General features: G+C 42.5%; 7 protein-coding genes and 1 pseudogene across 8 annotated transcripts; 6 read left to right on the top strand and 2 right to left on the bottom strand.

Annotated features, from left to right (window-relative positions):
* Positions 1 to 56,760: 56,760 nt before the first annotated feature.
* GCFC2 (GC-rich sequence DNA-binding factor 2) lies at positions 56,761 to 69,141 on the bottom strand. Its single transcript, XM_089491858.1, has 17 exons — positions 68,805 to 69,141; positions 67,866 to 67,973; positions 66,415 to 66,624; positions 65,475 to 65,575; positions 64,952 to 65,070; positions 64,326 to 64,509; positions 63,457 to 63,580; positions 62,996 to 63,056; positions 61,834 to 61,970; positions 61,172 to 61,347; positions 59,803 to 59,953; positions 59,036 to 59,142; positions 58,854 to 58,930; positions 58,166 to 58,232; positions 57,935 to 58,081; positions 57,407 to 57,531; positions 56,761 to 56,854 (listed from the first exon to the last, which is right to left on the bottom strand). The coding sequence occupies exons 1-17, from the start codon at positions 69,139 to 69,141 to the stop codon at positions 56,761 to 56,763; spliced, it is 2,325 nt and encodes a 774-aa protein (XP_089347984.1).
* A 17,333-nt stretch (positions 69,142 to 86,474) lies between these two features.
* On the top strand, positions 86,475 to 136,392 carry LOC149288306 (intersectin-2-like). The gene is made up of 39 exons (XM_089491859.1): positions 86,475 to 86,517; positions 88,595 to 88,687; positions 92,083 to 92,146; positions 93,321 to 93,484; positions 94,233 to 94,448; positions 95,033 to 95,132; positions 95,552 to 95,694; positions 96,113 to 96,176; positions 97,190 to 97,327; positions 97,817 to 97,899; positions 98,116 to 98,378; positions 98,931 to 99,080; positions 99,373 to 99,513; positions 99,994 to 100,081; positions 101,840 to 101,988; positions 105,002 to 105,138; positions 106,031 to 106,503; positions 107,033 to 107,145; positions 107,957 to 108,132; positions 109,876 to 110,026; positions 110,332 to 110,537; positions 110,675 to 110,739; positions 111,090 to 111,263; positions 111,564 to 111,567; positions 111,690 to 111,724; positions 113,888 to 114,009; positions 114,429 to 114,525; positions 114,734 to 114,925; positions 129,451 to 129,572; positions 130,371 to 130,477; positions 130,881 to 131,064; positions 131,352 to 131,450; positions 132,154 to 132,321; positions 133,592 to 133,804; positions 134,001 to 134,122; positions 134,427 to 134,509; positions 134,874 to 134,957; positions 135,474 to 135,647; positions 136,253 to 136,392. The coding sequence occupies exons 1-39, from the start codon at positions 86,475 to 86,477 to the stop codon at positions 136,390 to 136,392; spliced, it is 5,340 nt and encodes a 1,779-aa protein (XP_089347985.1).
* An 885-nt stretch (positions 136,393 to 137,277) lies between these two features.
* Positions 137,278 to 147,943, bottom strand: LOC149288307 (protein FAM228B-like). The gene is made up of 8 exons (XM_089491861.1): positions 147,845 to 147,943; positions 147,198 to 147,275; positions 142,829 to 143,026; positions 142,186 to 142,263; positions 141,785 to 141,872; positions 141,306 to 141,441; positions 138,263 to 138,272; positions 137,278 to 137,427 (listed from the first exon to the last, which is right to left on the bottom strand). The coding sequence occupies exons 1-8, from the start codon at positions 147,941 to 147,943 to the stop codon at positions 137,278 to 137,280; spliced, it is 837 nt and encodes a 278-aa protein (XP_089347987.1).
* Positions 147,944 to 151,099: 3,156 nt separating this feature from the next.
* LOC149288308 (profilin-4-like) lies at positions 151,100 to 153,201 on the top strand. The gene is made up of 4 exons (XM_089491862.1): positions 151,100 to 151,216; positions 152,012 to 152,146; positions 152,774 to 152,879; positions 153,173 to 153,201. The coding sequence occupies exons 1-4, from the start codon at positions 151,100 to 151,102 to the stop codon at positions 153,199 to 153,201; spliced, it is 387 nt and encodes a 128-aa protein (XP_089347988.1).
* A 17,689-nt stretch (positions 153,202 to 170,890) lies between these two features.
* TP53I3 (tumor protein p53 inducible protein 3) lies at positions 170,891 to 174,538 on the top strand. Its single transcript, XM_089491827.1, has 5 exons — positions 170,891 to 171,028; positions 171,242 to 171,509; positions 172,280 to 172,492; positions 173,806 to 174,002; positions 174,356 to 174,538. The coding sequence occupies exons 1-5, from the start codon at positions 170,891 to 170,893 to the stop codon at positions 174,536 to 174,538; spliced, it is 999 nt and encodes a 332-aa protein (XP_089347953.1).
* A 6,371-nt stretch (positions 174,539 to 180,909) lies between these two features.
* LOC149288310 (splicing factor 3B subunit 6-like) lies at positions 180,910 to 185,862 on the top strand. Its single transcript, XM_089491921.1, has 4 exons — positions 180,910 to 180,939; positions 183,690 to 183,808; positions 185,196 to 185,334; positions 185,773 to 185,862. The coding sequence occupies exons 1-4, from the start codon at positions 180,910 to 180,912 to the stop codon at positions 185,860 to 185,862; spliced, it is 378 nt and encodes a 125-aa protein (XP_089348047.1).
* A 7,777-nt stretch (positions 185,863 to 193,639) lies between these two features.
* Positions 193,640 to 210,762, top strand: LOC149288311 (peptidyl-prolyl cis-trans isomerase FKBP1B-like). Of its 2 annotated transcripts, none has more exons than XM_089491899.1 (4): positions 193,640 to 193,676; positions 197,906 to 197,965; positions 207,585 to 207,721; positions 210,634 to 210,762. In XM_089491899.1, the coding sequence occupies exons 3-4, from the start codon at positions 207,611 to 207,613 to the stop codon at positions 210,760 to 210,762; spliced, it is 240 nt and encodes a 79-aa protein (XP_089348025.1). In that variant the 5' UTR covers positions 193,640 to 193,676; positions 197,906 to 197,965; positions 207,585 to 207,610. The 2 variants fall into 2 exon arrangements, with proteins under 2 accessions (XP_089348025.1, XP_089348026.1); XM_089491900.1 differs by having other exon boundaries at positions 197,906 to 197,953; positions 207,609 to 207,721.
* An 11,705-nt stretch (positions 210,763 to 222,467) lies between these two features.
* Positions 222,468 to 243,555, top strand: LOC149288312 (WD repeat and coiled-coil-containing protein pseudogene; annotated as a pseudogene).
* Positions 243,556 to 243,793: the final 238 nt, after the last annotated feature.

Below are 243,793 nucleotides of genomic sequence, written 5' to 3' on the forward strand. Positions count from 1 at the left end.
CTAAAGCTGGTTCTACAAGCTATTGAATCATAAGGTGTACTTAGTTTTACACACAAGGCTTCTCCATTTTGGCTTTTTTTGTTGAATAAATCATGATACAATATCATATGTCATGTGTAGATTAATCTTTCTCTGTCACTATTCCTCATCTGCTGCTCCACTATGCCATTCACTTCACTGGCTCCCCATACCCTTCTTCCTATCCAAATACACCCCTAACCACCCTCTTCCTTCCTCTAATGACGAGCAGCTCTCTTCTACTGTTATTTAAAAGTTGAATTAGTGTAGTGTGACTGCATTTTGCAATATGCATGTGTATAGGGTAGTACTATTGTGTATGTTACTATGCATATGGGGTCACCTTGTATTAGTTAGTATTCTAATGTATAGCGTAGTGTATGGTATAGTAACCATGTGTATACGCTGCAAAAAACGACCATTGAAAAATAACACATGTTTTGGGTATAAATTTACTTGAAATAAGTGAAAAAAATCTGCAGTGGAAAAAGACAAATTTAAAAAAACAAGAATCTTATTTTAGAAATGAGATTTATCATACCAGGACCTGCTACACATCAGCGGTGTCTATGGTGTTGGAGGTCATCACTATCAACATAAACGAATCCCTAGCCACAAATGTGTTTGTTTGTTTTTAATAAATACTTTCATATTTTTATGAACTGCACTATTAAAAAAATAAAGCTGGATCCATCTGTGATATTTATTAATCTTATAACGTCTTGAATATTACAGGCCACAAGACATGGCTACACATCATGAGAATAAATTACACATACATGGGTTGAGTTATGAATGGCATATGGAAAATTTCTCATGAAACATAGGGCATGGGGGGGGAGTTTATGGAATGTTTCAATGCCTTCATCTGAACAAAAAAAAGCATGTGTTTTTGTGTTGGTCGGAAGTCAAAAGTTCAATTTTCTCAACATGGAACGTTATATGTGTCTGCGCATGAACAATGCCCTGGACACCCAGCCCAAATATGCCACTGAGAAGACCAGTGGTAGTTGGCTATAAGGAGAGATAATGTAGCCACCTGCCAATGTGCCATGTATTTTTGTGAATACTTTTTCTTTGGAGTTTACATGTTAAGTTCACCATTTGGTGTATCTGTTCCACCCGTTCTACAGTTGGTGGTGAGAATGTCTTCCATGATGAAGGAATTATGGCCCTATGCAAGTGTCCAATAGAAATAATAATAATAATAATAACAGTTAAGTTAATTTACATGCTGGGAACTTGCCACCATTGCGGGAAAAATCATCGGTTAAGTCAAGATTCCTTTAACATCACAAATAGGAGAATAATGCGCTGATGGAACACAACTCTTGTGAAGCTCATTGAAGATGGTGATGACGGTCTAGCCCAAAACACCTAATGCACCAAGGATACCCAAACATGTCATATTTTTTAAAGCCCCCCGCATGAAAAAAAACAGCCTGCCTGGCAATGAGGTTGCATTATTTCTCGTTTATATTTCCTGGTCAAGTATCATTATTGAATGGAAGTTGTCTCCTTGTTGGCCAAGAAACCATTCAGAGTTAAGAATATCAGTGTATCTGTTTTACTGTTTTTCTTCTGTTTCTGTACCACTCTCATCACCTGCTTTTACTAAAATTCCAGGAATATTGTGTCCAAAAAAGGTAAAAAAATAAGTAAATTATTTTTTAATTTTCTATTTCTTTGTTAACCAATAGTGTAACTCGAAATTCCAGAGCCTTCTACAAGCTGTGTTCCTGGATCCCTCACTCCTGTATTGAATCTAAATTGATCTAAATCACAGGGGCTGCAGTCCTACCCCTTGATTTTTATATCCCACTGTACAGCGCTACAGAATATGATGGATGCAAAAATTCTAAGCATTTCAAAGAAATTGCTTTTAGTTTCAAAATTTTATTTTACATTTATTGAAAACAATTATTTTCCATAAAAATGTTAATTTTTTTTTAAAATGTAAATGTTCATCTATTTAATTAACCTTACCAAAATTTGTAATTTGAGGTAGATTTATTTTTTCCTCCAACCTCTATTTTTTTTACACATGTGGGTGGGGCTTTCTCAGGGCTGCCTGTTGATTGGTTGTCACTCTCATCATGAGGTCTATATATATATATATATATAGATGTCTGCCCTGGTACATTATCTTTGTCAGGAGCTTTTTTCATCTATCAATGGAGCTGACCATTGTACTGCTTACTGTGGAGTGGAGCATTTCCCTGGCTTTTCCTTTAGGGGTAAGTGAATAGCTTCAAGAAGCTGTGATTCTGCATTATTTTCACTGTTCTAATTAATCTTGTTTGTCCATTTAATGTTTTTCTTGTTGGAGTAGATATGTCTGCATGTTAATTTACTCTAATCCCACTGTATCTGCTTTCATCTTCACAGGACGGTCACAATACATGGAGTGGTAAGTATTGGATCCGTAACTAGACCTATCCCTGATCACTGCCTTCCCAATCTCCATACATCTCCTGATGCTCTTGGACTTCTTATAAATAAATTAACCCATGGCTAAACTTGAAGTTTCTAGCGTCTTAACCATGTCCTCCATGGCCGCTCTCCTGCAAGCGCCTGACTTACTATCATTATTTAGATCCACCACTTTACTCTGAAAATATTGTCTCATTTTGTGATTCTGTATGATAAAATTATCCCTGTTCATTCACAGAAACCAATGGTGAGCCCACTAATGAGGATGATGACCATAAGACTATATTTGAGCAAATTGAAGACAGGAACAAAGGTGAGATTTGCATAAATACTAAGATTGATCATTACTTTTATTATAGAAACTTAAAATCCGACAGATGATAAGAACCATTTGATGCATCTACTCAACTTTAAACTTTATTTGTTCATTGGTCTTGTTTAAGGTTCAGAAGTCATATACTGTACCTATCCCATCTCTTACTGTATTAAATTCTACCAAGCCTGCTAGTAGGCTATTCAATGTATCTATCACCCTCTAAGTAAAGTCAAACTTCCTTATGTTTCATCTCACCTGTGAACTCATCGTTTAATGACTAAAAACTCTATATTTTATATTCACTCATTTTTTTAAAATAAAAATATTAATCTGACCCTTTTCTTTGCAGGTATCCCAAAACCTCTAATTGGAGGGGACATTGCTTATCAAGTTTCCCGCGGGGCAATAAACTGTGATTATTGTTTGTGGACAATATCCCAAGATGGGACAGTTTACATCCCTTATGTCATTTCCTCTAAATACAGTAAGTAGCCTCATAAATTAAGTTTAAACAGAGACATATAATGTTTCTTCCAGCCACTCATGTGTTCTTTCTGTCCTCAGGTAATTCAGAGACATCGTTGATTATGTCTGCTTTGGAGGAGTTAGAAGTCATGAGCTGCATTAAGTTTGTGAGCAGGAATTCAGAAAGTGACTATTTAAGCATAGAACCAGGATCAGGGTAAGTCTCAGCTTAACCTATGGGGGCAAAATGCAGTGTTGATAACCTAACTAGACCTTCTAACAGTCGTCTGTATCTTTTTCCAGGCAGGTGCAGACTAAAACTTTAAAGACGTCAAGTCAAGATTAATAGGGATTTGCATCCCGCCTTTCATCAGTATATACAGACTCATTACTTGTTGTTTCTCAGGCTCACTTTGTTCCTCATTCAAAACAATTTCTTTCTTAGGTGTTGGTCCTCCATTGGAAGAACTGGTGGCAAACAGATAGTGAGCCTGGACAAAGTTGGTTGTGTCCGCTATGGAACAGCCCAGCATGAAATAATGCACTCGCTTGGTTTTTACCACGAACATACCAGGAGCGACAGGGATAAATATATCGATGTCATATGGGAGAACATCATAAAAGGTGAGCAACGCGGACACAAATATACAAATCTTACACTTAGCCGTTATTAGAGTTTTACTATACAAATTAGACAGGGCAAGAAAGAGTTTGTGGTTTTGCCTGCACCATCTGAGAACAGACTAAATAGGGTAATTAGGCATATCTGGAGTAGTTCTGGGGTTTCATGGCTTTGAAAATACGTCCATGGAATGAAAACCATAATGGGTATCATTATATTGTGTCTATGTATTTAGGTGCTGAAGAAAACTTTTGGAAGGAGGACACCAATAACCTGAATCTCCCATATGACTACAACTCTGTGATGCATTACCACAGGTAGGTAGACAATTGGATTATGCAATTTATGTCTGCAACCAGGACTGGACTGGCAAAACCAGATAAATGCCTGGTGGGATGCTGGCTGGCATAACCCCATACTCATTTAGGGGCTAATTGTGAATTGCAATGTGCAGCCACCCTCGGAGAATGCCTGGCCACATGCTACCTGGGCATACAAATGTAACATGCAGCTTCTTACAACCAACTGTTGGCTGTACTTATCATTTGGCGGCCTTAAATTGCCACCTGGTCTTCCCTAGTCTTGCCTCGTCTGCAACATAAGGGCTTTCTCTAATTCCTCCAAGATTTTTTTTTTAAATCCATTGTGTCCATTTTTACAGCTCTGCCTTTAGCAGTCCACATGGCAGAAAAACCTTAATCCCAAAACCTGACCCCAACGTTCCTCTTGGACAGAGGGTAGGAATGAGCAGTCTGGATGTCATGAAGCTGAACACCCTCTACAACTGCAGTAAGTGATTGTCCACTGATTTAGCGCTTGTCACTTAAAATCCTCTACCTTGAGTAATCTATTTTTACGATGAGCGTAGGAAAATATGCAATGCTTTAATGTAACAGTTTGAGAATGATGTTCTCGTGGACGGGTCCTAACATCGGAGACTATCTAGCAGCTTCTGTTACCATGATAGGGAGGCGACAATACATAAAATCCACGTAAAACCGGCTCACAGCACAAGACCAGTCAGACAGAATTTATGAAAGAAAGAAATCCTAGTGATGTATGATTCATTATACAAGTATTATAAATGTATTTGAGAGAAACACATTTTCTATTTTCTTCAGATCTCTGTCGTTCAAAGTTTACGAGTCCTTCAGGATCCTTCAGAGCTGACAGCAGCTCCTTCAAACAACTCAATGACAGCTGTCTGTGGCTGATCCAAATCCCAAAAAACAAGGTGAATGTTTTCTCGTTATAATGCTCATTTAATCTCACCAATAATATTGCTTTTTATTCCAAATAATTTATAAATATTATTAGTTAATCCATTTTCTTTGTTTTAGATGGATGGATATGTTTCTATGTTTAATTCACTTTCCATTCCCCAAATGGTCTTTTTTCTTTCCCAGGTCTACCTGCAGCTCCGTGACATCAACATTCCTCAATCCACTGGATGTGATGGCAGCTACATCAAAATCTACGATGGAGCTAGCAAAAAAGCCCAAGTTCTTCTGCACAAGACCTGCGGAGATGTGGTAATTCCACCTATAATTTCTTCAGGAACAAAGATGTTGGTGGAATTTGTGAGAAAAAACAGAGTTGTTTCAAAGGGATTTATTGCTGACTATAAAACTGGTAAATCCCCCCTCCCCAAACTGCTGGTGGAATTCAGCTAATCTATTGATAAATCAAAGGCATCGCTATCATCATTATGAGAATAAAAGCATTTAAATGAACTGTAATTTTGAGACATGAACCTTTCGGGACAATTTTGGTAGAGTTGGGGGGCTCTTTAATAGTCACTTAAGAAAGTAATGGCCTTTTGATTAAATGAGTTGTTATTAAGAGCAGACGTTTTAGTAGAAAGATACCATTGATACCATTGATAATGGTGGTTCAGTTAGTAACTATTTTTATTCTACAGTTGATTACGGCGGAACGTTTGTCACAGATCAGAGCTGCTGTCTCCAAATTACCCTAACAATTATCCCAACAATGTAGACGCTCTGTGGACCATCATAGCACCAGCAGGATCTAAGGTAAGTTTTCCCCCAATGTAGAATCTGCGCTTACAAAAAAAGCAGGGATTCTAAACATAATCTAAAGATTCTAATGGAACTTTGGTAGGAAATATTTTATTATTATTATTATTATTATTATTATTATTACATTTTATTTATAGAGCACCAGCAGATTTGCTACCTAATTATAGTTGTAAATGGAGGTTCCTTATCAATGAAAGTCAATAATCTAGAAAAAAATGTGATTTATTCTAATTTAACCTGTTAAACCACCCTTGAAGGGGAATGACCATCAATTCTAGTTAATTCTACAAATGTGTTATCTTTACCTGGAATATGTCTTCTCTTTGTAGGTGTCCCTGATTTTTTCTGCTTTTAAATTACAACCTTCTGAAAGGTGTTCCAATGACTACTTGAAAGTAATTAATGGGGCAACCTTAACTGCCCCAGTCGTGGGGACATTTTGTGGTAATAATGTACCCCCTGCACTGATATCTTCCGGAAATGTGATGATGGTACAATTTCAAAGTGATTCTGGTTCCAACAATTCTGGGTTTAACGCATCCTATCGTTTTGGTAAGTGGCAAAAGCGACATTATAATCCTTTACTATTTCATCCAGAAACTCCATATGAGGTGCTTCTCATGTAGAACATCATCCAGGCCTTCCAAACAATGACTAAATATCCGTGATAATATTCATATATGATTAGTGATGATATATATGTTAGACGCCTCCTTACATTATTGAGGGATCCTGGCCCGCTGTAAATATGTTTTCTGGAGTCTGTTTTAATACTTAGATATCTTAAGATATAATATATGGTGGTAAAGCAATCATTTTATGTCGAGCCAGACATAGTGTGCGATCAGTGCTTCAAGCAGCCAAAAGAGTATTTTGCACGTGTGCAGGCCCCATGCACACTGCTCACCAAGAAATGTATATGACAGCCATGGAGATATGTTCGACTGAGTACATCTCCTGCACGGGGGGGGGGGGGCGTGTAAGGGGTAAATGCAATTGGGGGCTATAAATGAATTTAAAATTTAAAGGAACCGCTCAGCTATCGTATGCATTAAAGTGCGTATGATGCCGGGGATGTCTATTTTATTACAAAAGGTGCTATTTAGAAAGGACTTTGTAAAAGGTCACGTTCTGCCCAGGCTGTGGAGCTGCATATCTGTCTTGTTTCAGTTTCCCTGTTTTGCTTTGATCCATTCCTGGATTTCCTTTTGCTCTGTTCTGATCTTCCATTCCTTGCTTCTGCTTCAGCTCTTTGCTTCAGCTCTGTTTCCTTTATAAGGTGAGCCCCACCCGTGTGTTCTGTTTGTCTCAGTCTGCAGTCTAAAGGTATGTCTCAGTGCTATGTGTTTGGTTTACATGTTTGGTTTACATGTTTGGTTTGTTTCGTACCATTGTCAGCAGGGATTAGCGTTAGGACCCATCGTCATTGGAGTACTTTGGCGTAGTGGTGGGCTAAGCATACTATGGCCATATGATGTGACGAAATCTCCAATTGTTATCAAACAGTCTTAGGCTAGTTTCTGTATTCATGTTTGTTTGTCTCTTATGTACCTTTGCCCTTCTTCCTTGTATCATCTGAGGATTCTGGTTCCTCTCTCCTCTCCCTTTGTCCTAGTTAATATGGCCTATCCTTGCTTATAGGAGAAGCGTTCGAGATTTCCGGCTCCTCACTCCTTCCCCCGTGTTCCTTGCCTTGTTCTCTGTCCTTTGTTGTGCCCTGTATCATGTATATCTTGTCTAGTAATGTTTATTCCTTGTCTGGTTCACTGTAGTGCCCTGTAACATGTATGTCTTGTCTGGTTATGTTTTGTGCCTGGTCTCCCTCTCTTTTGCTTGTTATGTTTCTGCTATACCCTTTGCTTAGCTTCCATACTCCCAGCCTGCAGCATCCTGCACGTGATTCTAGTGATATGCTTCATGCCTGCTCCAGGGTGCCTGCAGGATATCACTTCACTTCCTTCTGGACTTCATCCGCTGCCATATCAGGGTGCTGGTGTTTGGCTGCACAACCCTAGGTGCTCAACACCTGGGTGAGTGTGGTCGCCCTGCAACCAGGCCCTGTCCATCTCCACTACTGCACTGTGACTCCTGCATACAATCTTCGGGCGCGCTGGGTCCTTTCAGTCATCTGTTTGGACCCAGTCCGTGACAGTCACTTTATACAATAATAACACTGGTTTCTTTCTCTGTCTTGCAGTGACTCCTAAATTATAAGAAGCACAAGAATGAAAGTGTTCCATGAAACCAACATGAAGATGCTCAATGTCAATATGTATAGATATGTTCTGTACATAACTTTAATTGTCCTTTGTGTAAAACTAGGTCCATAAACCTTCCATAATTTGCGTATGTTTCCAGACATTAGAAATTAAGATTTTGTACTGCTTGGTGATGTGCACGGCGGATCCTACAAACAGTTCACATCTCTAGCCACGATGGACTTACCTTCAAAACCCCCGCTCTCAATTACGCTGCTAGCTGTACATGTTAATGGTGGCTTCTGTATAGGAATTGTATACAGGAATTTAGTAATTAAATAAATCCTTTTTTTTAGGTATTAACCAAAATTCTGAATCTTGTCAATACAACGTGCTGGATAGGGGAAAAACGTCTCTTGATTTTTCACTCAAATTAATACTGCAGACCCTTCCATATAATAATTCTTATGAATGTATAATACACAAGACTAATTTAGATCCCATGTATAGGTCAATAGAAGCATTCTCATCAGAGCTAGCTCAATTTGCACCCGAGGCAAGAATGGAAAATTGTGCCACCCAGCTTTTTTTTATTTTATTTACACTGTCCTTACACACACCTGTCCATAAACACACATTTACACATACACACTGACTTTACACGCATATACTGCCCTTATACACGACTGCCCATAAACACACATACACATACACTGCCCTTATACACATCTGCCCATTAACACGCATATACACATACACTGCCCTTACACAACCCTGCCTTTACACACACCAGCTTACAAACATACATACACTGCTCTTACACAAGCCTGTCCGTACACACATGCATACACATACGCCGCCCTCACACTCCCCTGCCCATACACACACACTAGCTGACAAACACTGCCCATACAGATGCACTGCCCATACACACACACCAGGGTGATCACATTTTATTTCTGCAATTGAGGGAAGTGCATGAAATTACACACACACACGGGTATATATATATATATATATATATATATATATATATATATATACGTTAGACATGCATTTGTAACTACATAATATATACTTAACTCTTTGAAGTAAAGACTGTGATTGAACAGCTGAACTGGCAAGTAGTTTTCATTATTTAATATTAGATCCTGCTGCCGATGTATATTAATATTAGTCCCTCCTGACAATATATACTATTAGCCCCTGCTTTCAATTTTATATTGAAATAATTAGACCCTATGCAAGCATTTCTTTGAACCGCACTCCCTAGCATGCAATAATTCCCTCCACTACCACACCATAAAAATATTTGCCACGCTCAGTGCAGATTAGGGGAAGACTGTGAGAGTCAGTGTAGTCTTCCCTCCTTCTGACCCTCCCGTAACATTGAGAGGTCCTCTCCCCCTAAGCCATACCTCTCTTTTACTTAATCCCTGTAGTTCAGGTATAGATCAAATACACATGAAACACTTGCATGTATAGATCAATTGAATAAGACATACAAACCCTATAATTGCAGGCAAATGTATGGAAACAAAGCTGGTACAGATCAATACATGAAAACACAAACCCAGCGTTGCATGTATAGATCAACTGAAATTCTCATGTGAACTCGGCAATTAAGATATAGATCAAATAAACAGAATCAGACATACAAATCCTGTATTTGCAGGTATACAATAATAATGCATGGAAACCTAGCATTGCAAGTATTGATCAATAGAACACACAAACCCAGCATTGCAGGTATAGATCAACTGGAAATCACATGTAAACTAAGCATTGCGGGTATAGATCGAATAAAATACACGGAAACAGCTTTGCAGGTATTGATCAACCGAATAAGACATACAAACCCTGTATTTGCAGGTATACAAAAATAATGTATGGAAACATAGCATAGCAGATATGGATCAACAGAAAAACACACAAACCCAGCTTTGCAGGTGTAGATCAATTGGAATTGACATAAAAAAACTAGCATTAAGGGTATAGATAAACGCCCTAAATTACAGGTATACCTCACCCCAAAGCCAGCCCTGGCATCCACGCTGCCCACATAGAACCTGACCAGTACCCAGATTACATAGGATTTGCCATCGTTGTCCCCAAACATCCCATCATGAGTTAACTTTGTCCCCAAACAGCCGGCCCTGTGCAATCTTGGTTCCCAAGATATATATATATATATATACACACATTTTATAAGGACATTCATATATATATATATATATATTTCTGTCTTTTTTATTGGTTCATATTTTATCTAGATATGTTTTTTTCTGGATTTTTTATTTTTGTATTTTTTGTATGTACAATAAAAATAATATATTACATTTTTTTTTAGAAACAAATGAGGCTATTACCATATATAGATATATATACACATTATACTGATTTTACATATTTAAGATATAATAAATTATATTTTTTATCATCTTTTTTAAAAATAAAATTTTATCTTATATATATATATATATACATTTTTCTTTCTTCTTTTTTACATATACATATTTATTTATTTATTCATATAAATTCTCTATCTTTTTATGTAAATATATATATATTGTAACAAGGTGTGGGGTGTTGTTGTGGAAGGGGTATACATTCCCCCTCGATTTTGCAGGGTTTTTTTATGACATATAGGGCAGGCTGGTGCTCCACCCCGCAGTTTACATGCACCTGGACTGACACAGGATCCCGGCCTGGAGTTTAAGCTGACTCCAATGCACTGGTCAGCTGCAGGTAATTCGCTGCACTGACAGACAAGCCCTGGATAATAAGAGAAAGGGCTGCATGACTGGGCCTATATTAACAGTAAGCTGCTGTCAGGATGTAGATGGGGGTCATCTGTAGGACATCCTATAGGGTTCCTTGTCCTGCTTGGGTGGGGTTTCTGGCTGTCTATTTATGGGACCCCCTTTTCCCGCCTTTGGTCAGATAATATTTGCCACCTTATTAAGCAGAGAATCCGTTAAAGCAGTGAATCCCTGCCCTCCCTCCCCAATTTTTTCACTTTTATTTATCTTAACGGAGTCTATGGCTGAATTCTGAGCGTTAAGGTGATATGTTTACAATTGGCTGTTATGCCGACGTGTATGTTTCATGTTAATTTCTCCACGGGTTCAGTCCCTGGGGGAACTTTGGAAGGGTAGGGTGTTCCGACCCAACGGTTCCCGTATGGTATTTGGCGGGACATCCCTACAAATGTTATTTAACAATGTTTATGTTTTACTAATTTTCTACATTTTTTGTCACAGTAATAAAGCGCTGTGGCCTTACACTTTCCAACGACCTCATGTCTCTTGTGTTTTTATTTATGTGTTTCAACTGTATGTTAATATATAGTGCCCGAGTCATGCAATAAAGCTTGACATGTTGGGCAGAAGAAGAGAAGAGAGAGTTTGTTTGGAAGCAGCACTTGTTTGGCTATGCACTAAAGAGACCATCAAAAAGGTTGGTGGGATTACGGTTTGTTTAGTTTAGACCCTGAGTAGTGAGGGAGTTATATGTTAGTAAGCGCTCAGACGAGCTAGGCTTTTGTTTGTAGGGAATTTGTGTACTATGTAATTCTGTAAATATCTGCACACGTGGACTACAAATAAATTGTGGTTGATTACCTGAGATGTGGCGTTAATACCCTAGAGGACAGTGCTGTTTGGTACCCTGTGTGGGTGCAGGATCAGAATATATATATATTTTCTATATATTATGGTTAATAGCCCCATCTATGATAGGTTAAAAGAGCTTCATCCATTGTTGGTATGTATAGTATATTATATATACAAGAAAGGTTTAGTATAATTTACATATCCAACTGAACATGTGATGTATATAAGGGAAGTACCATCCTCTATGAAAAGATGCACCTGAAGAAGCCGTTTTACAAGGCGAAACGAGTAGTGCTACTGCTTTTCGACCTTCCGGAGATCCTGTATATGTGAGACGTCACACACATGAGAACCCGGAAGTAACCAGCGCGCCATAGAAGATAGACGCCGGCGGACTGTTTTTCTACCTTCCGTCTGGGACTTTTAATCATATTTATTATGTAACTTTATGCCGGAATTAAATCTATGTATGGATATCTGTTCTGCAGTACTTTGACTGACCTTATCTACCACTCGTGATCTATGCATATAGCACTTTATTAGTGCTGTATAAAAGTGTGAATTTTGATACTGCATCATCTATCGATCTTACAATCTCTGTATTTAGAGGCTGCGCTATGTATCATTTGTTTTTTGTGTTTCATGTTATGAGTTTTAAATATTTGCAAAGAAGATCCTCCTACATTCTAAGTATATGTACTTTTTTCTTTCCTTTTTTTCATCTTTTTGGTATCACAGGGTGTGTATAACATGATATATATATATATATATATATATATATATATATATATATATATATATATATATATATATATATATTGATTAATTGATTTATTATTTACAGCTCACCTACTCTAAGCTCTATTTGTCACTTTTTTTGTTTTTGGGTGTGTTTAAGGGAGACCACCTTGAGTGTTCGGTTTGGAGCTTTTTTGTTGTTGTTAGTTTACTGCTAGCACTGTATTTCACCATTTGTTAGTTTTCAACCATCTGCTTCTCCCTTAGTTAACATGGGGGTCCAGCAGACACCCATTTATTTCTTCTTCTTACATTTAAAGTCTTGTTTTGTGAGTGTTAGTGTGAGGGTATGTAAGTGAAGCTGATCAGTCAATTTATTTCCCCCCCACAATTTATTTTGTTGTTAAACCATGATTCTTATCCAGACATCCATTCCTGGTCTTAATGTGTTCATCCATCCTCTGGCAGTCACTAATGTCCGCCATATCTCCTTCACTTACAGGTATGAATATCCCATATTTCATTTGGACCCCTCGTCTCCTACTGTTACTCCTGTTTTCCACCTGGTATGTCTGTATCCTCTCTGTCTCCATACCTTGCTGCTATCAAAGAGTTAAATTTGGTGCCCTCTAGTTTATCTTAATTGCATTGGTCAGCCAAGGTGTGAAACATCTGCCTCCTGTACTCTATCACCTTATGTGACCTAGGCCTCACTTGGAAACAAGCTTGCTTGGAAATGTAGCTGCTGTGGCCTCCTTATAAGTGGCTATGTAAGGGTTACACTGGAGGGAAACGACATACCAGGTACCACTGCAGAAAGCGACTACATCACCATCGGAACCAGATCAACACAACCCCATCCAAGCAGTCCTCTCCTATTGTCTCACTTCCCTCTCAACCACCGCAAGAGCAGGGCCCTCTTCTCCTTTTGTACCAGTTTGTTATTGTGTGTGTTTTTGTATGTGAAATTGTTCTGCAGACTGTAACAGCGCTGCGGAATCTGCTGGCGCTTTATAAATAAATGTAATGTAATGTCTCATTCTGGAGATGCTCAAAACATGATGATTGCGCCAGAGCACAATCACTTGTGAGTTTTTTTTCACTAGTGTGAGTAGGAGAATTGGCCTTTAGTGTAGCAAAAGCTAAGCTCGAGGTTCAACAAGTAAGCTGTTTTGAAGAAAGCACTTTACCTTCACCTTATTATATCACTTATATTTTTTACCAGTATCCCGAGGGACATAAAGCATCATCAGACGAGATATCTGGGGAGGTTTTTAGCAGCACATTCAGGTCTTCAGTCTCCGTATCTTCCCACCCAATGACCCAACAACAATAATGACAACAATAATTGTTTTTAAGTCATTCATATGGAAATTGACCTTGATACCGAAACAATACTAATACAAGGAAATCCCTGCATTATCTTAGTGTCTCCAAAATAAAATAGATGAATAGATGAAAAGTTGGCCATGTGAACAATATCTATATATATATATATATATATATATATATATATATATATATATATATATATATATATATATATATATATATAATATAAATGATGCTATAGTACCCATCATAGACAAAAGCTTACCATGCATTCATGAGGGATTCTCTAAAAAATGTTGAAGATGTGGGAACAGGGAAAAATTAGCAAATTGTAGAAATGATCACGCCAACCAAGTCAATCTGTAAATTAAATCTTGCACACAAACCATAAATATTTATTGGGTTTTTGGAGATTTTGCACCTGAAACATCTATCTATATATTTATTGATTCAAAGGAGGAAAATGTTAAATCAAGAAGTCATAATCTAAAAGGATCAGATGCTCAGATCTAATGTAAAGAAGTTTTGCTTTAACAAGAGGGTGGTAGATGAATGGAACAGCCTCCGAGAAGAGGTGGTAAATGCGAATAGAATGCAAGAATTTAAACATGCATGAGATATGCATAAAAGAGAGACCAGACACTGATTATGGTCTTTGTCTCCACATGGGGGGAAATGGGTAGACTAGGTGGGCCGAATAGTTCTTATCTTATCCTTTGATAAGGGATAGGCAAGAGATAGGGGTATTTGCTCCCTTGGCTGCTCTTATTTAAAGATCTTGGGCCACTGCCACCAGCATGTGTGTGTCTAGGGTGTCTAGAGTTAACTTACCTTGTCTGTTAAGAGGAAAAACAATTGCAAGCTTATAGGTAAAGAGTAGTACTGATGTGCATAGGGCAGGGTCACTGTGTATTGTTTAATATGTATTTGAACAAGATAGTGTAGCTTTGTATAGAATTTATATGTATAGCATTGTGCGACTTTGTATTATGTAGCATGTGGAGTGTCATTGTAAATTGTTTGAGATGCATGTTGATAGGGTAGGGTGATTGTGTATTGCTTTACATATTGGGACACAATAACAATCATCTGTTGCTTAGTAGGTTCAAAAAAAAAAAAATTAGGTAAATACAATCTCAGATGAACAAGACATGACATATTACACCGTGTCATGATTTATTCAACAAAAATAAGGCCAAAATGGAGAAACCATGTGTGAAAAACTAAATACACCATTACAGTGGGCCCCGGATACACAAACATCAAAGAAGGGGCCGCATGATCAGGCCTGGATCATGCTAGGGGGGCATGATCACCTCATGGCTAGGTTGCCATAGGTCAAGAGTTTATGGTGGGGTGGGGTTAAGGGTCTTTAAATGTGGCTGCTTTTCTCTGACCCTCTACCATTTTTTCTTTAAACAGGAAGGAGAGGCAGTGAGAAGCGTTTCCCTCCCACCCTCCCTTGTGTTTTTTCTGATGGTTTTTTGGTGTGGCGGGGAACTGAGGTTCCCGTCAGGTTTTATGGTTGGTTTATTCATGGTACGGGGTGAAATTGTCGCGGTTTTCATCCGAGGTATGGAATCTGTGGTTATTGTGAGTTATGGTGGGCCTTTTTTCCACGGGCAGGGTCCCATGGGAAAGGGAGGGCCTTCGTTTACACCACGAGCTAGTGCAGCTTTACGGCTTGTGGTTGGTGTACGCGGCAACATGTTGGTGTGAGTTACCTGTGTTGAGGTATCGATGTTAAGTCACTTAGTTGTCGCACGGTCGGTGGTTGTAACCTCCTTGATTCTAAAGGGTTAAGTCTGGCGGTTCGTACACTAAGGTTGGAGGTTACACAAGTTTAAGGAAATGTATGTTTTAAAGTTTGAATAAAGTTTTTTACGTGTCACAGTACTTTCATAAATAAAACTGTGGTCTTTCAAAATCCAATTTGGTGTCTGTCGTTATTTATTGAACATACACTCTCAACATGACCCACAAATGTATCTAGTGCCTTGATCATGCTTCCATAGGAACTAAGATGCTAACTTAGTGCTGCAAACTCCAATGTCTTTAATTCATTGATCATCAGTAAGTGTGGCCATCTCTATAATAGCCAACATTTTAGTAGTTTGCTGATCTGGAGCAGTCAGGGTCTGTTAACACAATGCCAAGGAGGAAAGACATCAGCAGTGATCTTAGAGAAGCAGTCAAAGCTGCCCATCATTCAGAGAAGGGTTATAAGGTCATTGCCAAACAATGTAAAGCCCATCATTTTACAATGAAAATGATTATTCAAAAGTGGAAAACAAAGACAGTTGCCAATGTTCCTGGGAGTGGATGTCGATGTGAGGGACTGATAAAGTCATACAGATAATGATTGCTTCAAGTTATTGCTGCTAAAGTTGCTTGTTGTTAGGGATATTAATGAGACAAAATAGGCAAAAGCCAATATTTTATCACATACGCAAAATAACGACGCTATCAAATATTGTAGTACCACATCCACAATATGAATTTAAGGAGATACCCTATATTTTATCTCCGATCCTAAATTCTTTCAGATCGCCGAAAATTATAATGATTGCTTCAAGTTATTGCTGCTAAAGTTGCTTGTGCACCAAAATCTTTTTTAAGACAAAAAACCCTCCATCTTTCTTCTGAAGGCAAGGAAGTTACATTTTTTTATTTCTTCATCTTGTATTTTTACTCTTATGTATACTTCCATTATTTTACCAGTATAGAAAAACAGGTGTGGCAATGGGACAGAGGCCCAAATCTTATGTTATGTCTTTGGGGAATTCCTCAGACAATTTCTGAAAATCAGAGGACATTCGGATGGACAATCAAGGATCACGGAGACATTAAACTGTGAACAATGAGTGGAACTAAATGAAGACATTAATATGGAAATACAACCAGTTCAACCAATCTGCAAATGCATCCGTTCTAAATTGAATTACCTCCAGGGAGTCTGCATAGAATTGGAAACAGAGGTTTTTTGTTTTTTTTTAAATCAACAGGAATCTTACTTTTATATTTTTATGAACTGCACTATTAAAAAAATAAGCTAGATCCATCTGTGATATTTATTAATCGTATAACGTCTTGAATATTACAGGCCACGAGACATGGCTACACATCATGAGAATAAATGATACATACATGGGTTGAGTTATGAATGGCATATGGAAAATTTCTCATGAAACATAGGGCATGGGGGGGGGAGTATATGGAATGTTTCAATGCCTCCATCTGAACAAAAAAAATCATGTGTTTTTGTGTTGTTCGGAAGATCAATTTTCTCAACATGGAACGTTATATGTGTCTGCGCATGAACAATGCCCTGGACAGCCAGCACAAATATGCCACTGAGAAGACCAGTGGTAGTTGCCAATGTGCCATGTATTTTTGTGAATACTTTTTCTTTGGAGTTGACATGTTAAGTTCACTATTTGGTGTATCTGTTCCACCCGTTCCACAGTTGGTGGTGAGAATGTCTTCCATGGTGAAGGAATTATGGCCCTATGCAAGTGTCCAATAGTAATAATAATAATAATAACAGTTAAGTTAATTCACATGCTGGGAACTTGCCACCTTTGCAGGAAAAATCATCGGTTAAGTCAAGATTCCTTTAACATCACAAATAGGAGAATAATGCGCTGGTGGAACACAACTCTTGTGAAGCTCATTGAAGATGGTGATGACGTGGTGACGGTCTAGCCCAAAACTCCTAATGCACCAGGGATACCCAAGCGTGTCATATTTTTGAAAGTCCTCTAGCATGCAGAAACAAGCCTGCCTGGCAATGAGGTTGCATTATTTCTCGTTTATATTTCCTGGTCAAGTATCATTATTGAATAAAAGTTGTCTCCTTGTTGGCCAAGAAACCATTCAGAGTTAAGAATATCAGTGTATCTGTTTTACTGTTTTTCTTCTGTGTTTCTGTACCACTCTCATCACCTGCTTTTACTAAAATTCCAGGAATATTGTGTCCAAAAAATGTAAAAAAAAAAAGTACATTATTTTTTTTATTTTCTATTTCTATTTTAACCAGGAGTGTAACTCAAAATGCCAGAGCCATCTACAAGCTGTGTTCCTGGGTCCCTCACTCCTGTATTGAATCTAAATTGATCTAAATCCCTAAATCACAGGGGCTGCAGTCTTACCCCTTGCTTTTTATATCCCACTGTACAGCGCTACAGAATATGATGGCGCTATATAAAACAATAAATAATAATGATCATAATAATAATATGAAATCGATGTATACCATGAAGGAATTGTAATTGAACAGCTTTCTTTTTCTTAGTTTTACGGTACATGCAAAAATTAAAAGCATTTCAAAGAAATTGCTTTTAGTTTCTAAATTTTATTTTAAATGTATTGGAAAAAAAAATATATTTTCCATAAAAATATTCATTTATTTTAACTTTTAAATCTAAATCTTCATTGATTTAATTAACCTTACCAAAATTTGTAATTCGAGGTAGATTTATCTTTTCCTCCCACTTTTTTTTTCTGCACATGTGGGCGGGCCTTTCTCAGGACTGTCGGTTGATTGGTTGTCACTCTCATCATTAGGTCTATATATATATATATAGATGTCTGCCCCGGTACATTGTCTCTGTCAGGGACTTTTCTTCATCTAACAATGGTGCTGACCAAGTTCCTTGTACTGCTTACTGTGGGGTGGAGCATTTCCCTGGCTTTTCCTTTAGGGGTAAGTGAATAGCTTCAAGAAGCTGTGATTCTGCATTATTTTCACTGTTCTAATTAATCTTGTTTGTCCATTTAATGTTTTTCTTGTTGGAGTAGATATGTCTGCATGTTAATTTACTCTAATCCCACTGTATCTGCTTTCATCTTCACAGGACGGTCACGATACATGGAGTGGTAAGTATTGGATCCGTAACTAGACCTATCCCTTACTGATCACTGCCTTCCCAATCTCCATACATCTCCTGATGCTCTTGGACTTCTTATAAATAAATTAACCCATGGCTAAATGTGGAGTTTCTAGCGTCTTAACCATGTCCTCCATGACCGCTCTCCTGCAAGCGCCTGACTTATTAACATTATCTAGATCCGCCAGTTTACTCTGAAAATATTGTCTTGTTTTGCACTTCCGTATGAGAAAATTATCCCTGTTCCTTCACAGAAACCAATCATGGTCTTCCTAGTAAGGATGATGGCCATAAGACTATATTTGAGCAAATTGAAGACCGGAACAAAGGTGAGATTTGTATCAATACTAAGACCAATCATTGTTTTTATTATAACTTAATATCCAACATGTTATAGGAACTATTTGATGCATCTACTCAACTTTAAACTTTGTTCATTGGTCTTGTTTAAGGTTCAGAAGTCATATACTGTACCTATACCATGCATGTTTAATTGTATTAAACTCTACCAATCCTGCTAGTAGGCTATTCAGTGTATCTATCTCCCTTCCTTTTGTTTCATCTCACCTGTGAACTAAAAACTCTATATTTTATATTCACTCATTTTTTTAAAATAAAAATATTAATCTGACCCTTTTCTTTGCAGATATCCCCAAACCTCTAATTGGAGGGGACATTGCTTATCAAGTTTCCCGCGGGGCAATAAACTGTGATTATTGTTTGTGGACAATATCCCGAGATGGGACAGTTTATATCCCTTATGTCATTTCCTCTAAATACAGTAAGTAGCCTCAGAAATTAACTTTAAACAGAGACATGTAATGTTGATTCCAGCCGCTCGTGTTCCTTTTGTCCTCAGGTAATTCAGAGACATTGTTGATTATGTCTGCTTTGGAGGAGTTAGAAGTCATGAGCTGCATTAAGTTTGTGAGCAGGAATTCAGAAAGTGACTATTTAAGCATAGAACCAGCATCAGGGTAAGTCTCAGCTTAACCTATGGGGGCAAAATGCAGTGTTGATAGCCTAACTAGACCTTCTAACAGTCGTCACTATCTTTTTCCAGGCAAGTGTAGTCTAAAACTTTGCATTCTGCCTTTCATCAGTATATACAGACTCATTACTTGCTGTTTCTCAGGTTCACTTTGTTCCTCATTCAATAACATTTTCTTTCCTAGATGTTGGTCTTACATTGGAAGAACTGGTGGCAAACAGATAGTGAGCCTGGACAAAGTTGGTTGTGTCCGCTATGGAACAGCCCAGCATGAAATAATGCACTCGCTTGGCTTTTACCACGAACATACCAGGAGCGACAGGGATGACTATATCGATGTCATATGGGAGAACATCATAAAAGGTGCGCAACTCAGACACAAATATACAAATCTTACACTTAGCCGTTATTAGAGTTAGACTATACAAATTAGACAGGACAAGAAAGATTTGGTGGTTTTACCTGCACCATCTGAGAACAGACTAAAGAGGGGACTTATGCATATCTGGAGTAGTTCTGGGGTTTCATGGCTTTCAAAGTACATCAGTGGAATGAAAACCATAATGGGTATCATTATATTGTGTCTGTGTCATATTTTAGGTGCTGAAGAAAACTTTTGGAAGGAGGACACCAATAACCTGAATCTTCCATATGACTACAACTCTGTGATGCATTACCACAGGTAGGTAGACAATTGGATTATGCAATTTATGTCTGCAACCAGGACTGGACTGGCAAAACCAGATAAATGCCTGGTGGGATTCTGGGTGGCATAACCCCATACTCATTTAGGGGCTAATTTTGTATTGCAATGTGTAGCCACCCTCTGAAAATGCCTAGCCACATGCTACCTGGGCTTACAAATGTATGCGGCTTCTTAGAACCAACTCTTGGCCATACTTAGCATTTGGCGGCCTTAAATTCCCACCTGGTCATCCCTAGTCTTTTCCTGTCTGCAACATCAGGGCTTTTTCTAATTCATCCAAGATGTTCTTTTTATAATCCATTGTGTCCATTTTTACAGCTCTGCCTTTAGCAGTCCACGCGGCAGAAAAACCTTAATCCCAAAACCTGACCCCAACGTTCCTCTTGGACAGAGGGTAGGAATGAGCAGTCTGGATGTCATGAAGCTGAACACCCTCTACAACTGCAGTAAGTGATTGTCCACTGATTTAGCGCTTGTCACTTAAAATCCTCTACCTTGAGTAATCTATTTTTACGATGAGCGTAGGAAAATATGCAATGCTTTAATGTAACAGTTTGAATATGTTCTAGTGGACGGGTCCTAACATATTTTCTATTTTCTTTAGATCTCTGTCGTTCAAAGTTTACGAGTCCTTCAGGATCCTTCAGAGCTGACAGCAGCTCCCTCAAGCAACTCGATGACGGCTGTCTGTGGCTGATCCAAATCCCAAAAAACAAGGTGAATGTTTTCTCATTATAATGCCCCTTTAATCTCACCAATAATATTGCTTTTTATTCCACATTTTTGATAAATATTATTAGTTAATCCATTTCCCTTATTTTAGATAGATAGATAGATAGATAGAATCCTGATATTTAATTAGGACAGGCTAAAGTACTGATTAAACGTCTTCTATCGGGAAATATGGGCAGACTAGATAGGTTGAATGGCTCTTATCTATGTTTCTATGTTTAGTTCACTTGCAATACTCCAAATGGTCTTTTTTCTTTCCCAGGTTTATCTGCAGCTCCGTGACATCAACATTCCTCAATCCACTGGATGTGGTGACAGTTACATCAAAATCTACGATGGAGCTAGTAAATCAGCCCAAGTTCTTCTGGACAAGACCTGCGGAGATGTGGTAATTCCACCTATAATTTCTTCAGGAACAAATATGTTGGTGGAATTTGTTGTTTCAAATGGATTTGCTGCGAACTATCATACTGGTAAGATCCTCCAACCTGCTGGTGGAATTCACTATCATCATTATGAGAATAAAAGCATTTAAATGAGCTGTAATTTTGGGACATGAACCTCTCAGGACACTTTTGGTAGAGTTGGTGGGCTCTTTAATAGTCCATCAAGAAAGTAATGGTCTTTTGATTAAATTAAGAGCAGACGTTTTAGTAGAAAGATACCATTGATAATGGTGGTTCAGATAGAAAATATTATTTTTATTCTACAGTTGATTACGGCGGAACGTTTGTCACAGATCATGGGGAGCTGCTGTCTCCAAATTACCCTAACAATTATCCCAACAATGTAGATGCTCTGTGGACCATCATAGCACCAGTAGGCTCTAAGGTAAGTTTCCCCCAATATAGAATCTGCACTTACAGAAAAGCAGGGATTCTAAACATAATCTAAAGATTCTAATGGAACTTTTGGTAGGAAATATTTTATTATTATTATTATTACATTCTATTTATAGAGCACCAGCAGATTTGCTAACTAATTATAGTTGTAAATGGAGCTTCCTTATCTATGAAAGTCAATAATCTAGAAAAAAATGTGATTTATTCTAATTTGACCTGTTAAACCACCCTTGAGGGGGAATGACCATCAATTTTTTGCAGTTAATTCTACAAGTGTCTTATCCTTATCTGGAATTTGTCTTCTCTTTGTAGGTTTCCCTGATTTTTTCTGCTTTTAAATTACAACCTTCTGAAAGGTGTTCCAATGACTACTTGAAAGTAATTAATGGGGCAACCTTAACTGCCCCAGTCGTGGGGACATTTTGTGGTAATAATGTACCCCCTGCACTGATATCTTCCGGAAATGTGATGATGGTACAATTTCAAAGTGATTCTGGTTCCAAAAATTCTGGGTTTAAAGCATCCTATCGTTTTGGTAAGTGGCAAAAAGGACATTATAATCCTTAACTATTCATCCAGAAAAGGAGGTGCTTCTCATGTAGAACATCATCCAGGCCTTCCAAACAATGACAAAATATCTGTGACAATAATATTCATAGTTGATTAGTGATGATAAATGTTACAGAAGCTTCCTTACATTATTGATAGATCTTGGCCGTACTGTAAATATGTTTGCTGGAGTCCGTTTTAATACCTAAAACCGTAAAAAAGAAAAAACAGAAGGAAAAACTGTTACTAATATATTTGCGAAAAAACACAATACTGACACTAGCCACGATCCTCCTCGGTCAGAAGATTTTTGCCACCGATTGGCCACACTTTATACAATAATAACACTGGTTTCTTTCTCTCTCTTGCAGTGACTCCTAAATTATGAGAAGCACAAGAATGAAAGTGTTCCATGAAACCAACATGAAGATGCTCAATGTCAATATGTATAGATATGTTCTGTACATAACTGTAATTGTCCTTTGTGTCAGACCAGGTCCATAATTTGCGTATGTTTCCAGACATTAGAAATTAAGATTTTGTATTGCTTGGTGATGTGAAATGCGGATCCTACAAACAGTTCACATCTCTAGCCATAATGGACTTACCTTCAAAACCCCCGCTCTCAATTACGCTGCTAGCTGTACATGTTACTGGTGGCTTCTGAATTGTATACAGGAATTTTGTAATGAAATAAATCCTTTTTTTTAGGTATTAACCAAAATTCTGAATCTTGTCAATACAACGTGCTGGATAGGGGAAAAACGTCTCTTGATTTTTCACTCAAATTCATACTGCAGACCCTTCCATATAATAATTCTTATGAATGTATAATACACAAGACTAATTTAGATCCCATGTATAGGTCAATGGAAGCCTTCTCATACATCATACATTCAGACTCTAGGGACGGCCAGCAGGTCATCTCAGTGTATTTACTAAACCAGAGTTTAATATTTAATCCCACCGATTTTCACCCCAATTATCATTTCTCGGCTCTGGTTCCCTCCTCTGGAGTGCACCAACAACTCCTTATATCACCAACATGCATGTTGTAATCCCTGCGTGTGCTAGTGAAAGCCTCAGGAAAGCTCATTTTTTATTCTTTCATAAATATTTTTCGTTCTTTGTCCTTTCCTAAATTCCACGCCCAAACACCCTCAAATATAATATAATCTTTTTCTACCGAGGCCACTATTGCCTTCCACCATCTTATGTTTTCTCCATGTTAACATGAGTTTCTTTTCTCAGGCCTGATCCAATTAAAATGCATTTATTGTAGCTACAAGTTAGTGTATAGTTTGTATTATTTCTAGTTCCATGGGTATGTAATGGATGAGTATGTGACTGAAGGAAAGTGGGGTCCAAATATGCTCCTGAAAAAAAATGGCAACCCCTGGCAGCCTTCTAAAGGTTATTTGAGAATGTGTGCACACTGACACGCCATTTACTTCAGAATAAGCAATGGCAAAGGAAATCTCAAGTATTCTTCTCCACAACTGGATCAGCGTCTTCTTGACCTTACAAGATACTAGCAGGTGACAATAAATGCAACGTCTGAAAGAACAATAGAGTGTGATAAAGCTCTGTTGATGCCTCACTCCATGAAGTCAATGTCCATGAATGGGTTATTGTATGTTTAATGTCTGGAATAGATTATATATTCGTCTCTAGTGATCTAATTCCCAAAGTATTGCATACACAAATGAAAACATCCTAATATCTGATCACACCCCCTGTACAGTTATGATTTACATCTCCCCGACATGGGGTTTTTCCTAGGTATTTGGCCAGCAGGAAAGACTTTCGTTGGTAATTGATAATGGTTTTTGCGCGGCCTCTAAAGTGGTCTTAAGAGCCCAAATTATGCCAAGCATGGTCAGACAATAGCAGGACTGGTGGACCAAATTTTGGGAACTCTAGCTCTTGAAGCTGCCTTTTGTGACTTTATTATTGCTTACATCGCACAATTCATTGATTTTGGAGGGCCCGATTCAACACAGAGATAGATGCAATGTATCTTCAGGTTTAGAGGACAATTCATCCTGGAGGCTGATATCCTGACCAGTCAGGAAACCTCCAACCTCATAAGGTCAATTCCATCCCATAAGGTCTGTCAATATAGAAGACCAAATAGTATTATAATTTGCCAGGCTCACCTGGCCAGGGTCTTTGAGTTTTAGGTCTCAATAAGTGAGGTTGTCATGGCACCACTCTCTACTATCAATGGGAAGGGCTTATTTCTTATTCCTGTTGTTTTTTAGTACCAGGCCTTACTATAATCCTCTATCGCTTTGTGGAGAGCTGAGATAGAGTTTCGGAGATTGCAATTAAAATATCATCCGCAAACAGAGCCAGTATAATGTTTTGCTGCCCCTGAACGCCTCACGTGCCCTGGTGGTCTCTAATTCTTCTGGCTAGTGACAAAGATTAGTTGCGACAGGGGCAACCCTGCCTCCTGCCATTCGTTCCAGGCATGGGACTAGAAGTGAATACAACATAATAGCCGCTTTTAGGAATCGGTCTAGAAAATTGTAACGGGACATAACTTGTGACCCCAATGGATTCTGTCGAATGCCTTTTGTGGATTAAATGTGGAAGTAGCCTAAGTAACCATGAGATTTGTTTTTTTTTTCCATCTGAATTAAAATCTGTAACAAAATAACAATTAAAGTTTTTAATCTTCGCTTGGTCAGCTTTATTTTTATGTAATAAAAGTGTGGCACATAAAGTTTTCTCTGATACAGAAGTCCCCCACATATGATCAAAAGGCCCTGCCGAATTGCCTGCAATTTCTCAAAGCTTTTCCTTAGGAAGGTAAGTTGGCTACAGTCAGTATAGACACCATTGAATTATAGCACCATTGAAGCTTAGCACACATGATCAATACTTCTAGGATTGTATGTTATGTATATATATATATATATATATATATATCAAGAAACGTAACTCATGAGATATATCAGATATACCCGGTATTAAAAGCTAAGCTGTTCGTTACAAAATACCCTCAATTCCAAAAAACAAAATCACCCAAAAATTGCTCCATAGCCATGAAGAATTAGATAGGATTCGCCAAACTTGGGGTACTTTGGCACAGTGGCGGGTAAAGTGATATATGGTCATATAGCATGACGGAATCCCCAATATTTATGCCTTAGGTAGGGGTTTTTGGAGTGGTATTTGCTGGGTATTCGCTCTTATGTTTGTTTTGTGTACTTCTAGTAATAAACTTTCGGTAATTGCCAAAGCTTGCACAAAAAAAACAATGCATGCACACAATGTAATCAAGTTCTACAGTCTACGTAAATAAAAGTCTCATCTAACGCATTCAGATATACATTAGGAACAAAAAGAACTGGAGGGATTAACAGCGACATCAAGCAAGACTTCAGAGATCTTAAGTAAAGTGTAAAACAATAAAAGTGCAGACGGTCCTATATAACTGTAGCAAATGTATGTAAGGTCACCTAATGTCAAGGAGCTCCGCAGCCTCTTTTGGCTAAATACTTCATCTTCTCTTGGGCTAATACTATTATTTTCCTTATTATTTTATTTTTCCTTTATTTTCCTTATTAAAGTAAGAAACAAATATATATATATATATATATATATATATATATATATATATAATAAATAACCCTCATTAAATACAAATTATTGGAATTGTAAAAGTGATCCATAAATTTTACCACTCATTAGAACTCTTAGAAAATGTGTTAATTTCCTGATTTACCAGTGTTTGAAATTAAAGAAAACAATAGATAATGAGAAAAAAAGAATATAGTATTAGAATAATCTAAAATCACTAATTTTATTAACACTATATTCCTTCCGGCATGGGAGGCCATTGTCTCAATTCTTACAACTTCAAAATAAAGATTTTCTCATGTTGTAAAACTACAAGAAAGTAAAAAAAAAATAAGATCCAAAACTTTTCTTTATACACTTTTGTTTTTAGTAACAAAGTAATCCATTTAGTTACAAAAAGGAGTGTCAGTGTAAAAAAAAGTCATTGTTAAATCTGCACATTTTTATTACTATCAGTTTTATTATTATTTATATTTATTTTTATTATTATTATTATTATTATTAGGATTTTAACGTAATTTTAAATCATGTTTTCAAGTTAAACATACTTGAAAAATTGTCGCATGGGACGACATCAAATGCAAAGAGAACATGATTGGCCCCTTAAATAATAACACATGACCGTCATATTCTGGCCTAGGCTTCCATTGCATAACAAGGGCTAATTGGAGGGTCAGAGGCTTAGATGGAATGTAAAGAAGGTTTACTTAGAGGATGGTAGATAAGTGGAACAGCCTCCCAGCAGACATGGTAGAGGCTAATACATGCATGGGATAGGCATATGGCTCCTGAAAAGGAGGCAAAGGACCGATTAAGGTCTGAGTCTTATTGGGCAGACTAGGTGGGCCAAGTGGTTCTTATCTCTCATCAAATTCTATGCTTCTATCAATGTTTTATCTCACTTGACCATGATTATGCCCCTCTTGCTACCGCCATGATCTAACACTAGATTATTATGACCTTCTGTTCCCTTAAGTTGATTACCTCTTTCTTTGTTGTTACGTTATCAGTGTCTTCTGTATCTCACCAAACAATAAAATGCTATCACAGCTTTATTTGTGGAGCCGTGGCTTAAAAAAGTCACCAAAGCTTACATTTACTATTAAATTAACTATTAGCCAGTTATTTTATATAATGATTACAAAAGTCTTCCCAACTCTTCTACTCTTCTATTTATTTATTTATGTAGAACTGTTATTATAGGAAACAGTTACAATATTTAACAAAGACAATTTAAAATTGACAACAACATAAACACATGTTAAGACATATTGGTACAGAGGAGGGCTCAGTTAATGCATGATATCTATCTATCTAATTATTTATCTATCTATCTATCATCATTTTAGATTATCATCTAAAATGTCCGCATACATTTAAATAAGCATATTTCCATAAGTTTGTATTTTAACAAAATCTAAAAAATTTACAATGTATAATTATTAGATTCAAATAAATGACAGGTGACTCTTGTTGGAAAAAAAGCCATTGTCAATAGGGATGACCTCTCCGTTCTATGTTATTTCTAGAGAAAAACAAATTAAATGTTGTTACTTTTGTAAATCCAAGCCAAAGTAACATTTTCATCTAGGTGCACATAATATATATATATTCCATTTACACCTCATGTGCCCGTAAAGAATATGCATTGGGATCATTTGAGTAATAATAGAATATACATTATCTCGATTCTTCCCTTTGTGGGTGTTGAGGGTGTGAAGGTGGGCTGTGAAGTCTCACTCTTGGGATGTATATATATATATATATATATGTGGCTGCACCACCTCCCTGGCTTTACCTATACTAGTAAGTTTCTAATTACCAAATTATTCTTGTTATCACTATTCATTTATTAATGTCCTACTTGCACTACGTCTCCACATTAATTTGTCTTTTTAATTTTTCAGCAGGAAAGTCAGTTGACTACACAAAGTAAGTATAATGCACAATTGTCATTCTGTTTCCTATAAATCTATATTTTCTATAGTTTTCTAATTCCTGCACCATATCAGCCTCTACCATCTCTGATGGGAGGCTGTTCCATTTATCTACCACCCTCTCAAGCCATTTAAACCTCTGACCCTCTTGTTGCTAATTTCTCCTCCTTGAAATAAACTTTCTTCCTGTACTTTGTTAAATCACTTTAAGCATTTAAATGTTTCAATCACATCTCCTCTCTCTTCTTTCCCCCAAGCTGTGCTTGCTGAGATCCCTTAGTATTTCCCAGGAAAAAAATAGTTCATGTACAGTTTACAGAGAGGCGCTGGGGCAAAAGTAAGACTAAGAGGACTTTGCCTCTATAATCCATGGTACAGCCCTGCGATCCTATAAAATAAACATTATTATTAATAATAATAATAATAATAATAAAGAAATAGAACAATTATTTATAAATTAGTCGCTACATATAACTGATGATGTTGGTATTATAGAAGATTTTTTTCTGTCTTCGTATCTTTGGTTTATAGTATACTATCTGGAAACATGGCGTCTTGTGTCTCTGGATTTTATTGCGTTCTTCAAGCTCCCAAGTAACATTCTTCCTCTTTTACACTAGAAACCAGAGGGATGTTTGACAGTGGAAAGTTTCGAAATTATAGAATCTTCTAACAAAGGTGAGAAATGTTTCTGAACAACATATGTATCTGTATATGAGCGATGTGGTGTATAAACGTGATTGAGAATGATTCAATGACAATGCTTACAATAAACAATCACGTGTAAAAAGTCTCTCCGTCCTGCTGTTTTTATCCCCGGTTGTTTTCAGGATATTTTATTAACAATTGGTCACCATCAGTGTTTGTAACGTGTTACGTGAGAAAGAGAACCTAGGTTTTTGGAGGGTTTTTTTATTATTTATTTAATTTTATTCAAAAGTAGTTAGATGAAGTTAGTTTTGTGTCAATTTGTTCCCCCCCCCCCACTGAATTGTCATTGAATTCAGTATGTGGAACATCCATAGTTACAGAGTACTTAAGGTTGAAAAAGACCTAAGTTCAACCCTTCTACCTAACCTTCCTACTCTTGATCCAAAAGGGAAAAAAAACAACAAATTCTTCGAATTCTGCCAACAGGGGAAACAATTCCTTCTTGACTCCAAAAGGCAATCAGATTTCTCCTTGGATCAAGAATCTCTAAAATATTGATTCTATAGCCCTGTATGTCATGCCTTTCTAAAAAAAAAAAAAATATCCAGACCCCTTTTGAAGGAATCCCTAGGCAGTGAATTCCATACCGTTATTGTTTCTCTTGCACAACAGGTTAAGATGGCCCAGCGCTATGCAATACGAACTATCTTGATCAAACAGTTAAAAGTGTCCTGCACTATGCAGTAGAGGACTGCATTGGGAGGGACCCGCGGGACCCGCCCAAAAACTTGCGGGCGTGGGCGGTCTTTCTGGGGCTGCGGGCGGGAGTGGGCGGTCAGGCACTGTACCTGCGGGTCCCGGTAATCCCGCGCAGTCCCGCAAGGATGCCTTCTCGCTGCTCCATTACAGTGTCTCCTATCTTGCTCCGCCCATGAAGAAGGCGGAGTCACATGATGTGACGTCACTTCCTGTGACTCCGCCTTGTTCCTGGGCGGAGCAAGAGAAGAGACGCTGTGAGGGAACAACTCGAGGGTAGCCTTGCGGGACTGCGCGGGAAATCAGGTAAGGAGGTGGGCGTGATTGGCCACAAATGTGGCGGGAGCGGGCGGGAGCGGAACACCCACATTGCGGGAGCGGGATTCAAAACAGCGGGAGCGGGCGGGAGCGGGATTCAAAAAGCAGTCCCGCGCAGGGCTCTACTATGCAGTATGTACTGGGATCCTGGGATTAGCCAGTGCTTTTTTGCAACAAAATCTCAGTGGAGCTGGCTCCTCATCACACAGAGTTTTCAGATTGTTAGAGTGGCTGTGACTGTATGTAAGTGTGTGGTTTTAGATTGTGAGTGCATGTATGTTTAAGTGCATGGTATTAAAGGGTATGTGTATATCTATTAGGGCTGCAACTAACGATTATTTTCATAATCGATTAGTTGGCCGATTATTTTTTCGATTAATCGATTAATCGGGTAAAAAAAAATGCAAATTTTTCGTTTATTTTAAATAAAAACGTATAATTTACAATGGCATTTCACGATTCACTTCTTATTTTACTGACATAATAATTAAAGCTATATTTTAACAAGAACTCAAAAAATACCAAAAAAAGCTTTACTAGTAAATATTCATGTAAACTATTTTTGCCCAGTTATGCACATCTCACCCCCAGCTTGCCTCTCTGTCCCAGAAATGCATATCAGGAGGGGTATAAGGCATATCAGGGGACAGAGTGGCATATAGGAGGTATAAGGGGATACCTCCTAAATGCCACTCTGTCCCCTGATATGCATTATACCCCTCCTGATATGCCTTATAGACCCCTATATGCCACTGATATGCCACTTTGTCCCCTAATATGCCACTGTGCCCCCTGATATGCCTTATAGCCCCCTATATGCCACTGATATGCCACTTTGTCCCCTGATATGCCACTGTGCCCCCTGATATGCCTTATAGCCCCATATATGCCACAGTGCCCTGATATGCCACTGTGCCCTCCTGATATGCCTTATAGCCCCCTATATACCTTTACCCTTGATATGCCACCATGCCCCGATATGCCTTTTACCCCTATATGCCACTGAGATGCCACTGTGCCCCCTGATATGCCTTATAGTGCCTTCATGCCACTGTCCCCCCTGATACACCTTATAGCGCCTTCATGCCACTGTCCCCCCTGATACACCTTATAGCGCCTTCATGCCACTGTCCCCCCTGATACACCTTATAGCGCCTTCATGCCACTGTCCCCCCTGATACACCTTATAGCCCCTTTATGCCACTGTCCCCCCTGATATGCCTTATAGCCCCTTTATGCCACTGTCCCCCCTGATATGCCTTATAGCCCCTTTATGCCACTGTCCCCCCTGATACACCTTATAGCGCCTTCATGCCACTGTCCCCCCTGATACACCTTATAGCCCCTTTATGCCACTGTCCCCCCTGATATGCCTTATAGCCCCTTTATGCCACTGTGCCCCCTGATATGTCTTATGCCCCCCCCGATATAAGAAAAACTGACATCACTAAAATTGTTTTTTATATTTATATTTATTAAATATAGACAAAAAAAATACACAATACAATATAAATATATAAATATATGGACAATAAATCAAATATTATAGACATAAAAAAAACCCACAAATGCACATAATTAATAGATCCCGCAAAAATTCTACCTGCCCCACCAGGGGTTAATATATCAACAGAAGAAACACAGGGCAAATGAGCATAAAAATAAAGATAATACTTACCCAGTGCTGCTTACTTGTCCTGTTTTTCTTCTGTTGATATATTAACCCCTGGTGGGGCAGGTGGAAGTGGCAGCGAGATGAAGTACCGGAGGTTGCGCACATCGCCCACTTACATCCAAATCCCCTGCAGGCGCTGCAGCGGGACCTGGATCCTCTCCGGCAGCCGGTAGGGGTCTGTGTGATGCGCGCAGACAGCCGCTTCTCCCCTCCGCTTCCGTTGGGGCTTCCATGATGGAAGCCGCACCGGAAGGTCACGTGACGCCGGGTTCAGTAATAGAAGCCCAGGCGGAAGTGGAGGGGAGAAGCGGAGGATGTCTGTGTGTTTTGCACAGACCCTCACCGGGTGGCAGAGAGGATCCAGGTCTCCTGCAGCTTTGCGGGGGGTCTGGATTCTACAGTTATAATCCGATCTCTGTTTGAGATCGGATTATAGAAGGACGGGAGTTTTTCAGAGCGTTTGCTCTGAAAAACATAATTTTATAAATCGATAAAAATCGATTCAACTAATCGATTATGAAAAACGTTGACAACGATTTTCATAATCGATTATTATCGATTTTATCGATTCGTTGTTGCAGCCCTAATATCTATATATGTATATATGCAACTGACCATCAACAGCCCCCAAACTGTTGTTAGTGCCACCTTTTCCCCCAAACAGCTTGTCTGTGTCATTCTTGCCCCCAAACAATTTGTCTGTGCCATCTTTGTCCCCAAATATCTTGTCAATGCCCCAGAATGCCTGTGTCATCTTTGCCACCAAACAGCCTACCTGCTCCATCTTTGGCTAATAGCTTGTCACCCGCAGGTTTCTCTCTATTCGCCCCTTTAAAGATGCTCTCCCTGCAGGCCAAGAGCAGGCCCTTTACATCTCTGAGGCTTGCACACTGTACGAACAGCCTCGCTTTCACCACGTAATGTGACCCCCGCAGTGTTTGTAACTAGATTGTTTTCTCTTTTTAAGGTGTCCATAGGGTCCTGCTGGAAGGAGACATTGTCTCCAAAACATTTCGCAGTGTCACAAAATGCACAAACTGTTTGTGGGATATATCTGCGAGTGGGATGGTGAATGTCCCCTACGTTGTCTCCTCTACATAGTGTAAGTTCTTTGGGTCATTGGCAATTCATTTCCTAAAGTTCTCCAACTTCGGCTGATCCTTCAAAGGAACTATCTGGAAACTTTACAATAAGGGAGTCATAACGTAATGGGAGGAATAATCATGACCACTCCAATGGTATACAGATAAGATGGGCTCCTAATAGATGGGTACGGCTGATATAAATCTGTAAATGCTATTACATGGGCTTGGTTGGTGTACAAAGCTAAGAAATGTAGGATTTAAGAAAAAGTTTTGGATGTGTTATAATGTTACTGGGAGCAGCTCCCCTTTACTTTTGTTCTTAGCCGATACGGAGAAATGGCTGATCGACGACGTCTTGCAAGAATTTGAAACGATGACCTGTATGAAGTTTGTCAACAGAAGCACGGAAGCCGACTACCTTTATCTAGACTCTCTACAAGGGTGAGTCTCAGTGGAGAACACCATCCATTGTATGACATTTTGTTTATAGAGCACCAGCAGGTTCCGTAGGGCAGGAGAGGGTGAAAACCGACAATAACATTAAAATTAGCTAAATACAAAATATGCAATTATTTTAATACATGTTAAGACATGCTGTTATCAAAGGAGAAGAAGGCTTTTGGGAGCTCACAATCTGTTAGGAGGTAGGAATGAGAGAGAAGGTGAAGGACTCCTAGAGCGAAAGTCATCTAGAGAAACCAGTGGCATGGAGACCTCAAAGGTGTGGAAAACATATGGTCTCTTTTTAGGATTCTTGGGTGGGTTTTTGGTGAGAGAATTAGTCCAAGAATAACTAAAGAAGAGTCTGACAGAACATAATAAGTAATGCCGGAGAACTGGCATAGCACTGAGAAGAAGTGATAATGGTTGAGGGGGTGCAGTGTTTTTAAGGGCTCTGTAGGTAAGGTTGGTAGGTACAATAATCCAGACAAAGTATCATAATTAACAATGTATTCTGGAGCATGTGAATACATACGGGGAAAAGTGTAAGGGTTGGGGAACAAATTTAAAGAGAATTGTAGGAAAATATCAAAACTGAGGCCAAATTCTCAAAAATCTCCAATTCAGCTGTTTTTCCAAATCTGCTATTTTATCCTCAATTTTGCGAAAAATGTAATTATAAAATATATTTTTTTGATATATATATATATATTTTTATTATTTGTTTTAGCTCATATAATTCTGTTTATTGGGAAAGAAACATTTTGGGGGGAGTATACAAACTATCTTGCCCCAGGGCCCTTAGTTCTGCCACTGATCCCAACTCTCTGTAGTGAGGATGGTGGCGGTGGAAGGTCTAGGGCAACGCCAGAGATAAATGTCTCCGATCACAATGCCCTGATGGCTAAATAAAAGAAGAGTTCCACCTGTAAAACCCTAAAAATATTTATAGTACGTTTTCTCATCTTTATTGATGTTTTCAATGCATTTTTTTTCCATAGATGTTATTCATATATTGCAAGGGTTGGTGGAAAACAGATTGTCAGCCTGGACAAGGCTGGCTGCATGACCACTGGGATAATTCAGCATGAAATCTTGCACGCACTTGGCTTCTACCACGAGCACACCCGGAGTGATCGAGACAATTACGTGAATATCACAGAGGAGAACATCCTTCCAGGTATGAAAAACAATCGCAAAACACACTGGCAGTCAATCAGGTTTATTGATAATAACTGCTAGCTAAGCAGAAGCTCCCGTATGCATTTGCCCCTTCTCTGCCCCCCAGATATTGCCCTTGCAAGAGATGTGTTCAGACCCCCATGTGCATGCGCGGAAAGCGCTCCCATTGATTTTAATGGGGGCACTTTCCTGCCACTGATTGACTTCCAGCTTCCATCTTGAAGACCTTCCAGAAACTAGTCTGAAATATAGTGGAAGTAACTCGGTGGGTCATATCTGGAGCAAGATGGTATGGAATTTGTGAAACGTAATCCGATAGTATTCCAGTAACTGGTAAAATTACATTGTACTTATGTTTTTTTCCCTTCCAGGTCACTTAAACAACTTCATCAAGCAAGATACCAACAATCTGGACCTTGCTTATGATTATAACTCTATCATGCATTACCATAAGTAAGTGGGTGTTTTTTTTACTGTACTCATAATGTGGTAGATGAGTGGATCAGCCTCCCAGATGTGGTAGAGACAGGCTAATGGGCCAAATGGTTCTTATATACCGTCAAATTGTGTGTTTGTATGGATGAGAGGTTTGTTGGCAGCAATGTCGTTGTTTCTGACTCGCTAATATTTTGTCTTCTCCACACATAGCACTGCCTTTTCCATCTCGTCTACAAAACCAACGATAGTCCCTAAGCCAGATCCCACAGCGCCTATAGGAAAAGCTTCAGAAATTAGCCATCGGGATTTAAAGAAACTCAACAAACTCTATAACTGTAGTATGTATATTCCCTATGCTACATACACTTCTTTACTAATATATATATATATATATATATATATATATATATAACATATGTGATTCTTAATGCTCTCATTCTCTTAATATCCAGATCTCTGTCGGACAAAACTAACAGATCCTTCTGGGTCTTTCTCCAGTGATGGCAATTCTTTTGGTCCAAATGGTGACACTTGTCTCTGGTTAATTCAAACCACAAGTTCAAAAAAGGTTATTATAAAGCTATATATATAAATATGTATATCATAAAATGCAAAGCAGAAGCAACATGCATCATCAGTTCAATCATAAAGTCCTCCTACTCTAGACTGTCCATAAGAGAGTAGTCCCTCAGCAAGCCGTGGATAAGTCTGCGGCACATGGACTTCTCCCTCCTCAACACCAGCATATTAGACGCCAAGCACCATCAATGGTGCCTTCCGAGTGAGTTCTTGGAAAAAAGTCCATAAAGCAGTGGGATGGATGCTTTCTCTCGATATAGTCTTTAGGTTCCAACTCCAGGGCTCTGAACAAAGCCTGTGTAAATAGGCAATGCCAGAACAAGTGAGGGGCAGTTTCGTCCTCCACAATGCACTATGGGCAGATCTTCTATCTGCACGGCCCTCTGGCATGTATCAATGTCCTTAGGGGGTACCCTCGCTGAATGGCCATCCACGCAATGTCCTTATGTCTGCTGGTCAGCCTGCTTGATGCCACAGAATACGTTGCTAATCCACCAACCACAATGGTCATGGTTACCTTACATATAGTACTTGAGCACCAGCAGATTCCGTAGGTCGATTACAGTATGGGGGCAATCAATAATAATGTAAAAATTGACAATACGCAAAGTTGACAATAACATTAACACCTTAAGATTTATTGGTTCAGGAGAAGAGGGTCCTGCTCCTGCGAGCAAAAAGGTTCAATGTCTGCTGACATTAAATTTGTAGATCCATGTGCTTTCCTTACATTCTGCTCTCCTGTACACAGGTTTACCTGCAACTCAGCGACGTTAATATCGCTCAATCCACCGGGTGCACAAATAGCAACATTAAAATCTATAACGGGCGTGATAAAACGGCACAAGTCCTCCTGGACAAAACCTGCGGTGTTGTGATGTTCCCACCTTTAATTTCTTCTTCTAACTATATGTTGGTGGAATTTGCAAGCAACGAGCAGCCAGTTGTGAGCAGATTCAACGCCACCTATAAATTCGGCAAGTCCTTTTTATTTTAGAAAACAGCTAATTCTTGTCTCGGCAGATGTTTTGGCAACCGTCTATCTATAGTGTTTAATGTAACCATTTTAGTATTATGTACACTTATTTATCTAGTGGCAACAATTTATGCAGAACCTGATACAGCGTTAAGTATTCTATCTGCGTTACATGACATAAAGCCCCTTGCCCATAGCTATATTTTGAGGGAATGAGCCCTAGCCGTATATACATGAGGTCCACAGGAGTAGATATGTCAGGTGTACGCTGATGAACATTAGATCCATATGGCTATTAAAGCAGAACATGCAGGGACTACTGACTTGACTAGTTGACCGCCTTGTGCATTGTGTCTGTTAATATTTTTTTAGGGTAGGACTATATGGATTTCAAAGTGTGCAACCCGTATAGTCTTTATTTCTGATATCTTATCATTTTCTATTTCTATATATATTTTATTACACCATACAGTTCCCGAAGGAGGATCATTCACTATGGATAATGGTGAAGTGACTTCTCCAAGATTCCCTATAATCTATCCCAACAACGCAGATATTTTATGGTCTAACATGGCACCACCAGGATATGTGGTAAGTTACAAAAAATGTCCAAATTTAAAACAGTATGCCTGTTCTCATCAAAGCCTAACCTGTGCACCAAGTAGTGTGGTTGCTGGTTATTGAAAAAATGGCAGCATGTTTCATGGCTACTTCAGCTTGTAAACTGGCAAGAGCTGAGGTCCATTCAAAACCCTCGTGCCTCAGTAGTACTATAGACATGTTTTCTCCTAACCTAGTACTTGTCATCCATTTCTAGGTGTCTCTGGACTTCATTTACTTTAGACTACAATGGTCTTCAACCTGCTCCTTGGACTATCTGAGTATTATCGATGGAATGTCCACAGCTTCTCCAGTTTTGGCAACGTTTTGTGGTCCCCAATTACCCTCTCCTGTGGTCTCTACGGGGAATGTCATGATGCTATACATGCACACTAATAATGAAACGAGCTACTATGGATTCATGGCGTCTTATCGTTTTGGTAAGGGGCAGCCCTAAAGGATGATGTGAATAAGATTATGATTTTCCTCACCATGGGAATTATTACTTTATACAGCACTCATCCAAAATGTGATACAAGGTAGTATATCTCTGCGTACAGGCTTTACGCTGTATATTCTTATACGGTCATGACATAGAACCCATTTTTTTTTAAGCTAAATGGGCGGAAAAACTATTTTCTAGGTTGCACCAGAAATTAATTTACAATTACATTTTAAGTGTACAAAAACTGCAATATGCTAATATCCCTGCCCCCTAACTGTAATTTAATTTTAAATAATTTTGCTCTTGATGTTGGTCGTGCTGGATTAGAAATTCAAGGCCTCATTCAGTAGTCCTTTTCCTTGTTCCTAAATACAATCTCAATCCATACCCCATGGGCTAGCAAAGTGGAGGTTCAACCTGGGCCCCCTTCCCCATGGCTACCCTATTTTTAGGCAGCCTGAAGTATGCCCCCCTAGGTGACCAGTAATGGCGGGCTCCAGAAATAATTTGTGTTACTTTGCTAAAAGGTACAAGGCAGGATCTGAAGTTATTGACCTTGACCCTGTTTTTGGTTTTTTTCAGTGGTTCCAGCATGATATGGGCGATAAAAGGAGAAGATTTCAGCTGAAATGTTTAATGCAAAATATACATTTTTGTACGACAAACTGTTTTTTTTTGTTCCTGTTTGTATTATTTCTTAACATGATTTTCATGAACGGTGACAGATATTTAAGCTACTTGGCAAGAAAAGCATGGTATATGGTCAATGGTAAATAAAACACTTTTTTTGGATACAGTTCGGTTCAGTTTTTACTTATCTGCGCTTTCCCAGGTTCTAATTGCAAATTCTATATCCTTACCATACTGAGATTCCTGCTAACATCGCCACAGATTTAGAATTTTTAGGACCTTTTTTTATGGGGTCCAGTTTTCAGTCACAAGTTGCCAAGTTTAGGCCATGACACCATGTAATCCAGGGAGCCCTCTGGGCCTGACCTGGAGCCCCTGGGTGTTCTTTTACTTTCCTGGGTCAGTTTATTCTTGCTTCAGTCAATGGAGTTCCTTCTACAGCCTGCCCACCTTTCATACTTCCATGCCCAGTTTCTTCCCTCTAAAGGCTCTCTGGGGCCAGCCCCACCTGTACGAATGGCTAGCCTCACCTCCTCCCCAAAGACACTCACCCAAAAGAGGGACACTTCCAGGTAGCTTACCCTGGGAAGTTCCCCGTGAAGACCTCGAAAACTGTTCTTCCTTCTCTGGTTCTCCACTCCTGTTATGTGAGGCTAGTGATGCCTCACATTGTGTTCCTATTTTGACATTAAATGTTGCTTACATGCTGCGCTTTCCTTTGTATGGGGCTAAATTGGGTGTAGCTCAGGAGGAGCCCATGCTTAGGGAGGGCCTGAGCTTCCACCATTCCTGATCCCAGGTGACTCAGTAGCCAGGATCCCAATGAGGTCACATAACACACATTATGTGGGCCCAGAGTAAACGCTCACATCTTACAAAGAGATACGGAGTGCTGGTCAGGGCCTGAGCAAGTGACCATGAGCTTAATGAGATATTATGGACAATGCCCTTACGAAAAAATTACTACAGTTTTTCTGAAGTAATACTGCAGTTTTTTTGACATGTATTACTGCACATTTACTGCAGTTTTACTGCATTTGTACTTCACTCTACTGCAGTTTTACTGCAGTTATTTTTGTAAGGAAGTACAAATGCAATAAAGCTGCAGTACATTGAAGTACAACTGTAGGTTTGCAATATAAAAAAAAAGTGCAGTAAATGTGCAGTAAAACTGCAGTACAGCGAAGTACAAAAGTAATACTGCAGTAAAAGTGCAGTATTGCAGTTTTTTCATGTCCAAAAAACTGCAGTATTACTTCAGAAAAACTGCAGTAATTTTTTGTAAGGGTGGGACCGAAAAGTGGCCTTTGGCACGTTAGTGGCTGTGGACTATAATCCCTCATCAGTATAGAGTCAGCCAGACATAGATATAATACAGTGCGGCTCACATTGAGCCTGACATTCTGTATGTTATACAGCATAACTCCCATTACTATATATTATAATAATCGCTTTCTCACTCATGCTTGCTCATTCTCTCATACTGTCACTCACTCTTATTCACAAGTGCTTTTACTCTCAATAACTATCACTGACTCTCTCACTCAGTAGCTCAGTAAGATGACACAAAGGGGAGTGGCTCTGACAAGGGATGGGGCTATCCAGGCATACGGGGGGGGGGGGGCTAGCATTACATAAAACCTATACTGTTAAAAAAAAAAAAGCAAAAGGGCACAATGTTTGAATTGTGATCCTAATAATAAACAATTGTGGGGGCTTCCCTTTAAATAGTACTCACTTACTAAAAGAAAGGCACCGGCGCAGATAATTGTGATTGGTGCATTACTCCCCCCTTTTCAAAATACAACGTGAAAGGCCATAGCTACCAAGTGTCCCCATTTAGAAACAGCAGTCTCTTTCTGGCCCTCATTTTCTAGAATCTCAGAATGAAGGTCTTTACAGCAGAAAAAAGGCAAGCAAACTAGACGATCTAAAACTAGAAGATGAGACTTCTGAGGTCTGGAAAGCTGTAATATTTGTACTCTTTTTTGCTATGTTGGGTCAATAAAAATGATAAACTTCCACATAATCCACGTAAAGATTCCATATCTAGAAATCCTTTATTAACTAATGGAAGGTATTGGGATCTATTGGATTATTTGTCCTTACAGCAGCTGTGAAGACTCATTTCTGATTCCTAATTGAACAGCCCTTGCCTCCTGTGATCATATATTTACCCCAACCTGCTGGGGCTGCACAGCTAGTAGGTTGAAGTTGTAAGAATGATGAAGGGCTATTTGGGGCTGTTGGTGGTAGTGGCTTTCTGGACCACAGGCTTTGCAGTTCCCATAAAGGTGAGTCATTTGAGAAGACATCAAGGTCCTATGTTTGGTTACCATCATGTACATAATGTATCTGAAGCCTGTGCTTAGATCTATCGCTGCGTTTTAAGAAGGTCATAATCTGAAACTGTAGGATCAGAGGCTTAGATGTGATGTAAGGAACTTCTCAGTTTACACTGAGAGGGTGGCAGATAAATGGGACAGCCTCCCAGCAGAAGAAGGTGAAGCTAATACAATGAGGGAATCTAAATAGTAATGGGCTAGATGAATGATTAAATCGAACCTAAGTAGGGACCAAGGGCTGATTAAGGTTTGAGTTTAGGTTAGGCTTATGGTTGTTGTTGACAATTGAGGTGTGTGTTTTTTTGTTTTTTTGTTTTGTTTTTTTTTAATACAAAAAAATGCAGCGCACCAAGTAGACTGGGCCAACTCAGGGAGAATGATCTTCCGAAAGCTTCCCTTTCATTTTTGGATGCCAGGGAAGCTTTCGGAAGATCATTCCCTCCATCTAGTAACCGCTGTGCGCTTTAGAAGCCCTAAATAGGTTTGTGTGGTTAAATAGGATTACGTGACATTACCTGAAAAATAGCTCTGCCCTAAACCTCTTTTTCTTTAGCACCATAGCCTGTTTAATCAACATATCGGCAATGGTAAGTAAACGAACTGGTTGCGTATAACCGATATCTGTAGGGAAATTGCGTGCTGGTGTTCAGGGTGGACTAGTATGGCCATAGGGGTATTAAGCATAGCTGGGAATTTGTGGGCTCACAACACAATCCAACCAGGTGCGCTCGTGTTAACCGATAAAATAGAATAATATAAAGAAAAAAATAATAGTGTAGACGTATAGTCAATCAATTAAACGGATAAGTATGCTATATGCACTCACAAGTATACGTGATGCTTCAAAGTGAAAGAAAAGTCCTCTATAGGCCCGTCTGTCCGCTTGCATATGTGGACAAGAAACACAAAAACCAAACAAACATGGGATAATATCTTTCAGGGAGGGAGTACCATAAGGTGGTGGATGCACTTACTCTTATGTAGAGAGTATTCAGCGTTGGATTCCCCAGAGGGTGGCTCCTGATAGATTTCTCCTTTACGTTTGTCTGCAGTCTCGTGTTGGTCTTTAGTAGATCTTCCCAAAAAATGTAGTATCGAAATTGGAAGCTACCATAAGTTAGTAGCCAACAAAGTAGTTAATCAAAAAAGAATTTATTTGAGGGCAAAGCCCTATACAAAAAAGTACCTAATGGACTACAAGTACATGATTTTAAAATAAATAAATAAATATCGCCACAATAAATAGATAAATATTTAAAAATCAGTCCGTTATGTCCAAAGATAAAAATAAATGAATGTATTAAAAACCAGTAATCAGAAAAGATAAAAGTACTGGAATAAAAAAGTCCTCTCTCAACGCGTTTCGCCAAGTGAGTGGCTTCATCAGGAGTGATTTCTGTAATGGTGTATGGTTCTTTTAAATCGTTCCAGGCGCCGTCTTGTTTCTCCGGCGTCTGACGTCGATGCGTATGTCGTCGTCATTACGTTCGTCTCGTGGGAACTCGGAGGTGAGTAAACAGAGTTTTGATTAGTTTTGATATGTTGTATTTTATATGCATCCACTAATTTTAGATATCGCGGCAACAATAGGTGCCGATCGATGATGTTAGGTATGTATATATTTATAGGAGGGGATATTTATATATAACAGCAACTGAGAAAAAGTGCCGATCGATAGTAAAGTGTTCGTATGGGGCAGTTATAGGGGCTGGTCACAGTGACGTGCAGGACGGGACGGATTATGGGGGTGTTCATATATGTATTTCGCCTGTGTCGTGTAGTATTCTAAGGAAGGTGGTGGGAAATAACGTTCATTGAACAATATGTAAAAACTAACACCATACCTAGAGGTTTAAGAATCCAAAAAACCCCAGCCTTTGGTTCAGATGATCAAACGTTTATGCAAAAATGGAATGACACTTTAGATGAATGTTCTTATAAACTTATGGGACTCATAATAACACAACAAAAAGATCAACTAAAAAAGATAGAGAGAGATATACATAATATAGAGGAAGAAATAAAGATTCAATCAGATACTCAAACTATTTTGGCCCAAAAATCTAGTTTGGAGAGGAAAATCAACAAAATTGAAGGGGAGTTAATCACCAATAAAAAGAGAAAGTTTTTTAGGGATAAGGAGGAAATGCAGAGGGGAATACATAAACCGAGGTCGGTTCCAGGGCAATTTAAACATGACTACAGAAACAATGGCGGGAGATCCAATTATGACTACAGACCCCCTATCCCTCGATACTCAAGGAACACATATAAGGAGAATCGAGAACGTAGTTCCATACACACTAGGAACATGTACCGGGGAGATAGAGAGTCCATTCCTACACACACTATGAACATGTACCGGGAGGATAGAGAGTCTATCCCTTTACACAAACCTTACCCTAGATTAGGGAGCCAGGGGGACAGAGCCACGGAACAGAACAGAACAACGGAACCAGAACAGGAAGTTTTTTTAGACGGGGCTATCCCGAAAAGGAGGAACGAAAAGAAAAGAAACCCCTCCACGGAGAGAAGCAATGGAGTTAAGAACACGGTCCATTCTATTGGATCAAAGCCCATGGAAGAAAAGAAAATTCCAAAGAGAACTAGAGGCCAGAGAGGGGGAGGAACGATGGCAAAACAAATAGAAACATTGGAACCAGAGGATGAGGGAATTATCAATATATCGGGGAATACGTTACAACAAGACGAAATCAAACTCCTTAAAAAGGGACTTAAATTCGCCCCAGCAACAGGACCCAACCAGTTTGAATTATTCATGGACACACAAAAATATTTAAGAAAATTAACTGTAAAAAGATTCTTTTGCAAAAAAGACACCAATAACCCAAAAGAAGACCCACCTGAAGTGCGTTATATACATACGAACCTTAGACCCAAATCAAAATTCTATCCACACCATGAAAAAAGTGAACACCTGGAGGTATTTACAGATCTGGTACTTAGAGACATGGAAAAACTAGAAACAAAACGTAAATCATTTAATCTCAGTAAGGAAGAACAACAGGCGTTACACAAGCTAAAAGAAAAGCACAATTTAGTTGTCAAACAGGCAGATAAGGGGGGGGGGCCACAGTTATTATGGATCGTACATATTATGTCCAAGAGGCCAATAGGATATTAGGGGATACCGACACGTATAAAAAATTAGGAAAAGACCCCACGAAGGATTTTAGTATTACACTAAATGACATCCTAAAGAAAGGATTAGAAGAGGGAATCCTAACCACTAAAGAACATAATTACTTAAAAAAAGAACACCCTAAAATTCCTATCTTCTATTTCCTCCCTAAGATCCACAAAAATCTCAAAACTCCCCCTGGCAGACCCATTATTAGTGGCATAGATTCCCTGACGTGTAATACGTCAGAATATGTTGACCATTTACTACAAGACTACGTTTTAAAAATTCCAGCATACCTAAAAGATACTAACCACCTACTTAACATCTTGAAGGATATTCAGTGGACCCAGGGATGGCTTTGGGCAACAATGGATGTGGCTTCTCTGTACACAGTCATTAACCACACACAAGGAATAAAGGCCGTAGATAAGACACTCACCAGAGACACCAACATGGATCAAATACAAAAAATATTCATTTTAAATTGCATAGAATTCATCCTGAAACATAACTATTTCTGGTTCGAGAAGGAATTCTATCTCCAACTATGCGGCACAGCAATGGGCACCAGGTTTGCACCCAGCTATGCAAATCTTTTCGTAGCTGAATGGGAGAGAGAATATATTTGGAGCAACAATCCCTATGGTGCAAACCTGGTGCTGTGGAAAAGATACATTGACGACGTTCTCATCATATGGAAAGGGACACGAGAAGAACTACTCACCTTCATACAATATACCAATAATAATCCATACAATTTGGAATTTACCTCTAACATTCAAGAAAATAGTATAGAATTCCTAGACGTAGAACTATTTTTTGAAAATGATAAGATTTGTTCCAGAAATTACACGAAACCTACTGATAGGAATAGTTACATAGAATACACAAGTTGCCACCATCCCCTTTGGTTAGACAACATCCCCAAAGGACAATTCATGAGGGTAAGGAGAAACTGCTCAAAGAATGAGGATTCTGGAATAAAAGCCACAGAAATCAGGGATAAATTCCTAAAAAAGAACTATCCTATCGAGAGGTTACAAAGCAGCCTTCGACAGGTTGAGGGAACCAATAGGGAACTTTTGTTAACGAACAAAAAAAGAGAGACAAAAGGACAGGGGGAAAAAGATTTCAGTTTCTCCTTTTTTACAAAATACAACACACAAGCTCATAATATTAAACACATCTTAGAGAAACACTGGCACATTCTGAAAAATGATGATATCTTAGGCACTATACTCCCCGGTAACCCCCAGATCATTTTTAAGAAGGCCAGATCATTAAAACAAATTCTTGCACCCAGTGTATTACCAATAAGAGAGCCCACACAACCCATACAACAATTTCTTGGTAATAAACCAGCCGGTTTCTTTACATGTGGACGGTGCAAAATGTGCACCCATCTCCCTAAGAAAACGGATCAATTTATAGGTACAAAAACAGGTCACACATATAAGATTAGGCATTTTATCAATTGCACATCAAAAAATGTGGTGTATTTATTGGAATGTGGGTGCGGCATACAATACATAGGAAGGACCATCAGGCCTATGAAAGAAAGAATATTAGAGCACATAGGAAATATAAGAAATAAAAACATGAAACATAGCGTCCCCAGACACTGCAACACTTGCTCCCAGTTCAAATTTGACACTCTTAAAATACTGGGTATAGATTGGGTCCCTCCGAATTGGAGAGGAGGAAATTCCATTGAAAATCTTTCCAAACGCGAGACGGAATGGATATTCAAATTAAAAACTTTCAAAAAAGGCGGTTTGAATATGGAACTCGATATATTGGCATTCGTATAACATGTATATTCATAGAGATAAAAACAATAATAATACAGATTCGATACAACTTACTGCCATACCATATCATCCAACCATATCCTCATACGCATCCATACCACCATAAGATAATTACATTCTGATACATTCTATACATCTACTACAGTCTGAGACTGTACTCTACACTCAACATGACACAATCATGACACACTGGAAAAAAATCCTTTTTAAAAATAGGTCCACAACTCTTCAGAGGGACAACACTTTTGTAGTATATTGACATAAGAGACATAACATATAGGGATACAACAATAGACGATAATATCCCTATGCATCACCACAAATAATAAACCACAAAAAGATTTTTTTTTTTTATATTTTACTATAAATTCATTTAATATCCACTTCCATTGACACATCATTTTTACATTGATTCAAATACTAAAATGGCATCAATTCAGTCCAATTATTAAATATACATAACAATTCACACATTGTAGAATATACATAATAATACACCTGGCAGATGCCAGCCCCCTTGTGGAAAATATCCAAAATAACATCTTCGATTATGATCCGGTCTTAACCTAGGAATAAAACATAAATATTTTAGTTATAACACACACTATATAACTATACAATATATATAACTATATTCACTGTGATCATGCGAACTACACCACACATGATACAAATATCTACCGAGATCTCGTCATAATATTGACAAAACTCAGTTCACTCTCAATTTCTATTTAAACTTTTTTTTTTTTTACCTAACAGTATTGTTTAAACTTAGCTTCGCGGGGAAACATACCTTTTTCCCTCCAGCACTTACGCACGGCACTTTTGGGCTACGCCTCTCTTCCTTAGAATACTACACGACACAGGCGAAATACATATATGAACACCCCCATAATCCGTCCCGTCCTGCACGTCACTGTGACCAGCCCCTATAACTGCCCCATACGAACACTTTACTATCGATCGGCACTTTTTCTCAGTTGCTGTTATATATAAATATCCCCTCCTATAAATATATACATACCTAACATCATCGATCGGCACCTATTGTTGCCGCGATATCTAAAATTAGTGGATGCATATAAAATACAACATATCAAAACTAATCAAAACTCTGTTTACTCACCTCCGAGTTCCCACGAGACGAACGTAATGACGACGACATACGCATCGACGTCAGACGCCGGAGAAACAAGACGGCGCCTGGAACGATTTAAAAGAACCATACACCATTACAGAAATCACTCCTGATGAAGCCACTCACTTGGCGAAACGCGTTGAGAGAGGACTTTTTTATTCCAGTACTTTTATCTTTTCTGATTACTGGTTTTTAATACATTCATTTATTTTTATCTTTGGACATAACGGACTGATTTTTAAATATTTATCTATTTATTGTGGCGATATTTATTTATTTATTTTAAAATCATGTACTTGTAGTCCATTAGGTACTTTTTTGTATAGGGCTTTGCCCTCAAATAAATTCTTTTTTGATTAACTACTTTGTTGGCTACTAACTTATGGTAGCTTCCAATTTCGATACTACATTTTTTGGGAAGATCTACTAAAGACCAACACGAGACTGCAGACAAACGTAAAGGAGAAATCTATCAGGAGCCACCCTCTGGGGAATCCAACGCTGAATACTCTCTACATAAGAGTAAGTGCATCCACCACCTTATGGTACTCCCTCCCTGAAAGATATTATCCCATGTTTGTTTGGTTTTTGTGTTTCTTGTCCACATATGCAAGCGGACAGACGGGTCTATAGAGGACTTTTCTTTCACTTTGAAGCATCACGTATACTTGTGAGTGCATATAGCATACTTATCCGTTTAATTGATTGACTATACGTCTACACTATTATTTTTTTCTTTATATTATTCTATTTTATCGGTTAACACGAGCGCACCTGGTTGGATTGTGTTGTGAATTTTCTGCACCTGGAGAGTGTGTTACAAGGTCGCAGCTGTGTAATCGGTCCAGAAACTAAGGGTAGTATCCCCCTCGATTTATTTATTTATTTATTTTTACACACTTAATATACGGTCTGAGACTGGTTTTTCATAACTTTTCACTTCTTTACACGAATTTGTGGGCTCAGGCAGGACATGGCCAGGACTGCCAATACACCCACTTTAAAGGGGTATGTGAGGACCCCACTCCTGTGATCCAGAGGATTTGGAGATTTCTTTGTATTACTTTGGAACCATTTATCAGACCTAACCTCTGGCCTAACTTGAGCTGCCACAGCCATTGTATGCACTTTGATTTAGATTGCTGAGTGATCACTTTAAACTGTTCTAGCACTGAATGCAGATGCCCGATCCAGGGCTGCCATTAGAAATGTCCGTGCCCCTTACAGAACAAATGATCTGGGGCCTCCCCTCACCAGGAACTTCTCCGACTTTTTGGTGGCAAAGATTGTGCCCAAATGGCTTGTCTGCACCAACATCGGTGAGGGTTAGGGTGACCGTATTTCTGCCATTCAGGGACACAGTCTGGATACATTGTATTGTAAGCATTATTAGGAAGCCTTGTGGCTGTAAACAATGTTGATTTCATATGAGATATTTATATTAATTGTCATCCCTAGACATAACGGTCTCAGACAATGGCGGCCCTGACCCAATCATGGAACATGGAGAGTTTAATCAACTGGGTTGCATCATATCGCAATAGGTTGTAGAATAGCCCCCCCCAATCTATCTTTCTCCTTAAGCAACAGGTTTTCCTCCTCCAGAAACACGGAGTCCATGTTCACCTTGCTTCAAAAGGAAAACAAAGGTAAGATTGCCCCAAAACAAATCTTCTCGCAAACATCAATTTACAGATTTGCCTCTAACAGTCTGTGGGGAGTGTAATTTTTTTCCTCCCCCCTCCCTAGGTGTGCTACAGCTCCTAACTGAAGTGGACATCGCTGTTCGTGGCTTTCGTAGTATCATGAAATGTGACAGGTGTCTATGGGGGAAAAGCACAGGATGGACTGGTTTATGTGCCATATGCAATCTCCTCCTTATACTGTAAGCTGGTATATAAGATCGAGTTCGATGAGATCGATTATATCAATGTTCTATTAGAGAGACGTTAAGATGCTTTCTGTCCCCAGCCGATTTAGAGAAATCCCTTTTTGCTTTTGCCATCGAAGAGTTTGCGATCATGACATGTGTGAGGTTCATCAACCGAATTACAGAGACCGATTACCTTAGTATAGAATCTCTCTCTGGGTAAGTTGCAGAACACAAGCTGATGGTTGAATATGTAACATAGTCTTAGTATGGCTCTACGAAAGCTGGGCCAGTCCCGTTGTGGAGGGTCGAATGGCTTGGTATCTAAAAAAACGGTGCAATAAGTGTTGCTTTGGGTTGTGATAACTGCAGTGCTGTTTAGGTGCTGGACGTTTATTGCAAAAAGTGGTGGCAAACAGACCGTGAGCTTGGCCAAGCAAGGCTGTCTGTCCAACGGAATTGTCCAACACGAAATGATGCATGCATTGGGTTTCTACCATGAACACGCTCGGAGCGACCGAGAGGATTATATTGATATCATGTGGCAGTACATTGATAAAGGTAAGGGTAGGGTGCTTGGTGACTGTACCTTTTAAACCAGATTGGCAAAATCCTATAACTTTCAACATAGTAATTCTTAATAGATCTAGCTAATGTCGGGAACATTCAAATTGTATGATGTATACACACGGCTACTGCTCAAAAGTTTGGGCTCGCTTAGAAATGTATTTTTTGAAAGACATGAAATGTATCAAATACAGTGCAGACTCGATGTTTTAGCCGGACACATTGGGGGAGATATCCTATATCTTCATGGGAGTGCTGAATGGCCCCTATACAGTGTGTAATAGTCTGTTACATGTACATTGTAATGGGGGGGGGTTATTTATGTGAAGATTCCTTTCAGGATCTGCAGGATTATCCCCCCCCCCCCCATCTAAAGTTGCTCTCGGGCAAAGATTGGTACGAAGAAGGGAAATTAAATTGATAGGCTAATGCCATCAGCAGCACCTTCAACATATCTAACTATTCCTATTGTAGCCAAATGGCATGTTGTTATGTCTGTACCACAACATGACCAGGGGGTGATCTTCAAAGCAAAAGAATGTAGAAGGTCTCTCATACACACTGAGGAATTTCAACTCTTGCCATGTTGACGATGGAATCTGGCATTTAAGATATATACACACATTTTAGAATTAAACTTGGCACTGAACACTCCGGTATGTCTCTTGACAGAGAATCAGCCCAACTTTGCTGTTAATCGTGGGAACAATTTGGACCTTCCTTATAACTATGGCTCAGTTATGCATTATGATAAGTAAGTACTTATTGATAATGTTTGAACAACCCTGTTAACAATAAATGTGCATGTTCTTTAAATGTAGCCTATGCCACAGGTATACATTCACAAACACACCAGGAAAAGCTACGATCATCCCAAAGCCTGACCCAAAGGTGCCTATTGGACAGAAGCTTGGAATGAGTTCCTTGGATGTGGTTAAGATCAACAAGGCTTATAACTGCAGTAAGTGTGTGAATGTTACTTGGCTATACTAGAGACTTGTGCGGTGATTTATCTTTAGCCATTGCTGCCCCTGACATGATCAAAAGCTGTGCCATAACCAACATTTCAGGTGCCTGAACCAAGACTACTTTTCAGGAGGGTTGGATGAGGGGCAGGTGGCAATATAGTCTTCCTTGCTTATGTGGTGGGGTTTTGAGCTGAAGCTTCTCCTTGAGTTGAGGGACTTGCATAATTGGATTGGACAACCCATAATAAAAAATCAATGGTCTGAATGCTTGTTACTATGGGCGATAATGCAATCTATATGTAATTTCATGTATTGTCTTTTCTAAGAGGGGTGGTATACTTTGGGTAGGTTTGCATTCCTTTTCTTATGGTCTCTAGACCATTCTAGATCTCTTTGGGTGGCTTGAGTATCTTCTGGCAACCTAGTTCTGGGTTGCATTATGAATAGGTGGCAATGAAGGGCAGGCATATATATCCCAAAAGTGTGTTGGTCTCTAAAATCCTTTTTTTCGCAGACCTTTGTCGGAAGAAACTCACAAATCCTTCAGGAACGTTTTCTGCAAACGGTAATAACCTAGTAAAAGGTGATAACAGCTGTCTAGTAGAGGGGGGGCAGAAGTTGGAGCAGGGTAATAGGATAGTTTGTGTGGTTTTGGAGTCCCCTTTCCTTTCACTTGCCAACCTGCCCCCAGTTATGCACATCTGCCGCCAGAGAAATGCCTTATACCCCCCCCCCCCGAGCTTCTATGAATGAGCACTGGAAGGTCATGTGATGTCATAGAAGCCCCAGCATGACAAGCGCATAGTTGAGATTGTGCCCAGGAAGACCGTACCCCATACCCAATAATGACACACACTTTATTTGGTGCAAATATATTTTCCACAGCTTTATTAAATTATACAATATTTAAAGGTCATTGTTAAAACAAGCCACCCCGGTTAGAACATAAATAAGTTTTCCTTTTTATTAACACTGACAATGACCTCCCATAACAAATACATTAACTGTATAACAATGGCACCAACACATACCAGGTGCCTCCACATTAACACATTAACCACAATAGGGGTATACCAAGACACCCCTACCAGTCCATTTAACCAAATTATAAACCATGTAGGGGCATACCGAGACACCCCTACACCACCAATTTAACGAAACCACCAATGCAGGGGCATACCGAGACACAAAAAACAAAATACTGTCTGCGCTTCTCACCCTAATAAAGTTGGCAACAAATATATAAACATAATATAAATGAGAGGTTTTGGTTATATGAATTGGCCAAAGCATAATTAAGCTCACCCGCCACGTCAAGGCACACTCTCAATAGGGTGAGAACCTACTCTCACCTCCTACATAGTGGGCACACAAAGCAGTTTATACTGCTACCAAAACCAAATTAATGTGTTGGGGGAGGTGCAATTAAACCTCCTCCCATTTAACCCCTGGACAGCAAGCTGCAACCAGACTAATGAGGAGCCAACAACCTCAAATATGTGCAAACAGGGAAAAGAAAAAATGTCGGTGCGCTAAGCTAGTCTCAGGCTCAAATAATACAAATGTATAATATGAGGCCTACCAAACAGTGTGAGCATGCTGCAAATACAGTGTGTTGGCTGTACAATGTATACAATGTTGGCTGTACAATGTATACAATGTAAGGGTGAGAAGCGCAGACAGTATTTTGTTTTTTGTATACATTGTACAGCCAACACACTGTATTTGCAGCATGCTCACACTGTTTGGTAGGCCTCATATTATACATTTGTATTATTTGAGCCTGAGACTAGCTTAGCGCACCGACATTTTTTCTTTTCCCTGTTTGCGCATACCGAGACACCCCTACACCACCCCAGGTTCTGAGCCACAGGCCAGCTCGAAGCCTACCAAACTAACTTGAACCAAGTCAGATTAGTAAACCAAACCATAAAAAACCACCGTACTAAACAATAATCCCCAACTATCCCCGCCACAGGCCAGACCTTGATCCCCTCAAGCCGTCTGAGCCCCGCCACACCGAAAAAACAAAGCTTGGTTGAACGCGTCCTGAAAACCCAAATTTAGAAAATCCAGGCCCACATCAGTTAGGTGGACACCATCCTCCCGAAAATAACCAGGCAACAGGGACTCCAACTCCCAATGCCGTATTACTAGGCCACCGCATCGCCTGATAAAGCTCGCCATGAGCTTATTCACTTTACCCTTACAACGAGCAAGGGCAACCGCATCACGAGCATGTCGCCAATGCAACCTCGGAACTATCTCCGACCACAAAATTAAAACCCCGGGAACCAAATCCCTCAACCTCTCCACATCCCGCTTCAGCCGCCAAACCAATTCCCGCTGGGGAACCACACCTAAATCGTTACCTCCCGCATGAAACAAAACAATGTCCGGAACCCGCTGCACCCGTAAAAGCCGCCAAAGTTCCGCACACACTTCATTCTATCCCACACCACGAAGGCCAAACCAACGTAGCAACAGACGATCCTCCGGAAAGCCCAGTTGTTGACCCGTTGTACGAACTGCGGCTCTCCGACCAGCCCAGAAGATGTAGGAATGACCTAAATGTAGGAATGTTCAAAATTAAACAAACCCCAGCAGAGCACTGCTCATAACAGTCCTTCCGGCCTAACATATGACCGAAACCGTACCGACTCCCAACGCCCCAATTTTTTGACCAGATCATCACTAAAACCCAGACGGGCTGCTTCCGTAGCAGCCCCAATACGAAAAGAGTGAGTGCCAAATTGTCGTGGATCCAGCCCCACACGTTCCAAACAAAAACGAAATATCCGTAAAAATTGATACCGAGACAAAGCTGACCCGTCCTAATGCAGTAGCAGAGGTCCAACCACACCAGGTCGATGTGCTAAGTATTCAAAACAACCCTGAACCGGGCACAGTACTGACCCACGCCATGGATACAGCACGACATCACAACCTGTGCCAAGCGCATCCGTCTTGGACCGCCGTAAACGAAGACACCATTTCCTCACTAACTACCACATCAGACCGTTGGAGTCCGCCACCTCCTGCCTGACTCCTACTCACCAGCTCTCCAATCCGGAAAGCCCCGAAAAACGCCAGAATGAATGCCAGTCCGAATAATCTGGATTCATAAACCGAATAACACACCATGGGTAAAACATCCAACACTTTCTGCAACACCTGAACAGAAACCGGACGCCTAGTGTCCCCAACACCAACCTGCCTCCGAAATCCTTTCAAAGCCTGGCGGACCAAAAATTCCTTAGTATGATCCTTCCAACCCGTAAATTTGAACAAGAACGCCAAAGCCGACATATTCCGCCCCGGGGCTGCAGGTGAAGCCCCTTTCAAAACCAAATCAAACAAAAACCATAGCAACACATCCAGCTGTTCCGCCTCCGTATTAACAGAACCAACACAGGAAACCATCCTGTCCCATTCCTCCCAGACCTTACCATAAGCGGACCACGTTACCGGCGCCAATGATGCCTTCACACCTCCAGCAAGCAACTCGTCCCTAATTGCCACATCTCGTCTGGACAGACCAGACCCGAGCCCTGAGCCCCGGGCGCCACCTCGCGGAACCGTTCCCACTGAAAACGAGACAGGAAGTCCGCTATAACATTTAAGAAACCAGGAACATGCTCAGCCCGAAACACCACGTTAAGCTTTAAGTTTGAGTGTTATAACCAGGTTTGGTTTGGTGGCAGCATTAGACCTATATTAGTGGGACGTTTAATCGTTATTTTTCGGTCTAGTGAAGACAGATGGTGATTTAGACCCTCCTACAGCTAAAATAAGTTGTGCGTCTGCTTGGAATAGTGCGCTTGCAAAGTTCAAATCGCCCTTGTCTTGTTATAGGATATTTTAAAGGCTGATGCTGGAATGCTTTCCAAGACGTCAGTTGGTTGAGATTTGTGGGTATTTTATGCTGAATATATTTAACTACAATTTTCACCATTCCAGTTGACTTGTCTGATTCAGTAGGGCTGCAACTAACTATTTTCATAATTTTCATAATATTCTTTATACCTCCCTATAAGCCATCCTGCCACCTTGATATGCCTTACATCCCCCTGATATGCCTTATGCCTTATGCCTCCCCTCCCATACTCCCTGGTGTCTAGTGGGGGGCCTCCGCTGCTGGCCAGCACTCGCTAAAGCATTTATGACTGGGCACCAGGAAGTCATGTAACACCGGTGCTCCATCATAGAAGCCCCAGCAGAAGTGGAGGGCAGTAGCTGAGATTGTCTGCGCAGACGCCCACCGGCTACCAGATTATCCTCCAACGTTGAAGGGGACCTGAATCCTTCTCCCTGGCAGCTTCTGCCCTCCACTTCCGCCGGGGCTTCTTTTATGGAATACCAGACAGTCATGTGATGCCGGCATTCAGTCATAGAAGCCCCGGCAGAAGTGGAGGATGTCTGCGTGATGCACGCTGGCTGCCGGAGAGGATGATCCATGTCCCCTGCAGCACTGCGGGGGATCTTGGTCTTGTAATCCGACCTCAAATAGAGGTCAGATAGTAACACTAACGGTATTTCAGAGCATTTGCTCTGGAAAACCCTCATTTTATAGTCTATAAAATCAATTCAATTAATCTATAATGAAATACATTGGCAACTATTCATGATCTATTATAGATTCTTATCGATTAGTTGTTTCAGCTCTAAATTCCAAGAACTGCTTAACTCTGTCTAAGACGAAGCCATTCAACCTTTGGCCTCATAAGATATAAGACCTATCCGCCACAAGCTCGACCCTCCAGTGGTCTGTGTTGTGCCTACTTGTGCGGTGGTCAATATCCCACCACTTAGCAGTGGTGAAGCCCTTCCTGAGAAGGTAACAAAATATTGGAAGAGCCTCGTACAAAATGGGAGCACTCTGGGAGAACTAGTCCTTAAGCAAAGCTGGAGTACTGCTTTGTGAACGAAGCCAGTGATATCATTGGATCACTGTTGGCATTGGGGTGACTGTCTATTTGGATCCTCATTCCTTTTATTTTTAATATATATCCCTCAATTTCCCCATCTTTGACATGGAGAGATCGACAAGCTGTTCACATGATTACGTTAACGTGACTGATGGTCCAACCACAGACGGCACTCTTCTGGGCACATATTGTGGCACGGTCTCGAAGACTGTCACGGTGGAGTCTTTAACGAATGTGCTGATAACATCGGTTTCAAGGCATCGTGGCGTTTTGGTAAGTGACAATTCTATCCAGTAAGTGAAGTAAGTGGTGGTTAAACATTTAAGTTTGCTGTAGTATTACAGGCTTTAATAATTAAAATGTATTATAAACATGAATGTGTTGGAAATGTCTATCCATCTGAGTGTATGGATGAGGTACCAGGTGTAAGTTGCAGGTAATACACTTGTAAATGGCCAGTATCGGGAACGAACAGTGCCTTCGTATTATCCACTGTCAAGGAATTGGCACAACACTCAATATTCATATCTGCTATGCAACCCCACAAAGTCCCCATCTCTAACAGGGCAGCAAACGTTGTAGAATTTCAGTCACCACCATTTCTACCGCTGTGGTCGAAACCACTGCACCAGCATCTTCCTAAAAGCTGCCAAAATATGTGAGCGACTCATCCATAGCCTTCAGCATTAAGTAGAAAGGATAAAAAAAAAAAAAAAAAAAAAAAAAACTCTGCTGCATTCATGCCCCTCTTGTCACCCTCTGTCTACATCAACTAGTGATTGATTCTGCTCTCAAAAACTATGGGCAGCCATCAGCGCAAGGCATGCTGTGCGCTAGCAGAGCTCCATATGGCCGAGGTGAGGTAGATGGTCCGTCCAGCGACCTTGGACTGCTTGTCATTTAACACTGATATGAGACCGGTAACAGGCAGACACCATAGTGGGGAGCTGCCAAAGTGTCTCCCCTGGAGCATGAGACGGAAGCACCTCTGACAGTGATAAGCTGACCAAGCCGTTGTCACTTTGACTGAGGCAGTGACATGCACATTCATGTACAGCGAGCACTGCTGTGTAATATATGTATTTATAAAAAAAGTAAAATGAAATACAAAAACCTATGCACATGGGGTATTTAGCTGCGTCTCTGGATTATGTGAATACATTTTTATATACATTTCTCTGCAGTTACATGTAATCTGTACAAATATGGGGAGGGTGGTATAAAAAAAACAAAAACCCCAGAAATTAATTACGGCTCACTTTGTCAGAGATTGGTGACCAAACGATTGCAGGGTAAGTGTCCAAATAGTACCTGAAATATCATGGGTTGTCCATCCAAAAATATACTTTTTATGAGAGTAATTTAAAATGAGACATTTGGGTAAATCCAGAAGTACCATCATAGACATGTCCTCCAGCCTGTCCTATGATGTGGGGGCAACAGCCTGGGACCCAGACAGAAGGTTCATAATCTTGAAAACTTGTATAAGGGAAAGGATTGTTAATCAGGATGAACAACTCTGCCCCTAACTCCAGACGCTATTCCTTCATGGCAGACCAGCATGCCTACACCAAATCTGATTATAGGGCATGACTTTTAAAACGGCAGCAACCAAATGTTTTGTAGGAACATGGGACGTTCTTCCAAAACCTTCAGATGTTAAGTGATGACCCCAAAGTCTGTATACTGTAGATTTGTTCCAAAAATAACATTTAAGTAACTTCCAAGAGGTCTAATTAAAAAGAGGACACTTAAAATATAAATAACTTTATTTGGTTAACCCTTTGTACTTACAAAAAAACCCCCAAAAAAACAGATGGCCACCATAATGAAGCTGCTGTGTTATATATTCTATCATTACCCGCACATTATGAATGGAAGTTTCAGATTTTTTCCTTATACTTCCTAGTTTTGCATTCATTAAATTGAGTTTGTATTCCTCTGCATAAGATCCCAAAAACATCGGTCGCCCGTCCCCTCCTAGCTGCGTGTATATTTCGGAAACCGATAACACAGGAGAGCAATTGCATAAAAACCTTTCAATTTCTTTTGTATTCCGGAAATTCTTTAAAACAAGACTGACTCGAATAAGAACGGATGAAATAATCAGAAAGCGTCAGCCGAGGTCACTTGTTGAGAACTAACCCCTCACAAACAAAACATATTGGGCAAACACGTGTCCGTTAAGTGATCCGTTTCAGATCTTCAGGTTGTATTTACTGACAAGTTCATCCACATAACCAAAAGCTTTGATCTTCTTTAGCAGAGACACCAGAACGGCCACGTTTTCACTGAAAGAATAATGCAAACTGTCTTAAAAAAGGCAGAACATGACTTAAATAATATGCTATTATAGCCATAATTCAGATCCGCAATAGGGGGAATAGAATAAGTTTCCTTTGTGTAAAGCGTGTAATCATATGACCCGAGATTACTAAATTACAGGCATTCGTTGGTTGAGACCTCATTGGAACCTAAGCCGAGTTCAAAGGTAGATATCACTTTTTTTTTTTCATCGTATAAAATGCGTGAATTAACTACAGAGAAGGTGATGGAGTGACTTATGGACCAAAACCCATCCTGTGCACGTGCTTTTGAACAATCCAAAAAAACTGCATTCCTTATATACGTATATATTTCCAACATGGTTAACATACGATTAAACGGCTACGGTACGCGATAAAAGGTAATATAGCCCAACAGGCAACATAGATGCGTTAACCTTTTATTTAGACTCAGGGTTTAGTTAAGACTGTATGACGCAAGGAAATTGTGATTTGCGTAAAAAGGTCTTGCTCCATAGAGGATATATAATATATACAAGATTATATAAAAATACATACCCGTCATTTAACTTGTGCAGTGCATGCGCGCTGTGTAGTAGGTGTTTGCTGAAATTTGCCAAGCGAGGTAGAGTAGATCCACTATCAAGACCTTTAAACCAACTCTGTGGGAGATATTCCACAACCTACAGGACAAACCAAAGGAAGACTAACTCAATACCGACAGAGACTTGGTGCCCAATTGTTCTAGTTAACTCTTAATCGTGTGTGATGTCATCTAGTTATGTACTGATGTGATTGAGGCCTTTTGTTCTGTTTAAAACCTGGCTGTTGCCTTGATGTTTCTGTGGATAAACATGATATATTCTGTTCGATAAAATGTTCATTCTTGCTGTACCCAATTCAAGGTAGTCGTGTCTACTTATTGGGTGCACATAGCAGGGTTCCAAGGTGTGCATGCTGACTGGTGCTGGTAGTGATCTCTGGGAGCGAGTACAGCTCTCTCGGTGAACCCGTTACACATTGTATTTATCCAGCGTCAGCAGATCCCATGGTGCCAGCCTTACGGTATTAAGAATGGAAGGTTACCTTTCTAGACTTGTTGATCATATCAGAGTCAGGAGTCGTATTCAAAAGTATTAAGAGGAGGTAGCGATTGAGCAGTTTGTCCACTCCAAGTTCTTGCAAGGCTTCTTCTTGGAGAAATCCATCCCATAACATAATGTTGTTGAGCATCTGAGTAGCAAGAATGGGCACAGTTGATGTCCATGGTTATTTATACTACACAGTAAATGAGCATAACAGACGATTCGTACTCACCTTCACGGCTGCCCAAAACTGCCTTTCTTGGAATTTTGACCGTGGAGAATTTTTATCTTGTAAAGCACTATTATAATTAGATTTAGAACAAGAAAAAGGTGTCAGGGCTATATACCACATTTGCTCCATTATAAGATGACCCCCCAAAATGTAAATATTAATTTGAGAAAAAAAGCCTATAAGAAAAATTTTACTAGTAAATATCAATTCACAATTCTATTTTCACATTTAATAAAAACTATAATTGAGAGAAATGCATTTTGTTTTTATTTCCTTTCATGTGCCAACCTGTCTCCCAGTTATGCACATCTGCCCCCCAGTTATGCCTTAAAATATGCTACTCTGCCTCCCTGATAAGCCTTATAGCTCCCTGATGTGCCACTCTGCCCCCCTGACTTGCCAATGCATCCCCAGATTCCCTGGTGTCTAATAGGGGCAGTTGTCTACGTGCCCGATGCACGTAGAGAACCTCCGCTGCTGTCCGGCACTTCCACCGGGACTTCACCATTGGAGCACCGGAAGGTCATGTCATGCTGGTGCTCCATCATAGAAGCCGCAGCGGAAGAGACGTTCACCGGCTGCCAGAGAGGAGGATCCAGGTCCCCTGCAGCGCTGGTAGACTAAATGTGCAGTGTGCATTGTCAGGGCAAACCCGATATTTGTGTAGAAGATTTGTCAAGTACTTTACCTTTTGGGGTACAATGGAATAAATACATCATCTTCAATAGCCTTCTTTAATCTTGAAATAAGACAGCCTACCAAACCCTTAAAATAAAAGCAGAGGAAAAACATGTGTAATATGTGTATATAGATTACAGAATTTGTACAGGTTTTAGTGTAGATAGATTGTGCTATAAAACACCTCCTTACCTCTACTGCCTTTTTGGACTCGTCCCCCAATACATAGGTTTTGCAGAAACAAACCAAGTGTTTTGTGTGCGTCGATGACACTGGATCCCAGATGTGCTCCACAAACTCTGGGGGTAAAATGACTTGCAATGAAATAAATAAAAAAAGAACAGCTTTCCAATGAAGATGCCAATACATAGAACTGGAGAAATGTTTAAGCACCGGGGGGGGGCGGTGTAACACTATAGTGTTTATTCACTTAAATGGGTGCTTTAGGTGAGATCTTCAATATTCATAAAGAAGGGCCGATCACAGGAAGCATATTATGCATGAAGCAATAAAATGGCCCTGAGCAAAGCATAGGTATATCATTTTTTGTATTCCCATCCATTTAACTATGCATGACATGGGTGCCACCTCAGCCCTCTTTGCAGGAGAATCTTTCTAGACTGGGCCCTTCCCAACGCAATTTTCCTGCAACCTGACCCGTTAGTGAATAAATCCCAAATGCTGGTTATGAGATTGTTACTCATCTTGGGGGGGGGGGGGGGGGGGGGGGGGGGGGGGGGGTGTTATGTAATATCTTCATAGGCACTCCCATCACTTCTGTGTTCAAATGGGATGTTGTGTTCGCTATTCCAAGTTTGGGTTTAAAAGGTTAATTGATGGTTAGAAACCCTTCTGCGGTTATATTACAACTAGGAATTTCCTTGTTTTCCATGAAAACGGCTTAGTGACCCCAAACCTTTGAACGGTAGCATACGACTATAACCTATGAACTGTCTCACCTGAAACCTTTGGAACAACACACTTTTCAATCACGGATGATAAAATGTTGACATCTGTATTGTCTTCAACACCGTTTTCAGGGTCTCCACCGGCACAAGAGAACTCTTCAACTTCACCGTACCACTCCATCTCCTCAAGCACAGTGGTAGCCTGTGTAGATAAGGAGAGCGTTTCAAAATCCCTTCTGCTTTTGTAAAGAGTTGTTTGGATGTGTATATTACACACACAGACACACATAATTTGCATACTAAATGGTGCAAAGCATAGCCTTTAATTCCTACTTCCGGATCAATCCCTTTCACAGAGTGCAGGAGCGAGTGAGAGTTTTAGAACAGGAATTTTATTGCTATGCTACTTCTACCATATTCTCCCACAGATCTCAACTGGCTAGGTTAAAATTAGGGCTGAAACAACGAATCGATAAAATCGATAATAATCGATAACGGAAATCGTTGTCGACGATTTCCGTTATCGATTAATCGAGTGATCGATTCGTTGTTGGCTCCTTTTACTTACCTCCGCGAGCGTTCCCCGCTTCCGCTACTGCACTCTCCGCCTTCTTTTAGTTCCGTGACGGATGTGACGCGTTCCGGAGGTAAGTATTCTTCATGTCTGTGCGAATCGCTCTGTGCGAGTGGCTCCGTTCGCACAGAGCGATTCACGGGGGTGGGGGTGGGGTTTCAGGGGATGCAGGGCAGAGTAGGGGTGGGGGGGCAGGCCAGGGTAGGAGACTGAGTGCAGGGCAGAGTGGGGGTGGGGATGCAGGGCAGGGTGTGAGTGTGGGGGCAGGGCAGAGTGTGAGTGTGGGGGCAGGGCAGAGTGTGAGTGTGGGTGCAGGGCAGAGTGTGGGGGCAGGGCTGGGTGCAAAGTGCCAGGGCTGGGTGCAAAGTGCCAGGGCTGGGTGCAAAGTGCCAGGGCTGGGTGCAAAGTGCCAGGGCTGGGTGCAAAGTGCCAGGGCTGGGTGCAAAGTGCCAGGGCTGGGTGCAAAGTGCCAGGGCTGGGTGCAAAGTGCTGGGTGCAAAGTTTCTTGAACAGTAATAGTCCACCTCTTTTCAGAATGTTTGGGGTTATTTTGTTTCATAAATATTGTGTTTGGGTTCTTGTACTTTGAAAATATTGTTTTTTTATTACATCATAACAAAATAAGAATGTTAATGTAAATTTTAAGTTGTTTTTTAACATCCAGTTCATTAAATTATTTTAAATAAACAAAAAATTTGCATATTGTTTTTTTTATCCGATTAATCGAAAAAATAATCGGCCAACTAATTGATTATTAAAATAATCGTTAGTTGCAGCCCTAGTTAAAATAGTCCTTTATGTTATGACAACACTCCTGTAAAAACAAACACAACAAATAAATTCTACCTCTAATGGGTTCCAGTCCAGGAGCTGCAATCTGATTATCGGATTGAGTAGTTTGGGAATGCATAAACCAATGTAAGCATCATAATATGTATCTGGAAATCGTTCTCTCCATTCGTGAAACTTGGATAAGATGTTCTTAACCCGATGAAAGTCTTCATGTACATCATCAAATACGCCTTTACTCTGAAGACATATTCTGGCTGTAGGAAGATAAACAGACAAGACATTAATCAAGTTGGTTCAGAGCAAAACAATACATTTGACAAATACGTTAACCAGTGCCTCCACCATCATTACCACCTTTCTGCTATACATGAAGTAAAAAGCAACGATACCATAAACACCAGAGGTCTATTTGACTGCATAAATTATGATTATTTATAAAAAGTATAAAATCAATCTGATATCCCATGTTGTTGTTATGAGTTTGTATATGTTCTGCAAAGTCATTCTTAACACAGTGTTACATACAAACATAGTATATTATATATATATATATATATATATATATATATATATATACACATACATACATATACATAAAAACAAATTGGTCTGGGTGCACTAATTGAGAACTAGGAAACTAGAAGAAAAAAAATGCTGGAACTCTCATCTTCTCAGCTCTCAGCTGCAAAGTATATTTGGTTGTGAAGGGGTTAAACCGTATAAGTGTCTTAACATGGCACCTCTGTTTTGTTGGAAAGAATTCTCCTCTCCGGGAGGCATCTCATCATCACTAGACATTCCTTCATGATGATCTTTAATTCCAATGAGTTCGCGCCTCTCTTGCCTTCGGCTCCTGGATAGAAAGAAAGGGTTAAAATAAATATAGTTGTGCAATTTAGCAACAAATCAATGTATTACCTGCAAACACCGCGAAACAGAAACAAACAGGTTAAATAAGGAGGTGAATCGGATAAAAGTGAACGGCCAGGTTACCTTGATGAACCAGCCAATTTGGTTTCTTTTTTCATTTGTTTCTTTTAAATTTATAGTTATTCAAATGGTTTACTTTACATATAGCTTAGATCACTTGAGGCATAAGAGATCCACGTTCACATATTTATATTCTAAAAGGAGCCGGGTACAAGAGAAAAGGGGAATACAGCTATTGTGGTAGGTGATGATGAGTGCCATTAAAGAGACCGTATATAATCCCTGCCAGCCACAGTAAAGAAGAATACCTATTAAAGTACTTTAATTTACTCCCCCCGCCCCCCCAAGACAAAAATACAACCAAAGCTCTTATCAGACACAGAAACGGCTGACCTGCAGCAGCACTCCTACAGCAGATCAGATCGTTCTTGCAGCCAATTGGCCGCCTGAAGCAATCAGTTAGTGGCAGGAAAGTGTTCCCACTGATATCAATGGCAGCACTTTTCATATATATGCGCACAGGGACAGACCCCCCTGCATGCAGTGTTCACACGCGCTAAAGCTGATTGGATGCAGAATTCCCCCATGCCTTTGCAAGGTGGATCACACAGCTACCATAGGCATTAAATTGCATATGTTATCTGGAGTGTTCCTGTAAAAGAGGACAGATGGAACCCTAGTTCAGCAATACACGGCTGTCTTAGAAAAGATTCCTTTTGAGGATTTTGTTAAATATTGAGACACAAAAACGCAGACAAGCTGTGACTTAAATCCATGGCACACAATCCTTGCTCATTGCAAAATGAATGCTGGTTGGGGCATCTGTGACAAAGAAACAACCGATGCTGGCTAGGTGCAAAAACGGATCTTTAAGGGGGTAAAAGTAGCCATTTTTGCTGTTGGGCACACATACAGTCAGTACAATTTCTGTACGGATGTTTCCCTCACCTTCGCAAACGTGAGTCTTCTAAAAGGTTTGCAACTGGGTTCTCCGATTCCTTGTCAATTCCTGCTAAACACCAAAAAAAATAAAAAGATATACATATAAATATATATTGTTTGCTGCTAATCAGGACTACAAGAAGTAATTCGAGCCTTATTACATATAATAATTGGCCATCTAAAAGGAGGCCATGTTCCTTTTGGCTACTCCAGACAGCAATCTTTTATATATTAAAAAGAAGTGTACAACATTTAAACCTGGGTCATTAGTTGTGGTTAATAGCAATCACGTTTATTTGTAGCCTCAATAAAATCACATCGATATCTCTCCAAGACTTGGGCTTCTCTATATTTCCATTAACAAAGATGTTTGAGGAAAAAAACAAAAAACAGCAACGGGCAAACAGGAGGAGTTATGTCATTCTTACTTTATTTAATGGGTTAATGTGTATTAGCGACATACTAACCAGATAGCTTCAAAATTGCAGCGGACTCGTTACGGAGGTCCTCTTGCCTCCGCTGCAGCTGAAGTCTGGCTCTCTGATGCACCACTGTAAACATCTCAGACTCCAGTTCATGTATCTGGCTGATCTAGTGTTTAAACAAAAAAAGAACCCCCCCAAAAGAGAAAAGAAAAACAAAAAAAAAAACAGGAAATGCACGTTAAAAAAGTAGATTACAAAGTAAGAATTATGTTTTTTTAATTACAGAACACACAAAGAAACAATTTTGCGGTTTATTTCAGCAGGTTGTACGTTATCCGCCCTACTATAAGGACTAAAGCTTCCATCTATCGTAAGACTTAAATGCTAGGAATAACTAATAATAAGGGCTTCTCTATTAAAATTATTAGCAGAGATGTAATTATCCATCATAATTAAAAATATCTATAGATTCCAATAGGACAATTTTAGCAGATATGCATTTTATATTAAGTAATAAATATCTGTTTAACTAGCACAGGGGTGTCCAACGTGCAGCCCCCTCCAGCTGCTGCAGGACTACATCTCCCATAATGCTCTTTCAGTTAAGGGGCTGGGCGATGTAGTTCTGCAGCAGCTGGAGGGCCACACATTGGACACCCCTAACCTAGCATGTGGCCTGTTTCTTACCGTGTCACCCTAGAATTATATGTAGCCAGATACTGTAGGAGTTGCCCTACATCCTTTTTGTCTATATTCTGTATGAGAATTCACGGTTAAAATATTTTAGATCAGCCATTCCAAAAAAAAATTAAAAAAAAAAAATGGTGAACAGTAATATGGTTTCTACTCTAGATAAGGATACTTTCAGCGCAAGGTTACAGCTTTCAGCGCCTTCTGGAGCCGTCACTAACCTTTTCATTCAGACAGTCAACGTAGTTATCTACATAAGATTTTATCTCCTTGAAAAACTTGTAGCTTTGCTCACTTGTGGATTTCTCAAGCTTTTCTAGCAAGTGTTTAGAGCTCTCAATATCATACTTATATTTTTCACTCTCTTGTGTATGAGACTTGTGAACCTCTTGAAAAGATGCAATCCTAAAAATGAGAAAAAAAATAAATATGGCATCCCAGTAATTGGCTTAATGTTTCATTTTGGGGTAAGATGATTGGTTATCTTATTTATTTCCACGGATTTTCAAGAGGGAGTCCTCTGTGTTCAGACACACACACGGTTTGTTACAAACAGAATTCGAATCACACAAACCGATTTTATGAAGAATGCTCCCAAATTAGTATAAGCTTTTCAGGTAATCAGGTTGTTTCTTCCCCGATATGTAAAATAAGTCAAAGTCTGTCTCAGAACAGGAGACAAGCCATGTTCAGCACAGTGGGCATCTCATTTGCTGCAGTCATAATACATAACAACATTGGACAAACAAATGGTGCCAAATATATAAAAAGATGACATATGTATAGAACTCAACTAATTTCAATATAAGGAAAAGACCCTTCACTTTGTGGGTCATATTTATCTTGCCTTGCAGCGAGCCTCTTTTTGATATCTCCCACCGTTACTTGTGGCAAGGACACCCTTGGCTCTGCAGCTCTTCTAACCCTTTGTGGGGGTCGCACAGGCACCATATCTTCATCTACAACCTAAGAAAAAGACAACAAAATTAGTCAAGTTGAAATAAAACACATGGATTGAGCTCTCTAATATGCTAAGCATGTATACCTTAATAGATAACTAGTTTTATTTTATCTGATCAGTGTTCAAAAATGAGGAGGCAAACTTTTACTAATAAGAATTGTTTCGGGGAAAGGTTTGAGCATTCAGCAGTACCAGCAATGTGTCTCTAATACTGTGTTTGCTTGTGAAAGTGTTAAATTCAGTTAGTGGTGCCCATGTTTAATTAATGAACATTGATGGATATAGACCAGCGGTTCCCAACCCAGTCCTCAGGTCACACTTAACAGGACTTTGGAGTTACCGCATTTTGTTCCAAAAGGGATATTCACAAAACCTGGGCCAGAAGCCGAGTTGGAAAGTAAAACATTACTTGTAAAAACTTGATTGCTTTCTTAATCTGCTGTTCCTCCCATCTGTCCTGAAAGTCGACATCCTCCTGATTCTCTTCTCTGTCAGATTCATTCCCCGATGCTGAAAAAGAAAATAATCATTACGACAGGAACATGAACAGTGTCCAAAATGAATCGTAACACAATTAACTCACAGAAGGTAGAAAACATATGTATAGCCACTTATATAGTTAAAGTTACTAATGCTGAGTAAAACTATGTAATGATGCTTAGATGCAAAACTAACCAAGCAGTTATGTATTAGAAATTCAATTTAAGTGGGAGGTTGGCCATCTTAACTACACGCCACGTAATTATTCTTCAACATATTCTCCTCCTTTTCAGTGGTTATTTATCGGTTCTGGCACCCTTTCAACAACAAACGAGCGGAGTTCAGGTTTACAGAGGTTTTTAAACAAACAAAACTGAACTTTGTTGATGTAAATGCATAATGCAGACATTGCCCATTTGATGATGGGGGTGCAATGACTGCTCCTGTCCCTGTGAGCCCGCCAAGAGCTAGATATAAGATATTACAAAGAACAAAATAAGAACCACTTTTAATAATTAAATCCTTAAAAGTTGTATGCGTTATAGATTCACTTTTTTTCTGGTCAGCTCCCGGAGTGAAAAGCCCCAAGTAATAAATATAGATACATTTTTTTATTTTATTTTTTTAAATATAGGATTTCTCTCTCTTTTTCAGTTCGGAACGTGTCAACGAGCCCAAGGGTTTTCTTGTTTCTCTGTTTAATTTAGGGTAAGTCAATGTGTTTCTCTGAAACGCGGAGTCAAAGCTCAGTTCAAGTCTTTGGAATCCCTTAGCTAAAGTTAAACAAGCGACATAAACAATATTTTTCCTCATTTGAAACAAAATCTCGATCAACATGAATAAAGACCGTAATTCTATATTCAACATACATATCTCGCCTGCCATCTGCTCCTTCAGCGTTTTGGTCCCCGGTGCAAATTGGATTCTTTTCTCATGGTCATCAAGATCGTCATCACTATCTGACTGGCTGGAATCTGTCCTGGTCTGTGACGTATCAAGCGATAAGTAATCACCTTGGGCTTGAGCTCTTCTACGTTGTCTGCGAGCTGCTTGGATGGTTTTCAAGTCTGGGATATCACCTGCTCTGAACAAAAACAGTGACAAGAATCACTAATGATACCCTGGTAAGTTTATGGAGAAACATCACCAGACGACAATGTCAGCTGTACCCAGTCTATCTTCGGTGATGCAACATTCGACTTGACCAGACAATGAAAACAATCCAAAAACAGTAGAGACATAACATCGTATCTGATGTTTATCTGGAAAGGTTCTAGCATTATCATTGAAAAATGACAAATATGCTTAAGGAACGCCTTACAAATAATATATATATATATAGTATTTTATCAAGCTGGCACATTGTCCAGAGGTATCTTTACCACCTTCTCTGTTAAGACATAGAGAACAGAACCCATGCCACAAACAAGCGCAAACCTGTAGGTTCCGTGTCAGAAAGAGATTGAGATGGGCTGCAGACGTCAGAACCTGTTAAGTCCTTGTCCAAAGTTGGGGAATCTGTGCGTTCTTCGCTTTCAGCTTCACTTTCAGGCTCAGAACAACCATCCCTCCCCGAATGCACAGCAACTTATTTTGTCAAAGGAAAAAAACAAACAATAAAACAGTTACAAACTTGCGCATCATTAGCATAAAGCAGGAGATCCATTATATGTCAAAAAGGTTCATTAGTGATTAGTCTATTCATAACTTTGCTGTCTGAGAGTTCATTTCATTAAAGCGACTTGGACATATTGTTCTACGAGTAAAAAACAAACTTTCACTGTTGTAGTCATTCAGTAAAGCGGGCCTTCAGGCACATAACATTATCACAGCTATTCTCAGTTTGTCAAAAGTATACACAATAGTGAATAACTCATCATATAGTTAATATTTGCAAACAATGGATACAATGCTAGAGACAGCGCAAAAGCCTCGGAAAGCACAACAGGAACGTTACATTAAAATGATTTTGCAGAATCACCAAATAGTTGTCTGGTTGTTTTCTTTAAGGATGTAAATCCACAAAGATTTCTAACTCGTCATGCACAAGATCGCCTTAAAGAGTCTACTGGACCACGGACCACATTATGAGCACAAGTTTGTAAAAGCAAAGGATTGCTATTATCTTTACAAATTGGCTGAAATCACAACAGCAACAGTGAATAAAAGCCAAGCCCTAGGAATTGATTGAATAGGATTTGGGCAGCGATGTGCAACAAAAAATTGCATCATTGTTGCTTAATTTAAATACATATACACATATATATATATATATATATATATATATATAGACCAGCACTTCCAAAAAGTCTATACGCACCAACATCATTTTGCTTCTTTGCATGGTCTCCATTTTCTGTCTTCTTCTGCACTCTAAACACTACCGCGTTCACAGACGGCTTCTTAACCTTAAACGACACGTCTTCACCTGGAACATACAGAAAGAAAAAAAAAGAAAAAAAATACAACCATACATAAAAGCTAACATTCCACAGCTTCAGAAGATATTCAGACGGACTGTGACCACAATACCAGAAGCTGCCACATCCATACCGGCGGCACCTAACACTAGCCTTCACAGACCTGTTTAAGCCAGCGCAGTGATTTCCTCTATTTACTATGGACATGCTGTCAAACACCTTACAGTAACACACGCAAACATGCTACACTCCTGTACACACATGCTAACCCCACACATGAATAGACACTCCAACACTATATGTTGATATACACATGCATGCTAATGCACACACACTGACTCTCCCACCTCCCAGAGACCAGCCACACCACTGCCTATCTTCTGCCATTGTGAATCAGGCACCGTATGCTTTCCCGCTGGGAGCCTCAAGGCACCCCCTCACCAGCCCCCCCCCCTCTCACCATGCCCCCACCGGAAAACATACAATAACGGATTCACAATGGCATTGCCGGTCTCCACAAGCATAGGGCGCCAGATTCATGATGGTAGCCGCTAGCAAGTGGTTTCTAGATGCCATTGCTACCGGGCACCCGGGGTTTGTCATGCCCTGCGTGTGTCTGTGATATATATATATATATATATATATATACACACACACACATATACATATATACACACACACACACTACCACTGAAAAGCTTGGGGGCACTTGTTTTTTAAAGAAAAACAAAATTCTGTCTATGAAAACAAGAAATGGATCAAAAAGGTTGAACCGTAAAGCATAAAAACGCTTTCATGGCTGTACACGGGATGCAATATTCAGTCAGCCCGGCTCTTACCTTCCCTCTCCTCTGTGAAACTCAGCAGACTCCTAGGCCCGCCGCTCCTGGGCAGCTTGACACAGCCATCTCCGTCATCATCCTCCTCGCTGCTCTGCCCACCGCCCAGCACTTCTTCTTCATCATCTCCATTATTACTACCACCCCCAGGAAAATCCGCGCTTCTTTCTCCCCTCTTCTTTCTGGTCGCGCAGGTCAGACCCCTGCGGCCATCTCTCCTCTGCTTGTTAGACCGGATCCGCTCATTTTCTTCCTCCTTTCCCCCTTCTTCTTCTCCCTCCTCTTCACTGGATTCTGCTTTTCGAACGCGTAAATTACGATTCGGCTTCCTGAACATCTTGTATGAGTGACCAGGCGCCCTTTTTCTACGTCATTCAAAAAAAGCGACGTCGCGTATGGAATCGTCACAAACGTCAACCAATCAGCGTAGTCTACAGGCGCGCATGTGAAAAACTTTATTAGTATGAACAAAATAGTTTCCTTATTTAAGTCATTGGAGGAGAGTGTGTGCTTCTTATTTTGTGTGAATAAATAACGTTTTTGTCTCAAGGCAGCGCGGTTACGTTTATGATGTCATAGAAGGCCAAAAACACGAAAAAAGCGACACACTGGCAATATTGACCATACTTCCCTAGTGTCCCTTTTTAGAAGGGGCAGTCCCTCTTGTGGCCCCAAATCATTCCTTCCTCCCCTGATGTCCCTCTTTTATAGGGGCTCAGAAGGTTTGCTGGGTTTGAGGGTGTCGTTACATTAATGCGTATGCATAGCTGCGTTTCACGATAAACAATTGTTTTTGGCTATTTGATTTTTTATTTCTCTACCATCGGTTATGAACTTAAATGTTAATAAAATAGTTTAATTTATATATATATGTTCTATTGCCCTGTGTACACCCCCCTTTAGCACACCTATACTTACCAAGTATCTCGAGGTTGTCCCAAACACTGGAGAATAAAATCGGGACCGTAGGATCCTTAAAAAACAACCCGAAACACAGAATTTTCCATTATTAAACTTTTTTTTTTCTGGGAATGTTTTTAGCTACAAAAGTGGAACCCGCACAGATTTTTTACCAACTTTTTTTCTGAGGGGCCCAGTTACATAACTTGTGTCATGCTGTTGTTATGACGCATGAATTTTGTCATGGCATGTGTGCAGAAATTTGGGGGTGAAAAAACTAGAAAAGTTGAGAAAAGTCACAGAAAGAAAATTAGACTGTTTTTTCCCTGTCCTAATAGGATCTAGGTTTAAAAAAAAAATGTTACTTTACATCAAATATCGTTGAATATTTGAACGCTGTGTAGAATGATAATACATTATTCAAGCAATTATTATTAATAATAATATTAACAATAGTTATAATAATATGTAAACGCTAGAATGTTAATACCGCAGATTATTTTCATATAATATGGAGACAAAGCTGCAATAATTAACATTTACAGTGAAAAAAACTGAAAGAATAAAAAAAAGCTGCAGAATATGATGGCGCTATATATAAAATAATAATAATAATCTGATGAGCCCGACCGCACAACTATGCTTTACGTGCGTGTTCAGTAACCAGCAGATCATCGCTGCACCTGCCTGCGCCCGCCCGCACTCTTTCTCCGCCTGCCATCCAGCCAGCCACCCATCCCACTTGTCAATCGGGTGACGCGGGGCGTGTGACGGCTGCGCGCTCGGAACTGGTTTGTCCTGCGGGGCTTGCTGTAGGAGAGGTGTACGGGGCACTGAGAGACTGGCAGCAGGAAGAGAAGGCAGGAGTCCCGCATATTGACGGAGGTCAGTGTTACAGGGGGAGGAGGTCCGTACAGCTCTGCCCCGGGAATGGCAGGTGCCTGACACCCCAGGAGTCCACGAAGCCCCTCAGGCGGGTGTGTACACTATCAGTAATGCAGTCTAAATGCGTACCTGGCTGTCTGGGGGATATATATATATATATATATATATATATATATATATATATATATATATATATATATATATATATATATATATATATATGTGTGTGTGTGTGTGCGTGTGTATATATATATATATATATATATATATATATATATATATATATATATATATATATATATATATATATATGATTATGATTTGGATTAGCTGCGGTTTTAGGAGTGACCCGGATAGGTTTGGGAGTCTCATCTATAGAAATCACAAAGTTAGGGGTCCAGGCTTTTTGAAACATGGGTTCTGGCCCTGTTTGGGAGACAAATTATTATTTATTTAGTGTTGTTATTATTGTGTATTGTGCTGGTATTGTTGTACATTGTGGTGTAACGTTGAAATTCTGTCTAAAATGAATGTTTAAACAACAGAAGAGGTGGCGGGGGAGGTCGTACTCACCGAAGCTTGCAATCGTAACATAACATTTTCTTCTGCGGTTTCATCATAAAAAGACAAGTTTAAACTCCGTACTGCAGCACGTTACACATGACCGGCCGCACAACCTGAGGTGTGTGTATATATACTCATATATATATATATACACACACACACACTACTGTTAAACAGGTGTATATAGTGAAATGGTTGCATTATATATATAAAACAGTATTGGAATAGTCTGTTTTTTTGACATCTTGTCTACTGGACTAATACGGCTGAACCAATATCATATTTATTGTTTTATATAGCACCATGTTATTCCGTAGCCCTGTACTATGAGTAAACGGACATAATATAGTATATAGCAAAACAATTCGACTTACATAAACGAGGTATGGAGGGCCCTGCTCAAACAATACATATATATATATATATATATAGTTGAAACGTGACAAATGTAACAGAGTTGTGCGTTTGAGTAGACACTTTTTGATGAAGTGTATATTACTCGGCAGTATTGTTTGTGTAGGAAGTTTGTAGGTAGAATAAGATCATTATTATCAAAGTATTAAGGAGTAGCTTTGGGGGGGGGATCATCAAAATATGTCATCAAAATAGTTTAAGTGGGTGATCCACAAGAATATCCCCAAACTAGATAACCCACTATTACTATTATTATTACTATTATCGTTGTTGTTATAACTATTATTATTATTGTTGTTATTATTGTGTATTCTCATCAGTATTGTACATATAGGAACCATATCGCTGCTGTTCTGGCTTACAGTATATTTTAATTTCGGCGATGGGGTGTATTCACTAAGGGGAGAGTTGGGGTTTTAAAGCTCATTCACTTTTTCGTCGCCAAGTTTCTCCATCAAAAGGCTGAGCTGGCCCCTTAGACATTGCACAGGGCCGGCCACTGGGGCTGGATCTTCATATTAACCGCACAGTCAAATCACAGGGCTGAGACGGCAGCTCATCTAACGACTCTCTCTTTAGTGAATAGACCTCTACGTTAGTGAGAACTTCGTGCGGTTACCTAGAAAGGGTGAAGACGTTAAAACAGAATAACAGGTTGATGATAATGGGCCGGCGGATCTTTGACGTATGATTGCTGCCGCGCGGAGCTGGAAATACCAGCTTCTCGCTGTTGCACAAGGGAGCACACGCTTTCACCCATGGGTATTTAACCTGGTTAAACAGAATTAGCATATCCTGAATCTTTTATTAATACTCCCTCCAGCATGCACCGTCGGGAGCAGTGCTTATGAGATTTTTTTTTACTGAGAACCTTACGTGCCGGGGAAGCAGGACGCGGTCCGTGGCACGACGACCGACGGCTTATGAGCGTCTGTCTTATTCTCTAAAGTCATTGAGAGACTAGGGTTTCCAAGGTAACGCAACAATAACATGTTTTCGCGATCACGATAGCAAACCGAACTCTCTTGCTTTAGGAAACGTCCGAGCCTTTGGCCAAAACAGTGGCCCTTGGGTACTTTATATTTCCTATTAACTCATCCCGTGCCAGGGGTGTGTGCAATCAGTGCCCCGAAACACATCTCTGCGGCTGTCGGTGACCCCAAGCATATCCTGGTAATAAAGAACGATCGACTCGGTATGATCCAAGTATCCATTCATCCTACGAATGTCTGAGCTTGATGGCAAATGCAGAGGCATGGCGTGTGAAAGTAAACGTAGGGTTAATATAGATGGCGTATTGTATAAGATCGTAGGGTCTGTTTACTAAAGAGGGACTTTGCAGGTGAGTTTAACTATTTAACTACCGTTATGTGTGGGGGGGTTTTTTAAGGCCAAGAGAAGCTCACCAAGGTTTGGCCTTCGTTATACTCGGGGGGGTATCAGAGAGTTGACATGCCCGGCCCCTCTTTGGCGAACAGATCGTAGTGTTCGGTGGAGCCTCATGTGGTTGGCGGTGTAAATTTATGTTGGGAGTGCGAATGAGTTCTACCGAAAGGTTATATGCGGCAATAACACTAAATCCGTGGGTTAAAATGTTGAGTTATACCCGGCTCACGAGGCTTTGCCTTTTAAAGTCTAATTAAAGCCATTGTTTTTTGTTTTTTTTTTAAAGCAGTTCACTCCCAATTATAATTTGATGTTTTCTGTCGCTATTGCCTCATCTTCGCTAGCTTAGAACTGAGCTGTTCGTCCTGTTTTTGCTTGATAAACCCCCGATGTCTGAAAGGATGACTTGACTGTTTTTAAGTTATGGAACTTTTTTTTTTTTTTTGTTAATGTGCCAAACATTGGGACTCCTAAACCAGTGATAATCAAATTATATTTAACAGAGTCCTGGATTTTAGATAAAACTGGAGAATTCACGGCCATTGACTTATTGCAATTGTGAGGTTCCTATAAGTTCTACATGTGTTAGAAATTTGCTCTTTAATGTAAACTCCGGCTACCTTTAACCATTACTCTCGCTTTCATATCCATCCTTCTCCACTATTATAGCTTGTTGAACAATTAGGATGATGGAAGGTACCAGTGCAACCAAAATATGTGTCATTAGGCGCATGAAGGACCACACAGTCATGCCCAGATCCACCTAGCTCATTCATGGGATCGATCATCTCAAAATCCTTTCCTTTGTTCCCCTATGTACCTAAAAGGACTTTCCAACCACCATCGATAACCTCTCTACGATGGTCGCGGCTCACTAGCTCTTGCGGGTTGGGAAGCCCATCTTGAGTACATGCCAAGTTTCCCAGATGTCTCATAGACCCAGTGTAGGTAATTAGATGGCATCATAGTGAAATGCCTTCACAGTCCATAGGCTCAGTGGACTATAATTTTAATGACTGTTCATATTTAACAGTAATGCTGGTTGCCGTGTGCGGCGCCGGGGCCGGTTGCTCTGCTCCTTTAACTTTGGATCACGGCTGTGTTATTTGCGGAGGCTCTAGTCTAGGCGCAGATGAGCTTTAGTAACGGTTGTTTGTGTCGTTATATACAATTAGTTCCGAGGATTAGTTTGTGTCTCTCATGCAGGTAAACTGCTGTTAAGGGTTTTCGGGATTTTACAGCAAAAAATTTTGCTTTGTTACAGAACAAAAGCAATGACTCCAAGAAACTTGGCCGCCAGAGGAATTGAAATAAATTGCCCCCGGTTAGTTTCCATAGACTTCGTCTACCGCTTCTTCCCACCACATAATATTCTTCATTCAGAGGAGGAGGACATGCATCTTAATGCACCGGCCATACGTTCTGTAGCGAAAATATAATGATGGCGTTCATAGGCATAACAGTCCTATTTCATGTAGACGCCGTCCTTTTTAATGTAGAGTAAACACATTGAAAGGCACTATTATCAATGTCCTTCCTTTGTTCTTTGTGTGCTCTCTACAAAATGTGGTTACATTGGACATTCGCCAGTGAATTTTTTTTCATGGCCCATGCTTCCTCGGCTGCCCTTTAAATCACATACCGACCCCCTTCAGTCATGGCAGCCATTTTTGATCTATACATGTTGCTAGATTCTAATATATCTTTTCAAATACAGTTTTTACCCCGTGTCAGCAATAATAAGTATTTAAGCGTGATTGGATTCAATATTTTCTAGAAGAACTGCCGTTTTGGTAAATATATTCATGATTGGCAGTTGAACAAAATGTGTCTGTTATCTAGTTATATTGATATTAAAGGTGCGGTTCCACCTATTCTGCAGAATTAGAGTGTTAGCATTAGATACACAATTCCTAGTTAGAGATGTATTTAGATGATAGCTGCCCTAGGTCTGATACCCCACAAGAGTGCACAGCGTAAAGGTACAATGGATGCTTGGCTGGTTACCCCAATTGGCTCAAAGTAATTTGCCCCGCATCTTGTAGAGGAGACAGTTCTGCCCCCCTGGACCTGCCCCCTTAGATATAATCAGCCTGGACCAGTATATGTCCGAACGCTTCCGAGAAGTTATACAACAAAAGTTCAACTAAGGTTTATTCGGTTTGCATGCCAGAGCGAAGCACGACGAACGCATTGTCTAAAGTGGAACGACACCTTTAAGTAAGACGTCCATAGTTATAATACGTTTTATTTTATTGTGTTTGAGAGCTTGCGATCTTTATGCAGCCGCTTTCAAAATATTCCACCTCTTCCCTACCGAAAATATTAAAAAAGGCACCCGAATCCTGTAAATAATTGTTTTGTTTGTCATGCTCTGATTCCCAGCCTATTTTCTCTGATCTCGGCACCCCATGTCACTGAGTAGTCCCAGAAATGTATTGGCATTATTCTTATTAATTTATTTTCTTTTTTTTCTTTTAGCACCACCAGAATCTAGAAACTCCACCTGCCAGTGTACACGCAATGCTGCAATACAACATAAAAACTGAATTCCTGCAGGTTTCTTGCAAAAAATCAGCATTGTAGGAAGGCATTCTTTCTACTTTTTTATTTATTACAATGTGTGTTTCTTATATATATATATATATATATATATATATATATATATATATATATATATATATATATATATGAGAGAGAGAAAAGCTTAACAGTGCTAATGTTGTAAATGACTATTGATTTTTATTGGAATACCTTTATAGGCGTACAGAGGCCCTTTATCACTCCCATCACTCCTTTTTCACTCCCATCACTCCTGTGTTCCAATGGCACGTTGTGTTCGCTGATCCAAGTTTAAGTTTAAAAGGCTAATTGATGGTTCGAAAACCCTTTTGCAATTATGTCACAGTCAGAAATATCCTTTTTTTCCTTTTTCACAGTAGTCTGGCATTAAAATGGTTAAAGGGCATAAAGGTAATGTACGTACGTGTTCATTAGCTTTATGATTGTTGAAGCCTGACACACCCCGAGGATGGGCGTCCTGGTATTTCGAGATCTATTCTCCAGTCTGCGGCCATGTTGGAATATTCCGTAAATCGAACATTCCGGGTGGTTGCGTAATACATTTTTCGTTTATTCCAGGAACGGCGTGAGTGTTGAGAGGCTGCGTTTAAATCGCCGTAAATCATTAATGATTGTAGTATTTCTCTTGCTTTCTTCTGTTTGGGGCGAGGGGTTTGTTTTTTGTTTTAGTGCTGTGGATTTCACAGTTTTCGGTGTCTTTAAGATACAGATCCCGCAGCCGCCGGTAGGATCTCGTAAGAACCCAGAAAGGCAAGGACGAAGTGTTAATTACAGGGTTGCTTGTAGCTGCCTTAATTGGAGAAGCAGAAATGAGATCTTACTATTTTTCTAACATTTGATGTTCTTTTTGGATGGGTTGTATTCTCTAGCATTTAATATTATTATTATTATTATTGGGGGGAATAGATGGGGCGGATGGCGTGTTCACCGTCATCACGCATTTATTTGGGGCAGGTATAGCCTTGCAGAGAGAATCTCCTTCCCCGTAACCAAGCATTTCGAGTCCCAATGGTTGTGTGACCCAATGGGTAGTACGTTTGGGAAGATCTTCCTGCTCCATCACTAGACCACCGTGCTGCTTCCCGCCATGACTGTAGCTATGCCGTTTTCCCCCAAATTTCCTTTCCCGTAAAGGGACACTCCAGCCATCGCGTGTGATCTGATGCATATGATAGCTCATTGTCCCCTTTACATTTTTGTGTATTCTGTTTTGCAAGGAAGCAGAATCCCTCCATATGCATTTACCCCTTATCCCCCCCCCACCCCCTTGTGCCCTGCAAGACATGTGCTTGGCCATAAACATTTGATATACGCTTCTCCAGTGAGTTTCCAGCACTGGTTTGGGGCACGCTGTGTACTCATACCCCCCTCGTGTACACCTGTGGAAAGTGCTGCTGTTGATCTTAATGGGAAGACTTTCCTGCCATTGATTGGCAGACTATGGACGAGGAGGGAAGCTGCTGCAGCAGGGCTGCCACTTCTATGTCGAGCTAGTGGAATAATCCATATTAGAATACTCATTGCGTTGGTTTACTGGGCGAATGTTCCACATCTAGAACTTCCCACCGATAAGCCATTTGGTGCATGATCTACTTGTGTGTACGAAGCATACAGACGCGGAAGCCGCTCTGAGGACTGTCTAATATTGAACGTCAAAGCACTCGCTTGCATGAGATAAGCCCCATAATAAGGGTTTCCCAGCACTGAATAATCCATAGTCGTTATGTTATAAATAGCGAACTTACTGGGAATTGCAATGAAGTAAAATGTTACGTTTTCCTGTTACAAAACCTATATAAAAGTATTTACAGAATAAAATATATGCAATGTATACGAATTTAAGTCCTACTAGTGAATATACAATGTATATTAAATAATTGTTATCCGGAGTTCTAAGAGTAGAACCCAGCATCAGGAAAACCGGGCACACCGGGTCTTATCTGATTGCCGCCGTTTTCCTGCCGAACCCGTGTGTCCGCCGCAGGGAGGTGGCAGAGTTATTGACGATGCTAAATAAAGGCTGGCGCTGACCCCGCCATCTTCTTATTTGTTCTTTCATGGCCGTCTGCCAAATGTCTCGCATGAATCGGGCAGTAAGGAGCAGTCACCTTGGGAGGAGGCATTAAGGTGATCAGCGCGCAGGGTTTTAACACGGGATTTAAATACAGAATGAAGCATTTAATCCCACATATTCTCCGGGATAAGCACGGTGCTTGGATGTCTTTCTTTTCTCTTGAATTTACTGCTGGCAGATGCGGTGTTATACGCTTCGATATCAGAACACACACTAAAAGAGGGAACTGTCAGCTCATGTGACGCAGCATCACCGGATGTGCCGGAGCCCGCACACAGACCCATCGCTTCCCACTCCAACCAAGAGCGGCTTCAGCTGATGTGACGCTGAATCACCGGATGTGCTGGAGCCCGCACACAGACCAGCTGCTTCCCACTCCAACCAAGAGCGCCATCAGCTCATGTGACGCTGAATCACCGGATGTGCCGGAGCCCGCACACAGACCCATCGCTTCCCGCTCCAACCAAGAGCGGCTTCAGCTGATGTGACGCTGAATCACCGGATGTGCCGGAGCCCGCACACAGACCCATCGCTTCCCACTCCAACCAAGAGCGGCTTCAGCTCATGTGACGCAGCATCACCGGATGTGCCGGAGCCCGCACACAGACCCATCGCTTCCCACTCCAACCAAGAGCAGCTTCAGCTGATGTGACGCTGAATCACCGGATGTGCCGGAGCCCGCACACAGACCCATCGCTTCCCACTCCAACCAAGAGCGGTTTCAGCTCATGTGACGCAGCATCACCGGATGTGCCGGAGCCCGCACACAGACCCATCGCTTCCCACTCCAACCAAGAGCGGCTTCAGCTGATGTGACAGAGCATCTAATATCCTTCCATCTAAAGAGACCTGAGCTCCCGAACGCTTGGGGAACATTACTGCTTTTTCTATGATATCCACTTCCACTAAACGTTGATATCTGCTTCGGCATCAGGCGCCGTGTTATTGTTCTAAGTCAGCAGCCGTTTAATTTGCCCTTGCAGATGAGCTCTTTTTTTGTGGGTGCGAAGTTGAGGTTTTATTTAATAGCTACAATTTTTCATATTTATTCTGCAAATAAGACACTAATGACTAGTGTCTTATATGGAATAGATCTGGATAAATATGAATAAAAATATTTGTATTGTGTCTGTAGTGTAACAGGCAATTCCTTGGGCACTTAAATTTCCGTAAGAAATCTTTGAATGACATACCTTCACTCGGTGTAACTATGCATGCGCGCATGTTTCGCATTGTTTTCAAACCTCCGGTTTCCTTTTTTTTTTTTTTTTTTTTTCATTCTTCACAACTGGAAGTGATGACAGATATGATTTGCTTAGTCTACCTTGTCTGGGTATCGAAACAATCACCGAGAATTAACCCATTGTTCGTGTCTCTGCCTGTCCTGCCAAAGCAGTTTTTTTTCTTCTTCTTTTTTTTTGATGGGGGGGGAGACTGCAGGGTATTTGCCCCGTATTCCGAAGAGAGGGAAAAGAATCCTATAAATGTTACGTTGTCTTAACCCCTTAATGACAAAGTCCGTACATGTACGGGCTCAAAATGCATTGTTTTCAATGAGTTTAGGGACCGCCCATTGTCCTTAAGGGGTTAATATTGCTGCGTATTGTGTAATTCATTGCACAGTTAAAGGGGCAGTCCACCTTTATGACTATGGTAGCCGCAAAATACCTTTACATTGTCATGGCGTCTCTCGTGCAAATACATTGGGTTTCGTGCAGAATGCCCCCCATATGCATTTAGCCCCCCCCCCCATCTTTTCTGTGCAGGAGATGCGTCCGGATGAACACATCACCATGCATGGGGTATACTTCCTGCCTCCTGAATCATCATAGAAGGAACGCTGCAGCTTCTACTTTAGGTTAAGGTTTATTTTTTTTTCTCCTTTAGCTGCCCCTTCAACTCGCCGTTACCCACCCAAGCATCAACTCGCCGTTACCCACCCAACACAATCATATTACTATTCTCTTCTGTAAGGTTGAAACACTCCCCATGACTTCCAATCCACTCTTACTCTTACTTCCCTTCTTTAACTTATTGCCCTGCCTAACAATACCGGTGATAAAGGCTGATTGAGGCTGAGTTCATTGGAAAGGCCAGCTGGTAGATGAGAGTGCTGTGAGGGAGTGTGTACATGCGCAGTGACTCGGCAGCAGTGTCGGGGAAAAGGGCAGCTGCTCCCTTTAGATTAAAGTACCTAAAACCTGTTGTTGTAACGTGAAAGCCTTTGTGGTAACGTCTTCCTCAGACCACTCGAGTTGCATTGCATTTAATACCTTGGAAGTAATCAGCAATAAGCCAGAGAAAGAAGCAGATAGTGGGAAGCTGCAGCGCTGGAGTACATGGTATAAAAAATATAAATAGAAAGTGAATAGAATTTCTCACACGGCACACACCGGCAGCAGGGTTCCTTTTTATTCCCTTTCCTATTCATTATGAAGGGCCAACACTGGCAGGGTCCTCCAGCAGGAAGGGCCGAGCTGGCCCTGTGTAATGTATAATTCAATAGGTACGGGGGCTGAAGAAATCTCACTGATTTAACTATACGTTATACAGGGCCGGCCAAGCGCTCTCTGCCACCAAGGAGCTGAAACAAAACTCTCCCTTTAGTGAATACACCCCCGTTGCGCGAGAACAAGCTGTTTGCTATCGGTTTGGCTGAAGATCAGCTGAAAACTAGAATAGATGCGGAGCGTGGGATGAAAGAGCTAAACCACAACAACGTTTCACCGCTTGGCTTTATTTTGTCTGAAAAGATACAGTATGTGATATAAATATTTATGTTTAGTTTCATGATATAGGTATTATTGTGTATCGGAGACGGTAAACAGCGCATGCCGTCTTATCGGATCCTGCGAAGGCATCTGTTATTTGTAGAAATCACTCATATGTTTCCATAAAAAAAAAAAACCCTCAACCGCCTGCCATTTATTAACTTCACAGAACAGATGATGGAGCTGCTTAGAATTGAATTAAACTGAAATTGTTTTGTAGTTTGTCTACGTTTATATATAATATATAAATAGAAATCCAGCGCAGACGGGGTTAATGCTGTAAATGACTATTGTAGCTGGAAACGGCTGATTTTTAATGGAATCTCTTCATAGGCGTACAGAGGCCCCCATCGCTCCCGTACCATCCCTCCCATCGCTCCCGTACCATCCCTCCCATCGCTCCCGTACCATCCCTCCCATCGCTCCCGTACCATCCCTCCCATCGCTCCCGTACCATCGCTCCCGTACCATCCCTCCCATCGCTCCCGTACCATCCCTCCCATCGCTCCCGTACCATCCCTCCCATCGCTCCCGTACCATCCCTCCCATCGCTCCCGTACCATCCCTCCCATCGCTCCCGTACCATCGCTCCCGTACCATCCCTCCCATCGCTCCCGTACCATCGCTCCCGTACCATCCCTCCCATCGCTCCTGTACCATCCCTCCCATCGCTCCTGTACCATCCCTCCCATCGCTCCTGTACCATCCCTCCCATCGCTCCCGTACCATCCCTCCCATCGCTCCCGTACCATCCCTCCCATCGCTCCCGTACCATCCCTCCCATCGCTCCCGTACCATCGCTCCCGTACCATCGCTCCCGTACCATCCCTCCCATCGCTCCCGTACCATCGCTCCCGTACCATCCCTCCCATCGCTCCTGTACCATCCCTCCCATCGCTCCTGTACCATCCCTCCCATCGCTCCTGTACCATCCCTCCCATCGCTCCCGTACCATCCCTCCCGTACCATCCCTCCCGTACCATCCCTCCCATGGCTCCCGTACCATCCCTCCCATGGCTCCCGTACCATCCCTCCCATGGCTCCCGTACCATCCCTCCCATGGCTCCCGTACCATCGCTCCCGTACCATCCCTCCCATGGCTCCCGTGCCATCCCTCCCATGGCTCCCGTGCCATCCCTCCCATGGCTCCCGTGCCATCCCTCCCCATCGCTCCCGTGTCATCCCTCCCCATCGCTCCCGTGCCATCCCTCCCCATCGCTCCCGTGCCATCCCTCCCCATCGCTCCCGTGCCATCCCTCCCCATCGCTCCCGTGCCATCCCTCCCCATCGCTCCCGTGCCATCCCTCCCCATCGCTCCCGTGCCATCCCTCCCCATCGCTCCCGTGCCATCCCTCCCCATCGCTCCCGTACCATCCCTCCCATGGCTCCCGTACCATCGCTCCCGTACCATCGCTCCCGTACCATCCCTCCCATGGCTCCCGTACCATCGCTCCCGTGCCATCCCTCCCCATCGCTCCCGTGCCATCCCTCCCCATCGCTCCCGTGCCATCCCTCCCCATCGCTCCCGTGCCATCCCTCCCCATCGCTCCCGTGCCATCCCTCCCCATCGCTCCCGTGCCATCCCTCCCCATCGCTCCCGTACCATCCCTCCCGTACCATCCCTCCCATGGCTCCCGTACCATCGCTCCCGTACCATCGCTCCTGTACCATCGCTCCCGTACCATCCCTCCCGTACCATCGCTCCCGTACCATCCCTCCCGTACCATCGCTCCCGTACCATCCCTCCCGTACCATCGCTCCCATGGCTCCCGTACCATCCCTCCCATGGCTCCCGTACCATCCCTCCCATGGCTCCCGTACCATCGCTCCCATGGCTCCCGTACCATCGCTCCCATGGCTCCCGTACCATCGCTCCCATGGCTCCCGTACCATCGCTCCCATGGCTCCCGTACCATCGCTCCCATGGCTCCCGTACCATCGCTCCCATGGCTCCCGTACCATCGCTCCCGTACCATCGCTCCCGTACCATCCCTCCCATGGCTCCCGTACCATCGCTCCCGTACCATCGCTCCCGTACCATCCCTCCCATGGCTCCCGTACCATCGCTCCCATGGCTCCCGTACCATCGCTCCCATGGCTCCCGTACCATCCCTCCCATGGCTCCCGTACCATCGCTCCCATCGCTCCCGTACCATCGCTCCCGTACCATCCCTCCCATGGCTCCCGTACCATCGCTCCCGTACCATCCCTCCCATGGCTCCCGTACCATCGCTCCCGTACCATCGCTCCCATGGCTCCCGTACCATCGCTCCCATGGCTCCCGTGCCATCCCTCCCCATGGCTCCCGTGCCATCCCTCCCCATGGCTCCCGTGCCATCCCTCCCCATGGCTCCCGTGCCATCCCTCCCCATCGCTCCCGTGCCATCCCTCCCCATCGCTCCCGTGCCATCCCTCCCCATCGCTCCCGTACCATCCCTCCCATGGCTCCCGTACCATCGCTCCCGTACCATCCCTCCCATGGCTCCCGTACCATCGCTCCTGTACCATCGCTCCCGTACCATCCCTCCCGTACCATCCCTCCCATGGCTCCCGTACCATCCCTCCCATGGCTCCCGTACCATCGCTCCCATGGCTCCCGTACCATCGCTCCCATGGCTCCCGTACCATCGCTCCCATGGCTCCCGTACCATCGCTCCCATGGCTCCCGTACCATCCCTCCCATGGCTCCCGTACCATCGCTCCCGTACCATCCCTCCCATGGCTCCCGTACCATCGCTCCCGTACCATCCCTCCCATGGCTCCCGTACCATCGCTCCCGTGCCATCCCTCCCCATCGCTCCCGTGCCATCCCTCCCCATCGCTCCCGTGCCATCCCTCCCCATCGCTCCCGTACCATCCCTCCCATGGCTCCTGTACCATGGCTCCTGTACCATCGCTCCCGTACCATCCCTCCTGTACCATCGCTCCCATGGCTCCCGTACCATCCCTCCCATGGCTCCCGTACCATCGCTCCCATGGCTCCCGTACCATCCCTCCCATGGCTCCCGTACCATCGCTCCCGTACCATCCCTCCCATGGCTCCCGTACCATCCCTCCCATGGCTCCCGTGCCATCCCTCCCATGGCTCCCGTGCCATCCCTCCCCATCGCTCCCGTGCCATCCCTCCCCATCGCTCCCGTGCCATCCCTCCCCATCGCTCCCGTGCCATCCCTCCCCATCGCTCCCGTGCCATCCCTCCCCATCGCTCCCGTGCCATCCCTCCCCATCGCTCCCGTGCCATCCCTCCCCATCGCTCCCGTACCATCGCTCCCGTACCATCCCTCCCATGGCTCCCGTACCATCGCTCCTGTACCATCGCTCCCGTACCATCCCTCCCATGGCTCCCGTACCATCGCTCCTATGGCTCCCGTACCATCCCTCCCATGGCTCCCGTACCATCCCTCCCATGGCTCCCGTACCATCCCTCCCATGGCTCCCGTACCATCCCTCCCATGGCTCCCGTACCATCGCTCCCATGGCTCCCGTACCATCGCTCCCGTACCATCCCTCCCATGGCTCCCGTACCATCGCTCCTGTACCATCCCTCCCATGCCATCGCTCCCATGGCTCCCGTACCATCGCTCCCGTGCCATCCCTACCCATCGCTCCCGTGCCATCCCTCCCCATCGCTCCCGTGCCATCCCTCCCCATCGCTCCCGTGCCATCCCTCCCCATCGCTCCCGTACCATCCCTCCCATGGCTCCCGTACCATCGCTCCTGTACCATCGCTCCCATGGCTCCCGTACCATCGCTCCCGTACCATCGCTCCCGTACCATCCCTCCCATGGCTCCCGTACCATCGCTCCCGTACCATCCCTCCCATGGCTCCCGTACCATCGCTCCCGTGCCATCCCTCCCCATCGCTCCCGTGCCATCCCTCCCCATCGCTCCCGTGCCATCCCTCCCCATTGCTCCCGTGCCATCCCTCCCCATCGCTCCCGTGCCATCCCTCCCCATCGCTCCCGTGCCATCCCTCCCCATCGCTCCCGTGCCATCCCTCCCCATCGCTCCCGTGCCATCCCTCCCCATCGCTCCCGTGCCATCCCTCCCCATCGCTCCCGTGCCATCCCTCCCCATCGCTCCCGTGCCATCCCTCCCCATCGCTCCCGTGCCATCCCTCCCCATCGCTCCCGTGCCATCCCTCCCCATCGCTCCCGTGCCATCCCTCCCCATCGCTCCCGTGCCATCCCTCCCCATCGCTCCCGTGCCATCCCTCCCCATCGCTCCCGTGCCATCCCTCCCCATCGCTCCCGTGCCATCCCTCCCCATGGCTCCCGTACCATCGCTCCCGTACCATGGCTCCCGTACCATCCCTCCCATCGCTCCCGTACCATCGCTCCCGTACCATCGCTCCCGTACCATCCCTCCCATGGCTCCCGTACCATCGCTCCCGTACCATCCCTCCCATGGCTCCCGTGCCATCCCTCCCCATCGCTCCCGTGCCATCCCTCCCCATCGCTCCCGTGCCATCCCTCCCCATCGCTCCCGTGCCATCCCTCCCCATCGCTCCCGTACCATCCCTCCCCATCGCTCCCGTATCATCCCTCCCCATCGCTCCTGTTTTCCTTCGGCACGTTGTGTTCGCTGATCCAAGTTTAAGTTTAAAAGGCTAATTGATGGTTAGAAACCCCTTTTGCAGTTATGTCACAGCCAGAAATGTCCTTGCGACCCCAAACCTTTTCAATGTTAATGTATATTTATATATATATATAAAATTCTGAGAGTACATCAAATAGAGACCTAAATGAATGTGATATGTTTTTGTGGTCTGGCTCATCACGATTCTGTAACTGATTAACATATAGCAACTCAAAATGTGATGGCAGATCAGAGCCGTTCAGCCCGTCCGGTCCGCCTGCTTCTCCTGATTTAAAGACTTTGATCAGAATGGATTGGGGGCGCTAACGCAGAGGTTCCCGGCAGTAATACGTGGCTGACGGGGAAAGTAAACAAGCACTTTTTCTGTAATCCTGCTCGTTTTGGTGAAATTAACGTGGTTCGCCTCATTGTTTATCCCAGTAAAGACTCTATCAAGATGAAGAGACCCTGAGCCGATCACTGTTTCAGGAAAATGTATCGGCCCCCAAACCCGGTTCCCGTATCAATGCGTTGGGGGCTGGCAGAGAAGGGCGGAGGGGGCCACCTCCCGCCACGGGCCGCGTTTCCGCAGGAAGACGTTTCGTGGGCTCCCCATCCCTTTGTCTTAGCGTGTTTTATTTAGATGTATAATAAGTGGTGCGTGGCGGACGGGACAGATCGCGGTGTCCCTACGGACTTATAGGAGACAGATTAATGAGCGCCGCAGAATGGTTCTCATTAACCCTTCACAAGCCGTTTTCAGCAGTAGATAAAGCGGCACTCCCGGCACCTTGCCGTTTTTGTCGGGACGATTCAAAAGATGAACTAGCCAGGTGGCCGCAGCAGAGGCCTCGGCGTGCCCGTTGCGACTGCTAGAGCGCTTTAGGTCATCGGTGTTCTTCTTTCGATCGTAGCGTAAATAACGCACGTTAAGAATGATATGGCTTTAAGAATAAAACGCAGGGTCCAATAACCTGCTACAATATCTAAAGCGGCAGCTGGACCCTCAGTGATGGATACTCTTGTTTTAGTTAAGCGAGTGTCCGTTTACCGGTTTTTTAGTCATGCGCGAGTATCTGTATTTGGATCCCTTTTTTACTAGAACTGTATTAGAAGATGCGTTGATTGCGGCGGATCGCGTCCTACGGAGGACCTGTACTTGACTTAAGCTTTTGATCTAATGTGTTCAGCCATAAAAGAGACGGCTTAGAGCAGGACTGCACAACTCTGGCCCTCGAGGGCCGCAGACAGGCCAGGAATTCTGAGACGCCCGTGGCGTGGAGTTGTGCAGCCCTGGGTTAGAGACACGCCGCACGTTCGGGTCAGCGCTCCCACCTCGGCCCGCACACGTGCACTGGGTCTGGTGGACGCGGCGGCCCCCGCTATTGTTTCCCCCGTAGGAAGCTGCATTCTGCGTGCACAGCGGGGGCCATGCCCGGCCACTTGCTCCCCTCTCATTAATAACAAGGACGTGTTTGTGTGTTCTCTCCGCAGATGGCCCCAAACTAACAAGACATGCTGCAGAACGCGATGGCCCACTTTCCCACGGCCATGAATGGTGAGTGTCTACATACACACACACACAATACTCACACACACACTCCCTACACAATCCCCACACACACACACTCCCTACACAATCCCCACACACACTCCCTACACAATCCCCACACACACACACACTCCCTACACAATCCCCACACACATACACACTCCCTACACAATCCACACACATACACACTCCCTACACAATCCCCACACACATACACACTCCCTACACAATCCCCACACACACTCCCTACACAATCCCCACACACATACACACTCCCTACACAATCCCCACACACATACACACTCCCTACACAATCCCCACACACATACACACTCCCTACACAATCCCCACACACACACTCCCTACACAATCCCCACACACACTCCCTACACAATCCTCACACACACACACATTCCCTACACAATCCCCACACACATACACACTCCCTACACAATCCCCACACACATACACACTCCCTACACAATCCCCACACACATACACACTCCCTACACAATCCCCACACACATACACACTCCCTACACAATCCCCACACACACACACTCCCTACACAATCCCCACACACACACTCCCTACACAATCCCCACACACTCCTTACACAATCCCCACACACACACACACTCCCTACACAATCCCCACACACACACACTCCCTACACACTCCCTACACAATCCCCACACACCCACACACACTCCCTACACCATCCTCATACACACTCCCTACACCATCCTCACACACATACACTCCCTCACACACCCACACACACTCCCTCACACACCCACACACACTCCCTCACACACCCACACACACTCCCTACACAATCCCCACACACATACACACTCCCTACACAATCCCCACACACATACACACTCCCTACACAATCCCCACACACATACACACTCCCTACACAATCCCCACACACACACTCCCTACACAATCCCCACACACACTCCCTACACAATCCTCACACACACACACATTCCCTACACAATCCCCACACACATACACACTCCCTACACAATCCCCACACACATACACACTCCCTACACAATCCCCACACACATACACACTCCCTACACAATCCCCACACACATACACACTCCCTACACAATCCCCACACACACACACTCCCTACACAATCCCCACACACACACTCCCTACACAATCCCCACACACTCCCTACACAATCCCCACACACACACACACTCCCTACACAATCCCCACACACACACACTCCCTACACACTCCCTACACAATCCCCACACACCCACACACACTCCCTACACCATCCTCATACACACTCCCTACACCATCCTCACACACATACACTCCCTCACACACCCACACACACTCCCTCACACACCCACACACACTCCCTCACACACCCACACACACTCCCTCACACACCCACACACACTCCCTACACAATCCTCACAAACACTCCCCACACAATCCTCACACACACTCCCCACACAATCCTCACACACACTCCCCACACAATCCTCACACACCCACACTCGCTACACAATCCTCACACACACACACACACACTCCCTACACAATTCTCACACACACACACACTCCCTACACAATCCCCCCACACACACACTCCCTACACAATCCCCACACACACTCCCTACACAATCCCCACACACACTCCCTACAATGCTAAAATGACCAGGTGTTTTTTTTTTTGTCCCAGTTCCATCCATTAAATAGAAGCATAGAATGTGTGCGTTCAGTGCCACAATATTGGGCCTTCACCCCTCACATAATTCTGTGTGTCATGGAGGGTGGTGGGTAAGTGGAGCAGCCGCCTGGCAGAAGTAGTAGAGGCTAATACAGCAGGGGAATTGAAACCTGGATGGGAATGAATGGTAAGCAGCGCTGGTTTTGTTGCCGCGCGGCTCTAACCTCCTCCGGCAGGCGATCTGTTTGTTGCGGTAACAGACGTAGACACTCTGTTTCCTGTGTGGGAAGCTGCAGCTGCAGCAGATGCGGATGTAGTTTTGTTAGATCTCCATATCTCTTTGTGACCGCTAAACTTGCCTCGAATGCTCCGCAGGCGGGCCGACCATGTGGGCGATTACAACGGAGGAGCGGGCCAAGCACGACAAGCAGTTTGCCAGCCTAAAGCCCGTGGGTGGAGTGATAACCGGTGAGTTCTTACCATATGCCAACCGTGCCAAAGCCTATAAGAGAGGCTTCCTTCTGTGCACCCGAGGACTAAAAGGGTTCATGCAAGGCAGCCGTGCCCCTTTCCGGTAGAGAGACAGATTATATTAAATAATGCATTGTACTGTAGTCTACAAGGAGTAAGAGGCTGTTTCATTTTCAATAGGGAAGAAGCGTTAACGTTGGTTGTCGCTCCTTTGCCACAAGGGGGGTTCATTCACCTGAATTTGCCCCAGTTTACCCCTTTTCTGGGGACTCTCCTGCCCCGTGTGATATCGCCCCTTAGTTGTAGGTATCGTTTCTTTATTCGCTAAGAGGAAGTATCTGGGTCTCGTTTACATGTCGATGGCCAGAGAAGGGGTTTTGGGGTAGCTAGTTTCCTAATTACGAAGGGTGTTTACCAGAAGAATATTTACAGAAATCAATTAATGAACTTACTGCCTTTTGTATACACATTATCGGGGCTTTTAGGGCTGTACCCTGGGTTCCCCTCGTAACCAGCAAACCTTCTGAGCTCCTAGAAAAGAGGGGCGGAAAAAGAGACAGGAGGAATTTGGTTTCCGAAGAGGGACACTTTAAAGATATTTAAAGTTCCCAGAATATCGGGTGTCGTATACGTGTTATGAATGGAGGCATTTCTACCTGGTACAGCGACACGGTTTATATTTCCTTACACAATAAGCGGATCAGCCACGGGTGTAACAGTTTGTCCGCAGCGATCGGATCTCTCGTTGACTTCTTTCTCGTTAAACGTCCTCTTCTCTTGCTTCTCTTAACTTTCCATCCGATCGCAACGTCTCCCGGTATTAAAGAGGAGGCGCAAGTTAAAAAATGTGGCAGAGATGTTTTGACGTTCCTTTGAACAAAAACAAAGATCCGTCCCCCTCCAACGATAAATGGGTCATCATTACCCAGAAATGAATGTAGGGGCCCATAATACCTGATTTGTACCTCGTTTATCTCGCTGTTTGGTGAAGGTTGATATGTAAGAGGAGTTAGGAGCTGCTGTGCTGGAGACTGGTGATAATTAGTCACACGAGGCATGTTTGCAGTGGGTCCACAACTAGTAGTTCTTAATTTGCCTTAAATGTCCAAAAGCTAAAAAGTAAAAAAAATAACTAAAAAGATTGTAGAATGTAGATTGACAGTTTTTGTTCGCAAAACTATAAGCACTTCCCAGTAGATTTTTAAAAATAAAAATAACAGAAGGAAGAAAAGAGCGATCAGCATGGAAAGCAAAAATGTTTAAAGGACCGTTATTATTTTCCCCACTACTGATGTTATCCTGTCCACGTCTCCTTAAATCCGTTCACCATGCTTTCAGAATCTGGTCCTGCCTGCCTCTCATGCCCACAATTCAGACTGCCTGCCTTCTCATCCTCCATCTATAGGCCATCTGCCCTTTCCTATCTCCCCCACCCTCCATTTGCGGACTGCCTGCCCTGCCTGCCTTCTCTTCCCTCCGTCCACGGACTGCCTGCCCTGCCTGCCTTCTCTTCCCTCCATCCACGGACTGCCTGCCCCTTCCTATCTCCTCCATCCACGGACTGCCTGCCCTGCCTGCCTTCTCTTCCCTCCATCCACGGACTGCCTGCCCCTGCCTGCCTTCTCTTCCCTCCATCCACGGACTGCCTGCCCCTGCCTGCCTTCTCTTCCCTCCATCCACGGACTGCCTGCCCCTGCCTGCCTTCTCTTCCCTCCATCCACGGACTGCCTGCCCCTGCCTGCCTTCTCTTCCCTCCATCCACGGACTGCCTGCCCCTGCCTGCCTTCTCTTCCCTCCATCCACGGACTGTCTGCCCCTGCCTGCCTTCTCTTCCCTCCGTCCACGGACTGTCTGCCCCTGCCTGCCTTCTCTTCCCTCCGTCCACGGACTGCCTGCCCTGCCTGCCTTCTCTTCCCTCCATCCACGGACTGCCTGCCCCTTCCTATCTCCTCCATCCACGGACTGCCTGCCCTGCCTGCCTTCTCTTCCCTCCATCCACGGACTGCCTGCCCCTGCCTGCCTTCTCTTCCCTCCATCCACGGACTGCCTGCCCCTGCCTGCCTTCTCTTCCCTCCATCCACGGACTGTCTGCCCCTGCCTGCCTTCTCTTCCCTCCATCCACGGACTGTCTGCCCCTGCCTGCCTTCTCTTCCCTCCATCCACGGACTGTCTGCCCCTTCCTATCTCCTCCATCCACGGACTGTCTGCCCCTGCCTGCCTTCTCTTCCCTCCATCCACGGACTGTCTGCCCCTTCCTATCTCCTCCATCCACATACTGTCTGCCTCTACCTGCCTTCTCTTCCCTCCATCCACAGACTGCCTGCCCCTGCCTGCCTTCTCTTCCCTCCCCTCCTGCCGTTCCCTTACTATCCGCCCTCCCCATTTTATGGACTGATCTGCGGACACTTGGCAGGATTGTTTTACGGGTGTGAGCTCCTGCTGGCGGCGGGCACCCTATTAACGATGACGACACACTCTCTTTCGTTGTTGAATACAAAGCTCGTCCGCCTGTGTTTGACTCGTGTGTTCAGACACGTTTCTTGTCCGGTTCCGGGTCTCCTGTCGGCTTAATTGCCTAATTTTAGCCGTTACCCCCGCATATCCCCAGCACTCGGCTTCATTAAATATTCAGCTTGCTGCAGTGTTATGACGCGCCACGTTTGTAGATGTCAGTGGCTTTTGATGCCATGCATTCTCTTGTACCCTCTGCAGCTGACTCAGTGACTTTCAGTGACAGTGATTCTCATAATCAGCACATTCACAAAGCTACGCGTTTGTTTGAGCACAATGAGGGCCCCCCGTACGGTGTGTGCCGGACAGGCTGCGCACGCACGCACACACGCCTACACGCACTTACACACACCAACGTTTACAAAACGCATGGACACGAAGCGGTTACAGATTAACCCAGGATCCCAGTTTATTAATATTGAACATTAACTCCGGACAAGGCTGAAACATTCCAAAAAAAAAAAACCTGGGCAAAGGGCCGCCCGACTGACCTCTGTACGGACGGATCCGTGTGTCGTCAATCACCTCGGCAGCCAAAGGGTTAAGAAGCATCTTGATAAACCAGGGACTAAAGCTTTGAGATGTAGTCATTTATTAAGCTACAAAGTTTGCAAATTAAAGGGCCGATGTGTGTTTGTGTGTATATGTGTGTATATATATATATATATATATATATATATATATATATATATGGCAATATATAAATATTTCGAAGGCACGTTGCGTGACGTATAATATCATATCCTACAGTTTGGTCCTTTTATCCACAGAACCAGGAGAAGTGTGGCGATATGTCACTTTATAGCATTTTATTTTTTATTTTTTTTTATTCTTTTGTCATTAAATAACATCTGATTATTATTTTGTTGGTTTTTTTTCAGGTGATCAGGCCCGCGGCTTCTTCTTGCAGTCAGGGCTTCCCTCAACGGTGCTGGCAGAAATATGGTAAGAGGACGGTATTTTATCTGCGAAAAGTGTGTTTTTTAAAGGAAAAGGGCAGGCCGATGATAAACTTAATATAATAAAAGCGGTGTTAGGTCATCAAGCTATGGTCCCATGTGCTCCTTCTATGAACGTGATCCAGCTGGCTTCCCGTACCGTGACTGTGAGCTGCTGAGCTCGGTAAGAACTTAGCTCGTTCTATCTGGAGCCGGCTCAATGGCTACAACTTTGGCCTCCTGGATTTTTCCTCCTCAGCTTGAAGGGAAACGAAAAATCTGTGCTGTTTGAAGGAATACAACGTAGCTTTTGTAGACCGCATGCTTGGCTGGTAACAAAGTAACGACACAATGAAGCCTGGATATTCCCCACAACTCTGATACTTCTGTCCGTTGGAAACCAAGCAGATACGTTTCAGTCTCAATGAAAAAAACGGAGAAAACAACGTTTTCCAGGATGGCTAAAAAGAGCATTTTCTCTCCCGCCGAGAGATTAAAGGAATGCCATCCAAAGAACTTTCAGCACGATGCCCTCCCTTCATCCGTTACCGCCGTGTGCTTTTATTCCATCCGTACAATTGTTTTAGAGATTCCATTTTTAAAAATAAGTCTCAGTGTTGAGTCCGGGGCAAAAGGTGGCAAAACTAGCATAACAGCTTCTTATTTAAAGATAGTGATCCTATGAAGCCATTTATTATCACATAGTTGTTTGGCTCCTTTTTAAATCATAATGATAACAGATATCGCCCAAATGGCCCTCATCAAAACTTTACATACCCTTGAATGTTTGGCCTTGTTAAGAACACACAAGGTGACACATGGGTTAAAATGGCAATTAAAGGTTAATTTCCCGCACCAGTGGTTTTGTTGTTTTTTTAATTGCGTTTAGTGTCTGTGTATAAATAGTCAATGAGTTTGTTGGCCCTCGTGTGGATGTGCTGAGCCATGGGGAGCAGAAACTGTCAGAGACCTGCGGATAAGGTGATGGAACGTCATAAAGATGGAAAAGGATATAAAACCATAGTCAGTCCTGTTCAATCACTTATTAAGAAGCGGAAAATTCGGGGATCTATATATATATATATATATATATATATATATATATATATATATATATATATATATATATATATATAATGGAAAAAAATTTATGACGATAGACCGATAAACTTGTATTGTAGGTCGCTGGCTGACCTGAACAAAGATGGCAAAATGGACCAGCTGGAGTTCTCCATTGCAATGAAGCTCATCAAGCTGAAGCTGCAGGGCCAGTCACTGCCTATGGTACTCCCGCCTGTCATGAAGCAGCCGCCAGTCTTCTCGCCATTAATGTCCTCCCGTTACGGTATGTTTTATTAAATCTGTCGGTCATGCTGCCAGATGGGGGGGGGGGGTTCCTCATGCCCGAATGGGCTCTTAATAAACTGATCTAGGCTACCTTATTATGTACATCTGCTCATTAACAAAGACAGTTCTACCGCTAAAACATTTTGTGAATGAGCGTGTACGAAGAGAATGGTTAGGCTTGTATAACCCAAAAAGAAAGAAGCGTTAAATATTTAAATACCTGCTGTTTACGTCAGTGGTGTGCATATGGGAATCCCCAACCTCGCAACCTGTTGGTAGGCAATCGAGACCCTCTTCTCCCTCTGTGCCCGTATGCCTTAAATTGAGTTAATTGAAGTCTTAATGTCCTTAATTTTCACACCCCCCCCTTTTTAATAGCGAAATCTGCTGCCGATTAAATGTACCGTAACACACCTCAAAACTGATTGGCTGCAACAGCAATACTAGATAGCAGTACTTGATACCATGGCCTCTTAGCGTGGACCTTTTTAGCTAACTTCTTGTGTCCTCCTAGCTAACATAACCACTAATAACCTAGCGCCTACTCTGAAGCTATCGCAACGAGGTTCCCGGGGGACTGATCTGCATACGCAAGGCTTTAAAATGATTATGTGTAGGATAGTATATAACTCCTGAGGTTGACAAGCCATCCGACTTTCCCTACTAAGATTTGCTGGCCATTGTGAACCGTCAAATGTATTTAATTTAAGTAATTCTATTTTTTTTATTCATTTTTTACTGTACAGGAATGGGAAGCATGCCAAACCTGTCCATGCCACCATCTTTGCCCCCTTCCATGCCTCCGCTGTTACCTTTGGCTCCCATCACGTCTTTGACCTCGATGAGCTCCTTCCCACCCCTACCCATGTCCGGCTCGTTCGTGCCTTCTCTCGGCTCTTCGTCGACGTTGCCAAACGGAACCTCCACTCTTTTGTCGTCTTTCCCTGTGCCTTCTTCTTCAAGTAAGCGTTCTCAGAACAAAAAAAAAGAAAAAAGCGGGAATGTTAAAGAAAAACAAAATGCAAAAAAATGATTTTGCTCATCTGATCGAAACCGTTTTGATGGAGAGTCTTCTCTGGCTTCATCCCTCAGCCTTTTTGTTTTCTTCCCACCGTCACTATCCGGTGTAAAATAAGTGTAAGTTGTTCTTCCTAGTGCTCCGATTACAAGTGAAATGTAACCTAACCCCCTGGGGTTTTTGTTACGCTTCTTAGTTCGGATGTAAAATGAATGGCGCTTACAGCCTGTCGCGTTGATTTCACATCCTTGGACGTCGGGCGTTTGTCGGCCGTTGTATTATTGATAAGGCATGAAATCATTCTTCATGCCGCTCACCCTTGTAATCGTGAATGCGCTAAATGGTGTTTAAGTCTATAAAGGTACCGCTTCTTACTGTTATGGCTCATCTGCATCGTAGGCGCTAGGTTCAGCGGTGCGTGTGAAAGTGGTGCAGTCTCCGTAGCAACCAGTCAAAAGCTGATCTACCATTTTTCACGAGAATCTCCATTTATACGTAACTCCCTTTGCTTTTATTGCTTCTTTTCAGCTCTGCCTCACAACAGCTCGTTTACTCGCATGTCTGGAGGTTTCAACGTCAGCGGCACTATGCAGAAGACGCAGTCTTTGATAGACTTGGCATCCAGCAGGTATGTCATCTTCTGTGTCCTCTTCTCCGCCGCGGCTCCCCTCCCTGGCGGCCCTCTGGGGTCCAGGAGTGGACTTCCTTGGTCATCATTCCTGCCCAGTAGGTTTTCCACCTAGAATTTTCCGCTTGTTTGCCTTTATTTTGACCCTTAATAGTCAATGCGGATACTACCTCCAGGAAAAAAATGGAGTTGCAATGTAAATTGTTCGTCGTTCCGTTTGTCATCTCTTGTCATCATGAAGAACATCTTGAAATCTCAACACCGACTTGGTGCTGTTGCAGTGACTTAAGGGACGGACAAAGAGCAGTTCTACTTCAAACTGCTGAACGCGGAGCCATCAACAAGAGTATTAAACTGGTTTCCATGGTGACCGCCCAACATTTAAAACATGTAATTCAGCTTTTATTTCTATGTTTTAGCTCCAATTCTTCATCCACCACTTCTCTGACTGGTAACTCCCCGAAGAGCAGCTCCCAGGACTGGGCTGTCCCCCAGGCATCTCGTTTAAAGCACAGGCAGAAGTTTAACAGTCTGGATAAATCGATGAGTGGCTACCTCACAGGTCAGTCCGTAGCGGAGTCCAGCCGTACGCCACTCCTGGCGTCCCCCCTTTAACATTTACATGCGCAGAGCTTTCTTGGGATGCCAACCGTTTTATTTTGCAGGGCTGTGCTGATTACCACCAAAGTTTTTAAGGATCCGGGCATTAAAATTATCGTTACGACTTTGGCATCATAATAGACACAACTGATATATAACCATATAAATCATTTTTTGTGCTTTGCAACTTCATCTAATTATGCTTATAATAACAAAGTCTAGACATCATGATGGAAACGCTGTGGAGGTGCCATCGAGTAAGGTGCAATCAGCCATTTGGTGGGGGGAGGGGCAGTTTAGGCACCTACGTAAAGCCATAAAGATGGGGTATGTGTAGTAGGAATAAGTCTGATGTTGATGATGTTGCCCAATTTTCACAGGTTCTCAAGTGAAAAACGCACTAGTACAATCCAACCTCTCTCACACCCAACTGGCCACTATTTGGTGAGTGTTCACAAGCCTTCACGCTCGTCCTGCTCCGATGTGTAAAGGCGTCTCTTGTGATGAGTAGTTACTTTACGTTGTAATGGGTATCCAAGGCCGCAGTTGTAGTCTTTGCATCTTATCCTATAGAACCTTTCTTTGTCACCAAAAACAAGGGCTTTCGCCTTTAATTTATACGACTGGTGGGGAACGGGAGGGGGCATTTGTCATTTTGGCAGAAGAAGTTTTAGATTAAGAACATGACAGACATAAGAGAGTCACGAGACAGGATATGAACAAGCAGCCCAAAGCGCCCTGCAACGCTTGATTAGAAGCAAAAGGAAGGAAAGCACGCGTGTTTAGGGAAATTCCTGTCTTTTCTGCAGAGTAATGACCTAAAAATTAACCTCCCCTTCCCCGAGTTGCCCTCGTCGATTGCCGCTTTCCCTAACGTTACACCAATAACTAGTATGACTAGCGCCTAATAAACAATGTTTAAATACGTTTGTCAGCCACAAATACCATAATTAGTATTTTTATACATTTATAGTTAAGGTGCATTTAATCGTTTTCTCGTATCTGTTAAAATTAATTGTTAATAATATTATGCCGCAAAATCTGGGGCAAGAAACACATCTGCCGACGGGGCTACGGTACAAAACACATCATATAAATGTATATCGTCATATTAATTAAAAATACTAATATCCCCGGATTTCCAGCATTGTTCTGATACCTGAACAGCTACAGTCCATCTATAAGTAAAACAGTAGTAGTAATAAGAGAACCCAACGAATTCATAGCCTGTAAGAACAATGTATACCACATCTTGTGGAAAAAAATCTCTTTTAATGGAAAAGTCTGATAAACTTCCATGTAAATTTATATCAGTTACATGATATCGAGCCTAAAGACCAGCCCTTCCATTTAATATGTGATGGTTATTATATTACTAATAAATTTATATTATTAATAATAATAATATATTAATTTTATATTAATAATAGGTTTTGTTTGTTTTCCCTTTGCCGTAGGTCTCTTGCTGATGTTGACAGAGACGGGAAGCTGAAAGCGGAAGAGTTTATTCTTGCCATGCATTTAACGGATATGGCCAAAGCCGGGCAGCCTCTCCCTCTAACTCTACCCCCAGATCTTATGCCGCCATCTTTTCGGTGAGTTTTTTTGCCCACGAGCCGGCATCATCTGTATTTCAGTGTCCAATAATCGGTGTTAAAAATACCCAGGTTTATAATTTGTAATTTTTTTTTTCTTCATAATTCTCTGTTCTCTGAGCACAATCTACTAGACAAACACCCCGACTCCTTATCATACTGTCAGAGACTCTCTGACTAATGAAAGCCTATGGAGGAAAGGACTTCATTAGCATTGCCGTAAAGCATCGCCTCTGGGCGATGTTTATGCAGGGAAAGTCACATGACTCAAAACAACAATTTTGCCAATGCCGACCCGCACTGTGTACCCGCTGTGTGCCATACCCATTGAAGATTTGACACCTAGTGGCAATCCAGGTGCCATATTTAATTCCTGGGGGGTGGGCACGGGGTTACTCTGACAGGCCTAGATCCTTGGGCTCCATCTTTCCTGTTATTGTGATAGATCCCACATCCCACTCCATCGTAACCATAGTTATTTCCGTTTAGGGGCGCTCTTGATCCTATTAACGGGACCCTTCCATCATATCAGACGATGCAGGAAGAAGAGCCGCCTCAGAAAAAAACCGCAGGTAACACTTAACTCTTTCATTTCCAAGCTGGAAAAAAAATTGTGTATTCTTGTTTCTTCTTAATGTAGGATTTAGACCTATCTAGACTATCCTTACCTATAATACTAATTTCAGACATTTTTCGTATGATGTATAGCATACATACACTTAAGTACTCACAATAATGCCTATGGGAAAGTAGATGCTTATGTTTTTTACGAATGACCCTGTTTAAAGTGACGTTTGAGGAGAAGCGGAAAGAAAACATGGAGAAAGGGAACCAGGAGCTGGAGAAGAGACGGCAGCAGCTGCTGGAGCAGCAGCAGAGAGAGGCCGAGAGGAAGGCTCAGAAGGAGCGCGAGCAGCAAGAACGCCGGGAGCGAGAGCGCCAGGAGCAGGAGCGGAGGAGGCAGCTGGAGATGGAGAGACGCCTGGAGAAGCAGCGCGAGATGGAGAGGCAAAGAGAGGAAGAGAAGAGGAAGGAGATAGAGAGGAGAGAGGTCAGAGCCGCAACACTCCTTTATATCCTAGAACACTGCAGACCCCCAACTAATGTTCCCCAAAATCATCTTTTTGACGGTCAATGATTCCTGGTGGTTGCACCAAATAGCACACTAACCACCAAACTCTTGCTGATATTATATTAACGTCGGCAATCTGTACGAGTTCCGGTCCACATCGTGTCGTGTGCGTACTGTGGGAGCAGCAATCTTAACTTTCTGTTTTCAGGATCTGCAGGATTATTCCTCCCCAGAAAAGCATATTTTCCTCCGTGGTAGAAGCTCATTGGCTCCTGTAGCCTTAGAATGGACATGAAGGGAAAGGGAGAGAAGTTGAGAGTTGGGAAGCCGTTATGGAGCCAAACATCACAGATCTACTCTATACTAGGGTCACATCATCACCTTAATAAAAAGCCCGATGATTTCCTTGTAAATGGTTATTATATATGCAGGGGACGGCTTTAAAGTTTGGTTTTTTTTATAATTTTATTTAGCTTTAACTAAACGGGTGTTTTGAGGTTTTGCTAAATTACATTTTTGACCCATACACAGGCAGCAAAGCAGGAACTGGAACGACAGCGACAGCAGGAACTGGAAAGAATTCGGCGGCAGGAGCTTTTTAACCAGAGGAACAGAGAGCAGGAGGAGATCGTGAAGCTGAAGTCCAAGAAGAAAAGCTTACAGCTCGAATTAGAAGCTTTGGTGAGAACATACATGCTTAGAGTGATCTAGCAAATATATTTAGCTAGCTATATATATATATATATATATATATATATTTATATAGGCAAAATGATGTTTTTAGCCATTTATATACTAGAGATCAAGGTCACAGGACCTTGCTCTGATTGGCTGGTTATATGGCTGGTTGGCACCACGGCAGAAAGGTTTGGAAAGTCCTCCGTTCGTAAAATTCCACCCGGAATGCTGCGGAAAACTGCTATTCGCTTGTAATGCTTCTTTCTCACGAGTAACCAATGGCTTTGTTCTTCAGGAGCAGAAACATCAGCAGATTACTTTGAAAGTCCAAGACGTCCGGAGCAAAAAGCAGACAAAGAAGGTTGAGCTGGATGCGGTAGACCGGAAATGTGATCTTGGGATTATGGAGATCAAACAACTTCAGCAGGAGCTTCAGGTAACACGTCGACAGCGTGGGTCAGGACAACCCATTACACTGATCTGCAGTGTTTGACTTTCTTTGGCACATCATGAAATCTTTTCTTGCATATCTCATCCCTTTTGTGTGCCGACAGCTCTGTGTCATACGGCCAAGGTACACAGCAGCTGCTCCACTCATTAAGAAGAGGCTGAGTTTATTCACAAAGGAGGACTCCGGTAGACGAGCATTTTTTGAATACTCACGGAATTAGACCCATTCAGCTCATCTAGTCGCCCCTTTTTCCTGCTGTAAAGTCTTAAACCTTAATCAGTCGTTGGTCTCGTCTTCGATTCAGTTGCCGTGTGCCTGTCCCGTGCGTGTTAAAATCCCCTCGCTGTGTCCGTCTTTATGTCTTGGATTTCTGCTCACACTTTTTAAAACACGAGGGAGTTACATCAGGGAACAAGGTAAATCCCCAATGAAACTCTATATCCATTTTTTTGTATTTTCACCCAGGAATATCAAAGCAAACTGGGCAGCCTTATCCCGGAGAAGCAAGCTTTAAATGAGAAAGTGAAACAGATGCAGCAGGGGCATTCTCCTGGTAAGTGAACCGCAGAGCTCGCAGCTCTCTCGGCTCTTCCTACGTTACTGATTCTCAGCTGGGATTTCCAGTAATGCAGCCTTGGATGTGTCCGACATGCAGCGCACGCTCCAAAGATTGCTTCTTGAATTTGGTGCTACTGATACCGAAGATACCGAAATTCTTTTTTGTCTTTCCCCCTCTTATTGTTCTTTGTGTGGCTCAGAGATGAGATCAACAACCTGTGCGTCCACATGTGTGTGTGTGTGTGTGTGTTATCTTTTCCATACCCTGTTAAGACATGAAAGTGTGTTACTTTACCCCACATAAAGTGTTGTATAAGGGTAATGTGATTAGTGAAAACATATATATGCATAATAAAATATATAAAATATACATAATATGTACCCTAAAGCATAGGATAGCACAGTGTTACATCATAAGTAACATTATCCTTTCTGTATATTCGGTCTCTTTCTCCACCCCCAGGGGATCTAACGAGACCCACAAACATATACGAGCATTTGGCCCCCTTTTGCTTGAGCAGCCCAAACCGATGGCGGAGGGGGGCGCCTTTGCTCTACCAATTTGAAAATGCGTATTGACGTTCTTACTATTTTAATATTCGTTCCTGTTTGTTGAGGCTGTTTTGGGGGGGCAATAAACCCTTTTAAATGTAAATATCTTCTGCCTCTAGAAATAAGGAAACAAACAGACCAAACGTATATGTTAATAGAGCGCTAAGAGATAGGCGTTATATTAATGGAGAAACTTGATCTGTTGCCTTTCACGCAAGTCGTCGAGCCCCTGTGTTATGTTGCGGGGGGCATTGCAGGACTATCTGCGGTGGTCTTCTGGGTATTTGTTGTTCAGAAGAGAAATTCCAGTTTATTTACTTTGGTTTTTTGCTTTGGTTCCCATCCTGTCTTCTGTCTTCCTGTGATCTTTGCCGGGGGAAATGACGCTGTAAACTTCCTCTGAGTACAGAGCTACAAAGGGCAACTGAGCTTTTTATTTTATTTTATTTTTTTTACCCGCTTTTTGAATTTTAGACTTCATTAAAACACTTTTACTGCATAAGATAGAGTGCTCATGACTACCAGCGATCCCTGGTAGTTATAATATTCCTGATCCGTAACTATTAAAGGGGGATGGTTTACTGTAAGGAAAGATGTATATTAAAGCCCCCAGTGAGTGACCTCAACCCTCTGCGAGTGCTTTAATATACGTTCTTCCAAAATCTCCACCTCGATCTGACAATTCTTGACTCTGATTGGCTGCTTCAAGCAGCCACCAAAAATACTTTTCCTTTTGCTACACGCTGATGTCTTTCTGGCTTTTGCAGCAGCTTACTGACATTGAACACTTTTGCTAAGTGTATTGTCTATTTTTATCCCCAAATCCTTTTTTTCTGATGATTTTCCTTAACACAAACACCATTAAAGATATCATTTGCACCTTTTCCCCAAAATGCGTAACTCTGCATTTGCCAATGTTAAATGAATATTAAACAGATGCCTTAACAGTTGTTGCTGGGCTACAACCCCTATCACTTGTAGGCCTGCGGCAGGTCTGTACTTTAAAAAGGAGCTGTCACATCTTCTGTTATTTTTATGTTATGTTTATATTTGACTCAGGCTTTTATGTCAGGAGTATATTAAGTTCGCCAAACATTGTGCTGCATCCTAGTGTCTTCCTGGACCGCATTGCTTTAACAGGCTGTAAATGTGTAGATTAATTAATGAACCGTGAACCAAAATGTGTGTTTTTCCCCCCCAGATAATTCATACACAAGTTTGCAGGGAATTCAGAAGAAGACCACTGAAAAGGATAGTCTATGCCAAAGGCTTCGCGGACAACTGGATGCGCTAGAGAAGGAGACCACCGCCAAGCTTCAGGAGATGGACTCTTTCAATAACCAGCTCAAGGTAGGTTACCGTAGCCCAGTTTGGGGCGGCTGTGGCCTCAGGACAGTGACCTCTATAAAAGTATGACAGCACCCTAAATAAATGTATATAACGGAGTTTACAAAAACTAGTATTATGTCATTGTTACTAACCTCTTTATTTTATTTTTATACAGTTTTTATTTTGTGTTTGTTTTTTTTTCAAAATTCAAAAAGTAATGTAAATTAAGAAGAGGGGCTCTCGAGAAATTTTCACCAAGCAGTGTTGGTTCATCTGCATGTGTACAGTGGGAGATGTGTGATCTGCGTGATTATTCCTCCCCACTCAGTCTGCCCTGGGTGTCACTCATCGGGGGGGAGATGGAACACAGAGGTCCCAAGTCTCCTGGAAATTCACCCTCTCTCAGTTCCTCCACCGACGGTTCCCGTGTCCCTGTCTCCTTTCCCGCAGCTCCTCTTTTTCGCTTTCCTCTTCTTGTTCTTCTGTCTTCTTCCACTTTTCCCTGTGTCTTTTTTTCTTCGTTCTCTTCCCCGTAATCCGGACTCCCGGAGCACCTCCATGAAATCGAAAAGTCTCCGGGCACGCACACTCTCCCTGATTGGGTTGAGAGAGAAGGTGTGCCTTGAAGTCCGGACTTTTACAGAAGTGCTCCTGGAGGCCGGGTTCATGGAGAAGCAGATAAAGAAAAAAGGAGGACAGAAGAACAAAAGAGGCAAGAGAAGAATGCGTGGAATGCCAAATACTCTTCCATTACGATGTGAGGGGTTCTTTCATGAAGATCGTTTCTGCTGCTAGTACAAGCCCAGTTGAAATTGTGTGACATCCCATAACCACCTTCAGCTGACAGTCAAAGTCAGATAAGCCTTCGATAGCTCAAATGTCTCTTCTTCAGATGTAATACGAAGAAGAGACCTCTGAGGTCCCAAGAGTATATTAACTTCTCCTACTCCAACAAACATCAACTTGTACTACAGACTCCATTGGCTGTTGGGCTAATATGGCAATATCCATTTTGTTCTTATTTAAGTGTTGTTGCCTGCAATGAGTCTCCAATTCACAAACCTGCCGTCCGCAGCGGTATCAGGAAACCCAGTGAAACGTTTAATGTGGCCTCTCTATCTTACCTTACAGCGTGAGAATTTGGATGACTCTGTTCTTCAGTGCCTTTTGTCTCTGCTCAGCTGTCTCAACAACCTCTTCCTCTTGCTTAAGGTTAATTTCTTTCCTGTCCCTACTTTACTTCCGTATTCTCTATCACGCTCACTGTTTCCGCGTTTCCCTTTTTCATTTCTTCACTGTGAGTGTGCGTGTCGAGCATGGTAGGGGTTAATTTAAAGATAGGTTGAGTAACCCTGCCAGGTAGGTTACATTTACATCTGCCTACGTCGACGTTACTTTTAGTTTAATGCAAGGCTGTTTTATTTTACCGAGAAGGTGGTAGACAGGCGGAACAGCCTCCCTGCAGGAGTAGTAGAGGACTAATGCGGTGAAATGGGCAGACTAGATGGGCCGAATGGTGCTCGTCTGCCATTACATTCTATGTTTCTGTGTTTAAACTCTCTGAAGCCAAGAGCCCTTACAGCTTTATAGCCCCAGCTTCTTATGACATCATTTAATCACTAGTCTTATTTCCATCTTTCTATATATTATTATTATCTTTTATTTATATAGCGCCGAAAAATGTCCTTATATGCTTAGAATTTAGAGGGAATGGGGGTATGTAGTGTCCTCCTGCAGACAGTTACGGCTGGTGAGGGGTAAAAAAAAATACCCCCTTGGGGTGCTTTGCGTAACAAGGTTTTAGGCAGTGTTTTTCCCTTTCTATAAAGTAGATGTTGGGCAGGACTTGATAGTGTGGATTGGGTGCATTGGTTGCTATATAATATATACATAAATATATATAAGTTTAGTGGAATTGAGTCTCCTATTAGCCACGCTGCATCTTTAAATTATGAGATGAGGGTGCGGGATGTAGTGTCTTATCACCTCGATAGCGCAGACATGTTCTTTAGCTTAGCAGCAGTATTATATAGGAAGGTTTTGTCAAGCCCATAACATCCGCCTCCTATTAATGTGTAATAAGTGTTATGTTAGACTGAGCCCGGATTTATGGCAGCCGTCACCATTCACCCAGTCACGCGTAAGCTAGACACGTGTTTCTATTGGTAAATACCCACAACTGAGCTGTCTCTACTTTTACAACAATTTACGGTTAGAAGAACCGTGTTCGTTAACGGTGATAAACATATCAGCCATACCGGGGAACTCTCTGAGCGAATGTCAGCTTCTCCGGGTCACTTTTCCTCTTTCTCCTACTCCGAGCCATTTAAAGACTGCCTAGGGCTAGACCTGCTCTAATGCACGACTAGCTATAAAAAAGGGGAGAGTGCCACGTAGCCTACCCCGCGAAGCTCCCAGGTACGGATACAGCGGTCTCTTCCCTACATAAGTTCGCTTCCCGGCTTCTGCAGACTACTAAATACTGGGCTTTATGATGAACCCTGTGAAAGCTCTTGCTTTTAGTGCTACTTGGGTCTAAAGTTAAGCCCCAGAGAGACTCAATTTTGTGATTCTGCGCTGGCTGCTCAATGGCCTCCTCCAGAAATCTTTTTTCCGGCCAACAGGGAATGTGGTTTATTAATATCACACATCAACAGCAATTAATAAAACTAAGAACGATGACCAGGTTCCACACAAAGAACCGTCTCTGAAAGGTCCTACTTGGCCTGAAGAAGATGTGGCCGCTGGTCAAAGCGGTCATAATAGTCTCGTCATCACAGAGAAAACCTTTTTATCGATCTCGTATCCATTGCGTGTGGCATTTGTAGTGACAGTGTTGTGATACCATGTGATAGGAATACGTTGACCCGTGTTGCCCTCCTGTTTTTTCGTGTTCACGCCTCTCGTGTTTGGCTATTACCGACGCGCGTTCTGACTTCCGACGTCCCATTGCATCTCAACTCATCGAGGTCCTCCTTGCTTGTGATGGCGGTCGCTCCCTAACCATCTCTCCCTTCTTCTTTGTCGCGGCCAGGAACTGAGGGAAAGTTATAACAAGCAGCAGACGGCTCTCCACCATCTGGAGACAATCAAGCAGGAGAAACTTAGAGAGGTGGAACGCAAGCAAGAGGAGCAAGCGCGGAAGAAAAAGGAGGAAGAGGAAGCTGCAAGGTAAGGCTGCGAATCAACCGTATGAATATAATGCTAATATAAATATGGATTAAGAGGGGATCTCCACCATATGGCTCTGTCCCCCCCCCCCCCCCAAAACAGTTCTCGTTTAGCTTAATATGTTTTCAGGCAGCTACATGTTAGCCATTTGAGTTCTCGCTATGTTATCTCAGCCAAATCTACTAGACCAACACCCTGATTCCTTATCATACTGTCTGTGGTTAAAAAAAAAAAAAAAAAAAAAAAATGGTTTGGTCTTAATCACCTTGTCAGACACTCTATGGAAGAATGGACTTCATTAGCATTGTCATAAAGCATCATCTCAGTGTGGTGAACAGGGACAGTCAACCAAAATATGACGTGACTGGCAACAGTGGCGGCCTCCAGGGAGTTAAAACCATTTTTTTTGTAAATTCTAACCTACATTACTGTATACAGCGCTGGGTTTTAAAATGTTTCCTCCTGGGCGTTCCCGTGCTTATTGGGTGTCCCAGCTCTGTACTTATTAGCCATCAGGCGAGCTGGCCGTGGCTAAGCTGAGGCAGATTCTAAGTCTGGCTTGCAATAAATTGAGCTTGACTTGCTAGCCAACAACAGAGTACTTGCATGTGATGATCCAAATGTACAATAGAGGTTTTAGCAGGTTTGGCCCCAGCGGACCCTTGTCATTGAGTAAATCAATGACCTAGTGAGATAATTTAATGCATATGGGTCCCGCATCTAAGACGAGACCAAGGAGTGATTAAGGTTTGGCCGGGAAAAATGACGGACCAGATGAGCTCTGATCTGTCATTGGATTCAATCTTTCTAGAATCTGAGAAAGGGATTCGTCATGGTATCCAGAAAAAAAACCAACACATTTTATTTGCTTTTTTTGTCATGTTTCCACCAGGAAAGCCAAGCAGGAGAAAGAAAACCTTTGGAAGGAAAGGGTAAAAAGAGAAGAAGAGGAGAAGCAAAGACGTCGAGAAGAGGAGCGGAAGCACGAGCAGATTCTCCTGGAAAAGCAGAGGGCCGAAGAAGAAGCAGCGGCCGCCAGAAATAAGGAGAAAGAAGCCCAGCAAAAGAAACTGGCCGAGGAGAGGCAACGAGCAGAGGAAGAGGAGAAGAGGAAAGCGGCAGAAATACAGAGGGAAGCGGAACAGAGAAGGAAAGAACTAGAAGAGGAAAAGCGCAAGCAAGCGCAGCTGAAAAAGGAGGCAGAAGAAAAAAACAAGACTCAAGAGGAAGACAGAAGACGGAAGGACACAAGCAACCATAAAGATTCCGAGCGGCGCTTCTCCAAGCTCAGTTTGGACGAGAAATTCACCGAAAAGCTTAAATCTATCGGCGGGAAGAGCACCAGCTCAGATAAAGCAAAAGAAGGTAAATGCCCCAGGCCCTGCATAATGTCACCATAATCCCGCATAACGTAACATAATTTGAGCCCCTCCTAGATTGATTTGTCCTACAAACAACCTTGAGGGCCATTATCATTATCATCACTTTGTTTTACGGTATATAGCACCGTATTCCGCAGCGCTGTACAATGTGTGGACAGGACATAACATGTAGTATATAACATAACAATTGGACAATTAGAAACAACAGGTGAGGAGGGCGCCGCTCTTGTTGGGACCGTATTAAAGTCCTTGCGGGGCCGGCCCTTAGGTTTCTAGACCCACAGGTAAACCATGTGCCCGTCGCCCCCTCCTGCATGCCCTTCTTTGTTGGTGTGCCCTACCAGCTCATCATCATAGGCAGCTGCCTATCGGGGATTATGGTGGTCTCCTAAGAATATGTCGGGTAATGTATCTAGTCCTCTTTAGTCATCATTGTGTGTCATTACAAGGAGCTTAACCTCATTTATACCACCTGCAAGCATCAGCCTAATATTCACTTCTCCTCCGCGCAGCCGGTGCCAATGAACGCAGGAAATCCGCTGCTTTCGTCAACTACACAGCGCTGTACCCTTTCGAGGCGAGAAATGCGGATGAACTAAGCTTTAATGCTGGGGACGTTATCCAGGTAATGCGTGCTTCCAAGCGGAAGATTAAATAGGTGGGGGGGGTCCACTTTGCGAAACTCCAGTGCTGATTTTTAGAATACTGGCTGAGCATTGTGGGAGTTCTAGTCCTATCGCTGCAGAGCTGACTGATGGCTACCATGGATTTGAGATTCACTTGCGTTACTTACAGGATTTACTGCAAACGTCATGTTAGTTGTTAGTCGTTTTTACGTTTTTTTGTAAATGCTGATCCAGTTGATTTTTTTTCTTGAATCCAATACATACATACATATATACATATACATACATATACATACATACATATATACATATACATACATATATATATACCTATACATACATATATATATATATTTATATATACAGAATAATAAATTGGTGAAAAGGTTATTGGCAAAAAAAAGCTATTGTTTTAGTTTCAAGGTGCAATTCCACCTACTCTGCTGAGTTTACCACTTTTGTAATTAAATTCAGCTATAGAGGCACCATTCATAATACTATACCAGAAATAAGTAAAATAATGTAAAAAAAACCTATTTGTTTTTTCCAGGAACAGTTTATAACCACGTGACACAAAAAGCAGGCTGTACAACAGAAACTTTTTTTAATGGTTTTGTGTGGTTTGCCTGTAATTACACCTTTACAGGGAATAAATAAATTCCAAGATCTGCTTAGGCTTATTTGCCTACATCCCAGAGTGCCATTATTGTGTTGTCTAAGTGGAACTGCACCTTCAATTTTTTATTTATTTTTTAACAAACATGGATGTGGAACATAGACATGTTTTATGATCTTCCCATTCTTTGCCAGGTGGATGAGAAGAATGCCGGAGAGCCGGGCTGGCTCTATGGATGCTTCAAATTAAATGTTGGTTGGTTCCCGTCCAACTACGTGGAGAAAATATCAGATGCCGAAAAAGCTTTATCTCCGAAGAAGGCCTTATTGCCCCCTACTATCTCTGTGTCTGCTACCTCACCCTCTGCCAAGTAAGACCATTGGCTCATAGCGGTCTCGTTAATTAGCATTGATTCCGACAGATTGCGAGGGTACAGCACCAATTGGCTAGAACGTCGTATTGATTAGTTGTCTAGGTTTGGCTGACGTGCCACTAAACTTCATTCTCGCAGGCAGCCTTATAGGTGATAACAATTAGGGCTGAAACAACTAATCGATAAAATCGATAATAATCGATAATGAATATAATTATATATATATATATAATCCGACCTCAAACAGAGATCGGATTATAACACTAGAATCCAGATCCCCGCAACGCTGCAGGGGACCTGGATTCCCCTCACTGTCGGCCGGTCTCTCACTTCCGTCTCTCTCCCCCCTCCCATACACTCCTCTGACCCCCCCCCCCCCATACATCACTCTGCCTCTCTCCCGACTCCCTGGTGCTTTGAGACCCTCCGTTGCTGACAGGCACTTTCACTGCAGCTTCATAGAAGCCTCAGCGTAAGTGAAGGGCAGTAACGGAGGCTGTCTGTGCGATGCAGACCCCCACCGGCTGACAGAGAATCGAGGTCTCCTCCAGAGGATCATCCTCTCTGTCAGCCGGTCGGAGGTTCACAAAACACCAGGGAGTCGGGAGAGAGGCAGAGCGATGTATGGGAGGGGGGAGGAGTCAGAGGGATGTATGGGAGCCATACATCCTACCCGGCTCCCTTGTGTCTTGTGAACCTCCGTTGCTGACAGGAGGCAGAGTGGAGTATGGGAGGGGGGAGGAGGCAGAGTGGAGTATGGGAGGGGGGGAGGAGGCAGAGTGGTGTATGGGAGGGGGAGGAGGCAGAGTGGTGTATGGGAGGGGGGAGGAGGCAGAGTGGTGTATGGGAGGGGGAGGAGGCAGAGTGGTGTATGGGAGGGGGGAGGAGGCAGAGTGGTGTATGGGTGAGTTATAGTGGTGTATGGGGGGTATAATGAATTTCAGGGAGGCAGAATGGTGTATAGGGGAGGTAGAGTGGTGTATGGGGGGGTATAATGAATTTCAGGGTGGTGCAGGGCATTTATGGGGAGCGGAGTGGCATATCAGGGTGCACAGTGGCATATAGGGAGGTATAAGGCATAAATAAGGGCAAGTGGCATATTGGAAGTTATAAGGTATATCAGGGGGCTCAGTTGGATATCACTGGCATATAAGGAGTATAAGGCATATCGGGGGCACAGTGGCATATCGGGGCACAGTGGAATCTCTGGCATATAGGAGGTATAAGGCATATATGGGGCAGAGTGGCAAGCTGGGGGTCAGATGTGCATAACTGGGGGCAGTTTGGTAAATAAAAGAAAATTTAAACAAGGCTTTCTTCTCATAGTTTTTATTAAATATGAAAAATAGTTAACATATGAATTAATATTTACTAATAACTTTGTATTAAAACCTAGTTTGAGAAACACTGTGTTTGGGTTCTTGTAGCTTTTATTATTATGTCAGTAAAATAAGAAGGTGAATAGCGAGAGGCCATTACAATAAAGAGATGAAAGTGTAAATTGTACGTTTTTTATCTGATTAATCGAAAAAATAATCGGCCAACTAATCGATTATTAAAATAATCGTTAGTTGCAGCCCTAATAACAATTATAAAGCAGCACTGTACATTTTCCCCAAGCTGTTTGCCCACCCAAACAAAGCCCTGCTTGTTAAAACTCCTGGACTGTTGACTGTTCGATATAAATATTTATATATTAAAAACATTTATTTATTTATTTTATTATTATTATTATTATAGACCACTCGTGCCAAGTATGCCCCCTGCGGAGGTGGACTCAGAGTACCAGAATCTACCTTTCTCCAGCCTTAACTTGAATACAACATGGCAGAAAACATCCGCGTTTACCCGCACTGTCTCCCCGGGATCTGTGTCACCCGTACATGGGCAGGTGGGTTTCATAAGCTCTTTGGATCTTCAGCGTGTTCTGTACATCCGTACAGGACCGGGTATACAGTTGGAGCTGATTATATTAAATACAAAAGGCTTGTAGAGCTTCATGGAGAATAACTGCTGCCGTACCATGGAGCCCTGAATATTATGGTGGACAAGGAAGCCCAAGAGCTGAGCCACCTGACCGCGCCACTGGTGTTTCCGGCTCGGTTGTATCTCACAATAGTTTTATACAAAGAAAGAAGGAGAAAATTTCGGCTGTAAAGTTTTTCCTTATGCTATTTTTTTTTTTTTTTTGTATAGGGTCAGCCGGTGGAAAACATTAAGGCGCAGGCCCTGTGCTCATGGACTGCAAAAAAGGACAACCACTTAAATTTCACAAAGAACGACATCATTATTGTGTTGGAGCAGCAGGAGAATTGGTGGTTCGGGGAGGTCCGTGGCCAAAAGGGTTGGTTCCCCAAATCCTATGTAAAAATTCTTCCAGGAGCCGAAAATAAGACCCCGGAGTGAGTAGTGACACCAAGTCTGTTACTTATTGAAACAGTTAGTGAAACTTAGATCAGCTACATGTCTAACGCCTCATTTCTGCGTTGCTTTGACCTGTGACCATTTCATTTTTTCTTACTCTACGTTTTATATGCAGACCAGAACCCCTGTATGCCGCGGTCAACAAGAAGCCTGCAGCTCCCTCAAACACAGCTGGAGAAGGTAGCAACGCACATGCCCCGGGGGTAACTCCAAACTGTATAAGCGATTGGTGAACAGTTCCCTTTGGGATGCGAATCTTAGATCTCTTGGGCAAATGGAAGTATCAAAAGTTAAAAAGCGTCCGATAAATCTTACTTGGGAAGTTTATACGACTGTTCACCTTCGTAAGGATATTGTTAGTAGATGTTGTGGTAGGGACAGGGGGTGAACGTATCTCCACAGAGAATACGATGAATGCAATGACCTGGGAGGACCCTTCTGGTAGGAACTAGTTTAGAATCCTCGTGTTTAATTTGTTAAAATGTGTACCTTGTATACAGTATTCATTATAGAGCTTCTGTTTGTTATAGAATATGTGGCACTGTACCCTTACTCAAGCACAGAGCCTGGAGATTTGATTTTCAACGAAGGAGATGTCATCCAGGTCATTCAGAAAGATGGCGACTGGTGGACTGGAACCATTGACGAGAGGACTGGTATCTTCCCTTCCAACTACGTGCGTCCCCACGAGCAGGAAGTGAGTGGTTTTTGGAATGTTTATAATAATACGATTGTTCCAGTCTCCTTTCAACAAAATGTTACTTTTTAATTTTTTATTTTTTTTTATAAATATGTCAGTTTGGAGTTTTTAGGTAATACCATTTCTGGGCCAACATGGAAAAATATTACCCATAAGGTTTTGGGAACTCATATTCAGATCTTTGACTAAATCTGAAGATTCTAAAAGATACTTTTTTGTGATTAATATGTTTGCTTGTTTGGTCCCATGCATATTCTTTTCATTTTTTGGGGGGTTTTATTGAATGGTGTTGGCGGCCGGTTAGCCACGTAGGCTGGTTTGGGGAAAAAAAAGTATTTGGGGTCTTCGATCATAAAAGTGCAAATACGCAATCTAAATGTGTTTATTATGTTAAGCTTCCCTTTCATTAATCTTAACAGGGGTTTGGTAGCGGCAGCAAGACTGGAACTTTAACCAAAAAGCCAGGTAAGTATCATTTTGTGGTACTTTAAATTGAAATGCGTATTTGTGGCTTTGTTGAAAATTTTTATTTTTATCATTTAACAAAATGCAACGTAAGTCAACAGAAGAACAGAAATCATCTAAAATCCATATTGGGTGCAGTCACCCTTTGCCCTCAAAACAGCATCAACTTTTTAGGTACACTTACACAAAGTCAGGGATTTTGTAGGCATATAGTTGGGTCTATTAAATGATTAAGCAATTATACCAGATGGAGAAGTCATGATCAATGAGTAATATGTCAGTTGTAACACAATCATGAAAAAGAAACAGCTGTGTAGAAAGAATAAAACTGAGTAAGGAACAGCCATACTAACTCAAAAAAGGTGAGGTTTCTGAAGACCGTTTAAAGTCAAAAGTCATACACCACGGCAAGACTGAGAACATTGCCCGTTTCTTTGTGCTTATTTAAAAGAGCTTGGACAGAACATCTGGAAACCCCAGTCTGTCCGAGATCTCTGCCTGGAAGAAACCTTGCTGATGCAGAGATCTCGGACAGACTGGGGTTTCCGGTTGTTCTGTCCAAGCTCTTTTCAATAAGCACAAAGAAACGGGCAATGTTGAGGACTCTAAATGCAGTGGTCAGCCAAGTAAACTTAGTACATCAGATGAGACACATCATGCTTACTTCCCTTCACAATCGAAAGATGTCCAGCCGTATCATCAGCTCTGCATTGACAGAAATCAGCGGGAATCCGGCACAGCCATCTACTGTCCGGAAAAGTCTGGTCAGGAGTGGTCTTCATTGAAGAAATGTGGACAGAAAGCCATACCTCTGACGTGGAAACAAACCCAAGCAACTCAGCTATTCGTGAAAACACAGGCACTGGGGTGCAGAAAAATAGCGGCAGGTGCTCTGCACTGATGAGTCAAAATTTAAACTATTTGGCTGTAGCAGAAGGCACATTGTTTGCCAAAGAGCTGGGTGCAAGAATGAGTGTTTGGAGGCAACAGTGAAGCATGGTAAAGGTTCCTTGCGAGTTCGAGGCTGCAATTCTACAAATGGAGTTGTGGACTTGGCCTGAATTAATGGTTCCACTCAGGCAGGTTTATTGAAGGAGAAGGACAACAACGTTTCGACCTCGCAATTGTGAGGTCGAAACGTTGTTGTCCTTCTCGTTCAATAAACCTGCCTGAGTGGAACCCTTGAGTGCCTGGAGCCTTTTTCTATTTTGATTTACTGGGGAGCTGGCCCTTCCTGGCACAGCTAAGCACCTGAGTTCCTGTGGTGTGTGTGCAGATTCCTGATTCTGGTGACTTGGCCTGAATTAATGGCCTCCTTAATGCAAAGAAGCACAGGCAGATACTTATTCATCAAACATTATCATCTGACTGGCCCCAGATTTATTCTGCAGCATGACAACGACCCCAAACATACAGCCAAAGTCTTCAGGGTTAAAAACAACAAAGGAGTCTTGGAAGTGATGGCATGGCCCCTACTGGGCCCTGTTCCCAACATCATCAAGTCTGTCTGGGATTACATAAATATATAGACAGACAACTGGGGCCCCAAAATCCACCAACCAATCTCAAGGTCCTTAAAAAACACTGTGTGCCAGCATACCCAGTAGAATAGATGCTGTTTGGAGGGCAGAGGGTGGTCGCAGCAAAAATTGATTAAATTTCCATTTTTGTCTATTTTTAAAAAGCATTTTTACTTTATAGCATTTTTTCACACCTGCCTAAAACGTTTGCAAAGTACTGTTATACTTTCAAGAGCCTGCTTCTCCACAGAATACTTAAATGGCTCTTTAGTTACATATACTATGGAGTCTTTAGTCAAAGGTGATACCTTTTATTGGGCCAAAAAGATGTAGCGTCACATACGCTTTCATAGCCTCGAAGGTTTCCCCCCCATCGTAAGGCTTGCCATTGAAGGATAATGGCAGAATTAGAGCACAAGAATGTGCATTCATGCGCAGGAGATCAGGTGGGAACTACCTGTCAGGAGGATAGCAAAGGAGCAGCATATCTAAGAAAAACACTGCTCTTTTAGTTGGTAAATAGGAACCCTGTTGGCTTTGCTGATCTTGCCGTTGGCACGCTTTAAATACCATTCCTAACGCTGAGCCGGTTGTGCGGTTATCTTCAGCCTGCCATGTTACCGCATCTCTCATTCTGTTACAGAGATTGCACAAGTAACCACGGCATATACAGCGACGGGCACAGAGCAGCTCAGTTTGGCTCCAGGACAGCTCATACTCATATTGAAGAAGAATCCTTCCGGCTGGTGGCAAGGAGAGCTGCAGGTAACGCTTCCGATAATATTCATTCAGAAATATTCTTTATCTGTGTGGTATTTCTGTGAAACATGTGGCGGATCTCATAGTAAGGAACAGTCCGCAGGACGTTTATTTTACAGCCTTCGAAGATAAATTACGAAATAGCACTGTACCATTTAAATGGGGCACACATAACAAATATACATTAATACATACAGACACATCGGGAGAAGAGAACCCTGCCCGTGAGGGGACATTTAGCCTTGCAGTAGTTAAATATAAAGTTCCAGGCAGGAATGGTGGGCTTTTGAGGGTCCTGCTCGTGAGCTTACAATCTAGTCACTTAAAGTGGTGTAATGTTTTGTAATATTTATTGGTAGATCTTCTTGCCCGAGAGATTTTGTAGAATTTAATGTGATAACTTCATTGTGGCAATCTGGTTCCAGGCACGGGGCAAGAAAAGGCAGAAGGGCTGGTTCCCAGCGACCCACGTGAAACTATTAGGACCGACTAATGACAAAGCAACCCCTGCTTTCGTACCGGGTACGTAAAAGTCTAATGTAATTAATATCTGCGTCGAACGTAAAACTAGCAAGTTATTCCCTACGCGTCAGTTTATCAAATAAAATACGCAAGTCCTTTCATTCCTGAACGTTTGTAAAAGTAAAACAAACAAAAAAAAAAAAAGCCCAATAAGGAATGGTGGTTATGCTTTCAGATTTGATGACATCATTTTAAATCCTTCACCTAGTGTGCCAAGTTATCGCCATGTACGACTACACGGCAAACAACGAGGACGAGATGAACTTCAGCAAAGGCCAGCTGATCAACGTTATAAACAAGGACGATGCCGATTGGTGGCAAGGGGAACTCAACGGGGCGACGGGGCTCTTTCCTTCCAACTATGTGAAGATGACCACGGAATGCGATCCCAGCCAACAGTGTAAGTACCGCTTCCGCTTCGGTGTAAGACATGGGGGGGGTCAAAGCCCAGGCCTCGGGCCCCAGAACCGGGCTGTATTCTCTGGGTATCCCAGCATGAGAACATTAGTTTGATTGCCTCGGTGTCTGGAGTCCAGCATCCCTGGTCTAAAAGGGTAAACTGGTGCCACACGGACATAAATTGATTACAAGCCAACGGAAATAGAAATTCCGCTTCACTTCCGCAGACCTCAGACGGTAGAATGTGATAATGTAGTTTTACGTTGCATATTCTCCGCGGGATATGGAGCGGTCGTTGGCTTTTATCGCACGTATAATGTAGTTAAAGCTGGTGTTCCTCTTTGGTTTGCGTCTCTTGTATGTTAAGCAAATAAGTCCTAGTAGTTCTGCCGTTTTGCTCTTTCTTCCGAAGGTTTCGTCGCCTAAGAACTGCACAGGAGCTTCTTCTGTTTCTGTGTTTCCGAGATACAAATTCTGAACAAAGCAACATGTTAGATGATTCAAAAAAACGTTCCGAGAAGGGACATTTTTTCCTAGTGATTTTAATTCAGCAGAACAGGTGGAACACCTTTAATTGCCCTTTATTTTAGTTGATTGAGACTTTTCCCCCAAAAAATGTTTTCTGATTGACATATCTGAAAAAGCCTGTCCCATCCCTGTTGCGGATGGATCTCGGAATCAGAAGAAGAGTAGAATTTGAGACCTTGGCGGACGTTTCTAGAAACGTTGGCAAGAAAGTGGGGTCTATTCATTCAACGGAGAGCTGTGTTTCACTATACATTATGAAGGTCCATCCTCAATAGTCAGCTTGTCACAGGAAAGGTGCACAATCGCACTTTAAACAACTTCACATCGGATGTATAAAAAGTTGTTGGAATTTTGCACCAAAGGAACAGAAAATAACCATCGTTACTGTCTTTATATTGTCTGTACATGCATGTGCGGTATCTTTATACATCACGCCTGTAAAGAGCACACGTGTCTCCGTGTCCACGGCAGAAGACCCAGGTCCTCTTACAGCGCAGGCTTCTGTATAAACTCGGACGCTCAAACATGACAGTGACGGTTAAATTGTAAATGTAGGGAACGTTTGGCCATTTTTTTGACGCCGTCAGATAGTTTTTTTTTTTCGGCAGCACATTGCACGGCGCCGCCGGCCGGGTCATTACTTTACATTTCATTCTTCCAGTGTAAATCTGCTTGTTTTTTAAGACAAATCAAGATGTTACCTTCCCTGTTTTTCCAGTTCTTCCTAACTGGCGTTACGTTCCTGTATCAGTAGTTTGTTGCCTGAATGCCCACAACAGGGAGGAACACATTATCTGTTACACGGAAAGAACTCTCAGACGCTGATGTAAGAATACGTATAGAAACAGAGAAAGTGACGGCAGATCAGACCCATTCCGCCCCATCTAGTCGCCCGTTTTCCCGCTGTAAAGACGCAGACCTTAATCGGTTGTATGTTTAATACCCATGTATGTTTAATACCCTCACTGTATTAACATCTACTACCTCTGCTGGGAGGCTATTCCACTCATCTTCCACCCTCACAGTAAAGTAAAACTTCCTTACATTACATCCCCTTCCGGGATATTTCTTGTTACTCAACCCTAGAGTAACAGTGTTTGTACCCCGGTACATCACAAGCCGTAAGAATCCAGCAGGCGTTTACAGGGGGCTTTTACGATATCATGGTCAAGGTCAATGCCTTGATCCGCAACACGTTGGACACTGATGTGTTCCGGATTCCAATCTGGGATCCCAAGGAATACACGGCACAGGAATCTGTTACCCGATTTGCGCTACCTATTACCTTTGAGACAGTTTCGATAACCTTTCTTTTCTACCCATAGCTGCCGGCGGGAACGAGGCCAATGGTTTCATCACTCGTATTGTTCTCTGTTTCGTTTTAGGATACGGTATTGTTTTCCGGTATGAAAGCATCACAGAGACCCACTATCCGAGTCTGACTATAGCACGGAGAGAGAGAGAGCCCCCCCGGTCATTGGCTTCGTTTCAATGCTAAACCCACTCGAACCTCTGACGAGATCGCCTCTAGCTTCAAATGATCGTTTATTCATCCCTTTTGTTTTAGTTATTTATTTATTTTTGCCTTTTGGGGGGCTTTTTGTATATTAAAGGATAGTGGGTCTTTGTGGGGCTTTCGGCTTGCCTCCCCATAAGGGCAGCATCTACATTTAAATGTTTGGAACAGAGCGCAAGGCGGGCGTTGTAATCATGAGCTGCTGACCTGCGTCACAATGCGTTATTCTGCGCCCCCGTCCCTGGCTTGGGTGGGAGCGCCAGCTTTCATTATGGGGGTCTGAGCACACAAAGACCCACTAATATACTCTTGAACGCAGCTATGTAATAAACGGGCTTATAAATCACCTTGTATACATAATAAGGGTTCACGTAGCTCCTAATCACATCGACAATCCAGTGTTTATATGAAGTCCTAATGAGTCTTAAAGCTCATTCTTACTTAGAATTAACCAGAAAGCTCAATTCTAAGTAAGGATTTTTGTGGCTTTTCTTGCTTTTTTTTTTGCATACAGCATTAAATGTGTTTATTGTTGATTAAGTGGGTTTCTACACAACAAGGTATCGTAGATAAAAGCTCGTCGCTACCGTTGCCTTTTTGGTTTTCCGTACAAAGTGATTTTTTATTTTTTTTCACCACCTATTTTTTAAGTGCAATAAATCTGTTAATACTTCAAATGCGCTAAACTCCAATTTTGATGGTGGCAGTATATGTGACTTTTAGTTGCCAGGCTGCTAGATAAAAAAAAGTATTTTTATTTTCATTGTATTTAGTGTTTCTCGGAAAAACCGGAGGTACCGCAAGACGAACCGTAACGTTCTACCAAAAAAGTAGCACTTAGTATTATTATAATAATTATCATTATTATTATTGTCTGTGTGTCAACCGAAAAAACTTTGCACCATAAAAGCATCTGCTCTTAGCAGAAAAAAGCCTTTTGTTTCATGGATCCTTACAGGGGGAAGGCTTAAGGAGTAGCGCAATCCAGCAAAACACTTCCTGTTGAACTTATTTGTTCCCCTTTCTTGTTTTGTGCCTTGACTGTTTGTAATTTATTCCTGAATCACAGTTTAGGAGTACAGTAAACACATTTATTATCTCTAATTTAAATAATATAGAATTACACATGAAACAAAGAATAAAATGGAATATCACGCTTTTGGGGGCCACGCTTACTGTCGACTTATTGTTCCATTAGATAATAATTTCATTGTATAATGTATTGCAGCAAAGTAATTCCATCGTTTTCTTTAAAATTATCTGAGCAAACTTTCCAAGGGTCTACAGTCCAGCCAAGGTGATGAGATTGTAATCGTCGAGTTATTTCTGCGCCGTGCCCTGATCGCAGTCTATCAGGATACATCACGGCACTTTAAAAATAGATTGGATGTATATATATATATATATATATATATATATATATATATATATATATAAATAAATAAAATATATGCTTAGAATAAACCATATATATATTCCTAGGATCACTGAATGTAATATATACCTATCTATCTGTGTGTGTGTGTGTGTGTGTGTGTATATATATATATATATATATATATAATGCTTAAAAATAGAATAAACTATTATATATATATTCCCATGACCACTGGATGTAAATCTACATATATATATATATATATATATATATATATATATATAATATAAATGTGTGTATATATGTATAAATATATATATATATATATATATGCAATGCTTAAAAAAGAATAAACTAATATATATATATAATGCTTAAAAATAGAATAAACTATTATATATATTCCCATGACCACTGGATGTAAATCTACATATAATGTGTGTGTATATATGTATAAATATATATATATATATATATATATATATATGCAATGCTTAAAAAAGAATAAACTAATATATATAAATAAATATATATATATACACACACATACATTCCTATGATCACTGGATGTAAATCTACATATATATATATATATATATATTATATGCAATGCTTGAAAATAGAATAAACTGTTAGAGGGTGTAAAATCAGTGTGGAATTACATATAAAGAGGCTTATACTGTGCACCCTTTTATTCGACTACCAAAGGTTACCTGATCCACGATAGAGACCTTGAAGGTCATTGAGCTTTATTTTGTCTTTAACTTGTACAAATTTTTTTAAGTGAACCCTGGTAAATGTCACCTTAAGTGAAATCTTTAACCCGTGAAATGTTCTATTTGGGGAAAATAAATGATAATTGTGCCTTTAGTACAATCTGTATTGTGGCGATACATTCCAGTATTTTTGAATGTATTTTCCAGGTGCACTATTTAAATATATTTCACTCAGCTAAATATTGGAGTGAATGTTACGAGCGCATGTGTTCAGTTGTTTTTTTGTAAATGTCACTGCAGTATTACCTCTTTCTGTATTTTTTTGCTAAACATAAAATAATATTCATCCTCCCCCAATTTTGTACAAGGAAGTCATAAATAGCCACGTTGAACAAATACATTGAAAATAATGTTTTTGAAACACATTATCCTGGACTAAATGCTCAAAAAAATATATATATATATTTATTTATTTTTTAATATAAAACATTTTCAGAATAAATAAAAAAACTGTTTTTTTTTCTTTTTGTTAAATCAAAACTTTAAAAAAAAAAATTGTTGCTATGGCAACAAAGCTTTCAAACAAATCAACGTATCCTTCCGTGTAATGTTACAGGGTTAGAATTAAGCATTAGTTAAGGCACAGATTCCACCTTTTTTAATTTACGTTGAAGTCCATTTGGGCTCCAATGTATTTTACTACACAAAAATTGGCCTTTTTTTTGTTTAAATGTTTTATTTACTTTTGGGATAGAATTAGTAGTAGTTAAAATAAATGAATGAATTAAATAAACAATTTGTTGGCTTGATTATTCTTACTCCATCGGGATCTTGGTGCTGGTAACATAGATGGGGAGGAAGACGAATGTTGGATGATTGCCGCACTTTCGGAGGGGCTTGAGCTGCAGCTCCGCGCTTCCCTTCTGTTTTCTTATTCCCACGCGGCTTCTCGTTTTGTAACGCTTGCGTCGCTTGGTCACCACCCTATATGTATTTTTTTATTTGAACTTTGTCATCTGATTTTAAGCATAACCCTCGCAAACCTATAATAAAAAAATATATATATGTATATTCAGCGGCTGAGATCATGAATATTTATGGACTTAATAAACCTTTTCCTTTGCAAAAGGAATGTAGCGGTGTCCGTGTGCTACATTATATCACTGGTACAGATAAAGAGCGTTTAACTAATCCTGATTATTAGGATGGCTGCAGAAAAACAGGATTATTTTAAAAATCTAAGCAGTCAACACTTAGCCGAAAGTGATTTAAGTTTAGAATCCTCCTTAAGAAGTGGTCCTTTAATTACATCTCAGAGTCGATTAGATCATATCAGTGCAGGGAATCTTTAATTAATGGAGTTTGAAAATGACTTTTTTTTTTCCTCATTTAAGTCCTCCCTCGGCCGCCGCTACTAAAAGCCGGAAGCATTCTTATGTACACTGTGCGCATGCTCAGTAGCTCTCCCGTTATACTGGGTAGGAACGCTTCTCGTCATAATACAGCTTGTGACGCAATGCTTTAATCTGGAAGGAGACCACGGACAGTTTGGGTAGAACGTGTTAACGATTCGAACGATATAGTTTAACGTAATGTATTTGTGACATTGTTTACCAACTGTGTTCCAACTATCCTATGTACACGCAATACAGACAAGGAATAGGAAAACAAAACCTTACAATATCATTTATACAAAAAGAAAAATAAAGGAAGTAGTGGCAGCCAATTACAGAGCACTATTCAACTTCATGCATGTGATTGGCTGCCTCTACTCCCTTTGATTTTGGGGAAAACTCTGTTCCTGTTGAGTTTAACCGGAGCTCCGAAGTGCTACTGAGCATGTGCAGGAAGTGTGCCATAAAACAAAAAATGAGACCAGACTGTTCTATTGAAAGCATAAAACCAATCTGTGATGTAACGTGATAAGCATTATTATTATTATTATTATTATTTATTGTTTTATATAATATAGCATCATCAAATGCCGTAGCGCTGTACAATGGGGATTTTTACATTTCTCGGATCAGACACAGAAGCAGGGTTTTCAAAGCACTGGCTTAATATGTAAAGCAGTCTCTGTCGATGTAGAAGCTCAGCTGCTCTATTCCGTTAGTGTCCGTCATTCTCACCCGGGCTGCTGTGCCAGTGGATAATCCACAGGCTAATAATTAGGACTTAGAAAACACATTAATGCATATTTTTAAAGACACCCTTGAAGCGAGTAATGTTAGGACAGGCTAAAGGATCTTAACCTATATAGCCTGGAAGAATGACGTGACAGGGGGAATATGATAGAAACATTGTTGTCACAACAAGAGGACATAGTCATAAGCTGGAGAGGGGCAAAGGTTTAATGGTAACATCAGAAAATATTACTTTACGGAAAGGGTAGTGGACGCATGGAATAGGCTTCCAGCAGAAATGGTAGATGTTAATACAGTAAAGCCATTTAAGCAAGTATGGGATAGGCATAAGGCCAAACTAGATATAGGATAAGGGCAAGTACTAAAGAAAAGTACTCAGAGGTTGGGCAGACTGGATGGGCCTACTGGTTCTTATCTGCCGTCACTTTCTATGTTTCTATGTTTACTTCACGGGTGGCCGATGGCTCCCTCTTGTGGCCGATGGCTCCCTCTTGTGGCCGATGGCTCCCTCTTGTGGCCGATGGCTCCCTCTTGTGGCCGATGGCTCCCTCTTGCGGCAGGGTACAAGACTGAACGCAGGTTCATGCCGCTCGTTCTATCCCACCGAAATAACGAAACGGGAGCCAAGTGGCTCTGCAGAGTGTTTCACGTGGGAAATCTCTCCAGATCCTTGTAGTGCTTCATAAGCTCTCTTGGCGCACACTTTAGTGAACGAGCCCAGATGTTTGTGACTCGATGATGGGAGTAGAGTTCAAAAAAGCAATTGCTTAAAAGGCATTCATGTGGCTCGTGTGCCTGGTTCAGTTGGCAATTTACAGATAAGAGGTTGAAAATGCATGAAAAGTTCAGCACAGTTATTCCGGCGCCATTCTCTATGCAGTCTCTCTAGGACTAGGTTTAAAAACATCATCCCTAACATTATACGTGAAATGTCTTATGGGCCTACCTGGGGACTTTAGAAATGACCCTGAGACTTCTTAATAACCCCCCGGGAAGATTCTATGCAGCGACTCTCCAAATGTGTCGCCCAAATGGCTCTAATACTCATCATTTAAAGATACTTAGTTGAACAACCTGCATTCAAGCAGGGATATCAACCATAACATACTAATAGCAAAAGCATCAGTTGGGAGTCTTATACATGATCACATGCGTATAGAATAGGAAGAAGTCAGTTCTAGACTTGGTGACCCTAAGAATCTGCCCCTTCACGTGAGATTGGGGTAAAAACCTTTGAGACTTTACGAGTTCCCAGGTATGCTTTTCCTCAGATGACTTCAATGGCTTATTTTTGCTTTTACCGCTATGTGCTGAAGTGTATGCAGCTTACTAGTGACATTTTGAGTGGCCCTAAATTGTGATCGTTTTAGTATTTGGGGGGCAGGGTACAGGGTTTATAATGATGGAATTGCGTTTTGTTCCTGGCATGGGATAATTTGCATTGTGCCGTGTTAGAGAGCATATTGCCATGCAACTATGCAAAGATGTTTAATAAACGGTCATTTCATTGTGAGTATTTGTGTGCGTTTTTCCTTGTTACACATTCGTAAAAAGGGACAACCTCAATGAACTAAAGAAACGTTGTAAAGAAGAGTGGGTAAAAATTCCTCCATAACGAGAGACTGATTAAGTCAAACAGAAAACAATGAAAACAGTTATTGCTGCTAAAGGTATTGAATGATAAGCTGTACTTTTCATACATGGCTTCTCCATTTTGACTTTATTTTTGTTGAATAAATCATGACACGGTGTAATGTGTCCTGTGTTGTTGTTCATCTGAGGTTGTATTTATCTAATTGTTAGACCTGCTAAGGAATAGATGATTGTTGTTCTGCCCTGATATGTAAAACCATAAAATTTAAAGAGGCTGTACTTTTTTTCACACGACTGTACATGTAGGTTGCACATGTAGGTGGCCGCACACAATATAACACAGTTTAAACACATGTAAGAATCAGGCTAAAGAAACAAAAAATAAGATAGAAATATGTATGTCCAAAAGTATGCCGACCCTTTTGCACCTCTGATGCACCTGCTTTTGAAGGCTGCAGCTTTTATCATCATCTTCATCGTTATGGCTGAGGTTGATGGGTGCACCACTGATGTCATAATTCCCAATCCCAGCATTATAGCAGGAATCAAGTGTTTTTATCAGCATGCCAGCCACCTGATCTCACAATAGATCAAAAGGCATCACTTAGCATGGAAGCAAGCAGCCATAATGGGCTGCCTGCTTCAAGGACCAATTGCTCCTTTTGGGCATGAGGGAATTAACAAAAACGGAACATGAAAAATCTTGAATTGTCCAGTTTAATAATTGTAGGGATACTTGCTTATATATATATATATATATATATATATATAACACATATATTTTCAAATCCTACTCACATGAAGCCCAGCAGACCATTTATAAACCCAATTTTGTGTATCTTGGTCTGCATTTTCCAAACCCTTGCCCCCAAAGTTTTAATATTTCATCCCTGGTTATGTTAAAAATTTTTACTTTGTTGGCTTTTTTGACCCCGTCTTTTGTTTGTCCTTTTAAAAAAAAAAGATTTAAAAAAAAAAAAATATATCATTCTCCTTGGTAATGGATAAAAATTCCAAGAACACTGGTTTATCATCTGTTGAATGTTGAGCATCTTGCCGGTATTCCATAGGTGACCGGTAGTACACAGCGTATACTTCGAAGTGTTTTGGGATGACTGTAAAAGGTCACGTTGAAGCATTGTCTTGGCATGGATACGTCTTGCCACGGGCTTTCTCCTCCGTGTGCCTGCACGCCTGACAGGTCGGTCTGATTCACGCCTTAAACCTCGAGTTACATCGTCTATTGCGTAAGGAATACATACCGAGCGGCACGGGACTCTGCCAGTCTAAACTTTCAGCTTAGCCCATGAGTTAGAAAAGCGACGCCGATCAAGCCACGGAAAATGAAGCAAGTCTTCTGTATGATAGTCGAAAAAGACTACGATGAAATGTATCACCGAGGGGTTAAATCCGGGGAAAACCCGTTAATCCTGAGAGAAAGGGAGACCTTGCGGCGATTAGCTGAGGAAATCGATAGGAAGATCTCTGCTTCGCTGATGAGCCTGAACAACTGTAAGTACACCAAAAAAAAATCCGTCCCGTCAGATGAATGTATCTGTCAGCTGTCTTGGATTTCCTTCCGCAGTCCTTTAATTCCGTATACTGTAGTTTTCTCCCGACATTATCCTAGGTTTTGGAACTAAGAACTTAATCTCGTATCCGGTGTGTATATGTAAAGGGTTATCTACCCATTTAAGGACAACCGGTTGTCCTTTAAACCCATTAATGAAAATGCATTGTGAGCTGGTATATTAATATATAGCACCCAACGCAGCATAAGTGCTAAAGCAATGCATGGGAGCTTAGGAGTATTTTCTAGATGCACTGATGATGATTGTGAATGCTTGTTATATTATGTGCTTTTTATTATTATTATTTATTGATAATATATATACTGATCAGCCATAACATTCCGAGCACTGACAGGAGAGGGGAATAGCACTGATAATCTTGTTATCATGGCCCCTGAGTGAAGATTTTGTCCTCAAAGTTGATATTAGAGGCAGGAAAAATGGTCGGCGTAAGGATCTGAGCGACTTTGACGAGAGCCAAATTGTGATGGATGGACGACTGGGTCAGAGCATCTCCTAAACTGTGGTACCTATCAAAAGTGGTCCAAGGAAGGAAAAGCAGTGAACCGGCCATAGGGTCGTGGTCGGCCAAGGCTCATTGATGCACATGGTGGGGGTAAAGGCTGCCCATGGGGTTAAATCCAACAGACGAGATCCCGTAGCGCAAAACATTAATGTCGGTTCTGATAGAAAGGAGTCAGAACACGCAGAGCATCGCAGTTTGTTGCGTATGGGGGCCGCGTAGCCGCAGACCAGTCAGGGTGCCCACGCTGACCCCTGTCCACTGCCGAAAACACCTACAATTAGCACGTCAGCAGAAGAACTGGAGCACGGAACGATGGAAGAAGGTGGCTGGTCTGATGGATCACGTTTTCTTTTACATCACGTGGATGGTCGGGTGCGTCGATGGAGAACACGCATCACCGGGATGCACTATGGGAAGAAGGCAAGCCATCGGAGGCAGTGTGATGCTTTGGGCAATGTTCTGCTGGGAAACCTTGGGTCCTGCCATTCATGTTACTTTGACGCATACCAGCTACCTATGCCTTGTTGCAGACCATGTAACCCTTTCATGGACGTGATGTTCCCTGACGGCATAGGCCTCTTTCAGCAGTATGCATTATTATGCCCCGCATCTGTGGAGTGTGCTGGGCATACAAGTTCTTTTCTTTGAAGGTTTACAGTCATAATGGCAAAACCGAAAACATTTAAGAAGCTTTTTCAGTTCCTATCAGTACATGCTTTTGTGTCACATGACAATGAAATTTTCCCAGTAAAAGCCATGAGTAACAAATCAGTGGTGTCAGGAATGAGGTTTAGTGTTTCCTGTAGTTCCAAAAGTGGGTGACGGTGGGTTGGACAGCATCTTTGAGATTTATCTAACTAAGTAACTAAGAGTCTTGAAAATGACGTCAGTAAAGGCACTTTTCTGTTGGCTAAGGTTCCAATCCAGCATGACGTAACTATGATGTAAGCAATATATATATATATATTATATTGTTTTTACTTTTTTTTCTTAAATTAATTTAAAGCCTAATTTTTAAAGATCATGTTCCCGTGACATGTGCTACTGTATGATGACACCATTGTCGTAAAAATCTTAATTACTGTAATTAAGGCCACGTTGCTTTCAATATGTTACTGGAGAGCACATGACTAATATTGAGTCAAAAACATCCCTTCGCTTTAAGACTTTTACATTTGATATTGGATCTTGTCTTAAAAAGATACAGTTTCAAAGTTTTTTGTGTTTTTTATTGTTTTTGCAATTATTATTTTAATATCCCCAAAACTGTCCGTATTGAATTCTCGCTCCTCCTCTCCCTTTGTTTCTCTCTTTCCTTCACCCCTTGCCTCGCTCCCTCACACACCTTACCTCTGTCTCCTACTCCACCTCAGTCATTGGATATGTTGAGAGTTATTGAAAGGAGATATTAATGGTATAATTACCAATATAATGGTCCAGTCACCAGTCATTCCTTTGGTTGCTATGACTACAACATCACTTTTCAAACTCTGCCCTAAAAACATTTTTTTTATATAAAATCACACTGTCTATAGCGTCTGGGTTGCTAGCTGATGTCTGGTCTAAATTCTGACTTTAGTTTTTAGGTATTTTTTTGGGGAGGGGGGTAATATTTCTCCTTCCTAAATAAACTTAAAAGTAAACAGAAAAGGCCTCACTCCCAATATGTCTAGGAGTTGGAATTGGATCAACAAAGGTCACTATAGCAAATTAAATAGAACTTTTAGTGAGCCATTATTGAGTACGAAAAACACCCCAAAAAAACCCAAAGTGGAGCATTGCTATACAAATAATAACCTTCAATGGAAATTAGAGGGGTGGAACCACTGCGTTGTGGCACACGTGAGGTTAAAACTTAGGCAGAGATGGCAAGTAGTTCATTGGATAGTCTTGTATGTTGCATTGAAGGTTAACTATGATTTCTGTATCAATGCTTCTGTGTTTTGGGGGGGGTTGTTACCCCCGATTTTAATGGCTCAATAAAAGTTATATTTTATGTGTTTTTCTTCTTAAATAAACATATTTGGAGGGAACATAATTTTCTCAGCTATTATTAGCATAAAGTGCGTTTCCTCTTCCTGCAGCTCGGGGAGCTCAAGGTCTTCCATAAGAAAACCCATTAAGACCCATTAAGGTCAGCCTCCATAAGGTCCTATACATAAGGTCCTATACATAAGGTCCTATACATAAGGTCCTATACATAAGGTCCTATACAGCTCTATGGTATCTCTCAATCAGGAATCGGTTCCATGGTAGATTAACAGCCGGCTATCTTAACTTGAAGACATAATCAATACTAGCAGACAATGGATCTGATTGAAATTATTATTATTTAGACATTATTACATGCTTACCAATTTCCGAAGGGTTCTCAGCAGGCCTTTGGAGTGTGTGTGTGTGACCTCATGTATGGTCTTACCCATCCTTACTGTAGTAAGGTGTGACATCATGCCCTATGTCCACTTAGAGTGTGTGAGATCATACATGAGGTCACACATGCACCAGAGACCTGGTGTGGACACCTGGGGAAATGGTAAGCATGTAGTAATGTCCTCATGTTAATTTTAATCAGAATCATGACATCATGGAAGCACCCGCTCTTTTCTATAGCCGCAGCAGATTCAGTAGCGCTGTTACAATGGGGGACAATTTCAAATTGACTCCACTCCTTTTTCAAATGCACATTACCACCAGCAGTCCAAGAAAATGGGACGTTTGCAAAGACCACCGACAGAAGGGTGAGAAGATGAGCAGCCCTTTTATTCCCAGTATATATTACGCTGCGCGTCATACATATTTCCTTTCGGTATAGAGGTCCATTAATTGCCCTCGGTTCCTAATGAGCACTCGGATGTGCCAGTCCCTTGATTAGCTTCTGACTAATGGACTTCCCGTCACCTTGTGTAGGAATGTCTATTAGACACAAACTGGATTGACCAGAAAGCAGAGTTGATGATAATGATTTATGGGATGTGTATTCTCTCTCTTCAATACTCCATCGACGGTACTTGTCGTTCTGTTCTCGTTATTTTGTTATCATTTGTATTAATCGCACAACCCTGTCAGCCCAAAATGTGATTAACAGCTCTGTATAAATGTGCAGACATCAAAGCAAACACTTTCTCTATTCAAATGCCCACTTTTACAATTCCAAGGTGTAATGGCTTTTTAATAGTATTTACATAAAAACCAAACAATTGACAGCAGATCAGACCCGCTCGGCCCATCTAGTCTGCCTGTTTTTCCTGCTTTAAAACCTGAATCGGTTCTTGGTCTTGTCTTACGTTGAGACTTAACGTCCGTCAGCTCCAGCCATGGCTCAGCAAACAGCACTCTAAAAAAGAACAGAATCAGAATTCTATGACTCTTGGAACACGATACATTCTAGAAAAGAAGAAAAGGAACAGAACTGGAATTCTATTCATATCACTCTTGCAACACCCTACATTCTAAAACAGAACAGTGTAAAAATGATGGCTCCAGAAACACTATACCCTAAAAAAGAATTGCATTCTAAAATAAAATAGTATGAGCATTCCGAGCATGACTCGGTATAAGAATGATCTGACTTACAGAGCTCTGTACATTCCATATTATAATCCTATAAAGATTCCCTGGTTCTTGAAACACTGTGCATTCTAAAACAGAACAGTATAAGAATTTTACAGAACTCTGTACATTCCATATTGTAATACTATAGAAATATTTGACTGTTGGAAGACTCCACATTCTAAAATAGAACAGCATTCGAATTCCGTGACTTCTTGAACACTCCACATTAAAGTATATCAGAATTCTCTGACTTTTCAAATTGTATAATGCTATCGAAAATTCCTGAGTCTTGGAACACTCTGCGTTATCGAATGGAACGGTATCCAAATTGGATGACTGCTGCAAGACTATTCTTCCTTAAATAGAATTTAAAATTCTGTGACTCTCGGAGCACTGTGCATTCTAAAATGAAACGGTATTAGAGTTCCCTGACTCCTGGAGCACTGCGCTTTCTAAGAACAGTTATCAGAATTCTATGACTGTTGAATACCGTGGCTTGTTTTTTTTAATAGGACAGTATCAGAACTATCTTTTTCCTGGAGCACTGTGCATTCTAAAATTGAACAGTATTAGAATTCTCTACTGGAACGGTGTAGAAGTAGAACAATGTGATAATTCTGTACATCTCCGAACGCTTTGTATTGTAAAAACAGAGCAGTATCACAATGACTTGGCTCTTTGAGCGCTGAAAGTGCTTCCATTGATTGGAATGGGGGTACTTTCCTGCCACTGATTCCAAGGATCATCGGACCACGGAGGGGAGGACAGCTCCAACTTCTACCGTGGTCGAGTATGGGAAGGTAAGAGTCAGAGGAGCTTTAACAGGAATTTTTGTTTAGTTGTAATGGGGGTGATGGCATTTTTTATTTTTTTATTTTTTTTTTACCTGCAAACCCAAACCCACGTAATATTGTGATATTTTAGAGCAAAACAATTGTGATTTGACATTAGATACATGGCTCCTTTTCCTGGTTTCTAATGACCAATTCTAATGTCCCGCAGGGTGTGCCGACCTGCAGACACTGGACACCATGCATCCGATGGAGCGGAAGCGGCAAGGCTATATCCACGAGCTAATTCAGACCGAAGAGCGATATATGGATGATCTCCAGCTTGTTGTAGAGGTGAATTCCCTTGTCTGGAACTTTATGATGAAATACAATTCCTACGTCTATCCTTGTGAAGGTTGTTCTGTTCCCAGCCTTGGTCTAAAACACACGTCTTGGCTTCCACTCCTTCCTTTTTACACATTAGGTGCAGAGAAATCATTTGATAATTTTAATATAAAATATGTTAATTATTAATCATTTATTATTATTGGAATTACACATACGCTTTTCTTACTTTCTATTATTATATATTTTAAATAACGTATCTTCTTGTGCTTAACCCTCGTCATCAGAAACCTTTCTGCCTTCTAATTTATTGTTACCCTTTCCTGCCATCGAATGTCCTTATAGACCCCATCGTTTTTTCCGTTTCAAAGCGCAAAGGGAAGATGTTGAAGTCTCTTCTTATCTTCCCAACGACTTAATATAAATAAAAGGCAGAGCATTTTCAAAATAAATTAAAAGTTCAGGATTTTAAACTCGACTTAAGTCAGTTGCCCCTTATTTTTGTATAAATCCCCCTTATGTAGGAACAATGTTGCCTTTAACCAGATTTTTAATAATATTTTATTATTATTATTATTATTATTATTATTAAGGGCCATCGCTCAAATCTTGGTCAGATTTTTTTTTTCTTAATTTTCTAAGATGATTTATTCATGCTTTACCCTCTTTCAGTGAATTAGTTGATACTGTAAATTTTTTTTATATATTTTTTTTTATTTGGTGGGGGGTTTATTACCTCTATAATCTGTTGGATCTTCCCGTAGTATCAGGGGAAAATTACTCTTGTGTATTGTATGTTTGACACAGGTTTTCCAGAAACCGATGGCTGATTCTGGATCCTTGAACGAGTCAGAGATGGGCCTGATTTTCGTCAACTGGAAGGAGCTGATAATGTCCAACACAAAGTTACTGAAGTGAGTATAAAGTTTTGGGGTGAAACATGCGTTTTACGCTATGATGACTCAGTATTTTGTATGAAATCACACATTTCTTTACATACCAAAAGTGTAAACCTTTACAGTGGCTTCTGTCCAGGAATTACACAAACACCCCAGGAGATCACACACACATTCTCCCTTGTTTGCCTGAGATCCATATCTACCATTACAGTTCTTCTTTTCTGCATCAAAGTGCAAAATACATAAAATACACAAAATAACATAGCAAATGCAGTACACATAGTAGCAGGACGGCAGAGGCAGACACGCAGGGTGAGATCCCCCAACGTTTTGGCCGGATAAGCCTTCATCAAGGGATGGATCCTTCCTAGCATTTCTCCCCATGCGCCGGAATCACGGCTTTTTTCTTTGACCCTAGAGCTTTGCGGGTGCGCAAGAAAACCGGCGGAGAGAAGATGCCGGTTCAGATGATTGGGGACATCCTTGCTACAGAACTGTCCCACATGCAGGCCTACATCCGCTTCTGCAGCTGCCAGCTCAATGGCGCGAGCCTCCTGCAGTCCAGGACGGACGGCGATCCGGAATTTAAAGACTTTCTAAAGGTGGGCCGTGTAGTCGGCTGCTGTCTTCTACTACTTGCGCCATCTCAATATACTTCTAGGGCATGATTTATCAACGCCAACTTTAATACAAGTATATTCCAGACATCCTTGACTCAACAGATGTCCATAAAACAGAGGAACACAAATTAATAGAAATCATAAAGTGGCATGTTCTTGAAAAGCTCGCAGTAACTAAGTAATTAAAGAGTAGCCTCCGTAATGATGAGTCGGGTAGTTGTGTCTGGTCCGGATCTGTACTTTAAACCTTTGTGTGTGATTATTTCCAGAGACTAGCCACGGACGTGCGCTGTAAGGGGATGCCCCTGTCCAGCTTTCTGCTCAAGCCCATGCAGCGTATAACGCGCTACCCGCTGATCATTAAAAATGTGAGTAGCCTAAAACGCGAACCGGGGTGACTTACGAGCGTCAGGAGCCGCGGCCTCGTCTTGTTCTGCACCAGCGATGCGTCTTTCGTTACCAGAGTAGCTCTTTGTACGAGGAACAAGAAGCTGCGTGGAATATCTGCCGCTGGTCAGACCTCACCGAGAGTATCGGGGACAGTTCGAGAGACCACCAAATAATCAGGGAATACGAAGGGATCTCAACATGTACTGCTTGGGGAGAGAAGAGAGAGAGATGTAATGGGGATAGTCATAAAGCTATACTGATGAGACCAAAGGTCTGAGTCTTTACAGCAGGAAACTGCCGTCACATTCTATGTTTTTAGAAACTCCTGTATGTACCCATAGCTAGAATTCACTTTATAGACTTTCTGTATACTAAGCAAGGCAGTATGTATGTAGTTGCATTTAATAGATTGCAAGCTTTCGAGACTATCTAGGTCTCTTCTTCAGGCATATCAGCCAATAAAGGGTTCATCTTTACCAAATTTGCGTTCTCCTTTCCTATGGCTGATGGTAGAACTCTAGACCTTTGTAGTGGAAAATCGGCCATTAATGATTTGCCGAAGTACCTCGATTTCCTCAGAACAATCCGTTTTTTGGCAGTGCTTAGGTTAGGTGGGGTAGTTGGCCATTACGGGTAGCTGTGTGTTGCTGACCGCTCTCACTCTCACCCCATTACCAACAGATCCTGGAAAATACCCCCGAAACACACCCCGACTACAGTAACCTGCGATTTGCCCTGGAGAGGGCCGAGGAGCTGTGCTCGCAGGTCAATGAGGGTGTGAGGGAAAAGGAGAACTCGGAGAGGCTGGAGTGGATACAAACACACGTGCAATGTGAGGGCCTCGCTGAGGTGAGAAAACTACCCCAGACGCGCGCTCTAGGCCTGGGCAGCCGCAGACTTAGACTCCCATCATCCCCACCAACCAGCAGGCAGTCACTCAATTCTACCAGTATACAGTAATATAACCCCCAGTGCTGTATACAGTAATATAACCCCCAGTGCTGTATACAGTAATATAACCCCCAGTGCTGTATACAGTAATATAACCCCCCAGCGCTGTATACAGTAATATAACCCCCAGCGCCGTATACAGTAATATAACCCCCAGCGCTGTATACAGTAATATAACCCCCCAGCTCTGTATACAGTAATATAACCCCCCAGCGCTGTATACAGTACTATAACCCCGGCGCTGTATACAGTAATATAACCTCCCAGCTCTGTATACAGTAATATAACCCCCCAGCGCTGTATACAGTAATATAACCCCGGCGCTGTATACAGTAATATAACCCCGGCGCTGTATACAGTAATATATCCCCCCAGCGCTGTATACAGTAATATAACCCCCAGCGCCGTATACAGTAATAACCCTCTAGCGCTGTATACAGTAATATAACCCCCAGCGCCGTATACAGTAATAACCCTCTAGCGCTGTATACAGTAATATAACCCCCAGCGCCGTATACAGTAATAACCCTCTAGCGCTGTATACAGTAATATAACCCCAGCGCTGTATACAGTAATATAATCCCCAGCGCTGTATACAGTAATATAACCCCAGCGCTGTATACAGTAATATAACCCCAGCGCTGTATACAGTAATATAACCCTCTAGCGCTGTATACAGTAATATAACCCTCTAGCGCTGTATATAGCCATTGCTGTCAGTCATGTGATATTTTGGGTGACTTTCCCGGCTCAAACACCACACTGAGCTGATGCTTTATGGCAACGCTAATGAAGTCCTTTCCTCCATAGTGTTACAAATGACTAATTTACAGCTGCCTGAAAATCTAATATACAGAAACTAGAATTTAAAAAAAAAAAAAACAGCAAATTTTTTTTTAAAACATATGTTAAATCTGATACTAGTAATAATAAAAAAAAAATGGTGTGAGTTCCACTTTAATTACGCTGATCCTAGGTTAAAAAAAATGTACTAAAAACGTTTCATAAAACCTTGCCTTTGCTTAAAATAACATTTTACCTTTACTATCAAATTGTATATAATAGTAAATGTAAAAGACACAAATTTACTACCCGCTATGATACCAGAGCCTCATCTCTGCACATTTGAGACCTCCACTCATAGACCTGTTCACCTTACTTCAAGCAGCAGATCATTTTCAACTCCCTGACCAACTGCCTGGGTCCTCGGAAACTTCTGCACAGCGGGAAAGTGTACAAGACGAAGAGCAACAAGGAGCTCTACGGCTTCCTCTTCAACGACTTTCTGCTCCTGACCTACATGGTCAAACAGTTTGTGTCTTCGGGATCCGACAAGCTCTTCAGTCCCAAAACCACTTGCCAGTTCAAGATGTACAAAACGGTGAGGAGCACAAAAAAGAATGGAGAACCCACCGAGGTTCTAGCAAGGGTGCCGCAGGAGACCAATATCTCACCTTACAAGGATAATAATAAAACCAAGTGTAAAGCCCTACAACACTCACATTAGTGGTTTTTGGAGTGGTGGGACTCGATGACCCCATCGTACCTTATTTTAAGGCTTCTATTTCTCTTCTCAGCCAATCTTCCTCAATGAAGTTCTCGTGAAACTGCATAGTGACCCCTCTAGCGATGAGCCCGTCTTCCACATTTCCCACATTGACAGGGTCTACACGCTCAGGACAGACAACATCAATGAGAGGTAAACCTGATTATCTCCGTTTAAAAGTGGGTCGTACGCCTATAAAGAATCGTTCCCATGCATCATGCTAATTGTGAAGAAATCATCAGGGAATGTTCTGCTGGAGCCCCCGACTTCATATAAAGGATTTCCTTTTTGTTGCTTTCTTGCCTTTGGTGAACGGCTCGTGGGTTGTTGTTGTTTTCGGTTACTTTATATCCGGGATATCCCCTGAATCTTCTACTCATTTTAAAACACCAATATATAGTGCATATATATATATATATATAGTACCTATGTGAGCTTTCCTCCATCTTTTTGTCAGAACGGCTTGGGTCCAGAAGATAAAAGCTGCCTCTGAGCAATATCTGGACACAGAGAAGAAGAAGAGAGAGCGGGCCTACCAAGGTAATTAAACCTGCTTATAAAGGGTTAAATACATATTGGTGCCTAGGAAGCAGTATGGGACTTTCCTACCATTCGCACTATTATTAAATATAGAAGTCACATGTGAGAAAGGATAAACTGGGGGACATCATCTAAATATTTGTCTCATTGGGTGATTATTTCTCCCCGTTAAAGGACCGTTCCCTTGTAGTGGAATATGGTTGCTGTGGTTACGTAGTCTCATGAGATTTAATAATAACCAAATCTGGGAAATTTCTTCTATATCTTTAAAACATCATCTTTAACGTTATGATCAAAATTCTGAAACTGCATGCTAACTTTTTTTACTTTTTTTTCTTTTTGTTTTTTACCGATTCGCCCAAAGCACGATCTCAGAAGTCATCCGGGATTGGGAGGCTCATGGTTCAAGTGAATGAGGCTGCAGAGCTAAAAGCGTGTAAACCCAATGGTAAGAGGATTTGTACAAATGGAAAAACAATACAATAAATACAATTAAAAAAATAAATGCATATATTTCTGTTGGAAGTTTACAGATAATTTAATATTCAAGATCCAGGTGGCCACGTTTGTAGCATGTGTTAGTGTGTGTAGCATGAGTGTGTATGTATAAATGTGTGTAGGTGTTTGTGTTAGTATGTGTAGCATGAGTAGGTATGTGTGTGTCAGTGTAAGAGTGTGTGTAAATATGTGTGCTAGTGCGTATGTTAGTTACCGGCAGGGCATCAATGGGCAGATGGGGGACGTTTGGTTTTACTTGCCCTTTTTAGCCCTCCCCTGTCTAGCACTGTAATTAGAAAGCAAGCATGATAAGGTGTGTCTTTAAGAAATAGAATGCTCTATACATTGGGGCTCCAAATGGACATTATAATAAATAAACATTGCCCCTTCCCATGTCCTGTGCAGACCTTGCGACCGATCCATCGCACGGCGTCACCCATCAGAGATATATTTTATTCCTCTGTAGGAAAGAGTAACCCATACTGTGAAGTGAGCATGGGCTCTCAGAGCTACACCACCCGGACGCTGACAGACACATTGAACCCCAAGTGGAACTTCACTTGCCAATTCTTCCTCAAGGACATCCACCAAGATGTGCTTTGCATCACAGTATTCGACAGAGACCAGTTTTCGCCGGATGGTAAGTCCTCCCAGGTTGGCTCTCTTTAAACATTAAAGCCTTGGACAGAATCGACTGCGCGGCGAAATCACAATCAGGTTTTCCTAAAAGCAATAAGTAGCAACTTTTATGTTAAGGCTTAAGTCTCCATAAATTACACATAAATAGCCGGTCTATGGAGGGGACAAGAAACATGTCACGTATGACCATCTGTTCAGTGCATTTATATGAGCTTCTGTCCGTGAAGAACTAGAACTAAAACTAGACTCTTCCAGGTTGGAATTAGGAGAAGTGAATTATGGAACGTAGAAGTTGCCAGGTGGACCTGGTGTCCAAGTGATATGAAAGTAACGTGTCAAGATCCACAAGGTGGTCATGGGTTGCATATCTTGCGTTAACTGTCCATGGCGGCGGAGAAACTGTGGGTGAAACGTCTCATGATGTCCAACCAGTCCTAGGGATTCCCTATCAGTCAGAAGCTACAGCCACGGACCTTATTACACCCTGTTTAGACCTATTATTATAATTGTGGTTAGATCGCAAAGGCTATATCTTGAGAAATTCTCATACCTTGTCCTTCGTTTTGTTTGTTTTGTTTTTTATTGCATCTGTTGTTTTTCTTACAGACTTCTTGGGTCGCACAGAAATCCCAGTAGCCAAAATCAGGAAGGAACAAGACAGCAAGGGCCCAACCACCAAACGTTTATTGCTACACGAAGTGCCGACGGGAGAAGTCTGGGTGCGCTTTGACCTCCAGCTCTTCTAGCTAAAAAACAAACCCCACTACTTGACTGAACTCTTGTTCCAATATGCACTAGAACTGAAGATCCGGAACCCGCTCTGGTGTGCATGTCTCGTCCCCTGAGACACCTTCTCCTGGCCGACTGCATGATTCTCTGCTAGCTGTCTATGCAATCCATCGTCACTACAGCCATGGTCGCAGTGCCTTTTACCGAGCAAGTGCTTTAGACTTTTACAAACGGAAATGATTTTAGAGGGTCAGCATTTTAATCTTTATTACATTTAGCTATATATTTTTTTTTTTGGTGCCAGAGCAAGCAAACTAAAAAATAACACGGTTTATTAAGGGTGGGTGCAAATGATAAATCTATGTAATAATCCATAATAAGCAAGCGCTCACGGGAAATCAGATCATATATTCCGTTCAACAGAAACATCATCATCGACCGGATATCTGAACTGAATAAATAATCAGATTTTCTACGATTACAAGTCCTGTGAGTTTGTGTTTATTATGGATTATTATTTATTAGCTGCGCTGCGCCCAGGCATTGTGGACACAAGTGGATTGTGTGTATGTATATATGCGTGTGTGTATATGTGCATATATATATTTATACGCACACATACATATATTTATATATATATATATATATATATACACACACACAAAACAAAGTGAGATATGTCAGATATTTCTTGTATTGAATAGCCTGGGTGGTAACAAAAGCCGCAGTAGATATAGATGTACGGATCTAGAGAGCCCACATGAAATAAAGAAGACCACCAATGGCCGCCCCTGCTGCAGAACCTTTCATCGAGATGACCATCTTGATGAAGGTTCGTTCACACGGTCAACCCAAGATGCAACTAACCCTACTGGAGGCATCGGCTTTCCTTTCTGTAATTCTCATTCTTGTTGGGGAACCTTTATCTCGATGGTCCATGATTTCGATCCCGTTGGTAACGTTAAACATTGATCCGTAATCGGTGTCCTGTTGAAATGTTGATAGTCCTCTTGCAGGAACATTATCAGGAAGGTCAGTGTTTCCGCCGTATTCTAGAACCATTATCAACAACGGTTAGTAAAGATTATCAACAACGTATCTGGAGTTTGGTTTAAGTCCAGTGAGCGCTTTAAATCTTTTCCACCTATATATTGATATGTGTAGGACGTGTATCTTTCTCAGCCTGGTTGCCATATCACCGAGGGGTCTTTTGATGACCCCTGAATGTTTCCCTATGGGAAAAATAATTTATGACCTGATTTTAAGTGCATTCTTGATGTAAGGTTTTGTATCATATTAAAATGACAGAGAAATATATAGAGAGTACATTTAAGTGTCCTTTTGGGAAATATAACTGAAAAGCCAGTATGTTTAATATGGCAGGAATTTAAGGAGTAATTTCTAGATTTCTAATAAACATAATTAATGATTATAGGAATAGCTTATCAGAAGAATATGCAAACGCATACATGTATTCTATGGTGTGCATGTATATAGGAAAAAAGGTAAGATATTTATAAATAAAACTACTTCTATACATACTGTACTGTGGTTACATTTACATTATGCATAAAGAGCTACAAAGATGTATTAAAGCCTTTTTTTTTTTTAAGGTGGGGGTACTTTTTGTAAACCATGATGGTTGGACATACAATGGATCATTAAATGGGTAAGATGAACTGGTTCCCTGAATTAATCCCATTGTGGAAGACGAGGGGAGACTTGTCTGAGAACCCCAGTTCAGCTGGAGATGTTGGGGGGGGGGGGGGACTTGGACTTCTTATTAGAGGAGCACTCCAGCCATCTTGTCATGAAGAATAGCATGGACTCCAAAGCACTCGCTGTCAACGGGAGTAGCAGGAGACCAGCGATGTTTCAGTACCATACCTGCAACTGGCTGCCAAAAAAACCATAAAAGACATAGACATTCAGTTTCCTGGGCTGCTACTAAAATTCAGCACATACTCATCGAACACCATTCAAAAACTCCTATCTGCGGCGTAAATATTGGGGGTTCCCTCACACTGTAAGGCCGTATATTACTTCGCCCGCCACTGCGTCAAAGTACCCCAAGTCCCTGCTGCGGGTACTTTGTGGGATCCCGAGTCAGGCCCTAGGGCCGCACCCCATATAAATACTCCACTGATCTCCTCTTCCAGTTCACCAAGGAAACTACAGCATGAATCCATATTCAGAAAGAATGCACTCAAGTTAATAATTACTCGTAAATACAACAGAAGCAGGTAGCGTCTGTGGACATATTTTTGGTGTAAGTACAATACAATGGAAGCATTAGCATTTTTTATTTTTTTTTAATCCAAATTCCCTTATGGAAAAGCTTAGATGGCTTCTTTTGTCAAGAAAAGCACAGAACCCTTTCTTTTTAAGTGGGTTTTTATAATACTTTAATATGGCCAAGGGGCAAAACAATATATAGATTTTTTTATATATATAAAAATATCTGGGTGTGTGATGGGTTCACACCTTTCCTCCTATGTAATGTCTGAAAAAGAGGTTATTCTCCACCCTAAGTGATAAGTTAATTTTATACATGTGGATAGGTCCCACGTTCAATAAATGAAATCGTGAGCACAATTATAAGAAAGGACTGAGAATTCAAAATAGTAATTACTTGTTTATTAAAAATAATAAAAATTACAGAAATCCAAAATTAAACAGAGTATTACATAGAATGCCTATTAAAGCTTATATGCATAAAAAATAAACATAGCAGTCAGTCTCGATATGAAGTCTAGCTTCAGTCTCTCGGTCTGCCCCAGATTATAAACAAAAATCTGCATATATATATATAAGGTTTTGTAACTAGACCTGCGTATCGCTACCTCAAAAAGAGTCAGAAATTTGGCCTGGACCCCAAATTAAGCCAGCTTGCCAACCCTTCGGTTGGCCAAACTCATAAAGCCCACGTATTCCCGTATTCCCTATAGTGATCCGATCATACATTTACCATCATAAATATTTACAGGGCTGGGCCTGGAGTTTTTAACATCCTATGTGAAATATGGGGTGATGCGTACCTATTAAGTTTCCCATTTTTATGGGGAATCTGTAATTATTTCCTTCGCTTTTTTGACCTCATTGTCAGGATTGTTTACTGGGGGTATTTTGTGGGTTGATGAAGCCAGTTAGTTTTCTGCTTGATTGCGTAGTGGAGAGCTTGAAGGGTGGACAGTAGAGTTGGTATCGGTGAACACGCAAGAGTAATGTTTTGGCCAAGTAGTTTGACATACTAGTGAACCTTTAGTGAATTTATTATCCCTTTTCTCCCTGTCACAAATACAGCCCCTTTCTCTCGCTTGTTCATTACCCATTTGAAACTCTCCATTCTATTAAACCTCCTCTACTTCCTTATTATCTTCTCTGAGTATGAGTGGATGTTCATAGTAAATATAGCATGTTTACAGGAGGTCACTCAGCCGTATGGTTGTGTGTAATAAAGTACAGAGGGGGCCTTTTCTTTCTTGGTCTTGATCAAGACGTAAACATTGAGGTGATGAGGGTGCTATTGGTTATGGGTTCGGGGTCCGATGCTCTAAAATGTTTCAGCCATTGCTGGGTGACTTGACTGTCCAAAGTCTTCTGTGACAAGCAAAGTTTGATGTCCCCATTGCATGGTGTATTTTTTTAATATTTTTTTGGTAAAGTTTTGCTAAACTTTTTCGAACAGCGAGCAGATGTACCACCAGCAGACGACACAGACCTCTGGTTGTTCATAGATGCTACCAGCTCCATGGTGAGGTGCTGAGAGCGCTTTTGTTTAGGGTTTAGAGCTTTAAATTCCTTCAGCTTAGGAAGGTTCTTCTGTAGACAACTTTCACTTGTGATGTTGGATGCCACAATCACACAACACATCAAGGAAGATCTCGGGGGTCTTGCCGGTTTTTTTTTGGAACAATAAAACAACCAGATACAGCTACTCAGGGCATGGATGCCTACATCAGAGATCGCTAGGGTCCCCGAGTCTGGCCAGTGGAACATCGAGGTCGGGTCTTGCATGTAACATAGCGTTACGGGAGATCTTCCCAATTGCCGTCGAGATTAAACTGTGAGGTGGGGTGTTGGCAAATACTCGCAACTTGGTAGTTACATCAGAAAACGCTTTGCGGGGCTGTCTCCCAAGGATTATAACAATCCGACGCCTTAACAATATTCAACAGATTGGTTCGCCTATAATGTCCTCTGCTGCGGAAGGGCTTACCCTCCTGGAAGAAGGATCTCTCGGAGGTGGAGTTAGACAGACTCGTTGAATTCCTTCCAGTCTCTCGGTCATGTAACGAGATTCTGACCCGTGCATGCGTGTCTCCAAAGTTGTGTGTGGCCATAGGTCGGGGAGACTACAGTCTACAGCTGCGTCCCGTTCCCTTTATAAATGTTTTGTTATTGCAGGTAGCCTTCTGCTTTAAGATTAATGACGAGCCAACAACTTTGCATCAATTAGTCTATAACGTTTATTAGATTTAGATTAGGAAAAAACAAATGTTCATTTACAGCTCGGTCTTCCAGACTATGTTGGATTTCAGATGGGTTCCTCTCATTTTCTGCCTGTAATAAAGGAGTAATTAGCAGTAGCGGGAACCGATTGATTACAGCTTCAGCACCAGACATTCAACAAACGGAAGCAAATCATCCGTGTTATGAGTGGAGCTACAAACAGATAAATAGTTTCTTAACTACACAATCTAATCAAAACAACAAAATGACCTAAACCTAAGCAGTATGCAAAGTTTGATATAAAACGCATCGCTATTAAATGACAAAAAAGACTTTGTGATATTCATTTAAGGGAACGCTGATTCCACCCAATCCATTCCAGATTTTTTATGTGTTAAATGTGTTAAAATGCAACATTTAGTAAGCTTTTAGTACCTATTTTTTTTCCCATTTGCTGATCATTTCTCCCGACGCTCACCTGCTTTTCTGCCGGACGTTGCTCTCAATGTAGCTTACTGGAGCCTTCATCCACTCGGCGCTGTTCACCTTCTTCCGATCGAACGGAATCTTTGGCAATTTTAGCTCATTTATCTCTTTAGCAGAATACAGTCTGCCTACAGAAGAAGACAGGCACACAGCTCAGTTTTTGGCGACGATCTCAAATGTTATTTCCCAGTCTAATAAATGCTGTTTTCACAATAACCTCGTTGTGACAAAATTGGCTAAAATTATCATAAATGACGTGCGACTCTGCTTTTTAAGTTGTATTCACTTAACTTAATGAATCTTTTCACTGTGCGTTACGGAGATCCAAGCCCCGAGTGCTTCTCCTGCAAAGAGGACCGAGCTGGCCCTGCATAATGCATAATTAAGAATGATTGGAAGAAGACTCAGGGCCAGTATTTTATCTTTTACGGTTTGCGTCTGTCCAAGAACGTTAGAACTGGTAATACTTACCTGTCTCACAGCGGAGCACAACCCTCTCCTCTTCTATTCTCTTCTGAAATGGGTACAGAAGGGGATCTGAAAACGGCGGGGTGGTCACCTGCATGAATCATAAAAACAGATTGTCTTTGTTAGCGGAAAGACACAAAACCTTTATAAAATACATCAACCCCACAGCTAGGACTTATCTTCATTATCTTACAAACCGGTATAATACAACAGCAGAACGTCATAACTAAACAGCGGCAGAAATCAAGACATAATGACAAAGTGGAGCCAAGTGACTCTGCAGAGCGTTTCACAGCAAAATGCCCAACATTGTATTTTCTCTGAAACTATATTTTCTTCATATTTTTGATTTTGTTAATTATTTCCATACAGTAACACAGTGTCGCCCGGTAAACCATTCTTACCTTCAGATAGCTCTTGTCAAGCCGGTGGCTAAAAGGGTCATACTCCGAAGGATCATAGTCTCCCATAAACGCTCGGCCCTTTGAGAAGTTAAAAAATAAAGATAAACGTTAACAGAGCAACATACAGAACCACAGCATCTCATTAACGGCTACCATTAAAATAACAGACCCATTATATGGTCTCACCCAACATAGGTGGGCTAAGACTAAATGCTCATCAGGGCTAATGGGATGACTGGCACACCAAGGGTTAAATGCCAAAACCAGATCAAACCGCAAAGATTATAACACACTATATATACATACAATCTCTTAATCAGCGCACACACATCAAATAGATTATAAACTCTCATGACTGTAGTTAAAACTACTTAAAAACACCTTTCTAAGATGACAAAATTGGAGTTTTAGTCACATTAAATGGCCATATTATGCTAAGCCCACCACTACGCCAAAGTACTCCAATGGCGTAGTGGCGTAGGGCTTAGCATAATAATCTTCAGCAGCACCCCCTTATAATTAATGCTAGTTCAGGTGAGTGCTTCCTTTTTGTATTTGTTTATATATATATATATATATATACATACACACTAGTCAGGGGGCCTCCCAATTCAGCAATATGGAGGATGCCCCCCCACTATACCTTTTTATTGCAGTATTTTAAGTACTGTTCGTGGAGATTTCGCCTTCTCTTCTCGATGTCCTCACTTGACTGGCTATCGATGTAATTCTCGATGGTTTTCTGTAACGGTTTTGAAACCCGATGGGTCCACTCCTTATGCTGAATCGCCTTCTGTCGCAGGGCGATGTGGTCCGCCTGCCTCAGGTGTTCATCCATTTTCTGGTAAAAGATGAAAGACGCATGTAATAGAAATCAGCTTTGATATTCCAGCCGTTGTAATGCTATCAATACCAACATTGCAAGAGGTGCAGCCTTAACGGAGGCTTTACTATGCATCATGAAGGGCTTTGCCGGCTAGAAGGGCTGGCCCTGCGTAATGCATAGTTTCTCTTGAAAGCTATGCCACAGGCTGACCTACGCATTATTCTGAACTCTCGATTAAAGGATTCGTATAAATTCGAATGGACCGAACCATGGAAATATACAGAGAGAAAACACTAAATAGAGAAGTATGTTATCATCTTTAATCACCGGTATCCAGGTACAGCCAGAATTAACAGTGAGGCACAGAGACACCCTGGAACTAGAAAGATGATGTGTGGGTAAGATATATAACCGAGTATATATTTGACACGCATAGGTGGAGCTGCAAGCCTTTCTGTCTTTCTGGGTAATTGTGAAATCATAAAAACCAAGAAGGCACTGATGAGGCGAGAGCGTCCGACCGCATGTCTATCTTCTCAATCGTCTCCGCTTTGCTGCCACCTAGTGGCACCTGAGTGCAGTGTGCCCAGTCATGTTTACAAGCAACCATGTCATAAGCCTTTTAAAGAGACATACCGCGGAGCTTAAGCTCCCTCAGCCCCTATATGTTGGTTTAGAATCCGACTATTCAATGTTAGCTTAGTCTACACGAAGAGGACGAGAATTCTGGAATGGCTAGATCTCTTTGTGAATACCAAACAAGCTACAAATCTTTTTCTTAGCCAATAGATATCTATAGTAAAGCTCTCCAAAGCCATCTTAGGCCTAGTTACGGGGGAGAAGAGGAAAATGTATCATAACCCTGCACCTACCGGGAACACTTAATAGGTGAGGGAAGGGCTGAAGGGGAAGAGAGAGATGAGAGAGAAGGTGGAAGTGGAGGAAAAAGGGAGAAACTGTCCCAGGAGACCCCTCATTAATGAATATCGTTGCACAGGACCCCTCATTGATGAATATAATTGCAGGGGACTGTGACAGGGCCAGGCTAGCTGGCTCATGTGTCATATGAAGTTTAGCCGGGTCACGGAGCACTTTTGTGTCCGGTTCTGTATACTGTGACCCGGTAATATATTATATTGTGTTTATTGTGTAACCGGCCCAGAGACTGATGTGGATTCAGCCCCAGCCTTCAAAGAGACGATCCTATAATCTGGCTGGGGCTCTTAATCAGCCAACACAGCCCTGTCTGCCCAGACGGCACCCGCACTACAGGGGGGATAACACAGGTGGGGGAACCCATTCTATTCTGTAATCCCCTCACCTGATACATCCCCTGTATACTGATGGGATTTGTGATGGGATGTGGCTGATGGGATTGGGGGTTGGGTTCGGTACACATTGAATTGAGATTGTATAAAGTTCTGTGTGTTTGTAATAAAGAGAGTTCTTCTTGGTTTACTACGAATGGTGGTCTGGATGATCCGTGGATAGCTGAGTGCTATCCGTATGAGGGACTGACTGGTGATTCCTCAGCCCTCAAACAGGGGACCCAGCCTTGGGTACGGTGACCCTGTAACATTGGTTGGCAGCGGTGGGAAGAATCCCACGACTTGGGTGAAATCCAAACCACCAACTGGGATTGCAGACGAGAGACACCAAGAGAGCTCCTGGAGGTTTGTAGCAAAGGAAAGGCTACTCTGATTGCGGACTGCAGAGAGATGGACCGGCACCAGGATGCCCCAGAGGAGAGCCTCGGACTGAGTGCTCTACAAAAGAACATTCTATGGCACTTATCCCTGTACCCAGGAGGGGCTACATCGGAGCAAGTGATGACGGTGATTGAAATGTGTCACCGGGAACTGAGCCAGAGTGGGTCTGTATCTCCCAGACTAGGGGAACAGACCACCAAAATATACCAGGATATCCAATCCTTCCGAGAACCAGAGGGTGAGACAGACCGGGTTACAGCCGAGGTGTGTGAGCTGGAACACCAGCAATGGCAGTTAGAGTCTGCGCCTGCAGACTGGAGTGATGATTTCTCCCATCCCCACTTTGAAACGTACTGGGCACAATACTGGACAATGTGGGATATACGAGTTCCACTCCTGGTGGAGAATCCGTTGCCGGAGTGGGAAGAAGAATTGAGGAATCTCATATATGCAGAGCTCGACCTCCAGAGCCGCTACCAGGGATTCTCCCAGCAGTTAGCAGGTGAAGACCACAGCGACCCTCTGATGCTGTATAGCCCCGTCGACCCAGGACTGATATATGATGCCTTCCAATTTGACTCGTCCTTCGGAAGCCCCTGCCAGTACCGCAGGGATACAATCTGGGACAACCGTGCAGAAGTCCTGGTTTATGCTATTCCCCCCGAGCTGGAGGCTGTTATGGATTGCCTGGTCCAAGAGGAATGGCAGCTCGAGAGGGACTATAAAGAATTGCTGCGGAGAGTGGAGCTCCAGGAGTTACAAGGAGACTGGGAGCATGGTACTACAACTTGCGGGAGTGGGACCGAGGTCCTCTTCACCTACTCCGCGGCCCCTGCCCTGGCGAGAAGAACCGAGGTCCTCGCCAGCAAGAAGAAGCAGAGGAGGAAGCCAAAAGCTCCGACCCAAGTCCTCACCAACAACCCTGGCTGCTCTACCCCGGCAGAAGAGATGACTGTCCCCACCTCCCGAGTAAGTGGCACAATCCCCCTCACCAAACCCCTAGCTATGCCCGTAGAAGCCAGTGCCCCAGACTGTCCCCCTGATTTCCCGAGTGTCCTGGAAGAAGCCCGGGTCACTGCCCCAGAGGTTCCCTATGAAGTCCCCGGTGACCCAGTAGAGGCACCGTTCCCTAACCTAGCGAGGACGCCAGAGGGGCTGCCGAGTTCCCTGGGTCCTCTCAGTAGCCTGGCGCAGGCCCTGGTTCCTATCCCTGTGTTCTCCGAAGTGATCCCTGGTTCCCGAAGTGTCCTCCTAGAAGCCCAGGTCACTGTCCCAGAGTGTTCCTCTGACTCTCCCCGTGCCCAGGCAGAGGCACTTGTCCCAGAGAGAAAGATCGAGGGTCTGCTTAACCCTCCCGGTGGTCCAGTATTGGCACCTGTCCCTGCCCCGGAGTATTCCCCTGGGTCCCCTGAGTACCCCGCAGAGCTGCTTAGCTCACCCAATAACCCTGTAAGGGCACCTGTTCCTGTCCCAGAGTGTCCCCTAGGTCACTCCAGTGTCCCGGTAGAGGCCTCGCTTACTACCTCTACGTGTTTCCCTGGTTCCCCGAGTGCCCCCGGCCCGATCAGCAGGGTTTTCCTTCCATGCAACCGCCCTGGCCTGGCAGCTGCCCCAGACTCAGTTCCCAAGACTAGGGAGCAAGAGTCCCCACGTGCCCCTGTTACCCCGGTGAGGGGGATAGCCATGTGCCCCCGGCTGAGCTGGGACCGTCCTCCAATTCACAGAGGACTACTGACTATCCTTTTGGGCAACCAGGGCCCTGGCCCACCTTCAATGGATGATTCTGACAAAGGGGGCCATGAACTAAGGCCTGCACCTGTGAACTTTGTCCACTCGGACAGCCTGCAGCAGACCCGTGTGGATCTGCCTGGTCTGCCGGACCGTTGGTCAAGGGGGAGATCTGTGACAGGGCCAGGCTAGCTGGCTCATATGTCATATGAAGTTTAGCCGGGTCATGGAGCACTTTTGTGTCCGGTTCTGTATACTGTGACCCGGTAATATATTATATTGTGTTTATTGTGTAACCGGCCCAGAGACTGATGTGGATTCAGCCCCAGCCTTCAAAGAGACGATCCTATAATCTGGCTGGGGCTCTTAATCAGCCAACACAGCCCTGTCTGCCCAGACGGCACCCGCACTACAGGGGGGATAACACAGGTGGGGGAACCCATTGTATTCTGTAATCCCCTCACCTGATACATCCCCTGTATACTGATGGGATTTGTGATGGGATGTGGCTGATGGGATTGGGGGTTGGGTTCGGTACACATTGCATTGAGATTGTAGATAAATTCTGTGTGTTTGTAATAAAGAGAGTTCTTCTGGTTTTACTACGAATGGTGGTCTGGATGATCCGTGGATAGCTGAGTGCGATCCGTATGAGGGACTGACTGGTGATTCCTCAGCCCTCAAACAGGGGACCCAGCCTTGGGTACGGTGACCCTGTAACAGGGACCCCTCATTGATACATTTCATACCTCCCTGAAGTGATTCTCCTTTTCCAACATAGACCGAACCATTTCATTGACTCCATCACTTGTTTCATCAGCAAGCGCCTGGGAAAATACAATGTGAAAACAAGATATGGGATTTATTATAAATGGCAACAGTGATAGAGTCACCATAGCAACAGTAACACCAAGGGGACTGATCCTGAAGATTTAGCTTGCCGCAGATCATTCTAGGTTTGGGAAGATGTATTGTGTTCTGTTAGAACTTGTGGGACAGGAGCGGCCGGTTTGTACATCTTCACAACAAATCAACTGAGAAGTCAAATGTACAACCGCAGCTTGTTTTTTTTTTTTACCTGGGTCAAAAGTCTGTCTGTTAGCCAGTTCCTGGTCCTCCATTCAGATTTGTTGGACGGACTCCCAGCAACCTGACTTCTTGAAGATATTTTTGTAAGCGCAAATTTTTTAGGTGTCATCCCCTGGAAGACAAGATATATCGGTGATCAGACAGAAAGAAACCATGGAGATTAGTCTTCTGGGCATCAGCTTCCCAGCGGCTGTTCATCTACAACCTTTTCATGAATGACAGGATTGGTTGTCCAATACACAAGTCCTAGGGATTACGCCCCAACCTCAAGGACCAGTATTAGAGCTCTCTATGTCCGTGATGTTACCGTAGTAGACTCTGGGTCAGACAGTAGCTCCTTGCAAAGCTCCTCGTTGTGATGCGCGATACGCCCGTCCTTCACTCGTCCTCTGCGACGCATCGGCATCTTACATGGAGAAAGAGTTCCAAAGGACTTAATACTAAAGTATTCTAAGAAGTAAAATGAAGAAACTATCTGTCATCTTACTACGGCACGGAGCATCCTCAACAGATGCCACCACCAGCTCAGACCATCATATCCAGAGACGCCGCTCAACAAGACTACCCTGAGATAATCTGAGAAGACCTTGAGCAGATGCTGGATTTAGGAGCTCCTTACTGTTGGGTATGGGGGCTTCTATAATGTGCCGTGATATACGACTGAGGGGGTAACTTTCAAGAAATCCAACCAATTATTAATTATTGTTTTATATAGCGCCATCATATTCCATAGTGCTGTACTATGTCATTAATTATGCAAGACCAGCTTGGCTCTTCTTGTTGGAGAAGATCACAATTTAGACCCTTAATAAGAGGAAACTGACATGGGTCAGCTGACAAAATTAACCTAAAACATATCATTTGCCCGTTTTATTTTTGTGTGATATTAGCCGCCATGCAGTGGATTTTTACATTCCGTGTATTAGGGCTGAAACAACGAATCGATTTAACTTGGACCGGGTACAGCGCGCACTACTCCTTTAATTTAACGTTTAACTTACTTTAGGCAGATGCCACGTCGGAGCTGAGCGGAGAAGACGTGCCAGACTGCTGTAGGGTACCCATTAACTCCCAAGCCTTCGGTCTCATCCGGTCCCCGCACCCCAGTTACCATCATACTCCCCCGAGTCCCCCGGTCCCCTCATTAACCCCGTCCCACCCGTAGGGCTGCCAAAGCACTTATTTTAAAAACACACTTTATTACACAAAAACAACGCTATAGTACATTACTGCTTTCCGTACATTTTCCTGTAGTATGTCCCTTTAATTAACTAACCTACGTTGTGTACATTGATCACAACTTGTTTAAGTTTTGAAACACATCAGAATAATAGTGTATATATATAGTATGTGTATATATAGTATATATATAGTATATATATATATTTGTTCTGCTTTTTAGAAATGTTTAGTAGCGTAATGTTAACGTAACGTTTTTATTCTGCCGTTTATCACACTCTGTTCATTAAATTTTTTTAATTAAATGAAAAAAATTGCATTTTTTTCCCTCCAATTATTCAATAAAATAAATCGGCCAACGGATCGATGATGAAAATAATGGTTAGTTGCAGCCCTACTCTGCATGCAGGTTCTATCACTGTTACCGATTCAAAAGCTGTTACATTTGGGAAAAGTAGAGGAAATTGTATTAAACTGGGGTCGTTTTGACACTTTATATGCGGCTGTTTTGTCAACATACACTTTTAATCTTTAGCGTAAAAAGATGGATCCGAGAGGTCTGCCTTGAAATCAGGTTGCCGCAGAATTTTTTGTACAGTACAAAACGCCAAACAGATGATCAGGGACTATAACAACTATATGATAACAAAATATTTATTAATAATAATAATAAACAAATGATAGGATGGGAGCCTTAAGTTGCACTTAAAGTGTCACCTGTTTGCAAGCAGGGATATCAGTAAGTGAAGGGGTAAAAGGAAGAAGAATAGGCGACTCTGCCCCCTGTCTCCATTACATATAAAGTATGTTATATGCCCTTTCAGGGGCAGTAGATCGGCTCACCAGGTCTAGATCTGCTCTGGATCACAGGTCACTGCAGTCTGGAACCCGAATAGCTAGAACGCAGACCTCCCTGTGATAGTTCGTATCATTAAGAAACTCCAACTACTGACATCCGATGACGAAATAACGGCGAACACCGACATCATTCCATTATCAATGGCTGCAGTGCGCGCTGTATCCCTCCGCGGACCGGACTATTGAGTACGTTATTATTTCTAACTCAATAGCTTTTAATTTTAAAGCGCTTAAAGCACAGCGTACTGGAGACTACAGTTTGGATAATGTTTGAAATAGAGATTTTTAAAAGGAAAAACACTTTCGAATACTATATGTTTGTCTCTACTCCTGTATTCCTCCGCCAGCGCCGGGCAAGCGGTGTATAGTTACTACAGCAACCGCATTGTAGTTCACACAGGTCTCTCTGGGAGATGTATAATAACAAACGTGGATGCTAGCCAATCAGCGTGCAGGGAGTGTATGTGACTTAGCCAATAGGATTTCTGATGTCTATGAAACCCGCCTTTACTGGGAGGGGACAGGTTTTAGGACGTACCCGTGACACCCCAATACCGAGCGGAGCTGGGACAGGTGAGCTGCGGGTAACCCCCGGTGTGATCGCTAATGTATACTCACTCCCACTATACATCGCTGCGGACTAATGCAGACAATCCCTGCAATAAAGTTACTTTTAAACTTTATAAAGTGTTATTAGCAGATTTATTAGAAATGTACATTTAATAATGAGTTTATAACTATAAAACTATATTAGATGTGAATTCTCGTGTATTATTCATTCATTCGTATTTAATTAAATATTAAGCAAGAATGTGAGATGAAGGCATGATGTCAACTAAAGATGAGTAGAAGATCTTTTAAAGAATATTGTATGGTTAATTAAATCTAAAAACATTTTTTTCTATGAGGTGGGCATTCTAGAAGAGCCAGTTCTTATCTGCCATTAATATATAAAAATTAAAATATAAAAAGAAGTTGCCACTGGTATGAATTAAACATGTTTTTTTCCCTGAATTTTATTCTCTTATTCAATTCTCATCATTAGGTCTCATGTAACTGGAAATGTTCCATAATTTAATATTTTCTATTATATTTCTAATATATATTATATTTATATTACAATTATTTAATATGGTTCTCCATGTGAAAAAGGAAGTATAATTTATATATAAATTATATTATATAGGAAAATATTCCTATTGTTTATTTGAAATATATATATATATGTATATTCCTATAGTTCATTTGAAATATATATATATTCCTTTAGTTCATTTGAAATATATATATATTCCTATAGTTCATTTTAAATATATATATTCCTATTGTTCATTTTAAATATATATATATATTCCTATTGTTCATTTGAAATATATATATATATATATATATTCCTATAAAAAAAGAATAAGTATAACTTTTTATGCACATTATGGTTCTTTGTTTTGTGATAATATAATAATGTATGTGCTGTAGATGTTTGACCCTAAAACCGTAATCTATATTTATTTCTTTTAAAGGTACAATGAACCAAATTCAGAAGTTATTGTATGATTCTTTGATAAAGACCTCGCACGTGGAGGGTGCCGCGCTCATCAAAATAAAGGAGGGTCTCGTGTTTGCCTCCCCACCACATTTTCATGTAAGGAGGGCAGTCACGCTCCATCTTTCTTTTACATATCATCCTAAAAACAGAACAAGGGGCTGAATCGATGAAGAGGGGTATGCAGAGGGGTGATGAGAACAGGGAGCTATTGGCATAGGGTGGATTTCACACCGGGGATGGGGACTTGGGGATAAATATTATGGACCATGGGGAGAGAGAGCAGTGCGGTATGGGCACCAAGGCAGAGGGCCGTATGGGAACTGGGTAAGGGACAGCAGGAGGGGTATGGCCACTGGGGGGGAGACAGCAGGGGGTATGGGCACTGTCGGAGAGGGTAGAAGAGGGGTATGGGCACTGTCGGAGAGGGTGGAAGAGGGGTTATGGGCACTGAGGGAGAGGGTGGAAGAGGGGTATGGGCACTAAGGGAGATTGTGGAAGAGGGTTATAGGCACTGATGGGCACTTATTTTCCTTTTTTTTTTTTTTTAGAAATTTCAGATACTTTTGTAAATATTGCAGCTTCTTTGAGAATTTGAATTGTTTTTAATTAATACCAAGCCAATCATATACCCTAATGCAATTTAGTGAATAAATGAACATATGAAATTAATATTAAGTCATACTGTAGCTGATTAGTTTGTCCTAATTCTTTGGATCTCTCACAGTCTCACGGATGAGCTTCAGAACGTAGCCCACCAGGCTTTATTGTTGATTTAAACCATGGGTACCCTTACAAGGAATTGTTGATTGTTCGAAATAAGCCAAACAATGACAAAATATTTTGTGTTTTATATTTTTTTTTTACTTATAAAATTGTTTGTATGGTCCTTAGTTGAAGCCACAACAAATCCAAGCTATTATAGGTGCCTTCAAGACCCCCCCTGTGATAAGAAGAGAAGGAATTAACTTTCAAGAAAAGACATACAAATGTATCCGTGCAGATAAAAACTCCATATATGCTAAATGTGTAAGTTCCCTATTTATTCTATATCTTTACATAGGCTTTCTATAATTACAGTTATGTGGGTCAACATGGAAAAAGATGTCGCTTATGAGACATCTGAGGTCCTAAAAGCTCACGGGGCATCTTGTCTGTGTTGTTCAATACAAGATACCACCTTTGACTAATGACTCCACGTTCTCTTGGGCTAATACAGCAGCCACTCAGGTAGTTGATGGGTTAGTTGATGGAGTTCATTCACTGAATTGCAAGTGAGCTGAGATGAGTTGAGGTGGAGAGAGAACCTTGCCTAATTTATTGTTAAATCTTAGCAGTCTATCCAACTGAATGATATATTATGCAAAGAAAACCTGATTACCCAATAACCTCCTCAAACTTTTAAGTCTAACCCAACATTCTTTTTCCCCCCAACTCATTCATTCACCTTTCCGTTACAACTGTGATGAAGGTAACCCCATTTCAGCCCGCCGCTTCCATTCTTCTCTCAATCTATGTCTGTGGGGTGTCTGTGGACTTCACACCTAGTGGTGTCTGCTATGTTACTCCGGTTCTGTTGGGAATGAAACTTATATATTTTTGGCGGATTAAATTTTCTGATTTTAATAACATTTGCATCAATTTGTTTTTTTCTAGGACGAGGAAGGTATAGTTTTGGTAAGAACAAAGTCCCATATACTTTTTGCCATGTACCATGAAGGCATGTACCCTAGCGTGTGCGTAGAAGCAGCTGAGAAACTTGGTGAGTGTGTGCGTCTAAATTATCAGCATTCTGGGTCATTTCATTCAACTTTAAGCTACATTTTATTACATTCCAATGGAGTTTGATTGTAAAATATGAAAGTTACACAGATAAATATAACGGATCCTGTAATGTTCAACTCCCAGGAACTTGGCTTTTAGTCTACGGAGTCTGTAGGTTTCAGTTCATCAGCTTGGAGCGACAGTAGGAGTCCAACGTGATCTTCAACGAAGGACAACGAGAAACGAAGGGGAATTTGCTGGAAACATCACCGTATTTTATTTTTTTCCTAGGTTCTTATTTACGGGAAAAGGAAATGTAAGAATCAAAAACCATCTACAGATGATGATTTGCCAAAAGTGGTACAAAAGAAGCCCTACATCTGTAACGTTCCACCTAGGCAATACTTTTGGAGACCCTTCCATAAATGCAAAGAGGCAGGAATAACCTCAGGATTCTTCTACGCCCCTAAATGTGATTTATTTACCGCCAAGTGTACTCTGCCCGGTTTATCAGACGCCTGTAAAAATCCTAAAACAGATTGTTTAGAAAAATTGTGATTACAAATGAAAGTTTGTCGACTAATACAAAGTCAAATTCTCATACGGATCACTTTGTTTATTTAAAATGTTTTAATAAGAACATATGTAATGTGCTAACGTGGATATGTTTATTGCAGCTACTGTATTCATGTACTTATAAACCATTTAGGACTCACATCCAGCCAGTCTATAATTGAGGGTTTCTATATTACGGACCAAAATGTAAGAATTTACATAAAAAAAGCTTGACCTATACATGACCAATATTTAAGGGAAGGTTTCTCCGTAAGGGGACCAGTAACTTAAGATGCACTTTTTGAATGTTGACTTTATTCCAACACAGAACCTACATATGATACACAAGAAAAAAAAGTTAAATCGTTCCAGGGGCGCAAAGAGATTGGGGTATGACGGTGAGAATGACAGCTGAGAATGGGGGCTGTTGGTTTCCCTAATACGGTCTAGACTGTCTGCTAGTCTGCCACCAGAGAGAAAGTACGTCTGGTCCGGGCAGACAAACTATTCAATGTCCAACTGTAGCCAACACTTTAATTAGGTTCTTGTAGTTGACGTGCAGTGCCTTTTCAGGCCTTCTTTGGCTTTATTCAGCCTGTCCTACATCTCCCAACCACACTGATGAAGGTCCCACTAGACCTGGAACTCAAGCTCCAGCTTTCTAAAGTGAATCTTCCTATTATTAGCCGACGCTCTACACTTGGCCCAAAGGGAGCTCTGACTCCAACAACTGTGCCAGAGCGAGCAAAGGTCCTCCATAACCTCCTGCAATAGTGTAGCATTTAACTTCCAGGAGCCCATCGGAGGTCACCCTGGAGCCAAACAACCTTACGACCAGAGGACTAGCAAGAAGCACCAAGGCATTGCCTATGCTTTACTTGATAGTGAGCGCAAAGTCTATCTTGGAGCATACCGAGTCATCAGAGAGGCTTCATGGCCAGTAGATGGACCCAGCTCCAAATGGGCCCACAGCCTCCTCAGGGATGCCTCAGTGATCTTCTTGTGTTATCCATCATATACTATCGCAGATAGAACATGATGGATAACTACCTTGATCAGGCAGTTGAAATCACCAGTTTTCATCTGGTCCTCAGAGTCCATAAAAGTTACTCTTTCTTCAGGGGGGTTATGCAGAGATAATGCTCACCTACCTGATAATGCTCATCTCTGGGCTTATTTGCTACAATTCAGTTTCTAGGTGACTAAAAAGAGGTTCTCCAACGCAGGTCGATGGTTACTCACTTTGGAAGCACCAACAGTTGTCATTACACAAACTGAGTTATTGAACTGTATTGAACTCGGCATAGGCTTTGTGAGTTGCACTCATTGAGGGTTCACTCAGCGTGGCCTGCGGTTACCTTGAGTTAATTTCATTGAAGGCTTTTAACAAATGTTACCCAAGCGTTATTTTATTGCAGTGAACCGAGCTGCGCATGAAATGACTTCCCTGCAGAGGGCGCTCAGCCCATAGGAAAGCAATAATACTTTAAAATTTGTCTCCTACCAAAATGCATAAAAATAAAGACAGTAGTGATTTAACGACAAAGCGAGTGATTTAAAAAAAAAAAAGACCCAACATGCCATAAAATTTATAAAATTACAGCTTTTAAGGGGAGTGGGAACCTTTAGAATTGTGACAAGCATGTCTGATAAGTCACCTTGTAAACATTATATAAATATATATATATACATACACACGTACTTTAATTATTGTACATTGCATTTTATATTGACATTTGAATTTCCAAGTACGCAGTATTTTAAAAGGAAAGTGTCACCCAATAATGAAAGATGTTACATATAATTATTTAAAACAGGGGAGGGATCTGAGCACATCCTTATGCTACAAAAATTTCTTTTAGCGACACCCCATACTTGTTTCAAACAGACATATCATGTATGCCAGCACTGCAATAACATACCTGCCAACAGTCCAGAATTTGCAGGGACTGTTCCTGTCTAATTGGGGTCTGTTCCTGTGTTGTATGTACAATAAAGACAGACAGGTCAGGCAGAAACTAATTTATTCCATGCTCTCTCTTCCTCTCTCTCTCTGCTGCCCCCTCAACTAGTTGCATAACAGGACTTAAGGTAGACCATATATTAGTATTTAAGGTAGAACTTTAGAGTTTGGAAATTAACAACATTAACAGTGTCACAAATCAACATAACATTACATCACATCTTCCCCCTCAAACATTTACTCATTTAATGTGTAACAAAGTCCTCCCATATTTTAGGTTTCAATCTGCGACCGTAACTAGAGTAGGTGTCCCTTGATTCCATAGGAGTGTTCAGAGCATTCTCTCTTTCTGGAGCCGTAGAACATGCTAAACCCAGGGAGTCGGTAGTTTTATTTGGTTCAGTGTTGTCCTCAGAATACGAGTCAAGCTTGTCTGTTAAGGCGGGTGTGCTGGAAGCTGCAGCATCATTTGAGGTACATGTAGCAGAACTTGAAAAGTCAGGACGTAGATGACATCTGTTTCGTCTGAGTTCCTGACCCAGCCGATTCTCGATTACATATGACCTTGGGGTTTCCAATACTCGTACTATACGTGCAGGTTCCCAAGTTTTTCCATCTACTCTGTGTCTTACAGCTTGTCCTGTGGCAAGTGGTGTCAGAGATTTGGCTGATTGGTTATAATATTGCTTTTGTTTGGAAATTATTTTGTTTCGTTGCGCAGCTACATGCTCGTGTGCAAGGTTCTGTGGCTGAAGTTTCTTTGGAGAAATGGGCACTGTAGTTCTCAGTGCTCTGCCCATAAGTAACTGTGCAGGAGAACATAAGCCCTCCAGAGCTGTTGCACGATAGTTCAGAAGACCCAAATGAACACCCTGCCCGGACGATTGTGCTTTCCTTAGAATGGATTTGGCAATGCCTACATATTTTTCAGCTAGTCCGTTAGCCTGTGGTAGATGTGGACTAACGGGACTGTGCTTGATGCCCCATTCGTGGAGAAAAGATTGAAATTCAGCGCTGGAGAATTGTGGACCATTGTCAGAGACAAGTTCTTCACATACACCATGCCTGGCTAGTATTGATTTGAAAGCCGAAATTACAGAGGAGGACTTCAGATCCTTCAGTTGTACTATTTCAAAGTATTTACTGTAATAGTCAACAATAATCAGGTAGTCATTTCCTTCAGTATGAAAAATATCAGTAGCCAGTCGTTGCCAAGCACGAGAAGGGATACTCCAGGGGATGAGGGGTTCTTTTGTGTTTCGTCGTTGAAATTCGTTGCAGGTTTCACAAATCTTCACAAACCTCTCAATGTTCATCCCGTGCGTCATGTCCTGCTGGAAACACTCTGGATAACGTGTCTGCCATTGGGATTTCTTTCCCTGGTCTGTATTTGACAGTAAGGTCATATGGTTGCAGCTTCATTACCATTCTCTGTAGGCGTGGAGGGACTAAGTTTAGTGGTTTCAGCATGATGTGTTCTAAAGGCTTGTGGTCCGTTTCCACTAATACTGGACGCCCATAGATATATTGATGAAATTTTTCACATCCGTTGACAATGGCTAGCATTTCCTTTTCAATTTGGGCATAGTTGGATTGAGCTGCCGTAAGTGCCCTCGAGGCATAGGCCACTGGGTGACCTCTTTGTGTCAGTACTGCACCCAACCCAAATTGTGATGTGTCTACTTGAAGAACAGTATCACAGTTTACATCAAAATATTTCAAGATGGGTCCGGGCTGTTTGCTTATGGTGGCCTTTATTTTCTCAAACGTTGTTTGCATATTAGCATCCCAAGACCAGCATGCATTTTTCTTCAGTAGAGTTCGTAGAGGTGCTGTTTGTTGGGCTAAACCCTGCGAAAACTTTGACAGATAATTGAAAATGCCCAGTGCTGTTTCTAGTTCTTTTCTGGAAGTTGGTGCTTGCATTTTAATGATTGCTTGTATCTTGTTGGGATCAGGTTTTAAACCATCTTTACTGATGATATGCCCAAAGTAGCTTACCTCCTCAACACCAATCTGCAGTTTGTTCGGGTTGAGCTTCATATTCTTCTCACGACATCTCTTAAGCAAAGCAATCAGGTTCTTGTCATGTTCCGCACGGTCTTTGCCATAGACCAATAAATCATCAATTATGACTTCCACACCCTGCAGGCCTGAAATTAGCTCGTGTGATTTTTTCTGGAACATTTCTTGAGCAGATGCTACACCAAAAGGTACTCTTGTAAATCTCCATCGTCCAACCGGGGAGTTAAACGTGGTGAGGCGACTGCTGTTCTCATCTAAACGTAGTTGCCAGTACCCAGACTGTGCATCTAGTACACTGAACACTGATGCCCCAACAAGTTTGTGTGCTATGTCCTCTAGAGTGGGTAGTCTGTAATGTTCTCTCATTATGACCTTGTTCAAATCACGTGGGTCAATGCATATACGGATTGCTCCTGTGTTTTTCTTTTCCACCACCACCATAGAGCTGACCCATTCAGAAGGTTCTGTGACCTTTTTGATCACTCCCAATTTTTCCATCCTTGAGAGTTCTTGTTCTACTTGGCTTTGAAGCGTTAAAGGTATTTTCCTTGGTGCATGTATAACAGGGTGTGCCCCTTCTTTGATCCGGATTTTGCATATCCCTGGAAGACATCCGAGTCCTCTGAATACATCACTGAAATCATGTTTAATGCCGTGAGCTGTAAGTATGTTTTCACCGTTGTTAACAGTCATTATAATTTTGATAAGTCCAATCTCTTGGCTCGTCCGCAGACCCAGCACAGCAGGAGCCTGTGTTTCTATTACAAACACCTGTAAGTTAGATTCAGATCCTTTATAGGCACATTTTGTATGACAATGTCCAATAACATCCAGGACCTCTCCTCCATAACCTCTTAGCTTTGGTAGCCTTTGCGTTTCGAGTTGTAATTCCTTACTGAGGAATTTGCGATATATGTGCCCTGGCACGCAATTTACCTGAGCTCCTGTGTCAATCTTAAACTTGACAGGGATCTTAGCATCCCCTAGATGTAAGGTGACCACTGCTTCATCTGCAGAGTGTTGTGTGTTCTGCACCGATGCAAGGTATATCTGTGAGCCGTCTGTGTCATCATCTGAATGGTTGTCCAAATCATCTATATTATACACTGGTCGTGTCTGTGGCTTCCTATAGCTCATTCCATTATGACACATTTTGGCAAAGTGCCCCTTTTTTCTGCATTTATTACATATTTGGCCTCTTGCAGGGCTTAACATATCTTTGTAGTGTGTGTTTCCCCAATATCCACAGGTTGTTTCTGTGTTCTTAGCTCTGTTTTCTCTTTTATTCCCTCTACAGTCAGCTTTTTCTCTTATGTGACTTCTAGATTGCTTTTCAATTGCACTGACTTGTGGTTGTGGACCTCCCAGTACCTGCAAGTCTTTTCTTGACATCTCATATGCTCTCGCAATTCTGATAGCTTTTTCAAAGGTTAATTCTTCCTCTTGCAGTAACTTTTCCTGCACTTCTTTGAACTGACTGCCCATTAATATCCTGTCTTTTATCATATCACTGCTATCATGAAATGCACAGTCTTTTGCAAGCAATTGTAACTGTGTGACCCACTCATCAACTGATTCACTGCCCCCTTGGTTCCTCTCATAGAACAGCTTTCTTTGCACTGTGGTGTTTTTTCGTGGATTACAATATTCATCAAACTTTGCAAAGAGTACCTCTGTCTTTTTCTTGTCCTCTGGAGCTATGTTTCCACTTGCACACCATGCTCTGCATACATCCCGGCCTGTTTGGCCAACACTGATGAGAAAGTATGCAGCCTTTTGTTGATCCGTCCATTGTGCTGCATCAGGGCCTGCATAAACCAGCTCTATCAGCTCCTTCCACTTTGCTCAGTTCTCTGATACATTTCCAGATTCTAAATCCAGGGGAGGAATGTTTCTTGTGCTGCTTGCCATTATTCTTTAGATACACTCCTGGTACCATGTGTTGTATGTACAATAAAGACAGACAGATCAGGCAGAAACTGCTTTATTCCATGCTCTCTCTTCCTCTCTCTCTGCTGCCCCCTCAACTAGTTGCATAACAGGACTTAAGGTAGACCATATATTAGTATTTAAGGTAGAACTTTAGAGTTTGGAAATTAACAACATTAACAGTGTCACAAATCAACATAACATTACATCACAGTTCCAGCATAAAAAAAATACTGCCTACTCACAATGGATTACACTGTGCACAGGCAGCATTGCGTTTAAGCTGTGTATGTCTGAGACACTCTTCCTAACAATATACATTAACATACACTCTATAATACCATACATTTACAGCATACACTCACACATTCTAACAACATATGCTCCCATACACATGCACACTCTACCTCCATACAGCAACACACAATCCTGCCAACAGCATGCGATAACCAGGGCCGGCCGAAGACTTAACGCCGCCTGGGGCGAAGTTTAAAATGCCGGCGTCGGCGGGGGGGGGGGGGCGGCATTATCTACCCCCCCCCCACCGGTACTTACCCTTAAACAGTCCTGCGGCGAGTCTCCCTGTGCTGCCACGGTGCCGGCTTGTAATGCTGAGCGCCGGAAATTCACGTCACTTCCGGCGCTCTGCATTACAAGCCGGCACCGAGACCGAACAGGGAAACTCGCCGCAGAGGAGAGAGAGAGGGGCGCCGAGCGGGTAAGCGAAAACCACTCGGTGCCCCTCTCTCTCTCCTCCGCTTCAAAAAAAACAAAAAAAAAAACCGCTTGGGGCGGCAAAGTGCCGCCCCTTCTGAAGTGCCGCCTGGGGCAATTGCCCCAGTCGGCTCCATTGTAGGGCCGGCCCTGGCGATAACACACTCAGTCTACCACCGTACACTCACTCACTCTAACACCAAACGCTGATACATACATATATATACACACACACACACACACACACACACACACACACATACTCGTTCTCTACCTCTCCCACACCATGAGTGCAGCTCATATAGATCTCCCCTTCCATTTACCTAACATGGATTTTGTGGCCCCTGCTGGGTGCGCCTCTGAGTTTTGGAATAGGACCGCCATGATGAGTCACTACGGTACAATCTTTGTGATCGTACTGTAACAAATGGTGCATTACTGTGGGGGTTTTTTTTTTATGTGTTAATATAAACACGGATTATGTAATATCTTAATTAACAGATTATTCAAATTTACTGCAATATAAAAAGGGGTATCGACAGGGCTAAGGTTGGACTGAAGTTTGGTGAAAGTGATAGATTTATGCCTTAGTAGGCATAATTTAGCCATCACCTTCCCTTCTGTGATGTCATCACCACCAACAAACCCTTCTTCCCAATGTTGGTTCTTCATAGTAATGAATTGGGACAGTGAAAAATCACAACTTTACTGCAAACTCACGCTTTAGTGAATAAACCTCAATTTGATCTCTTTGAGATATCATATTAAGGTTATAGTAACACTCAGTGGACAAATTAATACCGTGTCTCCATTTATTATTTACTTGTATTTAGCCGGTTAACCATGGATTAAGATTTTTATTTCAAATACTTTACATTTTGTAAATATAACCAAGTACGTACAAACAAAAAAAATAATAGAGACAGATGAAGAAAGATTTATACGTATGTGCATCATATGACCATTTGGCACAAGAGAGTGGAACAACCACCATGTCAGATGTATACTCTTTTTCTCTGTGGCTCTAATCTGATCAGGGATTTATCTAATGAAACAGAAGTGTAAATAATAATAAAATGCTGCAAGGATTAGCCTAAAAACCTATTGTTTCGTGATCCTCAAAAGGACTGAAAAATAGAAGACCGCATTAAGGTGCTGAGATATTACTGTTCCATATTCTGTGGGAGTACAACTCTTCTGTTTATAATTGTCTATATGAAATTAAAAGAATTTGGCACAGAGACCACCAAATAGGATTACTGCAGGAGAAAAACATTTCTAAAAACATTCTGTGCTTATAAAACTTTAGGAGATAATAAAGTGACAGGTCTGCTAGATTGTAAGGTAATCCGCTTTGTACAAATGGAACGGTAGCATTAAAGACCTACAACCCCCCCCCCCCCTCAGACCCCAATGTAATTTCACCAAAGGTTGGCGAGCAGAGAAGAGTGGGACCATCCAAGTCAAAAAAGCGTATTTGGCCCATCTCACATACTAACTAACTCTGGATTTAGAGACTACAGAGCCCAGTCTGGCTCATGGACATACCTGGAAACCACCCTGGGCTGACCCCCAGACCCTTACCTCTCTGGACATAGCCGAGTTAAGGAGGTTGGGGTATGTCTCAAGGGACTCCAAGAGATGGGAAGTTGACTGGGTCAAACTACATCCTCTACCACCTTGAGATTGAACACACCGACCCAGAGGCCAAGTAATGAATGAGCTCTGATTTCCGAAGCATTCAGACAAGATCCAAAGACTTTCCCTAAAAAAACGAGTTTTATAAAAGGAAGAAGTTATCAGTAGTTAAGAGCAAATCTAGATCAAATGGTAGTTGATCAAGAAGGTCTTAGTTTTTATATCTACACACGTGGTAAAAGTAAGTAATTGCTGGCGGAGCATGTTCATTAGAGGCGACCAAGTTTTAATTGGATGGGTTCAAAAAACACAAAAAAAAGTTCTACTTAAACTTTTTAAGGAAAGTATCAACTTTCAGCTGTAAAGTTGAATCCTGAGTTTTGTTGAGTTGTTGTTTTTCCAAGAGCATCTGTTGCTTCTGCCTCTCAGTTTCCCTCTTGGAAATGTTCTCCAGACGAGCGATTCCACCCAACTCTTTGTAGGTCATTGACTCCATTTGAGGTTTCCTCTGCAAGGTAGATGTTGCCCGTGGTTTTCTCACATTGCTTTTTCCAGAGGTTCCTGGAGCTTTTAACATAGAATTTATAGGTTTTATTTTTTGGATGTCCATTACTGGAGATGTTCTCGCAACTCTTGTCTCGCCTCCTCCATTTTTAACTTTGACACCGAAACCGGTCACGTTGACAAGGTTTGGAGAAGAAGCAAAAGATGGCCATTTTGAATATACGTACACACCACCCTCCAGCTCCGTGCTTCGAGGTAGTTTATCCCTTGCAGTCTCAGTGGAGCTTCTGTCTTTTTTAAGCGTTTGGATTTGCTCCATGACGTGTTCCACGGTGGAACGTGGTCTAACAGCCCGTTGAATAAGAAGGTCCTGCCGTTTCCGCATTACTTGATCCACGGTCTGCCTCCACCTTAAGAGGTCCGCATGGTGCTGGTAATGCATGCTGTCCAGTTTGACACACAGACACTCTTCCTCCCGCTTGTTCTGAACGTAAGCATTGGTTATCACTGGAGCGGACTTGGGCCTGTGCTTTATTGGTGGATCCATCGATGCAAGATGAACGCGATTCTGCTTAGAATGCAAGTGAAGCATTAGGGAGTCACATGGAATCGGAATTGTACAATTATAATGAATTCGTTACGGTGAGGTTATATTTTATGCATTTCTCATTAATAAGCGGTAGATCCCTTTATCAAAAGACGGTTAAGTCCCGTAATGATTAAAGAACCATGCTGGAGTTCTGACCTAAGCAAGTATTAGGTCTTAAAACAATAGGCACTAAGTATCTGAATAGTGCAGCCCTAAAAAAAAAAAAAAAAAAAAAAAAAAAACGCTGACCTGAGTCTTTTTAACCAAAATCTAGTTTATATGGGCATAGCCCTCAATATTATTCCAGTGAAGAGAAAGAAACTAATACAGAATAAAGTCAATTTCAGGGAATTGCATGTCATGAGAAAAATCACGTCTTTAATTAACCCTACCTTATGTGCGCCTACCTGGCCACTGTCACTTACATGGGCTGCATGTGTTAACCACATTTATATATATATATGGCGACATACATAGGATATATTTTTATCTAATACTAGCAATAAAATAACAGTCATCTACCAGACTCTATTTTGTTCATAATGACTAACTTAAAAGACAGATGATCATTATCACACACATGTGATATGTAAAGTTTTACAAATTCCCATCATGCCTGGTCTGGGGTGTAAGGGTAAGTGTGTGTGTGTGTGCACAATGCATCATACAAGATAAAAGGAAGAGAGTCTATAAAATTATTATTATTCCACCAAATGTCTGCTTAATGCCTTTTTTGGGGTTTTAATTGGACGCTGTATTACAAACAGGATTTTTTTTTGCTAATACAAGAACCTAGATTAATTAGTCTCTAAATAGAGGGGTAGAAAACACCCAGTAATATTTACATTTATTTATTATTGTAAGAAGATAAATTGATAAAGAATAACATATGTTAGCAGAGCAATAACTATATAGCACATTTGGGGAAGAAAAAAAAAAAAAAAAAAAAAAGTCATAATTTTGTTTGATTAGATTAAAATCTCCCATTTTTCATGTAAGGAATCTTTAGTGAAAGGCGATACCTTTTATTGGACTAATAGACTGTAAGCTCATTGGAGCAGGGCCCTCCTAACCTCTTGTTTCAAGTCAAATTATTATGTTATATAGTAGTTGTTGTGGAGGTAGCATGCAGGCACCATAGGAGCATTATAACATAATTATATTAAAAATATAAATTCCACTCATTATGGCTGTAAAAGGAGTTAAAGTGATCTGACCTAACTAAACAACACTTGGCCAGTTGAATTCACATGCTCACCGAAAGGACAGGAGGAGATTTATTTAAAATTAAGTGCAAATGTAGCCCCCCCCAGCCCACATCAAAGGGCAATTGTAAATCATGTATTACATTGTCCGCATGGTCTGATTGTAAATAATGTGTGATAGTGTTAGTATTGTCTTTTGATGTTGTATCTATAGGATTGTAAATTGTATGTTGTGTGATAGTGTTAGTATTGTCTTTTGATATTAGTTAACCAATATTAATGTACCTTTGATCCCACCCTATAAGAACTCCCTGTATGTCCTTAGTTGTGTTACAGTCTTTACACTCTTGCTGCAGTTACAACTTCATTCCCAATGTAACCCTGTGTGTGTTGGCCCTTCATAGGCTTCATCACAGAAATAAACCCTCCATTTTCCTATCAAAGAAGTATTTTCTTGTGATTATTCGAGCTACGTGGATTTAAGCTATTTTACCCCTAGACGAAGGTGTGTCGGCACCTGGAATCCCCTTTTCCCGAATATATCCCATTTCCGACAGTTGTTACGTCCGGTTTACCCATTATTCAGGGCTGTGGATTACGATGGCGCTATATAAAACACTAAATATTAATAAACATATACGGAAAAATACTTACGTCTATGCCGGTTTATCCTATATTTCACCTTCACACATATAATATAGGATATATGAAATTAGCGCGGAGTACGGCGGACGCCTCGCGCTAAATCCCAGGACTGTTTACCCTTCGATCCGTATCTCCCTGCTAGCTAAAAGCTCAATAGAATTGATCATGTTTTGTTTGCCGGAGCTAATCCTGGTCACCTCTTCTTTAACATGTGGGAGGTCTGAGATGATTAACCCGTTCAGTAATGTGAGCTAGAACTGATTAACCCGTTAAGTTCTAGCTCACATTACTGATTAACCTGTTATGTTCTTGCTCACATTACATACTGGTTGTGAAAGACTGGAAATGCTTCTCTACACCTGGAAATCAGTGGATATTAAGAGAAATTACACGATTTGTAGTCAAATAAAACCTCAAATAAATACAAAAGAAGCAGACTTATACAAAAAATAAAAATTAAAAAAATTAAATTAAAAAAATTAAATTAAATATATATATATATAGAAATTGCTAAGCGACATGGTTTATTTTAGGAGCAGGTACTGATCCATTTAGATAAAACATTTATAGATATCTACAGCAAGTTAATAAAAAAAAAACTGTTTTGGTGTCACATGACAAATATTTTATTTGTTATATTTCTTTTTTAATTAGCACCAACAATTTCCACAGCGCTTCTTACAGTCCATTCATTCAAAGGGTCTGACAGAACTAGCACTGGCAGATTAAGTCAAACCGTTAGGTAACGAGGGCTTGGCTCACAAGCTTACAATCTAGAGAGCAAGGCAAAATTTCGCATTATATATATATATATATATATATATATATATCAAAGATTTTTTTTCTGGGAAAGGGTTTGGAATTTTGAAATTTTTATAAGAAATAACATTTGAAGTTTTGCATGGTAGATAGAATAGCACCTTTAAACTTTTACGCATGGATGCGCAAGAACAATCCCACCCCATGTCCATTTAAGTAAAATTTGTTTCCAATATACAGGAACGAGCGTGTAAAGCGAGAGGTGAGTGCTAGTTCATATAGTGTGGTTAACGTCCTGAATACAGAACGTGATGATCTAACATACCCGCATGCGGAATAACAAACGAAACATACCAGGTGATTAATAGCCCTACGTGTGATAACACCCTCGTTATCGGCAGGGAACAATGTGTGACTGCTGACGGGGAGCTGTGGGTATTTATTGACTGCGGTGGGGTAACCACAACCTGATCTACAAAACGATGCGTAGGGTGTATAATGGCTCCACCACTGATGTGTGATGGTCAAATGGAACTAGCATTTACATGTAATTGGCATGCATAGCGGCCAAACATACCGGGACAGTCCTGACAAAGGTCCAGCGGTCCACTTATCTGGATTGTTCTTGACACTGGATGCACGATGCCGGACTTTGGCAGTGCACATCCATGAAAGCAGCAAAAATGGTGTGTTCTATGGGCAAAACACCCTATGACATCATAACATGTGTCAGTGATGACATTCAAGTATTGTGTGTAAGGTTAAGGGCCCACAGGTGTGCCAGAAAAGAGAGTTCAAATGCGTGCATTTGTAATGATCTGATTTAGTTCTGTATATATACTGCCATTCAAAAGTTTGGGGTCACTGAGCTGTTTTCATGGAAAACAAGGACATTTCTGGCTGTAACGTAATTACAGAAGGGTTTTCTAACCATCAATTAGCCTTTTAAACTTAAACTTGGATCAGCGAACACAACGTGCCATTGGAACACAGGAGTGATAAAGGAGTGATGGGAGTGATAAAGGGCCTCTGTACACCTATGAAGAGATTCCATTAAAAATCAGCTACAATAGTCATTTACAACATTAACCCCGTCTGTGCTGGATTTCTGATTCACTTCATGGTATTTTAATTTGCATTTCTAAACCCTAAATCTAGACTCTAAATCTTTGAACGAACTGTGGTGTACATTTTTTGTATTCCATACTAGTGTTGATGGCAAAAGTTCACAAGAAGATGGAGATTCTAAGCCAGGAAATAGTAAAATATACTATAAAATATAGTATAAGACTGTGAAGGTTATAGTAAATACTAAATAGGCATAAGATGCATGTTAAATCATCAGAGGAATACGTGCAGGTACATCAGACAAGCTGTCATTTGTAGGACATAGAGAAAGGATAGGAATCTCTCCAAGCCAGACAATAACTGACCCCAGAGACATCCCGCTCCTGGAACATGGGTGACCTCAGATTTAATGATGATCGAGGGGTCAAGGCTTCAGCTGTCTCTTTAAAGCGGACATGTTTGTTGAACAAGGAAATAAATCAATAAAGGGGTTAAGACAACTGAGCCAGTTTGCGGGTGACTTTGTTGCCTGGTTTCCTTGGCATTGCCCCCTTTGGTCTCAAAGCCTTTATTTGTTCACTTGGATAAACTCCAATGAGCTCCAGGGGATCTCTATTCCAACTGAGATGAAACAAGATCTCAGCTTCTAAGGTTCCTTTGTGATATCTGAAAGGCGAATGGAACACAAGCGTACATCGGTTTTATCTCGCTTGACGTGCCTAGAAGATCTTACGGTCAACAGGTTCCTTTTAAACCCAGTAGAGACCCCCACCGTGTGTATATTCCTCCTTATTCTACAAAATCCTCATAAACCTCAGTTCCTCACCTAAACCACCAGCGCAGCTACCTGTATATTGTTGGAGGTGCTCATGCTGCCCTACTTATTCCTTCACATTGAGTATTGGTTAATGTCATGAAAGCAACCGGGGTCAGGGTCCTGGATGGGCCTGAGGGCCAGACTCCTCTCTACAGACTATAGGCCCTGGCCTTGGAAGGGGTTTTGTTTTTGAGGAGGTGGGTACTGGGGGTCCATTTGGACTACTTCTTTTTCCAGGGCATGGGGGCTTCCATGCAGTTACATGCAAGCCTGGACTGGCCATCTGGCAAAGCAAGAGTCACGTCCCTTTACTGAAGCTTGTGTGGCCAATCTGGTTTTTTAGTGTGCTGCCACTGGCTGGATAAATGGGACCGGGTGCAAGAGTGTATCAGCCACTGGCCTCAAAGTGCCAGTCCAAGACTAACTCAAAGAAACCGTGATGGTGCCCCACCTGTGTCGTGTTGTAGGGAAACATCTAGGTCGCCTGTATGGTGGGTCGGCCCTTGTCAGCCATTGCATCTCGCTGCTTTTGTTGGGTCTACAGATATGCACATGCTGAAGAAGAGTAACCATTCCATACATACCTATTATCTAACCCTGATACACATCGAAGCGGCAAAGAGCCCCACGTCTGAACAATTCAACCGCCACGTTATTTTCTTTGGTCAATCTAGAATTAGGCTACAGAGAGACCGGAGTTTCCTGAGGCACAGAACTTGCTGCCCCCTCACCCTTGGATGGCAGTGTCTTTGGCTACCATTAAATGGTGAGCCACAGCTCTCTCTCCTGTAATTTCAGGTGCCCATGGCTATCTTATTTACACTTGAAGTGCTGCCTGGAAGGATTAAGGCGACTTTCCTAACATTACCTTTGGATTTGGTTTGATCTCTCCTTGGCACTTGTAATAACGTTATGTCCTGCTTTCCCACAGTGTTTCACCTGCCACGGTTACACGCAAACCAACGTACTTATTTCCACTGGGCATGCGGTTAAATTCCAGCGGATGTTGATCTGTACCTGTGGCCTTCACGTTTACGCATGTCCATGTCAGAAGCTTCTACTAAACAAATACCTGTAGGAAAAGACCTTGCGCTCCCTTCATTTTGGGCCGGTCAGAGGGAGATTCACGATATCCCCAACCAGCCCTGCTCCTCTAGCCGCGGAAGCCCCATGATTAAGGCTCCCAAGGTGGCTGCATTGGCGGCCCTGGTACCAAGACTGACCCTGGTCATTAAAATTCCATTTAGGAGAAAACCCCAAAGATATTTGGAATATTAGTGGGAATTATTAGAGGAATTAAATACTAGAGTCACTGGAACACCTTCTTCTCACCGTAATGATATAAACTATTCATTGTTCACTACAAACCTTAGAGCGTTCATGTGGATTTTTCAAACATACAGAAGATCTGATAAATGCCGTAAAAATGATTGCCTGCCTTTCCTGATAATCGAGAATGTTAGCTAGCCTCTGCCAAGTCATTTGGGGCATGCCTATTCTCTGTTTTAACTTGCAGCGAACAATGGCCCATGCGCGGCAGCAGCAGCAAAGACTTTAAAGCATCCCCGCAGTGTATTTCCAATACGCCCTCCCGGTTACAACAGAAAAGGGCAGCAAAGCCAACAGCGTTAGTTCACTAAAGGGGGAGTTATATTTCGGCAACTTGGCCACACTATACATTATGAAGGGCTAACCCCAGTGAGCTTCTGCTACTCAAAGAGCTTGGCCAGCCCTGTATAATGTATAAGTTCCATCAGTAAGAACAATACACATCTTGTTACACATTGAATTATACATTATACAGGCCAGTATTTATTGAATAAACACGTTATTCGACTAGATAATTTAGCAATAATAACAAGTTATTATTACAAAATAACAAAGACTGTCACCTAATGTGCATGGCATTGTGCTGTATGTGACATCATAGGTGGTGCACTCGTGTCATCCCGCAGCTTCCTGTGTCATTTGGGGTCATTTAATTTCATATGCAGCTATATACAAAACATTTTATATTGTTTTTTATTGCAAGATTGTCCTCGTCATCAGGATGTTGTCCTCCATACATCAAGGCAGCAGACAGACTAACTCTCAAATCTCTTGGGTTAGAGATCAACAAATACAAAGTGCTAAATATGAAACCCATTGTGTGCCAGAGAACTTGAAAGGTTAAAATGATTTACGCTCTCGGTGGGTAACGGTGTATCAAGGCTGCTGCTGCTGCAGTCCCATTAACCCTTTCATTTAAATAACAGCCTCAGATGACCTCTCTAATGCAAGTGGGCGTGTCCACACACTGCTGTGTATATGAATGAGACGGCAGCTTTTGGGCTGGAGCAAACCATTCTCGATAAATCTGCAGGGGTGACCTACACATCAGTTTGGCCTTTTTAATTCTCTTAGAATGGATAAACTGTGCTATTAATTTACATGCAGGTGTATTAATACGAGGGGTCACCCCGGTGTTGTGTAGCATTCGGTTTATTTATGTATATCGGATTTTCTTGTTGCAGGATGGGATATTCTGGTAGGTGTAGTGTAGCTGCCGGAGTCCTTCCTTCTGTCAGTGTCAGTGACAGGGTCCGGCATGGAGGGTGAGTACAGGCTGAGAGTTACTATTAAGGGGGTCGCAGGGTGGTATGTTATATAGTGTGGGGGTATATAGAGCGAGTCTCCAGGGCAGGCTTTGGAGAGAAAAAAAGTTGTCTCTAAAGCCATGTGACCCAGACAGGGTCTTGGGAGCATCAGCACCAGAGGGGGGCCAGCAGACACCCCAGATGCCCCCAATGTGTACAAGAAGGTGTGGTGACTGGCTGGGGTATAATATAAGCCTGGGATTTAAACATGGCTCCCGAATATAAGACGAGACCAACTACTGATTAAGGGCTGGGTCTTTATATCGGGATTAGTGGGCCGAGTGGGTCTGATCTGCCGTCACGTTCTATGTTTCTATGGTAGTTGTGTTTCAGCGCCCTAACTGCACTATACATTATGAAGGGCCATCTCCAGTTTACTCCTGCTGCTAGGATAGCTTGGCAGGCCCTGTATAATGTATAGTTAAACATTGCACAGGGCCAGTTCAGCCCTTCTTGCTGGAGGAACCTGTCAGTGTTGAGTCTTCATAATGAATAGTGAAGCGAGGGAGCTGGAACTGCAACTCCCCTGCAACTCTTCCTTTCAGTAGCGAACGAGCCGGAGGACTAGCTGCATCGGCATGCTAAAAAAATGGGCACGGTTACGTCTCCTAAATCAAATGTTACTGTAAAAAAAGATATGGTGGGTCCATGTGTGGTCCGGCAAAGGGGCTTGTATTAAACCGGTTCTTTATAGCTAAACATTACCTGGCTTAGCCTGGATTATTATTATATTAATAATAATATATTTTATTTATAATAATAATTTTTAGCAGCTCTTCTCACAGTCCGTACATTGAAAGGGTCCGACAGAACTAGAATTTACAGACTAAGGCGACCCAATACATTACGGCCCTGAAGGCTCCGTAGAAGTTGCTCTATCAATGATGTCTTTGGGTTTGTCCGCCTGGCAGCCCTTCGGTTAATCTAAGGTTAGCCATAACTTTGTTAATTTTGCAGATAAAATGCTAGCTGCGTATTTTGACGTGCCCGGAGGACCAGAGAATTTGTACATCAAAGAGGTGGCTAAGCCTGTCCCAAAAGAAGGGGAAGTTCTTGTTAAAGTCCAGGCCAGCGCTCTCAACAGGGCAGACTTATTGCAGGTACGACGTACATTTATAGAATTGCTTTATACGTAGGCAGAATGTATATCATAAGTCAACGGATACAAAATCCGGAATGTTGTTAATGGTCGGGGGAGATCGTAAGCTGGCTTCTAGCTAATCACTGTCACCATGTGTTGCGATAAAGCAAATTGGGGTTCAGGGGCCACCAGCTCATTGGAGAAACGCTCCCAACGTATTTCTGTTTTGCAGAGAAGGGGGAAGTATTCCCCACCTCCGGGTGCCAGTGAGATTGTCGGCTTGGAAGCGGCAGGCACAGTGGTGGGCTTAGGTCCTGGTGCTGATGGGTTCTGGAAGGTTGGTGACCCAGTGATGGCTCTCCTTCCTGGGGGAGGCAATGCGCAGTATGTCACGGTACCCCCGGGTCAGCTCATGCCCATTCCAAGTGGTATGAAGGCAACGGAAGCCGCTGCCATCCCCGAAGCTTGGCTCACGGCCTTCCAGCTGCTGCACTTTGTAGGTGAGTCCTCTTCGTATTCATTTGATATGAATAGAAAAATCTGCAGAGGATTTCTCTAATAGCGCGCTTACCATCCTTGGCCTTCACTTGGCATATAGAGCAGCTCGTTGGGGCACATGCACCCTCGCTGTGCTGAATGCCACTTTTCAGACAGATCAACATTATTAAAGATTAAGGTTCTAGATCAGACTTGTAAATATGTTAAGCACTTTCTAAGACTCTGTTTGGTTTCTTCTTCATATTATCACCTCCGTGCCTGTAGCTCCGAAGAAAAAAAAAATGGTCCATCTAGTCTGCTCTTTTTGGGCCACTTAAGTCTCGAAGAGGAGCTTTGATACACCGGGTGTTCTTTAAACACACGTTGAGGATTCAGTCCTGTAGCCATCTTTCCATGGACCACTGGTTCAGCCTTCTGAACTCTTGGCTTTGCCAAACTGTCCTGTATGCCTAACAATGTTCTGTAGATATGGACAAATATGCCACAGATAATGCCAGAGATACTGCCGGTGAATTCTGATCCGATACGGTTGAGAGGATTCATGCATGCAGCTCGGTATGGGTTTGTAGACTGATCTCGTAGAGGCAAATGGGTCCCTGGCAACCACTAAGCTCTATGACGGTAATAAACTCAGCGCTGAACTTGATGACGGACCGCTACACAGTCGTAGGCGTGAAAATAGGGCAGTTCTGACATTGGGGTCCACGGAAACTGTTACATATTGTGGCTGTGCTACTTATTAATGTGAATATTTTACTCTCGTTTCTTACAGGCAAAGTTCAGAAGGGCGAGGCTGTCTTGATACATGCTGGCGCCAGCGGGGTTGGCACCGCCGCCATCCAGCTGTGCCGACTGGCCGGGGCTGTACCCATTGTCACGGCTGGATCCTCAGAGAAGCTTCAGATCGCTAAGAAACTTGGGGCTGCTGCGGGTTTTAATTACAAAGAGGAAGATTTCGGTACAAAGTGCCTTGAGTTCACAAACAGTAAGTTCTGACTCGCGTATCGCGTTCAGGTTTCATTATGTAGTAATGTTTTTTGTGTACGTTTTTCTGAGCTTTTATTAAATTGAAGGTTATGCTTCCAAATCCAGTGTGAAAAAAAGAATGCATGATGCAATTGTTTTTGAAGCATTTGCTACATATAGGTAAACTGTTATGAGACAGAGACCTTGTTATATATATATATATATAATTTAGGTGTAGAATGCAACATTTTAGGAGATTGTTTTGGTACTTTTTCCCTTCTGAGTTCCGTTGGGTGAGTTGTATGTCCTCACCCAAGGAAGATTGTTTTCTTGTTTCCTTTTACCAATCTCTGTGTATGGCTCGGCCAGAAGTATCTTCCCAATGGCCAAGCCATTGGACCAATACACTAATTTAGAGGGAGTAATGTTATTGTGGAACCTGTCCCCTGTTGGGGAAGGGGGGTATAACCTTGGTTTCCATTTGCCACTCCATGTATACGGTTGATATCTTCCCAATGACCGGGCTTTGCCAAGCCATTGACTAATATAATCGTAACCTGGCCAGCATTCTTTTGAAAATGTAGACCTTTGTCTGCTAAATGCCCCCATTCTTCTCTTAATCATAGCCATGCACTCAAACGTGAAAACCTAAAATATACGCAAAATTTGTTTGTTGAAGGACAAAGGAGGCTGGCACTCCCTGTACTTATCGAAGAGGCGTATGGCACAGACGTTGTACTCGTTGGGTTTATTCAACTCGCAGAAAGCCAAAGCAAACAGCGGGGAAACGCCATAGCAATCCCGAGCTGAAAAGATCTTGGCTCGTCTTCTGAGAAAGGGATGGGACAAATTTCCTTTCTTTTACTATTCGAGCTGGAATGGGCACATTGCTTAACGCCGGTGTTTTCCCTCTAAACTGGGAGTTTCCAGGAGAGTTGTGCCTTCAGCTCCCCAATTTCACCAAGTATTATGAAGGGTCAAGCCTAGTGAACTTCTCCCGTTAGAAGAGCTGAGCTGGCCCCATATAATGTATATAGGGGGATTTGTTTCATGTTATGGCACCTATTTACGTATGTATTACGCAGGGCCAGTGCAAATACCAAAGTCGATGTTTCTTCGGTTTTTTGTGTAAAACTAAATGTTTTTTCCAGGCAGCTTTGGGGTGGGAGGTAGGGGGCTGCACATAATATATTCCTACCAACTTAGAATAGTTTTTAGGCCTCCAGATATAGAATATTTAAATATCCTGGACTTGTCCAGAACATTGTGATCATTGCTGGGTCACACAATGTTTCTGTGCGTAACTCGCCTATCCTCTATTCTCCGTTCTAGATGTTGGAGTTGACATTATATTAGACTGCATAGGAGCCACACACTGGGAGAAGAACCTTCAATGCCTTAACACAGATGGCCGCTGGGTGCTCTATGGGCTCATGGGATCTGGCGAGATTAATGGGGATCTGCTGTCGAAGCTGCTTTGGAAGAGAGGAAGTATCCTGGGGAGTCTGCTGAGATCCCGTACCAGTAAGGCAAGTGGAGATTTGTGATGGACGCATGTAGGTTGCTCCATGCTCGTGCCATCAGTTGTAGGGCTTCAATGAATAACGCGTTGGCCTTCAGGGACATGGAGCCGAGTTAAAAACCAGAGCCCCTCAACCAGAGCCCCTCTCATTGATGTTCCACAGGAGCTTGCAGGGGTCTTTCTGTAACTATACAAACTGTAGTGTTGCCTACCTCAATCAGAGATTAGCAAAGAAGGAACGCCGATGGACCCGGTTAGACCCTCTTCTTCTATTATTTACTAGCGTTCTTGCACTGAACTCGTATATCGTGCAGTGACGGATTGTAACAGAAGGTTCACGTGTTTTTGTTTGTGTTACAGTACAAGGCAGAGCTGGTGAAAGCGTTCACCGAGAAAGCTCTACCGTACTTCAGCCCTGGCGGTCCAATTCAACTGCAGCCGATTGTGGACAGCGTGTTCCCCCTAGACAAGATCCCAGATGCTCATCAACGCATGGAAGACAACAAAAACACGGGCAAAATTGTTTTGCAGATTCCACTGTGACAGTCGGTCTACAGGGCGAAATTTTGAAACCGGTTCGGAGCACTTATGGGGTAAAATAAGAGGCAAATTGCACCAAACCTGGCTTTAAGCTCCAGACTTATCTCTCAAATAATGTTTTTATTGGGCAACAGGGGGCCAAGGACATATATTTTTCTAAATACACTTAAAACTCCTCATTAGAGAGTATTGCGCATGATTGAATCACTTGGCCAAAATGGCAGTGCCTTAATTTTCCTGATTCTACAAACATAAGCAGACGTTACGCAGACAAATCACATTGCTTGAGGACTTGCTTAGTTTAAGCGTCATCATTGATGACGACGTTTGTGATCCTTCTACTATATGAAGAGGCTCTTTGCACGCTGATAGAAACCCGACGGCAGATCAGGCCCGCTCGGCCCATATGGTCTACACGTGTTTCCTTCTGTAAAGCCTCGGACCTTAATCAGTCCTTGGTCTCGTCTCAGATTCTGCTGGGAGATTGTTCCACGTATCTACCACCCTCTCAGTAAAGTACAACATTACATCTAAGGAAGTTGTTGCCTGAACAAATGCATGCAGCGAGGTTTATGGTAAAGAGTAATTCTGGTTCAAAGTTCTAAAAGCGGTCAACCCTTACAATAGCCCAACAAGCAGGAACATTCCATTAGTTGAAATAGAGTAAAGATATATAAATTATTTCGTTTTGCTTTCCATAGTTATGCGTAAAGTTATCAAAAGGTTATTTTTGAACTTGATTCTCAAATGATTCCTGGCCACGTAATTTTTTAATATTGAGAAACCGTATAGATCGCGCCGCGTTGTGCTACGGTTACATCTCCCGGTAGATGTGACGGGAAAATATTTGCTCTGTATCAAGCAGCGCGCAGGGGTTTGTTCAGCGGGATTAATGTGTCAGGCCGTGGGACGAATGTCCTTTTTTTTGCTTCTATGGTTACCTGCGACGTGAAGTGGGTTTCTTTTTCTTGTGGGGTGGCGCAGTGCCACATCCTTCCTGGAAGAAACAATTCTCCTTCTTTTCATCGTGTGAAAGGATCGTTAATGAGTCGGACACAATGCGTACGTCGTACTGGCGCGTTTGTCCTATGTAGACAGACAACTCCGAGAGTAAACTCGGGCCAAGTTTTGGTTACAACTCCGGCCAGCTGGACTAATTCGTGAACAACAGAAGGACACGAAAACACATTTGTAGCCTTTAATGAAATTTTAACTCAATGTATAGATCAAAAGAAAAAAAGTTATTCCCAACATGCCTTTTTCCTCCTCTCTTTCATTTTAAATACTTTATTTACCTAAATGTTGTTAGAAAAACTTGTGGATTTTCCCGGTTTAAGTGACTGACCCCCTTCACACCTGAACTAGATTTCTGTGATTCCTACACCTACACGTCCACTAATTCAAGCGGAGTAGTTGCTATAGCAACTCATTGAATGGTCTTGCGCCAAAGTTACCCCTTACAAAGCGTCTTAAACTGGTCTATGGGTCACTGCCGGTCTTCGAGATGGATTAAGGAATACGTTTGTTTCTTTAGAAGACATTTTGGTTTAGGAGAGTTGTGATGTCAGCTGCCTAACTTCACTATTCGTTATGAAGGTCCAACACGAGCAGGTTTCTCCAAGATAAAGGGATAGGCAGACCCTGTATAATGTATAATTTAATGTATTATTGTGTCTAGGGCTGCAACTAACGATTATTTTAATAATCGATTAGTTGGCCGATTATTTTTTCGATTAATCGATTAATCGGATAAAAAAATGCAATTTTTTTACATTTAAAATAATGTAATAAAAAATGTACAATTTACACTTTCATCTCTTTATCACAATGGCCTCTCTCTATTCACCTTCTTATTTTACTGACATAATAAAAGCTACAAGAACCCAAACACGGTGTTTCTCAAACTAGGTTTTAATACAAAGTTATTAGTAAATATTAATTCATATGTTAACTATTTTTCATATTTAATAAAAACTATGAGGAAAAAAAGCCTTATTTAAAAATTTTTTATTTACCAAACTGCCCCCGGTTATGCACATCAGACCCCCAGCTTGCCACTCTGCCCCCATATATGCCTTATACCTCTTATATGCCAGATTCCACTGTGCCCCTGATATGCCTTATACTCCTTATATGCCAGTGATATGCAACTGAGCCCCCTGATATACCTTTTACCCCCAGATGTTTTATGACCCCCTGATATGCCTAATATCGATATGCCTTATACCCCCTATATTCCCTGAAATTCATAATACCCCCCATACACCACTATAACTCACCCATACACCACTCTGGCTCCTCCCCCTCCCATACACCACTCTGCCGCCTCCCCCTCCCACACACCACTCTGCCGCCTCCCCCTCCCATACACCACTCTGCCGCCTCCCCCTCCCATACACCACTCTGCCGCCTCCCCCTCCCATACACCACTCTGCCGCCTCCCCCTCCCATACACTACTCTGCCTCCTCCCCCTCCCATACTCCACTCTGCCTCCTCCCCCTCCCATACTCCACTCTGCCTCCTCCCCCTCCCATACTCCACTCTGCCTCCTCCCCCTCCCATACACCACTTTGCCTCCTCCCCCCTCCCACACTTCACTCTGCCTCCTCCCCTCTCCCATACACCACTCTGGCCCCTCCCCTCTCCCATACAACTCTGGCCCCTCCCCCTCCCATACTCCACTCTGCCTCCTGTCAGCAACGGATCTTCACTAGACAAGGACTTTCACTGCAGCTTCATAGAAGCCACAGTGTAAGTGAAGTGCAGTAACGGACACTCACAGGCTGACAGAAAATCATCCTCTCTGGGGGGGAGGAGCCACAGTGGTGTATGGGAGGGTGGCTCCCATACACCCTTCTGACTCCTCCCCCCTCCCATACACCGCTCTGCCTCTCTACCCGGCTCCGTTACTGACAGTAACGGAGGCTGTATGTGCGATGCAGACCCCCACCAGCTGACAGAGAGGATGATTCTCTGTCAGCCTGTGAGTGTCTGCATCGCAGACAGCCTCCGTTACTGCACTTCACTTACACTGTGGCTTCTATGAAGCTGCAGTGAAAGTCCTTGTCAGTAACGGAGCCGGGAGAGAGGCAGAGTGACGTATGGGAGGGGGAGGAGTCTGAGGGGTGTATGGGAGGGGAGAGAGAGACGGAAGTGAGAGACCGGCCGACAGTGAGGGGAATCCAGGTCTCCTGCAGCGTTGCGGGGGATCTGGATTCTGGTGTTATAATCCGATCTCAGTTTGAGATCGGATTATTATAAGGAGAGGAGTTTTTCAGAGCATTTGCTCTGGAAAAAAAACCCTCTTTTTATAATCGATAAAAATCGATTAATCGATGATGAAATTCGTTGCCAACGATTTTCATAATCGATTATTATCGATTTTATCGATTAGTTGTTTCAGCCCTAATTGTGTCATAGGAAGTGAAAAATGGCATGAAAGGTATTGCAAGAAGCAGAATACCCTGATCTTGTGTAGGTTGGGGTATTTCATCCCCAACTAAATAATGTTTACCCTGCCAGGTGTTCTTAGGGGGCTCGAGGCATCGCTAGGCACTTCTTTTGTATTATCTAATATACCCCGTAACCTGAATGGCATTGTGGATGTCGTTCACAAGCCCTGCTGACCCCGTTTTAACCGGTGCCCGCGGTTTCACTGTCCAGTAGGGTTAAATAAAAATATCGCTATTCTTAATATGCCAAATACTGCCGTGTTTTGTGATTTGGTTGCCCTGCGGTTTAGTTATAATGATTATGGCATTTAATAATAATAATAATAATAATAGCAGCATTCATTCCAGGCCCGTTACCGCCTTATCTTCTGATCTGACTGCACAGTAATCGTTTGTCTAATTATGAAAATGCTTTTGCTGTCAATTTATTAAAATAAAAACATTTACAGATTTTGATATTTCTAAATGTTTTGTCCTTCGCTTTCACTGATTTATGTAATTATATAATATAAAAACAATTCTTCGCTCCCCGTATGGATGGAATGTGTCTTCAGATCCTCTACCTGCAGCATCTTGGCTGTTCCCAGCCCTGCACTCTTCTGGACCGAGCGTTCTCACGTCGTTCCGGGAATCTCCCAGCTTAGGAGTTACAGCCCTGATGACCACGGTGACTTCACTCTCCACATCTCACTCACTCACTCTCTCTATATATATATGTATACATACACACACTCCACACAATATTTATTTATATATGTGTTTCAAATGTACATGGAAGTGTTTGGATCATAATTATACTTTCCGCAGCCAGATTCCGAGATACTCTCCTTCGTATTGATTTAGGACAACCCTACATTCTAGCTTTTCTGAATATTTCCTTGATGACTAGGGTTAAAAATAAATAAATAATAGACATTTTTTAAATTACTGTTAGTCCAATAAAAAGGTATTACAAGATTCTGTAACAGTCTGTTATTTTGCATTCTTGATGACCGAAACGCAGGCATATAAATGTCTTTTCATCCCATTCCTAAAACATACCTCGCAGGTGTCCCCTTATGTGGTCAGAGTCTGCTTGGGACGCAGAACGCATCGTCGCTTCATTCTTCCTGATAAGAAACACTTCTAGTTTAATGTTCTCGCTCTGTTACCTGAGCCCAATCTACATTACTTATTACTGTATACAGCGCTGGGGGGGTTATATTACGGTATACAGCGCTGGGGGGGTTATATTACGGTATACAGCGCTGGGGGGGTTATATTACTGTATACAGCGCTGGGGGTTATTAATGTATACAGGGCTGGGGGTTATATTACTGTATACAGCGCTGGGGGGTTATATTACTGTATACAGCGCTGGGGAGTTATATTACTGTATACAGTGCTGGGGGTTATATTAGTGTATACAGCGCTGGGGGTTATATTACTGTATACAACGCTGGGGGTTATATTAGTGTATACAGCGCTGGGGGTTATATTACTGTATACAGCGCTGGGGGGTTATATTACTGTATACAGCGCTGGGGGGGTTATTACTGTATACAGTGCTGGGGTTATATTAGTGTATACAGCGCTGGGGGTTATATTACTGTATACAGTGCTGGGGGTTATATTAGTGTATACAGCGCTGGGGGGTTATATTACTGTATACAGCGCTGGGGGTTATATTACTGTATACAGCGCTGGGGGTTATATTAGTGTATACAGCGCTGGGGGTTATATTACTGTATGCAGCGCTGGGGGGTTATTACTGTATACAGTGCTGGGGGTTATATTACTGTATACAGCGCTGGGGGTTATATTACTGTATACAGCGCTGGGGGTTATATTACTATATACAGCACTGGGGGTTATTACTGTATACAGCGCTGGGGGTTATATTACTGTATACAGCGCTGGGGGTTATATTACTATATACAGCACTGGGGGTTATTACTGTATAGAGCACTGGGGGTTATATTACTGTATACAGCGCTGGGGGATTATATTACTGTATACAGCGCTGGGGGTTATATTACTGTATACAGTGCTGGGGGGTTATTACTGTATACAGCGCTGGGGGGAGATTACTGTATACAGCGCTGGGGGTTATATTACTGTATACAGAGCTGGGGGGATATTACTGTATACAGCGCTGGGGGTTATATTACTATATACAGCACTGGGGGTTATATTACTATATACAGCACTGGGGGTTATTACTGTATAGAGCACAGGGGGTTATTACCAGTGTTCCCTCTAAGCTGTGCGCTTGTGCGCGTGCACATAGCTTTTTTAGAGAGCGCACATGTCCAAAAATTGTGCAATTTTTGCTCTGTGAACCTTTTTTGCACAAGAGAAATTTTCTGCGCACACCAACTCAGAAAAATTAGATGGAACATTGGTTATTACTGTATACAGCGCTGGGGGTTTTGCTCAAGGAGAAAAATATTTTTCTCATATGACTACGTTTTAATTAAGTGGGGTGGATCTCCTTCTTGCTATAGGAATCTTTGACTGATTAAGTTATTTCCTCGCCCTTTAATATCTGTGTGTCTGTCATTTAGGACAGAGCAGAACATTACTTATAAATAAACCAACATTTCTAAATGAAAATGAAATTCGTGAAGACACTTTATACAGTCACATAAATAGCTATTAATAGTCCCAATATCTCTATCCCCGACAAGATGAATCCCCCCTCGGTGGGTGGAGCCGCCTTCTCAGACATGCGCATAACAAAAGACTCCAGGAATATGGCCGCCCCCTGTAACTGAATGGCGATAGCAGCGGTCTCGAGTGTATGAAACTCTTTGACGCTGTTTCCGGGCGTAGTTGGGTGACGTAGTTTCCTGTGCGTCCCGTTTCCTCCGCGTCCACACTGTTTGGGCCGCTGTTTATTTTCGTCTGGCTGTTGGAAGGGTTTTTCTCCGGTAATCAACATGGCGATGCAAGCAGCGAAACGCGCGAATGTAAGTTACTCCGACACATTGTACATAGCGGCGAGGGGCTCCGAAAATGGCGAGATAAACACACCGGTTGTTCCGGGAAAGTCGCCCGTGTGCTGCCTTTCCCGAGTGTTACAGCAAAGCCTGATATCGTATTAAATAGCTGGATAGACCTGGACAGTCACGTCCGGCCTAAAGCTTTTCAGTGGTCATCACTGTTTCTTTATTGTATATGATAGCGCTATATAAATCTATAGGTCTTTAAATGATTTAGCCCCCCTCCCCCCCGAGTATACATTCTTGGCTTTAGGCCTTTTTTTGCTCCGTATTTTTATAGTTCAGTAATAGTCTCATAGCTTGCATTTACTGATTCCCCAGTTTAAGAATATATTAAAGATATACCTTAGTTGTTGGTCTCGTCTTAGATTCAGGCACCATGTGTCTATCCCAAGCATGTTTAAATTCCGTTACTGTAATAGCCGCTACCACCTCTGATTTGAGGCTGTTCCACTTATCTACCGCCTTATGTTACATCTAAGCCTCTGCCCCTCTGGATTCTGACACTTTAGAATCATTGCTGGCTTTATTGCTGTTTTAGACCAGAATTCTTTATATTCTGCAGATTCTTTGCTTGGCGATTTGTTTTAATCTTAAAGCATCAGCAAGGGTTCATTCCGGATGTGCCACGGTGGCCTTATTACTCTTGAAATCAATCTAGATCAGTGATCTCCCCTGTATTTGAGGAGGTTTGGCCTCCACTTGATTGCTGAGAAGTATCTGACAAAGAAAGGCTTAGTGCTTCAGACGCTTAACGGTGTCTTTTGAATATAAATGTACTTTAGAACTAAGGTTCACCAGTCTGGGGTCACTTAGAAATGTCTTTCTAACATGTAAAGGATCAGAAATCCAGCGCAGACGGGGTTAATGTAAATAAATATTGTAGCTGGAAATAGCTGATTTTTTTATGGAATCTCGCTCCTGTATCGCTCCCATCAGGCTAATTGATGGTTAGAAAACCCTTTTTGTAATTATGTTACAGCCAGAAATGTTCTTGTTTTCCATGAAAACAGCTGAGTGACCCCAAACTTCTGAACAGTAGCATATGTGATGTTCGCTCGCTTTGAGCAGGGCCCTCCTCACCTATTTCTGTAAGTCAAATATATACTACTTATGTCCTGTCTACCCATTGTACAGCGCTACGGAATCTGATGGTGCTATATATATATATATTAGTAGTCTTGTACGGATGGGAGATGAATCCGGCTGTCCTGTGATGTCATTCCGTGCCTAAACCCGCCTCGCTTTACAGAAGCTCCAGCGCGGTGTAACAAGCCGTATCCCCCGACGTGAGCTGGCGATTATATTGGGATCGCGAGCCGGGGTATTCCACGGCCAATCCTTATAGTCTGTGAAATTGGCTACGGGGAAGGCTACAATGACCCCCGCTGCGCTGGACCAAATAGTACACAGAATAAGCCCTTTAAGGGCCAGCGGTGTGTTCGGCAAAGTGTTTCATACCCCGGCTTATAATCGGGCGAGGAGCACCCTTCTGATCCAATATGCTGAACCACTTTTTTCACGTCTGAAGGAGTCGCTTTTATACGAGGCCGTGGAATTAAAGCAGGCGCTTGCGTTCTCCTTTCTCCTCGGGTTACGGCAGAAGACAAACCTAGCCAAACAATGTAACTGGTGGCCCTCGAAGGTGCTGCTGTGGGCCTCGCAAGAGAAATCTGTCCCCTTAAACATAGTCCTAGAAATCCAATCAAACAAACAGACCAACAGAGCTCGCCAGAGGAAGAAGATCTATACGTTTATATAATATTCATAAATTCATCACAGATACGGCTGGATGCTGACCCCGCGTCTGTCCAGATATCTCGGCAACCGGGCGGTAACGCTAAGCTATAGGGTCCCAGAGGACTGTGACATGAAAGTGTCAAGTCTTGGTCGCTCTAGTCCTAAAACGAAGAGTTTCCAACACCGGGAACATCCTGCGATCTCGGGTGAATGAATGAGTCTCCGCACATATAGTGTGAATGGACTTTGTAACCCGGGGCAGTCGGTAAGTGAGCGCACGCCGTGCACACGCAACCTCCACGGGCCGCGATCCCCGAAGCGTTCCTCTCCAAAGCCCCCAACCCGTGAAGTCTCGCTTTTCTTTCTGTGTTTGTAGTGATTGGCTGCTCTGGTAAACGGGACGCGGATCCTTGCGCTTTATGCGGCAGACCCTGCATCAGGATGGCAATATAATAAGATTTCAGCACGCACCAAATGTAAAGTAACGGGGGATTCGTTCCTCCTTGTAACCCTTAAACTGCTGGACACCGCGTCAAACAAGTCTTCTCTGACAGAAATTTTTTTTTCCTGCGGTGCTGACCTTTGTGCCACACAAAGTTTGGATTCTAAAGCGTTTGGCCCTGAAAAGGAAAATACTTGCTGTTTTATTATTATTATTCTTATTGTTTTATATAGCACCATCAAATTCCGTAGCGCTGTACAATTGGTGGACAGGACATAACAAGTAGTATGTAACAATCTGACTTACAGAAACAGGTGAGGAGGGCCCTGCTCTAACGGGCTTATTTCAGCTAGAACCCCTTTGGATGGATTTTCTCCTGAATTTTTAGACCAGGTTGGCTCCCAAGTAGGTGTTTTTGGGGCTTGGATGTTCTGTAGATATTTGGCAAGTTGAATTTATTCATTTTAAGGTTCATTTAATATGGATTTTCTTCTTTTAATATAATTTATTGTCTCTTGCTCTCCCCCTTTCTTAGATTCGCTTACCGCCTGAAGTGAACAGGATCCTGTATATAAGGAATCTGCCGTATAAAATCACAGGAGAAGAAATGTACGACATTTTTGGCAAATACGGACCTATTCGGCAGATCCGAGTGTAAGTTTCTACTTCTTTAGTATTATTAACCTGCCTAAAAACACTGACGGCGACCCGTCGCCCCATCCCTTCCATATTTCAGATTCTACTAGCTGCAAACGCATGCGACAAGCGTTATTTACTAACCGATCGATAAAGTGTTCGTGAGATTTATTTAACGCAGGATTATGAGGGTCCTGCCTTGTACCCCCCCTCCTCTCTGACAGGCGTACATCAAGGGCAAACGGGCTTTGGAAGCTTCCAAGGACCTGCAAATTAAAGCTGCCCCCCCCCCCAAACACACAAATCCCATTAATACCCCTTAAAAAGGGAAGCTTTTAGTGACATGAAGTAATCTCTTTGGAAATAGGCACGGAACGCGTTGTCACGACAATCTGATAAACACAGCCTTTCAGAATACTGCTGTGGGTGTATGGGTTGCCTAGCAACAGAATCACACTGCTACGCCAGCTTTAACATAATAGCACGGTGGGAACGCAATGAGCAGGGGGGTGTCTTGCGGAATAAATACAATCTGATTATCGGCCCCGTTTACTCGTTTAATGTATAGATCGGATCCCCTTGAATCACGGCCCGTGTGGACAGCGAAGGGATTGTGCGTTGTGAGATTGTCACATGTGTTGCGGCTCTAATACACTCGGTGATTGGCGGGGGTGTTGTGCAGCGGGCTCTGTTATTGCACCAGTGCGTGAAGCTGTCCTGCGCCATCAAAGGTGCCCTTGCCTTTCATTATTCGAAAGGGAGAGATTCCACCTGAACGGCGATATACAGACGCTACCGTTACCCAGCAGTCCCCCGGCACCTAAGGAGTGCGCCGACGATCTGTTTGGAGTAACACGTGGGGGGTGGTGGTCAGGTATCTCTAAAACGGTCACCGTCAAAGAAAATAATCCAGCGGAAACAAAAACCATAGTGCAAAGGGACAAAATGTAGGAGCCGGCAAGGTGGATCAGTGATAAACGATTAATATGCCCCAGGGTGGTAAAATTAATAAAAAAAATAGCCAATTTCCTGTCTAAACAATAAACTTTCTAACCATCTTACTGGCTGCTTGGATTTTTCTTAAAACCCAAGGCAAAGAGATTAAAATACTTAATATTAATATTTAATAGCCTAAATAGTTAATATTCTATGATGGCGATGCTTTTAAATGAATGCTACTCACTGATGGAAGCTCATCGGCGAAGAAAAGATGGCTTCAACGGTACGCGAGCGGGAAAATGGCGTGACCGTCCCTTCCGTAGAGCGCTTTTATAGAAAAATATAAACTAAAACAAGATGTAAGGCGGCAATAAGACCGCACGGTGTCGTTTTAAGGGTTAAGTAAGAGTGGAAGTCATTGTCTGAACCTGTAGTCCACGCGGCTATAATGTATGTTTTTGTACAGTGGGAACACGCCGGAGAGCAGGGGCACCGCTTATGTGGTTTACGAGGACATCTTCGATGCCAAAAACGCTTGCGATCATCTCTCTGGCTTCAACGTCTGTAACAGATACCTGGTAGTATTGTACTACAACGCGAACAGGGTAAGGAGCGCGGTCATCCGCACGCGGGTTCACACCGTATCTAGCGGGCGTGCGATTGGGGGGGGGGGGGGGGGGGGGTGTTGTGGCAGCTACTGCGCGAGAGCCCGTGACTTCTGCTATAACCCCGGCAATCACATTATTTCACGCTGACGATGATTACAATCTGCATTCATCCATAAAAAACATTTTAATGGATGTTTTTGTTATGAAATGGCACGGTGGCTGTTGGATGGGATGGGATGATACTTAATAACTACTAAGGAACCCAGTCCTGGCATCCGCGACCGATATAAATAAACCTAAACTATATGTGGAGATATTAGAAGCTTTGCTATATATAAAGGGGGTGCGTAGGACGTGGATTCTTTCTTTCTATTGGATCACCTGCCCTGATTGTATTTTAATGGCTGTTCCTGCTTTCGTGTTTCCCCTTTCCAGGCCTTCCAGAAAATGGACACGAAGAAAAAAGAGGAGCAGCTCAAACTTCTCAAAGAGAAATATGGAATCAACACAGATCCCCCCAAATAAAATACCGACCTTGCGTTTTAGTATTTTTTTTTTTCTTCTTTTGATCTTTTGACTTTTTTTTTTGTACAACGTAATTCCAATGATATTTTAGAATGCGCCAACCAGAAGACAATTGTTTGGTGGTTTTTTTTGTCTGTGATGCAAAATTCTGCCGTTTCCCTTTTCTTGTCTGTGAACATGTTGAAAATGTGTACATTGTTCCAATGGAATAAATTGTTTATGAAAAAGAGCTCCTCTGTTCTTTTATGTTAATATATATATTGTATATAATATATATATTGCATATTTATTAAGGGTGGTAGGTAAGTGGGACAGCCTCCCAGCGGATGTGGTAGCGGCTAATACAGTGAGGGAATTTAAACATGCATGGGATGCTGACTCTAAGACGAGACCAACGACTGATTTAGGGCTGAGTCTTCACATCAGGAATACTGGCTGCTAGAAGGGCAGAAGAATCGGTCGGCAGATAAGAATCGATGTTTCTATGGGGATAGGCAAAGCAATGGGGGGGGGGGGTTATGACTTCATAACATTTAAATTCTGCATCATATCTGAATACCAAGATGCGGAAGGCATGCTGCTTCTAATAACCAGTAAATGAATCGTTTGCCCCAATGTGGAACGCGCAGTAAGAGAGCGGACTGGGGCGTAATGACCACTTGTGCGATAATTACACCATGCGGCTCTCCTGGGGGCCGCCTGACATTTGGAGAAAGTGCGCTCGCTAATGTATCTTCTCGTAAGAAAGGGGAGGAAAAAAAACGTATTTAAAGAGAAGCAATTCTGACAAATAGAGACATTAACACTGCGAGTACCGCAGGGTAAGCTGCGTATGTAAAGTGATTCTGGTGCCACGTTTGAGAAGCGGACCTATCACCATAGCAACCATAGTTCCTGCTGACTCACACTGTTGGTTGCTGAAATGTTAAGAACCCATTTACAGCATGGAAAAAGGTATCACAACGCGCCGTTCCCGCGATCTGCATGGTTATTCCTCCCCGTTCGGTTATTTCTCCTCCGTTAAGTTTCTGATTTGAATAAATTGGTTCAGAAAGCCTTTGTAGGGGTGCGAGCATCACCTCACACGCTGCCTATTCATGCGCATGCATTTCTTTCATTTTGGGTCCACAGACCATAGTAGTGCAACCAGGACTACCTCTATGTCTCTTTCCTCCATTCGTAGAAAAATAGCCTTTCGGACCATCTAGTTGCCTGTTTTTTCACCTTTAAAGACCCCAACCTTAATCAGTCGTTAGAGTCAGGAGCCGTATGCCTATCCCATGCATGTTTAATACCCTCACTGTATGAACCTTTACTACTTCTATTATATTAACTGGAACTGCTGGTGTTTCGGGGTCTGTTGCGTATGATCATTCGTGCTCGTTCCAAATGCATTTCTTCTTACTCATAGCCATACCTGGGAACTTTTCTACTCTGGCTACCCCCGGAGCCTTCCCTTGCGGAACGTGGCCAGGACTGCCCATTGACGTCAGTCACGTGGCGTTGGTGGGTGGTCCAGCCAGGGCCGGCCCGACAATGGAGCCGAGTGGGGCAACCCCAAGCCCCTTTTTTTTTTTTTTTTTTTTTTTTTTAAAGTGAAAGAGAGAGAGAGGGGCGCCGAGTGGTACCTGCTCGGCGCCCCTCTCTCTCTCCTCTGCGGCGAGTCTTCCTGTTCAGTCTCAGTGCCGGCTTGTAATGCTGAGTGCCGGCACCGAGACCGAACAGGGAGACTCGCCGCAGTACTGCTGAAAGGTAAGTACAAGGAGGGGGGGGGGGGGGGCGGCAGGGACGGAGGGAGAGGAAGGGTAGATAAGGGGGGGGGGCATTTTAAAATTCGCCCCAGGCGGCATTTTGCCTTGGGCCGGCCCTGGGTCCAGCTGACATCGGGGGCATTCCTGCTGATGTCAGCTGGAAACAACCCTATTTGAAGGGAAAATGGGCGGGGAGAGGGGCATGTCAAGACCACGCTCCTGTGACCCGGAGGATTCGGGTCTTGACCCGGAGAATCGGTGCTTCACGGGGAGATCTCCGGGTCAAACTCAGAGAGTCCCCAGGTATGGTCATGGAGCCGCTTGTCTGCGAGAAGGAGAAAGACAAATTGTGTTGGTTACACGGGAGAGCTAATGCGAATGAATGAAATCTAATGGAGCTTTTACACAATAAACGGAGGAAGGCTTAATTCACGTCTAGACACATTATTGCTCTAACTGAACGGAGACAATAAAACCTTTGATGTGTTGAATCAGTGGAAATTATTTACAGGTCAGAACACGTCAAAATATTTACACCGGAGATACGTACCTGGAACAATTCTCTAAAGAATGCCAGAAACGGGACATGGTATCCTATTTAGAAGAGTAAGCGCGTTACATCATGGTAACTGAAAGAGAATTCTCCCGCTGCACTTTCGTGTATATAATAATAATGTATGTAACAGCGTTTACATTTTTATGGTGCCCCCTTGCAAATGTACGGGGGGATTCCGCTGAATGCTTCGCATGTATTTGCCCCTTTCCCCACTCCCTAGCTATTATCCGTGCCAAGCAGGAAGGACTAACACACCTCCAGTCAGCTGTTCAGACCCCACTGCGCATGCACGGAGCGCACTCCCATTGACTTCAATGGGATCGTTTTCACTGATTGGCTAAATGGTCGGTGGAGGTCACAGAGTACTTTCATATGCATGTAAACGGTCCCTTTAAAATTACTTGTTACTTGTTAAAAATAGCATACTTATACAAAATTATTATTTCTGTTATTATTAATATCATCATCAGAATTTTTATTTTCATTAACATTATTATTTTTATTATTATCATTAATGGTATTTTTTCTATTATTATAATGAATAATTATCATTAATGTTATGATTATTATTATCATTAATGTTATATTTTTCACTATTATAAATATCATTATTATCATCATCATTAATGTTATTATTTTTACCATTATATCATTATTACTATTTTCTATTATTATTATTAATATTATCATTAATGTTATTATTTTTTGTATTATTACTTATAATTCTCCACAAGTTAGACAGCACTTAGTGATATATTAGGAGTTACTAACTAGCTGACATTTTAAAGTCTGCTCATTAAAGGTCAGCTCGACAAGCGACGCAACTATTCATTATCGCAGCAGTTGTGCCCTTTCTTAGGAGGGGCAAACAGGGGCCCTGCTCTCCCTCGGGCTTGCATTGCCGAAAAAGGGGAGAGCTATGATGTCATATATAAGGACTCCGCTTTACTCGGTGATGCAACGACCATGAGTGACGGGGAAAGGTGTGGTAAGTAGCAACCCATCAGCCCCACTAACCCCAACATAAGAGCTGAGATATTTTTAACATACCCGCCATCACCTTAACGGCAGCTTTCACTTATATATATTCACTTAATTTATATTTATAGCATATTTAAAATTATGAGGTTTTGGTGTCGTGTCTGATCGTATAGAAAGACACTAAGAAAGGATCACGGCAGATAAAAAAATGTCCGATGATGGGTAATTGGGGTAAATACATTATGTAGGGAAAGCGGCGTGTGTGTTATATATCCGTAGATCATTTCACATCAGGGGATGACATCATCACATTCTAGATTTATTCCTCCCTTTAAATGCCCGCTGGAACCTACAGGTTGCTAGGATACACATCAAGGGATGAATGCTTGAAAGCCCGGCTAAGCTTAGAGATTCTTATATACTTTTGAGGAATTCCGGTTCGTCGGAGAATGTATTTTCAGGACTAGCATATACAAACTAGGGCGCTTGGAGCAGGCGATGCCAAGAGGCGCCATGACCCACGCGCATGAAACGCACTCAGGGTGATAGAAAGGGCCGGCTGAAGGTGGGACTCCAGGTCTGGAGGGCTGTTTTTCCCAGCTTTGGTCCACAGGAACAGAACCTAGCGGATGGGGGGCATCCATACTGACTTCATACCCCAAAAATGTTAGGTGCCTTTCTCATGGGTTAGGGAGCGTGGCTAGAGGGTGAACAGGGGTCATGGCCGAAGCCAAGTGTTTAAAAAACAAAACTTATACCTTAGTAAACCTGGGCCTTCTGATCGAGGGAGAATTCTAGGAAATGACATCATCATCATACATTTGGGAAAGTCTGACACACGAAGCCCAATAATGTATGCGGAAGGCTCCATCCAACTTGTTTGCCTGATGGTCATTCCAGGTCTGGTTGGGTCCATCAGAGGAGATACTCTGGTCTTCCCAAGTGGCCCTTGATCACCGCTGCACAGAGAAGGGTCTCAGCAGGACACTGCTTGAAAATCATGCCCAAAACATGTTTTACTAACCTCAGGACCAGATTCACTGGCATGATATTGCTCTGCTCATATAACATAATTTACCCCAAACATTTCAGGTCCAGAGAGGCAGGGAGGGGCAGTACCCACCTACCTTACCCAAGGGCCACCTCACGGCTCTTAGCTTCAGAGTATTGAGAGGTGGTCATCATGTCTGGGAAATCTCAGAGTGAAGCACCGCTTCTTCGGGTCTCTGGGTCACCACGGGGAAACACCAGTTTGTGGGCCACCCACTTCTCTATTAAAAATAGCGTCTCTCCTGCGATAGCCAACAGGACCACCTGTAATGTCAGACATCCCGCCAAAGTCAGCGGGACCGCCTACGCATCCCGCAAAGGGGGCTCCGGGTAGCTGGGTCCACAACGTTTCCAGGTATGTGGTCATGTGAGAGCTGCAATGGAGGTACGTGCCGACCTTACAGCCCCCTTTCCCAGTCAGCCCCAACTGGGCCATGATCCTCGTGGACTGAAAACATGGGACAGCGGGGGGGGGGGGGGGGTGTTTAAAAGTCAACTGTTTACAGCTTTGTGCTTCAAATACCGCAATGAATTGTTTAAAACCATAGATATTTTTTTTGGGGGGGCCACTAGACTAAGAATAGATTTTATTCGACATGCGCGCCTCCTGGCATGAAGACTATAGAGAAAACATATGCAGATATAAAAGCTTTCAGCTGGATTTTCACAAGCATTTTAATTGAAAATGAATTGGGTTACACAATGGCGGCTCCCCTCCGGAATGCAGACTGCGGAGACGTTATTAGAAAAATATAATTAGTCTTTAATTGTATTTTCTGGTATATGTGAATATAAGCGGCTAGAATTAACGGGGAGCTGCCATCACAGCTGTTATCCGTACATATATTTACTCATTTATTCATACAGCTTGTGCTTTTGGTCAATACTTTTAATTGTTATAAAGATGGGAAAACATGCAGAAATCATAGAATTAGCGTGTGGCACATACTGTACGACCAATAGTATGTGGGCAGCTGGCCATCACACCTATATGCAGGCCTAATTGGCCTAGGTTTTGATACGTCACTGCCTATATGAGCTTGTTGGAGATCCCGTTTCAATACCTAAAGTTGTTGGCCCCCAAAAGCTTCTACTCTTCTGGGAAGGATTTCCACAAGATTTTGGGGAGTTTCTGAGGGGATTTTCACCCATTCATCCAGTAGAGCGTTTGTGAGGTCAGGCACTGATGTTGGACGAGACGCCCGGCTCACAATCTCCGTTCCAGTTCATCCCAAAGGTGTTGGATGGGGTTGAGATCAGGGTTCTGTGCGGCCGGTCAAGTTCTTCCACCCCAAGGTCATCCAAGTCCAGGGCCGGCCTTAGGGGTGTGCGACCTGTGCGACCGCACAGGGCGCCATGGTTGCAGGGGCGCCTGACCGGGACTTAGATTAAAGCATCGTTTTTTTTTTTAAACTTTATTTAACATCATTCATGTTAAATAAAGTTTAAAAAAAAACGATGCTTAAATCTAAGTCCCGGTCAGGGGCGCCGAGCGGTTGCTCGTGAAGTTCTCGGCAACCGCTCGGCGCCCCTTCCTTTCCGGACTATTCCGGCTCTCAACGTGAAATGCCGGCACCGCGGCAGAGCGAGAAGACAGATGCCTCCCGCTCTCACCGCAGGACTCCGGCAACAAGGTAAGTGGGGGGGGTGTAGTTTGAAGGGGCAGAGGGGGGGGGTGTAGAGTTTGAAGGGGCAGAGGGGGGGGGTGTAGTTTGAAGGGGCAGAGGGGGGGGTGGTGTAGTTTGAAGGGGCAGAGGGGGTGGTGGTGTAGTTTGAAGGGGCAGAGGGGGGGTGTAGTTTGAAGGGGCAGAGGGGGGGGGTGTAGTTTGAAGGGGCGGGGGGGTGTAGTTTGAAGGGGCAGAGGGGGGGTGTAGTTTGAAGGGGCAGAGGGGGGGTTGTAGTTTGAAGGGGCAGAGGGAGGGGGGTGTAGTTTGAAGGGGCAGAGGGAGGGGGGTGTAGTTTGAAGGGGCAGAGGGGGGGTGTAGTTTGAAGGGGCAGAGGGGGGGGTGTAGTTTGAAGGGGCAGAGGGGGGGGTGTAGTTTGAAGGGCAGAGGGGGGGTGTAGTTTGAAGGGGCAGAGGGGGAGGGGTAGTTTGAAGGGGTAGTTTGAGGGGCGGTAGTTTGAAGGGGCATGGGGGGGTAGTTTGAAGGGGCAGAGAGGGGGGGTAGTGAGGGGGGGCGCCAGAGGAGTAGTCCGCACAGGGCGCCACAACGCCTAAGGCCGGCTCTGTCCAAGTCATGCTGGAAAAGAAATAGGGTCTTACCCAAACTGTTGGAAGCATTGTCCAAAATGTCTTGGTATGCCGAAGCATTAAAATTATCCTTCACTTGAACTAAGTTAAGGGGCTCAAACTCAGCGCCTGTCCATTATCCCTCCTCCACCAAACGTTACGAGATAAACGTTCTCCTGGCATCCGCCAAACCCAGATTGATCCATCGGATTTCCAGATTCATCACTCCAGAGAATGCATTTCCCCTGCTCCAGAGCCCAGTGGCGATGGCTTTACACCACTCTAGCCCACACTAGGTTGAAACTCACCTAAACTCAATAATTAGGAGGGGAGGCCTTTATTTTTGGACATAAGGTGTATGTGGACATTTATTCACAGATCTTGCCCTTTCTGCTGCTGCACACCTGGCCCAACAAAAGGCGTCATTTCTACCGCAGCCCCATTGGCTAAGCAATTGGCCAGTTTGAGCCCAGCGTCCACTCCTGGGAATCCGGAGTCTCTGGGTTGGACCCGGAGTCTCCAAGGGTCTGTTGTCTTGTGCTTGACCCCGCCCACTCCCAGTAAGGCTGTCACGAGCTAGCCCCGCCCTATTTGCATTTAGCCCTGCCCCATGTGACCCAGGGACACAAGTCCCATCATCTACTGGGTCATTTCCGTTTTCTGCACGAGTCCCACTCCCCTCCTCTTCTATACGACGTTTCACCCCGGCTGCCTGATGATGATGGGAGTCGATTGAAAGACCTCAGCACGACCAACCGTGCTAAGAAACCCTGCATGCTGAGCTTCTGTATGGCTAAGAGTGATGGGATTCATGGCTCACCGATCTATCCCAGCCACTATTCTGCCACATGTATAACTACACCAATCTCTGCCTTGCAGTTCTCCCTGCAAGATGCAAACGTGTTGGCTGAGAGTGATGGGATTTCTAGTCTAAGTGTAGAATGCTGCGTTAGACATGTGATCCCCGCTCCGCATTCCTTCCATTCAGCAGTCCTGGGATGTAGGTCCGCCCACTGTCTGCCCTCCCCCCTCAGCCCCCCCGAGCGGGATTGGCTCTGCCGACCCGCAGCCTGCGCAGCCATTGGCCGGCTCACCAGGCAGAGGGGATCGGTGGCAAGTGCCTGGGAAACAGCGAGTAGAGGACCGAGCAGAGCATACAGCGCCGAGCATACCGTGCATAGCACCGAGCATACCGTGTAGGGCACAGCTATGGGAGTAGAGATTGAGACCATCTCTCCAGGAGACGGTACTGTATCGCTGACAGCTGCCAGCGCGAAACAATAACCCCAGCCTCTGAATGCCCCAGATCTTACCCTCCCAGCCTCTGAATGCCCCAGATCTTACCCTCCCGGCCTCTGAATGCCCCAGATCTTACCCTCCCAGCCTCTGAATGCCCCAGATCTTACCCTCCCGGCCTCTGAATGCCCCAGATCGTACCCTCCCGGCCTCTGAATGCCCCAGATCTTACCCTCCCAGCCTCTGAATGCCCCAGATCTTACCCTCCCAGCCTCTGAATGCCCCAGATCTTACCCTCCCAGCCTCTGAATGCCCCAGATCTTACCCTCCCAGCCTCTGAATGCCCCAGATCTTACCCTCCCAGCCTCTGAATGCCCCAGATCTTACCCTCCCAGCCTCTGAATGCCCCAGATCTTACCCTCCCGGCCTCTGAATGCCCCAGATCTTACCCTCCCAGCCTCTGAATGCCCCAGATCTTACCCTCCCAGCCTCTGAATGCCCCAGATCTTACCCTCCCAGCCTCTGAATGCCCTAGATCTTACCCTCCCAGCCTCTGAATGCCCCAGATCTTACCCTCCCAGCCTCTGAATGCCCCAGATCTTACCCTCCCAGCCTCTGAATGCCCCAGATCTTACCCCCCAGCCTCTGAATGCTCCAGATCTTACCCTCCCAGCCTCTGAATGCCCCAGATCTTACCCTCCCAGCCTCTGAATGCCCCAGATCTTACCCCCAGCCTCTGAATGCCCCAGATCTTACCCCCCAGCCTCTGAATGCCCCAGATCTTACCCCCCAGCCTCTGAATGCTCCAGATCTTACCCCCAGCCTCTGAATGCCCCAGATCTTACCCCCCCAGCCTCTGAATGCCCCAGATCTTAACCCCAGCCTCTGAATGCCCTAGATCTTACCCCCAGCCTCTGAATGCCCTAGATCTTACCCCCAGCCTCTGAATGCCCTAGATCATACCCCCCAGCCTCTGAATGCCCTAGATCTTACCCCCCAGCCTCTGAATGCCCCAGATCTTACCCCCCAGCCTCTGAATGCCCTAGATCTTACCCCCCAGCCGCTGAATGCCCTAGATCTTACCCCCCAGCCTCTGAATGCTCCAGATCTTACCCCCAGCCTCTGAATGCCCCAGATCTTACCCCCCCAGCCTCTGAATGCCCCAGATCTTACCCCCCCAGCCTCTGAATGCCCCAGATCTTAACCCCAGCCTCTGAATGCCCTAGATCTTACCCCCCAGCCTCTGAATGCCCTAGATCTTACCCCCCAGCCTCTGAATGCCCCAGATCTTACCCCCCAGCCTCTGAATGCCCTAGATCTTACCCCCCAGCCTCTGAATGCCCTAGATCTTACCCCCCAGCCTCTGAATGCCCTAGATCTTACCCCCCAGCCTCTGAATGCCCCAGATCTTACCCCCCAGCCTCTGTGTTTCCCTAGTTCCTACCCCAGGCTAATCTCTCTTCTCATAATACCAATGTATGTATTTTTTTGCTTTATGGTTTTATATATAGAAATTAAATTCTGTACATAAGTATACAACCCTAACAATGCGTGTGTGCACACACACACGCACACACTTTCAGATACACATACACACACACACATATATATATATATTTATATACATAACACACACATATATATATTTATATACATAACACACACATTCAGATACACATACACACACACACATATATATTTATATACATAACACACACACACACTGTTTAGGGTTACCCTTTTACTGATAAGTTGGTGAAAAATGTGATAATTCCCTGTTTTGCTTGTTTTTATGGATAGAATTATCGCTTATGGCAACGAGAGGTTTTCTTGTATCTGTGATTTCGTGGCCGGGGTTATCCATAGGGTTAATAATGATTAACCACTCATGGTTCCACACGTTGTAAGCTTAACGTGACATTCACCCCGGGCTCTCAGTGTAACAGGAGAACCCAGAACGAATGGGCAGCTGGGAAATGTCAGGGGTAACGCATGTTAAATATCCCTCCAGAACGGAAAGAGTTAAAGCTTTGCCTTCGTGCGCAGTGGGGGCTCATAGAATTGTGTTCAACCAGTACAGAGCGCACGTACATTCTGAGAGATGCCAGGGGGATACACTCATTATAAGAAGATTGCCCCGTCCCCTCCCATTCCCTAATACAGAGCACACGTACATTCTGAGAGATACCAGGGGCATACACTCATTATAAGAAGATTGCCCCGTCCCCTCTCATTCTCTAATACAGAGCACACGTACATTCTGAGAGATACCAGGGGGATACACTTCTTATAAGAAGATTGCCCCGTTCCCTCTCGTTCTCTAATACAGAGCACACGCACATTCTGAGAGATACTGGGGATATACACTTCTTATAAGAAGATTGCCCCGTCCACTCCCATTCCCTAATACAGAGCACACGTACATTCTGAGAGATACCAGGGGGATACACTTCTTATAAGAAGATTGCCCCGTTCCCTCTCGTTCTCTAATACAGAGCGCACGTACATTCTGAGGGATACTGGGGATATACACTTCTTATAAGAAGATTGCCCCGTTCCCTCTCGTTCTCTAATACAGAGCACACGCACATTCTGAGAGATACTGGGGATATACACTTCTTATAAGAAGATTGCCCCGTCCACTCCCATTCCCTAATACAGAGCACACGTATATTCTGAGAGATACCAGGGGGATACACTTCTTATAAGAAGATTGCCCCGTTCCCTCTCGTTCTCTAATACAGAGCGCACGTACATTCTGAGGGATACTGGGGATATACACTTCTTATAAGAAGATTGCCCCGTCCCCTCCCATTCCCTAATACAGAGCACACGCACATTCTGAGGGATACTGGGGATATACACTTATGATAAGAAGATTGCCCCGCCCCCTCTCGTTCTCTAATACAGAGCACACATACATTCTGAGAGATACCAGGGGGATACACTTCTTATAAGAAGATTGCCCCGTCCACTCCCATTCCCTAATACAGAGCACACGCACATTCTGAGAGATACTGGGGATATACACTTCTTATAAGAAGATTGCCCCGCCCCCTCTCGTTCTCTAATACAGAGCGCACGTACATTCTGAGAGATACTGGGGTTTACACTTATTATTTATTTGTATAGCACCATCATATTGCGCAGCGCTGTACAATGGCCCATGTGTTTGCCCACCAGAAGGTGTAATAGGGCAGGTTGTTAAAAATAAATATATATCTAGATATTAATTTTCCCATAGAAGGAATTGCATACTCAGTAGTCCCTTTTTTCCCTTTGTTCCTGCAGTAAAATTTTAATATTCTAATTTTATTATCACAGAAAGTACCAAATTGAAAAAGAAGAAAATTATCTATTTATAATCCCATTTTTAAAAAAATTCTCATTTTTATTATTTGTCTTTTTACTTTGCTTTATTTTATTGAGATATATATATATATAATTTTGTTTTATTTATTTGTGTTTCTTTCTTTTTATTTTTGTTTTGTTAAAATATATTACGATATATATATATATATCTTATTTTTGGTTTATATTTTTTCCTCATAATTCACAATCCTATAAACGTATATTTTTATGATGTGATGGGGGCCAGGAGAATCGGCTCGGGGGGGGGGTTCTACAATGATGAGTTAAATTTAATGTTATCTTCCAATGGGCTTGTAAAGCTGCGCCATTAACTCTTTGTGCACAAATGTAATCATAAAATAAAAGTGGACCATTACATTTTGTTTTATGGTTAAATTTAGCATGGCAGCCAAAGTTTACAACACTAAGCAATTGTAACAGAAGTTAGCCAGATTCTCAATGAAATCCATAGTGCGAGAGAGAGAGAAACAGGAGTGTTGGCAGTTATGGGTGTTCATTCTCATTAAAAACTAGCATTGTACCTTTAAAATGTTTGTGTTAAAATGTTTATTCTGGTTACGGCTTTAGGAATCCTAGGCTTTCCAGTCGTCTTGTGTTAGAGATCACCGAGCAGAAGGGAAAAAAATGGCGCTACTGTCCCTTTAAATGCTTGATCTATGCATCTGCTGGCGGTGGTGTTGATTGATCCGATTCCGCCCTGCAGGCGCATCCTTACATCCTCCTTTGGGTTTAGGAGGAGCGCCTACGTACGCCATACATTTTACTTTAACCCTTTGTGGGCCAGCGCCTGCTAATGATTGCCTACTGGATAAGATGCCTGAGCGTGTCATACACTGTGTGATGTCACTGTTTGTTTTTATGTTACAGGAAGGACTTTTCCGAAGAAGGGTCAGACCTGCACCGTCCATTACACAGGTGAGACCGCTCGTAAAATATATACGTCTGTGTCCGCGTTTAATAAACCCGCAGCCACGGATATTTATCCATGCGTTGATTTTCTGGGTTTTTTTTCCGTTTATATGTTAACCGGCGTTTTTACGTGTTAAATCCCCGATCCACAGATACATAGAATGTGACAGCAGAAAAATACCCGTTCGTATCTGTCTTAGCCTATCCCACTTCTGCTGGGAGGCAGTTCCATTTATCTACCACCCTCGCAGTAAAGTAAATGTAGTAATGGCAGAGGGTATAAAGGGTAGGCTTGTGGGCAGATTCTCAAGACATTCGTCGGCTGTCCTCCCCCTAAGAAGAACGATAAGCGTTACAGACATGGACACATGCAGGGCGATATTCAGCTGGGGCCGAGGATCCCGTCTTATCTCCGGCAGGCTGTCTGAATGAGTGCATCTGTCGCCGTCCGTGTCTGTCACTTCATATATGTCTGTCTATAAGAGCCGGGGGAGGGGGGGGGGGGATACTGTCATTGTCGGTGAATGTCTGCCCGGGGCGGGGGTGCATCTGTTAGCCTGCTTGGCTTTGTGATCGTGTGGGCTGTGAACATTCATCTTATTACCCCCCAGCCCAAAGTGCCTCCGCTCTCCATATCGGTGCCAAAGGTGGCATTTAAAAAAACAAAACATTAAGGGGGGGCATTTAAATGGATATACATAAGCCACCATCAGCCATAACAAAATATATATATATATATACACACACCCATCAGCCATAACATTATATATATACTGATCAGCTATACCATTCTGAGCACTGACAGGTGGAGCGTGTAACACGGATAATTTGTTATCATGGTGGAGGGGATATATTAGGCAGAGTTGATGTTAGAAGCAGGAAAAATGGTCGGCGTCGGCGTAACGGATCTGAGTGACTCAGACAAGGGCCAAATTGTGATGGTGGACGACTGGGTCAGAGAGTCTCCAAAATGGTAGCTCTTGTAGGGGGCTCCCGGTCTGCAAGGGTCAAAAGTGGTCCAAGGAACGAAAAGCCGTGACCGGCGACAGGGTCATGGGTGGCCAAGGATCATTGAATGACGTTTTCTTTTACATCACGGGGATGGTCGGGTGCGCCGCTCACCCGGAGAACACGCGGCACCGGGACGCATCCCTGGAGGCCGCACCTCGCAACTTACACGGGACTTACAGGACCTGCTGCTAACGTCTCGGGGCCGGATGCCACCGCGCAGCTTCAGAGGTCTAGTGGAGTCCATGCCTCGACGGGTCAGGGCAAAAGGGGGACCTACCCAATATTGGGCAGGCGGTCAGAATGTTATGGCTGATCGGTATATATTTACCACAGATCTCTGTTTACCCTTGTGGGTAAGTGGTCCCGACAACGTTAACTGATGTGGTGGGGGTGGCAAGGGTCTGGGAATGGGGGCACTCAGCCGTACCTAATCCCTGGGCCAGAAGGTCCCAGTCCTTCCCTGCTCCCATTGAATATGCCCTGCAGTCAACTGTTGATAACTAGAACACGTGACAACATATATGTTCGGCTCAGCGCATGCGCTGCGTGTAAAATAAATCCGGGGCAGGAGCAAAAAAGACCACCATGAAAATGTAAAGGGAACGGGCAGCTATTAAGTGCGTTTAAAATAAAAATAATGATAAAGGCAGATTTTTTTCAGCAGAAAAGTACAGTATTTTTAGCGGTGGGAGTGATATATTAACGGAATGTGACGGGGGGGGTGGAAAGCATTAGGGGGGGTTTCAGTGATTGCTTTGTTTAGGCAGCATGGCGGGGAGGGGGGGATAGAAATATCATGAAACAGAACTTTTAGGAACGGAGAGGGAGACGTTATAAGGAAAGAGTTATCTTTATAGAAATCTAATAGGGTGCAGGCCGGAGGAAATAATAAATATCCCGATTAATAATAATCGGAGAGGTTCCGGGGAGGAACGTACGCTGGTTACGTGTATCAACGTGAAGCGCTGCGGCCTAAACCTCACAATAATGTCAGGAGGCTGCCGCAGAGCAGCGTTTTTTACCCCTACATGAACAGAAAATGTCATTTTTATCCCCCCCCCCCCAACGCCGCAGGAAGGGGCAGGTGGCAAAGCGTTCTGACATTTCTCACCGCAGTTGCTTTTTCCCCCGTAGCTAATTATAGCGAGCCAAAGAAACCCCCCCCCCCCCCATCTAGTTACAGATAGGCAGCAGTACCGCTTAATGGGCATTCTACGGGAAAGGAGGCAGATGCGATAACACGGCTTGCGAGCCCCGGGCGGATCGGCGCGGTGTCCTGTTACCCCAGACACGCTTTACATGGACTGGCAGACATGTGGCTGAGGACGCTTACATGTCTGATATAGCCGGCCTAATAGTTATAATTATCGATTATTAAAGGAGAACGTCCATTTCTGCAAAAAAAAAAAGTAATCATCGACACACACTCTCACACGCTAAACTCTTACATCATCCACAGATGTTATATGTACATATAGTAGCCTAAACATGATTTAAATAATAAATACATTATTTATTGTACTTTTATTTCTATAAATGCCAAAGGCGAGGAGCGGACTAAAAGGGGAAGATTTTGGCTTCGGAAATACCCCTATTTTTGTGTTTTATTGGTTATTTTGCGTTTGGAGATCGGTGGCAGCCTGTGGCAGAGCCTGCATTTTCTATACGCCGGAAGTTCTCTCCCGTCAACAACTTAACAATTGGAAAGATAAGATAATCGGGAGAGATAATCGTAATGGCAGGACGTTAATATATATTCACATCATGGGAAGCATCTTATGTATATATTTTTTTGTATTTACCAAAAATCCCCATATTCCGGTTTAATTAGTAGTTTATCTTTAGCGAGGCGCCATAGGTGACGGTACAAATAAAGTATAATGTATAGCTCAAGCAAAATTCTGGACAAAAAAAAAAGATATAGGTACTCTCGTGCTATATAGTGTGTGTATATATAAAATGCTTAAGAAAAAATATTAATACATAGATTTATTGAAATAATTTTTTTGTATATGAGAGTAAACAGACCCCTTCATCTGTGTTAATGAATTGCGGCTGTGTGTTGTCCTCTTAAGGACTAACACCTACTACTACTGCAGTGAATAATGATTATGTGGGCATTTGGAAACGGCGGCGGGCAACCCTTGTAATTGTCCCTGTATTACTCTCTCTCTAAACGACACACACACGCACACTTACACATCCATACTCACACACCCACCCACTTACACATCTATGCTCACACACAAGTACACATCCATGCTCACACACACACGCTTACACATCCATGCTCACACACCCACCCACTTACACATCTATGCTCACACACAAGTACACATCCATGCTCACACACACACGCTTACACATCCATGCTCACACACTAACCTATATATAGTGTGTGTATATGTATGTATATATAATATATAGGCTTTTGTAGGGTATGTGTGTGTGTGTGTGTATGTATATATATATATATATATATATATATATATATATATATATATATACACAGTGCATGTATATGTGATTGTATATAAAAATACAATATATAATATAAAAATATATTTGCAGGTCCTTATTTGTAATCCTCATGATATGGATCCCTGGGTGTATAAGGATCTTTGACCCGCCTGTACGCTGTCGTGATTTATGGGTGTAATTCCATGGCATCATAATCTTATTAGACGGATAAATCTTCTAACCTGTTTTATATGAGCAAATCCCTTTATTAGAGAAATGTATGTATGTATGTATGTATGGGGGGGGGGGGCAGCCGCGCTCTCCTGTTCTATATGAGCTTGGATAGTCGATGCCAAAAGATATTCCAGAACATAGAAAGAAATTGTGAAAGTCTTCAAATACGCTGCATGCCTTCTTATCGTTGATTCATTTCAAGACGTCAGTTTTATGCAGAAGCTCAGAGATTTCAAGGAAGGGTAAATATACGTACATATACGTACGCATTGTCCTTAAAGGGACAGGCTGCCATTATTATTATTATTATGTTTTATTTCTGTAGCGCCAACAATTAACAGCTGGGGCGGGGGGAAGGGTCTAATGCATATAAGGGCATTTCTATAGAAAATGAATGCCACACAAATTTAAAGGGACCACACTGCTAGCATATGGATTAAAGTGGTGCTGAAGTGTCCCTTTAAATTCCCTCGCTGTATTAGCCTATACCACTTCTGCTGGGTAGCTGTCCCACTTATCAACCACCGTCTCAATAAGGTTAGACTTCCTTATGTTACATCTAACGGAATGCGGTGTATCATTTATTATTATGCTGTATAACTACATTTATATTCCTTAAAGCTTCAGAATTAACCCATTATGTGGTCTCTGTCGAGATCTCTATTCCCTGCACGTTGACCCCCTCCCCCCCCTGCAGAAGTTGACAAAAACTTGTGTTATTACACAGAATTTCTTCTCCGTAAGAAAAGTCTACGAAAAGCTCTTGCTTCTTTGTAAATCTGCCGTCCCGCTGCTCCGGATTTACCAGGATTCCAAATTCTTTTCTGGAAGGTTTTTGCAAAAACAACTTCCAAAAGACCCCCCGCCCCAGTAGTTACAGAACACATAATGGCTGATAATTATACCCGGCTCGGTACACGGTCCTGAAATCAAAAGACTTACGGCTGCTAATGTTCTCTTCCGCTGTTCGTGTGGAACAAAAGCCTGTTCTGCGGTGGTGGAAATCCATTTCACTCGCTTTATTGATGTGAAAAAAAGCCGAATGGAAGCCCAGAACACGCAAATATCCCCCCCCCCCCGGAGACCCCCGTCGTAATTCCTGTGTCTATTCAGTATCGAGGGTACCGTAACCCTTACGGGACAAACTTTGGGACGCTCTAAAGGAGCTGACCCTGTGACTCTAGATATCAACCCTTTAATGCAGATTCTATGTAGCAACTCATGAAATGCGTTGGCTCTAATACCGTCCTGTATGAGAAACCTCACTTGTCATTATGTAAAGATAAACTTAAATGAGTCACCTGCATTCAAGCAGGGATATCGACCATAGCATACCGGCAGCAAAAGCACTAATCCTGTATCATCGTGTCAGTGAAGAGTATGAATGAGTCCATCAGTGAAAAGTATGAATGAGTCAGTCAGTGAAGAGTTTGAATGAGTCCATGAGACTCTTTCCCTTCGCCTTGAGATTAGGGCAAAAAACCTGAGACTCTCTTCCAAAGTATGCCTATAGCCTGTGGTTTCAGTCAGTCTGTGTATTTTTTTGTTTTTTGGAGAGGTTAACCCCATAGAAGCTGAGATCGGTGGCAGACCCAGCATAATTGAATCAATTTCCTTTCTTGAAGATCTCTCCCCTTTCCTTAAAGGGGCCAAAAGCCTTGAGAGTTCCCCGGTACGCATGTATATGATTGTGGCCATCTGACGACGTGTATCTCCTGTTATATTTTATACCAGGGCATGTAGTGAACTGTAGATTACTTGCCGGCTTTACTCCACCGCCGGCATGTCCAGAAAACCCTGCCCCGCGTGACGGAGACGTGAATCTTACATAGTGATTGTTTTTCAGATTTGGGTACTTCTATCCTCTTTCTAACCTCTGGCATGCGCTAACCCCACTTCCCAAAGCAGGTGCGTAACTACAGGGGTAGTTTCAGAGGCAGCTGCGATGAAGCCTGTGCCTCTCGGGGGGCCACCCAGGGCCGGCCCTACAATGGAGCCGACTGGGGCAATTGCCCCAGGCGGCACTTCAGAAGGGGCGGCACTTTGCCGCCCCAAGCGTTTTTTTTTTTGTAGCGGAGGAGAGAGAGAGGGGCACCGAGTGATTTTCGCTTACCCGCTCGGCGCCCCTCTCTCTCCTCTGCGGCGAGTTTCCCTGTTCGGTCTCGGTGCCGGCTTGTAATGCAGAGCGCCGGAAGTGACGTGAATTTCCGGCGCTCAGCATTACAAGCCGGCACCGTGGCAGCACAGGGAGACTCGCCGCAGGACTGTTTAAGGGTAAGTACCGGTGGGGGGCGGGTAGATAATGCTCATCGTACCTCTTCAAAATAGTTTAGAAAGGGCCCTTCCGAAACCAAGGCTGCTCGTACAGCGTGTGAGAGCGGAGAGGTCGGCGGGGCGGGAGGGAGGTGGGGTGTATGTATATGTTTTTATATATACATGGATGTGTAATTGTGCTTATGTGAGCATGGATGTGTAATTGTGTGCGAGCATGGGTGTGTAATTGTGCGTATGTGGGCATGGTGTGTGGCATGGATGTGTAATTGTGTGTATGCATGGATGTGTAGGTGGGTGAGATGGAGTGCGTGTTAGAATGAATGTGTACATGTGTGTGATTTATGTGAGTGTGTTTACATATGTGTGCCAGAGTGTATGTTGGAAGGGGCAATGATGGCACAGACCACCTGTTGAAATTGGGGGCTCTGGCAATTTGGTTTCTAGTTATGCCCCTGTCCCAAGGTATCTCCTGTGGTGGCTGGGCTCAGAACTGATAACCGCGTTGTTGCAGAAACACGTATGATACTTTTATTGGGGGAGGGGAATTAATTCTACACGGTTCTTACGGAGATTACCGTGTCTATAGCCATTTCCTTGCAGACTTAACGGTCTTATGGGCTGAGGACATCTTCAATAATAATGGGGTGATAGGCAAGCTTTCCATAGCCGGTCCCGTCATGGAGTCGTACCTGCCGCAGTGCGATGGAGGTGCCGGTACTGACCTCCTCATCGCCGATTCCTCCTCCTTGGTCTGAGTACCAGCTGATCTATGCTCGGGAATATGATGTCATACCCCAGCTCTCTGTAACATTCGGCGGTACAAACAAAGCAGAAATCGCTGGTGGAAATGTCCGAGCTCCACCTCCATCTCAGCCTTGGTCCGTCCCTGGGGGCCATTGAGGGAGACCATGACAGAGCGACCATAGACCCCTAAGTTAAACCTGGACATAGACGGATGCATATGATAGCTTAATGGTCCCTTTAAATTAAATGTAAAACGTCCCTCAATCGCTGAAGTTTTGTGGCTATGTAACCACAGGAGCAGCTCACCTAGCTCAGCTAAATTCCTGTTCCCAGGATCTGCATAATTATTCCTCCCCGTGGTTATCTCTCGCCTATTGTTCTTGATTGGTTCAGGCATTCTTTTGTGAGGGTAGGGACAGGAGATTGATTAAAAGAGCTCACTCTGGTGAGCTTGAAACAGCCAACTCAGCAGAATCCTCCCCCCCTCTGGAACTTGCAATGGGGGGTCATCATTTATTTAAATTTAAAGGGGCCACGCAGTTATCCTATGCTTTAAATGTGGGAGTGTCCCTTTAAGATTTTTTAGGTATATGTAAAAACATATATTTTTACGCAGCAAAAAAAACCTGGCATGAAAATATATATATATAATGTATAGATAATATTGGGGCGTCCCACGTGCTGGCAGCGGGGATCTCAGAGCGCCTTTTCCCTTCCATTAAGATATATTTACAATATATCACGCTATATTACTAGAAGATTATAACGCTGCAGTGCTCTGGGTAAAAGTGTTAGACTTGAACAGCTATCAGAGCCAGATAAGCTATAGGCCTGTTTGAGTTAAGAGCCCTGCTGGAGCAACATTCTAAATTAAGAGCAATCGCCATGGAAACCGTCCAGAGGCTGATAGTGTATATAATGTCTGTTATACATAACCGCAGCTCTGTGTGAGGGGTAACCGGCAGGTCGTTACATGACAGACGCTAATAATAGCCCCGAGATCAGCGATTCCCTGTGTGTGCTGCCCACATCATCATCACGCTGCAGCTCCCCGTCTGCCGTCGGAGCATAAAACCAACCGCACGCTGCAGCCCCCGGTCTGCTGCCGGAGCATGAAACCAACCGCACGCTGCAGCACCCCGTCTGCCGTCGGAGCATAAAACCAACTGCACTCTGCAGCACCCCGTCTGCCGTCGGAGCATAAAACCAGCCGCACTCTGCAGCACCCCGTCTGCCGTCGGAGCATAAAACCAACCGCACGCTGCAGCTCCCCGTCTGCCGTCGGAGCATAAAACCAACTGCACGCTGCAGCACCCCGTCTGCTGCCAGAGCGTAAAACCAACTGCACGCTGCAGCTCCCCGTCTGCCGTCGGAGCATAAAACCAACTGCACGCTGCAGCTCCCCGTCTGCCGCCAGAGCGTGAAACCAACCGCACGCTGCAGCACCCCGTCTGCTGCCGGAGCGTGAAACCAACCGCACGCTGCAGCTCCCCGTCTGCCGTCGGAGCATAAAACCAACTGCACGCTGCAGCACCCCGTCTGCTGCCAGAGCGTAAAACCAACTGCACGCTGCAGCTCCCCGTCTGCCGTCGGAGCATAAAACCAACTGCACGCTGCAGCTCCCCGTCTGCCGCCAGAGCGTGAAACCAACCGCACGCTGCAGCACCCCGTCTGCCGCCGGAGCATGAAACCAACTGCAGTGCTGTGTATATTGACAACTCCAAATCTCACCAAGGAGAGGCACAACGTTCTTCATTAATTCAATAAGGGGGGGATGATTATTTTTTATTGATAGGCCTGTGCAGGTAGCAGCCGGGGGGCTCGCACACGGCCGGGCGCGGGAAATCATTTTCTATAAGATGTTCCTATACAAGGTTGGTCTTCACTCAGAGAGCTCCATGTCTAATGAGATAGTTCTCAAATTAGACTTCTATCTTTATGGGATGTCTGGATTATATCTGAAATGTCTGGAGAGTAACGAGACGCGGAGACAGGGCTGTGGAAAATGTGACCTCACAGGAGACAGGTGTGATGTAATGTCTTCGACGCCTACTCTCTGATTCTGGTATCTGTGAAAAGCACTGAAACAACAATGATAGGAAATGGCAATAAAGCAATAAATAAAAGGGCATTTTAATAGCAAGAATAGTAATAGAAATGGGGGGGCTCATTAATATTCCTTGCAGCTCCCGGCCCAGTTAGATCCCCCAACGTAGATTATATATAAGTTACTCCATCATAAACATTAAGTGAGCACAACACATAGCTGCCAACAAACCTGCATTTACTGGAAGAGTCCAGACAAGTATGCAGGATGCGTTCTGCGTGGAACCCAAGAGCAAAACAATTCCAGGAAAAAGAAATGTATAAAGAATAATGTAATTTCTGGGAAACTTTGGGAAAATATTGTTTTCTGGTTATTGTTATGTTTTCTGGTTCATAATGACTTTATTTTTATATTGTCTGAACTCGGACATTGTATCATAATGATTGACTTATATTTCATTTATTTAAACTTAGATTTGTTTCATTATTATTATTATTTGCTTTATTTATATTATTTGTTTAGTTTCAATATGAACACGGTTAATGAATGATCTCCTACTTAACCTTTATAGGAGATAGGAAAAGGGCGTGGCTATGAAACAAGGGCAGGGGTGTGGCTAACCCTACTGAGACTAAGGGGTGAAGAGTGGGCAGTACCTGGGCGGAGTTAGGGGCGTGTGCACAGACTTGGACCCCCTACGGAAAAGGTGCTTCACGCATCCTGTTAGTTGACGGCGACCATCCCATCTCTGGAGGGTGGCCATTCCATCTCTGGAGTACTACTGCCCTAACCCTAGGTGGTTTACCTGCGCAGGTAGCGCCACTGATCGTAGAAACTAACGAGACATGCCTTTCATGATGAATTCAGACTCTGGTGTGTTTTGATTTTTAGGGATGCTGCAGAACGGGAAGAAGTTTGACTCGTCCAGAGACCGGAATAAACCGTTCAGGTTCAAGATTGGGCGTCAGGAAGTGATCAAAGGCTGGGAGGAAGGCGTTGCGCAGGTACGTCGCTTTCAGGAACACCTTTTTCATCGGAACGACGTGCCATCATCTTACAAAAATATACATTAAATAAACATTAAAATATTAAATTAAAGCAAAGAGAAGCTTTTACTAAATTTCACCGGCTTTTGCATTTTCATTTATTTTGGGCCTATTTGGTTTCAAAAGAATCTTCTCTTAGACTTTTTCCCATAATTTTACATTTTGAAGTATACAGTGCACTTAAGAAAACTACACTACTGCTCAAAAGTTTGGGGTCACTTAGAAATGTTCCTTTTATTCACAAGAAAAGTAAAAGTTGTCCACTTAAATAACATGAAATGGATCAGAAATCCAGCGCAGACGGGGTTAATGTTGTAAATGACTATTGTAGCTGGAAACAGCTGATTTTTAATGGAATCTCTTCATAGGCCTACAGAGGCACTTCATAACTCCCATCACTCCTGTGTTCCAATGGCACATTGTGTTCGCTGATCCACGTTTAAGTTTAAAATGCTAATTGATCGTTAGAAACCCTTTTTGTAATTATGTTACAGCCAGAAATGTCCTTGTTTTCCATAAAAACCGCTGAGTGACCCCAAACTTTTAAAGGTAGCGTATGTAATAAAGTTTATCAATTTAAATATGTGTTTTTATAATAATATGTTTATCATAAATCCAAGAAAAATGTCTAAGTGACCCCAAACTTCTGAACTCGAGTGTGTCAGACATTCTAGCGTCCCGTGGTATGAGCTGCCCAGCGGCGTGTGAACCCGAGGTTTGATGACATTTAAATCGTCTGCTTTTCTATGAAAAAGTATTATTTTTAGACGCGGATAATAAGCATGACACGGTCAGCGATAATTGCTTAACCGGCTGCACCTTATAGATGATTTGGCTGTAGATGGATGATTAATTTGCTTTAGTGTACAGACCCCGCACGCTTGCCCCCGGCACTCCTTCCCGTCTCTAATCCTTTCGGAAGGATGGGATGGTGTCGCAGACGTACCGGCTGAGGAACCCACGCTGTCTGGGTACGGCTGTCACCAAGGTGCACTAAAAAAAAAAGGGCAGATATGCAAATACGTTGTTTATTTGTTTGTTTATATATCTGCATTTTCTATAACTGTAAACATAAATTCACCAATACCGGATTTGCTCAATTTTTTCCAGGAAAAAAAAACTTGTTTTATAATAGAAGTCGCCTTTTATTCAGATCTCAGATCCCTCACTCATACTCACTCACCCTCACTCATACTCCCACTCCCGTACTCCCACTCCCTCTCTCGTAATGTCTCCCTACCCTCACCAGCCGCTTTCCTGCCCCCATCTCCTTTTCCGCAGCTTCCCTTCTCCTCTTGCCTCTTGTTCTTCCGTCTTCTTTCTTCGCCCGTTTATCCCCGGTAACAGCGCCATTATACAGATACTTCCGCAAAAGGGTGGAGCCTCGGCGCACACGCTCTCCCCTGATTGGAGGAGGTCATCTTATCATCGAGCAAATGCGGTAGTAGATGTCAGGTGTACAATCTGCCCGCTGTGAAAGACTCAAACGTAATCAGTCCTCGGTCTGGTCTTAGACTCCCGGATAAGCCATATGCCCAGTTTTGCACTTAAATTGCCTCACTGTATTAACCTCTACCACTTCTGCTGGGAGGCTGTTCTATTTATCTACGTTCCCAGTGAAATAAAACTTCCTTGGATTACATCTAAGCCTCTGACCCTCAGATTATGACCACGTGTTGTAACCTTTCTCCTCTTTTGAAATACACTTCCCTCCTGTACTTTTGTTCAATTCCTTTAAGTATTTAAATGTTTCTATCCCATCCCCCCTCTCTCTTCTCTCCTCCGAGCCGTACATATTAATATGCCTTGACATAATTAACACATTTCACACTATTTAATTAAAGTCCAGCTACTCTAAAGAGATCAGAACTCCCCGTCTACTATTACATAAACCGAGCTGTGTGGAATGTCCTGAGAAACTTGGTACTGTTGGCAGCTACATTGATATAACCTGCTTTGCCACGATACTCACCAAATGCATATAAATGCAGTAAATACACGTCGGCCCCCAAAGCATCGAAATGTGCGGATTTGGAGATGTTATTAAACGCGCTGGGATCGTTTCTCCCGCCCGCATGCCGTTATATATTTAGAGGTCCGGGTCTGGGGACGTTTCTATTTTAGATATAGTGAATGTATATTTTTATATTCCGGTTACAGGGCTGTGGCTGAGTGTATTTATAGTGAAGGGCTAACATACCATCTCCTGTCTCTGATAATTCATAGATTGGATTTAGAAACTTTTTCCTCTTTTCTCCTTTCCTCTATCTTTTTGTTCTCTGCTCTTTTATTTTTTCTTCATTCATGATTTGTATTTGCAGGAGAATTTCTTTTTTTTTTTTACTCCCTAAAAAGACTCAATTTCTGCATTGGGGAAAGGCCAAGGGATGAGCTGGTCCCGCGCAATGTATAGTTCAAAGCGTGAGAAGAAACCTCACTGATTTAACCATGCATTACAAAGGGCCACCAACCAAGCTCTCCCTACAGGATTTGGCCCTTCATGATGCATAATGAGGACCGGGTGATGAAAATGCGTAAATTCTGCAAACCCCTGACTCTCCTGTTTGTATTATTATATTTATTTATTAAACACTATCAGATTCCGCAGCACCGTACACGATAAATATGATTGGATTCAGTACAATGAATGATATTCTGGAGGTCGGTTGTGGCAGCTGCTGCCTGTAACGTAGCCCCGTGTCCCTGGTTTTAGCCCCTGCTGGCCTTCTAATTCTGGTTTATAAATGCGAGAAGTCCGTCTGAGAGGCTCCATTTGGCCCTCGTCGTGTCTGCGCTCCCCACTGTGGTTGGCCTAAAAAGGTTGTAGTAACTTGTGTTTTTTGTGTTTTCTCTCTCTTTTTCTGTACCAGATGAGTTTGGGGCAGAGAGCAAAGCTGACCTGTTCGCCTGACGTTGCCTATGGAGCCACCGGGCACCCAGGAGTCATCCCTCCCTACGCTACTCTCATCTTCGACGTGGAACTCCTCCGGATAGAGTGATGTGCGTTCAGGAAGGGCCGGCCAAAGATCTCCACCACCACCATCCTCTTCCTCTGTACGAGACCTTGTCCCTGCTGGAGCAGTCCGAGACGTCCACTCCAGTAGAGCGAGGCCAAGCAAGTCTTCACATTAAACACTTGAGCTGGCAGAGGAGACGGCAGTGCCATTATATGCGGCCTCCTCTGGCAATATCCGAATTAAAGCGGGGACAGGGCTGCTGTTAGAGTCGCCATCAACCTTTATCGGAATGGATCTGATGTCTCAGTGAGCCCCGTATATATGATATAAGCATGCGAACGAAAGAAGCAGCCCATGGGTGCACAAGAAGAGATATGTTGACATATCTTGGATGTAGACCTCGCCATCAATTTGAGTTAATAATGCCTGGTTATGTGTCACGTAGCGCTGCTATGGGTAAACCAATGACTTTTGTGGTACATTAGAAGTCCTTGTGGTTGACACGGACCCTAAAGGTAGCCCTGTCTTGAAGGCTGAAAGAGGCAGTCCCACATAGCAGGACCCAAAACTCACTAGAGCTCCGTTATAATAGTGAACGTTGGGCTGGAAAGTTTTCTTAAACAACTCCAGCTTCTGATGACCGTAGGACTTTCATCACGGATCCAACATCATTCTGTTACTTACGTGATAGAAACAATGCTCTGACATACGCTACCATTCAAAAGTTTGGGGTCACTGATCTGCTCTCATGGGAAAAATTTCTGGCTGTAACATAATTACAAAAGGGTCTTGTAACGATTAATTAGCCTTTTAAACGTAATCTCTTAAGGACTGGGCTTATTTTTTTCTTTTTGTACCCTTTGGGACCGAGGCTGTTTTAACACTTTTGCGGTGCTCGTGTTCAGTTGTAATTTTCTCCTCACCCATTTAGTAAACCCACACAAATTATATATTGTTTTTTTTCGAGACAAGATGAGCTTTCTTCAGATACCATTATTTTGATCATATCTTATTTACTATTAAAAAGAAATAATAAAACTTGGTGAAAATTTGACTTATATTTGAAAAAAACTAGCTAAACTAGTTATAGGGCAATAAGTACAAGTAGCGTTTTATGATTTCCAAACCTTTTTTCCAAATCTGGTCATTCTGCCTCTTTGGAACATCTTTTGTGTGTGTTGCTGAATGCCTCTATGTCGAGGCATTACAGAAACGCAATCTGAGTGAAAAAAGCAATTTTTCATTGCTTTCGGAACTGATTTAACCCCATGACGGTTCAGGACCGTCAAAGGTCATCCTCGGACTGTTTTTGTGTGACGGCCCTGAACCGTCATGGGTCGTTAAGTGGAACAGACTCGAAGTTTAACCCCTTATCTACAACCTTCTCAGTAAAGTAGATCTTCAATCCTCCGACCTTCTAGCATTAGAATATCGACTCTTTTTCTAACATTTCTCCTCCTCTGAAATAAACTTCCCTCCCGTATCTCGTTAAATCTCTTCTGGCGCATAAAAAAGGTAATATCGTTAATTAATTTCAGCGCTCTGTGGGACTGCCTCTTCAAGATGCAAAAAAAAAAAAAACAACAAAAGACGTCTGTTTCCGTAAAAACCTGCACCTAAGTATCTTCCTAGATCGTGGCCTTGGCCCAGGAGAGGGGGAAAAAAAGTATTTAAGCTCCACAGCCAGGGGGCGCTATTTAATCTTATTGTCATTTTTACTTTTGTTCCGTCGTGCCTGTGTTTTTGTGTTGAAGGGTAAAAATACTCAAAAGTCTGGCTGCAACACTTTTTCCCTTAAATTGTACATTTTGTTTAAACTAATCTTAATCCTTGGAGATGATCCGGTAGCGTTTCCTCGGAACGCTCGTGACGTCTGTGGAATCAAGTGTTTTTGATTTGCATGTGATGTGACTTTACTAAAAATAATCTCTTAAAGACCACTGCCTTACAGTGCATTTAGTGACACAGAAGTCACTATACTCAGTGTGCGCACGCGCGGGCATTGTACAAAAACGGTTACTTAAATCTATATATTGACCCAAATCTCTCAGTTTTGCTTAATGCCGTTTGAAAGAAAAAATCTCCTTTAAATACATATGAACAGATCTATATATATATATAAAGAAACAAATAATAAAGTTATTACTTTACAAACTCGCCCGCGGTACTTTATTTCTGACTCTTCACTCTTTGTGGTCGGGGAAGGATCAGGATCTTGGGGCGACTGGATTTATTTTATCTTCCAGTCACTGGACTTTATTCTGGAGGATGCTGTTTTCCTGCCCGCGGGTCAGACAGGGTTATATATTTTTATCCTATTTTTTCCCCAAAATTTCCGGGCATATTGATTTTGATGATTATTCCTCCCAAATCTCTTTGATCTGCTTGGGTTATTTATTTATGTCACAAAAAAATGGGCCCATTTGGAACATGGAAGGTATTTTCAATCAAGAAATGTTACTCATTAATGGTGGGAGAAGAATGAAGAGACAACCGCGGCGCAGGGACGCCAAAATACGGGTGAGAGGACAGTAGCTTGGAGTCGAAGGTGATAGCTTTTATTGGCCAACCGAAAAACACGTAGCGTCACATAACCTTTTGGGCTCTCAGAGGTCTCCAGGAAAGAAGATCCGAAGGAGACCTCTGAGGTCCCAAAAGTTACTATACATCTTTTTCCTCGTTGGCCAGTAGAAGGTATCACATTTGACATAATCGTCTCGGGACAATCTTTTGGTCCTTATTTCTCCTTGGTTTTTTCAGACCAAGGGCAGCTAGCACCTACTTGTCTCCAGTTAAGTACCACCGTTTATAGACGTTTCTCGCCACATTCCATTAACCTTCGGAATTAAACAAGCTTTGGAAAACCGCCCATTAGAAGAACACCAAGCAGCACATGAACCGTAGGTTGAGAAACCCAGATCTAGACACATGCGCCAAGCAAATTGGTGAAAGCTGTGGGCACGTTCCGAAGCATCTCTTGGAACTTTTGGGGCATGTTGCCTCTGAGGTTTACCCCCTTATATTCACATTTCTGGGAGTGGGTCGAGGAAGATGATGTGGGGCAACAACAATTCTAGTGTGTGGTCTGACAAATGGTCCTTTATGTATGTGCCAAACACAGCGAAAAACAGCTTGAGTGAGAATTATGGAGGTTAACTCAGGGCAATTAAGCATAGGTTTTTTTCACCCTAATCTTTCCTTTGGGCAATTCCTGCACTTTTAAGGGAACAAGTTGAAAGTTATGTCTCGTTTTGCCTCTACTGGATACAGGAAGTGTACTGAAGTACACTTCCTGCACACGTACTAAAGAATTCTCATTGAAAACAAAGTACCGGCAGCCCATGGCGTGTACACTAGCTGAATGCTGATATTCAATCAGAGTGCCATAGTGCATGTGTACTTTATCACTAAAGAACGTGGGCTCCCATCTGCAAGCATAAAGTTAATTCTTATTATGTTGAATAATAAGGCATTCTATGAACACTCTTGTGTAATAAAACTTATTTTTTTTGCATTGGAATGAATATTTAAAGCTTTAGGTTGACGTGAATACTTTGTGGATGCTGTTTGCATCATTAAATGCATGTATTTAAAAAACACCCCGAGTCTCGTGAGTATGTTTTCATCGTACTGTCATTAGTTTTAGGTACTCAGCAGAGCTGTGATCAGCGGCGGGTTTGGCCCCGCAAGCCTAACTAATACACAAAATCTAGAAAGTTCTGTGAGGGGAAAAGAATCAGCCGCCGTGGTACAGAACGACCTGTATATCACTGGCTGTAAGGGGCATCTAGTCAGGGTCGTTGCTGGTCTCATCTATGGGCAGCAGGCTTGGGTTGAAGATGGGCGCTGGCACTTTAAGGCCTGCGGGCGATAAATCACATGTGTGAAGCCACCTGCCTGATACGCAAAGCCACGCCGTTTATTTGGGGGGTGCCGTCGAACACTGGCCATCTGGGCATCTTCCTGGTGAGCCAGTCCCGGCCAACCCATGCCAGATCTAAGGCTTGAGTCCATACTAGTTTATTTATGATTCTAACAATTATGACCCAATGATCCTACACAAACACGATATACCTGCGACCCAATACTCACATATAACATGTAGTCAAACATTCCCCTACCATTAACCTGATTTATTCTACCAGTCTTGGGCCGTCAGCCATCGTAGTCATCCCCCATCATCACCTCTGCACCTAAGGCCACCCGCAGTATATCATAACAGGTCCTCTCGTCGTTTTAAGTGCGTAACGCTTGGGAAGCAAAAGCTTAGACGGCACGGCGGCAGGATCTGAGCTAATTATACCCAATGTGACCCAAACCACACAAAGATTGAGAAGGCATACTAACGTAGTAATTAAGGTTGAAAGAAGACCTTAACCCTTCTGATTCTTCCTGCTTTTGATCCAAGAGAAGACAAAAAAAAATCTTTGGATTTTTCCAAAAAAATAAATCCTTTGCGACTCCAAAAGGCGATCAGATTTCTCCTTGGATCAAGAAGTTTTCCCGGTTGCCCGTTCTGCGGGGGGGCTGGCAGGTTACTCTGCAGGGGTATGATCAGACATTTTTCAGAGGGGAATATCCACTTTTAAAAATCCACATATCTAATCGCCCCCGCCCCAATATATCTCAATATTAGCATAGTGAAGGAGATAAAGCCTATTCAAAAAGAACCATACACAAGGTCTTCAAGTGTTAAGTACGTATCATGTATATGTGTGGCAGGAACGGTCTTTTTCTTGCTATGAAAATAATATAAAAAATCACCGAATCTGTTAGCCGAGTGCAATAGAAGATTTTGAGAACAAAATGCGATGTTAATGGAAATCGCTCAGGAGAAAACGTGTTGGTTCTTTTAGGTATTTTTCTCTTTTCGATACACAAGCAGCAACTGCGCGGCGATTTCTTTGCTGTTGAATAACAATTACCGTAGTTTGTCGTCTATTTCGCCGAAGGAGAGGTCAGACGTCTAACGAAAACACAACCGAGTGTCTGAAAATATTTTAGTAGGCAACAGAAAGCAAATAAAGCAAATATTCAGACAAAACAAACATTTTAATAATTCCCATTCCATATAATATAAGGTGCGTTAGTCACAATCTGATTAAAGCGATATATTTATATATAACTCCCACGACCGTCTATGACTACAGTATCTCTCCTTCTTTCTCCGCACCGTATGGTTTCCATACCCCGTTCCCTCTAACTTGAAAGCCTTGTTCGTCTTACTCTGTTACTTCTTGTTATGTCAGACCCTTTGAAGATATGACAAATTAATAGATAATAATAATAATAATATTAATAATAATAATGGCTTGTTTCTAGCTCCTTAGGTGAACTAAGCTTCCAGAGCACTTAACAAAGGGAAGAACGTCATGATACCAGCTCATCACCCTCACCATATGGTCTATTATATGGCCACCCCTACCAGCTCATCACCATCGATATATGGTCTACTATATGGCCATCCCTACCTTCGCCGTATTGTCTATTATAAGGCCACCCCTTCCAGCTCATCACCTTCGACAGCCACTTAACTTGCTTATATATTAAGGCCAGCAGGGTTGAGTTTATATTCCTGGTAATCCAGATACGAAGGTCAATGGTTCAAAAGAATGGCAGGTGGGACATAGGGGTAGGGGCATGAGAAACATAGAAAACACACTGGTGGAGTTTGGTCATAGTGGCCAGGCATACGTCGGAGCGGGTGGATGGGTCATTAAGTTCTGCTCTTTGCTTCTCATGGAATCTTGGAAACAGCAGCATTCCGAGGAGCTGTCGGTCGCCTTTATGGAAGATCCAGCTCTGAATACCACATTCAGTAATACATAAAACCTTAAAAAAACACGAGGAGCCTTCTGGGAAGGTCAAAAACCTATAGTTTCTTCTCACCAACACATAGGGATGCATTGATCCGAGCTTCGGCCAACTCATATTATCTTAAACACGGGTGTATTAAGGGCTACGACTGCTCTCTCTCTGCCATCAGTTGCCCCCAGAGCAACAGAGCATCATCTAGAAGGCCAGAGAGACCTAAGCCATTGGAAAAGCAGCCTCCTCCATGGGATTAATGCAAATGATGCTCACGATGGATTGTTGATTTTTTTTGGCGGGGCAATTTTCCAGGAGGTAGGTTTTTCTTGGAAGGTGGTACTTTAGGGTAAAGGTTCAAAATCCATGCTAGGAGTTTTTGCCAAATAAAGCATTGAGTAATATACTGTAAATACTGTATAATTAAATTAAATTAAAAATGAAGTAATAGAAAAATATTAAACAACCGTTTAATAATCATCTAATCATTAAAGCTAAAAAAAAAAATACTTTTTTATAATTCGACATAACTCTAATAATTATGTATATTTAAATATATACCCGTTGTACAGCGCTGCGGAATATGCTGCCGCTATATATGTCAGTAAATAATTATAAATAATACAATGGCTCTTCTGCAATGTCTGGAAGCTTTCATAGCGATTTTGAGACATGCTATAAGTCAATTAAATTGAAATAAATTTCCATCTATAACTGGCATTTTAATAATTAATTGCGGCAAAAATAATGCTAACAGAAGCGATCTCCAGGCTAAAAGCCAAGCATTAATAATTACATTAATAATGATGAACATTGCCCAAAATAAGAAGCATCTACATGAAAATGAATCATCAGACTTGGACAAAATGGAACCGTATTCCCTGAAAAAGCTTTCAAAGTATAGAGAATTCCTAGGCCTGATGTCATTACTTATTAGAGATGACATCATCATACTTTAACTATGCAGTACACAGGGCTGGCTCAGTCCTTCTTGGTTTGGGTAAATAGGAAAATGTTATATATCGGTTACATAAGATGAGTGTTTCAGTTACAGGACGCTATTAAGACAATATGGACCTGATGAATTAAAGGGAGTATTTTTGTATGATTGCTTGAATTAGGCCATCTTTCACACCTGGCAAGTGTCCAGTGGGTCGGTGGCCAATAGCGCCAATTACCCTCATTGCCACTCCAGTGGCAGATCGCGTGATGCAGTGTGCGGCTGCCGGCTGGATACACATGGCCACACACTGCAATAGCGTAAAAGCATAGTGCGCAGCTGTGCACGCATTTTATTTAGTGGACGCTGCCCTCAAATCTCTTTGGAGTCAAGAAGGAACTTTTTCCCCTGATGGTAGAATTCGAAGTAGCTTAATTAGGGTTTTTTGGGGGGTTTTTTGCCAAAAATAGGAAGGTTAGGTAGAAGGGTTGAACTTGATGGACTTAGGTCTTTTTTCAACCTTATGCATTATGTAACTATGTTTAAGTAGCTGGAAGGCAACTTTGTAATCATATCTACAATTGCCCCGGGTCTGGACCCCTAAAGCTGTAACCCCTCCATACTGCGCTTCCGTCCGAGCAAAGTCTGGTGGGTGCACTGCTGGTCAAGCATTAAGTGGAAATGGGCAGGGAGAAGGAAAAAATGAAAGACAAATGTCATCTTTTGCATCAACACGCCTTCTTATTTCTTATGAGTCCTTGGAGGGGTTTGCAATTACGTGTCGGGATGGCTGTGATTTATGTTTTTGGTGAGTGCTAGCCTTATATGAGAATGACCAATTCATTAGAAGAATATTACTTAATATGCGGAACTCAACCCTTCCTAGAGATCACACACACACACTGATTTTTCTGTAATTTATAAAGTTTGGGGGGGTGTACAACAACTACGAGTAAATTGCTAGCGATGCGAAACAGATATTACGAAAGAAAGGAAGAAAAAAAAGAAAGACAAGAAAGAAAAAGATAGAAAGATAAGAAAAAAGAGATATAAAGACAAGAAAAAGAAAAAAGACAAAAAAGAAAGAAAAATACAGAAAGACAAGAAAGAAAAAGACAGAAATAAAGAAAAAGAAATAAAGAGAAAGAAAGAAAAATACAAGACAAGATAGACAGAAAGACAAGAAAGAATAAGACAGAAAGAAAAATACAGAAAAACAAGACAGTAAGAAAGAAATACAGAAAGAAAGAAAATGACAGTATTTTCAGAGCTGGAAATTCATCATATGTACGGCACAGCCGAGGACAGAAGTATTTGTATAGGGAATTACTCTACCTTTATGTAAAAAGAGAGCGTTAAAAGCCGTGCCTAATACCTAACATTACATTCAGTGGTTTGCAGATCGCATTCTGCTAAAAGGCTCAGCCGGAGGAGGCAGGACTGCTGGAGCCAGGAGTCTCCAATAAAATAGGTTTTTTTATCATTTACTGGATTATTTAAAGGTTATTTTACATTTTCTTTGGAGTCCAGATTCTGCAAACAGAAGAAAAGCGTCTGTGGTACGCGGATTAGTGGCTCTTAAACATACGTAAGCCATAACCTTTTGTTTAAATGGGATGAACTCTAAATAAAAACACATTAAAACATATAAAACATTTTGCTTTATATATATATATATATAATTATGTATATACCGCAGTGCCCTAAGAAAAGTATGTGCCCCTTCCCGATTTCTTCTATTTTTCCTTATTTGTCACATTTAAATGGTTCATATCATCCAACAAAGACAGTGTAGGTAAATATAAATGCAGCTTTTTATCATTTCATTTATTGAAGTTAAAGGTTAATCAAAAGATTATATATATATATGAAAAAGGAATTGCTCCCCTAAAACCTAATAAATGATTGTGCCACCCTTGACAACAACTGTAATCAAACTAACAATGAGCCTTTTATGTCACCGTGGAGGTATTTTGGCCGCTCTTTTTTTCCAGAATTGTTTCAATTCAGCCACAATGGAGGGGTTTTCAGCATGATCCGTCTTTTTAAGGTCCCGCCGCAGCATCTCATCGGATTCAAGTCAGGACTTTGCCTCCAAAACCTACACTTTGTTTATTTTGAGCCATACAGAGGTGGACTTGTGTGCTTCAGATCATTGTCCTGCTGCATAACCCAACTGCACTTGAGCTTTAGGTCGCAGACTGATGGCCGTATATTCTCCTTCAGGATTTTCTGAATTAAGGGTTCCATCAGTTATGGCAAGTCGCCCAGGTCCTGAAGCAGCAAAGCAGCCCCAGACCATCACACTACCACCACCCAGACCATCACACTACCACCACCCAGATATTCACACTACCACCACCCAGACCATCACGCTACCACCACCCAGACCATCACACTACCACCACCCAGATATTCACACTACCACCACCCAGACCATCACACTACCACCACTCAGACCATCATACTACCACCACCCAGACCATCACACTACCACCACCGAGACCACCACACTACCACCACCCAGACCATCACACTATCACCACCGAGACCACCACACTACCACCACCCAGACCATCACGCTACCAGCACCCAGACCATCATGCTACCACCACCCAGACCATCACACTACCACCACCCAGACCATCACACTACCACCACTCAGACCATCATACTACCACCACCCAGACCATCACACTACCACCACCGAGACCACCACACTACCACCACCCAGACCATCACACATCACAGATATTCACACTACCACCACCCAGACCATCACACTACCACCACTCAGACCATCATACTACCACCACCCAGACCATCACACTACCACCACCGAGACCACAACACTACCACCACCCAGACCATCACACTACCACCACCGAGACCACCACACTACCACCACCCAGACCATCATACTACCACCACCCAGACCATCACACTACCACCACCGAGACCACCACACTACCACCACCCAGACCATCACACTACCACCACCGAGACCACCACACTACCACCACCCAGACCATCACGCTACCAGCACCCAGACCATCATGCTACCACCACCCAGACCATCACACTACCACCACCCAGATATTCACACTACCACCACCCAGACCATCACACTACCACCACTCAGACCATCATACTACCACCACCCAGACCATCACACTACCACCACCGAGACCACCACTACTACCACCACCCAGACCATCACACATCACAGATATTCACACTACCACCACCCAGACCATCACACTACCACCACTCAGACCATCATACTACCACCACCCAGACCATCACACTACCACCACCGAGACCACAACACTACCACCACCCAGACCATCACACTACCACCACCGAGACCACCACACTACCACCACCCAGACCATCACGCTACCAGCACCCAGACCATCATGCTACCACCACCCAAACCATCACACTGCCACCACACAGACATTCATACTACCACCACCCAGACCATCACGCTACCACCACTGTGAATGTTGCTGTGACGTTCTTATTGTGGAATGTTGTGTTAGATTTACACCAGATATAACACATGTCTTCAAAAAAGTTCCACTTTTGACTCATCAGTCAACAGAATATTATCCCAAAAGTCTTGCGGGCCATCAAGATGTTTTTTTGGCAAATGTGAGATGAGCTTTGTGTTTTTTGGGGCCAGCAGTGGTTTTTGCCTTGTAACTTTCCCATGGATGACATTTTTCCACAATCTCTTTCTTATTGTGGAATCATAACCACAGACCTTAACTGAGGCAAGTGAAGCCTGCAGTTCTTCACACGTTAGTCTGGGTTGTTATGTGACCTCCTGGATGAGTTGTCAATTCGTTCTTGGAGGAATTTTGGTCAGCCGGCCACTCATGGGAAGGTTGGCCCCTGTTCCAAGATTTCTCCATTTGTAGATGAAGGCTCTCACCGGGGTTCGCTGGAGTCTCAAAGCCTAAGACATGACTTTGTAACTCTTTCCAAACTGGTAGAGGTCAATGACTTTGTTTCTCATCTGTTGCTTCACTTAGCAAGTCAGGCTCTATTTGATGTTTAGATTCAGCAGGGCTGGCAGTAATTACCCCTGGGGGTGTCTCATGAAATTGGACCCAATTATCAAGTAAATTTGGTTAATTGGTTGATTAAGTAAGAGGGCAATTACTTTTTCACATAGAAGAAATCAGGAAGGGGGCAAATACTTTTTTTACAGCACTGCAAAATGTGTATTTTTAGCCAAGAAGTCTTTGATTAAAAAAGTGTATATTTATTAGTTATCATCATTATTTTTAGAAATTTTGGTTCATTTGGTTATTATGCCCTTTGTAACTGGCCCTATATCTCTTATCTCTTTCTTTTTAACCCTATGGGGTATTTGTAAGCTACTGTAATTGGCACAGTATGTACACGGCATACTATTCATTTCTATACTGCCAGTACAAATGTGTGGGGATTTGGAAATAATAAATTACAAAAATTTAACAGAATAAAAATTGCGTAGATTCTAGATATTTGGTGGAAATGCAATGATGATTTAAAGTAGAATTACAAGCAATCGGAATATACAGAAACGGCTCTATTTATAGAATCAGGATGGACGTGCCATGCTGGGGATCAGCCTTTGAACTGGAAAACTTTGGCCAATAATGTGTTAATGAATTAGAATGTTATTTTTAGTACATGTGTGTTCATAATCTCACCAGACAGACTTTCTGGGTTATATAGATGAAGAATAATTACTTAAGCCAGACACAGAGTCCCATGGGGATTTTAACTTCTCTGGAATAGCGGAAACAGGGTAGATTTAGCTGTTAAACGGATTTATTTACAGTCGCTAAGCTTGATGTAAAGTAGGAAAGTGCCTTAGAAGTCTATTAGATACTGTGAGGTGTGTTTATGAAAATTGGTTATTATTTTTATTGCAAAATTGTCTGTGTAAAATCATTTAAAGAGGAGATCTTTTTTTTGTGCGTAATTTCCTTGTTCAACGTTAATGGATCTAGGAAAGCTGAAACTTCTCAGATCTGGAACGAATGCCTTATACCAAGCAGTCCATCCGGTGCATGGCTTAGCCTGGACAGACGGCAGACAGATTGTGTTGACAGCCTTGGATCTCGAAGGGGAAGAAGCGAAGTTGGGAAATTCTGTGGTCATCGGGCACTTCGAACACGTCCATGGTCTTCACTGGGGACCTGTTTTGGGAAGGGACACGACGGCGCTGTTGGCCGTTCAGCACAAGAAACATGTGACTATTTGGAAGCTGTTTTATGATATTTTGGAAAAGGACAGGCTAGTTGTTTCCCAGACTTGTGAGATCGAGGATCCTCTCCCTGTTCTGCCCCAAGGTTGTGTGTGGCATCCCAGCAAAGACATCTTGGTAATTCTCACAAAGCGGGATATCTCAGTTGTGCACGATGTCCATGCAGATAATGCCAGTGTTAAGGCTGATATTCAAGGTAGTGGCGTCATTCGTTGTGCATGCTGGACTACAGATGGTTGTCGTGTGGTCGTTGCTATCGACATGGCTCTGCATTCCTACATATGGGATGATATTCGGAAAACCTTGAGTCCTTGTTCTTTTTGTCCATTTTTTGATATTGATGCTACAATTTATGCCATTAAACCTATCATAGATAACAAAGTTGTTATTACCACTGAAACGTCAACAGACCATCATACTAATTTAAGCAGACATGCAACATTAGATTGTTCAATTGTACAGCATTCAGGCCAAGAGCTGTCTATGAATAACAGAAGACTATCCATAGATTCTGGAAGATCAGAACCTGCTGATTTGTTGAAGTCTCCTTCTTTACTTCCAACAGATCTTTCTCAGATCCTTAGAAGACATCGAAAGTCGGACCCTAGTCCAGTCGTTCAATTCACTCACTTTTCTGATGGGAAGAACCTGAATTTATCAAACCTCATAATTGTATCTTTTGAGAAGAATGTGACTACCACCAGAAAAGTATCTGTTCCGGGTATCTCAACCCCTGATATACTTGTTCTTGATCCTCAAGCTCAAAGCGCGGCCATAGCTTCCAACACGTCTAATTGTATCTTGGTGTATCCGGTAACTCTGACTTGTGCGCCTGTCATTCAAGAAATCAAACTGGAAGAGAATGAAAAAACCAAAGGGATGTATTTTCTGACAGATACAACATTATTGGTTTTAGTTGGAATGCAGAAAGCAAATGAGAAAGCTTTTATTTCGTCATCCGGCTCAGGAAAATACAAGGCTCATTTAATCACCAAAAAAGTCATGCCTTTGGAGGGTTTACCAGCTTGTAACGGTAAGCAAAATGTAACGTTAGATGGTATCTCCAGCTCACCGACTCCAGAAAAGAAATCCCCGTGTGACAATATTAGCTTAAACAAGGAGCTTTTGATACCAACCTTTTCAGGGGCACAGTCTACAAATCTCATAAAAAAGAGATCTGAATTGTTCAGGAGCATTAGCTGTGAACAAAGAACATCTGGTCAGGACTACAAAGACAACATCGAGGCTGATCCCGTAGCTTGCGAGACACTTAGAACAAACCAGGAGGATCATTGCGGAGAATTGTTCCGCGAACCATGCACACCAGACAAATACTTCTCGGAACTTGATACAACATCTGTGCCCACGGCCCAAAACCTTAGCAACGCTGACCCAGTCTTGGTAGATCCACATTTGAATATTTCTGAAGTTAAAGACTTGGTAACCAACTACACAAAGCTACTGCAATACCCAAACACAGAGGAGCCTGAATATGTATCTGTTGGGTTTGAGGTAAGTTTTGGTCTTTCCTTCTTTCTTGTTGTAAACCCTTAAAATCTTGTTCCCGTTTCCCACCCATGTGTAGATCATGAGCTTCACGACGTGTAGTTCACGCGACCGCTCACAACACAACATACATGACACTTGGATTTGTTGGAGCAATCAGCCACCCTAAGGTAGTAACAAAAAGGCATTCTAACCATTCTAGATGAAGAGATAGATCTCCTCGTTCCAAGATCACCAAAAGTCTGGTCAATGGACAATCATGCAGATAAAAAGCAGGGCAACTACAATGTATAGCTATATGCTCCAAATCATGCCCCGCCCCTAATTCCATCGCTGGTGACAGCTTTCCGTAATCTCTTTATATATCTACATATATTTTTAGGCATGGGACTTTTTTTATGTACTTATATTCTAAATACAATGTAGGTTGAGTAGCCATATTCACAGGACCACTATTCTGTACAGGCAAACTATACTAAGATTGTTTGGGTCTGGTCTAAATATCCTTAAGTTGTTGAATCTCTTGACTTGGTTGTATTTTTTTTTTACTTTACTGTATTGTACTGAGAGAGTGGTGGATACGTAGTTGAGCCTACCAGTAGTAGTAATACAGTGAAGTAATTCAAACATGCATGGGACAGGCATAAGGCTATCTTGAAGACAAGACCAAGGACTGATTAAGGTTTGAGTCTTTACATCATGGAAAATGAACAGACTAGATGGGGTAAATGGCTGGATTCACATTATACTCATGTTTAAATATGTTTTTAGCAGTTATTGGTTAATATCTACCCTTTCTTGTGTAACTTCCGACATGATATATTTTGTAACAAGGTTTTGTGTGATGCAGAATTTAAATTCTTCTTTATTCAAGTAAAATGGGGTAATTTAATATCTTTTGGATGCTTCTTTGTGCCCCAACAAGTACCTTTTTATTGTAAAAAGACACGCAGTTTAGAAGCACCATAACTAGAATTTGCCATCAGGTATAGAGAGCACACTGCTGATGTTTAAAATATTCCTTGACGTCTACATTTTTTATCCCACAAAGACAGTAGACTTGAGGTAAGGATGCCTTAGACTTAGACCACAGGCTCTCCGGCCCCACTACAGAGAGGTCTTCTCCAAAAATCCCATATGTACATTCTGCTGTATTACGAAGATCCAGGCCTGCTGGTCTCTGCAGAAGAAATGGATTTTCATTATTTTATTATTAAGTAATAAGAGCTGGTGCTCCATGTAGTCCGTATCCTACCAATGTCCTTTGTATTGGAACTTGGAGCTAATTGAAAGGCTCCAGCACCGATGTTCGCGTTGCCGGAATGCCCGTATTAACGGATATTTCTGTGGCTGAAGCGTAAAACAAGGACTGAAATGTGATAATATTGCTGGAAGCAGCATTGTGCCAAAGCCCATTTTATGTGATAGTCACATTTCGACTTATTATTCCTCAGAACTCGGTGTTAAATTTGCGTTCTTTACTCTTCAAGGATTCTCCAGATGATTCTGAAAAAGAAAAGAGGTCCTTCCTATTGTGTCATGGAAAACTTCAACTGAGCGCACTTCGGGAGAGCTTCCACCTAACAAACATTGAAATGAAACTTGGCAAGTTTTTTTTTAAGGAAACTTCCCCCACTTTTTGTATTTGGTGTTGATCTTTGTAATTTTTATTTATTATTTATTGGTTCATATACAGTCATCATATTCATTAGCACCAGCCTCAAATCAATCAATATAAACACCAGTAATAATAACACGGTAAAATAAAAACTAATAATAATACCCCTTTCCCCATCCCAACTCTGGGGGTGAGGATAATCTAAGCATCATTTGGGTGCCAGGAGGTTAGACATTAAAAATCACTGCCCACCCCCCTTGGCAATTAAAGGGTGCAACCTGGGGGAGATACACTTACCTGTTAATGATCCAGCAGTATCAAACAATGCCCGTAAACCATGTAAGCATTAAAGAGCTCAATAGTCTCTTCTTCCAATGGAATGAGATTGATAAGGTCCCAAGAGCTTATGTGACACTGCATAATGTTCTATGTTAGCATGTTTCTACATAACAGGTCCATTTTAAAGACTGCAAACTCCAGCACATTGCTAAATTTATAAAAATTGTGTTTAAAAAAGACCATTTTAACCCAGAGAAGCTGAGATCTGTGACAAAATGTGACAAGGAGACTTTATGGATCTATAGGCATGTTCACAATGCACTTGATGCTGATATGCATTTTACATGTGATTAGAACTTGAGTATTACCTTTAAGAATTGTACAACTTTGATTTCATGTTCCTTATTGTGACATTTCACCAGGTTCTAGGTGGATTACCCTCACAGAAGATGGAGAAGGTTTCATTCCGTTATTATTCAGAACCAACCAACATCTCATCATTCGAGATGCGGAGCAGAAAATGCAAAGCTGATTTTTAGAATAATTTGGACAGATTCCATGAGTTTCCACGAGTTATGTTAATTATAAAGAATTTTTGCTCTTGTGGTGCCTGTCGATCAGTTCAGTAGTTAATTGGTCAATATAAAAATAAAATAAAAAATCCAAAAAATACCACAAGAACATTGTTTTACTATAAAAGGCACACACATTTTATATATATATAGACATTATGTTAAGACGTACAGTGTATCTAATGAAGTATTAGCCTTGTTATTATTGTTACCGTTCATTTATTTTTCAACATAACTGATAATGCATCAAAAACTATAAAATGCGAGGCCTCTTTGAATTCTACGGTTTTACATATCAGGACATAATAACAATTATCTGACATATTATATTATATGTTATGATTTATTCAACAAAAATTAAGCCAAAATGGAGAAGCCATGTGTGAGTACACCCTTACTGTTTCCATAGGGATTAAGATGCTAAGTAGCAGACAGGTGCTGCTAATCAAATGTCCTTGATTAATTGATCATTAGCAAGTGTGACCACCACTGTAAAAGCTAACATTTTAGCAGTTTTCTGGTCTGGAGCATTCAGGTGTGTGTTAACACAATGCCAAGGAGGAAAGACATCAGCAATGATATTAGAGAAGCAATAGTTGCTGCTCGTCAATCTGGGAAGGGCCATTTCCAAACAATTTAAATGGGGGACCAGCTACATTTGTATTTAGAATGTGATGTCATAAAACTCCGTGTTGGTGTAATGGTTAGGTGTCCCAATCTATATATGCAATTTCTGTGCTTAAACTAAGTGAGAGATGAGGAAATTATGATTGAACAGTAGATAGCAAAAGTGAAAAATAACCTTTCAGTCCATAAGTGTAAAAATAGAAAGAAAGGAAACAGCCTTGGTCCTTAAGGGGTTAAACACCTATTTAACTGCACCCTAAGGACAAAAGTTTTCTTACAAAAGTGCATTAACTCCTGGCTATCTTACTGGCTAACACGGTACACTGTCCTTTTTCTCTTTAAGATCCGCAAACTCTGTGGGTACTGTGTAATAAATGATAATACTAATAATAATAATATGAATAATAAAAATACAGGCTATTATTCGGCAGGAATTGAAGCAGCGAGGCTCGGAGCCAAGCAGAGTGTTCTAAAAGGATATAAGTGACCATTGATGCCAGGGAGCTAACCACGGTGCTGCAACAATAAAAAGCCGTAATCTCGTTAGAAAGCACTTTGTACCACGAGAGCCGATAATGGAACTGACCAGAGTCCTGAAAATAAAAAATGGAACAGAAAGCAGCCAGGAGCGAAAAAGAGCAAAAGAGCGCTGATCGACAGCCCAAAGCAACGCAGAGCAAGAGTTGTGCAGAGCACGGGTGTGTCAGCTGTGGTTTAGGGCCCATAGTAATAGTGAGGACCCCCATTAATGCACCAAAGACAGAAGCAAGTGTGATACGGAGTCATCTTAATGTTATTTCGCTACACGAGTACATGTGAATATATTATTATTTAGCCCCACATAGTTAAAGGGGAGATCCCAATGGTTTTATTACTAGATTCAAATATTTTCAAAAATATTGTTGTTTTATTTCCCCCAAATAGTTCAAGTTTTTTTCAAATCTCCGTTTTATTGAAAAGAAGACAACATTGCAGATATCCGAGGATAGGATACAACAGGCATCGTAACATAGCAGTATACATCGGGCGAAGTACAATCAGGAAGAAGACATCTGAGTGTGCTGAACGTGCGTAATTGGACATCAGGCAGAATAAAAAGTTACAATACGCTCAGTGTCGCGGATGCAATGTTACAGAATCCGTCAGCAGATAATTCTGTCCTGGAGAATTGCCGAGATCAATAAAAGAACCAAATGCATAAACAAACTAATATTGAAAACAAAACAAAGCACGTGAATGTGAATGTATGGATTGATGTATGAGTGGATGGATGGATGGAGCGCCATCTAGCAAATTCCACAGAGAGAGAGTGAGATAGCGGACTACGAGGCAGGTGGGATTGGCGACAAAATCTGTGCATTCGGGCTGATTCGAAGTGTGGCGGCGAATGATCTGCTCAGTCTGCGTCCGAGTCGGGGGGGGGGGCATCGACATAGCCGCCAAGAACGGATCGAAAAGATGGAGAAGCCAGAAACTCCCTCCATGACAGCCATTCTAGCCCATTTTTGTAGCCATAGTTCTAGTTTAAATAATATTTCATTTCCGCCAGCTGCATATTAGCCATTTGTATGAGTTCTCACTCTGTTCCAGATCAGTTATTATTATTATCTTTTTTTTATATAGCGCCAACAATTCACGCAGCGCTTAATATAATACAGATATGAGGAGATCCAGGAGAGAGCTGTATCTCGAATGCCCATAGAAGCAAGTGAGTCAAGAAGAAGGTGGTGATCAACAGCAGAGAGAGAAAAAGACAGGATATGAGAGTAGAGAAGTAGAGCTGTCTGGGGAGAGAGGGCAGAGTTGTAGGTGCGAGTGAGTAAAATTTTCTCTGGATTTGGATTTTCTGAAGTAGCGTTCAGCTGTGCGCCAGCACTTCTGAAGAAAGCGTGTGATGTTGGTATGCCGTGGTTGGCCTTTCAAATGTTGGCGGTTAACATACAGTAACAGGGGCTATGCTGAAGAGGGAGGAGGCAAGTGTATTCTTATAAAAAGAGGCTGCTGCGTCTGGACAGGAAAGGGTTAATATGGAAGGGAAGAGAGGTTCCAGTGAGGCTGACAGTTGGTATTATGATTATCTGGTAATGGCCTACAAGTATGGGGTGAGCGCTGTAAGTTTGTTTTGTTAGGGGTTAGGACTGGAGAAAAGGTTAGAAGGTGGTGGTCAGACGGAGGGAAGGGGGAGATGGAGAAATCTGAAAGGGAGCATAATGTGGAGAAAACCAGATCAAGTGAGTGTCCCTCAGTGTGTGTGGGGGGGGGGGATTAGTCCACTGAGAGAGACCAGAAGAGGATGTCAGGGAGAGGAGTTTGGAAATCACCCATAAGACAGGGGATATTAGGAGAGAAGAAGAAGGGGAGCCAGGCAGAAAAGTGGTCAAAGAACTGTGAGGTAGGACCTGGAGGGCGAGATATTCGTGCAATTTGCAGAGAGAGTGGAGAGAATTACAACAACAATTGGCTGGAGCAAAAAGTGGCATTAAATACGCCAATGGCTCTGCCTAGTTTGTCGAAGTGCTTCTTGAAATGATTAAATGGCTAATTCAGATTGATATTTGCTTCCATAATGATTCTGATTATTTAATAACTCTATGGTATCCGCAGAAACGCTTGTATCGACCCAGGCATCCTTTAACACTGAGCATCCCGGCTTTGATAGCCGTGAATGGATGTGGTCATTGAGCTTCAGGAGGCTGAATTATACTGGTAATGGTTGTCAAACAAGATTTGAAAAGCTCATGAAGCCTGTATAATATAATTTCACACATACAGCTGTGAAAATTATATATAACTACCAAAAAACACATTTTAAGGGGGATTACTTGCATCAGATTAAAAATGCAATTTTAAAAAAATATATATATTTTTTTAACAAAAGAAAACCAGGTCTAGTTTTTGCATAATATAATCTTATTTTATTCCAATAAAATCCCTTTATCTGCAGACCTGGAGGTCGCCATTGTTGTCAGTCATGTGATACTTTGGATGACTTTCCCCGTGCAAACACCACACTGAGCTGATGATTTATGGCAATCCTAATGAAGTCCATTCCCTCTGTAGACTTTCATTAATCAGAGTGTCAGGCTGGGTGATTAAGACTGAGATATTCTATTGTTTACCACAGGCAATACTGTAAACATACATGGGAACTTCCCTTGCGGAACACGGCCTGGACTGCCCACTGACATCAGGGGGCGGTCCCCCGATGATGTCAGTGGGAGTTCCTGCTGAAGTCGGGGGCGTTTAAAGGGAAAATGGGTGGACAGCGGGGCGTGTCAAGACCCTGCTCCCACGACCCGGAGGATTCGGGTCTTGACACGGAGGATTGGTCTTTCACCCGGCAATCTCTGGGTCAAACCTGGAGAGTTCCCAGGTATGACTGTAAGGAGTCAGGGTGCTTGTTTGGTAGATGGGTGTAAGATAACAGAGCAAGTAATAGAAATGGTGGGAGTCCTCCTTTACGTTTGAATCAATAGAGATTTTTATGAGAATTGATTAAAGAAAGGCTGTGAGGACCCAGGTAAGGAGCGTACATTCTTTGAGCAATGAATAAGAGAACAAACAGAAAACAAAATCCCTGGAAATGAAGGTGAGGAGGCTGAATCATGGAGACGCCTGGCAGAGGACGGGGGAGATTAACTGTACAAACCGAACACTCCCTTACGAAAAAATTACTGCAGTTTTTCTGAAGTAATACTGCTGTTTTTTGGACATGAAAAAACTGCAATGCTGCACTTTTACTGCATTTGTACTTCACTGTACTGCAGCTTTATTGCATTTGTACTTGCTTACAAAAATAACTGCAGTAAAACTGCAGTACAGTGAAGTACAAATGCAGTAAAACTGCAGTAATACTGCAGTAATACTGCAGTTAAAGTGCAGTATTGCAGTTTTTTCATGTCCAAAAAACTGCAGTATTACTTCAGAAAAACTGCAGTAATTTTTTCGTAAGGGCTGCTTATTAGAACTGACTTTTCAGAGGCTCATTGAGCTGGCGCTTGTTATGTGATTATGAGTTTTGGAGTTATGTCATGGTTCTGGATCAGGCTGGGAAGTACAAAGGATGTAATAATAAAATAAAGTCATAGGTAATGGGAAGAGCAGACACTGATAAGGACAGACATAGAAGGGAGTTCTCTTAGAAACAGAAGTTGATCCATTTTGCAGGGATTCAGACCTTAATCAGTTCTTGGTCTTGTCTTATATTTAGGACATGCCTATGCAAATATATTCACTTAAGGTATATATATTGGGGATTCCGTCACACTATATGGTCATCTATCGCTTAGCGTCACTACGTCAAAGGCAGATTTGGTGTTCAAGACTTTAGTGGGTCATGTAACAGGCATATTCTGTCTTAATGGGAAGCATTCAGCCAGCCAGCTATGGTGCTTAGAGCTGCAAGCATTGATTTCCTCCCCGTACACGTGTAAAGAGAGACTCCAAAGCGCCTTGATGTGCTGCCTCATTCACCGATTATAAGGGTATTTTTTTCCACCCTATGATTGACAGCAATCTCAGATGACTTTCACAAAGTGGTTTCACGCCACTTGGGAAGGACTGAACTCCACGCGCTCGATAAAAAACTTAATTTCTTGCTGAGCCGGCCTGCTGAGACGTGACCTACATGCCGGGCGTCTGTAAAGAGCACAAAAGCTTTTTTCTGCTCGGGAAGTAGAGTTCTGCGTCTTCGTTTTTCTGTATCGAACACTTAACTGCAGCACTCCGAAAGAACAAACACTGACTGCCGAGATCGGAGCCCCGCTAGTTTACAAATGAGATGGGAAAGATCTCAACGGAACCTTTTTTCTTTCTTACAACAGCCACATACTTACGGTCTGCAATTACTTTTTTAAATGCCAGCAGACCCTTGCTTACGAAGCAAAATGTCTCTTCTTTGCTACAAAGTGAAAATGTAGTGGCCGCGTGCCTGCTGTGCTCTGTCATTTGGACTCGGTTGGAGTCTGGCAGGGACACGCTGTTATATACGTTCCACAGTACCGGGCTGGAGATGACGAGGCTTTCCTAGCTCTTTAAGACTGGCGGACATCTGATGGCGTTAAGTGCGGGCCATGGCTGGATATGTGTGGCCTAGGTAGGGCTGGATTGGGGACGACTAAATGGCGTTGGCACTTTTAGGCCAGCAATCACCAAATGATCCACATTTCAAGCCGTTGGCCACTAGGGCAGCAGGATGAGTAATTACGCAGCACTATAGGCAGTCTGGGTCCGAGTCTAAGTATATTACCAGACACAGACCGGCCTTTTCCTTTTATCCCGGGTGACTTCCCCTGAGTGGTCGCTATTTAATGAAGATGCTAAAAGCCTAAAGCGAACGAACCTAGCTGACTTTTTTGTGAAATCCACTTTTTGAAACGCATCCTCAGCAATAAAACTAAAATTATAAACCTAATTAACCAGAGATTAGGGCCAAAGAAGCCGTGGGGGCACCCTAAGACCTAGGGACCACCCAGCATCGCAGGGGTATGTTTTATGCCCCAGATCCCTCTACAACACCTGCACGCCTTTAAGTAGAGTAAAGGGACACCTATGATGCACAAGCTATGGAATGGAATGAGATAAGCAGCTAAGGCATAGAATGGTGTGCGCGCGCTTCTGTGGCACTAAAAGGGGTTAAACTAGCAAAATTGGGTTAATTAGCCCCCTTCCCTGCATATTAAAGTTATTTTAAGGGTAGATCTTCCTTTAAAACACTTTAACCTGTCAAAAGACCAAAACAAAAAGAAGAAAGGCTTTTGCCCTGCCGCCAGCTGGAGTCTAAATAAAGAATTAAGATATTAACATGCGTTCTAAATACTTTATTGTGTCTGATAATGGAGATCCAAAGACCCAGAATACATTTTGATGGAGTCCAACGAGCCTCGTCATTGTTCCGGGGACGACGTCTCATTCTCGAAGCCTGTGCGCAGACCAGAACGTTCTGACAGCTGCCAGGATTTTCTTTGAGAAGAAACAAATCCTGCATTTCAAAGAATTTGGAATAAATTAAACATCACATTAATGTTTTAGGCCCCCCCCCTCGGCACAACGGTGGCATGTTATTCATGTGGATACATGATGTACGGTACGTGGGTGGAAGGCGAGTGGGAGCAGCGGCCTGGCCATGTGTGTGAATTAGTCATATTTTCATTCATTTACGATATAGACAGGGAGGTGAGAGAGGAGGGAGCTGTTTATTCACTATCATCCAAAGCTGTCTTATGGCAAGAGCTATAAGAGCCAATATTTTCAGGTAAGCCGGTACACATTAATTCAATTATTTTTTGCAGTGTTTTATTGTGTCCACATATATTTTGGGACTTTATCACCAACTTCAAGCACTTTGTCACAGGTTGTATATAGTCCGGTTCTTGTACCCCCTCCTACATCCAATCAGCCGCTACGGCTAAAATACATATTTACTAAACTGAGACTTTAGCAGGTAAGCTGAAGATTTCATTAATAATATCACGTGGGGAGGCGTCTCCTCCCTAGCTTAACTATGCATTATGCAGGGCCAGCTGAGACCTTCTTCTGAGAGAAGAGGGAGGCTCACTGGGCTCCCCTAATGGAGGGGTTAACATGTTCTCCTACAAACTCGAGGTATAATTAATGTACAGCGATAGTATTCATCCATCTCAGTTAAATCAAAGGGCTTATAGAGGAGCAAGCGAAGGAGGACTGTGAGCGATGTCATGATCAAAATACTAAACAACAGGAGTGGTCTGAGATGCTTTCCCTCTCCGTGAAGGGCTGCGTAGATTGTTTGCGTTATATAAATAAAATATAATAATAATAATAATGAGCCGGCTCGCCCAGCTTTATACAGTTTATTCCACATACGGCTGGAGCACCAATCTGTTATGACGTTGGTGAAAAGAAAGGAACAAAAGTAAGACTGATGGGACCCTCCTGACCGAATCGTGACGGCTGGGAATCTAATAACCCTCGGAAGTTATTGCCCTGTCGGCCCCAAACTCTCCCAACACACACCCATAAGTCCTGTTGGCTTAGAGAACATGTATCTTCGTACATTTGGTCCAAAGCAAAGACGAAATCACTACCTATGTATTAATCTTGGATCATAATACTGATAAATGGATGGTAACCATAGACGAGATGGGGTCAAGTGTTTTGGGGGAATTTGTTGCAAACGAACGGGATAATTTGATGCACAATATTGATTGAAATGTGGCATTTTTGTTGCTATGTCAATTATATGTCAGGCTGGGTATATTTTAAACTTTTTTTGCTTTTTTTCAGAATTACACGGAAAAAAAAATGTACGCTCTGACAAAAAAACATGCTGCACACGACATTTTTGATAGAGAAAAACTCAATGATAATCATTAAGAATTCAAATTCTGGTAATTAATTAGGGAGCTGAATGGAGAAATTTTCTTTCTGACGTCTCCTGCTGTCAGTACCAGATGGCCCGTGTTACTGACAGATCCACACCAGACAGCCGAAGAGGCGGCATGGCAGGAGATCGAGGGGGGCGACTTATCGGTTATTTATCAACTAGATAATAAAGGCCGCGACGGGCCGATAATTCTTACATATCAAGAATCTCTTAGTAAACAGCATTTGGGGTATAAACTGTTTTATTGAGGGTACCGAGCGACCGAGTACGAAGAATTGACTGCCTTTTCAGCTGTAGCTCTAAAAAAAACAACATCTAATTGTCCCGGACTAAATTCGGGTGGCGAGAAATATATTCCAACTTTACTGTCTGACCACAACTTTCGTTTACATTAATCGCAAAACTTAAACGCACCGGAAATTGCCTTTATTTCAAAATAAAAGGAAGCCCACAATCCGCCAGATCGACACGCTGTCCATCCTAATGCAAGCAACAGCGTCGCCGGCCACAGGTTCTGCATCAACAATGTGCGGTATGCACTTACAGCCTAAAGGGTTAATCGGGATATAACTGGCTCAAGGTCGTGACGTTGGTTATCAACCAATTATAACCGTGCAAGTAGGCGTTTTGCCGTTAATTTAGCTTTAACCCCTTCGTGACAAAGGCTGATTTTACTTTTTGTACCCTTCGTGACAATGGCCGTTTTAACATTTCTGCGCTGCTCGTGTTTAGTTGTAATTTTCTTCTTTCCCGTTTACTGAACCCACACACATTAGATATTGTTTTTTTCAGGACAAGAAGGGCTTTCTTTAGATGACATTGTTTTGATTGTATCATATTATTTACTATTAAAAAAAGTATAAAATATGGTGACAAATTTAGAAAAAAATGACTGTTTCTAACTTTTAGTTGAAAAATCTTTTACTCATCTATAAAAGGTAATGAAAAACCTGCTAAATAGATTCTACTATTTGTCCTGAGTTTAGAAATACCCAATGTTTTTATGTTTTTTTGCTTTTTTCTACACATTATGGGGCAAAAAGTACAGGTAGCGTTTTGCTATTTCAAAGCCATTTTTTCCAAATCTGGTAATTCTTCCCCCCATGTGCCATTTCGGGTATCTTTGAACCCGGCCAATGCAATTTACCCCATCAAATCATATATTTTTGAAAACTAGACAGCCCAGGGTATTCCAAATGCTAGTATTTTAACCCTTTCCAAGCACTAATTCTACCATCAGCCTTTGTCAAACTTTATGGTAGTCATTTTTTTTGCATTTGTTTTTTCACACACTTTACTTTAGGTATGAATAAACAGGTTCTGGTATATGTCACTATCATAAAACACCCCAATATGTGTTTAGCAACATATCCTGAGTACAGCGATACCTCACATGAATGATTTTGCCTGGCTGTTTGGGGGCAAAAGGGCCACATTTGGGGCATGCACATTTTTCAATGTTGAACTTTGGCATTTGGGGATCCACTGCCCATGCCCTATTTGGTACATCTTTGAGCCGGGCCATTTCAGTGTGCCCAACAAAACCATATATTTTTGAAAACTAGACACCCCAGGGTATTTTAAATGCTGGTATTTTAACTCTTTGCATGCACACATTTTACCACCAGCATTTTTTCAAAGTTTGCAGTAGTATTTTTGTGTGTGTATTTTTCCCACACACACCTACTTTATGTATGAATTTACAGCTGCTGGTATATGCCGCTGTCACACGACACCCCAATATGTGTTCAGCAACATCTCCTGAGTACAGTGATACCCCACATGCATGGGTTTGTCATTTTTGGGGGGAACTAAAAGGCCACATTTGGTACGTGTGCATTTTTCTAATTGGAAATTAGATGTGTGGCCATCCTTCCCCCATGTGTTAATTGGGACCTTGTTGAATCCGGCCAATTCAATTTACCCCATCAAATCATACATTTTTTTAAAGTAGACACCCCATGGGCATTTAATATGCCAGTATTTTAACTCTTTCCATGCGAGAATTGTTTTAAGCTAATGTGCTAATTTTAGGACTTGCTCACAAAAATATATTTTTTATATATATATTTTAATTTTTTTTTGCCTTTTTTAAAACATTTTTAACATTTTTTTCCAACTTGAAGGTTCCCCTGATAGTGACATCAGAGGGAAATTATTTTTACATTTTACTGTTTTTTTACTTTTTTTTTTTCTAATTATTATTAATTTTATTTTATTTTTTCTAATCAGACTGTGATTAGAAAGCTGGGCTCCATTGACTTGCATGGTTGAATGCAGTACCTGTAATCAACCTGCAAGTGGAGCCAGAGTTCTCTAGAGGGTCAGGAGACCGTCTAGCGAACCTTTTCATCTTTATTTTTTTTTTTCCCGGGCCGCCGCCATCTTGCTGATGGCGAAGATCACCGGCAGCTGCGGTCCATCAAGAGGTAAGCGTTTGGTGTCGCTGGATGCCTCCTGATCGAGGCATTCCAGCGACACCATTTAAGTTTAGGAGGTGATCGTTGATCACCTCCTAAACGCTTTTAAAACGGGCGTCCGCCGCCATACATTGTATGGCGGATGTTGACGCCCCGGGGAGGGGCCAGACATGGCCCCTGATTCCGATCATGGCGTTGCTGAATGCCTCGAGGTCGAGGCATTACAGCAACGCCGTTTGGGTAAAAAAAATCGATCACGGATCGATTTTTTTTACCCGTTTTAACAAATGACGGTCCTGGCACGTCATTTGTCGTTAACGACATGACCGGCAATTGTCATCAAGGGGTTAAAAAAGCCATGACTGAGCTCTTCCAAACACAATGCCATGACACGTTGCGTTCCTCGGTTACCCAAGTCTGTTTTATTATAGAGACAGTTAATGCCCCCCTCCCCCCTGTCATTTAGGGATGACAAGAAGTGAGGTAAAAAAATGTACCTATACATTATGGTGGCCATTTGGCTGGCTAATGTGCACGCGGAGCTCATGCGCGAAGCTATTTATTTTCCTTATTTCTTTCTATTTGGAATAAGGAACCATTTCTACTCATCTTTGGATTGTTGGGATCTCACTCCGCATTCTATTTTTTCCTTTCTCATTATTCGACGTTGAAATTTGAGCCGAGGTTGCTCAGCGTTTGATGTGATCGTTCCTGCCTGGTGATTATTCAAGCGGCAGGGTGGAGGAGTTCCAGGATTTGGAAAAAAAATAAGAGCCGTGGCGGTCCCGCAAGCGTTTTTTGTTTGAAAGTATTATTGCAACAAAAAAAAAAATCTTAACACGACTGCTTCTTAAAAAAATAATAATAATTCCCGATTTATTTTTCTCTCCCTGGCTTTTTTTTCTACCCCCCCCCCTTAAAACTTGAGAAATAATTGCTACAGTCGTGCAATCCTCGCTTGCGCTTGACGAGCAGTTTTCTGCGTGCCTGCGGTGAGCGCTTTCACAGATAACAATAAAGCGTTTCTTCCTGCTCTGTAATTACGGCCGATGCGTGTTCCTAACATGTGTGTTACATTACCGGAGATTACCGGCTCACGGGAAATCGGCACAAGACGAGAGAAGAAAAACAGGATTGGAAGCATATGGCAGACTAATGATTAATGCTTCTATGTTTCTATGGGTGGCTTTGCTTCGTATTGATTAACAAAAGAAAAACGGAGATCCATAATTTTTGATATTCTTGTTAAACAGCCTTTTTTAATGATTATGCTTCTATTTTACATTGTACAGTGTAACTATACATGAGTTTGTAGTTTAAGCCTATTTATTGTTTTTATTGCATCCAGGGATGCATGAAAGCAAAAAGATTCCTAAAGTATAAAAAAAAAACCCTCTTACTCCTTCTCTTAATCCTTTAGGGGTTAAAACCACAGGTATTACCCAAATAATAATATAGAGTAAATAAAAATAATGAATCAATCAATTAAGTGTGGGAGATTTCTTCCGGATGCTCTTTGATTATAAGCAGGTCATTGCATCAATAAACAAGAAAATAGAAATATCATTGAAATTTCTTGCACGTAAATCCATATAGGCGACGGTACTGCCGGTTAGTCGATGCGCCCCCTGAGGATGGAGGAAGAGATTTTAACTCCATCTCATTATTCTCGCGGCAAAGATTAACTTCTTACGAGCGATTCAAATGAGAAGTCACGGCTAAACGCTATATACCCCGACACACGCCGGCAGCTACCGTTATGACTATCCTCATCACGCACACATTCACGCTTTCACATGAAATACAGAAACATACAACATGGCGGCACATAAGAGCCGTTCGGACCATTTTTTCCTGCTGTAAAGACTCCGGCGTTAATCAGTCCTTGCTCTTATCGTAGATCGAGAAGCCCTGTGCCTATGCCATGCATGTTTCATTCCCTTACTGTCACTGTTTTGCGTCTTCCCAGGAGCCCTCGAGAGAACCCCTGCTTGAAAAAAGGTGGAGGGCCCAAATAACCGATCATATGCATTCCATAGAAGGTTATATAGCCTTCTGACATAACGTATTTATGTATTATGCACCAGCGCTTTGTTCACTCTTAAATCCCAGAGGTCCAGGGATAACCCGCAACAGAATGCTAAATTCTAAAAAAAATGGTTTGTTTCATTGACGCGATCGCGCTCGGAAAGTCCGTGAGTGGTTACCGTAAAGAAAGATTTGCCTAATAGACCATGGAGTTGGGATTCATCTTATCACCGGTACGTAATGTCTTAACGGGAGTGATGAAATTGGCTCCCAGCTCTTCTTATAACACATTCTAAATTGGAACTCAAGTAATTAAATCTCTATGTGCGCGCGGCGAGAAGGATAGTCATAATGGAAACTGCCCATGCGTGTCAGGTATATATAGCGTTTCACCATCTCTTCGCGCTTGGAACGCGCATAACAAGTTTATCTTTCGCCGCAAGAGTAATGAGAATTTCCTTCTCCATACGGGGAGGAAAAAAACAGTTTTACTAAAGGGTAAGTTTTATGTTTTCCAAACGCCAGGTAATTGTCTCTAGTCTGCCAAGTTTGTCAGTAAATCTATTTTCACTAAGGGGAAAAAGTGTAAAAAATAATATACCGTAGGCACAATATTACGTTTTTTACATCGAATAGGTAGCCAGTAAAAGATGAAATCTTTACCCCGTTTGATTCCCATTTGCTGCAGCTTCCGTTCACAATGCCACGTGGATCTATAAGGTACATCCCCTATATAGGTGCACGTAGGAGGCTTTACTTAGCTATATTATTATTCCTAATGCATTTGAATTGATAGATAAGCCCGGGCAGAGAGCTACACAGAGCATTTCAATCATTTAAATACTTAATAGTTTTATGATGGATGCATTGGATGACTGAACCTTAAGATGATGAAAGGAATAGTCTAATGGCTAACCCACCCTTCCCAAACTTAAAGGGGAAATCTCAGCAATTTGTTTGATTTCTAACAGCTGATTAAAAATGACTTTTGTTTTTTGAAACAGTTTTCGCATGGTATGTTTTCAGACCTCACATCATACCGCCTTGTGGGAAACAATAGAGTGAATAGATGGTTGGTTTTTGGTATTCTTTCTGATTTCTCACCTTTGTCACCTGTGACGCTTGCTGCCAGCCGTCGGTCTTTGCCAGTTTCCAACTATGGGTTTTGGATCTCGCTTAGGTACTACGCACCCGGCCTACGAAGGCTACCTTTAAGGTACGGTATCTTTATGTTACACAGCATACAGCGGGAACCTTGTGTCACGAGCTTCACATCAGGATCTACAAGGGTCCCTCACATCCTTAGAGCCTAACGAATCCCCAGAGGTAATAAATTATATCAAAACCTTACCTATACGTGGGGTGATGGACTGCCAAAGGAGATGTGGTTTATGATTTATTGTAATACACAAAGATGAAGATGGAATATCATTCCCACTAGTTTTGTGCTCTTTATGTGACATTGGTATAGATTATCTGTACTATGTTGATGGGAACATCAATAAAACCATTAGCTGTAAAAATAACTCATCTCCTAATATGATATTTCAGGCATGAAGCAAGCCGAGAGTCCAAGGGACTGACTTCGGATGGAATCGGAGGGTGGCTGAAAAGTAACATCTGTATGTATGAAAAAAGGGGCTTCAACTACCTGCCATTAATCTAGTAAGGAACGTTGACTAATGTACATGGACATTCTGGGCGTCACGCGTGCAACATGTTATATGTATGATGTATAGAGCGTGCCGCAGGAAGACAAATAACCACAATCTGCAATCACATCACTCACGGAGCCACGCCGCTCGTACGGTAGATCCGGCACATTCATGAAGCTGCTCAGTGATACATTTACAACCATTTTAGAAACAGGTATATGCGCTAATTGGAGACCCCCCCCCCCGAATAGTAACGTGTTTCAAGCAAGAATGATTAAATCTACCCAGTCGTGTATTTACGTCAGGTGTGGCCCTCGGGCCAGTACCAGGACATTGCCTCTGGCCGCCCCCCTTCGTCCAATTTACCAAGCGCCGACACAGGGTGCGCGATACGATGGAGGCTGACTTACAAAGCCCTTTCATTGGCACTCCTCGTTGGTTGAGGTTAATTTATAAAGCCCAATTACAGTGTGTAGAATTAAGGAATTCACAGGCACATTCTATTATTTTTTTAACAGCAAATGCGCCCCTTTACGATCGAATTCTTTTTAATCCATAGCCCTCTGCCATCTGGCTGTTTTTCAGCGGAATCAGGACTCGCTTCAAACCCCAAAGGAACGTGCTCTTCTGCCTGATTTCCACGTCTTTTTATCTCGTTAATATTTAATCAGTGTTTTCTTTCATTAGCGTTGAGTGTTTCTGCCTGGTATCTAATTACATAAAGCTCTAATTCAAGCTTAAGCGTAAAAAAAAAAACCCCAAAACATCCTGATAAGCACTTAAAATATAGAAATTATATTAACTCTTTGAGCGCCAACAGGGTATCTAAGAAATAATTATAATTAATTCCGCCAAAGGACCTTTAGTGTTACTTTTACAGTATGTGGTCCGAGCACCAGGTAGGTTGAGGAGGATTAAAATTTAAAAAAAAAAAGGCGGAATATGAGACAGAAACCCAAATATCTCCTAACGCACCTGGTAAACTTGGGCAAAAGGATGAGCCGCATGCTGACAACGCAACTTTACTCCTTGTATCTCTGGTGAACATGCGAGCATGGTTTTAGCCTTAAATTTTCAGCTCAATTTGACCCCAATTCCGGACCCCTGTGTTGGAGCAGGGAAGGGCCACCTATCCACCTTACCCAAACATTCAATGATGACAGAGACTGTTGAGAGGTATGTAATATATCACTTTTCCCCTAAAATTCACCATAAATTCTTATTTTTTGCTCCTGAAAGTGAAGAATATGACAATTCTTTTTATACCTTCCATTATTATGCCAAATTTGCAATGAGTCACACCTCAATAGAGTTCCAGGGACAGCTGCGAAGCCCACGTAAGATGTAACCTTCCGGGATTGTGTGTTTTTTGTTATATCATTTATATTATGGTATTATAACTTTAGTTTTGTTTTTCTTCCCAAAACTTCTCTGGGGATGTATGTAACCATCAGCACTATGGAATCTGCTGGCGCTATATAAATACATGTAACCACGGAGAAGAAGTTATTTCATTATTTCAACAGAAACAGGCATATTCACAACTTTAAACACAGTTTAGTCCATTTAATAAAAGTTAAACCTCTACCATTTCGGCTGGAAGTCTCTTCCACTTATCTACTGCCCCCCAGTAAAATGTCTTTATGTCACATCTAAGCCTCGCACCCTTTAGTTTTAATTATGGCCACTTGTGCCAACATTTCTATTTCCCTCCTGTACATCTCCCCTCTTTCCTGATCATTCTTACCCACTTTCAGAGAAACTTACAGTCCAGTGAATATATAGCAGGCCAGTCAAAAGCGCCACCCTGCCTGCGCATGTACAGAACCAGGCCACCAAAGCCCACGGCTATGGAGTGAAAAGCGCGTCGGACAGCATTTTCCTTAACAGGGGTTTAAACGGGAGCATACATTTTTGATTTGCCAAAAGCTCGGTAAAAACCAAGCCGATGATTGACACTTTCTGCATATTCGTAAATAATCGCACTCGGGATCCCTTTACCAGCCAATCACAATGATCCTATTGTCGCAAATCGCTAATGGCGGCAACCAAATGCTCTCACATTTGTATTTTATCTGCAGTTCAATAAACAGCCATTTACCCCACGGGCTCTGGTTTTCGTACCGGCATTTACCCCACGGGCTCTGGTTTTCGTACCGCCATTTAGCCCACGGGCTATAATTTTTGTACCGCCATTTACCCCACGGGCTATAGTTTTTGTACCGCCATTTACCCCATGGGCTCTGGTTTTTGTACCGCCATTTACCCCACGAGCTCTGGTTTTCATACCGCCATTTACCCCACGAGCTCTGGTTTTCATACCGCCATTTACCCCACGGGCTCTGGTTTTCATACCGCCATTTACCCCACGGGCTCTGGTTTTTGTACCACCATTATACATGGTGGGTAGCTGGATCAAACTGGGATTACCATCACCTGCCAAATGTGCTTTAGAGCTGCTCTGTTACTGGGTCCTCCAGTCATGTTACCCCCATATTAACAGCTTCCAGCCCTCTCTGCCTCCTCTATCACCCTCCTAGCTTTGTGTCACTCTCTCATTAACATTCCCTCCTTTCCTCTTATATTTCTCTCCTCTCCTTCTCCCCGTTACATTTGCTTTATATCCCATGTCCATTCCCTCCACTTTAATTCAGTTTCCCTCCTGTACTCGCCTCCCCCTTCTCCCCTCTTTTTCCTGTTTCGCTCAGAGTGATTGCGCGGGATTGCGGGGCGGGAGAGCCCGGGCCACGTGACGAGCTCTCGAGACGCTTCCTTGCCCTCACATGCTTCTGTCAGTGGTTCTGCGCATGCGCGCCAGGTAAAATCATGGAACCCGTGCAGTCCCTTACTCCCTTATTCCTGAACTCTCTCTAGCGGCTGGTAAGAGGCGAATGGCTACCTGCAGGTGGATGTAAATATGGCGGTTCGTTGGCACTGAGTTACGGGGGCGAGTGCATGGCGTTAAATCCTCTGTCTAGACGGTCTGTTTCT

The sequence above is a fragment of the Sceloporus occidentalis genome, unplaced genomic scaffold, assembly GCF_023333645.1.
Source record: "Sceloporus occidentalis isolate IW3139 unplaced genomic scaffold, rSceOcc1.0.p SCAF_52, whole genome shotgun sequence".
NCBI lineage: Eukaryota > Metazoa > Chordata > Lepidosauria > Squamata > Phrynosomatidae > Sceloporus > Sceloporus occidentalis.

Excerpts from the sequence above, each read along its gene's own strand:
- GCFC2 (XM_089491858.1), bottom strand. The coding sequence starts at position 69,141 with ATGTTCAGGAAGCCGAATCGTAATTTACGCGTTCGAAAAGCAGAATCC. Across the intron at positions 63,581-64,325 it reads TTGACTGTCTGAATGAAAAG|ATCAGCCAGATACATGAACT; the intron begins GTTAGTGACGGC and ends TTTAAACACTAG. Across the intron at positions 61,348-61,833 it reads CATGTTAAGACACTTATACG|GCGTATTTGATGATGTACAT; the intron begins GTTTAACCCCTT and ends TTCAGAGTAAAG.
- LOC149288306 (XM_089491859.1), top strand. The coding sequence starts at position 86,475 with ATGCTGCAGAACGCGATGGCCCACTTTCCCACGGCCATGAATG. Across the intron at positions 96,177-97,189 it reads ACCCAACTGGCCACTATTTG|GTCTCTTGCTGATGTTGACA; the intron begins GTGAGTGTTCAC and ends CCTTTGCCGTAG. Across the intron at positions 114,010-114,428 it reads GGTGGCAAGGAGAGCTGCAG|GCACGGGGCAAGAAAAGGCA; the intron begins GTAACGCTTCCG and ends ATCTGGTTCCAG.
- LOC149288307 (XM_089491861.1), bottom strand. The coding sequence starts at position 147,943 with ATGCCGATGCGTCGCAGAGGACGAGTGAAGGACGGGCGTATCGCGCAT. Across the intron at positions 142,264-142,828 it reads TAAAATACTGCAATAAAAAG|GGCCGAGCGTTTATGGGAGA; the intron begins GTATAGTGGGGG and ends AACTTCTCAAAG. Across the intron at positions 141,873-142,185 it reads TTGACAAGAGCTATCTGAAG|GTGACCACCCCGCCGTTTTC; the intron begins GTAAGAATGGTT and ends TGATTCATGCAG.
- LOC149288308 (XM_089491862.1), top strand. The coding sequence starts at position 151,100 with ATGAACCAAATTCAGAAGTTATTGTATGATTCTTTGATAAAGACCTCG. Across the intron at positions 152,147-152,773 it reads ACTCCATATATGCTAAATGT|GACGAGGAAGGTATAGTTTT; the intron begins GTAAGTTCCCTA and ends GTTTTTTTCTAG. Across the intron at positions 152,880-153,172 it reads AGAAGCAGCTGAGAAACTTG|GTTCTTATTTACGGGAAAAG; the intron begins GTGAGTGTGTGC and ends TTTTTTTCCTAG.
- TP53I3 (XM_089491827.1), top strand. The coding sequence starts at position 170,891 with ATGCTAGCTGCGTATTTTGACGTGCCCGGAGGACCAGAGAATTTGTAC. Across the intron at positions 171,029-171,241 it reads ACAGGGCAGACTTATTGCAG|AGAAGGGGGAAGTATTCCCC; the intron begins GTACGACGTACA and ends TCTGTTTTGCAG. Across the intron at positions 174,003-174,355 it reads TGAGATCCCGTACCAGTAAG|TACAAGGCAGAGCTGGTGAA; the intron begins GCAAGTGGAGAT and ends TTTGTGTTACAG.
- LOC149288310 (XM_089491921.1), top strand. The coding sequence starts at position 180,910 with ATGGCGATGCAAGCAGCGAAACGCGCGAAT. Across the intron at positions 180,940-183,689 it reads AAGCAGCGAAACGCGCGAAT|ATTCGCTTACCGCCTGAAGT; the intron begins GTAAGTTACTCC and ends CCCCTTTCTTAG. Across the intron at positions 185,335-185,772 it reads TGTACTACAACGCGAACAGG|GCCTTCCAGAAAATGGACAC; the intron begins GTAAGGAGCGCG and ends TCCCCTTTCCAG.
- LOC149288311 (XM_089491900.1), top strand. The coding sequence starts at position 193,640 with ATGGGAGTAGAGATTGAGACCATCTCTCCAGGAGACG. Across the intron at positions 193,677-197,905 it reads GACCATCTCTCCAGGAGACG|GAAGGACTTTTCCGAAGAAG; the intron begins GTACTGTATCGC and ends TTTATGTTACAG. Across the intron at positions 197,954-207,608 it reads CTGCACCGTCCATTACACAG|GGATGCTGCAGAACGGGAAG; the intron begins GTGAGACCGCTC and ends TTTGATTTTTAG.